This window comes from Dipodomys merriami, unplaced genomic scaffold (assembly GCF_024711535.1).
Source record: "Dipodomys merriami isolate MVZ:Mamm:240054 unplaced genomic scaffold, mDipMer1.0.p SCAF_10, whole genome shotgun sequence".
NCBI lineage: Eukaryota > Metazoa > Chordata > Mammalia > Rodentia > Heteromyidae > Dipodomys > Dipodomys merriami.
Window position 1 is genome coordinate 30,015,452 of NW_027202271.1, and position 288,358 is coordinate 30,303,809.

At 39.0% G+C, this 288,358-nt stretch overlaps 3 protein-coding genes, 1 long non-coding RNA gene and 2 pseudogenes across 8 annotated transcripts; 3 read left to right on the top strand and 3 right to left on the bottom strand.

The window, feature by feature from the left end:
* Positions 1-16,623: 16,623 nt before the first annotated feature.
* LOC138837767 (cytochrome c, somatic pseudogene) lies at positions 16,624-16,981 on the bottom strand (annotated as a pseudogene). The gene has a single exon (XR_011375442.1). The product of XR_011375442.1 is annotated as a cytochrome c, somatic pseudogene (transcript).
* Positions 16,982-32,162: 15,181 nt separating this feature from the next.
* Positions 32,163-65,630, top strand: Rab3ip (RAB3A interacting protein). 4 transcript variants are annotated; one of them, XM_069988525.1, is made up of 11 exons: positions 32,163-32,300; positions 44,812-45,087; positions 45,965-46,223; positions 50,431-50,526; positions 53,549-53,626; positions 54,209-54,412; positions 57,744-57,872; positions 59,017-59,129; positions 60,901-61,000; positions 61,084-61,153; positions 63,910-65,627. In XM_069988525.1, exons 2-11 carry the CDS (start codon positions 44,837-44,839, stop codon positions 63,990-63,992), a joined length of 1,383 nt encoding a protein of 460 aa, XP_069844626.1. In that variant the 5' UTR covers positions 32,163-32,300; positions 44,812-44,836; the 3' UTR covers positions 63,993-65,627. The 4 variants fall into 4 exon arrangements, with proteins under 4 accessions (XP_069844626.1, XP_069844600.1, XP_069844619.1 ...); XM_069988499.1 differs by having other exon boundaries at positions 32,211-32,300; positions 44,807-45,087; XM_069988508.1 differs by lacking the exon at positions 32,163-32,300 and adding an exon at positions 32,599-32,686 and having other exon boundaries at positions 44,807-45,087.
* Positions 65,631-72,564: 6,934 nt separating this feature from the next.
* On the top strand, positions 72,565-184,237 carry Myrfl (myelin regulatory factor like). The gene is made up of 25 exons (XM_070036765.1): positions 72,565-72,760; positions 103,098-103,188; positions 121,464-121,531; positions 121,627-121,876; positions 122,736-122,827; positions 127,487-127,637; positions 132,618-132,813; positions 133,675-133,751; positions 136,173-136,283; positions 139,078-139,168; positions 146,182-146,382; positions 150,744-150,852; positions 153,866-153,975; positions 163,299-163,462; positions 164,053-164,116; positions 168,314-168,399; positions 171,466-171,540; positions 171,624-171,676; positions 171,786-171,968; positions 177,751-177,813; positions 178,519-178,606; positions 180,587-180,661; positions 183,320-183,440; positions 183,759-183,833; positions 183,965-184,237. Exons 1-25 carry the CDS (start codon positions 72,715-72,717, stop codon positions 184,049-184,051), a joined length of 2,727 nt encoding a protein of 908 aa, XP_069892866.1. The 5' UTR covers positions 72,565-72,714; the 3' UTR covers positions 184,052-184,237.
* Positions 75,664-76,693, top strand: Hus1b (HUS1 checkpoint clamp component B). The gene has a single exon (XM_070036779.1). The coding sequence runs from the start codon at positions 75,664-75,666 to the stop codon at positions 76,498-76,500; it is 837 nt and encodes a 278-aa protein (XP_069892880.1). The 3' UTR covers positions 76,501-76,693.
* Positions 184,238-197,060: 12,823 nt separating the features above from the next.
* On the bottom strand, positions 197,061-224,275 carry LOC138804340 (uncharacterized). Its single transcript, XR_011365223.1, has 4 exons — positions 224,221-224,275; positions 219,003-219,192; positions 199,210-199,633; positions 197,061-197,438 (listed from the first exon to the last, which is right to left on the bottom strand). It is a non-coding gene; the product is annotated as an uncharacterized lncRNA (long non-coding RNA).
* Positions 224,276-229,398: 5,123 nt separating this feature from the next.
* LOC138838376 (small ribosomal subunit protein uS8-like) lies at positions 229,399-230,355 on the bottom strand (annotated as a pseudogene).
* Between the last annotated feature and the right edge of the window lie 58,003 nt (positions 230,356-288,358).

Below are 288,358 nucleotides of genomic sequence, written 5' to 3' on the forward strand. Positions count from 1 at the left end.
AGAATAGTTTTAAAACTTTATGATAGAGAAATCCTTATATAAACAAGTCACAACACTCAAGAAAATATATTTGACTATAATTGAAACTTAAGTAAAACAAAATACCATAAGCAAGCTCAAAAGCTCAGATAGCCCAAAAGGGATTATTTCATATTTGTAAGTATATACATATAAATGTAATATGTATGAATATATTGCTTCTATATGTAGCTAACCCTCTATGCTCATGGGTTTTAAATTCATGAATATAATCCACTGCAGATTAAACAATATTTAGAGAAAAAAAATTGCATTCCATCAGGTTGTTTTGAGGAATGACTAGATAATAGTTGTAGAGAGCATTCTAAATGCAACTTAGTAACATTTAGATGGGAAGAACAAACTCCTAATGTTTCTTTTTAGCTTTTTTAAAGTTATTTTCAAATAGTTTTACCAGGGAGTTTGAATTTAACACCTCCATTTATGTACACAATGGATTTCGGTCACAATCACCCCTTCCATTATTCTTCCCCCAATACCTATCCCATCCCTAATCATCTTTTCAAGGTTCCCAGTTCCATTTTCTTTTCAAAAAATTATCTGTAAGTAGTTATACAATAGAGTTTCAATTCAACATATCAGTTTTGTGTAAAGTGCATCTTGATCATAGTTACTCCTTTCATCATTATCCCAACCCCACCCATCCCTTCAATAATCCAGTTCCATTTTCATACACGTACATTGAATATTATGACAGCACTCCCTCAGTCTTCCTTTCTCCATTCTCTAGTTGCATTTTCATGTTTCCCAGTACTGTTGTCAACAAACTCCCGTTGTTGAGCTCTAACTCTGGTGACTGTTTTTATAAGTACTAAAAGATGCCACTTAGAAATAAACTTCTTAGAGGAGACAAGGCATGACCACTTATTTGAAAGTATCTAACAAAACACCAAACTGCAATTTACTGTATAAGACTCTTTGCTTAAAAATAACATTTTGTTTATAAACAGAGATTCTAAAAATAACATATGATTATAAAAAATAAAACAGCATATAAAGAACAGAATGCTATTCTGTCATGCACACTTAGTGGCATGGATTAACATTTGGCATAAGGTTCATCTTTGTAGACTTTTGTGGGAACTATTTTAGCTTCTATAATTTTTTGTTGTTGTTGTTGGTCGTGGGGCTTGAACTCTGGGCTTGGGCACTGTCCCTGCACTCTTCAGCTCAAGGCGAGTACTCTACCACTTGAGCCACAGCGCCACTTCCAGTTTTCTGGTGGTTTATTGGAGATAAGAGTCTCACAGACTTTCCTGCCCATGCTGGCTTTGAACCGAGATATTTAGATCTCAGCCTCCTGAGTAGCTAGGATTACAGGTGTGAGCCACCGACACCTGGCTAGCTTTTATAATTAATAACAAAAAGTAAAATAGACCCTTAAGGCAATTTTAGGGTTCTATGAATAATAATTGTACCATTTTTTCTCTTAAAAATACTGAATTATGTTGTTCTTACCACCCTAATTTTCACCAGATTAGCACCTTTGTATTTGATTGCAGTAAACCTTCAGTGAAAGGATGATTCATTAAAAAAGAAGTGATAGTTCATTCATAGCTATCGAGATAAATGACCCTTTGTTCCTTAAGGAAACAGAAAACAGCAATAGTAAGTTAGGTAGTCATTAGAGTCTCCTAAGGAAGGCCTAGCTATTTATCAAGCTTCAAAGTAGTATTACACTGGTTTACTTACTCCACTGATATGAAAGACTCCTTGCCACATTTCTTTTGAGTACATGGTTAACCAAAGACCAGGAATTGCAGTATTTTGGAGTTGATTCTGAACTTTAAGAGTTTTAGACATTATTAAATGAGAGATAAGAAATTAGTGAACATTTTCACAATAGAAAAAATGGCTTGAAAAGAATCTGCAATGCAGAATGGTGAATCTATGTGATGATATTGCTGGATGGAAGTGTCAGGGCCTACAGGAAGGGTGTCCTAATGAAGGCTTGTATAGTTGTTCTGGCATGAACTGAGGTAGAGGTGAGAGGAAAGCAGAGAAGAGCAGTGTGAGGGAAACTTCCACTGCAGGGAGAAGAAGCAGAATGAGAGGGAAGATGAAGTCTGACTAGACTTCATTCTTAGAGTCTATTTGCTTATGAAAAAGAAGTACTACAGAATGTGATTCTCAGATTTGTTTAGGTGACAAAGTTCTTGGTAGGAGCACCATGAAATCTTGATCTATTTTATTTGATCCTGAGAATAGGGACATTTTGCCAGCTACAGTGAATAGGAAGGAAAGACACAAGTGAAATCTCATGTATCCATGGGAGAAAATGCTGTTCAATTAAACATGGATACCAAGGCTTTGGGTTGTTGTGGTTGTTGTTGTTGTTTCTGTTGATGCATATTTCTGACACTTATTTTGCAATGTGCTGGATTTCTCTAGGAAAAAAAATAGTGGTCAGTGCCAAAAGACCAACAAAAATTTGTAACATCAAATACCAAGAACAGCCACAAATTACTATTAGTATTTCCACAGCGTAACATGTTAGTCTAAATTGTTTGAGAACCACTCACAGTGATTTTTTTTTTTGAACAGGTAAATTTTTATTGGCCCATAAACTTCCTGAGAACTTGTGTCCTCCTCCTCGTGTTTTCCTATTCTGGTGACCCGGATGGGAGCAATAACTACCTAACAGGGGTCAGCAAAGTCATGTGACACTGTGGATGTGCAGAGGTTTCTTTTTTCTTTCTTTTTTGCCAGTCCTGGGACTTGAACTCTAGGCCTGGGCATGGTCTCTGAGCTTCTTTTTGCTCAAGGCTAATGCTCTACCACTTGAGCCATAGCACTACTTCAGGCTTCTGTTTATGTGGTGCTGAGGACTCGAACCCAGGGCTTCATGCATGCTAGGCAAGCACTCTACCACTGAGCCACATTCCCAGCTGTGCAGAGGTTTCTGATACACATATTTGGACAGTACATTCTGCCAAAAATTAAAGCGATGTGGGTGGGAAATCGCTGCAATTAATTTTCCCTCTTTGACTTCAGGGGATAAATAGCATAACAAATCCCTAGAACTACAGACTATGGAGTTTTACTATAGCCCAGTTCCAACCCCCACCAGAGCCATCAGCATTACTTTCCTTGCTGAGAGTAATTGCAAACTCAACAAAACAGAAATGCATTTGCTCAAATTCTGAAGGTTATCTTTTTCTAATGGAAGCTATGGAAACTTTGTTCTATTTTAGAAATAAAAGCTTAGAGTCTACAGAATTATTACCGTGAGGCTGAAAGTATATCCTGTACTCTGTAATCAATGACATTTTTAAAATAGATACTACCACTCAGCTCAAATACTTTCCAGTTTGCTAAAGGGGAAAAAAAACGTAAAACGAATTATTAATCAGTTCAGTTACACAAAAAAGCATACAGATCCAAATGTATCATTTATTTCAAGCAGCTGTGAAATTGTGATATTTTACCAACAATAGTAAAGTGTGGTGGAAATTTTATTTTTGTAGGAAGTAAAGGGGAGATGTCAGAAATTTTTTTATATAAATAAGCAAGTAATTCTATACCTTTTCTTGTATGGTGAAATGCATGTGGAAATGGAAGCGGTTATTGATTGTCATTCTCGCATGTGAGTTGACCATTGTTCAGGCATCTTTTTAGTTTTTGTAACATATAATAGCTCTTCAGCTACTGGGGAGAACGGGAGTTTAAAGTAAGGTAGTAAAGGAGAGATTTTAGTTTTTGCTTCATACAGTTCTGTATTTTTTCACATTTAAACATATGAAATAGAAATCTGATTTGATCCCCCTTCTACATTTATATCCCCTGCTGAGACCTTTCACTTTATAATTAGAATGCCATGAGTAGTAAATGGATGTAACTGTGGTTACAAATGAATATCACAACTGCACCTAAGGAGTTGAAGAAGAAATCAACTTTGGAAAATAATAGTTTGAAGATATAATACATGCTAAAAATATAAAGAATTAGATACAAATATTCTAGTATAGTTAGTAATTACATTTCTAGTGCTTACCAACTCTGTAACTACATTAAATGTTTAGTAGGGCAGAACCAATAAGTAAAGGATTCTTTGGTAAATAGTGATTCTAGAGAATACAGACCTGAACATTTGGTGATGCCAGAAAGTAAGTCTTAGCTTTCTGTGACTATTTCATAGTGTCACAGGCTAGGTGATTCATAGAGAAAAGAAATCTACGTTGCTCACCATTCAAGAGCAACTGGAGGGCCTTTGTGCCGTCATAGCTGAGCAGGAGTTCATGCACAAGGAGCCAGATTGCCTTTTACATTCACTTGCTTTTTGAAAACTACAGTAATCCACTCCTGAGGACTCTGCACCCATTACCTCTTATTAGACCACATCTCCCAGCACTGTTGCACTTGGGATTAAGTTTCTAGCTTGCAATATGGAAGTATTAAAAACGATGGGAGTGTGTTAAAATGACACAGGAGCCAAACTGAAGGAACTCGAGAGGAAAGTTGGATAAGTTGATCTAAAAAGTGGCCCTAATAAAATAAATGCCCTTAAATCCATACTGATACAAATAAACAATGGAGAGAAGGGCCAACTTTGGGGGAAATTATAGAAATTAAAAAGCATTATGAAACAAATACAGGGATCAATAATCAATACTAAAAGTATTAAGGAAGAGTTATATAAAGAGAATTAATTTTTTATGGGTCCAGTCATGGGTCTTGAACTCTATGCCTGGGTGTTGTCCCTGAGAATTGGTGTTCAAGACTAGTACTCTACCATTTGAGCCATAGCTCTACTTTTGGCTTTTTGGTACTTAATTGGAAATAAGAATTGTATGGATTTTTCTTTCCTGGCTAGCTTCAAACTGTGATTTTCAGGTCTCAGCTTCCTGAATAGTTATTATTACAGGCATGAGCCACTAGCACCAGGCAGAGACAGAGTATTTGCATAACCTAAAACTATCTCATCATAAGCTACTTTTAGTTACAAAAGGAAATGTAGTAAAATCATGAAGGTGATATTTGAGCAAAAGTGTCAAGGCAATAAAAGGCAAAGAAAGATCCAGGATCTGTCATAGATCTGAGGGGACTAGGAAACATTACTTCTGGATCTTGGACTAGTTAGGATATTTGTGTGACAAATGGAAACATTTGGATAAGGTCTGCAGGTTAATTAGCAAGTTACTTAGTTGTACCAGGGCCAGGGCTGAGGGTGTAGCTCAATGATAGAGTGCATATCTAGCCTGTGTAAAGTCCTAGTTCTGATCCACAGGATTGTCAAGTGGCATCATATCAGTGCCAACTTCCTGGACTTTTACTAATGTTAGGTAAGATATTAACTTTAGGAGAGTTTCTTTCTTTCTTTCTTTTTCTTTTTCTTTTTTTTTTAATTTAATTTTATTTTATTTGAGAACATACTGTACAGAGGGGTTACAATTACATGGGCAGGATAATGCATACATTTCTTACCAAGCATTGCAGCCTCCTCCTTTGTTTACCCTTCACCTCCCTTCCCAGCCTCCCCCCTCCCCCCCACCCAATCATACCCCCCTCCCCCCCCATACCGACATTGTAAAGCTGGTTTTGACATGACATTTTGTATTTCTCATTGTTGCAACAGGTCCACCTGAATCCTTAAACGACTTGTTTGTCCCCATCTCCTCCACATGTTATACTGACATCAAATATAGTGAAAGCAGGGGTTACACTGTGGGGGAGGGACATACAAAGCAACAAAGAAATCATCTTATAAATGCGTTAGAAACACATGCATGAAAGAAACGAAAATATTGAAATACATATTTAAGGGTTCATTTTCCTAACATCACATTATCTGACTCTGAGCCTGGGTGCTGTCCCTCAACCTCAGCTCAAGGAAAGTGCTCTACCACTTGAGCCACAGTGCTACTTCCAAGATATTAACTTTAAAGAAAGCTAGTTGAAAGATACTTGTGGGCTGTGTACTATTTTTGCAATTTTGCTCTCTAAGGATTTTGTAAATACGAAGTTAAAGATAGCTGGTACAGAGGCTCATGCCTGTAATCCAAACTACTTGAGAGGTAGAGCTTAGCAAAATCATAGTTAGAGGCCAGCTGGGTAAGAAGTGAGGCCTCCATCTCAACAAAACAAGTGGGGTATGGCGGCTCTCATCTGTGAGGCAGCTATGCGGAAGGTGTGGGTAAGAAGATCACAATTCTGCCAGCCCAGGCAAAAATGGAACACCTTAGATGACAAATAACCTAAAGCAAAAAAGTCTGGAGGCATAGTTCAAATGGTAGAGCTTTTGAGCATTTGCCAAGGACCTGCAGGACCCTGAGTTCAAACCCCAGAATTGCTTTTAAAAATAAAGTTACAGAGAAAAAAGGATTTTGCACTTAAAATTTTATTTTACTTGTTTTAATAGTTAACTCAGTGATGATTTTGAAACATACTGAATGTTACTAGTAACAATTCTTTTTTAACTGTATTTTTTTTTGTGTCTTTTCTTTTTTGGTACTGGGGATCGAACCCAGGACATGACACTTGCTAGGCAAGCGCTTTGCCACTGAGCTACATCCCAGCCCAACAATTCTTTTTTTTAAAATATATATCTTTATTGTAAAGATACTGTACAAAGGGGTTACAGTTATGAGTAAGGTAATGAGTACACTTCCTATCAAGCATAGTTACCCCCTCCTTTGTTTTTCCCCTACCATCCCTTCCCTCCTCACTTCTCCAACTTCCCCCTCCCCCACCCCTGCACCCCATAAAGCTGTAAAGTTCATTTTCAACATAGTGTCTTGTACATCTCATTGTTACAATGGGTCAACCTATATCCTTATTTCAGCATTTTGTTATTTCCCTTCCCCTTCGCAAATTAGAAAAATGTATATACAAGATGCAGGACACTAGAATCAAATACAGTGAAGATGGGTTATACCATGGGGGAAGAATGTACATGAGAAACAAAAAAATTCACACAGAACATTATAAGTACATTAAAAACAACAGAACAAAGATGTGTATCCCTATCTTGGGTTCATTTCGCTTAGCATCATCTTATATGGTCATATGTACATAGCTTTTGACCTTTTCTGCTTGTCCTAGACATATACTAGTTATCTCAAATAAGGGAAACCATGGGACCTATGTTTCTTTGGGCATGGGTTACTTTACTTAATAGGCTTTTCCAAGTATTTCCATTTCCTAACAAATGGGGTGGTGTCATTCTTTCTGATGGAGGCACAAAATTCCACTATATATATATATATATATATATATATATATATATAAAATAGTGGCATATATATATATACATATATATATATCACAATTCTTAAAAAAAAACTTAAGGGAGAATTTTACACAGTCATTAGAAAGAATAACATTATGTCATTTGCAGGGAAATGGATGGACCTAGAACAAATCATGTTAAGTGAGGTAAGCCAAACTCAGAGAGACAAATAGTGCATGTTTTCTCTTATATGCAGAAGCTAGACCTAAAATACAGTGGGACATAATAAATTATACAGGCCTCTAGGCTTTTACACGCAGTGAGACCAAAGGAGGATACTCTTAGGAGAGGAACACAAAGGCACAATGCCCACGCGCATCTGATCATACAAAATTATATTTATCTAAATGAACTCCAGGAAATGGACACAATAGGGTTTTTTTTCTTTGTTGTTCTTTTTGTTTTCTTTTCTTCTGGTCTTGTTTGTTCATTTATATGTCTTTGGGAGTGTAAGTGGAGGGGCACAGAAAGGGTGGGAAAAGGTTGAACAAATGCAGCAATGTTACTCACTAGACATTAAGTTGAAAAAATGAATGGGTGGGGATGGGAGGGAAAAACTGGGAGAGACCGAGGGAAGGGATGACATCGTCCAAAAACAAATGTAATTTTTACCTGACTTATGTAACCGTAACCCCTAGGTACATCAACATTATAATAACAATAAAAAATTAAAAATTAAGAGATTAAAAGTATTTATGGGATTAAGGAAGGAAATTGAGAACATTGAGCTTTCTTGGGTCCTTGTCCCTTCCTAGAGAAAAGATTTCATCTCAGCAGAGAACTGACAGGGTAGCAGATGGCTGAGAGGATTCAGTGTGGGTACAGCAGGCAGGGTGGGGAGATGATCTGGAAATGTTACCACCCTTATGCCTAAATGAAGAACATAAGGAGGGAGAAGTTACCAGAACCCAGAGAAGGCAGCTGAATGGAAAGAATGACAGAAAGGGTCTGTCAGTGTCAGGAGCAGGATGCAACCAACTCAAGGGTAATGGAGCAGGGGAATGGGTTGAACAAATGCTCCCAGTTACTCTCCCCTCTGCCTTCCAAGCTCTTTTCATTGACTGCACCCAACAAGAAGCCAATGGTCAGAGGAGCCCATTGATGTAGCATGAGGACCTGAGAACCCAGTGTAGGCTGAGAAGGCAATACCACAGATCTGGAGGAACAAAGGATAAGGAACAAAGCACAGAATACTCTACTCTTCTCATTTTACATATGGGGGGAAGCAAGCCTCAAAGAGGGGAAAGGATTTATCCTGGGTAACCATCAAATTAGGCAGTTTGGTGGGGTTGAAAACTCACTGGTCTGAACTTGAAAGACTTGAGTTCTAGTCTTGGCTGGGTCACTGTACTGAGCTTTGGTTTCTATATCTAGGAGTAAGTGGCATGGTCTTAAGCAATCATCTTGTAATTGTGTACACATGCCCCTGGCTTTACACAAGAGTTTTTGGGAAGTAGGTGAGCAGAGAGGTTTAAGCAAATAAGTCTTCAGACCCACAGCTTCCTTCTAGAATTAATCTTTTTTTTTTTTGTCTTTCATAATTGTCTTCCTACTTGACGCACACATACACACAAAGCATGTCTCTCATTCATCTTTTAGAGCCCCCAAAGTGAAACTCTTGAAGGGACAAATTAAGGAGCATTTGGAGAAAGCATATATATGTATATATGTAAATTTGTCGGTTGTGGGGCCTGAACTCTGGGCCTGGACGCTGTCCCTCACCTCTTCGGCTCAAAGCTTGTGCTCTACCACTTGAGCCACAGTGTCACTTCTGTTTTTTTTCTCTTATGTGGTGTTGAGGGCCTCATGCATGCAAGGTAAGCACCCTACCACTGAGCCACCTTCCCATTCCTGAGAAAGCATAATTTTTGAGGCCAAGTCCTATGAGAGCTTCTATTAAGAAGAATGGACTGGGCCTGACCTTACTCATGCATAGTCTTTATGAGAAAAGTGACTCTCATGACTGAATTCCACATTTGAATCCTAAGGTTGAGAGTGGGTCTTTGTCTTCTTAGGAGGAAAGAAGATTCTAATCTGATTCAGGTGATGAGCACATAAGCCCTTCAGGAACTGGTTATGCCACATACCAGGCTGACAGGCACAATCAGGAATGATAATATACAATTATCTTTGCTTCCCATGTACATGGTTTCCTCCTCGCACAAAGTGCCATGCCTTTACAGAGGAACCCGTTCCTAGTTCACAATGAGTTAGATGGGTCCAGGAGCTTTTACAAGCAGCTGGCACTTCCCTTTGAACATGTTGAAACTAAGGACATGGCCACTGCTGGACCGGGGCAGCCTTAGCAATGACCCCTCCCACTCTCTGTGGAGAATGGAAGCAGTCTCCATGATGGAAGCTTAAGCCTAATAACTAAGGTCCTTTATGGTTCTGCCTTCTGTATACTTCTCTAAGTAACTCTTCCGATCCTTAAAAATACATTATTTTTCTTTTGATAAAATGACACATTCCCTGTAAAAATTTAAAAGAAATGAGAAACTACAAAACATAAACAACCTGGTGCTGGTGGCTCTCGCCTATAATCCTAGCTACTCAGGAGGCTGAGATCTGAGGATCAAAGTTGCGAGCCAGCCAGGCAGGAAAGTCTCTGAGTATCTTATCTCCAATTAACCACAGAAAAATCTGGGAGTAGCACTGTGGCTTAAGTGGTAGAGCACTAGCCTTGAGCAAAAAGGAGCTCAGGGACAGTGCCCAGGCCCAGAGTTTGAGCCACAGGACTGGCAAAGAAAAAAAGGGGGGTGGTGGTGGAGAATATCCCAATTCCACCACTGAACAATGATCGCTGACATTTAGTGACTGTCTTTCTGTGCCTAGGCACATTCTATGTCTAGATATACTTACATATACTTTCCTGAAGGAGAGCAGACCATACACACACTGTAATAATCTGCTCTATTATGCAACAATATGCCGTGATCCGTATGCTGCATATGCTATATTTTCATATGTGCTCACAGTCCCTTATGGAAATCTATTTCGATGGACTCTCAATTAGCACTCTCTTGAACAATGTTGGGCTGAACACCCTGTGTATACTTCTTTTTGACTTCTGCAAAAACCTCTTTGAGGTTTTGTGTTTTATTTACTTGGGGTCATAAACCCCTTGGAGAGCTAAGAGAACATAGGATCTCTCCCTTCCAAATTCTACATATTCTTTTTTTTTGTGTGTGTGATTCATAGATGTCCTTCTGGAGATGACCCTTGGACCTGCTATGGATCTGTGGATTCTAAATCAAGAAACTTTAGGGTTAATTTCAAAACGTGTGAACTTTTAATGACTTTCAAATTTATATTGATTTCTCACTGTGTACAGCACCCATGTGTTTGCCTCTTCTAATTGATGGGTTCACCCTATAGTTTATGTCCAACTCTGCAAGTTTGGACACTAGTCATCAGATCAAATACATTTCTACTGACTAGCCAACATCTCCAGTGATTTGAGCTTCTCCCTTATTTTAGAGCCCTTAAGAAAGTTTTATAAATTAAAAAGTTTCACTAAGTAACTGGTTTCATGAGGCAAAAAGAAGAAAAACTGCATTTGAGCATTTAGTTCCTCCATTCAACAAGAAGATATTAGGTAGGAGTCATATGCTAGGCCTAGCGCTAGGAGCTCAGGATATGTAGATGAATGAGACTCGATCCTTTCTTTCAAGGAATTCAGAGTATAAAGGAGACAGACATTAAATCATTGTGAGGCAGGGAGAGATTGCAGTCTGCTCTAAGGAGTAACACAATTGTAAATGTGTGAAGCAGCATTGTGTGCTTATGGAACTTGAAGGGTCAGGAGGAAAGGTCTATACTCTCTAAGGTGCAGGATAGAATCTGCTTCTTCCTTCAACCCTTACAACAACCCACCCATCTGAATCTTACCTATACTGTCCCAATGTTTATTTTACTTCTTAGGAAGACTCAAGACTAATGTAAAAGTCAACTATCTCTAGGATAACTTAAGGAAATGTAGGCAGCCAAAGGACATAAAAAAAACACTCAAAGCACAGCACATCAAGCTGTATAAATAGCTATATATGTGTGTGTGTGTGTGTGTATACATACATTAATTTCTGCAGATTTACAAATAGGTTGCCCTAGTGATTAAATCATCTCAGTAGATTAAAAAAAACCAGGCAAGCTGCAGACTAAGTTTCTATGTTGATAAGTAGTTGCTTCATGTCCAGTAGTATGTATTATTATTGTAATAATAAACCATTAGACATCTAAGACACTTTTGTGGTGTGAGTGTGTGTGTGTGTGTACATGCACACGCCATACTTTAATGACCTTTTGGCTCAGATTTACTCAGTAGTTTAGTGCCCAGGGATCTCTTCAATAGTTTGATTTCCTTTTTAACTAGGCAAATCTTACCAATCTGTTGATTTTCATGTTATTTTGGTCCTCTATCCATATCCATCTCTCTCCTCTGTCACACTCCTATGTCTGTATTTTTCTTCTTTCCTAAGATTATAATTGCCTATCACTGGTAAAGTTTTCTGGATCTCCACATATAGAAGAATCTTTGGCTTCTGTGTTCCCCAGTCCAAACCATGGGGTTTCCAGGACCCAAGCAGAAGACCATCCTCTGCTAAGGTCGTCACCTATATTTGGGAAAGGAAGCTTTTAATGCATGGTTGTCCTCAAGATAGATTTATTTTAAAAGAAAAATGTTTGGAGTATACACTCTTCATTCAAAATGAAAGTAATTGTTGATGCACAAAATATGTTTTAATGCTTCTATTAATTATTTATAGATGTGACTCACTGGCATCTGCAACAAACCATTCAAGCTATCAAGAATAGGTTAAGTGGCATTTAAATAATACAACAAGCATTGTTATCACATCTGTCAGCAATGCTGTCCAGGCTTTTTCTAAGACTTCTTCAGGGTACAAACAGAGACATGAAAATTTTCTCCAATATTTTTCACTTATTCAGTGCTGTTGAAGATATACTACTTTTTAAAATTTAAACTACAATTTACTTTCTTAAAAAAATAATTAATTAGTTATTGAGACAGGGTCTCACTATGTAACCCCAGGCAGTCCTTGACATTCACTCCTCCTCTCACCACTGAGTTGCCACACTCAACTTCCCTTAACTTTCTTTTGAAATTTATTTATTTTGGGGCTGGGAAGGTGGCAGAGCACTTGCCTTGCTACAGTGGTAGAGCACTTGCCTTGCATGCCTGAGGCCCTGGGTTCGATTCCTCAGCACCACATAAGCAAAAATGAAAAAAGCTGGAAGTGGTGCTGTGGCTCAAGTGGTAGAGTGCTAGCCTTGAGCTGAAGAGCTGAGGGACAGCACCCAGGCCCAGAGTTCAGGCCCCACGACCGGACCCCCATCCCCCCCCCCAAATTATTTATTTTTGTTTTTTTACTGTTGTTATTAAGTAGTTGTACAAAGAGGTTACCATTCCATAGGTCAGGTTATAACTATAATACTTCTTTTTAAAAAAATACATTTTTTATTGTAAAAATACTGTACAGAGGAGTTACAGTTACATAAGCAAGGTAATGAGTACATTTCCTATCAAGCATTGTTACCTCCTCCTTTGTTTTTCCCCTACCCTCTCTTCCCTCCCACCTCCACAACTACACTTCCCCCTTCCCCCTCCCAGTATAATACTTCTTGATCAGTGTCACCTCTTCCTTCTTTCTCCTTCCCTCCCTCCCCCCCATCTCTATTCTCAAGTTTCATATCTAATTTTTTTTTATTGTGAAAATACCATAGAGAGGGGTTACAATTACATGGGCAAGGTAATGAGCATACTTCTCATCAAGCATTGTTGCCTCCTCCTTTGTTTCCCCTTCCCATCCCTTCCCATCCCCCTCACCCCCCACCCGCATGCCAAAGTTGTAAAGTTCATTTTCTTTTTTTTTTTTTTTGTCGGTCGTGGGGCTTGAACTCTGGGCCTGGGCACTGTCCCTCAGCTCTTCAGCTCAAGGCCAGCGCTCTACCACTTGAGCTACAGCTCCACTTCCGGTTTTCTGGTGGTTTATTGGAGATAGGAGTCTCACAGTCTCTCCTGCCCGGGCTGGCTTTGAACCGTGATCCTCAGATCTCAGCCTCCTGAGTAGCTAGGATTACAGGTGTGAGCCACCAGCGCCTGGCTGTAAAGTTCATTTTCAACATAACATCTTGTATATCTCATTGTTGCAATGGGTCCACCTGTATCCCTATTTAAACAATTTGTTTTTTCCTTTCCCCTCAACAAATTATACCAACATCAAATACAGTGAAAACGGGTTATACCATGGGGGAGAGATATATAAAGCAACAAAGAAATATCTTATAAATATGTTAGAAACAATCGCAAGAAAGAAAAAACATTTGAATCCTTATCTTGGGGTTCATTTTGCTTAACATCAACTTATCCGACCATTTCTGCTTGTTTCAGACATAGATAATTTTTTACATAATGTACATTGAATATAATGACTACATTTGCTCACCCTTCCACCCTCCATTCCTATGCTCCTCCCCTTGGTTTACCCCTCAAAATATGTTTTCACTTTCTGGTGTTCATTTTGATAAACAGTACTTTATCAATTTCCCTTAACTTTTTATTTTTCATTCATGTATTGGATTTTCCAACCCAATTACATGGTTCACACCAATAGCCAGAAATCATTTTAGGTTCAAATAATAAATTGTGTTTTATAATTAGCATGATGCTCATCCAAAAAATGGGGATTACAGTAGGGGTGTCATTGGTTACAAACAACAGCAGCAACAATTGCTAACATTATCTGAGTAGTTTCCTCATGCCAGACACCATGGTGTATGAACTCATTTACTCTTCCTCCAACTCTGTGGGGTAGTAACATGCTTATTTACACAAGGAGGGCAAGGAGCATCTGAATGAGGCTCTCAGGTTACATAGGCATCAAGTAGCAAGGATGGGGGATGGATTTCCAAGCCTGGATTCTTGATCATTGTGCTACATTGCCCCACTGGTAAAATGGTGCTTACCCCATCTCCCCGCAGAGATAAGTAGGAACTCATGAGCATTGCAAAGTAAAATCTAGAGTATATGGGCTGAGTATTTTATACCACTAGAGTTGAGTGCTGGCTGGCTGTGGCACCTCTTTTCTTTCTATATATTGTTTTATTGTTATTTTAAAGGCGATATACGCCAAAGGGTTATAGTTACATAAATGAGGTAATAAGTACTTTCCTTCTTTCCTTCCTTCCTTCCTTCCTTCCTTCCTCCCTCCCTCCCTCCCTCCCTCCCTCCCTTCCTTTCTTTTGTCAGTTGTGGGGCTTGAACTCTGGGCTTGGGCGCTGTCCCTGAGCTCTTCTGCTCAAGGCAAATGCTCTACCACTTACTTGAGCCACAGTGTCACTTCTGGATTTCTTGTGATTAATTGGAGACAAGAGTCTCATGGACTTTCCACCCTGGCTGGTTTTGAACCAGGATCCTCAGATTTCAGCCTATTGAATAACTAGGATTACAGGCATGAGCCACTGGTGCCCGGCATAAGTACATTTCTTTTTGGACAATGTCACCCCTTCCCTCTCAAGCTCTCTCCCAGATTTTCCTTCCTGTACCCACCCACAAGTTGTACAGTTTGTCTGTCTGTCTGTCTTTCTTTCTTTCTTTCTTTCTTTCTTTCTTTCTTTCTTTCTTTCTTTCTTTCTTTCTTTCTTTCTTTCTTTCTTTCTTTTTCCTTCCTTCCTTCCTTCCTTCCTTCCTTCCTTCCTTCCTTCCTTCCTTCCTTCCTTCCTTCCTTCCTTCCTTCCTTCCTTCCTTTTGTATAGTTCATTTTCTACAGAGTCTAGTGAGTACCACTGCTGCATTTGTTCACCTTTTGTCCATTTCGGTGTCCCCCTTACCCTCTCAAAGACAGATAAATGAATAAACAAGACAAAACAAGAGACAAAAACAGCAACAGAATAAAACCTCTTGTTTCTCTTTCTTGGTGTAGCACCTCTTAACACTTAAAGCTGCTATTCCAGACAGGAGCTCTACCAGTGAGCAAAGCCCCAACCCTGAGTTGTGACTAATCTAACAAACTTCCACATCCCTTCCTTTCTCCTTTTCCTGAGTGCCTTAAACCTCTGACTTCAAGAGAAAGCATGTTAGTGGAAGGGTTCATCTCTTTACCGCTCAAGTGACCCTGAGCAATTCACACCTGCCTTCTTTCCTATAAAAAGAAGCAGTAGCATCTGCACCAGCATGGACAACAGGAGGAATGGGAGGGTTCCATGGAACACTGAAGCGCAGAGTCAGGCAAACAGGAAATTCAGACTGTGAGTACAGAGATTGGCCAACAGTGACCAGAACCGAGAGCCGTGCCTTAGTTGCCTCTAATGCGTTGCATCTTGCCAGTTCCCCATGAGGATGGAAATTAGTATCAGGATTTCACTGACTATCACTACTTGTTGCTTACACACTTACGTTTGAAATTCTCTCTGTAGAAAATTGCATACTGTTCTCATTGCTTTCCCATGTAAGAATTTTACTGGGTTTTTTTTGGTTGTGTTTTCATCTCGTTGATGTGTTGTAGATATCTTTTTTTTCATGTAATATTTATCTTTAATTATTGTAAGTCTTATGGCCACATAATTTACAAATTATCTCCTCTACATGAAACATTTTCTCTTAAGAAGTTGGCAAAAAGCACCACTATCAATCACACATACACAGTAGTTCCACAATTTTGTGTTTCTGAACAGCTGCATAAAGAAAATCCAGAATTATAACTTCGTCTTAGTAAAGAATTCAAAAATAAAGTCCGTATTGTATCTTATCAGTTACTTTTAAAGTATCAGTACTTATAGACCAACTATAAAATGTGACAAGTGTTAAATATTCTTTGTTTGACATTTATACATAAGCCACACTAAAATGCCTTTCAATAAAGTAAAAGGCAGATCTCAGAGAAAGGGCATTCTAATTAAATTGGCATAGTCAGGACCAAAAATATAGACACTGTTCCTCATCTTCAGCCATTACCTTTAACAGGTTAGCTTTGCTTGATTCTGAGACAGTAAAGGGATTTCCTCAGTACTTAATTATGTTCTCATAATTCGCCACATAAATTTGAATATAAAACCAATCTTTAACAGATTTGGAGATGGTATTATTCCCTACCTTGCTGAAAAATTGAACATTAGTAAGTCCAATCATATGACAGAAGGAGGGAAAAAGTGACAGTATTTTTTAAAGATCATATTCACTTAGCCACAAGCCAGTTTTACTTAAATCAGGACTGTCCAAAAATATTCTGCCAGCCATTCATGATCTGAAATCTGATATTAGAGATCAATTGAATTATGGTACACATTAAAAAGCCATGAGACATTTGTTTAGCAGTAAATAACTAAGGCAGTGGCTATTACTCATTTGTAACTTTTTTGAGATAAGCTATCAAATCTGCCCGTTCTCCCTTCTTCTCAATGCCAGCAAAGATCATTTTTGTTCCAGGGATGTACTTTTTGGAATTCTCCAAATACTCCATCAGTGTATCCTCTCCCCAGGTGATGCCTTTGTTCATGCTGGCATCTGTGTAAGTGAATCCAGCTGGTTGACCTGTCTTCCGACCAAACAGACCATGGAGATTAGGCCCAGTCTTGTGCTTGCCTCCCTTTTCAACGGTGTGGCACTGGGCACACTTCTGAACAAAAATCTTCTTGCCTTTCTCAACATCACCCATTTTCAATTCGCTCTTTCGTCGTTATCACAGGAAGGATAACAGCTCCTCAGGCAGACGTCCCGTGCTCTCATGTTGTAGATATTAATTGTAACAATTCCTAAACAATTTGTGGAATAGAAAACACAATTAGTGCTGGTGCTCATCCTGTAATCCTAGCTACTCAGGGGGCTGAGATTCAGAGGATCATGATTTGAAGCCAGTCCAAGCAGAAGAGTCCACAAAACTCCATCTCCAAAAAAGCATCGAAAAGCCTAGCTGCAGATGTGCCGCAAATGGTAGTGTGCCAGCTGAGCAAGCAAGCCAAACAAACCTGAGGACCTGAGCTCAACCCGAGTTTCATCACAACAAAAACAACAAAAAATCAAAATGAGAACCATGTTGGAAGGCAATTTTTAATATATAACACGTACCTTAAATATGTTTCTAAGAGAATTTCAACTTCTGGAACCTACCTTTAAGATAGAAAAAGCTTTTAGTACAAAATGTTCATTGTGATATTATTATTAGTAGTAGTAGTATTTTTAAAAGACTGGTTTTCTTTTTTCGTTTTCTTTTGTTGGTTGTGGGGCCTGAACTCTGGGCCTGGGCCTTGTCCCTGAGCGCTTCAGCTCAAGACAAGCCCTCTACCACTTGAGCCACAGAGCCACTCTCTGAGATATTACTTTTAAATTATACTTTTATTAGCTTTATGTAGTTGCACAAATGAATTATCATTCAACAAATCATTTTATAAGTACATTGTAGTTTGATTGATGTCATCTCTTTCAGCATAGTCTCCCACCCCTCCCAACCCATCTCCCCGTTGTGACATTATTTATAAGAATTTGGAAACAATTTAAATGTTCTACTTACTGGGAATGGTTAAGTACATAAAATGTTTCCCACATAATAGATTACTGTGCATTTAAAATTATGAATAATTTATCATGGCATGAGGGGAATGCATATTCTATAAGTACTTAGCAGGATCATTTTATATATAAGTGTGATCACAACTAAGTACAAAATAGTATGAATACAAATATTTGGAAAAATGTATACCAGAATTCTTTAGATGGTGATTGGTAAGGTGAAGAAGACTCTGGGATCTTTTCTGCCTTCTACTTTTATATTTTTCAATTTGTTTTCCAATGAACATGTGGTCCTTTACAATGTTAAGAGACAAAGCAACCTTGATTTGAATAAAGACTGTTGCTAGTGTGGGCATTTCTGTGTTTTAGGCATGACACATCAACAAGATAGATTCCATCTGCATGTGCTCCATAGAACACTGCTTCCCAAGGCTTCTGTGAATAATCTGCTGTAGGTAACAATGGCAAATACAAATTGTCATATAGTGAGAGAGCATTACAGAAAATGGAAAGTCTACCACCTTCCATAAGAGATGGAAATATTTTTTTTCAGCCTCTTTAGCTAGCTAGTTTTCTTATGCAACTGAAAGTTTATACTTTTCAGGACTTCTTTTGTGTGAATAAGATACACTTGTATACATTGTGCACATTTATACATGCCATTATAAAGAGCACATTAAAGGAGTAAAACCTACTACATTTCTTTTTTTTTTTTCTTTCTTTCTTTCTTTTTTTTGGGGGGGGTCCGGTCATGGGCCTGAACTCTGGGCCTGGGTGCTGTCCCAACTCTTCAGCTCAAGGCTAGCGCTCTACCACTTGAGCCACAGCACCACTTCCGGCTTTTTTTCCTGCTTATGTGGTGCTGAGGAATCGAACCCAGGGCCTCATGCATACAAGGCAAACGCTCTACCACTGAGCCACCTTCCCAGCCCCTCATTTTTTTTTCTTTCATTTTTTTCATTTCACCTCTTATTTTGGCAGTAATAACTAGGTTCCTGGTTTACCTAGGATCATCTTGGTTTGTACCAATATACTTATTAAAAAGTGTCCCCTCCTTTCTCACAGAATTATTTTTTTTTGTCGGTCATGGGGTTCGAACTCAGGGATTGGGCACTGTCCCTGAGGCTTTGTGTACAAGGCTATTTACTGTTCCAACACTTTGAGCCATAGCTCCACTTCCTCTCAGAATTGTTTTGGTTTAGACAAGAAATTATGAGATTACCCCCACATTATAAGACATGGGAATCCATTGGACAGAATTGAGTGATAGCATCTAGACTCTGACTCTTGAGTGAACGTATGTTTGGCAGTGGGGCAGCTGGCTCCCAACAGCTAGCCGGCAGCACACAGAGAAGCAGCTGGCAGCCACACTTGGAAGGGACAGGAAGTATTACACTCACAGTAACCATTGGTCCATGGGCTGTGTTACTTTGTCTAATCAGTTGTGCATCTATTAGTTGATAGTGATTCTGGGAGCAGTGGCTCTACCTGAAGGCAGAAAAGAAAGCCTATCTACTTGATCTAAGATACCCAAGACACACCTATCCCAGATCTTTTCCATCAGCCTGTTCTAGAGCTTGGTATTTCCACCATTAGAATTACATATTCTAAAAACAATTAAAATTCTGTGTGGAGAGAGCAATGCAAAAGCACTGGAGAAACAACTCTTCTCAGGAATTAGAACGAACCTCATGTTCATCCTTGCGGGGCCACTCTGGGCCAAGGACCTTCATTTTCTCAAAGGTTCAGTGACTTCAACAAGAAGAAGGAAATAAAATCTGCCCTGACGATCTGATGGGCTTATGGTGTGGATAAAATGGTTACTCTATGTGAACGTGCACTGCAAATACAAACACATTGCAAAATCTCACCATTAGTATATGGAGCTATTCAAATAAAACCATGTATTAGCTTGAGCTAACATCATTACCTTGGAATGCAATGAGCAAGTCCTGGGAATATGACACACACTGGGGAGATGTGGATGGGTGGTTACAAGGAGAGGACTGAGGCAGGCTGGCTGCTCATTGGAACTACCTGGAGAACTTTCCAGAAAAATAAAACACAACAGATTAGTAGTCTCCATCTCAAAGCTTGGTATTCAATTGAGCACACACAGTGCAGAGTAAGTCAAGAAAGATGAGAGGGGAAGTTAATTGCAATGCCAAAGGAGCCAGAGGGGGGCTAGAGAAGGAGGGTTGGGAGAGAGAATGGCAGAACTCGTACCACTCTGAAATGTATTTCTCAGGGCTTCTCTTATTAGGAAATTACGGCACTAAAAGGAATTGCTAGTGTTTTGTTTCTTCCAAGTTATTCCTTCCTAGTCTTAGAAAATAAATTCCACGTGGGTGAAGATTGTTGATCCCTTACTTCATTGTTGAATTCCTACATTAGAATACTCCTCTTCACACAGAACCAGGGTAAAAGATATTGAATAAATGAATACCATTTGCCTATGTCATCTCTTCTCCTCACTCATGTCTTTAATTTCAGGCTCACTCGTAAGGGATGAGTTGGGCCAGGTTTAGGAATGGGGTCTTGATCAAGGTGACAGAGTGGTCGACTTGTGACACCTGCTATTTCTACCTCAGTTCTGTGGGCAACTTGTCAAGTTCTGTTGATAAGTTTAACATCCTCTTATTAGGAAATTACGGCACTAAAAGGAATTGCTAGTGTTTTGTTTCTTCCAAGTTATTCCTTCCTAGTCTTAGAAAATAAATTCCACGTGGGCGAAGATTGTTGATCCCTTACTTCATTGTTGAATTCCTGCATTAGAATACCCCTCTTCACACAGAACCAGGGTAAAAGATATTGAATAAATGAATACCATTTGCCTATGTCATCTCTTCTCCTCACTCATGTCTTTAATTTCAGGCTCACTCGTAAGGGATGAATTGGGCCAGGTTTAGGAATGGGGTCTTGATCAAGGTGACAGAGTGGTCGACTTGTGACACCTGCTATTTCTACCTCAGTTCTGTGGGCAACTTGTCAAGTTCTGTTGATAAGTTTAACATCTTACTGCTTTTTAAGCACTATGATTATCCTACCAAGAGCAGAACTATGCTCCAAGTTGGGCTTTTAATTGTATATTTGGAAATAATGTAATAACAAGAGAATTAAAAAAATTCTCTCTGCAGCTTTTTGCTAGCTCTGGGACATTGCAATATGATTATTTAAATAATACACTTAGCTAATTAATTTTGTTTGTTACCTTTCTGATAGCCTTTGAATGAGAAGTGATTCAGATGTATATGACTGAATATATATATATATATATATATATATATATATATATATATATATATATATATATATGTCTTGAACTCTGTGCTTGGGCATTGTCCCTTAGCTCTTCAGCTCAAGACTTTGCACTCTACCATTTGAGCCACAGCACCACTTCCGGTTTTCTGGTGGTTTATTGGAGATAAGAATCTCACGGACTTTCCTGCCCAGGGTTGGCTTTGAATCACAACCTTCAGATCTCAGCTTCTTGAGTAGCCAGGATTACAGGCGTGAGCCACCGTGTCCAGCTTCAGATTGTATTTCATGTATCTTTTCTCTGCTATTACTTAACCCCCTGCCAGATGTGGAACACGCAAACTGTAGGTTGAGAGGAATGTTGGTTGAGCTCTTACTCTGTGTAGATGTTAGGAATTGAGTGTATGAAGATAATAAAACAAATATTACATCAGACTCTGGTGAGATATAGAAATATGTATGTATGCAACTATGCATATTTAATGTACATGAGTGGGTTGTCATTTTGATGCTTCAAAAGCAACTAATGGAATGCCCAGGCCAAAATGTTTGAGGTATGAGTCCTCAAGGTTGCCCAGTACATGGAACTGATTACACTTTGGTTTTGGTTCTGCTTCTCCACACTTCTTTTGGGTTGTCCCACATGCTCCTAAGAGGGCAAAGGAGATAATTAAAAAGGTGAATACAGACAAAAGTAGGGTCTGTCAGGAAGACAGAAGTGGGATTGTGTGGGTGGCTATCCGTGAGTGTGGGAGGTGTATTCCCTAGGAATGTAATGATTTCATGGCATACCAAAGTTACAAAGGAGTTAAGTAGGGAAATGTATACTAGGCTTATAAGTATGGTGCTTAACTACTATTGTTTAGTTAAACATGCAAAAATAAAATATATTCATTAAAATTTTCAGGTCTGTGAGGTATCTTTCCCTCCTCAGATTTCTATTCATTTACAAAAGCTTAGGTGTATGCATGTATATATATATATATATATATATATATATATATATATATATATATATATACATATAAATGAATATATATACACACACACACATTCACATACACATTCACAAACATTTTATTGAGTTTGTTTGAGCCTTTCAGACAGTAGAACCAGAAGTAATAATTAATGCATGCCACTTTACTTGGAAAATGTAAGTGAAGCTGTTGAAGGCTGGCCAGCTGGGGAGGTGGAGGCAGGAGGATGACAAAGTTCTCAAAAATGTAAGCTAAAAGCACACAAGCCACTCTTCACAATGGGCCTGGCAGAAATGAAGCAGAGGCTTCACAGCTGTGCCACACAGTTGGCAGGGCTCCTGTGCAAAAGGTTGGGGAAGAAACCCTACTTCTGAACAGGTAGGGAGAAAGTAGAGGAGATTTTTCTTTTCCAATACTTCCTACCTTTCCTTTCCCATTGTCCAAGTTGTCTCCCATGAGGAAGTAACTTCCAGTGTTTTCAGCTACCCAGGGAAGTCCATTTCCCTGTTCCATAGCATGGCATTTCATCCAGATCTAGAATGAGAGTGACAGCTTGTATTTTTATCTATGGGTAGTGAGGCTGTCACTCAGCTGGATCCCAGGGACCCAGCTGAAACTCCAGAGAGCTAAAAGAGCTTAGCAAAAACAGTAGGAGTGCAATGGGCTGTCCTGGTTACCCTCAGAAAAAAATGAAGCAGTGAGGAAATCTGAGAAGATATACAAAGATTGCATCTAATACACTTGTTTTGCAAAATGAAATAGTGCACACATTATTCTATTTGCTTTTCTGTTTTTTTTTAAAGTCAGAAATTGCTCTATGTGAGTATTTTAAGATGAAATTCATTCTTTTAACAAATGCCTAAGATTCCAGGAGATGGATATGCCATAATTTATTTTGCCATTTTCTTATTGATGAACGTTCAGGCTGTCCACCCAAATTCAAATTATAGTAAAAGGCTTTCAAGAGGACAAATTTAAAGAGCTAAGGATAATTTGAAAAGAAAGGTCTTTTTATTTAAAATCAATCACCATATCTCTGTGGAGCTGATCTGATCTGATCCTGTCACTGCATTCATTATGCACCACTGCATTTTGCCCAACGTCTATCTGTAGTTTGAGTTTCTGTCCTTGTCTGGGAACTGCTGGCTTTTCAAATGGAGGTCTATGACAATAATAAGGTAGGCTCCTCTCCCAAGAGACTCACAACTCTAAGAGATTACTTTTCATTTTTCTACATGCCCCAGCTTTTCCATTTAAGTTATTCTGTCAGTGAATAACCATCTTGAATAAATAAAAAAAAAAGTAAACTTCTTTTGATTTGTGACTGCTCCGTCTGGATTTTGGGAATTCTATCATGTTGGCAGATGATGTTCAGAAGGCGTGGGCTAGGGATTACACCTGGGGAGACAGGTGACACTGTGCTTTTCCTGACAAATGTTCATACATAAGAAAAACACCACCCTTGCATGTAGCGCTCATGAAAAAGCTCCTCAGATTTCAGACATATTTTGGAAGAAAATACTTTCATCTTGTGGTTTTAATCTTGTATATGCCTTGCCACTTTGACAGTTTTGAACTTAAGAAGTTGATCCCTTAAGAAGAGAAACAGGAACTCTGGCTGCTTTTTCTATTTTCTCGGCAGCTCTTCTGTCTTTGTCTTCAACATCCTGTTAAGCCTCTGTTATTGTTTCTCCAATAAAGTAGTTGACTTAAGACATTTTGGAAACTGCAATTTCCCTGACTTTAATAAATCCTCTTCTTTTACTAGTCAACAAATTTTAGACAGTAGTTGAATTATAAATATAATATTTGAGGCAAATGCTTTTATATGGTCCAGGCTTGCTTAGAATTCACAATCCTCCTGCCTTAACCTCTGAGATGCTAGGATTATATCTGTCACCATGCCTGCCTCAATATATTCTTTATTCTAGTGATTTTTTTATTTCTCAGAGAACTTTAAGAATATAGACCTGCTGTAAAATAAAAAGCAAATACCATATGAAGCCATTTTAGAAAGCTGATCAGAATAAATAGAAAAGACAAAAATGGTAATATAACCTAGATATTAAAGGCATTTGACTACTAATGTTGAGGGAACTGAAGAATGCTTCTATACTTTTAATCTGCCTCCAGTTGGGAGTTGTTTCCTTCATTATGACATGAATTCTTAGATGGTTGTATTGTTATGGTCTTTTACTCTGCCTAATCATAGTGGCTATTTGATACCTATGTCTTCTCATAAAATAAAAATATATATTATAGTTATACATATATAAATGTTTTATATATTAAATATATATTAAAATAATGTTATTGCCAGGTGCTGATGGTTTGCCTGTAAGCCTATCTACTCAGGAGGCTAAGATCTAAGGATCATGATTCAAAGCCAGCCTAACTGGGAAAGTCTGTGAGACCACCAAAAAGATGAAAATGGAGATGTGACCCAGTCCCTGAGTACAAGCCTAGAACTGGCAGAAAAACAAAGACAAAAAATAATACTATCTATCAGGCATTAGTAGCTCATACTTTAAATCCTAGCTATTAAGAAGGCTGAGATCTGAGGACTTTGATTCAAAGCCAGCCCAGAGCAGAAAAATCCATGAGACTTATCTCAAATTAAATTATCTCATAAAGTTGGAAGTGAAGCTGTGGCTTAAGTGGTAGAGTGCTAACCTTGAACAAAAAAGCTTACCTTGAACACAAAACTCAGGGTCAGCCCTGAGTTCAAGACTAGTGCACACACACACACACACACACACACACACACACACACACATACAAATTATAAGGAATATATAACATATACTATGTCATTATATATATTATATCATATGTAGCATATAATATATATCATACTATTATAATATTCTGTATAATATATAATAGTCTATATAATATACAATATATTATATAGTTATATATTACATATTAATTTATATTTACATATGGAATATATATTCCAATACATATTATCCAATATGTATATTATCCAATTTTTGAATCAGTGGCAGAAAGCAGGAAAGAGGCTGAGCATTTATTTTTGTGTCCTTTTCCTTGCTGAGTCACCCAAAGCTGACTGCATCCCCTGATTTAAGGTGATGACTTCTATTAGGCAGCCCTCTCTGTTTTCTGGCCCAAGTAAATGCTTCCTTCCTTAAATAAGTTTTAAAACAAGGATTTAAAATTATACTTTTTTCCAATATTATTCTTTTTTTTTTTTCCTGATCCTGGGGCTTGAACTCAGGGCCTGAGCACTGACCCTGAATTTCTTTTGATCAAAGCTAGCATTCTACCCCTTCAGCCACAGAGCCACTTCTGGCTTTTTCTGTTTATGTGGTACTGAGGAATCAAACCCAGGGCTTCATGCATGTTAGGCAAGCACTCTACCACTGAGCCACATTCCCACTCATCCAATATTATTTTATAAAGAACAATGTTACAATGAATGCCATTTTATTTTCCTTTTGATTAGGGATCATAGGATTATTGAGATGATCACTGAAATGGGAAATAGAAAAAGAGTTGTCACAAAGTAGAATGATGAAACTAAGGCTGAGAAGAGCTCAATAAGGGCAAAATCCAGAGCATGACCATGGAGCAAGTGACTGAGGGGTAGGTGAAAACAAGGTCATTTGGGTGAAGAAGTTAAAAAATGGAAGCATGGTGCTAAAAGGGCCACAGATAACATTTATTGACATCATCAAGAGTTAAGGCAAATGAGAGAAATTACTAGACTAGAAGTAATTATCAGTTAGAAATAAAAAAGACTGGTAGTGTGCAGTTGTGGCTTACAACATAGTATCAGTTACTCAGGAGGAGGATAATGGCTCAAGGCCAGTGGAGCAAAAAAGTAATAAGATCTCATCTCAAGGAATAGCCTGTGTGTGATGGTCCACCCCTGCCATTTAACTAAGCAGGACAAAGGCAGGAGGATTATGGACAAGGTTGGTCCAGAACACAAGACCATATTAAAAAAAATAATCAAAGTAAATAATCAAGTATAGTTCTGGTGGCAGAGCTCATACTTAGCAAGAATGAAATCCTGAGTCCAAACCCCAGTCCTTCTTTCTTTCTGTCTCTGTCTCTCTTTGTCTCTCTCTGTGTCTCTTTGTCTCTCTCTTTCTCTCTCACAACAGACCTCCCCTCCCTGCACAGACTGCCCCAGTGTGTCAATAGACGAAAGCAAATTGAATATGTTTGAGTGACTTCATCTGATAACATAAAACTTAAAAGTTAGGGGATTTTAGGGATACATGTGAGAAGAGTCTGAAGGTAAATGAGGACTAGATATTTAGGCACATGTGCCCAAGAACTGTGGGAGAAAACATAATTGCTAGTATGATGGCTGTAGGAATAACAGTGCCCTTGAGGGAAAGCCAGTGTTCTAGGGTGAGGAGGTTAAGTGGAACCTTTAGAGAAGAGGGTGAGGATGTGGGGGAATTAGCTGAGGATAGATGAATTCCAAACATAGCTGTAAAAGAAGGATTTTGTTTGTGACAGAAAGTTCACAAGCAGTCCTTTTCCTATAGTTTCACAACTATTTCTTAGGGGCTAACAAGAGCAGTCCCTGGGTTTTGTGTATTTTAAAATCATTATTGTTTATACTTGAAGACAACTTGGTTAGACATAAAGGCTTTGGGTCTGCTTACCACTGGAGGAGGAAACATAGGTCGCTTTAATGTGTTTTTGAAATGACTGTTGTACAAAAACTAAGGGCAGTCTGAAAATTTCCCCTTAATAAGGACTTGATTATTTGCAACCTCTCCAAAGATTAGTTTTCTTTGTAGACAGTAGCTAACTCAGAAGCTATACTAATAAGCTAAAATATTCCCTCACCTGTAATAGACCCTTTTAGGAAAGTTTTCAATTATATCTTTAAATATTTATTTGTCCCATTATTTGGATCTTTTTCTTTTGGGCCACCAGTTATGACTTTTCTTTCTTTCTTTTTGTCTGTTCTCTGTATATACTCTGTATATATTATTTGTAATTTTTGTTGTTTTTGGTCATGGAGTTTGAACTCAGTTCCTGTTAGCTGTCCCTGAGCTCTTTTTTTTTTTTTTTTTGAGGAATGAAATGCCATTTATTATTTTAATAATAATAACAACAACAACAATAATAAAACATTCATACACTTTCCCGGTATCCCTGACCTCTTTTTGCTCAAAGCTAGTGCTCTACCACTTTTGATTTTCTGGTGGTTAATTGGAGATAAGAGTCTCATGCATTTTCCTCCCTGGGCTGGCTTTGAACTGTGATCCTCAGATGTCAGCCTCCTGAGTAGTTAGGATTACAGGTGTGAGCCACTGGTGTCAGGTTGTAATCTTTTTTGTTGTTGTTGTTGTTACTTTTATTTTGCTTGCTTTTCATTTCTCTTTTTCTACATTTCTTAAGTCTTCTTTTATCAATTCCTTGTAATTTCCTTTCCTTTTTTTTGTGTCGGTCATAGGGCTTGAACTCTGGGCGTGGGTACAGCTCAAGGTGAGCGCTCTACCACTTGAGCTACAGTGCCACTTTTTCTTTCCTTTTTGTGATTTTTTCCTACTGCAGTTCTTCTAAATCTGTGTGTCACAGCACCTCCTGTTTTCACTGTATCTTTTTCCTTGAATTCATACAGTACTGTTCTGATTTTCTTTTTATAAAGAAGCAATTGCCTCATTCTCACATCAGTTCAGGGAGAAAAGTTTAAAATATTATCTGTTATAGAAACATGTTATTATAAAAATCAGTTCTGTTTTATTCCTTTCCCCAAAAGTTGTATTATACTTTGCTTATATGTTGGTGTTGGGGTTTTCCTTTCTTATTTCTCATTATTGAGTCAGGGTCTTGTTAGACCTGCTATTCCCAGAGTTTCCAGTGTTCTGGATGGGATTAGAAGTGAGAAGGGAGGTGTTTTTCTACAAAGTGTAGAATCACTTATCTTCTGCCACATGAACAGATTGCTTCCTGCAAGTATGGATTAGCTGTATGATTTTGTGTACAGCCTTACTTGCCTTTCTTCTTTTTCAAAATTGATTTCAATTTGTTGTTCAATCTACTTATGTATACAGTTCCTCTTGATCATAATCACCTCCTTCTATTTTTATTTTCTCTGTCCCCTTCTCAAACCAGTCTTATTGTCTTGTTTCATTTTTACACGCATATGTATTTTGTCTATATTCATCCTCCTTCCTCTTTTCCATTTTTCCTCTTCCCTCCCACTAATTCCTATATCCAAGGCAAGAAATCTTCCAACTTCCTATATTCTATTTTGATAGAGTGCATGTAATTGTTCAAAGGGGTTTCATCTTGGTGTCTCCACATGCATATACTTGAGCCATATTTATCACACACAGACACATATACTTTTTTAATGTTAGGTCTAACATCTATATATGAGGGATATCCTTTGTCCTTTTGAGTCTGGATTACTTTGCTTAATGTGATAGTTTCTTGGTCTATCCATTTCCTTGCAAACAACATGCCTTCAGTCTTCTTTTTGGTTGAATAATATTTGTGTGTGTATGTATGTATGTATGTATGTATGTATGTATGTATGTATGTATGTATATATATATATATATATATATATATATATACATACACACATATATATCCATTCACAGTTGTAATTGCTTTTGCCAGCATGGGTTGCTCCAGTTTTCTCATCCCCACTTACAAACAAAATATGTTTCTCTAACTTAAAGTATGATTTATTTTTACTTTCAAGAGTTCTATTTTAGGGTAAGGGTGCTGGGGTAAAACCCACACCTTGTGCATGCTATATAAGAGCTTTACCACTAAACCACACATTTAGTTCATGAGTTACACTTTTGCTAGCAATGTCTGAGTCTTGTTGCTACTCTGTCTATTTTTCCCTCTCCTCTACTGTCTGCTATACAGTCCTTGCTCAATCCCTTTCCATCCACTTTTTTTGCATGTTTTGAAATCTCTGCAGTATACTTAGGTTCTAGTTTGCAAAAGAAAAAAATGAATTTGTAGATTTTTGGGGGGATGGGTATGTTGTTTTTGCTCTTAGCTCATGAATGATTTCTAAATGTAGAAAGAGGACATAGTCCTAATTCTTATTTAGTTCCTTTTTAACTTTTTAGTGATGTCTGCACAATAAAGTCTACTGAGCGTAGGGATGGGTCACATCTTTTGGCTAGATCTTACTTGAAGCCCAACGATTATGTTACAAATTACAAGACCTTAAAAGATAGACCAGTTAAGTTAATACTGCCATTTACTCCTTAAAAATAGTATTCAGTTACTTTCTGTATTTACTTTGTTCATCAAGGTCAGATTCTAGAATCATCCTGAGCCCTGAATGGAATTGCTGGAGTGGGATTGTGGCAGGTATCTATTCCTTGCTGTTGAAAGTGTCTTCTTGTTTGCAAAGGATATTTTGCACAAGGTTGATGGCAAAGTATTTCTGGCCCTCAAAATTTTAAATTATAACAGAACAATGACAATGCAGTTGTGTACCCACCTTAACAATTTGAGTTGTATTAAGGCAGTGGGTAGCTGAACCGAGACTTCAAATTTTGTTCCTGAATTTATGGTTGCCATCAGCCTCGACAGTGGTGTCATGAAAGAAGTCCATGCAGTCTAAAACTTAGGATGACTTTGTCATTCAGATGCCACTTCTTGAATTCTAATTATTTCATGTCTTTTTTGGCAGCATAGTTGCTTTTCAGATCTGTGAAATTAAATCCCTTTTGCACCAAACTGTACCAATAGGAGAATTACTTGGTAATTCAAATACATCTGGAGATTTGCACACCCAAAACAGCTGCAGAAACTTACAAGTATGATTCATGTTCATCAAAATATGAGTACTTTCAAATTTGGACTTCATGTCTACCAAAATAGCACAGCAAAATCTGTAATTCCATTAAACTCTGAGTTCAATTCGCAGGCTTGGTTTAAGCCTGAGATTTTTCTCTTTCTGAAACCAAAGCTCTCTCTTTCCCTGGCATTTGCAAGTTCAATCTATACAGATGTTTCATCAGAACAGGAGGAAAGCCCAATCTCGTGGGTCTCTGTGTGCTGAATACGTTGGCCTCTTGAGAGGTCTTTAATTCCCCTAAGCCCTTGACCTCAAAACATCTTGTTAACAAGTTCTCATAACCTAGTCTTCTGATTGCATTTGTGTCATTCATTCATTTTGTATTTGGTGAGTGTGTCAAATTTCTTAAGAAGCTTATAGTCTTATTAGGAAAAGGGAGAATTAAAACTCCAAGTTATGATTCACGTGGACAGTGCTAGAAATAAGGTGATATGGAAGGACATGCAGGGACATTGAGCACTGGGGTGGTCAGCATAGTTAGATGGCAAGCAAAGGAGATGGGGGGGGTGGGAAAATTCATAATGGAATTAAAGCCTGACTTGGGTAATGGAGGGTAAGCAGGAAATAGCCAGGTTAAGAAAAAGATGAGAAAAAGATACAGCGTAGAAACAAAAATGCACGAGTATATGGCAAAACTGAGAGACCAAGAATTTTACTGTATGTTGTTACTTATTTCACTTATTTTTTAGATTAAGTTCTTTATTTTTAAAGTTATCTTGAAGTTGTTGTACAACTTTCAACTCAACATGTCATTTTATGAGTACAATAAATCTATACTTACTTCCTTGCATTTGAGTCTGGGGACAGTGAGGGCTGTTATTTTTTTCTGCTCTCAGAATAAATAAATAAAACAAGATATATTTAAGAGTTATTTAGGAATTAGAAGGGATAGGAACTGGTAATATTTTGGAGGTAGGTTGTTAAATAAAATATTATTTTCTAGGTTTTTGTTGAATTATGGGGTAGAGGATCATAGCAAAGTTATTGATAATAACAGTCGTTGAATACTTTTGTGTACTGCTGTACTTTGTTTTACATGTAGTAAACCATTTAAACTTTCAACAATTTAAGTGAGGTATTCTTTTTTACTTTTTTCAAATGGGGTGAGGAGGTGAAGTAATACAGTCTTATTATGTAGTCCAGACTGCCTTTGATCTTGGAGTCCTTCTGCCTCTACCTTCTAGAAGTAGTAGGTTGTGCCACCATGTCCTGCTAAGTTAGGTGTTTTTTTTTTTTTTTTTTTTTGTTTTCGTTTTTGTTTTGTTTTGGTGCCAGTCCTGGAGCTTGAATTTAGGGCCTGCGCACTGTCCCTGAGCTTTTGTGTTCAAGGTGCTCATTTGAGCCATAGTTCCACTTCAGGCTTTTTTCTTTTGGTGGCTAATTGGAGATGAGTCATATGAACTTTTTTTCCAGCCCAGTATGACCGAGAACCTCGATTCTCAGATTTCAGCCTTCTCAGTAGCTAGGATTATAGGCATATGCTACTGGCACCTGGCAGTGAGAAAATTGGGGTTGAGATGAACTTTCCCAATGCTACAGAGGTAGTAGGCAGCAGGCTTAAACCAAGGAATTCTAATGCCAAGGCTCAAACACATAACCTACTGTCTTTTCAGATGTGACCAATATCTAGAATGGTAATTCTATTCCAATGTGCCTCCCATATGAGTGCTTTGTCTGGTCAGATTTAAAGAGTTGGGTTCTGTCGGTACTTTTATCATTTGAAGGTGCACGTGTAGCGAAAACCATTGATACAGAAGACTGAGAGAGGCATGCATGCACAGAGACATCTCAAATGCTCTTCAACTGATGGGAACCAGCTTCGCTCCCTTTGTCTCTTCTCCCACACACACACACACACACACACACACACACACACACACACACACACACACACACACACACACACGTTTCAGATTTCTGCGGGCCCCAAATCGGCTCACGGCACGCGCACGCACACACCCACACACGCACACTCACTCACTCGAGTTTTAGGGATCTGCGGGCCCCGAGTCAACTCCACTTCCCAGCCCACTGCAAGTTAGCTCACTGCCGGGGCTCAGGGCAGCCAGCAGTCGTTTCCGGGGAAACCGCCAGAGGAGGCACCTGGGTCCCCGCTCAGGGACCTGCCGCAAGTCCCGTCTGGCGCCAGGGGGCGCGGCAACGCGTCGGCCCCCTCGGGCCCCACGCCGGCCCCGCCCCACTGTGGCCAGGCCCCGCCCCCGGCTCTACCTCCTCTCCCCAGGGAAGGCCCCTCCCGGCTCCCGGCGCAGGCGCAATCCCATTCTCTTTCGGCGGCTCCCAGCGCAGTGCACCCGCCGTGGCGGAGAGTAGCGGCGCCGGCTCGCCGACCTCCTCCTCGCGTCGTTGCCTCGGGTCGCGCTCTCCGGGCGGCTGTGCAAGCGCCTCCGAGCGCGGTGAGTGGCCGCGGTGGAGGGTCGTCAGGTGAGTGCAGCCGCGGGAGGGCGAGGCCCGCGGCGTGGAGCACCGCCCCCCTCGCGCCGCGCGCCCGCCTCCGCCCCGCGGGGCCGGGACGGCGGCCGCGGCAGGTGCAGGTGCCGGCGCGGCGGCGGGGCGAGGGCGCGGCGCCGGAGGGCGCGGCGGCGGAGGGCGCGGCGCGGGGCCCCGGGGCCTGCTGCTCCCGGCCCTGCGAGCGCCCTCGTCCCGCGGGGGCGCGCGGGCTCTGGAGCCTCTGTCCGGCGGGGTTGGGGGCGAGGGCCCGGCGCCCCCGGAGCCGCTGGCGGGCGGCGTCTCCTGGGCTCTCCCGGCGAGGGCGCGTTACTCATTAACTACGCGGTCCGGAGCGCGCCCGGCGGCGAGCCCGGAGCGAGGTACCTGCGGCCCGGAGCCTGGGGGTGGGGACCCGGGGTCACCGAGGGGGTGAACTGTGCGCGAACCGGGTGGACGCCGGTGCAGCGCGGGACGCGGCGGCCGGGGGAGGCAGCGGCGGTGCCCCGGGCTGGGCTCCGGACGAGCCCGGACTCCGTGCCGGGGCGCAGATGGGCACCCCTGGGAGGTGTCACCCCCCCATCCCCTGGCGGGAAGAACCAGCGCCCGTAGGCGCCCCGTCGAGGCCGGCAGTGTTAGGCGGAGTTAGGAGACGGGATCGTGACGACCCTGCTTTGCGCCCGCCGAAAGCCAGCTGGATGGCCGGAGCAGCGGCGACGCTAGGTGGGATCTGCAGCTCGGAAAGTTGCCAAGTGTTAGGGGTGAAGAATGCATCTCCCCCGCGGCCGAGTTAACGCGATTGGCTCCCGGGGACGCAGCTAAGTTGCAAGGACACGACGCCTGTGCCTCGGCTGCCGATCCACGCTTGGGTCTCCCCCTCCCCCCGATTTCTTCCTTTCGGTGTCTGTTAAAGAGCCTGGTAATCTCGTTCTGTGGATTGATTGCATAATTGCAGGAGAGGCCGGTAAGAGGCTTAAAACAAACTGCTCTACGGTAAATCCCGTGGAAAGACCCAGTTTCTTTCTGTTCACCATCCTTATTTTTGTTCTTGAGGGATTTTTCTTGTTCTTTCTTTCTTTTTTTTTTTTTTTGAATGACAAATCAAGGAGAAAAGAGGCTGCATAGGTTTGTAGATCTTCATAGTGAATATTTGCTACTGTTAAATATTTCACCGGTTTTATGGGGCCCTGTTCTGTTAACATTTGTTATTTATTTACTAGAAGTGTGCATTTTGATAGGACTTCTCATGTTTGGATAGATATTTTATTCCGAATGTGGTTTGTATGATCTAACCCGAAAGCCTTCATGGAATTTATAGAAATAAACTTTGAACAGTTTTACAATTTGAGTACAATAGTACTTACTATTAGAAAAGTCATGTGTATGTGTATGTGTATGAATGCATGCTTTTGTGAGTGTGTTTGTTGTAACTCATCCTTGGTTCTTCTACCAATCAAGTTATGTGTGGTACTGACATCTAACCTCCTACAGCTCTTTGATGCTCACCTTCTTTGTGAAGTTTCTAATTACGAAATTTCTACTTAGATCCAACTGCACTGTTTGAATTGGTGTAGTTATATATATATATATATATATACTTTAGTATTCTTTGACATTGATTTTATCTAAACCCTCAATCTCCTGCCTCCAACACACAGATTGATATATATATATATATATATATATATATATATATATATAGCATAAGTACATATATGTAAAACGTAACTAAAGAAATGGTGATGTAATATAAATTACAGATTTTTGAGCCTGGCCTGGAATAGTTCTGTTTTGCTTTAGTTATTGTTTAGAGAAGGTCTGAAGTTTTCTTTTTAAAAAATTTTGGCCAGGTGTCAGTCTCAGTCTAGACATGATCCTTTGTGTAGTTTGTATTAGGTGTATGATCACCACGTCCAGTTTTACAGATAATCTTTTAAAGTGAAAAGATCTTAGAAACAATCCAGTTGTGTAGGAGGTGGAGGGTGGAGGGCAAGGATGGGCAGGAATCCTAAGCCTTTTTCCTCAGAGGTAGTTTTCTACCACTTGAGGCATAACTCCACTTCCAGATTTTTGGTGATAAATTGGAGATTAGAGTCTCACAGACTTTCCTTTCCAAGCTGGGTTAGAATTGTGATCCTCAGTCTCAGCCTTCTGATAAGGTAAGATTGTAAGTGTGAGTCTCAAGGTTACTCCTTTTTTAGGGGTGCAGCAGTCCTGAGGCTTGAACTCTGGGCTTGGCACTATCCTTGAGCTCTCCAGCTCAAGGCTAGCACTCTACCACTTGAGCCACAGTGTCACTTCCGGCTTTTTCTGGTTCTATGGTGCTGAGGAATTGAGCCCAGGGCCTCATGCATGCGAGGCAACCACTCTACCACTGAGCCACCTTCCCATCCCTACTCCTTACTTTTTAATGTGGCAGAACAAAAACCTTTAGACTACATGAGTTTTGTGTGTATTATAGTACACTTGAGCAAGTCTCACTGGACAGATTAATAAACTGTTCTAATGAAAATTTGCTTAGTTGCTATCACTTTAGTTTCTATCACTAAACAGATGCCCTTGGAAGGCATTGACCCTCCCCCGACCCTGGTTTATTTTTTTCCAGATAGAAGCATGAAATACCAATACTTGGCTGATTTTCATTGATTTCATCTTATTATAACCTTTTAATGGTGGGATGAGGATTACTGAGATTTTTTGTTGTTGTTGTGAAAATACCATACAGAGGGGTTACAATTACATGGTCGAGGTAATGAGTACATTTCTTATCTAGCATTGTATCCTCCTCCTTCCCTTCCCTTCCCTTCCCTTCCCTTCCCTTCCCTTCCCTTCCCTTCCCTTCCCTTCCCTTCCCTTCCCTTCCCTTCCCTCCCCTTCCCTCCCCTCCCCTTCCTTTCTCTTCCCTCCCCTCCCCTCCCCCCTTCCCTTCCCTTCCCCCCCCCCCATCCAAAGTTGTAAAGTTCGTTTTTCGACATAATGACTTGTACATCTCATTGTTGCAATGGGTCCACCTGTATCCCTATTTAAACGATTTGTTTTTTTCCCTTCCCCTCCACAAATTCTACCAACATCAGATACCATGAAAAAGGGTTATACCATGGGGGAGGGACATACAAAGCAACAAAGAAATCATCTTATAAATATGTTAGAAACAATCACAAGAAAGAAAAAGCATTTGAATAGTTATCTTGGGGTTCATTTCACTTAACATCAACTTATCTGACCTTTTCTTCTTGACTCAGACATATACTAGTTATTGCAAATAAGGGAAACCATGGGACCTATGTTTCTTTGGGCCTGGTTTACTTGACTTAATATAATTTTTTCCAAGTCTTTCCATTTCCTAACAAATGGGCAATGTCATTCTTTCTGATGGAGGCATAGAATTCCATTGTGTATATATACCACATTTTCTTGATCCATTCATCTACTGAGGGGCATCTGGGTTGCTTCCATATCTTAGCTATGGTAAATAATGCTGCAGTAAACATAGTTGTGCTGGTAACTTAATATGGTCTTGTTTGTGATCATTTGGGTAAATGTCCAAAAGTGGGATTGCTGGGTCATAGGGGAGCAAGTTTACACTCCCACCAACAATGCAGTAAGGTTCCCTTCTGTACACATCCTCTCCAGCATCTGTTGTTATTAGAGTTCTTGATTATAGCCATTCTAACTGGGGTGAGGTGGTATCTCAATGTTGTTTTGATTTGCATTTCTTTTATGGCTAGAGAGGTTGAGCATTTCTTCATGTGTCTATTGGTCATCCTTCTTTCTTCTTCAGAGAAGTTTCTCTTTAAGTCTTTAGCCCACTTATTTATTGGGAAGTTGTTTTTTTGAGGATTTGTTGTTGGGGAGATTTTTTTTTTTTTTATGTGAGATTTAGGGGAGGGAAGATGAAACATTAGCTTGGATATTTGCCATGCTCGGTGTTTGTTGTGTTAAGGTGTCTCCACTGATGGTTTATCAAACCTCACAAAGCAGGAAATTGAAATGTAGTGAGTTAAAATAATTTGCCTGGGGGCAGGGGGAGGGAGGGAGATGGGAAGGGATGGGAAGGGGAAACAAAGGAGGAGGCAACAATGCTTGATAAGAAATGTGCTCATTATCTAGCCCACTTAATTGTAATCCCTCTCTACGGTATTTTTACAATACAAAAAAAGAAATAATTTGCCTGTTGTTACTTAGTTGTCATTTACATAGCTAGCTAATAGCAAAGCCAGGATTAAAAAAGGTGACTACCCAAAATGGAACTCATTGGTCTATACCTTCTGGAAGGGCTTTGTACTTCTGGAAGGGAAGTTATTTGTGTTTCTGGTAAAGACAAAAAAAAAAAAAAAAAACCAAATACACAAAACCCAAGGTTTCTTATGATAGTAGATATATACCATCACTGCTAGTAGTGGTTTTTTTTTTGGTTGTTTTGTTGTTGTTTCTTTTCTTTTCTTTCTTTTTTTTTTTTTCAGTCTGTGTGCTCTTGTGACAGTCCTGGTCTAAGGGGCTGTACTAAATTGCTTACTCTCTTGAGCCAGGAGATAGGTCATTTATACTTCCATTTTATAATTGAGAGCGTGGAAAGGTTATGTAGCTTGTCCAGGTTCACACAGCTCATTAAGTGGCAGGCCTAGATTAGAAGTCAGGCAGGCATCTTCAGTACCAGTGCTCTTAGTCTTACATGCTCTCAGGTCTTCATGTGCAGGTTGTACTGTCAAATAATCATTTGCTCTCAGTAACTACACTCTGCCACTTTGTATATAGGTTATGATGTTGAAAGATTGCTCTTAATTACTATATCACTACATGTAGGTTGTAATGCTGAAGAATTGTTTTTAATTTAGCTTTTATGAGATACTTAATGTGTGTGCAATCTGTAATTTTTATTACGTCACCAGAGGTTTTTATAAATCAAACATCTACTCTGCAAAAAGCCAGTGGGGGTTAAAGGAAATTAAAGATTCTGGATGATAAGAGCATATAATTATCTTATCTATGTTCCTCAAGGTTTAGGGGGTATACATGTTAATGTGTTATTGAGTACCAAATAAGTCAGAGCTAGAACAGCTGGGTAATGAGGCAGAAGGGTGTATTGAGTAGCTAGTAGAGATACTTTTGTGTTGAGATAATGAAAGAAAGTTTTAATGATGTTCTGAAGGAATATGATTTTTCAGTTTAAACTTTTGTCTAGTATAATTTTAATTAACATGCAGGTAAGGATAAGGAATTTCATACTATACAGTTGGTAGCCTAAAAATAAAATATGTGGATTTTTGAAGACTCTTCAGTTTCTTTTTTCCTATACTACTTTCCTTAACTCTACCAGATATTATGTGTGTGTGTGTATGTGTATATATAATGAGTGCATGCTTCTGTTTTGGTATTTATTAGTTTTGATATTCACACTATTTCTATTGCATGAAAAATATGCTTGTTAAGGTAGTCTCTAGTCTGCATGCACTTGGAGGGGAGGGCTTATGTCATCTTTGCCGGACTTGATTTCAGGATTCTGAGCTGTGTTGGTGATGAGTGATCAAAACTCACAAATGGAGCTAGCAATATAAACTGAAATGATGTTCAGAGTAAGAATTGAGGGGACTAGGGAAGAGAGGGACACTTACACCAGGCTGCATTAACTTGCTATCTCTACTTTTACTTTCTGCTCTATTTTTCAACTTATAACTGAGATAGTTTCATAAGCTTAAGTTATATATAGTCTTGGTTAGAAAATATGAAAAAAAATTAGCTTGATTTATTTTAGAAGATAGCATAAAATTAAATAGGCTTGGCCACAAACCAAAATTACTTAGCAGGATCCGGGAACCCTTTTTTGACAAGGGCCATTTGGATATTTATAACATTAATGTGGGCAGATGGGATTAAGGCAGCCAATGAGAAGCATTAATGTTGTTCTGTCATGCACCAAATGGTTTTTCAGACTTTACAGAGCCTGTAGGCTGAACATTCCCCATCCCTGGCTTAGAGGCAAAGTAAAGAAAATTGTCAGAATAGTTCATTAATGAGAGATTTGTTGCTTGTGGTTAATACCAGATTGCAAATGTAAGCATAATGGAAGTTGATGACATTTTGCTGGTAGATGTAAGTATATACACATATAAATATATGAATTATTTAACCATAGTGGAAATTGATGACGTTTTGCTGTTAGATGTAATTATATGCATATATAAATGTATAAATGGACAATAGAGTAAAAAGCTCCAATGAAGAATGAAAGAGTGACCGAGAAGCACAAAGGAGCATACAGGTCATAGCTTAACATCAGTGAAGTAAATAAAATGTCAACTCAATGTGCCTATATAAGAATAATAATACTAAGCAGTGTGTGCTGGTGACTTGCCTGTTAGCCTAGCTACTCAGGAGACTGAGATCCAGAAGATCTCTGTTTAAAGACAGCACGGACAGAAAGGTCTGTGACTCCATTTTTAAAATAACTAGCAAAAAGGCTGCACTGGAGGCATGGCTCAAATGGCAGAATGCCAAACAAGTAACAAGTTAGTGTCAGGCCTTGAGTCCAATCCCCTTAACAGACCCCTTCCCCCCCCCAAAAAAAGATAATAGTACTGAATATCTGTTTTGGGGAACTTGTTTGACCTGTAGGACTAAAGTGTAAAATAAATTTGAAGGACAGTGAAGAAAAGTGTATTAATTCCTATTAGGAAAAGAATTGTACTTGAACTGAGTGCCTCAGAAAGAATAGTTTTATCCCTCTCTCAATTTCACATAAGGACCCTTCTGATTTGTGAGATCACTCTGAATATGTCCTTGATATTTCCCTTATCATTTATTCATAGATGTTTCTACATACCATTCAGTTGTCTTGTGCTTTATAATTTATAAAACACTTTGCACTGATAATTAGCACTTTTGGTTCTCTTAAATGCAGGAGAAATGTAAGCATAGGATGTGTCTTAGTATATAAATGCAACTTTAAAAAATACAATTAAACTGTTAGTTTAAAAAGCTAACATTGAAATTATACTAAGAGTTAAGAAAAGATGGGTGCCAGTGGCCATTATGGTTTATGCCTGCAATTCTAGCTATTCAGGAGGCTGAGATCTGAAGATTGAGGTTTGAAGCTAGCCCACATAGGAAAGTCTGTGAGTCTTTTCTCTCTACTTAACCACAAAAAAAGCTGGAACTGGAGCTGGCTCGAGTGGTAGAGCACTTCTCTTGAGCAAAAAAAGCTCAGGGACAACATCCAGATCCTAAGTTCAAGTTCCAGGATAGTTAATGAAAAATTACATGTGCACATTTTCGTTGTTTTCACATATAGCATTTAAATAAATCTCAAACTTGTTTTTTTGGTCAGTCATGGGGCTTAACTCTGGCCCTGGGTACCATTCCTCAGCTCTTCAGCTCAAGGCTAGCATTCTACCACTTGAGCCACAGCACCACTTCTGATTTTGTGGTGGTTTTATTGGAGATCAGAGTCTCATGGACTTTCTGCCCCTGGCTAGCTTTGAGATCCTCAGATCTCAGCCTCCTGAGTAGCTAGGATTACAGGCATGAAGCACAAGCGTTTAGCTAATCTCAGACTTTTTTTGTAGAGCATTCTAATTGTGGAGAGCTTCAGATCAAGTAAACAGTACAAATAATAACCTCAAAGTTCTGTTACATAGCCCAGTGACCATCAACAATAATCTTGCTCACCTGCTTCTCCACTACTTTATTATCTGAAGCAAATTGTAGATGTTGTATAATTTTCATTGCATATTTATTTTAGTTCTAAAAAATAAGAGAAATTAAATGCAGTACTATTAAAAACTTAAATGTTAATAATACCTTGTTATCAAATACCATCTATTTGTGTTTTCCAAATGACACATAATTATCCAGATTGGTGATATACAGTGCGATATTTTAAGGCATGCATATGATGTTTAATGTAGCAGGGTCACTTGTCATAGCACCTCATTTAAAAAATTTTATTGTCAAGGTGATACACAGAGTGGTTACAGTTATATACATAAGGTAGTGTATGTTTCTTGTTGAACTTGGTATCCCCTCCCTCATTTTTCTCCCACTTTCCCTCCTCCCCAGGTCTCCCTCCTGCAAATTGTACAGTTCATTTCTAACATATTGTCTTGTGAGTATTACTGTTGCCTTGGTTTGCCCTCTAACATCTCACTTTAAATTTATTTTGAAACATACTTAATTGCAGCCAATCATGTGCTATACTTTGCTATAGGATGTTGGAAGTTCTTCCAACTGTACCCGTGTGTCCATTAACTGTCTACACTTTATACCTTTCCATTTCCACTCCCATTTTCACCACCTTACAATAGCCATGATTCTAGATTAGTGTTTTCTAGTTTTCTTTTTGATTTTTTTTCTTTTTTTTTTTTCTTTTTGTTGGTCGTGGGGCTTGAACTCTGGGCCTGAGCACTGTCCCTCAGCTCTTCAGCTTAAGGCTAGCACTCTGCCACTTGGGCTACAGCGCCACTTCTGGTTTTCTGGTGGTTTATTGAAGAGAAGAGTTTCATGGACTTTCTTGCCTGGGCTGGCTTTGAACATGATCCTCAGATCTCAGACTCCTGAGTAGCTAGGATTACAGGCATGAGCCAATGGTGCCCGGCTGATTTTTCTTATTTTTGAGATAGGATTTCACTTTCTCCTTGGGCCAGCTTAGACAATAATCCTCTTGTTTGCACTTCTTGCTGTGAGGTGGAATGATAGACAAACACGTACCACCACACCTACCCTTTTCTGTTGAGATCTTGCAAACATTTCTTGAGGCTTGCCTTGAATCTCCCATCAGCTTAATTTTAGCCTTCTTGAGTGGCTAGGATTACAGGTATGGGTCACTGTACCCAGCCAGATGATGTTTTAAACTTCCACTTGTCAATATGAACATTCCGTCTTTGTCTTCCTCTGCCTGACTTACTTCACTTGTAATAGCTTCCAGTTTTATCCATGTTACCATTAATGACAGGACTTCATTTTTTATGGATGAATAATACTCCATACTTCAAAAAATATAGGAATATATTTACATTAGTAAAATCAAGCTTCTGTTTATTTTGTTTTTGTTTTTTTTTTTTTTTTTTTGGGTCTGGTCGTGGGGCCTGAACTCTGGGCCTGGGCGCTGCCCCTCAGCTCTTCAGCTCAAGGCTAGCGCTCTACCACTTAAGCCACAGTGCCACTTCGGCTTTTTTTTCTTTTTTTTGCTTATGTGGTGCTGGGGAATCGAACCCAGGGCCTCATGCATGCAAGGCAAGCGCTCTACCACTGAGCCACCTTCCCAGCCCCGCTTCTGTTTATTTTGATTTATATGTCACTTCTTCAAAATTCTATAGGGACCTCAAGTATTTTATATCTGAACCAACTAGTAAAATAGAGAAATAAATGATGATAGCAAAAATAATATAGAGAAAAAGAATAGGAAGGACTCAAAGTGATACCAGATATTTCCATAGCTGGACATTAGGGAAATTTTAGTTCCTCTTTCTATAGGTAAAAAGGGTTCAGAGATTAAGTGGTAGTTTCTGTTTGGACTTAACTTCTTATGGCTGGCATTAATAAGATCTGCCTTAGAGATCTTTTGTCTTAATCTAACCTTTATCTGCTATCAATTTTGTCTTTCTTAAATGTAGTGGAGTCAGGTATAAGAGTGAGACCTCTCATATCAGCATTTGAATCCTAGGCCTTAGTTATTGGCTGTTTTGACCTTGACTCAGTTTCTGTTGGTAAGTTAGGGATTGACATTTATATTAGTGTGTCTTAAAATCACTTGAAATAATTTTGAATGTAGTTAAGCTGCCACTTAATATATAGTTAATTTTTAGGGATCCCTTTTTAAAATTTTTGTTTCATCCATATTATTTCTTACTATGTATTTATTTTGCTTGTACTTGGGCTTGAACTCAGGGTCTTGGGCTCACTCAGTCTGTTTGCTCATGGAGCCATGTCTTCAAGCTGGCTCTTTGCTGGTTTACTGGAGGTATGATCTAATGGGCTTTTCTGTACAGGCTGGTTTTGAATCACAGTCTTCCAAATCTCAGCTTCCTGAGTAATGAAAATTACAGCTGAGCTCCTGATGTCCAGCCATTCATATGGTTTTAAGCTCAAGTTCACATTTGATGCCTCTTATAGATTTTTTAAAAATTTTATTTATCTCTTCACTTCTAAAATGCAAGTGTGTGTGTGTGTGTGTGTGTACACAAATATTTCATACACATATAAATAAATTGTAATTTTATCATGTACAGGTATTTATTCTGCTTTGTATTTTGTCAGTAGTACATCCTTGAGGTCACCACAGCAGTTTGCTTTTGCTATTACAAGTAATACTGTTAGTGGTATGAGTGGTTTTGCTTGATATTGCCACATTTTCTCCCAAAGGATTTGTACCATTCACATTTCTAAAAATGGAATGAAATAGAAATACTCTATACCCTAGAATTAAGTAAACCTTCTAGGTATAAAGAGGTGAATTATTAGTTTATGGGATAGTGTATGGAAAGAAGTTATCATAAATGTGATGTCAATTTAATGCAAACTTACTACAAAAGTTCTTTATCTTAAAATGAATTGGTTAGTGAATTATATTCAAATGACAATGAAATACATACTTTGAAAATAAATTTTTTTGGTGTGTGTGAATTAAGAAAAAGTGAAAAATATTCTTTTGATTATTAGCGTATTAAACAGTGTTAAATATTAGTGTATTAAACACTTTAAATTTCTTGCTAATCTGAACTTTCGTTACAATGAATAGTTTCATGAAAAGATAGGATTAGTATACTTTGAGGACTTAGTTCAGTATTTGCATTAATAAATTGCTTATTTGGTTCAAAATTTGACACTTGTAGATTTGTTATATATGTATTGTTTTGGGTTTTTATATATATCCTGGAATGACCATGTAATTTTTTTTTTGGGGGGTCCGGTCATGGGGCCTGAACTCTGGGCCTGGGCGCTGTCCCTCAGCTCTTCAGCTCAAGGGTAGCGTTCTACCACTTGAGCCACAGCGCCTCTTCTGGCTTTTTTCTTTTTGCTTATATGGTGCTGAGGAATTGAACCCAGGGCCTCATGCATAAAAGGCAAGTGCTCTACCACTGAGCCATCTTCCCAGCCCCCCAAGCTTTTTTTGCTCAAGGGTAGTGCTCTTCCACTTGAGTTCTATTTCCAGATGGTTAATTAGAGATAAGAGTCTCATGGACTTTGCCAGGATAGTTTCCAGCTGATTTGTGATTCTCAGATCTCAGCCTCCTGAATATCTTGGATTACAAGTGTAAGCCATTGGTATCATTGTAGTTTATGAAAGAAATGATGTGTTGTTTAGGTGCTTGTATTTGGGAATTTTGAAGTTCTAGGAAGGATTATTTATGATTATCAAAGTATTATTATAGGAAGGAAAAAATTGGAGAGGTTAGATTCAGATCATAGAAGATTTGAAGTTAGCTAATATTTTACACTAGAAATAGTGGGGAATTGATAAATAATTTATAAGACATTTAGCTTTATATTTTTAAATGAAAAATGTGAGCAGACACTTCTTAGTTTTCATGTTAGTGTTGTAATTTTTGTTTATCTTTTGTGAACAGAGAAATAGAAGCATACTCGTTATCGTTAATGGTTGCCATACAAATGTTATTGAAGCCCTATCAATTGTCAGGTGTATAGTACTCTACTAAATGCTGTAAAAGATTGTCTTCTGTATTCCTCATGGCAACTGGGACACAGGGGAGAATAGTGTTGGGCCCATTCTTATCCTATCAGAAATAAACTTCAAGGCTTAGGGAAATGAAGCATATTACCCAGGATTGGATTTTGGGCCTGTAAAAGCTATTATTGGAACAAACAGTTAAATTCAGTGGGGCTTGTTTATTAGATAGTAATTTTCATCAAGTGTTTGGTAACAGGTAGTGATGATGATTTTTGTGATTTGATAGAACATCCTAATATCGTGTATATACTAGGATATACTAGGATTTAGGATATGGTGTATATAGTATATACTATATACTTGCAGTTTGTGTGTGTGTGCTTTTAATTCTTAACTAAATTGTAAATTATTCCAAAAACGAAAACCAGACTATTCCAAAGTCACATTGCCAGTATGAGGCAAAACAGAAGTAATTGAATTTAAGTTCGTGTGTGTGTGTGTGTGTGTGTGTGTGTGTGTGTGTGTGTGTGTGTGTGTGTGTGTGTGTGTGTGTGTGTGTGTGTGTGTGTGTGTGTGTGTGTGTGTGTGTGTGTGTGTGTGTGTGTGTGTGTGTGTGTGTGTGTGTGTGTATCTTTTCTGCCTTTTCTACTTTTTCTATCCAAAGTTGCAGATGATATAAAGTTAAACCAAGTTTCTTCCCAATCAGTTTATCTGCCTTTTGTGTAGGAATTTTATTCTGAGGTCACTGAATAAAGGCTAAGTTTTCTTTACTTTTTGAAATTATGAGCTTATGTTTTATTATGGCTGTTAAACATGTTTTATAATTTACACATCTTAGCTTTAAATATATGCAGTAGTAATTATGTTCTTTTGTTTTTAGTATAGGTTATCTTATGATGAGGCCTTTGCTATGGCTAATGATCCCTTGGAAGGATTCCATGAAGTAAACCTTGCCTCACCTACTTCTCCAGACCTTCTTGGTGTGTGTGAATCAGGAAATCAAGAACAGACTACCTCACCAAGTGTCATCTACCGGCCACATCCTTCAGCTTTATGTTCTACTCCCATCCAGGCTAATGCATTGGATGTTTCTGATCTTCCTACCCAACCAGTGTATTCATCTCCCAGACGTCTAAACTGTGCAGAAATTTCTGGTATCAGGTAGGGGAGCATCACACTTAGTGTGTGTATGTGTGTGTGTGTACGCATGCAAGGTCATGCCTATACAAGGCCTTGAACTCAGGGCTTGGGTGCTGTCCCTTAGCTATTTTGCTCAAGGCTGGTGCTTTATCATTGAAGCCACATCTTCTAGCTTTTTGGTGGTTAATTGGAGACAAGAATCTCCTGAACTTTTTTGCCTGGTCTGGCTTTGACCTGTGATCCTCAGATCTCAGCCTCCCATGTAGCTAGGATTACAGGTGTGAGCTACTAGTGCTGGATCTGGATTGTGTTTTGAATAAATAATTTTTTTAGTTATCTCAAGTTTTATTCTATAAAATCTGAATAATACATGTAATGTGATATACTTTAATATTCTAGAGCAGGGATTGGCAGATTTCATGGAAAGGGCCAGACTAAATATTTTAGGCTTTGTCATCTAATCTGTAACCCAATGAATGATACAGTTTTGCCTTTAGAGGATGAATGCAGTCATAGATTATATGTAAGTGAACAAATAACTACAACTTCATATATGGACAAAGAATTTTGAATTAATGTAATTTTTACATGCCACAAGATATTATTGTACATTTGAAAATGTAAAAGCCATTCTTGGTTCGTGGCCAGATTGATTTAACCTTCAGGCTGTAGTTTGCTCTCCCCTTTTCTTGACTAGCATTATCCATCCAAAAGAACTTCTGTGGTGATGAAAATGTTGTGTTTCTGTGCTGGCCAATGTGAATGATAGCTTTGGCTACATATGACTCTTGAGCACTTGAAACATAATTTGTGATGGACTTGCTGTAAGTTAAGTCTAGAGCTATAATGTGTGCTACTTCTTGTGATAATTTCTGAAAATTGTTCCTTTCTTTCATAGCATTCATGTTACAGATCCAGCATCTTGTATTACCTCTGGAGTCACGACTGGACCAACTAAATTAACTACAAGGAAGGACAACTGTAATGCAGAGAGGGAGTTTTTACAGGGTGCCACTGTCACAGAGGCCTGTGCTGGCAGTGATGATATCTTTGGGTTGAGTACAGATAGTTTGTCTCGCTTGCGAAGCCCATCTGTTCTGGAGGTTAGAGAAAAAGGGTATGAAAGATTAAAAGAAGAACTTGCAAAAGCTCAGAGGGTAAGAAAAGAATTGTTCTTTCATATATTAGAAATCGTTACTTCTCCATGGAATAGCGCATGATATAAATGTTACTATTACAGTTCTAATGTACCCTTCACAAATGCTCAGCTTCAGGTACTTTTGGACAGCACTTAAGAATTTATTAATAATGGCCTGGGAATGTGGCTTATTGGTAGAGTGATTGCCTAGCATACATGAAGTCCTGGGTTTAATTCCTCAGTGCCACATAAACAGAAAAAGCCAGAAATGGTTCTGTGGCTCAAATGGCAGAGTGCTAACCTTGAGCAAATGAAGCTCAGGGACAGTGCCCAGGCCCTGAGTTCAAAGCTGCAGGACTGGCAAAAAAAAAAAAAAAAAAAAAAAAAAATTAGCTAAGGAATAGGAAAGCCCTAAGAGAATACCTAGAAAAGTGAGATTCTGAAACCGTTCAGTACCCTCTATATTGACTAAGTTATTTGTAATGAAAATTTAGTGGTTATATTCTGTGTGTAAGTCTTTCCCTCCTATATGTGATTACTCCCAAGTTCATCAGTCTGATTCACTTTATTTTGAAGAATTAGTTTAGTAACATCACCTTTACCACAATGTTGGGTATGAATATTTTCTATATCTTCTTACTGAGTTTTTTATTCCATGAGGCTTTTTGTTTCCCATTTGGTCTTTAAATTTTCCATTTATTTCAAATATTGTGGCCTCATTTTACTGTTGTTTTTTTTCTCCTCCTGAGATTGTTACTACATTTTAGAGCAAAATATATATCATTAGAAAATAGAGCCGGGTGCCAGTGGCTCACTCCTGTAATCCTAGCTACTCAGGAGGCTGAGATCTGAGGATCATGGCTCAAAACCAGACTGGGCAGGAAAAGTCTGTGAGACTTTTATCTCCAATTAACCACCAGAAAACTGGAAGTGGCACTGTGGCTCAAGTAGTAGAGCGCTAGCCTTGAGCTAAAGAACTGAGGGACAGCGCCCAGGCCCAGAATTAAAGCCCTATGACTGACAAAAAAAAAAAAAAAAAAACCAACAAAACAAAACAGAAAAAAAGCAGGGCAAATCTCAAGTATACAAGTATACTTATATACTTTTAACTTTATAATTAAGTATAAACTTATTTTAAAAGCCTAGAAGAGCAAAATAAAACTAGAGAAAGTAGATAGAAGGAAATAATAAAGATGAGAACAGAACTCAAGTGAAAATGATAAAAAGGAAACAAAAATTGAATGAAACAATACTGGTTCTTTCAAAGATCAATAAAATCAACAAACTTCTAATAAGACTGACAGAAAAAAGAATGTTCAGATTATCAATAGCAGGAATGAAACAATGGTGTCAACAATTGCTATAGATAAATTTGACATCCATGGGAAATTGAAAATATAGGACAGTTATTCTATAGGTATAATTTCTTACAAACTGTGACACTTCCAAGACATTTTATTTTTTATTTTTATTTATTTTTTTTGGGGGGGTCCGGTCGTGGGGCCTGAACTCTGGGCCTGGGCGCTGTCCCTCAGCTCTTCAGCTCAAGGCTAGTGCTCTACCACTTGAGCCACAGTGCAACTTCCGGCTTTTTTCTTTTTGCTTATGTGGTGCTGAAGAATCAAACCCAGGACCTCAGGCATGCAAACAAATACTCTACCACTGAGTCATCTTCCCAGCCCCAATATTTTATTTTTTAATATATATTTTTTATTGTAAAGATACTGTACAGAGGGGTTACAGCTACCTGAGTAAGGTAATGAGTACGTTTCCTATAGAGCATTGTTACACCCTCCTTTGTTTTTCCCCTACCATCCCTTCCCTCCTTACCTCCCCAACTCCTCCCTCCCTTCCCCCAGAAGTTGTAAAGTCTTTTTCAACATAGTACCAGACATCTATTTTATCCGTTCCCTTCCATATTTGGCTCTCAAGAGCATAACTGTTTTATTTTTATTTTTTAAAATTCCTGCTGCCTAGCCTAATGTAGAACAATACATGGCATAAATATCTTTCTATTCATGCTTCAGTACATGGCTAATGGTTAAACAGCCATGCGGATAATAAAAAAAATTTTTTTGTTAAAATATATTTCATTAGGAAGAAAAATCATCAGCCTTTTAAACTTTTCCTGAATGGAAGGGATGTGGTGGGCTATGGTTGCATTTTGTATCTACCATTTGGCTTAGACTTTGTCTTTTTTTTTTTTTTTTGGTCCAGTCATGGGGCCTGAACTCTGGGCCTGGGTGCTGTCCCTCAGCTCTTCAGCTCAAGGCTAGCACTCTACCACTTGGGCCACAGCGCCACTTCTGGCTTTTTTCTTTTTGCTTATGTGGTGCTAAGGAATTGAACCCCAGGGCCTCATGCATGCAAGGCAAATGCTCTACCACTGAGCCACCTTCCCAGCACCTAGACTTTGTCTTAACACAGTATTTTAGTGAAATCCCAGCTTATTAGAGGTAAGCTATGATCATACATATCCCATCTTTGAAAACATGATGTTTTTACTTACTGATCAGTAGTTTGTAGTGTCTTAGTTGGGAAATTCTTGCTGTAAATTAAGGATAAAAGCTACCAAATTGGATGGTACAATTTTGGAACTATGGTGTGTGCTGTATCAAGTTTTGATTTGCTGTATTGAGTTACTTGAAATGAAAATAAATTATGAGCATATATATATATATATATATATATATATATATAGTAAATTTTATTAGGAAGAGTAAGAAATAGTTTCATTGTTTACTTAGACTTCAATACTTGGTGAGGACCCTTAAATATGAAAATGTTTTTTGAATTCTAGTGAGTTGTGAATCAACAGCCATTCTCTTTATTCTAATTTTTCTTAGTTGACTTTTTAAAAATCTTTTTACCTTTAACTTATTTATATCTTCCAATTTTATTGCAGAAAGTGTATACTTTGGTTTTGCTGTTTATCCTTTATAATAATCTCTGTCATTTAATTAGACCTAGTACATTCAATATAATATTGATAAAGTTTCATTATATCTGCCATCTTACTATTGGTTTTCTATTTGTTGTCCCATCTGATTCCTTTCCTCCTTTTCCCTCCTGTTATGTCTTCTTTTGTAATCAGAATTTAAAAATAATTTTATATCCTTTAGCTTATTTTATTACATTAATTTAGTAATTGCTTTAGGCTTTATATAATACATCTTTAAATTGTTACAGTCTACTTTCCAGTGATGATAAGGAAATGGAAAGACTTGGAAAAAATTATATTAAGTGAAGTAAGCCAGGCCCAAAGAAACATAGGTCCCATGGTTTCCTTTATTTGCAATAGCTAGTATATGTCTGAGACAAGCAGAAATGGTCAGATAAATTGATGTTAGGTAAAATGAACCCCAAGATAAGGATTCAAATGTTTTTTCTTTCTTGCGATTGTTTCTACCATATTTATAAGATGATTTCTTTGTTGCTTCGTATGTCCCTCCCCCATGGTATAAACCCTGTTTTCACTGTATTTGATGTTGGTGTAATTTGTGGAGGGGAAGGGAAAAGACAAATTGTTTAAATAGGGATGCAAGTGGACCCATTGCAACAATGAGATGTACAAGACGTTATGTCAAAAAATGAACTTTACAACTTTGGCCAGGCGCGGGGGGGGGGGGGGAGAGGTGGGCTGGGGGAGATGGGAAGGGGAAACAAAGGAGGAGGTAACAATGCTTGTTAAGAAATGTACTCATTACCTTGCCCATGTAATTGTAACCCCTCTGTACGGTATTTTCACAATTTAAAAAAAAAAAAGAATCTTACAAAAAAGTAATTTTGTCCAGGTACCAGTGCTTTACTCCTAGCTTTTATGTGCTTTAATCCTAGCTATTCAGGAGGCTGAGAGCTATGGTTCAAAGTGAGCCCTGGCAGGAAAGTTTGTGAGACTCTTATCTCCAAGGCTGGAAGTGGAGCTATGGCTCAAGTGTTTAGCTTTCAGCAAAAAAGCTAAGGAATAGTGCCCAGATCTTGAGTTCAAACCCCAGGATTAGCACCAAAAATAAGTGTATTTGTATTTTCCCCTTCCAGCTTTTGTGTTATTATATATTTCTTCTTATGTTTTATTGCTTACTCTCATAATATATATTCGTAGTTGATCTTTGATGTTTTATGAAAGAAATGGGCAGTTTTAATATTAATGGGGAAGTATTTGTAATTTTAAACTTAATTGTCATCCATTGCAGCAAGTAATTACTAAAATGATCAATTTCTTGTAGGAGTTGAAGTTAAAAGATGAAGAATGTGAGAGGCTTTCAAAAGTACGAGATCAGCTTGGACAAGAACTGGAAGAACTCACAGCTAGTCTGTTTGAGGTTAGTCTTGATTGTATCTTGGCCAGCAGGAACATCTAAATTTTTATATATTGATAGAATTGTTTTTTGAAGGAATTTTGCAAAGGTTATGGTTGACTTCATGTATATTCCTAAATCCTCTAAGTACAAAATTTTTTAAAAATTAAAAGAATTTAAAGTCTATAACTGAAAATGGAAAGGAAAAAACCCAGAGTTACCAGTAAAAGTAGTTTAAAAATATATGTGGAAAGAAAAGAAGTAAATGTTTAAAATTTTAATTTTACTCTTCATTATGGATTAGTTAAGAATAACATTTATGACTCTGAAACAAAGGTAAGGTGATTTGAGAAATGTTAGAAGACATACCTCTTTATCTCCAAAATTTCTACCCACCTAAAGCACTGATTCTCAATAGGAGTACCATGATCATGTAGCACATAGAAGCAATAAGATATATTGCTAACTGAGAGAGAAATAGTTAGAGACAGAAGTACTTCTTTTTTTCTTATTATAAAGGTGGGGGTTACAGTTACATAAGTCAGGCAATGAGTACATTTGTTTTTGAACAGTGTCACCTCTTCTCTCACTTTCTCCCAGTTTTTCCCTTCTGACCCCTCTCCCCCACAAGTTGTTTAGTTCATTTTCAACATAGTGTCTAGTATCACTTCTACATTTGTTCATCCTTCTTCCCACCATTTCTGAGGCACTTGTTAATAAAGAATTGACTCATCTAGAATTCTTACCCTGATGTTTATTCACTTATGAGACTGTATTTAGAATATAAGCTCAGTATCTAGAGCTTCAAAATTGAGGATTTAAAACAATTAAGATGTTCTTAAAGAACTCTGATTTGCCGTTTCAGAGTGCTCTGTACGAAATTTTCACCTACTATTTTGTGAAAGCTTTATTGGAATTTCTAAGGCTTCTCACATGTCATTCCCATAAACGACAGTGCTATTAATGAGTTGATAGTTTTTGCTTGTCCTTCTGTATATTTTTCTTATGACTAATGGTATAAATAAGTAAACAATGATCAATTTGTGATATAGCTAACTGCAAAAGAAGTTGGCTTTTACTTGTGAGCTGTTGTCTGTTTTCTTTCATCCCATTCACAATCCTTATATAAGCAAACATTGAGTAAAAGGACTGAACTGAACTTGGCTGCCCCATTGGTAATAAATACTAAATTCCTAAGTCTATTTAGCATCTGATGTCAACTGTTACTTCTATAGTTGACCTCAGATTCTTAAGTTCAGACTATATTTTGGCAGTATGTCTTTGCTTAAGTTATAGATGCTTAGTGAAAGAAATTTGTTTCCAAAATTTGATAGATAAAATAATTAGATAAAATTAGATAAAATAATTCAGATACAGACATTTGCACAAAATAACCTATCTTTAGATATAAAGAACCATCAAGAATGTCATAAAGGTCATCAAGCTAAATTATAATAGAAAATAGTCCTATTGCAAAAAAAAAAAAAAAAAAGCACAGACCCAAGCATAAGGTCTTTCCTCAAACAAGAAAGAAAATAATCAATGTAGACCTCAGATTTTCCTGTCACCAAAGGAAAAATAAATAAACGTTTAAATGGGATTTTGAGTTAATAGTGACCACCAGAGTATTAATAGGATGGCCTGTGCTTTGTGAGGTTTTGTTGAATGTGTCAAGTCTCAATGTTGGTATTAAAATCCATTATTTTCACCTTTAGAGGTTAGATTGCACTAAGGATGGGGTTTCTTGTAGTGACTTACTTCCACTATTTTTTTTTATAGATAAAAGATTTTACAACTTTTTAAATGTATAATTTTTCCCATTTTGTTTCAAAACAGAACTGAGATATAAACACAGATAACAGTGAGGGTACTAGAGTTGAAGAACAATTAGGTATTCTTATGTTTATTTGGTCTTTCTACCCCCTCCCTTTTCCCATTCTAATGAGAATGTTCTGAGTCTATGAAACATGGTGTATAAAGCACTGTTCTATCTATATCAGTTTTGAGAGGAGGAGACAATCTGAATAAATGATTCTGGGAAAAAATTTAACTGGAGACATTCTCAGGAAAAGAGAGAAGAGTGTAGTTATGTCAGAGACATGGGCTCCAATCCTATGTTTACTACCCATCATTACATCCTTAAACTACTGAACTTCCCTGAGCTTTAGGTTTCTGGATTGGCATGTTTTAGAGAAGAGCAATTACTTCCTCATTGGAGGTTATTGTAAGATCAGAGTCATGAAAATGCTTTGTTAGCTATGAGGCACAATGGAGCTGGTGTTTCTTTTTCTTTTTCTTTTTCTTTTTTTTTTTTTTTTTTGTCCTCGGTCGTGGGGCTTGAACTCTGGGCTTGGACACTGTCCCTGCGCTCTTCAGCTCAAGGTGAGCTCTCTACCACTTGAGCCACAGCACCACTTCCGGTTTTCTAGCAGTTTATTGGAGATCAGAGTCTCATGGAGTTCCTGCCTGGGCTGGCTTTGAACTGAGATCTTCAGATCTCAGCCTCTTGAGTAGCTAGGATTACAGGCGTGAGCCACTGGCGCCCAGCTGGTGGTTTTTATTATATGAACGAACTGATACAATCGTGTTGACTGTAACAATGTGGTTTGACTTAATTTTATACAATAGATGAGTTCTTAGAAAAAAAAAGTGGAGTATGAGTAGGAGTTTTATAAACTGTCTCTTACTTAGAATACTCACATTAAACTAAATTCCCTGAGAAATCCTTGTATAAAGTTTAGATATTTTTAAGGGGAGTGGGGCAATGAAAACAAGCACCCCATGCTTACCTCTTAGATATCAGGATTTGCTTTAAAACAAAACACATCCCTGATGCTTTCAAGTGTCTATCTTTCTTCCCCGTTAGGCACAGAGGGGTAAGGCTTTGCATACATGTTAGGTTACCTGGTGGTGATGCAACTTGAAGCCTAGGCAGGGAGGAAGAAATCCAAGACAAACCTTTTCTGGGAGGCCATGAACAAAAAAATTAAAAAAGGAAAAAAAGATCTTAAAAAAAAACAACAAATTGAGATATTAACTTTTACAGGAAGCTCATAAGATGGTGAGAGAAGCAAATATCAAGCAGGCAACAGCAGAAAAACAGCTGAAAGAGGCACAAGGGAAAGTAAGTTTTACTGTCTTTAATAATATAAACTAGGGAGAAATTTGTGATTGTTGTTTTCAGATATTTTCTTATCAGATTTTGTTCTGACTTTTGTAAATGTGCCTATTTTAGATTTGGAAATTATAGAAAAATACAAAGAAAATGGCTGCTATAGTAAACATTGGTGTGTATTTATATTAAAACCAGATGATTTAAAGCCTTGTAAATCACTCTAAAGAATTATGTAGTTACATTTTAATATTAGTACGTATTTTCTTAGTTCACTGAAAAAAACATTTAATTGCTAGTAGATTTTATTTTAGGAGTGAACTACAATGAATTATGTTATTATATTTTGATGATTTGGAAAATTTGCATAAACGCTTAGATTAATTTTGACAATTAAAAACTTTATTTTGACGTACTTGTCTGAATCCAAACCATATGGAAATATTAGAAAACTTGGCTATAATTTTACTTTATTACTTCATAGGAAATACAAATTAAGCTTTTCTGTTTTATGTTTTTACCAAATTGCTAACATTCAGCTTCATCTGTCTTAGAACATTTCAGTGTGCATGACTATGTTGATTTCTTTTCAAGATTGATGTACTTCAAGCTGAAGTGGCTGCATTAAAGACACTGGTATTGTCCAGTTCTCCAACATCACCTACACAAGAGCCTCTGCCAGGTGTAAAGACACCTTTTAAAAAGGGACATTCAAGAAATAAAAGTACAAGCAGTGCTATGAGTGGCAGTCCCCAGGACCTCAGTGTGATACAGCCAATTGTAAAAGACTGCAAAGAGGTAACTCGACAAGGACTGTCCCCTCTGACTCTGTTGATACTTGTTAATTTTCATCACTGAGGTATCAGTTATGATATTATGCCAGCAAAATCTTTAGTACAAAATATACAGTATTAAAATGGGGGAGGCTTTATGTAGAGCTGACTGCTTTCAGGGATTCTTCACTTCCATTCTCTACCTGGCTGACCTTGGAGTGTACCTGCTGGAAACTTGGTAAGTTTCTTAAGCTCATTTTTTCATTTAGGAAAAAAACTGTCATGTGTTACAGAAGGGAGAGTGGGTGGCTTTAATGTCCTAGAATGTGATATTATGAATGTAAGATATATGTGAAAAATAGATTATTTTCTTAAAATCTAGTGTATTGTTTTTACTTTAATTCTAGAAAAGCAGAATTTTATATTGATAAGGAGTCCAAAGAATTCATCCATGGAATTAAGCAACAAAAATAGAAATTGTGGTAACCTTATACTTTAGAACTTAGGTTTTAACAGTAACAGAAAATGTTTAAATATTTTGAGAGTTCAGAATAAAAATTGTGTGATTACAAAGTTTGTGCTAGGTGTCAGTGGCTCATGCCAGAGGTTAAGATCTGAGGACTGTGTTCAAAGCCAGCCAGGGCAGGGAAGTTTGTGAGACTCTTTATCACCAATTAACTACCAAAATGCCAAAAATAGCATTGTGGCTTGTGACTTTAAGTGGTGGAACATTAGCCTTGAGCACAAAAGCGCAGGGACCATGCCCAGGTCCAAATTCAAGTCCTAGGACTGGCACACAAAAAATGTTTGTTCATCCAAAGGGGATAAATTGCACATCCAAAGGGATAAATTGGTAATTCATGAAGCACTGTCCTCCATTTTTTTAAAGCTATGTATTGTATTGTTGAATTTATGTCCATCATTAATCTTGAAGAAGCTGCTATTTGGGTTTATTCAGTTTAATTTTTTCGTGGAGTCAGGAATTTATTAAATTGAATGACAAGAATTCAGTATTTTAATCAAATCAAACCATTTTGTTCAATTATTAATTAAAAGATGCTAAATTGAAAGAAGTTCAATATTGAAATCTGAATGTATCAGTATCTAAAGTTCACATTGGTGTCTGTGAAATGTTTAGGGAAATTAGTTATAACTTTAATTTGATTTCTTGGAATTCAAATAGAATTTGAATTGTTTATTACAACTTTGTATTTTTTTCAGTAGATGTAATTTTGTACTCTTACCCCTACTGTCACATTAAAATAATTTGTTGTAGTATATTTTAAAAGTTTGTTTTTGTTTTTTCAAATCCCTAAAATAGGAATAGGCCCATATATGTTACTTGTGTTGTCTTGTATTTTTACATGTTGTGAAGAAAGTAACATTTTATTAGACAAAGAAAACATAAAAGAAGTATGTGTATGTTTCTGTAGAAAATGTGACAGGACACTTAGTCATTATATTAGCAACATACCTTTTAAAATTATATTTTTATTATTATTAAGTAGTTGTATAAAGGAGTTAACTGTTCAACAAATAAGTTTATGAATGTAATGAATCTGATCAATGTCACCCCTTTCATCATTCTCTCCCATCCTTCCCACTCAACCCCTCCCCTTAGCTTTTTAATTTTGTAGGATATGCATTGAATATCATTACTCCATTCTCCCTCTCCCTCCCTTGTTCCCTTTTCTCTACTTTTGAAGTACCAGTTTCTTGGAATTTATTTTTTATAACATAACTTAAAAAATTAGTGTTGTACAATCACCTTGACAATAAAATTTTTAAAAAAGTCAGTGTTGTATAAAGGGGCTTGATTTAGATAATTCTGTATAGGAACATAATATACTTAGATCAGTTTAGCCCTCTTTTGCTCTTTTCTGTACCCACCCTCTATCTTTTAAAATCAAGTTTTAGAATTTTTTACATTTTTATAAATGCATGTAAAGTACTTGGATCATAGTCAACCTCCGTCACCTTCTCCTTTCACCCCCATCTGTTCTACTGTTTTCCGTTCAATCAGTCTCTGTTTTACATGATATCATTTTTCCCCTGCATAGAACATATGGTACTTTATTAGTCTGGCTTTTTTCACTTAACATGATGATATCCAGTTCCATTCATTTTCCTACAGATGAAATAATTTTATTCTTCCTATGGCTGAATGATACTCCATTATATTTGTTTACATTTTCTTTATTCATTTGTTGATGGGCGTATGGGCTAATTCCATAATTTGGATATTGTGACTGCTATAAAAAGATGTACAGGTATCTCTATTTTATACTGACTTACTACTTATCCAGTAGTGGATAATATAGTAATTCTATTTTTAGGCACATTTGAGGCACTTCCATACTGATTTCCATAGTGACTGCATTAATTCACATTCCCATCAGCAGTACATAAGGGTCCCTCAACCACCACCACATTCTCACCAGTGTTAGTTGCTTTTTTTGGCGGTAGCCATTTTGAGTAGGATGAAATGGAATTTCAGTTATTTTGATTTTCATTTCTTTTATGGCTAAAGATATTAAACAGTACGTGTATTTATTGGCCATTTGTACTTCTTGAGAACCGTGTTTAATTCATTTATTTACTGTTTCTTAATTCTTTTGATTTATAATTTTTGGAGCTCTTTACATATTCTGGGTATGAATCTTTTATCTAATGAATACCTGGCAAAGATTCTCTGTAGGTTGTCTCTTGGTAATTGTTCCCTTTATTGTGCAGAACCTTTTAAATTTGATACAATCCCATTTGTACATTCTTGCTCTTATTTTCTTCACCAATCAGGCTTATTCAGAAAGTAGTTTCTTATGTGTATATCAAATGGTTTCCATGTTTTTTTCTTCCAGTAGTTTCACAGTTTCTGGTCTTATAATAGGTTTTTTAAAAAATCTACTTTGAATTAATTTTTATACAGAATGAGAGATAGTAAACTAGTTTGAATATCCAGTTCCCAACCCCATTTGTTGAATAAGCAGTCTTTTTCTCCCTGGTGTATGTTTTTGGTTTCTTTGTCAAAATCAGATGGCTGTGACTATGTGGACTTACTTTTGGATCGCCAATTCTGTTACATTGGTCTATTTGTTTTTATGTCAGTACCATGCTATTTTTGTTATTATGATTGGTTGTATAATTTGTATATCCAGTAGTGTTCTGGCTATTCTAGCTATCAGGATTGCTTTGGCTGTTTGGGGTCTTTTGTGTTTCCATATGAATTTTAGGACTGATTTTTCTATTTCTGTGAAAATAATATTGGGATTTTGATAGAGATTGCATTGAATCTGTAGGTTGCTTTCAGTAGTATAGCTGTTTTTTTTAAAAAAAATTGTTTTCTTTTGGTTTGTTAGGCTGATCTATCTCTGTATAATGAATTCAGATCTTGGAAGGATGAGCCTACAATGGACAGAACATGTCCTTTCTTGGACAAAATCTATCAGGAAGATATCTTTCCATGTTTAACATTCTCAAAAAGTGAGGTAATTTTTTTTATTTTAATAGGAATATGACAGTTGTTTTATAGATTTTTTGACTCATGTTATTTTTATACCTCATAAATTAATTAAGAAGTCTCATGTTTTGCCATTTTTTTCCATTTCATATTAGGACCCTAATTGTTGCCATTCAGTTATTGAACATCTCTTTCTATTTGAGTGAATGTGTACTGTGTTGGAGTGAAACATAAGTATGCATGGGAGGAGGGCTTGTTTCTGACTTACAACTTGAGGGAAGTTCCTTACATACTCTGTTGAGTTTATCTCTGTATTATTAAAAAAATGTTTATGGAATTTTGGGTCTATGTTAGTGTTAGAGCTCTTGCCTAGCTTCAAATTTGATCCTCAGCACCACAAAAAAAGGGGGCATATTTAGTTTTTCCATCTTTAAAGCAGAAAAACCAATGTCTATGTCAGAGGATTGAGTGGATAGATGAGAGAGATATAAAAACTTAAAATAATCAGTCACTATATTAATGTAAAATCATAATTTCAATTTGTCCTCACATGTGTTTATATATCCTATCAATTAATGTTTAAGGAACTTAATCGTTAAGAGCCTTATGTAGGTTGTTTATTTTAACATTTCTTGTAAGAATAATTGAAAATGAGTTAATACTTTGAAATGAACCTTTGCTGTTTAGTGTGCTCTGTAGCTGGTTTCTGTTAGGTCATGTAGCATTTGTAATCTTGCTAGACTGAAGAAGTTTGCCATTCTTATTTTATTAAAAATTTTTTGTAGATTTTTGTGCATATAAATATGTTAAGAGAATATATAGTTATAATTAATATCTATCACTGTGTTGTAAATGATCAGTTTTATAAATTTAGCTGAATAAAGTATTAGATATTAATTTTGAAATGGCATTTACAGTGGATGTTAATTGTGGATAAAAAATAAACAGATTGGAAATAATCCTTGAAAAAAGTTTATTTTACTATAACTGAATTGTCTTTTATGTCAATGTTTGCATTATAAATGAAATTAAATCAAGACTGTGTTTTCTTTTTTGTGCATTGGTTAAGTCCAAGTCAGTGAAAAACAAGAATAATTTATCAAATTAGTTCATGTTTGTTTTTTTTCTTGCAGGTATAGCATCTCATGGTTTCTTTTTATTTATTTTTTAAGTTGGCTTCTGCTGTCCTGGAGGCTGTGGAAAACAATACTCTAAGCATTGAGCCAGTGGGATTACAACCAATTCGGTTTGTGAAAGCTTCTGCAGTTGAATGTGGAGGACCAAAGTAGGTGTTTCACATCTGTGACTTATGGAAGATTGTATGTTTTAAAATTTTGTATGCCACAGTTTTCCATTCATTTATTTTTTGTCGTTTTAAGTGTGATTGTGTTTCTCCTATTTAGACTTTGTATAGCCTAAAGGCAATGAGGGAAATAAATAGCCCTTCAGATTTAGCATCATGTGAAAGCCCCACTATAAATGGAAAAACTGAGTGAGAATATAGAGCCCTGAGTTTAAACTCTAGTACTAGCACACAAAAAAGAAATGACTTGGAAAAGTTTTGAGGAAGCTGCTTACTTACAGGTTAAGAAGCAGATTAATATGGAAGTTGGAAAGCCTGAAAGTGTTCATAGAAGACAAACATTGACTCCCATCAGTTATTGTGGTACCCAAAGAAGAAAAGACTACTTAGTCAGTGTTAAAGTCTGTTGTACAACAGTGTTGGTATTATGTGGCTGTTTACGGAGTGTAGCTAGTCATGTATTTATCTTGTAAGCCACACTTCCATCGAGAGTTATATCCTGTGTTACATTGTCCTGTGACAGAATTGTCCTGTGCACAATGACCTCTGAATTTTAGGTAAAAAAGGATTTACAGTCTTAAATTATCTTGGTCCTTTAACCCTCTACTCCAATGAAGACTCAGATGTGGTGATAATAGTTTATACACATTAAATGACTATGCCCTATCTTATTTTAAATATAGCATGTAATAATTTTATTATAGAATTTAAAATTTTCTATTTAATTTATCTTGTATATTTTCAATATTATGCAGCTTATGATGTCATAAATGTCATTGTCTATTTTACTTACAGTGATGCTAATTTTGCATTGACAAAGAGTGGTAGTTGTATTCATTCAGATTTCTAGCTTACAAAGGTGACAGCAAGGCTACTGCCTGCTTCTTTCTTATCTAGAGCAGAAGAGAGGGGCTCATCAATTATTCAGTAGTCACTATGTGCCCGCACCAAGCATGTGCCGGGCTTTAAAGAATAATAGATATAAGCTGGGTGCTGGTAACTCACACCTACAATCCTAGCTGTTCAGCAGGATTATATCCAGAGGATTTTCATTCAAAGCCAGCCAAGACCTGAAAACACTATGAGACTATATCTCCAAAATAACTTGCAAAAAGCCAGGCTGGTTGCATGGCTCAAGTGGTAGAATGCCAGCCAAACAAGTGAGCATTAGACCCTTAGTTCAAACTCCTGAACCCGCAAAAAACAAAACAAAAATAATCCCTACCTTCAACAGTTAATAACCTAACACAAAACTGAATTCTTTTACCAGATTTTAGATTTTATAGTATACAGATAGAAAGGGCACATGTAGTATATTCTTTGGTAAGTGTATTAAGTTGCTTACTCATTTGTACTTTTCCCTATGTCCCACACTAAATGTATAAAGCACCCCATGTGGAATCTCTAACCTTGAAAACTATCAAAGTTTTAAGACTTGAACAATCATGATTAAGTTCTCTTTAGCTGAAAAATCGAAGAGGTGGTAGAAAGCTAAGTACTGTCCTACAGCTGATTACTCATTCGTAAATATGAAATGTGGAAAGCTTCTATTTTTAGAATATAAGTCTCAAATGGTAAAGACGTGGTCCTTTTCAGTACTATAGCCCCACATCTAGAACAGTGCCTTTACATAGAATGATAGGTTCTCAAATATTTATCGTCTTCCTGAATGAATATAGACATATTACACTGAGGGTAAGGGCAAAATGCCCTTAATTTTTTAAAAAAAGTGAAATTTATGATTATTTTACAGAAAATGCGCTCTCACTGGGCAGAGTAAATCCTGTAAACACAGAATTAAACTAGGGGACTCAAGCAACTATTATTATATTTCTCCTTTTTGCAGATATAGGGTAAGTGACAAACCATGCATTTTAATAAAATTTGTTTTGATAAAAGATGCTATATTAATTGTGACGTTTTCCTTTTGTCTTAGATCACGTCTGTATGTAATTTTTTTACGTACATTCGATATATTCAGCAGGGACTAGTAAAACAGCAGGATGGTGAGTGTTCTTAATTCATTATAAATGTGTTATGTAAGTTTAGTAAAAAGTATAGGACAAGTAATAATGCTTAAATTGTATTGTTCTACATTTATCTTGAAGCCCTTTTTAGTTCTAATAGGATGTGTAGATAATTTAGGAACCAATTTCTCTTCTAAAGATACTGTATTTAATCCCTTCATTAAAATTCAAGAGTAAATTCCATCTCAGTGGAATAAAGATGACCACATTCTAAGTCAGCAGAAACATGCAGATGATACATTTTCAAGCAGATTATCTCATGCAAGTGTGTTAATTTTTTTTAAACAGGCTTCCATGAGTGCTGATGATAGCTTCAGTACCAAACATAAAAACTAATATGACCCAGCAGCTCCAAAGAGGCATATCTTAAGTGCATGTGGTTGTTTCTAAACTGAAATTTAAATATTGGGTTAGGAACAAGTCTGCCAGTTTTGTATTTGAAGTTGTGGGAAATTTTCCTGTTCATATTTTACAAATGCTGAAAATATTCTTGTGCTTAAAAATTAGTACAAGTTTACCCACTTCTTTGCTGTAGCACAAACTATCCAATCTCAATTCTGTGGGACATGTGTCATGCTGATAAAAACTTAGTGTAGCTTTTCTTAAGCTCAGATCTGTTAGCTAAATCACATTTTTTAGACTGCCATATACTTCAGTTTTAATGCCTACAAGAACAGGTACAAAAACTGGGCACCGGTGGCTCATACCTATAATCCTAGCTACTCATGAGGCTGAGATCTGAGGATCAAGGTTCAAAGCCAGCCCAGGCAGGAAAAGTCCATGAGACTCTTATCTCCAATAAACTACTCAGAAAACCGGAAGTGGTGCTGTGGCTCAAGTGGTAGAGTGCTAGCCTTGAGCTGAAGAGCTGAGGAGGGACAGCACCCAGGCCCAGAGTTCAAGCCCCGAGACAAAAAAAAAAATAAAAAAGAACAGATATGACATGAAACTTACCTATAGTTAATATGGAGTTTCAAAGGGCTGTGTAACAAAAGTAGTCTTTAAGTTAAGATTTTTAATGACTTTAATAAATTGAAATCCTTTTGAAAACATGCTGGTAGATAATGTTTAGATTGGAAAAATGGAGATTTTGTGTTAACTTAAATTGTCCTCTTTGTTTAAAAAGGATCCAGGCACTGGTGGCTCACACCTGTAATCCTAGCTACTCAGGAGGTTAAGATCTGATGATTGAGGTTCAAAGACAGCCTAGGCAGGAAAAGCCATTAGACTTTAATCTTCAGTTAACCCCCAGAAACCTGGAAATAGAGCTGTGGCTAAAGTAGTAGAGTACTTGCCTTGAGCACAAAAGCTCAGAATTGGCATCTAGATCCTGAGTTCAAGCTCTATGATCAATATAAACAAACAAAATTTAAAAAATACTTGCAGGAAATCTGATATGTAATCTATGCAAACAGTATCACAAGTGGTAGTAATATTTATTCAGGTCACTGCAGCCTTCTTTTCTTGAATTAGGAGGAAAATTATATCTTCTCTAGTTTCCATTACTCTGCACTACATAAATGGTATTGTGTCATATATTTTATGGGACAGTTTGTAAATATTTCACATATTTGAAGTTCAATTTTCTGTGTCTTCTGCTACAAAGGGTTAAAAGGCAATTAAATATTAGGCAGGGTTTCCTAACCTTTATATTACAATTTGAGCATCCCTAATCCAAAAATTCAAGATACCAAACATCTTCATGCTGCCATTAGTAGAAAATAAGCTACCTGACTCTCATGTGATCAGAGTCAGAGTTCAGATACACTTTGAGCTATGTGCATAAGGTTTATATGAAGTATCAATGAATTTCATGCTTAGACTTCTGCCCTCTTCCCAATGAGACTCTCTCATTGTACACATGCAGATATCCCAAAAATATAAAAAAAGCCAAAACCTGAATCTTAGTGACACTCAACTTTTAGTATGGGATATTTAACTTAAGAGCTGAATAACTCTTTGTTGTAGGTGATGTTTTATAAGTTGAAGTAGGTATTTAATAGCATCTCTGACCTTTACTTACTGGATATAACTGTTAAAAATGTATCCAGGCATTACCAAATTCTGAGGGGCAGAAGTCTCCTGGTGGTAAATCACTGATAAATCATTGTAATCTGGTCATAGACTTTTTATTGTCTAAAATAAACAGCAACCATGAAATAATTCTCAATGGAATAAAGATGACCATATATATAGTTGGAATATATAGATCATGCTAAGCAATCATTTTTATTTATAATTTGAGCTACACAAAAACTTCTCTCTGATTACAAAGAATGTTACTGAGCTTCTGGATTCTCTTGTTTTCCCTTTTTTCCCAGTTCATTGCTAGTGGTTATGAAAAGTAAAATAGCCAAGTATAGAGCATTACTAGAACAAGAAGATTTGTAGTTGCATAATGACTCTTGAATAATTGAACATTTAATACTGAAGGGAACAAAATTAACATTTATTCATGACACTGAAATGCTTTCCTTAGCCTAAAATTATAGTCTTCAATGTCTAAAATACAGGGATGACAAAACTAGTAAATATTGTTTATTTGATTAAATTGGAATGCCCAAAAGTACATGGGAGAAGTTTGTGTAATATATTGAAAGAAAATCCAGGGATTAGAACATCATTAGGAAATACCCACTTTGGCATTTCAGCTAATCTTACATTTTTATTGAAACATTAGCAATAATCAAGATGGTAAGATATGATTTACGTGTCTCTCTTTTCCATTTGTGTAGTTGATCAGATGTTTTGGGAAGTTATGCAGCTGAGAAAAGAGATGTCACTGGCAAAATTGGGATATTTCAAAGAGGAACTCTGATGCTCTGCGTGGGACCATGCATAAACCTCCCTGAATAACTGAAAAGTGGCTGAATATTTTTATGGTTACTAAATATTTATTTCCAAGGAATGGGCCCAAAACTTTTCCCTCTTGCAAATTACACTAAGAAATACCATGATTTCTCTTAAACCCATGCTGTGTTTGCCTTTTCATTAGTTGAACACACTAAAAAGAATCACAGGTATACCAGTAATTGTAACTTACAGTTCCAAAAATCCAACTAAATAAATAAATGATAGATTGAATGTGTGTTTCTGTTCTAGCATTTAGAGTCAGCAGATGATATTAAGTAGTATCACATACTAAGTTTCACACTGAACAACAACCTGTGAAAGTCATGAAAGAGGATTTGAGTAAGCAGAACTCATTTCTATGTTTTGTTTATACATTGGGCTTTAGAAACATTGTAAAATAAGATAGTAAAAAATTACCATCTTTACTGTTATACTCTCTGTAATTCAGAGACTCACTTTATTTTGTTTAATACCAGTCACATTTTATCTCAGAGGCACAGTATTGAGCATCTTGAAATAAGTTGATACTGTATAGATCTTGGGCACTCATGGAATTGAAGGTATCTTAAGATTAATGAGGAGCTGAGCTGGTGCCTTACACCTGTACTCCTAGCCACTCAGGAGGCTGAGACTAGAGGACTACTGTTTGAATCTAGCCTAGGCAGTAAAGTCTGAGAGACAACATCTCCAATTAATCATCAAAATTTCATACAGGACTAGGTGGTCCAAGTGGTCAAATGGTGACCATAAGCAAGAAAGCTGAGCTAGAGTGAGAAGCCCTGAATTAATCCCTGTTGGACAAAAATAAGTAAATAAGTAAACAAATGGTAAGTATCAGCCAGGTACTGGTGGCTGTAATCTTATCTATAATCCTAGACTTGGGAAGCAGAGATTGGGATAGGGGATACTGGTATTGGATAAGTGATTTGAGGCCAGAGTAAGCAAAATGTTCAGGAGATCCATCTCAATCCATAGCTACTCATGCTCTGTCATCTCAGTACTTGAGAGGACATGATTGGGAAGATCTCTGGTTTAAACTAGCTCATACAAAATTTACCACCCAACAGAAAGCTGTAGTGGTGTGTGGTTATTCCACCTATAGTGTGAAGTTTGAGTAGGAGGGTCATCTAGATCCACCCAGACAAAAAGTATGAGTTTATCTCCATAATAACCAGAGCAAAAAAGGCTAGACATGTGGCTCAGGCAGTGAAGCACCTACCTAGCAAGTGTGAAGCCCTGAGTTCAAACCCTAGTGCTAAGTAAATAAAATAAATGAGATTCAAGGAGGTTTATAGGGCTGTAGTCTGAATGGCTGGCATACTGACTAAACACTTAGTTATTATAAAACTGACCTGTGTGGAGAAATTGTCAAATTATAAAGGTAAAGAGGTTCACAGTAGCGTCACAGTAAGTTCAGGGTAGTGAAAGGAAGAAAAAAGAAAAACATCCATCTAGAGAAAGCTACTGTAAATATTTTTGCATAATAGCTCATATCTCTCAGACATTTTCCACTTAACAGCTGTCTATTGTGGGGGAAAATGCATATGTCCATCTTCTTTTTTTTTTTTTTTTTTTTTTTGAGTCCAGTCGTGGGGCCTGAACTCTGGGCGTGGGCGCTGTCCCTCAGCTCTTCAGCTCAAGGCTAGCACTCTACCACTTGAGCCACAGCGCCACTTCTGGCTTTTTTCTTTTTGCTTATGTGGTGCTGAGGAATCGAACCCAGGGCCTCAGGCATGCAAGGCAAGTACTCTACCACTGAGCCACCTTCCCAGCCCCCCATATGTCCATCTTTAGGAGTGTGCTTATATTAATGCCTTTTTGCAGGGCAACATGGTGTAAACATCAGCTGCTTGCAACACAGTAACTCTACATAGATGGAGTATACAAAGCACCTCTCAGAAAACTACAAATAACACGATATTTTTCTCTAGTTTTTTTTTAAGCCACAATGTTTAAGTCAAAAAGCAGTATGAATTTGTATGTGTTTAACATTGTGCTATAAAATTGTTTTTCTTTATAAATGCAGTACAATTAACAGCTGGGATGGCTTAAGCCTATAATCCCAACTACTTGGGAGGCCAAAATAGCTGTTACAGAGCCAGACCAACCTGGACATAAAAGTTTGTTAGACTCCATCTCAACCAGTGGCTAGGTGTGGTAGCATGGATCTATTATCCCAGCTACAGGGAAAGCACAGTTACTGTGCATAGTGATGCCCACCTGTCATTTCCTGCAACACAGGAATAGAAGTAGGAGGATTACATAAATTGAAACCCTACCTTGGAAATAAGGCAGAAAAGTACTAGAAGTATGACTCAAGTAGTAGAGCATCTGCTTTGCAGATATGAGTCCCAGAGTTCAATCCCCAGTACAGAAAAAAAATAGTACAATTTTCTATTTCAACAGACAAGTCTCTTTTTGATATGTAGACAGACTCGGTAACGTCTAATTTTTTTCAACTTTCAGATGTTTCCTACCTACATATGCATATTTCTGAAATAAAAAAGACCTTCTTGCTTTTTGTTTCAAGTATTTTTCCCTGTCATCTTAATCACTGTATGTTGATTATAGATTATTAAATTATAAAGGAGATAAGGTTGTTTTCCTGTCACAATGCTGTTATATGTATGTACTTGTTTAAATGTTATTGGTTTATCTCCTTATACATGGCTAAAAGTAAAATACAGGTCAAGATATTGGCTAGATGACTCCAGACAATTTGAACCAGTTTATATTCACAGCAGCAGTATGTGAGGGAACTAGTCTTCTAAAGTTGATTTTTTTTCAGACCTGTTCATGTTTGATTAACCATAGCTGTAGAAGTTCGTCAGCAGATTTGATGGGAACTCACATCAAAAAGGATCTTTGTGGATGGTACAATAGAAATCGTCATTATTATAACCAGCTCAGGATCTGAAATGGAACATGAAAAGAATTTTGAACCTAGAATTTTATGTCCAGGTAGATAGTAGTTCTAATATTAGGGCATTAAAAAAAAAATACTGTCAGGGCTTTAGAAAAATTTCTACAAAAATTTCAAGACACATTTGGAGAAATCAAAAGTGAGACAGAGATAATGTGAGTGATCAAGTAGAGAAATTAGGATAAAAGTGATAAATTTGCTAGGTTGTCTTGTAAAAAGATATTTAGACTGGGTTAAAATGTGCTTATCCACAAAACATAAGGTTATGGAAAGGTTGGAATTAAGAGTAGAAAAAAGATATAAAGGAAACATCAGAAGTAAACTGGTGTGATTACATTCTTAGACTAGTAGCTGGGTCCTGGTGGCTCAAGTCTGTAATCCTAGCTATTCAGAAGCCAGCCAGGCAGGCAGGAAAGTCTTGAGAGTCTTACCTTCAATTACGACCCCTCTCCCTCCCCACCACCAATACACACATACCAGAAATGGATCTGTGGCTCATGTGATAGAGTGCTAGCTTGGGATAGTGCCCAGGCTGTGAAGTTAAGCACCAGGACTGGTGCATGTGCATGTACACATGCACACACACAAAAAAGCGCTGTTAAGTGTAGTCATTCCATAATGCTACAAATTAGATTCATGAAGAAACGTAATAATAGATGTAATAGGTATAAAAATTGGATTTCTTACACAACAAAACAAAAATACCTTAAATGTTAAATTTTAGAACGCTGGGATTTGAACCCAGCATCTCATGATTGCTAGGTAGGTACTCTGCCACTTTAGCCTTGCCTTCAATCTTTTTCTGTTTTAGCTATTTTTCAGGTGAAGTATCCTGCTTTTTGCCCAAGGCCAGCCTCAGACTGTGATGCCTATCTATGCCTCCTGTGTAGTTCCTTTGCATATTCATATTTTAAAAATGACAAGACAAGGGCTGGGAAGGTGGCTCAGTGGTAGAGCGCTTGCCTTGCATGCCTGGGACCCTGGGTTCGATTCCTCAGCACCACATAAGCAAAAAGAAAAAAGCCGGAAGTGGCGCTGTGGCTCAAGTGGTAGAGCGCTAGCCTTGAGCTGAAGAGCTGAGGGACAGCGCCCAGGCCTAGAGTTCAGGCCCCATGACCGGACCCCCCCCCCCAAAAAAATGACAAGACAAGGTACAGGTGGTAGGAAGAGTAGTCAGAGAAAGTTGGAGAGGAAGGCAGGTAGATCTTCATAAGATATCACTGGGAAGATGGAGTTTCCTGTGCAAGTCTCTACTTTCATTTGCTGGCTCTTAGCCTTTAAATACTAGTATCTCCAAAGCTTTGCCTGGAGATCTAAATATCCTTTAGATCATTCCATCTAGGTCAGTAGCTTTAAAAACTAAAAATTATTCATCACTCTCATCTCCAACAGTTATCTCATTCCTTCCAAGTCCAGAGTTTTCTGTTTGCCTATTCAGCCTCTCCACATGGGCATCACAACCTAACATGGTTGAATTCTCAACTCTGCTTGAGCAGAATTTAAAGGGTATTTTTGGATCCTCCATTGCATCGTCACCTATAGGCATTAGCAAATTCCACCAACTCTCAAAACATCTAACCCATTTCCACCATTACTACCGCTGCGCTACATTATAACTTTCCCCTTGGATTCCTGCAACAAGCGATTTTCTCATGTCCTTGTACCCTTTCTGTTTGCCTACAGATGTGAGCCTTACAAGTCACATAATGTCACTCAACATGATTAGAACCCTTCCATTGCTTCCTGTCACACTTAGTATAACAAAACAAAATTTTGATCATATTTTCCCAATGGTGATGGTTAACAGAGAAATAACTATAAAATCAGCTTTAAGAAACAGGTCATGAATATTAAAAAAAGAAATGAGGAGAATAAACTTGCCATAACAAGGTAGATAGGACACAACCTGCTTCAAGAGGAAGGACTATTTTTGAGTGCTTGACTCTACAGTTAGACATCTCAGCGACAGTCTCCATTGGAAGGAAGACTCCTGTCACCACCTCCAACTTTAACACTGCCACAGCTGCTCAGCTTTCACTTACTTAGAGTTTTCTAGGAAATGTCAGTCCCAAAACAAACCCAAACCAGAGCTAGATTACTATTCAAGAGAATGCATCCCCACTGAAGGTGTGCATAATGGAGATGTAAAGAGAATAAGAAATATGTTAATGATGTGAACAGCACAGTCAAGGAATTATTGGTAGCATTTGTGATTCATGGAGAGGGAGCATCTCCACTTAAATCCCACTGATCACATTTCATATCCTCAGATGGTTGTCCTGGACACTAACACAGGCATATTTTTCCATCCCATCAACTTCCTGTGAAATACCCCTTGCTTTCTTGGGACTCCACAGGGACTCCACATACACAACAGGTAGTTGTATGTTAGTTTCTTCCCCAGAGCAGCATCCTGAAGATCTGCAGTCCCAGCTAAGTTTTCACTTGTGTGCTGTTGTTTCCACATGAAGTTTTGGTTTAGTTTTCTGATTTTCATCTTGTTATGAAACGAGTTTTCAACTTTTATAAAAGAAAAGACTAAAATTAGTCTACATTTCAAACTTCTCTTGTAAAATTGGCTATTTTTGACAACACTAAGCCTGAATTACAAGACAACACTTGAATGAGTCTGGTTATGACACTTATAAGTAGAACCTGTGTTCATTGGCTTGTGTTGTGCCCCATCATCTCAGTTGTGTCCTTGATACCCACTTCCAGGTTCATCTGTCAAGTTATTAAATTGCTTGCATGGTTAACTTCTGTTTATTGACTCATTGTACCCTGGTTCCAAAAGCATGAGTTGAAACTATGAGTCTAACTGTATGCTTGATGGAACCATTTAGCTAGAAGCTAAAGGTTTCAGGCTTATTGCTATTTTATCTAAAGGCGTAAATCAAAAACTCTCAACTTGTCTTTGGTTTTTGCACCTACCCATGTACAGTCAGTAGGCAGTTCTTGATTATACATTGTATTATTTCAGACTTTGCTACTGCCTACCTAGATTCCTCCAATAGCTTCTTAACTGGTCCAACCAGTACCAGCAACATATTATAATCCATGCTTGTTATTGTACCATGCCCAGCATCCACCCAAACAGAAACTGTCAATAGATATACTTAGGATGAATATTCATGGAATCAAGTTACATTTAGTGTCTACACTTTCTCCTTCAGCCATTTTCCCATATTCTGTTTCACTGGATTAAGCACCATCTCCATACCTATGTTCATTCCCCTTCAAACGATTGCTCATACTTTTAAAGACATACTCACTAAGATGTCTGATGCCCGTTCTTTTTGGAACTTTGCCAGATCCTCCCAGATTAAATTAATCTTACCTTCCTGAATTCTTGCTGGAATATTTTCCTGAGATCTTATCTGTCTGCCTTGAGATAGTTCCTGTGTTTTCCCTTATACCTGGATTTGAGCTTATTTTTGCTTATGGAAGGCAAGAACCATTATTTTCTCATCTATTTTTTATTTCCTGTAGCTAGGAGACAGCTTCATAAAGTTGAAAAAAACAGAAAATTCATTCCATTAAACAACTCAATGGCATGTCCTAATGGATCTGGGGCCAGTGTATCCCTCAAAAGAGGCTTCAAAGCCTCCCCTACCCAAATAAATTTAGTTTGGTCATTTTCAAGGATCAATGTATTTGTTTAAAAAAATTTAAGCTCATATTTGGAAGTGTACTACATAGTTTTATGTACCAGTTTTAATGTGCTAATTTTTAAAAATTTTATTGTAAAGATGCTGTATAGATGGGTTACAGTTAAATGAGTAAGACAATGAGTACATTACTTGTTGATCATTGTTACCCCTTCCCTTGTTGTTGTCCCACTATCCTATCCCCTCACTGCGGGGAGCCGGGGCGACCGCAATTAGACGCTGCCCACTCCCTTGCAGCTTTGAGGTAAACAACTCCATATTAGGCAGTGCTTGGCAGGACGGTGGGTCCTGGGCTTTGCGCATGCGCGAGCCACGTAGAGTCCCCAGCCAATCCCGTGGCACCTGGTGACGGTAAAAGGCAGACGACCAATGATAAGACGACACGTGTTCCTATTCCCTATATAAGTGGCCATGTTTTTTGTGCGCGCTCTCTCGCACTCAAGCTCTCCTACAAGCAAGAAGGCTCTCCAATAAAGCGTGATCTGAGAAGACTCCTGGTGTGGTGGTTGTTCTTCCTCGCTGGCCGAGAAGGCGTTCACCGCACCTCACCACCTCCATTTCTTCCCACCACCCCGCCTAAAGTTGTAAAGTTCATTTCCAATATACAGTCCTGTGGGTATCATTGTTTAAATGTGTCCTTGTTTCAGCGTTTGTTATTCCCCTTCCCCTCCCCAGATTAGACAAATGTATATGCAAGATTCAGGGTATCAAAATCAAGTACAGAGACACCAGGGGATATGCCATAAGGGGAAGAACATACAAAGAAAACAAGAGATCACATAGTACATTTAAAACAATAGCAATAAAAGACCTTTTGTGTCCATATTTTGGGGTTCATTTCACTTAGCATCATCTTATATGGACGTAGGTACATAGCTTTTGAGCTTAATGTGCTCATTTTTTAATATTGAAACCATAGACAAACTCAGGAAGAAGGTAATTCTATATGAAAATGGGTCTAGACTTCTTAAAAAGTCTAAATTATGAACATCCCAGTAACTGAAGCAACAAGGGTACATTCCATATTTGAAAAAGCAGCGTATGGACGTTCATTGGATTCTTGGCTAGAAGACCAAAAAAAAAAGATGTTTTTTAAGAATGGTGGAAATTACATGTAAGATAATAGTATTAATACTGGATTTCTTTGGCATAACAATGGCAAAAAGTTGATATTTTAAGAGGAAAAAAGCAAGAGTATTAAAATTATAATGATTAGATGAAGTTATGAATATTTATTCTTATTTTTTGCAGGTTCATATTTTTTTTCAAGATATTAGGTTGGGAAAAAAGTGACTAGGAGGATCATTTAATTTTTTAAATTGCATTCTTAGTGTTGTTCAATAAATTACAGCTAAGTGATGAAAGCCCATTTATTTGGGCCTAGCTTCATATTTTGAAGTGAAAACAACTAGTGAGCCATATGTTCTGTTGTAAAAATTATTAAATTGATAATGCAGTCTTTGTTGCTTATAAGAGAGACTTTTCATGCTTCATTACACTTTTAAGGAAAATAAACTAGAGGAGGCAGAACAGGTATGTATTGAGGTAAGTTTTCACTAACTTTTCATTATCAGAGACTTTTTAAACTGCCTGCTCTTTTATCTAGAAAAGTGATTATATTCATTTGTCCCTTTTTTAGGTTAAAAAAGAACTACCTTTTCTTGATGGTGGCTAAATGGATCTAGTTGATAAAGGTAGAGATAGAAATAGATTGGTGTAAAGGACAAATAAGAGATAAGACTATACATTTATTACCCATTTATGTAATTACGTTTGTCACCAAGGACAAAGGTCCTTAAAACAAAGACAAAGTAGAAACAGTTCCCCACATTAAGACAGATTGATCTGCTACAACTTCCCTCTTCGTGAATTTTTAAAAATAGGGTTGCATAAACTTTTGGTTTTAGAATCACATTTGAGAACTTAACCATCTATCTGAAGGCATGTCGATGGCTGAAAATGTATTCCACTCCAATACCAAGATGATGAAGATTTTTCAAGAGCATTCATAGGCTTTGAGTTCAGAGGACAGCACTTTACTTCCTGAGGTTTGATAATCCTTGCTTTAAGAGCACATTTTACAGGGACAAAGAACCATGGATGTGGTGGGTGAAAATGAAGCCCTGCAGCAGTTCTTTGAAGGTAAGAGACCCACATGAAATTCCTACTTCTGGGACATATTACTGCGTACTATCATGGTTTCACCTTTTAGCATTTACCTAAACTCTATCAAAAGAAAGGCTATCATGGCTAGATAACTCTCAGGAAACTGGAAGTGTCACTTTGGTTCTTTGTTGGTAGCAAAAATGCTGGTGTGAGTGCTCATTTAAAAAAGTATAGCTCAGTTGATAAGTAATTAAGAAGCCCATGTATTTGTTAAGAATACTTGTTGGTAATAATTGATTGTATTCCTGTAAAGTTTTGTTCCTTCTAGTCTCCAATTTTTTTTTTTTTAAAGTCAGACTTGTCTTATCTCTAAAGTTATTGAGTATGGCATAAGAAAAACACGAGACTTTTACTTAAAACATTTTTATAGTATAATTAAATACAAAGCAGCCTAAAATTGCAAAGAAACACCTCCTTCTATGCCCTGTGCCTGCCTTTCTGATTTAAAAAAAAAACAAAACACTTAAAAAATGTGTAACTGGCTGGGCGCTGGTGGTTCACACCTGTAATCCTAGCTACTCAGGAGGCTGAATCTGAGGATCGCCGTTCAAAGCCAACCTGGGCAGGAAAGTCTGTGAGACTCTTATCTCAATAAAGCACCAAAAATCTGGAAATGGCTCTGTGGCTCAAGTGGTAGAGCACTAGCCTTGCGCTGAAATGCTGAGGAACAATGCTTAGGCCCAGAGTTCAAGCCCCACGACAGACAAAAAAAATGTGTAATGGAGTAATAATTTGCTTTGGAAGTTTAATAAATACATACATACATACATACATACGTACATAAATTTTCCCCCAAGGGCAAGGCACTCTAGGGCATGGCTACATAGGCTTACTTCCTTTTTTTTTGCCAGTCCTGGCGCTTTAACTCAGGGCTTGGGCACTGTCCATGAGTCCATGAGCTTCTTTTGCTCAAGGATAGCACTTGAGCCACAGTGCTACTTCTGGCTTTTTCTGTTCATATGGTACGGAAGGCTCACTCACTAAGCCACTTCCTTTTTTTTTTTTTTTTAAAGAGCCTAAAATGGCATTTTAGTTGCTCATATTCTGCTGGACTCATATTCTAATGGTGCTGTGTTGAAAATGTTAGCAGGAATTTGATCTCTGAGGCAACCTTTGAAATGTGCCACTGAGAGAGCCCACACCAGTGTGGTCTTTATGCCCCAGCTGAACCTTGCATGTGGGGGACAATGTGACTATAATTCCCCAGGTGTTTTCCAGGAGCAAGGAGACATGCTGAGGGTGCTTTAGGGCACAGTCAGCAGCACATAAAGGAAATTTCCTATGCTTAGTAAAAGTACTTGACAAATAACCAGTGTTTAAAAATTGAATGGAATTTATCAAACACTGAACAATACCAAACACTAAAGGATGAAAGGTCATAGCAAAAAAATTCAAAATCAGAAGGAATCAGTACTATGCAGTGTTGTTGCTGTTGTTTTGTGGTCTAGATTTTGTAGTGGCAAACAGGAGCATATGACTTAGGGAGTTGTCATATTTCCTAAAATCTGTTATTGGTTGCTGGTCTCAGGTGTGGTCCCAGATTCACTATCTTGAGCAAAAATTGAGCAAAGTGAACATGAGTATAAGAACAGCATAGCTTTATTGAAATAAATTTGTTTGGTTCAACTCATACCACTTTTAAATTGTCCAAGACACTATTCCTTTGGGGCCTTACAGCTCTCTTACTCAGGCATCTTTCCACTCTATGGAGTATATTCCCACTTTACTCTTTACTACAGAAAACTTCATAAAACTCTCATTACCTATGCATGTTTTACTCAGTTTTTGGCTCAAGATGCCCAAACTTGGAACAATATAACACACAGTAGTGCCTCATAATATGTTCCTTCAAGTTCTGCCTGAAACATTGGCCAAGTGAACATTGCCTACCTGGGACATGTTTGGCACATGCTAGCCACATTCAAGTTTGCTTGATTTTAGCTCATATGTAACTGTCATATGAACAGTATGTAATAAGCTTCAATCCATAATTGTATCTTAATGCTTTTAAAAAGAGAAACTCAATTTTTTTTTTCTGGGTCCAGTCGTGGGGCCTGAACTCTGGGCCTGGGCACTGTCCCTCAGCTCTTCAGCTAAAGGCTAGTGCTCTACACTTCAGCCACAGCGCCACTTCCGGCTTTTTTCTTTTTGCTTATGTGGTGCTGAGGAATCGAACCCAGGGCCTCATTCATGCAAGGCAAGCATTCTACCACTGAGCCACCTTCCCAGCCCCCAATTCATTTTTTATAAATGTGTCTCATTTCTTCCTGAGGAAGGTCTGAAACGTTAATCTGCATTTTCTGGAAGAGCTTAAAGTTAAATGGTTTGGTTCTTATACTATTTCTCTCTCATGTTTTCAGAGATGACTGTTGATACAAATTTGTAGCTTGTTGCAATACAGGGTATATTATATATCTATAGATCTTAATCTTATATAGTATATTACCTTAAATACCTTACGTCACCCCACACAAATTAAAAGGCACTAGTTATGGGAGAGATACTCTTATCTCCATGCTGTATAGAATATTTAGAAGTCTGTGCAGGGCTCTCCTTTTCGTAACTCAAGTAGCTGTAAGACCTTTTGTAAGGCAGCTCTGGAGAGGAGTTGAGGGTTGACAGACAGGATGGCTTCAGGCAAAAGCAGACCTGAAGGCAGATGATGCCAGGTGCAGGCCGTGCCAGCGGCAGGAAACAAAGCAAGAGGGAAGCATGGTGGGGACCGGAAAGACATACTGAGGGGACCGGAAGTGTGTACCAAGCAGCCCAGGAAGGCAGGCTGAGGGGACCGGAAGTGCCCGCTGAGGAGCGCGGAAAGGCGAGCTGTGTGCTTGGCGTGGCTCCTCGGAGAGCGCTGCCGCCACCGCCACCGTGTCACCATGCGGTTTCGTGCCAAGATCACCAGCAAGGACTTTATTGAGCTGTTCATCCAGGTGAGTGTCACCGTGGGGAGGCTGGCGAAGGTCTGCGTGCTCCGCGTGTCGGAAGACAAGCTGTGCTTCAGCCCCGCAGGCCCCATGGCCACCGGCGAGGCGCAGCTGTGGTGCGAGGTGCGGCGGGGCGTCTTCGGCCAGTTCCACATGCAGGGCGTGTCCCAGGAGCTCCGCGAGATCTATTTGGAGCTGAAGGCCGACCTGTGGTCCCGCGCGGCGAGGAGCGCGGGGAAAGCCACCTCGCTGAAGCTCCAGCTGACCAACAAGCACTGCCCCTGCCTCACGCTGTCGGTGGAGCTGTTGTCGGTGTCCGGCAGCGTCCGCAAGGCCGTCCACGATGTCCCGGTCCGCGTGCTTCCCATACGATGGTGGGCAGAGTGTCCCGAGCCCGTCATTCGTGCTCCGGAGATGAGCGTGTGTCTGCCTGCCTCGAAGACCCTGAAGAACATCGTGGAAAAGATGGCACACATGAGCAGTCACGTGCTGGTGGAAGCAAATTGGCACGGCAGCATGAACTTGAGTGTGGAGACGGATACCGTTTGTGTGCAAAGTCATTTTAACCATCTTGAAAATCCTTCCAAGCCTGCCCGGGATACACCTCGAGGAGACGAAGACGCAGAGCGCATGGTGCAAGTGCGGGTAGATAGTAGGAAGCTGCTGCAGTTTTTCGAGGGACAGCAGATCCATCCCACAAGCATCCTCTGCAATATTTTGAGCAACGCGCTTCATCTTGTGGTGGTTCATGAAAATGTCTCTCTTCACTATTTCATTCCTGCCGCGTAGAATTTCAACCAGCCTAGAGTTTCAAGAGAAGCTTAGACTCTTTCTAAAACTTTCCAGTCTCTGAGCTAATTGAGTTTAGAGTTTGTATGCTCAGTGGGTTTATGTGGGGTACATATTTCATTGTGACTTTCCTTTGCAAAATCATATTAAGAAACCAGTTGAAAAACAGTTGGACAGTTCATCCTTTTATTGACTTTGACAGTTAAAATGATTTTCTTATTGAATTTTTTTTAAAAAGAGGATTGTAATAATATGAGTAAAATACCTTTGAATCTTGAAAGAAGAAAAGCCCTAAACAATGCATTTTTCCTTATAAGAACTTTTGTTTTAAAGAATACTTGTGTTGACAGTTTCATCTTCAATTAAAGAAGTGTCTTGGCAGAACTCATGGCAAGGTTAATTTTTGTTTTGAACAATCACACTAAAATTCCAGCTCCTTGTACAAGTATGTGGGAAGTAGTTCTTAGAACTAAAAGCTGTTCAAGGCAGGAATCACCAGGAAGCTTTTGGGATCTCTGAGGTATAACAGCTTCTCCAGGAAGCTGCTATCAAGTAAACTTTGAACATTTCTTTGTCTTTCTTCTTAAGATGTAATTCTCCAGGGATTCAGGGAGGCAAACTATCTCTCCATAGCTGTATAGGAACGCCATGGTGGTCCTAATGTTCAGGAAAATGGGTCAAATGCTGAAGGCTCTGGAGCAGAAAAGCAGTGACAGAAGAGCTCAGCTCAGATAAAATTAGTCTATGAAAGTCATCAAGGGAACTGAGGTGAATTTGTTGAGTGGGACAGAGTTGTGGCTTGAAAGGTGCTTATACTGCATCAGTGTCTAGCAGTCTTAATAATATTTAATGAATGGATGAATGCACAAGGCAAAACATTATACTCTTCAAAATGTAATTGTAACTAGGTTTGGGACACCTAGCATGTTTAATGTAGGAAGAAGGAAACTTTGTCCATTCATAGAAGGTCCAATGAATAGAACAATGGAAGCTGAGACAAAGCATTGCCAGATAGTAGAAACACTATACATCTGTTGATTCTAATATTCCATGTGCTCTCAGACAATGGATTTGTTGGTGGGGAAACAGAGTAGAGGTGAAATATATAGAAGATAATTTTAAAGTTAACTCATTACAGATCACTTTCCCTAATTGACATAAGTGCATTTATACCTATAGTAAGCATTATAAAGTCTATGAAAAAAACATAAAGTTTATGTTGTAAAAGGGAAGTAAAATGTGGTATCAGAGAACATTTAAACGTCCCCCAGGGTAAATTTGATTGAAAGCCCAGTCTGGAATTTTAGACCCCCATCTCACGTCCAGTGTGTCTGAAATTACTTCAGAGAGGCAGGATTTTGTTTATCAGTTAAGCAGCTTCTATTCCTCTGTGGAAACAGTATAAGCTTTCCAAGAGACTGGGAACATGAACATACTGAAAACAAGTAGGGCCAGCTAAATCATGTAAGTGATTTAGGATTATTTGTACTCTGTGTGCATGTGCGTGCACACGTACCAGTCCTAGCATTTGAACACAGGGTCTGGGCACTGTTCCTGAGCTTTTTTGCTAAAGGCCAGCATTCTACCACTTGAGCCACAGATCCACTTTCAGCTTTTTGGTGATTATTTGGAGATACAAATCTTAAACACTTTCTTGCCAGGGCTTTGAACCATAATCCTCAGATCTCAGCCTCTTGAATAGCTAGAATTAGGGGCCTGAGACCTGGTGCCCAGTTTGTACATTTCTGTCTGTTGTGGGCAAGTGGTTAGAGACAATGTTATCTTGGCATGAAGCATCCAGAACAAATCCCCTTTCTTTCATGCTGGGGAATCCCAAGGTAAGAGAGATTTAATTATAATTTTAAATGTGCTATACTAAGCTCAAAGCTGACCTGAACACTGCAGTTAAAATCCACCAGGTTTATCACCATCTTTGGAACCCTGAAATGAAATCATCAAGATAATCCTCTGCAGAAGACATACCATCATCTTTGGTATTATTGATATTGTCACCATTGGACTTACTTTAGAGTTTCTGCAAGACTCTGTGGTGTCTTGGAAACTAAACATTTAGTATATGGGCATGGAAAATGTAGCTAACCCAGAAGAAAAGGTAGCCATTACCAGTAATTATTACAAGTAGTCATTAGTAAATCATCACTAGTCATTTGTTTAGTTTGATATTTGGGGTGTGTGTGTGTGTGTGTGTGTGTGTGTGTGTGTGTGTGTGTGTGTGTGTGTGTGTGTGTGTGTGTGTGTGTGTGTGTGTGTGTGCACGCTCATGCCCATGTGTGTGTGTGTGTGTGTGTGCACGCTCATGCCCATGTGTGTTTTTTGCTTGTTTTATGTTTTAAGACTGGTCTCACTAATATGTGTGTGTGTGTGTGTGTGTGTGTGTGCACGCTCATGCCCATGTGTGTTTTTTGCTTGTTTTATGTTTTAAGACTGGTCTCACTAATAGTCCAGAGTGGCCTTGAACATGAATCCTCCTGCTTCAACCTCCAGAGTGCTGGAAATTCAGGTATACACTAACATATCTAGTTTTATTTGTGTGCTTGTGTATGTTTAAAATGGGGTATTATTTACTGTTTAATGTAGGGTTTTTTTGTTTGCTACTACTGGGGTTTGAATTTAAGGCCTGCATGATGTCCTTTAGCATTTTTACTCAAAGGTGGTACTCTACTACTTTAGCCATGGCTCTACTTATTTCCTCTTTAGTAATGTACTTCTTTAGCCATAACTCTACTTATTTCCTCTTTAGTAATGAACTTTTTATGCAACATAGGGTGAACATCTCTTGGCATTAGTTATCCATGCTGATCTGCAACCAAGGTTCACAAATTATGATGTACAGGTCAAATCTGGCCAGTAGCCTGTTTTGGCTAGTGAAGTTTATATGAATACATTTAGTGCTATCGTGGCATAGTTGAGTGACTTCAACAGAGACCAGATGGCCTAAAAAACTAAACTACTTATTAGGGTTCTTTTAGAAAATATTTCCAACCTCATCCACAATCTAATTAGCACGTTATTGAGCATTTATTATGCATTATGCTCTGGATATGTAGTCCTAGGAATACAGTTTCTCAATCATGCTGAGTATGAATTCTGGCTCTGTCATTTACTACCTCTGAGACTAGGGACCAGTGAACCTTTGCATTTTTTTTTTTTTTTTTGCTAGTACTGGGGCTTGAACTCTGGGCCTGAGCACTGCCCCTGCTTCTTTTGCTCAAGGCTAGCATTCTACCACTTGAGCCACAGCTCCACTTCTGGGTTTTTCTGGGATTAATTGGAGATGAGACTCTCATAGGCTTCTTGCCCAGGCTGGCTTTGAACCACAATCCTCAGATCTCAGAAAGGATTACAGGTGTGAGCCACCAGTGTTCAGCTTGTGTAACTTTTTAAAAATTTTATAAAGTGGAAATCATCTAAAAAATTTGGTTATTAAATATGGCTTAGGTAGAGAGATCTGTAAATAGGTGTTATTGTGGTTGTTGTTAATTGTCATTTTCTCCACTTACTATCAAAACAGTTCTGGGCCAAGTTTTTATTTTTTCTGAGAAACTTGGGAGAATAAAAAAGTTAAATAGCTTGCTTAGGAGTAATTTGGATAGTTAGTGCTTGCAGGTTGGTTCATCATTGATTCCTTCCTTCATTTATTCAGTCAGCCAATAAAAAAATGATGTGAGCTGGGTGCTGGTGACTCACTCCTATAATCCTATCACGAGGCTGAGGATCATGTTTGGAATCTAGCTGGATGGGCAGGGAAGTCTGAGACGCTGTGTCCATAATAACGGACAGAAAGTGTCAGGCTAGAAGTGTGATTTAAATGCCTGCCGATGTTGCAGCTCAGTGATAGGCAATGCTTATCCATGTTGCAGTTGCACTGCTAGTACTGCTAAGTCTCCTCAGGGTATGGTTTCAGGAATTCAATGAAGTCCAGTTCAGTGGAGAGGTATCTAGTTTGAAGATTGTGGCAGCAACTGCTCTGTCTATCCATCCTGAATTTTGTCAGTCGTCCAGTTTCTCTTCTTTAGGTGGCTCTTTCTGTCTCTGGGTATCTTCAACACTGTATTTTGGTGGGTTCTGAGTGTAGGGGTTCTTAAACTCTGAGCTGTGCTCTTATTAGTTGCCTCTGTTAGACTTAGGTATTTTTGGAAGGCAACACTTTATTAGTATGGTCTCACAACATTCTGTTTGGCTGTTAACTTCCTAATCAAGTTCCTTCTGCAAATTTCTTCAGGGTCATGAGCAAGTTATTGAAACTAGAAGGGTTTAGGGAAGGTCAAAGGCAAGATATTTTGAAACATTGTCTCTTTTGCATTTGATTTTGGCTTGCTAGGCCAAAATGCTGTCTTGGGTGCCTGAGTCCTAACTAATTTACTCTTTCATTGTGGCTCAAATGGCAGTGTGTCTAGCAAGTGAAAGGTCCTGAGTTCAACTCTTACTACCTCTTTCCCCTAAGACAAGTTTCTGTATGCCTCAAGTTCTTGACAGGATAACATTTCAGGGGTGGAGGTAAGGGGAATAGAGCCATGTGAAATTGAGCAGAAATATGTATTAATGAATGGGGAGTTATAGGAAAGGTGCCATATCTTTCACCAGATGTTCAGTGAGGTCCATATCAAGAAGAGATTAGAAAGTACACAGTTGTCCTAGACTGTTGGCTGCTTCTTTTACCTCTCCTCTCCTGCAAAGGCCAAAGCATGGAGTTGCTCTGGAGGGGAAGTTCATTCTGGGGTAGAATATTTCAACAGAGTCTAAAAAAATGTTAAGGGATGTTAAGAGATGAGAAAAGGTAATTTAAAGACTAATAAAGACTAATTAAAGACTAATAAAAGATTAAAGATTAAAGGCTAATAAAAATTGCTGTTTCCTCTTTATATTCTGAGATATAAGAGCATCTGTCAATGCTTATATCAAAGCAATATTGCAACAACAAATAAAAATAAAAAAATCTTCCTACGTGTGTGTGTGTGTGTGTGTGTGTGTGTGTGTGTGTGTGTGTGTGTGTGTGTGTGTGTGTGTGTGTGTGTGTGTGTGTGTGTGTGTGTGTGTGTGTGTGTGTGTGTGTGTGTGTGTGTGTGTGCTGTCCTAGGCTTGAATTTAGGGACTGGGAGCTGTCCTTGAGTTGTTTTTCTCAAGGCTAGTGTTCTACTACTTGAGCCACAACTCCATTTCCAGCTTTTTGGATTGCTAAGTGGAGATAAGAGTCTTACGAACTTTCCTGCTTGGGCTAGCTTCGAATACTGATCCCTGAGTAGTTAGGATTATAGTCATGAGTCACCAACTCCGGGTCCAACTAGTTTTATTGGCTAGAATAAAACAAAAACAAAAACAGAAGACTTCTCCTTAAGATGATAGGACTTGGAAAGTGAATAGTTCTTTTGTGCTGGTTTTTTCTTCTGTCCCCTGGAACTATTGCTGAAAATCCTATGCCAGAGACACTTGAAGAGGTGTTTCCAGGGTATGAGCTGGTACTGAGTCTGATAGGAGGAATTCCCTGACAGTGGGCCAACATGCACTGGCTATTTGTGCCTCAACTGTCTGCTTTTAAGAGTTCCTGGGAATAGTTGACATGAAAGGAAACCTTCAAAATTGCTACTGAAGTCAAAACAAAGAGAAAGAGAGAGTTAGAACCTCCTTGAAAGATAATAGTGAAATTGAAGTATCAACAGGTCAGTAAGAAGGTTCATAATCTCTCTCTACAACTCTATTTCTTCCACCAAAAACTCTCCTATTTCTCTTTCTGTCCTCTTATCATTCAATTCTCATAAATACCTATTCTCTTCCATCCTTTCTTCTGCTTCACTTTTCAACACACTTTTCTCTGGATTCTGCCAGAGGCAGAAGCATTTTACACACACGTACACAGGAGTAGATGACTGAAAGAGGAAAAAGGGAAAAAAGAGTGGGTGAGAATAAGGAAGAAGGATTCCTTGTAAGTAAATCGGAGAGAGTTTCCAAGAGTAAATAGGAGAGGACAGTGACAAAGCCCAGGGGAGGAAGAGGGCTGAAGACTCGAACACAATCTAGCAATGAGAAGTGAGTTCAGAGTTTTAATTTTGACACCACCCTTTGCTAGCTGTGTAATATTGAGTTATTTACTCTCTTTGTGCCTTAGGTCTGTATTTGTAAAACTGAAATATGACTATACCCACAGGGTTATTATAAATGTTAAAAGATTTGACAGGTATGAGGCTCAAATGAGTACCTAGATTACCACTATTTGTTGGTAGCAACAGCAGCAGCACCAACAATACTGTTATTGTTATCTAAGCATCAATTGAACTGAGCTTTTCATGCTTTCTTAAATGTACTTTGCTTTTATGATATGGAGGTTTTGACTGTGCTTTCTCCCCAGAACACTTTTTGATGGTTCTTCACTTAATAAGTTCTGGAAAAGACAGTTAGTTATACTCTTTTCACTGATGATTGGGAGTTGTTAATGTCCCTGTTCCATGCCTGTCTCTTTAGAAGACAGTGAGTACTTCCAGGTGAGATCCTGGCTTTGTTGTATTCATCTTTGCAGGCTCAGTGTCTTATAGACTACTAAAAATTGCTGGTATTAAATTTAAATGTGTTAAATGATTAGACTCTTGCCCGATATTTCTTGTGGAAAAGCAGAGGCCTTTACCATACTGTACATGCAATCTGGCTTGGACTCCTTTCCTTTACAGCTATTTTAATGTCAGAATCAACTCTGGAGAGAATATTCTCAGCTCCTCTGAATGAATTTCATGTGGATTCCTCTTGGGCCTGTTATTCATAGTGGTGATTGGTCCTCTGGTAGGGAGCCTCTATTTCTCCTTCAAAGGAATTCTTTATTAGTAGGTAGGAAATGGAGGTGATGTGATATTCAGTAGAAAACATGGCAGAGAGGCTACCTGGGATAGAGAAGGTTAGAAACTAAAGTCCAAGGGGAAATGTTCAGGTTAAAAATCAAACAGGGTCATGAACTGAGCTGAGAAGCAGGATCAATACTTGGAAGTCATTAGGAGATGTTGGTGGTCAAACTGAGGAGTGAAATGGTAAATCTTGGGAATTGTCTAATTACAGTATCTTCCACATCTGAAGCTACATTTATCAGGAATTAAACAAATTTTTTAGTGGTTTTGCTGATCCTGGTTCTTGAGCTCAGGGTTTGGACATTGTCTCTGAGCTTCTTTGAGCTTCTTTGTGCTCAAGGCTACTGCTCTACCACTTGAGCCATAGCACACTCCGGCATTTTCTGAATAGTTTGTTGGAGAGAAGAGGCTCACAGACTTTCCTGCTTGAGTTGGCTTCAAACTGCAATCCTCAGATCTCAGCCTCCTGAGTAGCTAGGATTACAGCATGAGCCACTGATGTCTGGCTAGCAGGCTATTCTCATCAGTTCTAGAAACCAGACATCTTTATAAGTCATACCCTTAAGCTTTTGAATCCAGGTTGTGTATGTGGTAATGGGTGAGTAGGCAGTTACAGCATAGACTTGTATATGGTTTCATATTCTTATTCTGTGGCATATTTGGCAAATACTTTGCTACCTTGGCAAATTGTTGGGCCTGCCTGTTTCCTCGTCTATAAATGGGGATAATATTCACTTCATAGGAGATATGTGAGAATTAAGTAAGATGAAATATGTGAAGTTGTTGGCATCATGCCTAATGTATAATGATTGTCCAGTGAAGTAGTATTAATAATAAGAAAAATGTTCACTCTTAATAAAGGAACTCCCTGAAGCAGCCTGTGTGAGAAAACCACTATCTTTTAGACAATACTTGACGTTAAATAAGACATTTAGCTCTATTAATTTCTTTTTATTTCTTATATTCTTTTAAAACCCAAGGCCTCATGCATGGTAAGCAAGCATTCTACCACTGAGCTTACATTCAGCCCTTATAATTCTTAATATACACACTACAATGAAAAAACTGTCATCATCATTTACAAACAATGAAACAGAGTCAGAGAAGTTATGTACATTACCCAGGGCAACACCTAATGGTGTATCAGGTTTGCACAGAAATATAGGAGTTGCACAGAAAGTTGTCTGACTCTAAAGGCTATGTTCCTAGCTATGACACATGGTGTTCGGCTGTGTTCTAATTTGGTTGTGAGGAAATACCTCACAACCTGTGGAACATACAGATCCTGTTTAATCAAGTCTCTCTCTCCCCCTCTTTCTTTCTGTTTTGGACTGTGAGAGTTGGTACCTTACTGTTCTAAGGAGAATATCATCTGACAATAATTATAATTTTCATATGGTTAAAGCTATCAACAGCTTTAAAAGTTGGAGACTGAGAAAAATACTGGCTAGGAATCTCTATGACATGCTGATTCAGGGTACAAATTTTCAAGCTGATCTGGCTTTGAATCCTGGTATTTTTGCTTCTCAAATTGTGTAATCTTGGGCTAAATACTTAGCTTCTGAGTTTTAGGATTTTTTTTCCATATGTAAAATGGAGATAACACCTACTTCTTAGGGTAGTGAGGATTAGTGATTAAATAGGTGGTAGTTATTGAGTTTAATTATATTGCAAACGTAAAAAACCTAAATTGTTTACTTCATTTCTTTTGAACAAATAATGAATATAAGCTACATCCATATTTTTCAAGGAAATACTCTTGTCTCCAGAGATTTATTATAACTTTTGCATGCTCACATTAATTCCAGAGACTTTATAATCATAAAATCCATTTATAGCCCTTAGTTGCCAAGCAACAAAGGACAAAGTTCTGAGTATTTCCTTTTATTGCAAAAGGTTCAACTTCTCCATGTGGGTCTTGAAATCAACATTTTCCAGAAAGGACAGAACAGTGAAACTTAATAACCCTATTTCAAAGGCTTACTTGGAATTCCTTATAGAATCAAAGTTGAAAGGAATACATTGTTGTTACTGTCATATTCTTGGAACCTCTAAAACATCTGGTGATAATTATACAATAAACATATAAGAAGTTTTGCAGCAGAGACTGCAAGTTTGTTTTCAATAATTTTTTCATGTTAGCCAAATTCTGTGATGCTCTTACTCTCAAAGAACTAGTTCTCTCTCTCTCTCTCTCTCTCTCTCTCTCTCTCTCTCTCTCTCTCTCTCTCTCTCTCTCTCTCTCTCTCTCTCTTTCTCTCTCCTTTTTATTATCACACCTTAATTGTGTATGGTGAAGGGGTTACATTATGATATTCACTTATATGTATGTACTTTGATCATATCCCTTCAGTTACCGTAAGGACCAGTCCTTTTATCTGGCGTACCAAGAAAATGCTGAGGTGGGGTTAAATTCATATGAAAATACGTAACCTGCTAACCTTGGTAACCACTGACTTAAGTTAGGCTGTTCAACCATGCATGGACAGGATTCTGCAAAGCTGGCATTTCAAGGCTCATATAACTAAACTGAATCTTTGACTTCCTTAAATGAGATCAAACCTTTTAATTACTTCTATGGTTTTGATTCACTGATAATCAGTAGATAAAAGTTTGGAAGTCCAAAAAGAATAGATTACAACTTAAGAATTTCTAATGGACTCCAATATAACTCATATTTCTAAAAGCTCATAAAAGCACATATGGAAAACAGTTTTAAGATTTGCATGGCAATGTCTCTATTTATCTATATTAAAGCAGTACCAAAGCAGATTAGAATATTTTGTGTGAAATTTTACTGCCCTTCGTTCCCATATCATTTTATATACTTATGGGAGTTTATAAATGCGAAGTGGAGATAATGACCCACTATTTTCTTTCCTTGTTGAGTTAGGGAAACGTTGCTTTGAAACAGATCTATTGAAAAGTCATATAAAATGTTCTACATGCAGGAAGAGGCAGAATGGAAATTGACAAACTATTATAATTCCATGAGGTAACAACTTGTCAAGGCTCTTCTGCTAAGAGCAAATGTCCTTTGGAACAATTGTGTGTGTGTGTGTGTGTGTGTGTGTGTGTGTGTGTGTGTGTGTAAACAATAGAGTAAGATCTAGCTTTTGGTATGAATAGGCTGAGTGGGTAGAGGAGGGGGATTTTAAAATTGCTTCCCCTTAGATCTTAAGAAGCATGCATATAACCATTTTCTCTTACTGTCCAGAATTTCACTTCCGTGGAGAAAAGATCAGGCTTCTGAATGAACCTTATGTGGTGGTAAAGAGGACAGCCTGTGAATAAGGCTCAGAACCTGCCTCCTTTTGCTGACTTCTCAAGGAAAACTTGGGAAACCTCAAAATCCATATGCCACTACCAATCTATTACTTTTTGTCCCCAGATGAGTTAGGAAACCCTTCTTTAATGTTTCCTTCTCACTTTTCCACTTGTATTATGCTTGTTTGATATTACACAAACTTCTACTTCCACCATTTGGTTCCTCAAATGACTCGGGGAGAAAGGCATTTACAGATTTAAAAAATTGAGCCTCAGAAAGTTGCCACATGTGTCCAGGATCATGTTTATAAATTTCTGAGGTTGGGGTAAAGCTTTGTCTTTCCATTCCCAATATAGAATTATTTCCACACAGCCCACCCTGCCTACCCAAAAGAAACAGCAGATTGACTCAAGTGTTTTCCATATTCTAGAGCTTGATGTGAGAAAAATAAAAGTACTTAAGTAAACAATCAATCTTTAGACAAGCCTCCACTTCATACCATCTTTCTCATTTTCCTTTAACACCAACTGCACATTTCCATTTCTTCGTCTTTATCTTTGATGAAACTGAACAGCCTCATGTCCAACAATTGTTCAGAGCCCTGATTATTTGGGTGTGGTGATGGTGGAATGGAAGCTGGGAGCCGAGAATGTTGAAGAAAGGGATGCACATCTGTAATGCATCTGTAGTGATGTTATAAGTGTTACCAGATTTAGTTTGCAAGTAACCATCTAAGATGGTAGGACCCATCTCCTTTTCCAGATGGAGGCCCAGAGGAATTAAGTAAATCTAGAATTTAACTCAGATCTTCCTGACTTGTAGTTTCCTAAATGCATATTCTTAACTTCTAGGTGACCTCAGCCTCCTTCCTTGTTGTCCCTCAGTGTCTGGGCTTTGGTGTCATTCTCTCAGGAACCTCCTGTGTCTTTCAAAGTACTTTGTACTTCATCTTTCAAAACATGTAATAGCCTTTTGGTGTGTGTGTCTATTTGTCTTTTATGGACAGCTGGAAGGAAGTATGTATATATCCATCATTCTGATCATTTCAGTGCTTGAAGAGTGACACAAAACCACCACTCAAATACTTGTTGAGTCAATTAATTAAAAATTCCATGCAGAGCTCCTTCTCAGGGTTCCAAGTCTTTGGAGTTTCCTTCCTTTATTCTTTGCACCTAAGTGGAACAGAGGCCTGCAGCTGGCTGAAGATGGCCTTGGTGCTGTCCTTTAGCTTTTTTGCTCAAGGCTGGTGCTTTACCACTTTAGCCACAGCACCACTTCTAGATTTTTGCTGGTTAACTGGAAATAAGAGTCTCACAGACTTTACTGCTTGGGCTGGTTTTGAATTACAATTCTCAGTTCTCAGTCTCCTGAGTAGTTAGGATTACAGGCATGAGCCACCAGTACCCAACTCCTTACTCTCTTTCTACTTCTTTTTCCTCTTCTTTCAGCTTTTTGGCAGTATTAGACTTTCTACTATACCATAATACTCTTCAACACCTTGCACTATAAAGTCTATGAGATTAGTTAACATGTTCTTATGCCACTTAAGGAAAATGTACCAGCTTCTGTTTTCCAAATGTATCCTCTATAGTTAAAGATAATGTTGGTTAATATGCAGTCAATTGTGTTTACTCTTCAGGAGCATTACTTATTTCTGTATATATGAATACTAAGGCATGTCATTGACAAGAAAATGAATGAAGCATGGAAGTTTAATCCTCACATTATAGGGGTGGAAAGAAGCTTAGCTGGGAGGATCTAAAACTGATGGGAAACTTGATTTACAGACTCTCCAAAAGTCCAGAGGATCTTGCTTAATTTGTTTTGTAGATCACTAATTTATAAGGAGGAAGGTGTACATACTTAATAAGTCTTCAAGCAGAGACACTGAAATACTTTTCTCATAATAGAGGCTATGTGATAGTGGACAGATCATTCTCCCTTCCTATCTTTAATCCCCATGTGAACTTTTATTTATTCACTAAGAGACTGTGCAGGTATAAAAGCAGCTCTCCAAAGACATTGAGCCAATCAGCAATCATTTATTATCTATCCCAAGTGACTCCTGAGTTTGTAAAAAGGCAATAAAAGACACAGTCATTGGAATTTAAATAATATCAGTGTTGAGGAAAATTAGACTCACAACTTTTTGTGGCAAATGTCATCAGCAGACACTCTTTCCTGCTCATAGAACCTAACTTAGAAGAGAGCCTTTGAATCCAGAAGGATAGGTCATAATGAACATAAACCAGGTCTCCTAACTTCAAGTTCCTTTTCTCTTGTCTTTGTAATTCAGCAAGACCAAGTCTACTTTGCAACCAAATTCCCCTTTTGTGGAGATATTTGACAATATTAATAATCATTTGACATGTTTAAACTTCCATTAGAAATGTTTAAATTTTCATTAACTTTCAGTGGTTTCTTTTCTGATGTTCTCTTATTAGTTTGGATGATTCTGTGAGAAATAAGGCATATGCAGTATTGAAGAAAATACCTAAGTGCATGAAATGACAACTGGGTTAGTGCAACTCAGCTAATTCGTAAGCTCATTAAGGCCGTTTGTTTCTGAATAATGGAGACAATAAACAGTACCTGTCTGGTAGAACAAGATTGATATGAAGATTAGGGAAAAATAAATGTACAATTCTTCACACAGTATGAGTATACAATGTGTTCCTTAAACTTACCAAGAAATTTTCTTCATCTTCATTAACCATTTCTCAGTTGGCCTGACTTGTAGAATAGTAAAATACCTATGGATATTGTCTGAATTCCTCTCCCATACCCTACGTAAGTCTCATGTCATCAAGATTTGACCTGTTCATGGAAGAAATAGAAACTCATCCTAGTTTGTACTCAATTATTTTATTATAACTAATATAAGTTTCTTTGTCTAATATTTTCTTATAAAGAAACAACTAAAAGACATATAACTTTATCATCTATTTACTCATAAGCCAAGACTCTGTACGTGATAATTAGAAAAGTAAATGCAAAGCAAAACTATATGCTTAAATCTACTTTTTTTTTTTTTTCATTTTGAGACTTGGTTTCACTGTATATCCCAAGCTGGTCTTGAAGTTGATATCATCGTGTCTCACTCTTCTAAGTCCTTAGAGTATATACATGTGTACCATGCCTGGCTTTAACCTAGTAAATTACATCTTGTCAGAGACAGTCATCAATTTTGTTAGCCATACTGTCTTGTTGAGGATGTTTATAATCATTTTGAGATATGAACATTATTGAGAAAGAAGTTCAGAGTTATTTTATGCATTTATAAATTTTAATGCATTCTCCAGATTAGTATTCTGGTAGACAAATTCACTTAAATTTGGTTTAAGTCTAATGTATTTCCTGCTATAACTATCACCATCCACTTTTGCCCAATTTCCCCACCTCTGTTGGATTAAAAGTCCTTCCTAGATATGTCCTTGGGTCTGATAATGTTGTACTTTTGTTTCTGCCCCGTTTCTTGCCTGTGCTCCTCTCCCCTACTTTGAAGGTGAGACTGAGGTTACTCACTATTGTGTCCCTAGTTCCTGGCACATAACCCTTGGTGAAATATTTATTAGATGTTGAATGAACAAATGAATGAATGAATGAGCAATTTTGTTGAGTATCTAGTTAAATCAAGATATACATGTCCCTTAGCTGCCATCAAGGCAGCTAAACAGAAACGGCCAGGAAAGGAAGTCTGTCTGTACAGACTCTAAGCTCCCTAATATCACCTCCCATTCTCAAACCCCTGAAGCAAAATAACAAAAAAACCTCTTTCTATTTCTCGGAGTTCATTTCTATGAACATCATTTTATATGATCATATGCACATAGCTATTGAGCCTTTGGGATCCTCTCCTGTTATTTTTTTTTTCTTTCCTATTTTCTCTCCTTGGTTGCTGCTTTTGATATCTGTACCTTTTGTCTCATGTGTAAGTTTGTTTTAGGAAGGGGGAGGGGGAGCACAGAAATGGTGGGACAAAGGGTGAACAAATGCAGCAGTGATACTCACTGGATACTGTGTTGAAAATGAACTCTACAACTTGGGGAGCGGGTTTGGGAGGGGAACACTGGGAGAAAAGGAGGGAAGAGGTGACACTTTTTGAAATGAAAAAGTCCTGAAGCCAAGGGTTTTTTGTTTGTTTGTTTGTTTTATATTATCACACATTAGTTATACAAAGGCAGTTTCATTGTGACATTGTTTCCCATGTGTACAAAAGTATACCAACCTTGCTCCCTTATCTCACTTACCCTTTTCAAAACAATTTCAGTGGGCTCCTTGTTTTGTTTTCATATATTCAAATAAACTTTGACTACTTCCTCATTCGCTCTTTTCATTAGTTCCTCTCCCTCCTACTGGTACCTATGCCCTTCTCCCAGCACAGCTTGTTTAACCTTCCTTCATTTATTTTTCACTTTATTAATTGGACCAAGAGGGGTTTCACTAGGGCTCTTTCTTTCCCTGTACCCACACTCCTTATTGACTAACAGCTTTCATTGAGATTCCTTATGTCATCTTCATAAGTACCATATGTGCTATCCATCTTTCTTTTTGAAATTATTTTGAAGTTCTTCACCTCCCATTTTTCTTTTTCGTCCGTCCTCCCTTGACCCTCCTAAGTAGTTACATAGTTATAATTATGTTCTATGTGTATGGACATATGTATATAAAAATTGTGTATATAGATAAGTATATCTACATATGTACATGATCCTGATATATATAGGCCTTTTAGGTCTAGTTCCCATAGCAATTTTGGTTTTGAGTTTGGCTTATTTTACTCCAATTCTATCAATTTATGGCCATTATAGTTTATATGATACATATGTTCAATGGTACAAGTGTATGTGTATATATATATATATATATATATATATATATATATATACACACACACACACACACACACACACACACACAAATATTAATGTGTTCTTTAACCATTTATCTCTTGTTAGGCACCTTGGCTAGTTCTTATTTTCTTTACTTGGCTATTGTGAATACCACTGTAATAAACATGGCTTCTTTCTTGGATATTGATTTATACTCTTTTGTAAGTATGGTCAAAAGTGGTATGGCAAAGGTCATAATGTAGGTTTATTTTTATGTTTTTGAGGGACTCCATACTTATTTGCATAGTGGATGTACTAGTTTACATCCTCACCAGCATTATGATAAGAAAAAAAACCTTTGTTGTTATTGGTTTTCTTGATGGTTGGCAAGAATCTATGTATAAGATGATTGGAATAAGATGAAATCTTAGTGTAGTTGTAATTTATATTTCCTTTATGGATAAAAATGTTGAACATTTTTTCATGATTTATTAGCCATTATGTTTCTTCTGAGAGCTGTTCAATTTGCTTGCCTATTTATTAATTAGATTATTTGTTCTTTTACTGTTTAGGTTTCTGGGTTCTTTGCACATTTTGGATATCAATCTTTCATTTATTGAATAGCTGGTGAAGATTATCTCCCATTCTGTAGGTTGTTTCTTGGTTCTGGTAATTGTCTCTTCTGCTGTATAGAAAGCTTTGGTTCTTTTTTTTTTTTTTTTTTTTTTTTTTTTTTTTGGTTGTGGGGCTTGAACTCTGGGCTTGGGCGCTGTATCTGCGCTCGTCAGCTCAAGGCAAGCACTCTACTGCTTGAGCTACAGTGCCACTTCCGAAAGCTTTAAATTTGACATAGTCCCATTTGTCAATTCTTGTTCTTGTTTTCTGGTTATTTCAGAAATCAAGTTTGTAGTAGTCTTTTATAGAATTCTGCATCTTTGACAGCTATAAAAAAATCCATGTATGTGGTTTACATTTATACAATGTGCTTGAATTCCTTACTTACTCAAGTTGAATAAAAGTTAATTTTATCTCTCAATTACCAGCACATAAATTCCAGGTGATTCATATCATGTTAAAGTCCAGAGAGTCTATCAACTCGGTCACTATGTCCAACAGTGGTCATGTTATCTCTGTTGGGAAGAACTGATTACATTCTTCCTAGATGTGTATACATCCAAGAAGACCAGGAAATTTCTTGGACTCTTGGTCATCAAGTGGGGTTTACTTGTGGGGAGGGCAGTGCCCAGCATGGCATGGTCTTGAGCAGATCAAGTCCTATGTTCCTTCCCAAGCTCCTTACCCATATCTCATTCCTATCTCAAGGCACCAGCATGACAAGAACTGAGGAATAACCTAGATTTTTTTCAACAAGTTACAAAATCCAGTGGTTTGTCCTCCTAAATATTACTCACATACAGTAATGTGCTAGTATATGTTTAATAACCAACTCTGGGGCAGGATGCCATAAGCCTGACTTGTGATGCTTGTTAAGTTCCATCCTTTAAACACTCACACATGATGGCTAATTTCATGATGAGGTCACTGAATATGAAGTTAGGATGAGATGCACAAATTTATGCAAGGTAGCTCTGGTACAGTTTTGAAACTTCTTTCACTTCCCTGAATGTATCTCTACTGTATCAGGTCAGAGTCTCATGGCATTCAATGGCACAGGTGCTACTCCTGTGAAAAGTCCCAGTCTCATTAACGCTGGTCCCTAGAGGCTTTTCCTGACATCCTTTTGCTCCTGTGGAATCATTTTATTGTCCCGCAATGCCCTGTATGCATCTTCACTGTTGCATCAAATTATGATGTAAGTCTTTATATAAGATTTTTTGTTGTTCTATGAATTTTCTATTGTTCTATAACTGATTATAATGACATAGGGTGGCATTTATGAAGCTGGAATCTATGCTAAGCACATTGTGTGTATTATTTCATTTAGTTCTTATAATAACTCTTATGAAGTAGATGCTCTTATTAGCCTCATAGTTGAACTGAAAGGCTAAGGAATTTGTTAAGGATGTATAGCTGAGAAATGTCTCAAAAAGTTGAGTCCAAGCCTGACTGTAGAACCAGAATCTTTGATTACTAATGCTCCCCTGTCTTTGTGTCTCTACTGCTTGGCCCTGTGCCTGGCCCATAACAGGTGCCCAATGTGTATTCAGTAATAGAATGAGGGGAGGCTGATATTCTTCTTTCCTCTACAGCTGGCAGTCTACCACTTGAGCCACATCTCTATTGTTGGAAATATTCTTGACTGATCTCCTTGTTTTAAAATTATGAAACTGGGTTGGGATGTAGCTCAGTGGCAAAGCTCAAGGGCAACATCCTGGGTTGGATCCCCAGCACCCCGCCAAAAAAAGTATTAAAAGAAAAGACAAAAAATATAGTTAAAATTATGTAATCATGGGCTGGGAAGGTGGCTCAGTGGTAGAGTGCTTGCCTTGAGGCCCTGGGTTTGATACCTCATAAGCAGAAATTGCTGAAAGTGGCGCTGTGGCTCAAGTGGTAGAGCACTAGCCTTGAGCTGAAGAGCTGAGGGACAGTGTCTGGGCCCAGAGTTCAGGCCCCATGAACAACAACTGCTTGAAATTTGATATCTGCCATTCTTTTACATGCATTTCACTATTCATAATTATGTTTGTTTATTCAAAGTTTTATCTATTCATGCAACAAATTTGATATGTATTGAATAACTACCCTGTTCTAGATGTTTAGATCTGTATAGTAAAAGACATTATACCAGGGCTTAGACTTTATTAGAGAGAAACAGACATCCATCACATATATATATATATAGTTGGGTAATGGGGTGATGAGATCCTTGAAGGGAATTGCCCTCAGTCTCTGCTATATTCTCACACCTCTTGGCTCTGGCAGACTTGGTATATTCTCACAGGAGTGAAAAAATACTTATTTTTTTACACCATCTTTTCTGTGTCCGGGATGTTCTTGACTACCTTCTGCCCACCTCAGTCCTCTTGTCACTTGATGACAGATAAGGGGGTTCCCTCCATTCCCAATTTCCACACAAAATTACATGCCCTTGAAATCCACTCATGAAAAACATTTTTGAGGAGTATCATGACAAGGAGAAGTTTGGTTAAGATTTATTTTGGTTTAACAGAATAAGGTAGAGAGAGATGGGAAAAAAAGAGAAGCATATTTCCTCCTCCATACACAGGAAATGAGAGTTAATGACTCAGAATGGTGGTTCTTATCTGTGGCCTTTATACTTTCTAGTTAGGAAAATACATGTAGTCACCTCAGCTAGCAGCTCTTCATTCTTAGACAATGGTTCGGAATGAATAAAGATGAGTGAGTCCTATCCAAAATGCAGGTAGACTGCAGTACTTCTTTTAGCCATGAATGCCTTTTATTCTTTGTCTTTTTCTTCATGGTGCTGCCTGGCAGCTTATTAACATTTCAAAGGAGAGGACAAATGTAGATAACTCATTTATATCTCTCTATTCTTGTAATTCAACTTCTAAAGGAAGTAGTAGAAGAGAGCTAACTGTACTTTTTCAGTTTCCTTCCTGGTTCTGATTTCTGAGTTTGGCCTTTTGGTGTCTGTTAAAAAATAAGTTAATTTCTTTGTCTCATTTGTCCAACCTGCTTCACTCTTAAATGATACCTGCAGGAAGTCCTCAGCTTACCGTTGGCTGGGGGTTGAACCAGCATATGCTGGTTCTAATGCTACTTTGCCTTGCTGTAGCTCATTTTACTCAGCTTCTCAAAAACTGCAAGCTTGTCTCTGGGTTTATTTCTGTACACAGAGTAGACACTAAGTAAATATAAAAGTAAGTGAATGAAACAAGTGGTAAATAATTTGGAATATCTTTAGGAAAATGTCATGCTTACTGTCTAACTTTGAAGTGATGTGACTGAACACCAGTGTTTTAGATCAAGTTCTACTTTCCATGGATTTTCAAGACCAAAGATACCTTAACAAATGAGAGAAAGAGATTATTTAGATCCTCCTTTTCCTTCTTTTCTTCCTTCCCCTCCTTTTCTCTCCTCTTCCTCCTCTTTTTCTCCTTCTCCTCCTTTTTTTTCCTCTTCTTCCTCCTCTTCTTCCTCTTCCTTCTCCATCACCACCTCTCATCCTGGCAGCAGTATATTATTTCTCCTCTGGTTTCTCATGACTACTGGCATATAGGAGGTAAATTGTGTTTAAATCCAAAGGATAATTATTTGGGGGACTACTTTTCAGAATTCTAAAGTTTAGTAGAGTTATTGTAACAAACCCACCTTGCCTGCTGACTGAATCCTCTGGGAATCATTATGTGGCACAAAAGGTAAAAGAGTAGAAGCAGAGAACAGACATGCATCAGGGTTGTGAAACATGATTTTTTTTTTAAAGGAGGAGTCAACCCATGAAAAGAAGAGATCTTAAATAGGCGTGGGTGGGGCAGATGAGACAGTGAGTAGAGGCGACTGGAAGCAGCAAGTCAAGGAAGGTGTTTGCTGTGCCTATCCACCTCACACCTTGGAGAGGTTTCAATATGCATATTGAGTAGTAGATACTATGTATGCAACTTGGGATTGTTTGTGTATACCTTGATGAACTTACCCTCATAAACAAGCACTTTTTCCTTATCTACCTAAGACCAAAGCTGAAGGACAGGTTACACTATACCCTGCAACTATCTCTGTGCCTGGAACAGGAAGCAGAGCTAGTGTAGTTCTCAAGTATAATCAATGAATAGCTTTTCTGTACAGGGGTCCTAGACAGTTTCTCCTCCTGTGAGCAGGACTGTGGCAGCCCTTTTCAGCCACAAGTGATTTGTGAGGCCTCTTGACAGGAGATGGGATGCCCAAGGATGTCCTTTTTGCAGACTTGGGTCTTATAAATAAGTATTTAAGACATTTAGAGTGAAATGATTTTTTTAAAGCATAAGATTTATTTTAACAGCCATTTGAGAGTTGCTCTCTGTGTGCAAAACTTCCCTGAAAACAGCTTATCTGACACTCTGGATTTATCTTCTTGAGCAATTTCTTTTGGGTCTGGAAAGCCCAGATGTGATTTTGGAGAGGAAGCTGCTACTAGAGGGCTTGTTCATCAAGGTGTGTGATAAGTCATGTCAGTCAGGTTCTGGGAGTTGGGGCACACCTCCTATTTCTACCTGTGGAGCAGGCAGGTTAATGTAAAGCAAGTAATACATTGGCCAGGTCTTTGAAATGTATGAACTATTTATTCCCACCTTAGGAAGTGTGTGTGTGTGTGTGTGTGTGTGTGTGTGTGTGTGTGTGTGTGTGTGTGTGTGTGTGTGTGTGTGTTATTGTGTAAAACAGATGGAATACCAGCAGGGGCTTCAGAGAGAAGCTGAACAGATTCCTTGCTCCATCTGCTATGCTTAGCAATTGGCTTGTCCAAAGCCCAGTGAAGCAGTAGAAGTAAGTCAGTCCTCTCTGTTGCTGGCTGGCATTGCTGCCAAAAGTGAAGGAGCGTGGGATGGAGGTGGGAGTGATGAGGACAGTCGTGAGAGAAAGCTCAAGAATTAAGGCAGAGCTGGGTTAGCTTCTCAGTACATCACTTATAAGCTACCTAAGCTGTGCAAGTGTAGTAACCCATACAATCACTTGGCCTTACCTGTACACTGATACTCACTTCTTTGGGCTGTTATGAAATGAAATGTAGGCAGAACAATTATCTCTTTGCTTATTCCAGAGCAAGAAATCCAAATTAAGAGTATCTCTAGACAACTGCAGCAATGTTCACATTGATCTGTCTTTTGTTCTTGTTCTCTTAAGATCCTTTGCCACAAAACCAGCAGAAGGACCATTTTAAAATGGGAAATGTATCATGTCCTTTTCCAAAGGCTTGCCACTGACCTCCTCTCCTCCTCTTCTGCACCTGGGCTTTGCCCCCTGGAAGGATTTGTTTTTCAGACAAGCTAGGCACAGTTCAGTCCCCAGACTCCTGTGCTTGCCCCTCTCTCTGCCTGGAGTGCTGTGCTCTTGATGTTTGCTTAGCTGGAGAGGCTTGTGAATGGAAAGGCCTCCTCTATCATACCACTCTTATTTTCATTGTTGTCTTGAATGTCTTGGTTGTTTCTCATATATCATAGATATCTAACCTGGTTCCAGTGTGAGTCCTGTAGAAGGTTCTTGCTTTTTATTTTTATTTATTTATTTATTTATTTATTTTTGTTGGTTGTGTGAATGCTGTCCCTGAGCTCTTCAACTCAACGCTAGTACTCTACCACTTGAGCTACAGTGCCACTTCTGGCTTTTCCTGTTTATGTAGTACTGAGGAATCAAACCCAGGGGCTCATGTATGCAAGGCAAGCACTCTACTACTGAGCCACCTTCCCAGCCCTTAATAATTTTTTCACTGCTATGTACCCAGAAACTTGCATAGCACCTAGTGCCTGGCAGTTGCTTAGTTAATATTAGTTGAATTGATGAAAGAATAATGTATCTTTCTTGCCATTTGCAACCTATCCTTTCTTCAAAGGCTAGCTCAAGACTAAACTCTCCCGTGAGACCATTTCTGACAGTTTTAAACACTTTTACGAATCTGGAGGAAACCTGGGCTATATTCTACCCATTTCCCTCTTAGCATATGTCCCTGAATAGAGTTGGTGATGGCCTCTTCTCTACTACATCCACAATTTTAGAACACAGAGAAAGAAGGGTGTGCCCAGATTTTTTTCAGAAGGCAACATAGAATATGACAGATATGGGTGTAAAGGGTAGGGAATTGAAGTACCTGGAAAAAAAAAACCCGTATTGTCTTTATTAAATCGATTTGTTTTTCTATTTTTATTTTTTAATTTTTTAACTATCTTTAAATAATTGTACAATGGGGTTTTGTGTCACTTTATATGTACAATGTCTGTCATTTATTTTAGATTTTAATAAGATGGAAGAAAAACCTCTTTGCTTCCCACTGTTAGCAAAAGCCAAAAGAATAACAGTTGTTTCAGATTTTTATAGGTGTGAATACTTTAATTCTCCAGGAAAAGAAATATTTTAGACAACAAAGAATGGAGATTGAAAGTGGGAAAAGATAATGTTCCCACCTTTCAGTGTCCTTCACGACCTTGGAAATACTGGGTTTGAAGGCTTTTGTTTATTTCTGGCCACCTAGAGAGCAGCTGATTGCAGCAAAACTGGCTTCCTCTGCATTTAGCACCAGTAAACTGCTGCCTTTAGCTTTACCATTGGATGCAGCTTCTAACTGACTTGTGGAGGGCAGCACAGTGAACTGAGAAACCCATCCAATTACTTGGAATTGTAGGGCTGAACCAGAGGTCCTCCTGGCACTCAAACTTAGTCTCAGGGCTCTGAAGGAAACTCAGATTTCAAGTTCCTGTGTTGTTGGAATGCAAATGTGTTTTCCCATCTATGAATGGCAGAGAATGAGGCAGAGGAGGGCATCGAGAATAGAGAGCCTAGCCTCCATTTGTGTCACCTTTTTACTTGATGATTATGGGCTTAGGCCTTTCAAGTGAAGACATTTACTCATTCAACTGAAAGCCAGGGAAAAGGGCCAGGTGATAAGGTTATAGTGATGAATAAAGACAGCTATAATTTCTACAGTTACCAGCCATTTCTATTGAGCACCATATAAACAAACATTAGAGGTGTTGACTTGGCACTTTTTTTTCTAGTTGTTTTTTCCTTTGCTCTTGTTAGGCAAGCACTCTACATCTCTAATCTTGTCTGCAGCTCAACATTAGAATCAATACTATTGAAGCATTATGATTCTTACAGTGTAAGGCACTCAAAAAACACATTTTCTCTCATGTGATAATCTTGCAATTTAACCTTGAGAAAAATATGAAAATAAAAACGGAGGGACAGTTCATATATGTATATAAACGGACTCTTGTATGCTTAAAAAAAAGCCTAAGAAGTTATTAGAATTAAATATATTAGATTATTCTGAATTAGATTCTGGACCAGAAAATTTTTTTTCTAGATAAACTTATTGGGACAACAGGCAGACTCTGAATATGGAATATAAGTTATGTAATACAACTATATCAATAGTAAGTTTTGTGAGTATTATAATAGAAGTTGTTATGGAAGTTGTCTTTTTATACCTGTTTATTCCATTGAAACATTCAAAGATAAAGGCAACATATTCTCAAGTGTTTGAGGTATGAAAGAAGGTGTGTGTGTGTGTGTGTGTGTGTGTGTGTATGTGTAGTATATATGTATACGTTCATGTGTATGTGCAGATATCTATGTATAGGTTTGAAAGAGAGAATAATAGAAATACAATGTTAATATTGGGGAAACTGGCACATGAACATAGGCAAGTTCCTTTGCTTTCTTATAGCTCTTCATATATATGAAATAATTTAAAAACAAAATGTTTCAGATTTTTATACTCCTCCAAAAATATATAAGGCGAAATTCAACAATCTTCTTCATTATTATTTTTCATTTTCATGCATGATTAGAAAAACCTGTTTATCTCAGTTTCATAAAAATATTCATTCTTTTTTTTTTTTTTTTAGTTTGTTGGTCTTGGATCTTGAACTCATGGCCTGGGCACTGTCCCTCAGCTCTTTTATTTAAGACTATTACTCTACCACTTTGAGCCACAGCACCATTTCCAGTTTTCTGGTTTTGGAGATAAGAGTCTCACAGATTTTTCTGCCCAGGCTGGCTCAGATCCTCAGATCTGCCATCCTCAGATCTCAGCCTTCTGAGTAGCTAGGATTACATGCGTAAGTCACTGGCTTCTGGCTCATATTTTCGTTCTGTATTGAAATCTATCTAGAATTTGATCTACTGAGAAATGTTCTATGAATTCTCTCAGGCATTTAGCCACCTTCTCCCATGTTTATAGAATAATCAGTATTTCCTTATATACATGTATATAACCTTGTTTTAAAGATTCTGGTCTTGTTTGTATAATTTTGATGTGTCTATTTGTTTTCAATGCTATACATTTATTCTGTCTTTTGTCACTTTTCTGCTTATTCCCTTTTTCCTCTATTCTTCCAGAGAATAAATTATCTCAAAGAATTATTTCAAGCTTTTTGTTTTTGACCCTAGGGATTGAACTTATAGCCTCACATTTGCTAGAGCAGCATGTTCTGATACTTGAGCCACACCTCCAGCTTGTTGGTTATTTTGAAGCTGGAGTCTTGTGGGCTTTTCTGCCTGGGCAGGCTTCAAAGCACAATCCTCCACATCTCAACCTCTTCTGTTAACTAGGATTAAAGCCAACAACGCCCAGTGTGCCTTGGTTACTTTTGAAGTAAGGTCTCACTTTATGCCCAGTCCAGCCTGAGCTTCATTTTATCTTATTTGTGATTGTGGTACTGGGAAAGAGGAATTCACCAATCAGTCTCCTATAGGATAACAGGCACATGCCATTACATCTAGTCATTTGTTGAGAATTAGTCTCATTAACTTTCAGGCCCAGGCTGGCTTAGAACCATGAATTTTTATCTCTTCCTTTCAAGTAGCTAGGATTATAGGGATGAGCCATCTTACTCAAAACATTGTAATGGGATTATTTGATTTAGGTGGCACTCAAACAAAGGGTTTATTGGGTACAGAAACAGTTTAACATATAATTGGAATAAAAATGAAGCAACCAGGATTTAGCAAGTGTATAAAGTAAGTAGAAGTTGGGTAAATATGGTAGAAATATTAGATCATTATCCCAGTCTTCTGCCTTGGCTATTGGATGAATTAACCTTAAATACTAAATTTTAAACTTTGGAGAAATAATTGGTCACATTTTCACAGTTGATTTTAACTAATTAACCAATGGATTGGATCACCTGATTCAAAGTTTCTGTAGATATTATGTGTTACAAATACAGCCACTGGTAATAATCTGTGTAAGGGGCCAGAAGGTGAGTCTGTCAATATTTAATAATACCTGGTTTTTGCAATAGTGAGATTGTTTTAATCCAAAGACAAATGTCTCTTCATTTATTTAAATTTATTAAGGCTTTCTGTGAAGTTTTTAGCTAAAAGTTTTGACTCTATATATTTAAATATTTTATACTTTTATTATTTTAAATGGAATTTCCCCCATTTTATTTATCTGAATGGTTCATTGGTTATATGAAGCAATTTGTTTTCACAGTTGATTTTAACTAACCAACATATTTAGTTTCCTGATTTTTATCTTTTTGTGATGGCATTGGAGTTTGTTTGTTTGTTTGTTTTTGGGGGGTGGGGTCTGTCATGGGGCCTGAACTCTGGGCCTGGGCGCTGCCCCTCAGCTCTTCAGCTCAAGGCTAGAGCTCTACCACTTGAGCAATAGCGCCATTTCCATCTTTTTTCTGCTTATGTGGTGCTGAGGAATTGAACCTAGGGCCTCATGCATGCAAAGCAAACACTCAACCACTGATCCACCTTCCCAGCCCGGCATTGGAATTTGAACTCAGGGCCTCATACTTGCAAGGCAGTTGCTTTTACTGCTAAGGCACACTTCCATCTTTTTATGGGCTGGTTAATTTTGAAATAAGGTATTTCATCCTGCCCAATGTGTGCCTAAATCTTGATCTTCCTATTTTAGATTTCTTATTGTAGCTGGTATGATAGGTGTAAGCTATTGCAACCAGCTTTCAGTCCTATCTGTCCTCAAGCTATGATCCTCCCAATTTTAGCCTTTGAAGTAGCTAGTTTATAGATATGAATCACTGGCTAATTTTCTGATCACATCTAGTTATCAGTAGTATCACTTGTTTCTCTTGTGTTTGCCAGGTATAGTCTTTTTTTTTTTTTTGGTTGGTTGTGGGGCCTGAACTCTGGGCCTGGGCGCTGTCCCTCAGCTCTTCAGCTCAAGGCTAGTGCTCTACCACTTGAGCCACAGCTCCACTTCTGGCTTTTTCTGCTTATGTGGTGCTGAGGAATGGAACCCAGGGCCTCATGCATGCAAAGCAAGCACTCTACCACTGAGCCACCTTCCCAGCCTAGGTATAGTATTTTATCTGCAAATAAAGATGGCTTTTTTTTTTTTTTTATGGTACTAGGGTTTGAGCTTAGGGCCTCACATGTACAATAAAGGACTTCTGACTGCCTGCTGCTTTTGTCTTCTTTATGATGTATATTGTTATGTTCAGTTTTATGTTCTTAAAAATGTACAAGTTATATTGTCTCAAGAGAATGACAGACTATTATATTTTAGGAACTCTAACAAATATATGAAGAAAAATATTGAACATTTTGTTAAGAAAACCAGTGAACATACCAGCAATATACTATTCATCCATCCATCCATCCATCCATCCACTTATCTACCCACTATTCATGCCATGAATCCTTCTGGAAAAAATTGAGAAAGACATAGTCCTTGCTATGAAGATCTCTCTCTCTCTCTCTCTCTCTCTCTCTCTCTCTCTCTCTCTCTCTCTCTCTCTCTCTCTCTCTCTCTCTCTCTCTACACACACACACACACACACACACACACACACACACAGAGCATAAAAAGGGGTAAAAAGGGGTACTTGAATCAGCCTTGCACAGTCAGGAAGGTTTGACAGAGGAAGGTGACATCTAAGATTTCTGAAGGACATAGGTACATAGAAGAAAAACTACTTTTTCTATAAATGCACTGAGTTATTTAATTGCCTCACAGTTCTTGGATATAAGCTTGTCAAAAATGTTAGCAGCAATTCTAAAATCATCATGGTTCTCAAGATCTTCAATTTTCTTTTGCAGCTCAGGGAGCTAATGACACTCTGGAGAACACAGCTCTGGATACCAGTCTGCTGGAAGAGTTCTTAGGCAATGACTTTGATTTGGGAGCCTTGTAAGTAATAAGAACATGTAACATAAATCAGTTGGGAAGTATTCTCTCCTCTTCTATTTTCATAAAGAACCTGAATAGAATTGGTACTATTTCTCCCAAAAATATCTGGCAGATTTCATTAGTGAGGCCACTTGAATCTGAAATTTTCTTTGTGGGTTATTCCTCCTGTTCTCACCCCCCATTCTTGGAACAAATCTAATATCTTTTTATAGACATGAGGGTATTCAGGTTATCTATTGATGGCTATGGGCTTAGGATATTTTGTGTTTTTAAATGAATTTATTTCATATAGGTTGTCCAGTTCACTGGCATAAAGTTCTTTCTATTTACTTAAGTGTTGTTGTCTGTAGGATTTGTAGTGAGTCTTTTCTTCTTGACATCATTAGCTTCTTCCTTCCTTCTTTGGGAGTACTGGGACTTGAATTCAGACCTTCATGAATGCTAGGCAGGTGCTACACTATTTGAGCCATGCTCTAACCCTTTACACTTTATTTTTGGAGAATAGAGCTTTGTATTTTTGCCTGAGGATGATCTCAGCTTCTGATTAAAGGTATTGGTGTATCATTCTTTTTCTTTGTGTCCTTGTCTGGTTTTTCAGTGAGTGGTCCTTAGCTTTTTATTTCATGGAAAAAATTGAGGAGTATTGGTGTTAGTTCCTTAAATATCTGGTAGGATTTGAAGTGAATCCATTATGTCCTGGGCTTTTCTTTGTTGGGAGATTTCTACTGTTGTTTCAATATATTTTCTTATTATAGATCCATTTAAGTGGTTTATATTTTCATGATTCAATTTTGGTAGTTCAAATATATCTATAAATATGTCTTTTTCTATTAAATTTGTATTTGAATATAGGTTTCAAAGTATTTCTTCATGATCATCTGGATTTTCTTGGTACTAACAATATTCCTATTTTCATCTCTAGTTTTATTAATTTTTGGTCTTATTTCTTCAGTGACCCACTAGTAATTCAATACAATATTGTTTAGTTTTTATGTGTTTGGTTATATTCTATAGTTTCTTTTGCTGTTGAGTTCTAGTTATATTCCATGCAGTCAGATAGACTATAGGAATTTATCAATTTTCTTTTATTTCCTAAGACGTGCTTAGCATCTTAAAATATAATCTATTTTGGAAAAAGTTGTATGGGGGCACATGTATATTATATAGCTGCTTGATGAAACACTTTGCAGATATCTTTGGTCTATTGTATTACTCAATTGTAAGGTTTCTTTATTGAGTACTGAAGTCTTCTACAATCATTATGTTGTAGACTATCTGTGCTTTTAAGTACAGTAGTATTTAATGAAGTTATATGCCCTGACATTTGGCATATAGATCATAGCAATTGTTATTTCTTCTTGATTTTTTTAATATGAAATGACCTTCTTTGTCTCTTCTGACTGATTTTTGGTTTGAAATCTTCCATATTTATAAGGTGGATTACTGTTCTGGCAGTCTATTTGCTGAATAGAACCCTTTCCAATTTTTCATCCTAGGTCAGTGTTTGCTTTTGTTAGTAAGATATGTTTCTTATAGGCATCAAATAGTGAGCTGTTACTTTTTTTTTGCCATTACCTGCTAGAATCATGTTTACTTTATATCATCAGGGAATAAATGGATCCACATAGGTAATTCCATAATAATTGTTACCCTTTCAATCTCCTGTATTAAAAATGTTTTAAATATGGCCCATTTTATCATATCAAATATATTAGCATTCTTTTTAAAAAATATATGATCATTTTATATATATATATATGTTTAAGAGGTAGAATGTGATAGTTCAGCATGCATATAATTTTCAGCTATTATCGAAAAGTATGTAGTAATTCCTTCCATTTGTTGTTTTTATAGTATTTAATTCTTTCCTATTTTTCATTTGCTCATCTGCTCATCTGGTGGGATTTGTTTTCTCCCCTAATAATATAGTTGTATTTATCTTCCTTTTCTTGCTATTTTACATGGTGCTGATGAAGTAGTAAAAAATTGCTTTTGTTTTTGTTTTCCAGGGAAGATTTTTATTTATTTATCTTTTAGTTCTAGTTTGTTGGATTGATTAATTTACTTTGGTAGTTGCTTGCTTTCAGTGCTTGAAACATACCATTCCATGACCTCTTTGCGTTCAAGGTTTCTGGTAAGAAATCTGCTGTCATGATGAACTTACTATTTTATGCTATGATATGTGACTTTAGTATTTCTCTCTTACAGCTTTCAGTATTCTTTGCTCATTCTGCATACTTAATGTTTTAGCTATGTTGTGTCCTGGAGTACATTTTGTACGTGTGTGTGCCAGTATTGAGGCTTGAGCTCAGGGCCTGATCCTTAGCTTTTAATTTTTGCTCAAGGCTAGCTAGTACTTTACCACTTGAGCCACTGTCCCACTTCTGGCTTTTTGCCTATTAATTGGAGGATTTGTCTTATGGATTTGTCTCCCTGGGCTGGCTTCAAACCATGATCCTCAGATTTCAGCTTCCTGAGTGATTTTTTTTTCTGTTATATTGTGTTGGGTGTCCTAAAAGCCTCCTGTTCTTGGATGAATATTTCTTTTTTCCAAGATGTGGAGCATTTTCTCTCCTATTATTTTATTGACCTTTTAGCTTGAACCTCTTCTCCTTCATCTAACATTCTCCTTTGTCTATTCTTATCTGTCATATATTTGGTCTTTTTTTTTTCTTTGGTCGGTCATGGGGGCTGAACTCTGGGTCTGTCACTCAGCGCTTCAGCTCAAGGCTAGCACCCTACTACTTGAGCCACAGCACCACTTCCAGCTTTTTTCTGCTTATGTAGTGCCAAGGAATCGAACTCAGGGCCTCATATATTTGTTTTTTTAACAGTTTCTCCCAGAGGACTTGTATGTTCCTTCCACATTTCCTGCCTGTTCTTCCCCGCATTGCCCAATTTCTTTTTTCAAGTATTCTAAGGTACCTTGTCCTTTAGCTCTAATACTCTGTCTTCAATTTGGTCTACTCTATTAAAAAGACTTCCCACTGAGTTTTTTCCTTTGACTTATTGAATATTTAACTTTCAGAATTTCAGTTTGGTTATTTTTCAGAATTATGTATCTATTGTATTACTTTTTCATGTCCTCATTTTGTTGTCTGCTTTACTTCATTAAGTTTTTTGTTTGCATCTGTTAGAGTTCTTCTAGCTGTGTTTTTAAAAATAATTTTATCTTCTTTGAATTCATTCATCTCTTTTTTTCTGTGTAGGTACTTACTACTCTAGCTTCTAGCACCATTCATTTTGTAATGTATGTCCTCTTTTATTTGCTGTTCATCCTTTTTTTGCGGGGGAGGGGGTCCAGTCGTGGGGCCTGAACTCTGGGCCTGGGCGCTGTCCCTCAGCTCTTCAGCTCAAGGCTAGCGCTCTACCACTTGAGCCACAGCACCACTTCTGGCTTTTTTCTTTTTGCTTATGTGGTGCTGGGAAATCGAACCCAGGGCCTCATGCATGCGAGGCAAGCACTCTACCACTGAGCCACCTTCCCAGCCCATTGCTGTTCATTCTTAAAATCATGTTTTTAAGATCTTTGGGCTTTCTTCTTTTGCTATTTTAATGTTTCTTACAGTATGGTTGTTGACCTTTGGACACCTTAGGAGGTGCCATGTTGCTTTGTTTTTAGTATTTCTTAGTTTTTTACCATGACCTTTATGCATCTGAGGCCAATTCATTGGTTGGATGGTGTGTGTGTGTGTGTGTGTGTGTGTGTGTGTGTGTGTGTGTGTATACAACCTGAGGCTTGAACTTTTCCCTGAACTTTTCTTACTGAAGGCTAGAGCTCTACCACTGGGGTCCACAGCTCCACTTCTGGCTTCTTTGGGGGTGCTTAATTGGAGATAATAGTCTCACAGACTTTCCAGCCCAGGCTAGCTCCAAACTGCAGTCCTCTGTTTAGTCCCCATGAGTAGCTAGGATTACAAGTGTGAGCCACTGGTGCCCAGCTGGTTGGAATTTTTAATGATCTGTAAATTTGGCTTTAGCCCAGAGCTCCATACCCTTGCTTGGCTTTTTTGTTCACCAGCCATTTGCTGGTTAATTGAAGATAAGTCTTTGATTTGTCTTCCTGGGCTGAATTTGAACTATGATCCTTGGATTTCAAGCCTTCTGAGTAGCTAGAACTGGTATTTGGCTAGGTCCTTCTTTATGTGCCATTTGTGGGCTAGACTCCTCCTGTTTGTGCCCTTGGTGACCCACTCCTGGCAGGATTCCTCTACCTGAATGATGTGGCTGGGAACTCAGAGCCTGCCTGACTTCAGGACACTGTGAGTCATGATCACTTTAGCAGCTCCTGTGGTCTCAGTTTCCTTCTAATGTAGGCTAATTATTGCCTTCCTTCTGCATGTTTTAAGATTCGTTTTCTAGTGTTTTAGATGAAAGCTTACTTCCTAATTTTTGTTCATTTAAGCATGCAATCCTATAAAAGTCTCTCTATCTGTTTTAACACTTTGGCTTTGTGTGTGTGTGTATGTATGGTAACAGAGAGCTTCAGGCACTCCAGCAATAGAAAAATTAAACCACTAGCTTGTCTTCTCCATGATTTTTATATGAAATATGCATTTGTCATTGTTTCCTTGTACATAATATTTCTTCCAACTTGAAGATATTTTCTTTCTCTTTGATTTGGACCTATTTTATTATTATATATTTGGGTATAAATGCTGTTTTAAGATTGTGTTGTATTGCTTGGCCAGATGCTGGTAGCTTTCGTCTATAATCCTAGCTACTTAGGAGGCTGAGATCTGAAGATCATGGTTTGAAGCCAGTTTGGGCAGGAAAGTCTGTGAGAATTTTATGTCCAATAAACCGCTGAGAAAAAACCTGAAGTGGTGCTGTATCTCAAGTGGTAGAGTGCTAGCTTTGAGGAAAAGAAACTCAGGGACAGCAGCCCAAGCCCTGAGTTCAATTCCCAGGATTGGAACAAACAGTTCAAGATTATATTGGTTAAGATTTACTAAATGTGTGTGTGTGTGTGTGTGTGTGTGTGTGTGTGTGTGTGTGTGTGTGTGTGTGTGTGTGTGTGTGTGTGTGTGTGTGTGTGTGTGTGTGTGTGTGTGTGTGTGTGTGTGTGTGTGTGTGTGTGCCAGTACTGGTGCTTGAACTCAGAGCCTGGCACTTGCTCTTAGCTTTTTCTGCTCAAGGATGGCCTCTACTTAAGCTGTGCTTCTACTTCTGGCTCTTTTCTGGTTAATTGGAGATAAGATCCTCTCACACTTACCTACCCAGCCTGGCTTTGAACCATGCTTTATTTGTAGCTAGGATTATAGGTGTAAGCCACCAGTGCTCAGCATTTGCTGAACCTTTTTAAACTATAAAAACTTACGCTTTTAAAAACCATATCTTGAAAATTTTCAGCTATAATTTTCATGTATATTTTTATGTACCAATGTCTTTCTTTTTCCTTCCCAGGACTCCAACAATTCAAATATTTTAGATCTTTTGATATTGTACAAAGGTTTCTAAGACTCTTAATTTTTTCAATTCTTTGTTTTTGTTCCATAATGGTTGATCTATCTTCAAGTTCACTGATCTTTCTCTGTCATTATCATCAGTATACTCTTATTAAATCTACTTTGGCATGCCTGATAATGTCCCTGCTTTTGCCAAGACACAGAGTGAAACCAGGCCAGAATTTTAATATTTATGAGGAAACCTATTCATGGATATTTCTAATACCTGACTCTGACATCCTTGCCAGTGCTCTGTGGGAAAAAAGGAGTCTCAGCATTTTATAAGCAAGTTAAACATACATATACACACAGAAAGAAATGGTATGTCACCAAGTGTCTGAGCCCATACTCTGGCTGTTCTGCTATCAGCGTAGCATAGGCTGACCTCAGACTAATTGCCTCTTTGCCTACATTCACACTCCTTGACCATCCAACAGCTGGCATGAATTCAGGTGGGAAGGCTGTGCATGAATATATTTTCTTTTACCTGAAAGTACTCTGCCAGAGTTTATCTAATGTTTCCCCTAATTTTTAGTCTTCACTCTAAGAGAAGGTACAACTTATTTTTTCTGAGTTCTACTTAAGACCAGTTTGTACCGAGCAGAAAGACTATCTGATTGTGGTGGAAAAAGTAAATAAGTCTTAATCAAAGGGTCATGTTCTTATCTGAGAGGTCTGAAATCTGCCACAGAGTCTTTGTGTCCATGTTAATAATGATCTTTCTTCTAAGACCACAGATATCTAGCCATAGACTTCCCAGTTGCTGAAATTCTGGCCTGATTGGTCCAATAGAATTGTCTATGTTTGGGTCCAGGTTGAAGGAGCAGGGTATAAGTGAGGTAGAGAAGGAAGTTTCTATCATTGAGCATTTCCTAAGCATTGGACAGTATTATTTACACTTTACGTATTCACTACTTGATTGCTTGTTTGATGGTGTATATTTCCTTCTCTTAACGACCCTGCCAAATTGGTACAATATTACCTATATTTTGCAGAGGAAAGGCTGAGGTACAGAGCAGTGTACTAGTGCTCCATAAGTCAACAATTAGCAAAGCTGGGATTCATATCTAGAATAGAATATCCTCTACATGCAGCATAAACATGAATTGATATTTTAGAGCATGTTTTAAATGATTGTGAAGTCTGGGAAATATATTTTAAAAGTATCTCAAATTATCTGTTGAAAGGTGTGACTCAGAATAGATCTCAGTCAGGGTTTTGTAAAGATTGTTAGAGTTCACGTTCACTAAAGTCCTATGATCAGATAACCTGTCATTACTTGATAAAAAAAAATGATCAGGTGCAGGCAGTTAAGTGTGGCACAATAAATCTGAGTAAGAACGAGCAGAAACAGGTCCAGTCCATGACCGCAGGGACAATGGGCTGTGGTTCAATGATCATTACATTGGTACAATCTGTACAAATACTCCAAGCTTTGAGATTTGCTAAGTGCCAGGTTCTTTATGCATTTCTTCCAATAACCCTGGTATGTAAGTTCTGTTTTGTTTTTTGTTTTTGTTTTCCCTGGTGGAGCAGAGCTGAGACTCTTACCTAAACTTACTTCAAACTTTGAGTTACCTCTCAACTACTAACTTGACTATGAGTAATACCTTAAAAAAATGTTAATGTGAACTCTATGTAAATGGCCACAGGGACCACTAGATCACAAAATGCTGAGTCAGTTTGAATCGCCTAGACAGATTTTCAGATTTTATCTTTTTGAGAAAGGGTCTCACTATGTAGTCCACTGGCCTCCATTTCTTGATCCTCCTACCTTTGCTTCACTGTGATTATAGACAAGCATCTTCACACCTACCTGCGCTTCTCTAGTGCTGGGATTATAGACAAGCATATTCACACCTGGCTTGAGATAGTAAATGTATTTTAAAGGGAACTATGGGCCATTAAGAAAGATTCCCATAGAAAATTTGTCCCATGAGATGCTGAAATGAAGAAATAATAAAAGTTTCACCATCAGTAAGTCAGCTTTTGACTTACTGGATTAAACCACATTAAATGAACATCTTTACTGTAGAGCTGTTAGTCTTTGATGTGTTAATGTGAAACTGGAGAGTAGAAATCCTATATTGTGTTTCTCAGACTTCTTTAGACATGCACCCCTTTGGGGAGACATGTATTCATATATGAGCTTTTGGATTTGATCCTTAGACCTTTCCAATCTTTCTGTGAAAATCTAGTTAGTATGTAAACTGAGGCTAGTCAAATCAGTAAGGGAAGGTGTCTGAAAATTGCCTTTAACCCTATATTTCCTTCTGTGACAGATCCAGGGGCAGCTAATTGCCTAGGAGGAACAGGATGAGGTCCTCTCTGATTTCCTAGGTTAGCCAGACAGGTACCTACTAGAAACACAGGTGAGTGTGGGGGGGTATCCTGGGAAATGTCCAGGTGTGGAGTGCTGCTTGGAATGAGAAAGCTAGAGATTCAGGGAGTAGTGTAAAACCTGAGATTGCAGTGAAAAAGGACAATAAGTGTGTGTGTGTGTGTGTGTGTGTGTGTGTGTGTGTGTGTGTGTGTGTGTGTGTGTGTGAAAGAAAGGTTCTGAGAAAGAGACTAGTGAATCCTCAGTTAAGTTTTCTTTCTTTGAACAATTGCCCAGGCCTTTACCTACTTCCTTACTGAGCATAAAGTGGGGCTAAAGAGCAAGCAGGGAGCAGAAGTACAGATCTCATCTGGGAGGTGGAAATGTAGCTCTGCAGGCCCTGCCCAGAAATACAGAATCAGAATTCCAGTAGGATTCACAGCCATAGTAAAACTTGAGAAACCCTGCATTATGTCACAGACATGTAGTTCCTTGCTCACCATCTCCCAACTCCTCTATTAGCTACTTAATGATACATCATTTCATGATGGAGATACATTGTGAGAATTGCATTGTGGGCAATCATTTTGTTATGTTCAGAAACCACACACATATCGCCTGTTTTTGTGAATAAAGTTTTATTGGAACACATACTGAAAAAAATCAAATCTCATGGCCCGTGTATAATGTATATGGTTTGTTTTGTGGGGGTGGGTTTGATGGGACTCTGTATCATAGTAAACTTTAGAACAATGTTGAGACCCTGCATAAGGGGCTAGGCTGAGTGCTCTGAAGTGGTCTGCGAGAATGTTTAAATAGGTGACTTTACAGAATGGAGGACTTACGGACTAGTTCTGTCATGAAGGAATCAACTCCTATTTCATTCTAATGGTTGAACTTAAGCAGCCAATATTCTGGGTTTTATCTTGAATTTGGCTTATGGTATCAGATAGAAAAGGAGTCAGGAGTCGATTACTAGCTGCCTATTTCAGTTCTTCCAGAGTGGAGTGGCTATGGTCCCTTTGCTGTAAACGGAGCAAGGTACATGCAGTTCTGTGAGACAAGCTTGATGTTTGAATTCATTGACATGTTTTATTCTTGGGTTCAAAATGCTGTACTAATAGAAAGCTTAAAGTGAAAGACTATGCTAAAACATTACTCTGTATTTCTCTATTCTAAGAACGTCTATGTGAAATGAAATTATCTATAATTAATCAGATTAAGAAACTCTGCTTTTTTTTTACTCTTGAGGTAGACCATCTGACTTCAGCTGGACTTCTTTCCCGATGAATGGTCGCAAATAACTTGTTTAACCCATCAACCTTGGTTTTATTGTCTATGGAGTAAGGACAATAAAGGCACCTCTTTATAATGGGGAGAGTAGAGATTAGATGAGACAATGTGTGCTAGGGTTCACATAGTGCCTGGCTCAGGCAAGATTCTCAAAAACAAAAATATGATCTGTGTGGCAGAGTGGCAGTAGGAGAGGCCGGGTCCCTGCAAACAGACTTGGGGAAAGGGATAGGCCTTCCTTGTCATGTTGGTTTTTTTTTTCCCTGTCATGTCCTAAAATAACTTTCATGGCCTTCTTTAGCTACTGATTATCAAGGACCGGAGCCCTTTATACCAACCTTGGGATAGTGGGCATAAAACCCCAACCATGCTTGAACAAGTATTTATTGAGTGCCTTCCACACACTCACTTCTAGGGCACTAACTTCTAAGGCACTAGAGAACACACACACACACACACACCACGTTATGCACATGAAAAACTAGAGAAAATATCTTGCACAGCAACTATTTTTTTCTGGTTACAGATGAAGTGTAAGAGTGAACAAAAAAAATGGACCCTTGTTAAGAGCTGATCAAAGTCACAATGCGTTGGGTTCCATCTGCCCTGGCAGGACACCCAGACATCTTTCCAGAACTGGTGATGCATGGTAATAAGAAAAAGCAGATTGACTCCTCATTGGAGTCAATATTGTTTTAAATTCTCAACAGACTGCATTTTCCTGTTGCCTGCGCCTGGAGATGGGCCATTCCATTTGCCCTTGGCATTCCACTCCTGTCCTACTACTTCACTGGGAAGAGAAAGACAAGGGCAGATGGTCTAAAGTCATTCAGTAGGACAAAGACATTAAGAATAGGCAAGGGAGTGGAGAGAGGGATGGGGAAGGGTACCATTTCTGACCGAGTGTTCATCAGAGTCCTTCTGCACACATAAATGTATATACCCAGCATATTTGTTGCTGCTGGAAAAACTTTAAAAGCTGTTTGTATCTATTGAGCATCGATTCCAGACCGGGCCTGTGCTGAGAGGAGCACATTGTGGAGTGCAATGGAGCTTTGCAGAGTGGGCAGTTGGTGTTGAGTGAGGGGAGCCACTGAGAAAACTGGGAATTGGACTGTGAGTCATCCCACGAGGATGACAAGCTCTTAATTATGTTGGGGGTTCTTGCATGGTGTCATAGAGGCATGTACATAGTAGACACTTGGTCAGCTCAGTACAGGATGTACAGCAAGGTTGCCATCTGAAAGAAATACTGGCTGCTTTGTGGACAGCACATGGATGTTGTGCGTGCACAGGTCATCTCAGCAGCTGATGGAATCTCTTTAGGTTTGCATAAGTACTCATCCCCAGAGAACTGTGTTTCTCCATTCATCCTCCACAAAACAAAATCAAGGTATATGACCAGGAAGGCAGAGTTTAGAAGGCAAATCATTATACTTTTTGTCAGCTAGTAAGAATCTCTTGATTACTACAACTGTGTCTTTTAGAAGCTTGACACTGTGTTGACCATGCAAAAAGTGACTTCTGGTGTCTGTCTCTATCATCTGTATGTGTTACAGAAATCCCTTTGATGTAAGATAGATTCGGAGCACAGAGGCCCAGCACAGTCTACTATATGCTGCTGAGATTATTGACACGAGGATCATGGGTAGGAAGGAGTTTTGAGGTGCAGGTTGATCCTAGTTTTCTTCAAGTTCTTCAATTGCCTTTGCTTAACAATTCCCCTCATTTTGAAGGCAGTTCTTTCTTCAAATTCTGCAGAAAGAAGTGCTAAATGTCTCTAAGTGAATTAAACATGGCAGGGGATAAAACAACAATGAAATAAAGAAGTAGTTATATATTTTGGGAAGGGGAGTAAACTGTAAGGGAAATGTAACATTTTAAAACATTTGAAAATCACAAGCACATACTGCTGTGATCGAACACAGAAATCCTTTTGTATTTCTTTGTAGAGTAAATATACTTTTGCTTTAGCAGACAATTGCTTTGCTTAGACTTAAACTGTAAACTCCACCTCTTGGGAATTGGCTTATAGTTTCAGTTCCTGCCATACACATTGATGGTTCAGGGATCAGCAGGCAACTTGGGCAGTTATATAAAGAAGCTAGTGTCCCCTCTCCAGCACTTTCCCCACTACCTCCAAAATTTGCCTTTCACTTTTCAATAGCCATGTTAATCTCAAACTCTATTTTCTGGTTCTTCAGGCCAGAAAAGCTGTATGTTTGTCTTATAGTTTTAGCAGCTCTGTGTTCAGAATTTGACCAGCCTTCAGGATCAAAGTTATAAATAGCTAGGTGTTGGTGGCTCAGGTTTATACTCCTAGCTGCTCAAGAGGCCCAGATCTGAGGATTGTAGTACCAAGCTAGCCCAGGTAGGAAAGTCTATGATTAACTACCAAGCCAAAAGTCCATGTTTTGCCTAAAGTACCATACTTGAGCAAAAGGGACAGCACCTAGGCCCTGAGTTCAAGTCTCCAGTACTGGCAGTGTGTTTGTGTGTGTGTGTGTGTGTGTGTGTGTGTGTGTGTGTGCATGCATGCGCATGCACACATACACACACACACACACATACACACACACACACGAAAGCTGAAAACAGATAACATCCACTGACATTACCTCTTCCTCTAAGATTCAGTGCTCCTCTGCAATGGTCTTGCTTTTGTCCACTTTCTTTTTTTTTCTTTTCTTTTTTTTTTTTGTCGGTCATGCGGCTTGAGCTCTGGGTTTGGCCGCTATCCCTCAGCTCTTCAGCTCAAAGCTAGTGCTCTACCACTTGAGCCACAGCGCCACTTCTGGTTTTCTAGTGGTTTATTGGAGTTAAGAGTCCCACGGACTTTCCACCCAGGCTGGCTTTGAACAGTGATCCTCAGATCTCAGCCTCCTAGGTAGCTAGGACTATAGGCATGAACCACCAGCACCCAGCTTGCTTTTGTTCACTTTCTAGTGGACTTTCTTTGGATAGCTTCCTCTCATTCTCTCACCATTTTTAACTGAGAAGTTAAGAGTTTTAATCTGTGAGGAGGTAAGTTCTGCTAGGAGTTTACCAGTCATTCAAAAGGCAAAAGAGCTATTGGTTATTGTTCTATGTTCCTTTTTGGTCGTTGGTTTTCTATTTTTAATCTCAAAAGCTATCTGAAAATATGTGGCCTTCTGTTGTTCCTGTTGAAGAAGTTCTGTGTATAAACCACTATGCTCAAAGGATGAATTTCATTCTAGGATGAATTCTGTACTGGTCAGAGATCTGATAACCTTGGTAACTTCAAAATATCATCTCCTTACCTCTGAGTATGTTCAATTGCTTTTTTTTCTTTTTGGAAGAGGAAGTAAAAATTATGCTTTTTTTCTATTATAAATAAAAAAGACTAATAAACTTAGACAGGGTTTATTTCTTTATGCTTAATACAAAACTATGTGCAAGTACCTAAAAAGAAAATAGACAGAAAACATATCCATTGTTACACTTCTAAGTAGCCTGAAGTGGTAGGAAATATAGATGTAATTATCTCCTCAGATTTTCAGCCACAAAAAGAATTTAGAGTCCTGCTGTACTAGAAAAATAGAGAACACATTCATATTTAAACCTACTGCTTTAAAAATACTTTCCTGTGGGCTGCAAACCATAATCAAGTATTCTATATCTCTATGTGTTAGTGCATTAAGATGATGTTAAATATGTTTTAAAGATAAATTTGTTATTTATAATAATTGCTACTCCCAGAAACTAATAGCCAGGAGCATTTAGCTTTTTCCTTCAAATACTTTCATTTGAATCTAGTTAAAATGCTATCCAGATCAGTAATGATATATCTGTATCAATATATTAGCAATATACAGATATAGCTGTATATTGTACAGCTATATCTATAATGATATATTAGCAAAAACCATCATCAAATATCCCTACCTACATCATAAAATATAAGTTAATCACTTATTTGTCTTGGGTAACATTTTTATTTTCATAGCAACCTATCAAGAATATGCTTTAGTAGAATTTGCATCCTGATACTTTCAAAGACTCAAAGGTAGAAAACATATGTGTCTGGGTGAGTAAGAGAGAGGAGGAGGAAGGCAAGTAAACTCCTGCAGTTCCTCATTAGGTTAGTTTCCTGAGGTTGCCATGCGAAAATATCACAAACAGATGGTTTAAAAACAATAGAAGGGCTGGGAAAGTGGCTCAGTGGTAGAGCGCTTGCCTTGCATGCATGAGGCCTTTGCATGCATGAGCACCACATAAGCAAAAAGAAAAAAGCTGGAAGTGGCACTGTGGCTCAAGTGGTAGAGTGCTAGCCTTGAGCTGAAGAGCTGAGGGACAGCGCTCAGGCCCAGAGTTCAGGTCCATGACCGGATCCCCCCAAAAAACAAAAAGCAATAGAAGTTGAGTCTTTCAATAACAGATGCTAGACACTTGTAATGAAGTTGTCAGCAGGATTAGTTCCTTCTAGAGACTGTAAGGGAAAATATGTCTGTGTCTCTATCCTAGCCGTCCATCCTGGTGGCTGCCTGTAATCCTTGGGATTGCTTGGTTTATGGCAGCATGTATGTGCCTCTGCCTCTGCTTCTTTGCCTTTGCCTCTCTGTGTCTTCTTTTAGAAGGATATTGAAATCAGAGTCACCGAAGGCCAGGACCATTTTGCTTCTGAATCCTTCATTAATTACATGGGTGTCCAAGCATTTGGGAGAGAGGGACATTAACACACTTTCCTAATCTCATGCTGATTGTGTTCAACTATGCATTTTGTTTAACAAAAAAGTCTGACTCTGCATGTATCTTTCTCTCATTTTCTTTCTTTTTTTTTATTGTGAAAATACCGTATAGAGGGGTTACAATTACATGAGCAAGATAATGAGTACATTTCTTATCAAGCATTGTTGCCTCCTCCTTTGTTTCCCCTTCCCATCCCTACCCATCCCCTCCCTGCCTCCCCCTCCCCCAAGTTGTAAAGTTGTTTTTCGACATAACGACTTGTACATCTCATTGTTGCAATGGGTCCACCTGTATTATTTTCTTTATATAAGTTCTTTTTGAGGGCACTGAGGGTTGAAACTCAAGGCTTTACACTTATAAGACAGGTGTTCTACTACTTGAGCCACACCTCTGGATCTTGTTATTTGGGTTACTTTCAAGGTAGGGTCTCACTTTTTGCCCTGGACAATCCTAGGCTGCAGTCTTCTTACTTATGCGTCTCTGTGTTGCTGGAATGACAGGCATGATTTACTGTAATCAGCCATTGGTTGGGAGGGACTCTTAAGAATTTCTGATTTGCCTAGGCTGGCCTTAAAATATGATCCCCTTTTCTGCTTGCAAATAAGGGAGACCATGGGACCTATGTTTCTTTCTTTCTTTTTTATTTTAATTGTGAAAATACCATACAGAGGGGTTACAATTACATGGGCGAGATAATGAGTATATTTCTTATCAAGAATTGTAGCCTCCTCCTTTGTTTCCCCTTCCCTTCCCTTCCCAACCCCCCTCCCTGCCATCCCCTCCCCCAAAGTTGTAACGTTCGTTTTTCAACATAATGAGTTGTATATCTCATTGTTGTAATGGGTCCACCTGTATCCCTATTTAAACGATTTGTTTTTGCCCTTCCCTTCCACAAATTATACCAACTTCAAATACAATGAAAGCAGGGGTTATACCATGGGAGAGGGACAGACAAAGCAACAAAGAAATCATCTTATAAATATGAAACAATTGCAAGAAAGAAAAAACATTTGAATATTTATCTTGGAGTTCATTTCACCTAACATCAACTTATCTAACCTTTTCTGCTTGTCTCAGACATATACTAGTTATTGCGAATTAGAGAAACCATGGGACCTATATTTCTTTGGGCCTGACTTACTTCACTTAATATAATTTTTTCCAAGTCTTTCCATTTCCTAACAAATGGGGCATAGAATTCCATTGTGTATATATACTACATTTTCTTGATCCATTCATCTACTGAGGGACATCTGGGTTGCTTCCATATCTTAGCTATGGTAAATAATGTTGCAATAAACACAGTGGTGCTGGTAGCTTTAGTATGGTCTTGTTTGTGATCATTTGGGTAAATGCCCAAAAGTGGGATCGTTGGGTCATAGGGGAGCTCTATGTGGAGTCTTTTGAGGAATCTCCACACTATTTTCCAAAGTGGTTGAACAAGTTTACACTCCCACCAACAATGCAGTAGGGTTCCCTTCTGTCCACATCCCCTCCAGCATCTGTTGTTATTAGACTTCTTGATTATAGCCATTCTAACTGGGGTGAGGTGGTATCTCAATGTTGTTTTGATTTGCATTTCTTTTATGGCTAGAGAGGTTGAACATTTCTTCATGTGTGTATTGGCCATCCTTCTTTCCTTTTCAGAGAAGTTTCTCTTTAAGTCTTTCGCCCACTTATTTATTGGGCAGTTGTTTCTTTGAGGATTTGTTGTTGGGGATTTAATTTTTTGAGTTCCAGGTATATTTTAGATATGAGACCCTTGTCCATTGTGTGGCTAGTGAAGATCTTCTCCCAATCCGTGGGCTTTCTGTTGATCTTGCTAGCTATGTCCTTTTCCATGCAGAAGCTCTGCAACTTCATGCAATCCCATTTGTCCAACCATTCTTTGATTTGTTGTGTTTCTGGGTCTCTATTAAGAAAATTTCAGCCTGTGCCAAGGAGACCTAGGGTTTCTCCTATTCCATCCTGTAATGATTTCAGAGTGTCTGCTTTGACTCTGAGGTCTTTGATCCATTTGGAGTTGATTCTAGTACAGGGTGAGATATGGGAATCTAGCTTTAGTTTTCTACAAGTGATTAACCAATTTTGCCAGCACCATTTACTGAAGAGGCTGTCTTTCTTCCATTCTATTGTTTTAGCTCCCTTATCGAAGATTAGATGGCTATAGGTCTGTGGGTTCATTTCTGGGGTTTCAATTCTATTCCATTGGTCTTGAGGTCTGTTCTTGTGCCAGTACCAAGCTGTTTTGATTACTACAGGTCAGATAAGATGATGTTAGGCAAAATGAACCCCAAGATAAGGACACAAGTAGTTTTTTCTTTCTTGCTATTGTTTCTAACATATTTATAAGGTGATTGTTTTGTTGTTTTGTATGTCCCTTCCCCACGGTATAACCCCTGTTTTCACTGTATTTGATGTTGGTATAACTTGGGGAGGAGAAAGAAAAAACAAATTGTTTAAATAGGGATACAGGTGGACCCATTGCAACAATGAGATGTACAAAATGCTATGTTGAAAAACGAACTTTACAACTTTGGCGGGGAACGGGGGGAGCAGGGGAGAGTGTAGTCATGAAGATGGGAGGGCAGGAATGATAGGGGAAACCAAAGGAGGAAGCAACAATGCTTGATAAGAAATGGACTTATTACCTTGCTAATGTAATTGTAACCCCTCTGTACAGTATTTTCACAATAAAAACTTATTAAAAATAAAAAAGAAATTTTAGTGAGAAAAATAATTTATGGAAATACAGGAGGGAAGCTATATCTACTGTGAGATATTTTTAACGGAAGACATATCACTGTTTTAATTAAAACAGCAACAAAATAGCAGAAAAAAATATGAACCCATGATCTCTGCCTCCCAAGTACCTAGGACTACAAGTTTGAGCCACTGTGTTAACTTTTTAAATCATATGATTTTTTAAATATTCAATATTTCTTAGGCACATATTCCAATTCCTTATTTGTGGGAAATCTGTTTAAATGCATGCAAATCAGAGTTGAGGAAGAGCTTAGTGTATACACACACACACACACACACACACACACACACACACACGCACACGCACATGCACACACACTGTATATATATATATATAGTCTCTCTCTCTATATATATATGTGTATATATATATACATACATATATATATATATACATATATATATAGTCAGTCAGTCAGTCAGTCATGGAGCTTGAACCCAGGGCCTGCATGCTGTCCTTGAGCTATTTTGCACTTTACCATTTGAGCCACAGCTCCACTTCCAGTTTTCTGGTGGTTAAATAGAGATAAGAGTCCCAGGGAACCTTCCTGGCTGGCTTCAAATCTCAGTCCTCAGATCTCAGCCTCATGAGTAGCTAGGATTACAGATGTGAGCCACCAGTGCCCAGCAACATTTATATTTTTAATTCATCTTTCCATGTTGAGTTCAGAGCTCACACATGGCCTTAACTCTACCTCATACCTTATATCATAGCTTTCCTGGTTCCCTTTCTCCATAGATTAAACCTTTCCTACTTCTTTTTGGGTGGTTTGAGGAAGCTGATCTAAGGACTTATTTGTTTTTAATCAAGCCCAAACCCTGCAGCCCTCCCCTACTCCTCCCCCACTCCTAAAATCAGAAGTGACAGCAGTGTCTTAGAGTGCATTTGATTGTATAACTTGCTGATTCCTGTGTTCCCTCCACCATCTCCAGGTAGTCTTGTTGCCTTTCCCATCTTGTTTATTCAGTCCTGTCTGCCCTAGTTCTGCCTGCCCTGTCTTATTATCATATGTCATGTGGCCTCTGGTTATGTTCTATATCCTTTTTTGTATATACTTTTCTTTGTTGTTTTGTATTTGTCTAGATTGAGTTTTTAGAGGAAGGCAAATGTTAACCCTTTCTTCCTTTATTAATAGGAAATGAATAACTTTGAGGAATCAATATAACTCTTCTAAGTCATTTTAGAAAAACAAATCCAAACCTATCTCTTCTTTGTGTTATTTTGGAATACTAATCTTCTGAGCAAGTGAAGGGTGGTAGGTCTTCTGTATAAAGGAGAATCAGGATTTCTTATAGTGAGGAACTTGTTAGTCTTTTGGCCCAAACTGTATATACAGCTATCTCTCGAGGGGAGGGATGTTAAGAGTGATGGCAATGTTCATTAAACTGCATTGAGCACTCACAGTGTTTGCAGATTGTGTGATGGGCTGCATAGGCATGATCTCAATTTTCACAATACTTGAAGTACATCTAATCATTGTTTCCATTTTGTAGGTGGGGAAACAAAAGTCTGGAGATGTTTAGTACTTGTTCACAGTTAGGAAGTGGGGGAGCTGGTCTTCAAAGCCCAGTCACTTAGCCATGCCATGGCATCCGACCTAGTCTGATGGGCTTTGTCTTCACCCCTAGCACCTGGAGCCACCATCGTGGGCTGTAGTCTGAGGGCTGCTTCCTGCTTGTGACAAAAGTATGGTGGAATAGAGTAAAACAAAAAAGCAATCCATGTCTCTAATCCTCAGGCAACGCAAGCTCCCAGACACTCCACCCTATTCTTCATCAGACCCATGCTCTCCTCCCCGGGCCAAAGGTGAGTGTCTTCTACCCTCTGGATATCCTGCACTATCATTCTCCTTGGCCCCTGCAAGGTGAGAAAGTGGCGCTTCTCACTTGTGTCTTTCCCAGGTGCATGCTGCCAGACCCTGAAGCCGATTGCTGGGAAGTCTCCAGCTGCCTTTCTCCACTCCAAGGCCGCGCCGGGGCCACTGCCAGCCCATCCACTGCAGAGCATGTCTTTAATGAGCGACTCTGGCCAAACCCACAGCAGCTTTCACGACTGCTACCCGGACACCAATCATCCTCTGCACCAAACTGTGCCTTCCCATCTGGGAATAAGTTGTTCTTTCCACCCGCAGCCTCTGTGCCACATTCCTGGGTAAAGGGCAAGATATTTAGTTATAAAAGACCTGAGCAAAAAAGCCTCAGAGCCAATGAGACGGACTAAGCCTGTCCAGGAGATGGCGGTGTTGAGACGTATATAGGACACATATTCTTGGTTTAGACAATATTAATTAAAAATCCACTAATTTCAAGGTTCCCATTCAACCGAAAGCTAAAATGTCAGGAATACATAGGAACTTCCAGCAATGGAAGGGAGCAGTGTTTGATGAGGAGCCTTAACCAAACTACTGAGGGAATTAATTTGTGAATTAATTAAGGAGAGATCAATTATCTTTTCTTCTTTCCTCTTTTTCTTCCTCCTCAGGATTAGAAAATAAAGACCACTAAAACTTGATGTAGTCAAGCACTAGTGGTTCACGCCTGTAATCTTAGCTATTCAGTAGGCTGCAAAAAGGATCAAGGCTAACTGAGTAGAAAAGTTCATGAGATTCTTATCTTCAGTTAGCCAGCAAAAAGCCAGAAGTGGAGGTATGGCTCAAACGGTAGAATGCCAGCTTTGAGTGAAAAAGACAAACAGGAGTGAAAGGCCGTGAGTTCCAGTCTCAATATGGGAATGCACACAGAGACACAGAGTAAAACCTGTATTTTACATTGATATCTTTGTTTCAATAAACCCTTTGCCTTTAAAAGGTTACCGGTTTATTTTTCAGGAAGGTAAATCTCATATTCATTGGAAAAAGAATACTGTATTCCAGAATTTTAGGGCTCAAGGAACCTTAATTAATTGAGGTTAGACTCAGGGAAATTGAGAACAGAGATCTGGAAAATTAAACTGGATTTAATGGACTGGAGAGGAAGGAACCCTAATGCTCCTTTTGATTTCTTGACTGTAGAGCCTCATTGCCTCCATCAAAGAAGAGGAAGCACACGCAGACCCTGGAGGAATCTGAGGACTGCCAAGTGTGGGCCCACCACTCTAGATCAAGTGAGCAAACCTGGGCTATGGCAAAGCTGGGGTCCTTGAGACCTTGGCCATTCGTTGGCTTTTGAGCAGCACTACAAAACTGTATTCTCTGTCACAGAAGAGCAACGGTAGGTTTGGGGAGTTTATTTTCCCTTTTTGACATGTCTTGCATACAGGTGAGTCACACAGGTGGGACACATAGGTGCTGTAGGGAGGGGATGCACTTCTGCCTTAGTGGTACAGATGAAGTGCCAAGCTTTCACTTCAGGAGCAGTCTGTCCCAGAGGATGCAAGTGGTCCAGTGCTCTCAAGAGCCTTCAAGTACTCACTGCTTTCTTTGGTCACTGCAATTCTCCTTAACCTTTTTTTTTTAATGCATTTTTCTTTATTGTTATTGTTGACGTAATATACAGAGGGGAGGGATGGCAGTTACATAAGTTAGATAAAGAGTACATTTTTTACAATTGTTATTGTATAGGTGATGTGCAGAGGGGCTAGGTACATAACTCAAGAGTACCATTCTTTTTGAACAGTATTTCCCCCTCATGTTCTCTCTTTCCCTCCCCACCCACTCCTCCTTAACCTTAATGCACGATTAATTAAAGTGGTCTTGGTGAAGAGTAGATTCTGACTTCATAAATGTGAACTGGTATTTTAAACAAGCTCCCAGGTGAGGCCTGATGCATGAAAGATGTTTTGAGAAGCAAGACTTTAGAGGATTTTTTTCCAGAGGAAAGAAGGTGGAAAGTTGAGCTTTTCCTCAACTCAATGCCAATTGGCAGGATTCCAGTAGACCTTTGAAATTTTATAAAATCATTTTAGAAGTCTTTTTCAGAAACATCTGATACCCAAGTGAATGGCCTACCTAGTTTTCTGTCTTATATAACGTGCAATGCATCATCTCCCTGCACCCCAACCCCAACCCCACCCCCGCCCCAGCCAATGAGCTGCAAGCCTTTATTCTGGAACATGAAGGGCTACACCTTAACACCTTCCCACCAACTTTTATATTTTCATTATTGAAATTCTTCTGTAGTCTCATTCAATATATCTTTTGAGTTTAATGATCTGATCAATTTGGGAACCAACTGTTCTTTTGGAATCTGAAGATATGAACTTTCAAATTTTCCATAGCCCAAATGCCATATCCTTTCCTGGGAAAAAGATAATACTGGAGGCTGGTTCAACCAGCCTGGAAATATTCATTTAGACAGTGTGAACAATGCTCACAAATCAGGGCATCAAGTCCCATCTCTCCTGTCTCCCTCAGTCAGCTGGGCAAGAACACAAGGATTTCCTCTGGGGCTTCTCCTTCCCAGTCCCATTCCCAAGCTCTAGAGGGTTACACAGCCCTTGAGGAGATGCACAGGACTTTCTCAGCAACACAATTGCTGTCTTTACCTTTAACAGCCCTGTGGGATATCGCATTCTGGGAGATCAGGCTTCAGCTCCAGCCAGGGCTGGATAGACAATGAAGTCCCCCTCACAGCCAAGTTGCCCATGGCACCATCCCCTGGGAGAGCTATGTTAGAATTGTGTTGGGCACCCAGCCTTACATAAACAGTCTCTACTTCCTCCTTTCCTTTCTCACAGATTCATGATGACCACAAGTCCACTTTCTTTCTTCTTCCAAAGCTAAATACACACAATATTAATTAAAGCATTACTGGGCTGTCCAAAGCAATGCTATCCAAACACTTTTTGTGGGGGATAACATGAAGCTTGTCATCCACCTTACCCTAGTTTCTCTAGGTATCTTTGCATCTAGCCTGTGGTTAAAACATAAAGGCTGAACTAATTCCTAGCCAGCTGTGGGAACCATCTGCTCTTTCCTCCCACAGATGCCCTAGCCGCTTAGGGATACAGGGCCAAGGCACTCAAACCTTCCAAGCAGTTTCTCAATGGATCAGATTGTTGCCTAACTTTTCCAGAGTTAAGCTGCATCTTATGATAGATTTCTGTTGCTTGTTCCAGACAGGTTATTGATTTTTCTTCCACCACCTTTAAAGAAAGTTCTGGTAGAATGACTGAGATGCCCTAACAGATAGGAACTCAAAGAAAACTTGTTTAAGTTCTATTTAAAGGTCACTGAAAAACTGAAGATATTTGGTTCCAGACAATTCTTAAGAATGAAAACTATCACATTCTCAGGGCATAAACAGAAAAATTAAACAAAAACAGCAACAAAACCCCCTAAAACCAAACAAAAACAAAAACAATAGCAGAGTGAATACAAATGCCACATTTTCATAATAGTTTTAGCACACGTTTTCTGGTGGAGATCTCTTATTTAATGTTTCAGAGACCAGGGGAAAGACTACAATTGGAGGAAGATGGAGGGGTTCACATCAGTCTCCCAGACAGAAATAGGATTGCCAATTTCTTATGGGAGATTCCACATTTGTTAATGACATTTAAAATCTTTGCTTCTATCCAAGTGCTGTTGGCTCACACAAGTAATCCTAGCTAGTCAGGAGACTGAGATCTGATGATCATGTTTGGAAGCCACCCCTGGCAGAAAAGTCTCTTAAAACTCTTATCTCCAATTTACCAACAAAAAGTGGTATGTCTAAAGTGGTAGAGCACCAGCTTTTAGTAAAAAAAAGCACGAGCCCCTGAGTTCAAGTCCCAATAACCCCTCTCCCCCACAGCATACACACAGAGAACCCCTATCTCCTAACTACGTTACGAAGGTTGAGAAGCATCACTGAGCATATCGTACTACCTAATGAGCCTATACCTAGGAAGAGGTCTTCCTAGACCTTCTCTCAGTAGTATGAGAGAGGGAAAAAAAAAGAAGAACGAGTCTCTTCCTTTCTGAGAATTTGATGGAAGCAGAGCCATGACCAGGTATTGTTCTTGTTTTTGCTTTTGAGAAGATTTTTACACCAGGGAGCTTTTATTGTCCATCTTTCAGTAGTTTATATCTACACAAAGAAACAAAAAAATATATTTTTGCTTATGTGATATTTAATTCCTATATTCAAAAAAAGATACATGTTTTCTGTGACATTCATCATTGAAAGCAACTTGAAGCATCCCTGTTCATTTATACTATGAAACACACAGTGAGAGTAGAAAGAAACAAGAGTTGAAATAATAAAAGAAAACCCAGCCCTTTGCTCCCATTTCCCTTATGTAGCTTGGTAACATATATTGGGGCTCATTGTGGTGTTATTGATGGCAGCCTGCACCTGGTCTTACCATCACCCACCATTTCCTTCTCACTTTCACCCCAGCCATGAGTGATGGTAAGGAGTTAGAAGAAAGGGGAACAACAATGACCACAATAGCATTTTACATAACATTACGTAAATTATGAATGGCTTGGGAGGCATACTCAAATTGAGATCGACAGCTTAACTGGGTTTATGCAAAGATAATGATTGTCCCTGTGAAGTTGCTGTTACTGGATTATTTTTGGCATGTGGAAGTGGCAGTTTCATATAGTTAATATAACAGACCAACAAGAGCTTCTCTGTGTTACGTTGTCTTGGTTTTAAGTTTGGAAAGTGCTTTCACTTCTATCTTATTCTCTGCTGTGACATGTTGCAAGGCAGACTGAGGACATGTTTTTATTTCTAGTTTGTACCTGAGCTTTGTTAGATTGTATATAATGCATCTGAAATCAGAAACCTAAGTGGGAGCAACAGATTCTTGGTACCACAAAGATCTGTGGTACCAAGAATTAGGATATATTGGCTGCATTACTAAAACAAAAATGCACAGATTCTTTTTGTTTTTGGGTCCGGTCTTGGGCCTGAACTCTGGGCCTGGGCGCTGTCCCTCAGCTCTTCACCTTAAGGCTATCACTCTACCACTTGAGCCACAGTACCACTTCGGGCTTTTTTTTCTGCTTATGTGGTGCTGGAATCGAACCCAGGGCCTCATGCATGCAAGGCAACCATTCTACCACTGAGCCACCTTCCCAGCCCAAAAATGCATAGATTCTTAAAAACAAAACGACAAAAAAGAAAACCTAACTAAACTAAAAAAACAAAACACCCTCTGGTATATAAAAACTCAGAAAAGCTATTGACTCTTATAATCCAAGGGTTTAAGATTAGGCCTATAATTCAAATCTTATCAGGACCTGGAAGTCCTTTTGTTAATTTTGTTGTTGTTGTTGTACTGGCTTCATTCCTAGATGGGCTGTTCCCACTGTACCAAAATGGTGCCAGAAGCTCTTGGGAATTTGTTTCCCAGGTTTAAATCTCATGTAAAAGAGGGATCATCTTGGAACCTACATTCCCTGAAATGATAAGATCGACTCTGCTTATTGAATGAAGCCACTTGGGCCATTCCTGATGCAAATACTGAATACTATTCTTTGATTGACTGTACCGTGGGCCACCTACCCTCCTTAGGTCAGATAGAGACTTCCCTGGAACCACACAGACTGGAAATGAAGAGAAATTCTTCAGGAAGTCTCGAGGATGAAATCCCCCCCTCCCACCCCCTCACCCCCCCACGCCCCGCAAGTGTCTACTGCCTCCCTCTTAGAGATTCCCTGAGCCAAGCTGTTCTTACAGATGCTGTCAGAAACCAGCTGTACTTCTTTCTCTCAGTGCTCAGCAGCTCCCACCTCACCCCTAGCCTGCTTAGTAGCTCTGCATATCTGTCTGTGAGTCTTGGAAGACAGTATGGTAGGGGGATTCTAACCCACCTGTTTCTTTCCAGTGACAAGTAGGAACCACAGCAGTGATGTACAGACCCATGACAGCGAGGGACAGAACGGGGTGCGTGTGGACCAGTGCTTTCCTGCTCTGAAGTGGTGGCCATACCAAAGTGTTCCTTGGCATAGCTTATTTGACAGTCGTTATGAAAAACTGTAAGAGGCTTTAGCAATGTGCTTTGGGGTGGGTCGTGGGCATTACGGTGGAGACTGGGGAGAAGCACCGAATCTCAGAACCAAATTCTAGTATTTGTCACCACAGATCAGATGGGATGGTCAAGGGGAAAGTCTGTCTTACACCTTATGTGTTATATACTAATAAATAAATGATCAAGATATGAATTTCTGGCTGTTACCAACCTGACTTATTAATCTAGCTCACTACAATTTACCTACCAAATGCTAGAAAAGGGAGAAATCTTCCTGGGATCACATGCCTAGTTTAAAGTAAAGCTTGGAAAAGAGAGCTTGCCCAAATCACTAATATTTAATCTTGCTATTAGTTTACTTTATTACAGAACATTTTTGGAGAACCATGATACCTTGTTAGCCATTGACCATCCTTAACATTTGTGCTACAAATCAGTACTATCAAGTTCATTGTCAACATATTCTGCAAATGTTGATTATTTAGCCTCAGTCATAGTAGGTGGTTTCATTATATTAAATCATACAGACTATATAAAATAAAATGATAGAAATTGTCCTAATGCTGGGAAAGTTTCACCCTATTTTAGGACATTATAGTTATTAAAAAATAGATGTGGTGCTAGCTACTCAGGAGGCTAAGATCTAAGAATCATAGTTTGAAGCCAGTCCAAGCAAGAAAGTCTGTGAGACTCTCATCTCCAATTAACCACCAAAAAGCTAGAAGTGGAGGTGTGGCTTGAGTGGTAGAGCACCAGTCTTTTTTTTTAATTTAATTTATTTTTATTTTATTTGTGAACATACTGTACAGAGGGGTTACAATTACATGGGCAGGATAATGCGTACATTTCTTACCAAGCATTACAGCCTCTTCCTTTGTTTTCCCTTCACATCCCTTCCCAGCCTCCCCCTCCCCCCCAGTCCTCCCCCCCCCCCCCCACCAATGTTGTCAACAGGTCCACCTGTATCCTTAAACGACTTGTTTTTCCCAATCTCCTCCACAAGTTATACTGACATCAAATATAGTGAAAGCAGGGGTTATACTGTGGGGGAGGGACATACAAAGCAACAAAGAAATAATCTTATAAATGCGTTAGAAACACATGCATGAAAGAAAAAAACATTAAAATACATATCTAAGGGTTCATTTTCCTAACATCACATTATCTGACCTTTTCCGCTTGACTCATACATATACTAGATATTGCAAATAAGGGAAACCATGGAACCTATGTTTCTTTGGGCCTGGCTTACTTCACTTAATATAATTTTTTCCAAGTCTTTCCATTTCCTAACAAATGGGGCAATGTCATTCATTCTGATGGAGGCATAGAATTCCATTGTGTATATATACCACATTTTCTTGATCCATTCATCTACTGAGGGGCATCTGGGTTGGTTCCATATCTTAGCTATGGTAAATAATAGAGCACCAGTCTTGACTGAAATAGCTAAGGTGCACAGGCCCTGATTTTATGTCCTAATATTGCCGTGTGTGCGCATGCGCGCGCGCACACACGCACACATGCACACACGCACACACAAATGTGGATTCATGAATTATTAACCTTAAGTCATCTATTTATTCTTTAGTTTTTGATTTACTTTCTTAAGGCTTCTACAGTTTTGCTAGGTTGAAAATGCTTTTTTGAGTTATCACAAAATATTAGTAAATAATAAGCTTATCCCTAGGACTTACGTTAGGTGGGCTAGAAGGAAGAAATAGGTTCCTTAGAGTCTAGTGAGTTGATGTAGGAGGCACAATATAAAATTACCATTTTTTGCAGCCAGAAAAACTTTTTTAAACAGCTAATTAACGATCATAAAAATCAATTGACGGAAGTGGCGCTGTAGCTCAAGTGGTAGAGCATTCGCCTTAAGCTGAAGAGCTGAGGGACAATGCTCAGGCCCAGAGCTTAAGCCCTATGACCAACAACAACAACAACAACAAAAATTTGGTAAAAATCAATTGAATAAGAAAGAGAAAATAAAATGTGAAAGTCCTAGGTCTTAGTTTTAGTCATGGCTTTCATTTGATTGTCTTTTAGGGCTGAATTTCTTGATTACCAAGATATGAAAATGTTACAACCAGTCTTATGTTTTAGTTAAAACTTTAATGCTTTTCTGTCACTATGTTTCTGACTTAGTTGCTTTTATTTTGAAGTAAGAGTCATCTCTCTTCTAATTTGAAGAGATTTTTTTCTTCCTTTTTTTTTTTTTTTGGTTAGTCTGTGGCTTGAACTCTGGGCCTGGCACTGTCCCTGAGCAATTAAGCTCAAGGCTAGTGCTCTGCCTCTTGAGCCAGAGTGCCACGTCTGTTTTTCTAGTGGTTTATTGGAGCTAAGAGTCTCATGGAATTTCTTGCTCAAGCTGGCTTTGAACCGTGATCCTCAGCTTCCTGAGTAGCTAAGATTACAGGCATGAGCCAACGGTGCCCAGCTGAGGAGATTTTTTTTTAAAAACTTACTTTAATAGTCTATCTTTGCTCCATTGATCTAGAAAAAAAGGGGCGAGAACACAGGTTATAGAAGCAGACTTATTTAGAATATTTTAGCTATAATTTGCTTTTCATAAGCTAAAAAGGATGGCAATATTCACCCAGATGATAAATCAGGGACTCCTGATTTCATTATTCATGTCACTGAGATAGAAAAATCACTTACTTCTTCATAGATAATTACCTTTAATTTGTTCAAAAGGTTGTTTACCTGGATTACCTAAAAGCGATGAAGTTAGGGATTACAATTTTATCAAATATCTTTGGGAATGATGCTTAAATTTGTGTTTCAAAAGAACTCCTAAAAGCCAATTTAGTTTACTTTATGCTTAATTTTTTATGTTCAGAGTAGAAGTGACTTTCTTGAATAAACAGGTTTCTGTGATCAGAGATTGGCATTTAAAGCTCAGCATAATCTTCAGTATAATTTTTGTTGATTGATTCAGCTTTGGCATCTAGCTGTTGCTCAGTTTCAGGCGAGAGCTCATATCTGAACTGTAAGCCTTACATTTTCATTTACTTTTGAGTAGTGATGATGAAGCATCAAACATGGCAGAAAAGATCCTTTTTACTTTTCTCAATCAGGACATTTCTTATCACTCCTCATGGATACAATTCTATTCATCTCTAGCCAGTTAGCAGGTTAATTGTAGAAATCTAAGTCAATGTACACGTTTCCAGATGGCATAAGACATGTAGTCTTTACCAAATTCCCTGCTCAATGAATTTTTCTTTTGCTGCTGGTGAGCATGCTGATGGTGATTGCCTTTGATTGATCAGCCACTTGAAGGTAATCAGTGGCCCAATGTTTTGATCAATTGGAGGAGTGCTTACCTTGCAAAGAACATGGACACTCTTTCCCAAGAGACCCATTAATACTTTCTATTTCTGGAAGTAGAGCCACATTAAGAAACTCTGTGTTTGGGCTGGGAAGGTGGCTCAGTGGTAGAGCACTTGCCTTGCATACCTGAGGCCCTGGGTTCGATTCCTCAGTACCACGTAAGCAAAAAGAAAAAAGCCGGAAGTGGCGCTGTGGCTCAAGTGGTAGAGCGCTAGCCTTGAGCTGAAGAGCTGAAGGACAGCACCCAGGCCCAGAGTTCTGGCCCCATGACCGGACACCCCCCCCCCCAAAAAAAGAAAAGAAATTCTGTGTTGTTTATGATAAAGATGGCCATCTACATTGAAATCAAGGGGGCAAAGGTGCATGTGGCACTACTAGTACAGTAAGTATAGCTCTCCTCTACTGGTGCTTCTGACAAAGAGCTAATTCTCTGAAGGAAGCAGTCCGTATTTAGGAACTCCGAGGGATTAAAAATCATGTCCTATAACTATCACTCACCAAATAATTTTCCAACTTTTAGATTTTCTTCTCTACTGATGATGTTAGACATTTATATGCTTACTTAGTAAAACTGAAACATTTTAAAAAGTATTAACATTTAAAGTTTTTTTAAAGTATATTACACACATTGCTATTGGATAGCAATGCTAAAACAAATAAAACAAAAATCTAATTAGCCACTCACCCCCATCCCATTTCTGCATGTGGAAGAAAGCTGCATAGTAGGTTTTCAGTGCTATTACCAAATTGGCAGGATAAAAAGGAAATGGCAATTCTCTAGGGAAAGCAGATTTCCAGTCAGTGTAATGACCAGCTTTGGATTAAAGTTGTTCTTTGGTAATTCTTACCAGTCCACTGTGTGTGTGTGTGTGTGTGTGTGTGTGTGTGTGTGTGTGTGTGTATGTGTGTGTGTGTGTGTGTGTGTGTGTGTGTGTGTGTGTGTGTGTGTGTGTGTGTGTGTGTGTGTGTGTGCTGGTGCTAGAGGCTTGAACTCAGGGCCTAAAAGCCCGTGCTTGACTTTTTCACTCGAGGCTGGTATTCTACCACTCAAGTTCCAGCTTCACTTCTGGCTTTTTCCTGGTTAATTAGAGATAAGAATGTCACCAACTTCACTGTCTAGGCTGGCTACAAACTTCAGTCTTCAGGTCTCAGTCTCCTCAGTAGCGAAGGTTACAGGCCTGAGCTATCTGCACTGGGCTATTTTGTAATATGACAATCAAATGGGCTGACTCATTTGTCTGAGTGACTATTTGAGTATAGTGGTGGCATTGAAGAACTTGGAGACTTTTTTTTTTAAAGAAGGGAAGAGATTAATTCTTAGTTAATTTTTAGCAATGCGGGAACTTCAACTTCCAGCCATGTCTCTCCATTGTATTCTAAAGTCACATGAAAAGTTTACAAACAGGAGAAAAAGTAGTCCAAGGAAACAATGCTTCCATTTAGCAAAGAAAATATACTTCTAGGTGAGAAGATACAAAGCCAGGAGAATAGCCAGCTATGTTTTGAAATATCATTTTTATTCCCTCAGTACAAATTTAAGAAGCCAATTGATTAAATATGCTTTACAATAGTTTCTTGAGATGTTTGTGTAATTGAAACTGTCAATGAAAGAAAATGTGTGAAACTGTTTTTCTGCCTCTTCTCTTCCTAGATCTGATGTGGGCTTTCGAGTTGTCACAGACAAAGGATTTAATTTCTCTCCAGCCGATGAAGCTTTTGTTTGCCAAAAGAAGAATCATTTTCAGATAACTATCCACATTCAAGTTTGGGGAAGTCCCAAATTTGTTAAAACCCAAATGGGCCTAAAGCCAATAGAAATGTTTTACTTGAAAGCTTTTGGAATTAAGGTAAATCATTTACTTAGTTCAATTTAATTCAGTCAAAAGTTATTAAGTGTTCTAGTTGTCTATTGTTGTATAATACCATTCTCAAAACGTGGTGATTTAACATAATAGTAACTTATTTGGGTCACAGAATCTGCCAACTTGTTCCAGGCGTGGCTGTGACAACTCACTTCTCTCGGCAGTCATCAGCTGGGGCAGCTCAGTGGGGCTAGATCCATGCCCATCTTGGGCTATCCACTGGACCTCAAATGTGAGTCCAGGTAGACTTCTCTGTGAGATGGCTTGTGCTTCTGCACAGCATGGCAGATAGATTTAATGAATGTTTCAGCTATGTGCCAGCAGCTCATGCCAATACTCTTAGCTATTCAAGAAGCTGAGATCGGAGAGATTTGAAACCAGCCTGGGTAGATCCATTAAATTCCTTATATTTTTGCCAGTCCTGGGGCTTGAACTCAGGTCCTGGGCACTATCTTGGAGCTTCTTTTTGCTCAAGGTTAGCCCTGTACCACTTGAGCTACAGCACCACTTCCAGATCGAATGCATATAACCTCTGAGCTGTCCTGCTTCTGTTTTTGCTCCTGGTGGCTCAATTGTCTAATAGCCCACTCTTTTCATTGCTTATACTCTGCTGTCTCATGTATTCATTGGTTAGTGTTCCAGGTACTTATCTCTTTTTCTCTTTTTTAATCTATATCATGCTGCTTTTGGACTGAGCCACTTTCCTATTTGTCTTTTCAGGCATTTGTTCTACTCAGAGCCTGGAATTTTGTCTTGGAAAGGACCTGAATATTCTCTGCTAATGAACATTTTTATCAATAGATTAATTAACATATTCGTTAATTTGCTTTTTGTTGTTTCATACAGGCAGAAGCCACCAATCAAATAGTTGCAATTGAACAGTCCCAAGCAGATAGAAGCAAAAAGATATTTAATCCTGTTAAGTAAGAATTTCTTTTCTGAATTCATTGGTGAATATTTTGGGGAGATCTATTATCTAACTTATAGTAAAATCCAGGATTGAAAGCGTGGCTCAGTGATAAGAATGCCAGCCTAGTAAGTGTGAGGCCCTGAGTTCAAACCCCAGTACTAGCAAAACAAAATAAAACAAAATAACCACTGTAGAATCTAAATTAGTAGTAGTATGTTAATATTATGAACTATGGTGAACACATATTTATCAACAAAGGTAACACTGAGAAAATTCATTGAACGCATTTTAACACAATGGAAAGACTCATTGGAAAAAATGACCATCCTTGATAATCCTTTATTACAAACAACCTGCTAATAAGCTATTAACTTTGGAGGAAGCTGAGTGCCGATGGCTCATGCTTTAATTCTAGTTATAGGAGGCTAAGATCTGAAAATGGAGGCTTCAAGCCAGACAGGCAGAAAACTCTGTGAGACTCTTATTTCTAATAACCACCAGAAAACCAGAAGTGGAGCTGTGGGTGAAAGTAGTAGAGCACTGAGCAAAAGAGTTCAGGGACAGCGCCCAGGCACTGAGTTCAAACTCCATGATCAACAGAAAAAAAGCCAAGTAAGAATGTGAGAACTTGAGTTCAAGCCCCAGTACTGGCACAAAAATATAGACAGATAAAAAGAACACACTAACTACTTGGATTTCTTAATATAGATTTTAGCTAGATCCTTCCTTTAGTTGTTTAATTTAAATTAGCATCATAATTAATTGAATTAATTTTGAGGCTAATACATTTTTGATTGAATAAATTTTGAGGTTGAAAATCTATGTGCACAGGTTCACACTGTACATAACTTATTATTTCCCTTTTTAATATTTTTTATTGTTATTGTAAAGGTAATGTACAAATGGGTTACAATTACATAGGTCAGATAGAGTACATTTCTTTTTTCATTCCTTCCCTTTCTCTCTCCCAATTTTTCCCTCCCTTCCCTACTCACAAATTGTATAGTTCATTTTAAACATAGTATCTAGTGAGTATTACTGCTGCATTTGTTCACCCTTTCTCCCACCGTTTCTGTGATTCCCCCTTACCCCTCTCCAAAATAAATAAATGAACAAATAAGACAAAAGAAAAAAATAAAAACAGCAAGAAAGGAAAAAAATCTCTTGTTTCCACTTCTTGGAGTTCATTTTAATAAATATTATTTTATATAATCAGATATACATAGATCTTGTGTTTTGTGATCCTCTCCTAAGAATGTCTTCCTTTGGTCTCACTCTGTGTGAATGCCTAGAGACCTGTATAATTCATCATGTGCCAGTGATATTTTTGTTTGTTTGTTTGTTTTGCTTTTTAACTAGTGTGTTTATTTGTAGGTTTATAGGCACATTCTAATTGTCACAAATGAGGGAAATCATGTAACCTATATATTTTTGGTTCTGACTTACTTCGCTTAATATAATATTTTCTAAGTCATTCCATTTCCTTACAATTGGCATATTATTCTTTCTGATGAGTAGAATTTCATTGTGTATATATATACCACATTTTCTTGGTTCATTTGTCCACTGAGGGTCATCTGTGTTGATTTCATATCTTGGCTATGGTAAACAATGCTGCAACAAACATGACTGTGCTGGTTGCTTTAGTGTGGCCTTGTTTGTGTTCTATTTTTCCCTAGTTTTAAAGATTATGTTGATGGAAATTTTGCATAGATGGTAGTACACACAGCAATGTTGCAGTAGAAAGTCCTTTCTTTTGAATGCCTTGAAGTGGGATTTATTCTTTGGCTCATTTGGCTTGGGATGCAGTTGAAACATCTCTGTGTTTGACCCTCAATCAATCCCATTTGGACTGGGAAGAAGATGGATCTACAGGTTGGACAGACTGGCTTACACAGACTGATGGTGCAGCCAGGCACTTGAATGAACAGTACTCACTTGCATCTGGTCCTCTCTTGCCCTGGCAGGTTGTGCATACCTTTCCTTTGGAGAGGCTGCCCGCCATCAGTAGGCAAGAGAGGACATATGCATGTAGGAGAAGCCTAGGTGCCTTTGAAGAACCTAGAGAATTTTGCTAGTTGGGTTGGTGAGTGCTATAGTGACAGTGGCAGCAGCTCAGAGGGAGTATCTTTTGCTCCCACTGTGGAGGTAATAGAACCAGAAGGTGGCCCGCTGAGCATGAGGCCCTTATGAGTCAGACACTCTGCTCAGTAGGGATTTCTTATGCCTGAGTATTACTCCATAGCCTTCCCTGGTGGCCAACTCCTGCCCATGCTGGGGATTGTTGATTAATAACCACCACCTGGAATAAACTGTTCTCCACAGTAAGACAAGAACTGGGGACTAAACATACTTGAGAGTCTAAGCATGGATTAGATACGATCAAGGACCCTGTGTTCTCTGACAATCTTGCTATTTCTGCTGTTTGTTTTAGAATTGACCTAGTGGCTGACCAAGTCAACAAAGTAACGCTGGGCCGGTTACACTTCAGCGAAACCACAGCAAACAACATGAGAAAGAAAGGGAAACCAAATCCTGACCAGAGGTATTGGTGTCAATGTGAAGACAGGGTAGTCAGATGCTCTGTCTGACTGGAAAGTGGCCTCTGCAATGCCCCTGATCCTCCTGTCCTCCAGCTGGCAAACGGGGCCTCCTGCACTTTCCTCCCATCTCTGATTCTTTCAATGAAATTATGTGCTTCACTTATCAGCAGGTGTCTTTCTCCTTTGTTCTTACTTCTAGGCATATCTAGTCTCTTCCTCAGCCTCCATTCCCTTCATGATTCCGATAAATTCATGTCTCATTGCCATCCTGGGTTGAGGACTGATTGCATTTCGTAAACCTTTGTGCTGGTCCTGAAGCAGGGCCATAATCTTTCTGATTAAAAAGGAAATAAAAAGAAATGTGCCTTTATAATTTATACCTGAGCTCTCCCAGGAGAAAGCTGCTGGTTCTGGGACCAGCAGGACCTGGATATGTATTAGAAATGTAAATTCTCAGGCTGCACCAAAGACCTAGTGAATTAAAACCCCAGGAAGTAGAGCTTAGTAATTAGTATTTTAACAAGCTTTTTGGCTAATTCCTCTGCATGTTTGTTTGAGAACCCCTGGATGCAGATTTAGGGGTTGGGCGGGGTGTGATACTGCTGTTTTCAGGCTAGGTGAACTTAGGCTTCTAACTTACCTTTAGGCTTGAGACTAATTTTCTAACCTGTAAAATGGGAGCAATAACAATATCCTATCCAAGGCTGTTTTGGGAAGTTAATAGTGTAGGAAAAGAGCTTAGCTCAGCACATGACTCATTTTGAGTCCTCAGTGGTTATAACAAGAATAATAGCAATTATTCCTATTACTGATTTATTTGAGGAACTGGAAAACCTAGATTCCTACTATAATGGCAGTGGGAGGTGGGATAGGAATTATTATCCCCTATGGGAGATATCATTTGGGAGTTAGCATGGCTCAGTACAAGAGCCTTGGGCCAGGAGAAAGCCTTACTGATCAAAAGAAAGATTGTCTCCTTGTTAACATAGTGGAGACCCACTGCTAAACCTTCACATGCCTACTTCTCTCTCCAGCTTTAGCCTAACTATAAATAAATTCATAAATAACATATATTTGATATCATTTTCTCTTAATGAGGATAAGTGTTTGGACCCGGGGCCAGGCCTTATAATAGTACCAAGAAAGTTGGTAAAGTACTTGTCATGTAGTTTTTTAAAAAATGAAAGTCTTTCTGATAGGACAAATTTATATCTTAAAAATAGTCTCGTTGCTCGTACATGAAGAAGCAACTGAAATATAGCAAGAAGGAGGTAATTCAGTTTGGGGCCCAAAGCTAAGATCTGAGGATGTCAAAGATACAGGATACATGAACCAGAGCAAGATAGGGTGAGAATAAGGCAGTACCTGCTGGGTGCCCTTGTAAAGGCCCAGGGCACCCCAGGGCTTGGGTGGCTCTGGAACTAGGGATCTCTGGTGGCTTCCTGTTGGATTGGTGCCCAGGAATGCAGTGGGGTGAAACCTGACTCTGTATGCACAGGTGGGCTGAACCTAAGCTCCTCCCCCCCTCCCCACTATCTCTAAGGAGGCTTCTTTCCTGCTGCTTTGGGGCCTACAAAATAGTTCACAAACACCTCCAACTGGGCAGAAAGGGTAACCAGGACAATGTGGAGTCAATCCATTGCTCTCCATTTTCTCTGGAAATTCAACCAAGAACAGGAAGGGAAAAGGTACTGTTTAAATAAGCCAGCTTTTTTTTTTTTGTGAAAATTCTGTACAGAGGGGTTACATGGGCAAGATAATGAGTACATTTCTTATCAAGCATTGCAGCCTCCTCCTTTCCCTTCCCATCCCCCCTGCCCTTCCCCCAATCCTCCCCCTCCCCTCCCACCAAAGTTGTAACGTTCGTTTTACCACATAAGGACTTGTACATCTCATTGTTGCAATGTGTCCACCTGTATCCCTGTTTTAACGATTTGTTTTTTTTTCCCCTCCTCTCCACAAATTATACCAACATCAAATACAGTGAAAGCAGGGGTTATACCATGGGGGATGGACATACAAAGCAACAAAGAAATCATCTTATAAATATGTTAGAAGCAATTGCATGAAAGAAAAAAAAACATTTGAATACATATCTTAGGGTTCATTTCCCTAACATCAACTTATCTGACCTTTTCTGCTTGACTCAGACATATACTAGTTAATGCAAATAAGGGAAACCATGGGACCTATGTTTCTTTGAGCCTGGCTTACTTCACTTAATATAATTTTTCCAAGTCTTTCCATTTCCTAACAAATGTGGCAATGTCATTCTTTCTGATGGAGGCATAGAATTCCATTGTGTATATATACCACATTTTCTTGATCCATTCATCTACTGAGGGGCATCTGGGTTGGTTCCATATCTTAGCTATGGTAAATAATGCTGCAATAAACATAGTTGTGCTGGTAGCTTTAGTGTGTCCTTGTTTGTGATCATTTGGGTAATTGCCCCAAAGTGGGATTGCTGGGTCATAGGGGAGCTCTAGGTGGAGTCTTTTGAGGAACCTCCATACTACTTTCCAAAGTGGTTGAACAAGTTTACACTCCCACCAACAATGAAGTAAGGTTCCCTTCTGTCCACATCCCCTCCAGCATCTGTTGTTATTAGACTTCTTGATTATAGCCATTCTAACTGGGGTGAAGTGGTATCTCAATGTTGTTTTGATTTGCATTTCTTTTATGTAAGCCAGCTTGTCTAGATTGATTCACTGTTGATTAGTTTCTGGGTGACCCTAGACTGCACAAATCACGTCTGTGTTTCCTGATGTCATTGGTCTGCTATTTCTGCATTAGATACTTCATGCTGGTGATTGGACTGTATGCTGCTAACCAAGACCAGTTCTATCTGTTGTCTGCCCACATCTCTGAAAGGATCATTGTAAGGGTAAGCTCGCCTCTCTGATTTTCCTAGATTTCCCACATGCTTTTCTCTCTGTAGGAAGACTTTAAATATCCAGTGACATACTTGAACTATGCTGGTTTTTAATCGATGATGTTGGTGGTAATAGCAGCAACTATCATTTTTAGTTTTTAACAGAGTGGCTCTCAACCAGGGGCCATTTTGTACCTCACGACTCACTTAGCAATAATCTGGAGACAATTTTGGTGATCATGATGAGTATCCAGCAGGTGCCCAGGATACTGTTCAACACCTTACAATGCCCAAGACAACCCCACACAAAGGAATAGTCCTCTCAAGATGACTGAGCATTTTGCTCTATGTTCTAGGCACTGAGCTAGACAATCTACAGAACATCATTTATTCATTCTATTCCTTATGGACAGAGGAATGAAGGCCCAAGAGCTTAAGTTACTCTTTAGTGATCACACAGCTGAATAACAACAGAGGCTGGATGACAACTCAGTTCTCTCTGACCTAAAAGCCCCAGATCAAAGAAAGTGCCAGGAAGGCTTTTCCACACCTCAAAGTGCCTGGTCATGACCCCAGGGCTTCTGGGCTAATGCCTAGCACCTAGCAATGGCTCGGCAAATGGCAGAATGGTTGCAGCTGTGGACAGGAGCCTTGGCAGCCACAAGAACATAAAACCTTGGCAGCTGCAGTTGCAGCTGTTTTAATCTGGGCACCCTTGGGAATGCCAGAGGCATGAGGTAATACCAGCCTGGCAGCAATGGGAGGGGCTCTGGTGCCACAGGGCTTTGAAGAAAGGATGTGCATAACTCAATAGGGGAAAGTCATTCACCATGGGCAGACCCACCTTGGCAGCTGCTAACTGTAAGGCCTGATTACTTAGAGGAAGTGATGTCTCTCCTTGCCTGTCTCAAGCTGTTTTGAAACAAAGGGTCCTCGTAATTCTTTTAGTCAATTAAAAATAATAAGGCACCTATTGGTGAAAGCCCCTCAGTTACCTCTCCCAATTTTACTTGTGATGAAGCAGTGATAGAAATGAGGTAAAATATGTATGTGTTCTAATATCCCAGGTGAGGACCAGTCACACTCACCCATATCCAGGAAATTGAGGCCCCTCTGAGGCAGAGGCAAGCAGGGTCCTGTCTCTCGGCTACAAGGCAATTAGAGAGGTGCCTGTTCATCCCTCACAGGGACTTTATTGTTTCTGACTTCTCTTCCGGAGGGCATAACGCTAGTATGTTTCTTGTCTAAGTTAGCATAGACTAGATCTCCTGACAGAGCTGTCTTGAGCTGAGTAGCTTGTGTGTGACTCATTGTGTGCTACAAGGTTCCTCCATCTGCAGCAGGCAGCCAGCATAGCCATGCTGGGTCTGCTGCTCAAGTCCACAGAACAGCAACCAGGGGGAGGCAGCTTGGCTCTCCAGTGTCTGGTAACTAAAAACTCACTGTTAATTGGTGCCATCTCGCATCCAAAGCATGATGATAATTTTTAAGAAGGCAAAAGTTTCTGTGATTCACATTCAGTCTGAATAGGAAAAATCTTAAATACACTTGGTATAGATTGGATGACCTATTGGTCACAACATTTTTTTTAAAGCTTATAGCCAGGTGTAGCTGGCTTATGCCTGTAATTCTAGCCTCCCCAACTCCACCCCTGTGAGTCTTTTAGTGGATTTTTGTTGTTGTTTGTTTTATTTTATTTAGTTATTTATTTTGGTGTGGGTCCTTGGAGCTTAGGCCTTGTCCATGAGCTTCTTTTGCTCAAGGCTGGCACTCTACCACTTGAACCACACCTCTACCTCTGGCCTTTTTGGTGTTTATTTGAGTCTCACAAACTTTCCCACCCCAGCTAGCTTTGAACTGCTGTCCTCAGATCTCAGCCTTCCAAGTAGCTAGGGTTATAGGGTGAGAGGGGCCAATGGAGAGGGGCCAGGGGCATGACTCTTATCTCCAATCAGCAAAAAGCCAGAAATTGAGCTGGACTCAAGTGGTAGAGTGCTGGCCTTGAGCAAAAAAATCCCAGGGGTAGCATCCAGACCCTAAGTTCAAACCCCAGTGCTGGCATGAGGATGCACTGTGCATGCCAGCATTTATATTACAGAATGGCTAGGTTTCTCCTAGCTATTATTTTTTAGTCAAGGGAATACTTGTTCTGTAAATGTACTGGGAACCATGGTTTCCCTAGACACAATGATGAAAATAATGAGGATACTAACAGAAACCTTTCAGCCTCCAACTGAAACACAGAGGTGAAAGACTTTTCTGTGTAGCTAACATGCCAACCAAGAAAAAAAAAAGCTGATCTTAAGCTGTGATCACAGCATGTATTTCCTATCCCCGATACTCTGGAGGCTGTCAGGTGCAGGGTACACATAGGGCTAGGGAGAGGGCAGATAAGCCTACATTCTACCACCAGCTGATTGTGGTCTCTTCAGGCATGTCCTCATTCCGTTAGTTTGAGCTCCAGAGTAAAAGGCAGGAAGAAAAATTGAATAATTAAAGACACAGCAAGTCCAGACTACATTAAATACAGAGCTGCAAATGGCACTCGGTATTCCAAATTTATTTTGTGGACTGAGAACCAATTCTCTAATTGGTGCTGAGAAACACATTAGTATTTGGTCTGAGTGATTGCTTGAAGGTTGCACTTAGATGACATCCAGGTCTTCTGGGCAGGACCCCAAGTGTGTCAGAATTCTCCAGGAAGAGAATGGTGGGCAGAGCCGGTAATTGTCATGTAGGCTGCCAATCCAAACCACATTGGAAATATAGTATGTTCCTGGGTGGGAACTGACCAATTTCATGAAAATTAAGACTTACCCCAAAGAACAGATTTATTTCCCAGGTCTCTGTTTTGGGGAGTGTTCCCCAGTGGATTCTCCTTGGAATGGCTGGGCTGCAACTTCCACCTGAGACATTTCATTAAACCTGTTTTGGAGGACTGTGTTGAACACAAGCTAGATGATTATACCTTTGTCTACCTTTTTCTAAGACACTCTGGGATTTCCTTATTGTCAATATAAATACATTATTCTGGTTTCTTTCTCAGAAGAATAGAAATGGCACATCCTCCAAATTTCCTCCTTACCCCTCTGCACACCACACTGTGGTAGGAATCCAACACCTGGTGGAGGGAAGACAACAGTCACAGTCTTTATAGTATCTGTAAAGATGTCAAAGGTGTGTGGGCTGGGAAGGTGGCTCAGTGGTAGAGCACTTGCCTTGCATGCATAAAGCCCTGGGTTCAATTCCTCAGCACCACATAAGCAAAAAGAAAAAAGCCGGAAGTGGTGCTGTGGCTCAAGTGGTAGAGTGCTAGCCTTGAGCTGAAGAGCTGAGGGACAGCGCCCAGGCCTAGAGTTCTGGCCCCATGACTGGACGCCCCCCAAAAAAACCCAACCAACCAAACAAAAAAAAAGATGTCAAAGGTGGGGAGAGAGTGGGGTTGTTCTAGGTACCAGTTCATTTTCATTGGCTCTTGCCTATTTTAGATCAATAACCCCCCCACCTCTCTTTCTGGAAGTCAGATGAATTTTTATTTACCTAAAATAATTTGTTTGTTGATTTCAGCTAATAGTTAGAGCCCAACAGAGCAGGTGATGAGTTACCCCTGCCATAGTTGAAAGAGCAAGTAGGTCTCAAGTATTATCATAAGAGCACCCTGCGCATAAACAGATACCTAGTACACATCCAGAGTTTTCGATGTAATAGGAAAATTTTCATTTCTAGCAAGTTCCTGGCATATGCTCATGCACCAATCTGCGGACCACACTTTGAATAGCACTCACGGACAGCATCTCCAGACTCCCCTCATTTTTAGTAACTCTTTCAAAAGAAGCAGAAATTCATTTCCCAAGAGGTACCTTCCTCAGTTGAAGCTTTCCTACCTGCTCTTTGGCTGTGCTGTAAAACCACAAGCAATAGCAAAGCAAACAAATGGTTGGTTAGAGTAGGTCTCAAATGACTATTGATGCTGTGTCCTATTCCAAGTGCCCTGCAGGGGGCGCTGTTTGCATTGCTGAACAGAGCCTCCAGGAGTTGTGAACTCCTGCAGGAGTGTTGCTGGAGAGCAGGTTAAATTACTACAGGTTAAGCAGTCACTACGGGAGCCAGGAGAGCATGAATGTTTTCCAAGACATACATATACAATTGATCCCACAATAACCCTTAGAGATGGATAAAGAAGATGTGTTTGTCTTTATTCTTCAGAGAAGGATACTGGCACAGAGAGGCTAATGGCTTCTCTAAGGCCACACAGTCACTTGGTGGGTGTCATAGACGAGATTAGGATGTTCAGTTCTTCCACATATGTTTGAGGCTATGAGACAAGTAATAAAAGTGCATCAGAGACTATGTAAAAAATAATTTGGCATTTGAAATCCATCAACCACCATTGGGCAACACGTGACTACAAATTCATAATTCTAGAAAGAGGTCCACTGCCGTCTGCTTTGACTTATGAAGGTTGTGGGTTCTAGGGAAGGGAAAATATGTTTCCAGATCTTACGATAATATCTCCTATTCTTGATGAGAACCCCTCACTAAGGGGCCACTGTCTTTTTTTAGAACAATTTGAAACATATTTTAGGGATTTGAGATTTTTGTCTGCTACAAGTCAAGTGAAAATGTTGCAACTGTTAAAAAAAAAGTCTTGGGCTGGGAAGGTGGCTCAGTGGTAGAGCGCTTGCCTTGCATGCTCAGGGCCCTGGGTTCGATTCCTCAGCACCACGTAAGCAAAAAGAAAAAAAGCCGGAAGTGGTGCTGTGGCTCAAGTGGTAGAGCGCTAGCCTTGAGCTGAAGAGCTGAGGGACAGCGCCAAGGCCCAGAGTTCAGGCCCCATGACCGGACCCAAAAAAAATTAAAAAAAAAAATAAGTCTTATATCTGCTTTTCCAGTATCAAGTTACCAACATATAATTATCCCAAAGCGCATTAACAGAAAGAATCCATCACTGTCTGATTTTGTGTTCCTGAAGTGGCTCATTATGTTTTGGCATAGAGAAAAATATATAAATGTTTTCTATGCCATACTTTTGCATTTTGTTGATTGCTCACCATAAAAGAACTTGAGTCAAAGCCAATTTGCCATTTCTTCCTAGTGTGCTTGAGGGATCTTGCACACAGATCTTTGTTCAGGTGAAATTCTTACACTGCTTTTGTCGGTGGTTGAGCTGGTTTACTCTTTAAGTGTCTTGGAGTTCAGACAGGTACGAATAAAATAGGAAGTTAAACATGTGAATGTATTTATTTATTTTTGCTTTAGTTGTTTTTTAAGATAGGATCTTCCTCCACTCCACCCAGGTCCATCCTTAGACTGAGATCCTCCTACCTATTACCCTCTGCATATATAGCACCATAACGGGTACCATAATGCCTAGCGTCAGCTTATTTGTGGAAATGGAGGCAGAGGTGGGGGTGAGGTTGGACTCTTAATTTTTCGGGTCTAGCCTTGAAATACTATCCTCCCCGTTTACACTTCTTGAGAAACTGAGATTATAGATGTGTGCTACCGGGCCCATCTGGAAAATTCCTTAACTGAAACTAGGGTCAAAACTGAGCTTTATAATTTCTTTTAATTATCTTTAAATGTGCAGTATGTATATAGAGTATGACCAAACATTCAAACAATACCAAGAGAGGATATAGACAGTGATTAACCCTCTACCCAGTGCCTGGGACTCCCAACCCCTTCCTTTGTGACTGGTCTTCAGAGGGACTCTATGTTGAGCACACAGCATCTTTCTCATAAACCACTTGGAAGGCAAAAAGTGAAGTCATTGTATTAGTGCCTTTTTTTTTTTTTTTTGCCTGTCCTAGGGCTTGAACTCAAGAGTGGTAGGCGCTTTCCCTAAGCTTCTTTGTGCTCAAGCACTCTACCACTTGAGCTACAGCACCACTTCTGGCTTTTCTAAGTAGTTAATTGGAGATAAGAGTCTCTCAGACTTTTCTGCCCGGGCTGGCTTCAAACCATGATCCTCGGATCTCAGCCTCCTGAGTAGCTAGGATTACAGGCGTGAGCCATTAAGGTCCTGGCTTCGTGCTGACTGTTAAGCATAGAATCTCAACTGTTTCTGGATTTGTGACACAAATACAAAAATCACATTTAGAAGAATATGCCCTCATTTTAAAAGCATATTAACTTGGTGGTGAGGACTCTGAGAGATTTAGACTTCTCAATGTAAAGATCTTTAGCAGATACAAGGGAAGCAGGGAGGAAGGAAGGTAGAACAGTGAGAAGTTCTTTGGCAAAGAATCATATTGAAGAGAGTAATTTTCAGAACTTCAACCAGCGTAGTAGTTTTTGAAGCCTGCTCTGCCTGGGCTAGGCAACACCATTAAGCAGGCAAAGTTAGAGTCAGTACTTAACTCTCAGAGAAAATACAGTTCTACCTCTAGAACGTACTAGCCATGTGTTCTGGGGGAATTTCTTTATCATTTCAGAATGTCATGTCAATAAAATGAAGATAGCAGATAACCTACAGCATAGAATTATGGTGTGAATTAGCACACAAAACATGGCTATTGTTAGTATTCCTTTAGTGTTGTCTGGGTTTAGGGAAATCATTGAGGGTATATTAAATATATTTCTATTTTCATTTGCTTACCAACTGCATTTGGGATCATTAAAATGAGGGTTCTGAAACTATAAGGGACTTTAAACTGTAAATTAAGGCAAGATGTTATTTATCAGAGCTTTAAAAAAGAACAACATTTCCTGATGCACTGTTTTGAATTAAATTATCATGATTATCGTTGTTATTATTATCATCATCCTGAGAAGAGAATTATTTTTAGTTTTCTTTCGCTTCCATATCATCCACCTGGTAGAATCAAACACATTCTCAATACCACAGCAGAGAGAGCGCCTTTTATTGGCAGCAGTAGAATTATTCAGACATGGTAGGATATCCTACCCAGTACTGGAATCCGGTGTGAGAAAACAGTCTGTTTTCTTTTGCTCTGAACCCTGCCGATCACCTATTCCTGCTACTGTAACTTTAATTGCAATATGTTTATGTATTCTTCCAGGCCTCTAACCCAGGGCAGTTTGAAAATGACAGTGATGCATTATGGCAGCGAGGACAAGTTCCAGAATCTGTTGTCTGTCATGGTCGAGTAGGGATAAACACAGATGCACCGGATGAAGCATTGGTTGTCTGTGGCAACATGAAAGTGATGGGGACAATCATGCATCCCTCTGACAGCCGGGTGAAGCAGAATATCCAGGAGGTGAGCTTGGGGGTCACCTGGGGGCTCCTGGCCTCTGACATGGTTTAGATTGGGCTTCTTTCTATGTCTCTTGTTGGTATATGACAGACACCCTACTTACATACAATGATCGTTGGAGCTGTTGGGCATCTCTGCAAAGCATTTTCTACCCTCAGAGAAGGGATTTACCTGTTAAGCACAGTGGGTGGTGGCAGCTTCACCCATAGCAAGTCTCAGGGTGATTTCCCATAGGTGCTTGCAGCCAGGCTGCCCAAGCCTGCTTCTTCCTCTGCATTCCTCTACTTATCCAGCTGCTCATAGTATTTCTCCTGGGAACTCTCCAGCCTCTTCTCCCAGGGACCTTGGCCCTGGACCAGCTGGCCCATTGTCTTCTTCATGAATAATCTTTGTGACTCAGCATTACTCCACCAGTCCTCTGGCCTTCTAGGTTCTGGTCAAAGACCTTACCCTTTGTGGAGAGACAGTTACCAGGTTGAAATCAAAATCAGGCCTATCTATCAGGAAACCACTTCTTTATTTGGGGCTCCCCTGTACACAGTCACCCTATACAAAATGCTTACTCTGGCTGAAGTCTAGATCTTCATCTCTAAGATGAAAATGTGCCTGTCTGCCTGACCCTCCTGTGTCATTTTGGTTTTTTAACCAGTTGAGACAACAGTACCAAATCATCCGGGAAAGCCACAGCTGCTATGCATGCAGATCTGATTTGGGGTGAAGATTCTGAGCCCTTGGCCAGCTCACTTCCTGGTTCCGGCTCTTCACTGCTCTTCCACCACTTCCCTCTCTTCCACCACTTCCCCTCTTTCTCCAGGAAGCATTTTTGAGGCCATTGTGTGTTTAACCATCCATCACTGCCTCCTCTTCTCCTTCCTTTATTCTTTTAGCTAACAGGAGACCTAATCTGTTAATCATTGGCCCTTCCTCCAGACTGCATTCCTTTCTCAGTACAAATCTCCACTGGCTTTTCTGAACCAGCCAAGGAATGTCCTTCTCTGCTGAGAGGATTCCAAAGGACGGTTGTAACTGTCGAGTTTTCTAGTGCTTGCAAAGCTACAGCTTGCATTGGAGGAGCTAAGTAGCTCCTCCACTAGCAGAATGGGAATTCGGGACTTGAAAGTTCTCACATCCATTTCCAAATATTAGCCCTAGATATTGAGCCTTTGAATTTCTGAGAGAGAATCCATCTGCATTTCAGAGCACATCAGTTCAAAGATACCCTTGAAAAGGATTCCACCCCACCCTGCCAAGTCTACCTGATGTCAGGGGGCTAGAGCAAGCAGGGCGTACTCTCTCAGCCTTGCCTGCTACTGCTCCAGGTCTTCTGAATTTTGCCTTACTTTGCAGAAAATAAATTCTTGTAAATAAGCTTCCCCTGGAACTTCTCTGTTTTCTTCTAGGAGACCTTCTCCATAGAAATAAAATGTCACTCCAATCCAGGCTCTTAATGTGAAATTCTTTTATCTCCTTCTGCTTTTCAGCAGCCTTATGGAATAAAGAGAATCTGACTAGAGTTAGAAGGCTGGTGATTTATCCTGAGTCCAGTAGCTAGGATGGTAGAGATGCTTGATGCTTCCTTCTGTTTTGCTGCCTGTGAATAGGGAAATTTTTATATTCATTTCACCCCTGTCAAGGGATTTTTGCTGATTACTTTAGAGATAAAATCCTCAGGCTTTAATGTGGAGACTAGTCTCAAATTAGGATCCTCCAGATTTCAACCTCATAGGTACTTAGGACTACAGGTGTGAGCCATGAACACCTGGTGGAAAAATTTATTTTGGATCCCAGTTTCAGTCCATGGTCTGCTGGCTCCACTGCTTTTAGGCCTGAGACGTAGCAGAAACATCATGGCAGACATCGTGGTGGTACAGAACTGCTCACTTCATGACACCCTGGAAACAGAAAGGAAGGGGCCAGGGAAAGTTGCCCTTCAAAGGCATGCCCCCAAGTGATCTATGTCCTTCAACCAGGCAGATCATCCACTAACTCCCAGAAATGGCACTAAACTATCCATCTCTGAGGATAAGTCCATTGATGAGGTCGATCTTCTCATGATCTATCCCTTCTCAATGGTTGCATCCACCAGCTGGACCAAGCCTTGATACTTGAGCCTTTGGAGAATTGTGTCCAACACAATAAGTACTGTGGTAATAGAACTAGAGAATGTACTTACTATATTTAATAGTGTTTGGGGGGGGGGAAATATAGTCAAGAATACACTTAGAAACACAGGGGCATTTTCTCTCTTTAAGACAAGGGTAGCCTGCAGGAAACACAACTCTTCTTCTCTCCACTTGGAGGGCAGGACCTGAATCTGCATCCATTTGGTCCTCTGGTTGGGGCTCATGTAGGTTGTGCAGAAACCAGGGAGATAAAGGGGAGGAAAAACAACTTCCAGAGGTCTCAGGGTGAGAAACTGGATAGGACCCTGGGTAGTGCCAGGCTGGTCTTGGCTGCTGACTGAGTCTTGCTTAGTTCCTTGAGGAGTTGTTCTGCCATTTCACAACTTGCATTCTTTCATTCCCTTGTCACAGTCTGGTAGACACTATGCAGACCCAGCAATGAGAAGGACACAAATGTTAGCCTCAGGAATGAACCATTCATTCATTCATTTATGTGGTACTGGGTTTGACCCCCAGATCTTGGATTTACTGTACTCTCTGAGTTGCATCCTCAGCTCTTGTTGCTTTTCCTATTTTCACATAGGTGTCACTTCTTGCTTGGACCAAATTATACAGGGATCCTCCTACATACACTTCCTGCATTGGCAGAATGGTCAGACATATATGCCACTGAGCCCAGTGTTTTATTGGAGTCTCACTAACTTTTTGCCTGGGCTGATCTTAAACCACAATATTCTCAATCCCAGCCTCTGGAAAAGCTGTAGTTCAAACAAATTTAGGTTTAGGGAAAATTCAGTCTATTGTTTTGATTGTTATCATTTTCCTGGGAAGAGTAGGTGGATTTTTGTTCTTGTTGAGAGCTTTATAGTGACAGTTGGGGACAATGCTAGGCATAAGAGCAGGGATCTCAGAGAAAGATGCCTCCATCAACTAGACCTGCAGGGAGGTAGCTTTCTAGCAAAGACAGAGGTCTAGGTCCTAAGAGATTAGTAGTTAGATAATTAGGCTTACAATCTATTCCAAGAAAATTTCTCCAGCAATATGTCCACAAGCACTTTAAAAATAAAAGACTCATTGACACTTAAAGGCTGGTCCTTGAACTAAGCATCATTTCTTCCTTCCTTCCTTCCTTCCTTCCTTCCTTCCTTCCTTCCTTCCTTCCTTCCCTCCCCCCCCTTTTTTCATGGGGCTTTGACTCTGAGCTTTATCCCTCAAAGCTAGCATTCCATAACTTTGAATCACAGTGCCACTTCTGGTGCCCAGCTTAGCACTGCATTTTTAAATGCATAAATACAAACTTTGCCCTGAACCTGTAGACTCATTTGAAAATGATGCTGTGGGTTCCTGAACAGCTATTGTTTCTCTCTAAAGTGAGGAACTTTGTTTCTCAGGAAGCAAATTTATGGTGGTTGCTAGAGCTTTGGCCATGTAATTTAGACACAGAAACTCTGAGACCATTTATTAGTCAGTGGATAGAGGTCCCTAACCATGAAACTTTGGGTCCTCTAAAAAATAAAACAATTCTCTCTTTAGCTAGAAAAAAAAACTGGGTGCCAGCAGCTCATGCCTGTAATCCTTTTGCTTAGGTGACTGAGATTGCAAGGATCTCACTTTGGAGCTAGCCTATGCAAAAAAGCTCCTGAAGTTCCATCTCTGGGCCCACCAGTCATTCTAGTTACTGTGAGAAGGGCAAATAAGAAGATCACTGTCCAGTTTTCCTGGGGGAAAAAGTGAGATCCTATGTAAAAAAAGAAATTAGAGTCACAAAGGGCTGGAGATGTGACTCAAATTGTAGAGCATCTTCCTAGAAAGTGTGCAGCCCTGAATTTAAACCCCAGTACATTAAAAAAGACAGTAAAAGCCGAGCACTGGTGGTAGCTCATGCTACTCGGAGGCTGAGATCTGAGGATCACGGTTCAAAGCCAGCCTGGGCAGGAAGGTCTGTGAGACCCTTATCTCCAATTAATTACCAGAAAACCAGAAGTGGTGCTGTGGTTCAAGTGGTAGAGTGTTTGCCTTCAGCTGAAGAGCTCAGGGAGACAGCACCCAGGCCCAGAGTTCTAGCCCTATGACTGACCAAAAAAAAAGTAAAGAAAAGAAGTGAAGAGAAAAGAAAAGCAAAAAGGAAAAAAGAAGGAGCAGTTTTATTGTCAGTGTCCTAATCTCTTAGGGTCTCTCTGAACATTGCTTTGAACAGCAAATATCTAGATGGGTGAAATCTCTCTTTTTAAATTAAACTAGGTTGACACAAATGAACAATTGAGAAGAATAGCCCAGATGAGGATTGTTGAATATGATTACAAACCTGAATTTGCATCTGCAGTGGGAATAAACACTGCCCATCAAACAGGTAACACATAAATTCCCTTTTTAATTTTCTATTGTCAGCTACTAAAGTTTGACTTCCTTATTTATTTTGAAGTTGTGTGCTCTAGCATTTAAGAAAACTGTGTTGCTCTAATGCATCCTCAATGAAACCCATAGTTACTAGAACTGGACAGGTTTAAGAATTTCTAGACCTTCTTTACTTAGGACCCTCACCCCTGCCCTCCAAATCTTGGGAGTCTATTAATGTATGCTTTCTTTTACTGAACATCCTCTTGCCATTTGAGATGAGTTTTGGGGGGCCAGTGGTAGCTTTACCTGTGTGATGGCAGCACTGGACAGGATGGCAGGATGGAAACAGAGGTGGAAGGGTGGGTGGGTCTAGGTAAGAGAAAAAGAACCAGCAGAATGATGCTTGTTCTCCAGTGCAGGGAATCCTAAAAAGAAGGAAGTTTAGGGTCAAGAGCCTTCTATAGGAAAATAAAGAAAATCAAGTTAAGGTATTTACTATTTTTTTTACATTTGGTAGAGTCTTTTTTACTTTTTTATTTTTATTATCTTTAAGTAGGTTTTTTTGGTTGGTTTGTTTTGGTTTGGTTGTGGGGCTTGAACTCAGGGCTTGGTGCTGTCCCTGAATCTCTTTATGCTTGAAGCTAGTGTTCTACCCCTAGAGCTGTAGCACCACTTCTGGTTTTTGTGTGATTAATTGGAGGTAACAATCTCATGAGAATTTTCTTCCCAGACTGGCTTCAGACCATGAGCCTCACATTTCAGCCTCCTGAGTAGCTAGGATTACAGGCATGACCCACTGATGTCTGGCTTTTTTAACTAGTTTTACAAAGGAGTTGCTATTTGATAAAACAGTATATGAATACAGTGTATCTTGAGCAATGTCAACTCTTTTGACATTCTCACTCATCACTCCCAACCCACACCTTTCATAGTTTTGTAGGATATACATTGAATTATCCAATGTATTTTCCCCTCTTTCTCCTCTATAACACAGTGTTTCTGCTTTTAATCCTGTAGTGTTTTTTGGTTCAAAAGCTTTTTCTTCAAATGCATTGTAGATTTTTTTAAAAGAACATCTATTTGGTAATACTGCCAAAATTAATAGACAAATTCAATGCAATTCTTATTAAAATCCCTATGACATACATCACTGAAATAAGAGAACAGTCCAAAAATTCATATGGGACAACAAAAGACCTAGAATAGCCAAAACAATTCTAGGGAATGAAGACAACATGGGAGGGATATCCATGCCGAACTTCAAACTCTACTATAGAGCTATAATAACAAAGACAGCATGGTACTGGCACAAAAACAGACCCGAAGACCAATGGAATAGAATAGAAGATCCAGAAATAAATCCACAGGCCTACAGCCAGCTGATATTTGACAAAGGAGCCAAAGACATACAATGGAAGAAACACAGCCTCTTCAACCGCTGGTGCTGGGAAAACTGGGCAGCCACATGCAGAAAACTAAAAGTGGACCCCAGCCTATCACCATGCACCAACATCAACTCAAAATGGATTAAAGACCTTAACATTAAACCTGAATCTCTGAAACTACTTCAGGACAGAGTAGGAGAGACACTTGAACTAATAGGCACAGGAAGGAACTTCCTGAACAGAGTCCCAGGGTCACAACAAATTGGAGAGAGACTCAACAAATGGGACTACCTTAAAATAAAAAGCTTCAGCACAGCTAAATCTATTGCAACCAAGCTAGAAAGACAACCATCTAATTGAGAAAAAATATTTACCAGCAATATATCAGACAAGGGGTTAACATCCAGTAAATACAGGGAACTCAAGAAACTAATCCCTTCCAAACCTAACAAACCAATTACTAAATGGGCAAGGGAACTAAAGAGGGACTTCTCAGATGAAGAAATAAAAATGGCAAAGAAATACATGAGGAAATGTTCATCATCCCTGGTGGTGAAGGAAATGCAAATAAAGATAACCCTGAGATACCACCTTACCCCAGTCAGAATGTCCCACATCCACAAATCAGCCAATGACAAATACTGGAGGGGATGTGGAGAAAGAGGAACCCTATTACACTGCTGGTGAGAATGTACACTAATACAACCACTTTGGAAAGCAGTCTGGAGGGTCCTTAGAAAGCTAAAGATTGACCTCCCTTACGACCCAGTCATACCACTTCTAGGCATCTACCCTGAACAACAGGAACCAATATACAAGGACACATGCACCTCCATGTTTATTGCAGCACTGTTCGCAATAGCTAGGATATGGAAACAACCCAGATGCCCCACCACAGATGAATGGATCCAAAAATTGTGGTATCTATATACAATGGAATATTATGCAGCCATTAGAAATGACAAAATAATGGCATTTGCAGGGAAATGGATGGAGCTAGAAGAAATCATGTTGAGTGAGGTAAGCCAAGAGCAAAGAGACAAACGGTACATGGTCTCCCTGATAAGTGGATGTTAAATCCAAAATGTTAGGTGATATGACAAAATTAACAGGACTTAAGAAACAAAGAACTTCCATTCATCTGGTCGAACCACTACTAACTATCCCCATGCTGCTGATCACATGTATGGTGTATATGTATACACCATTATATGTTATAGATTGTGATAGACAATTTGCTCCAGGAAAGTTAGAATGAGCTTGTGACTTTAAATGAGCATCATTATTCCACAATACTGTGAAATTTGGGAAATTATGTAATCACTTGATCACAATTAAAAAAAAAAAAAGAACCTCGGGGAAGGTAGGGAGGGAAGGGATAGTAGGGGGAAAACAATGGAGGGGGTAACAATGCTCAATAGGAAGTGTACCCATTACCTTACTCATGTAACTGTAACCCTCTGTATAGTATCTTTACAATAAAAAATTAAAAAAAACTACATATATAAAAAAAGAGCATCTATTTCCAAAGATGTCTGTCCTGTGGCAGTCAACGTTTCATTCTGAAGGAGGAATTCCTGCGAGAATTTTCTCTTTGGAGGCCTTTTCCTGATTAAACCTGTTGGGATGTTTTGTGTATAGGAATGATTGCCCAGGAAGTACAAGAAATCCTACCCAGAGCCGTAAGAGAGATGGGTGAAGTCACCTGTGAAAATGGAGAGAAGGTGGAGAACTTCCTCATGGTTGATAAGGTAATTCATCACTGTATAGGTGTCTCCTACTAGCTTCTCCTGTGGTATCATCACAGGCTGAAACCTTTCCAGGAAACGTGACATTAAACAGAATTCTTCACTGAGCTGTTGAGACATTTGGTATCAATTATTCCACACTGGTCATGGCCCTGAACTAGAGTGTGATTCAAGTAAAGAGCACCACCTAGCAAGGTCAAAGCCTTGAGTTCAAACCCCCATACTGCCACCCCTGCCCCAACATAAAACAAAGCCAAATAAACTAAACAACTAAACACACAGAACTTAGAGAAAAAACAAAAACATCTCTGATCATATGATGTCTTTTTCCCATTTTGGATCTTCATTGGCTCCATTATGACCCTCCATGCCATAGATTGCATCTGCTCTTCCTAACTTCATTCCAGACACTCACCCCTGTCCCCTCAAGCCCGTAACACTTTCAGGCAAAGCCACATTGAACAATGACCTTTTCTTTTCTTTTCTTAAAGAAGCTGGACCTTTCCAGAATGCCATGTGTCTGTACATGCTGTGTCTTTAACTTGGCCTTTGCCACCTCTCATCACTCTGCACTGAGCATTCCTTTATTTTCTTTCAAAAGACAGGTGTTTCTGTTCCCCAATAGCTGACCTTCTTCCCTCCCAGGCTTCTGTGGCCTCCCTTACCCCAGCACCAGGCACTTCTTGTTTGCAAGCCTTTCCCACACCAGCCCTTTTCTCTCTTTTATTCTTATCTCAGAGCTGTGCCTTTGAATATCTTCTGCCCTAAAATCTTTTTGTGGGATCTCAGTGCAAGGCCTTCCCAACCACCCATCTGAAATAATCCCTGTGACACTAAGGCTCATGATGTTTATAAAGTTTAGGGTTACTGCTAGGGGCCAAGGTCCTTTGCACTGATACAAAAATCTGGTCTTTTTGCAGCAGACAACACCCAACCCTCTCAACTGGGCCTCTGTGCTATACATAGCAGCTTGGAAAGTTGTTCTTGACTATAATTATCTGTTTATTTATCCACTTGTTTGTTGCCAGTCTCCCCAAGTAGTTGTGTGAGAGAAGAAATTTATGTTTTTCAAAATTGCATTTTATTGTGGCCTTTACCTCAAGGCTTAGAGAACTGTAGGAATTCAGCAAAGATTGGTAGGATGAATTAATGAGATCTAAGATGATCCTATCTCCGTACTTAGGCTTGTGGAGATACATCTTCTAGAGTGTTTCTCATATCACATTTTTTTTTCTATTTGTGTCTCCTTCATGAGATATGAGATTCTGGAGTTTAGAGAATATACTCGCTTAATCCTTGTGCTGATTATACAGCATCTGATATGATTTAGACAATGCTGAGCAGAAATACCTGAGTTTCCAAATCTCAGTGAAGAGAAGAGATCTGGTTCTACTCACATAAGGATGTTGGAAGAAAAGTGATTTTCTAGGGAAAAGATAAGTTTAGTGTTGACTTTGTGGTATCAACTGAATAGCACATGAACATGTTCAAAAAGAAGTGACTCAGAGTGTGAAACTTGAAAGAGGTGTTGTGAGAAGAAAGGAAGCTGCAGTCATGGTGAAGATATTGAGGGAGAGATTATGGATGGTGGTCACAGATACAATGCCTATGGGTCAAGTCAAGTCTGACCAGAAGGTAGCAGCAGCAGCTTCTTCTCCTTCTTCTCTTTTTCCTCCTCCTCCTCTTCCTTACTTCTTCTCCTTCTCCTTCTTTATAGCTTTAACATTCACATTTGTTGCCTTTGTTTAAAAATGGATTTGTTAAATTAAGGAATGGAATCCATTTTTTTGGTCAATCACTTATGATGTGCTAAATATTCTCCTAAATAATAAGAGAAGACAAAACAAATAAAGTAGACACAGTTGTTGCTGCCACGATTGCCTTATAGTGGACTGACCAATAGTAACAATTATAAACCACAAATAAAGCTTAAAGTTGTAATTAGCACTATGAAGGAAGCCAATTAACTGAATAGAAAATAATGTCACTATCTACAGCTATTGCTATATGCTTAGCATTTTAGTTTTATTTTGGAGTGCATTGGGAAAGAATAAAATAATAGAGCCAAGTGAAAGGTTTCATTATTATTCTGAAAAAGGTAAAACAATGGAACATTAGACAGACAATTCACAGTAAAGGAAACTAAATAGCTAACATAAGAAAGAGATGCACAACTTTATGAATCAAGAAAAGGCAAAATTAAAATGATATAGTCCTACTTTAACTCAGCAAGAACTGCAAATTTTGCTGTCTGATAATGCCAGGTATTGGTGGGTACTGAGGGAAATTAATTACCTCCTTGTCTATTTGACCTTGTGAAAGACTTATGGTGGCGGAAGTTTGAGAAGATTAAGTTTAGAGTCTGCTTTTTATCTTTATTCATGAGTAACTGGACATTTACAGCCATTGCTCATTTCTCATGAGGCGATGTTAAAAGTTGTCTTGGGGAAGAAGGTGTCAGGTACTAAGTAGGCAGCTTCACTGGCCTGCAAAGGAGCACACTGGTCACTCTGAGACTCCAGTACACCAAAGAATTACAATACACTGAGCATGTGTCAGTTCACCTGGAACCTTGCTTCTAAGCTGAAGCACTTTCCACAGAAAATTGCACTTAAACAAAAGTAACAAAAAAAACACAAGATTTTTAAGGCAAAATCAAGGCACAATAATGTACGGAATTTTAACCATTTGTACCCAGTTCATGCTCTTGCCATATCAGGCTAAGTAAGGTTGATGGATAATGTGGCATCCTCGGAAATGAGCACACAAGTGCTCTTCGCAAGAGAGAGTTGCCTATGAGAGGAGCCTCTTCTCCAGGGACCTGTTGAAAATTCCACAGGCAAGCCAGAGCTTTCACATCATCCCATTAGCCCTGGTTTTTCCTGGTTTGGGTTCTATTCTCTAAATCCACGTCAGTCTGGTGAGCAAACTCTTGGATGAGGATCTAAAGCTGTGTTTATGCAAAGCCCAAACAATGCCACACATACCCACTAGCTAAACAGTTTCTCTCCCTTGGCAATTGTTTTTACCATAGCCAATTGCAGGTTATTTTATTCCCATGATTTGATGATAAATAATCAGTCCATGTAACACTGAATGCATCATTTACCATAAGGAGAGGACTTCCAGTCTGTGACTCTTACTGGGAAAGAAAAAAAAAAGGGAGGCCTGTTTCAACTTCCTTTGTGATGAGGCTTAGTTACCCTCATCCACTGTTTTTAAGTAGAAAAGTTATAGGTCCAAAAAGAAGAGACATTAACTCCACTGCCTGCCTGGCTGTGCCTCAGTTATCCGAACACCTTCAAGGTCCCAAAGCAGCAGAAACAGTCTTTGGGTTTTCTGGAGGCAAAGCTTTAGACTGAAGAGTTTTTTTATCTGTCTCCTAAGCCAATACCCTGCCACAGGGAAGGGATCTAATTGGAATGGAGTGCAATAGCCTGGTACAATCAAATCACTAACCATTGTACTGAAGATGATAAGCACCAGTGTTTGTTAATTCACCCACATTTTCATGTGTATTTCCTAACATGGGAAGGAAAACTGGATTTTATTTATTATACTTTTTGCTTCGCTGAAAGAAACATCAGACTAAAAAATGAAGCAGAAGTTGGCCACTTTCTTCATCTCACTAGAGAGCAATACTTTGGCTTCTCAGTGCTTCCTGACATAAACCACTACAGTGAGGATATTCTTTCTTTTGATCATCAACTATGTACTGAGTTCTGCTAAAACACTGAAACTGTGCAAGAGGTAGGCTCTGACTTTTGATCCCCTTCTCTAGGTGTTTATTATATAGGTAAATATGACACCAAGTTTAGGGCAGTTTGGAGGAGGAGAGAACAGGTAGTAGAGGAGCAGCATCTGCTACTCCTAGAGACTGGAGGATGTATACAATGTTCAGCAAACGTTCAATATGATTAGAGAATAGAGTGTGAAGGGGGCAAAGGTGAAAGATAAGCTTTCGATGAAGAACCCACTATACACCAGCTAATAGCTCTGCTTTCACAAATGCCTGTGTTGTTGTCATATGTATACACATTTGCCAAATGGCCCCACTGTGTTTGTTCAGAAAAAAAAACACTCGTGTGGTCAATACATACACTGAGTAAAAAACAAGTGTTTCCCACAGTTCGTAAAAGATTTTTGCATGATTTGAAGCAGTTGCTCCTTTTCCTTTTGAGGGTGAATGTCAGTGTAATCATTCTGTTTCCCATCACAACTGTAAAGGAATGTTGTTTCAGTTGAGGTAGTGGGCGCTGGTTAAAACTGGTAATATCTGCACCGAGCTGATTAATTCAATGAAGTTCGGTTACAAAATTGTTCATAGGAAAAGATAAACATCAAATGAAAATACTTTTCAAAATACCCTAGGACACAGTGTATTCTCATGTCAGCTCTAATGAGTCCAACCCTTTCCCTGAGGCCTGGATGTGAGTGTTGAGTAAAAAATTCCTCAGGCATTTTATGATGATTCAAACCCTTCTCTATTACTGGTGTAGAAAAGGCCATTTTCAGAAAACTCTAGGTTATACTCTTGAACACATTCATATTGACCTGACGATGGTAGAGGACAGAAATCAAAAGTTAATCCCTATCATATGTCCTGGAAATTTATGTTTTTGGTAATTTTCCACTGGATTCATAAAGTGATGGCAGGCCAAAATTTTAATCAGGAAGTTAGCAGTAAATTTCTTCCCCATCTTTATTTCCTCTTACATGGGAAATTATCTCCTTGTCTATTAGACCTATGAAAAGACATACGGTGTTGGATAGTTTGAGTAGAAGAAAGTAAAGTCTGCTTTTCATCATTATTGATAAGTAACTGGACATTTGCAACCATTGCTTGCTTCTCATGAGTCAGGGCTAAAGGGCTCTTGTGGAAAATGGCGCATATGGTTTTCACAGCTATTGTGAATTACTACCTACATTCATTGTTTTATTAGGGGAAGAAAATCATGATCCTCCATCATTTCTTCTTTATTCTCTGGAGTTCTTCTAAAATGAACAACTTTCCTTCATCAAATATGAGCTGATATTAAGGAAAAGCAATATAAAGCTTCATTGGTTCTTTTACTTACAAATTTTCACAAAATGAGCTAAATTTCTAATATCCTCCAAATACATACCACACACACAGACACACACACAGACACACACACACACAGACACAGACACACACACACACACACACACACACACACACACACACACACACACACACACACACACACTGTTTGGAGGATGAACTCATGGCTTTGTAAGCTACAACTTGTGCCAAACCCCGGTCCTTTTGGCTTTAGTTTTGATTTTTCAGATAGGATCATATGCCAACTTTGTCTAAGATGGCCTTAAACCACAATCTTACTTTTGCCTCCTGAGTAGCTGGGACCACCAGCATGCACCCTGTTCCCCAGCCCATTAAAATATTTTTTTAAAAATTGAATAGAATTCTGCATGTTCTCAAAATACAGTCATTTCTTTGATCTATTGCAGTATTACTACTTTGATCTATCTTTGGGCCAAGGTAGCTCTTTCAGTTGGCTCTAGAGTTATTTTGACATAACCACAGTCCTCTATGATAGCTCTCTGGTTTCTCAGGTTGTTAGGTGTTTCAGGCTCTCTTCAAACTGTTCCAGGAATTACTAATTCTCCAAAGAGTCCTGGTTCCTTTCAGTGGAATAGTTTTTAGTATACAGTGAAGGTGCTCATTGTTAGTAAGTTAGAAATTACCTTGTTATTCCTTTTCAATGGGCATACAGTACTTTTTTCTTTTAAAAAGTCAAATAGACCAGAAATTTATAATAATATTTGTAGTTTCAGTTTAGTTTTCTTTTGATTTTACTTAATGTTTTTATGTCTATAGCTCTTTTCTTTTCTTTTTTTTAATATTATTTTATTTTATTTGAGAACATACTGTACAGAGGGGCTACAATTACATGGGCAGGATAATGCATACATTTCTTACCAAGCATTGCAGCCTCCTCCTTTGTTTACCCTTCACCTCCCTTCCCAGCCTCCCCCCTCTCCCCACCCAATTATACCCCCTCCCCCCCCCAACCGACATTGTAAAGCTGGTTTTGACATGACATTTTGTACTTCTCATTGTTGCAACAAGTCCACCTGAATCCTTAAACGATTTGTTTGCCCCCATCTCCTCCACATGTTATACTGACATCAAATATAGTGAAAGCGGGGGTTACACTGTGGGGGAGGGACATACAAAGCAACAAAGAAATAATCTTATAAATGCGTTAGAAACATATGCATGAAAGAAACGAAAACATTAAAATACATATTTAAGGGTTCATTTTCCTAACATCACATTATCTGACCTTTTCTGCTTGATATAGCTCTTTTCTTAAGTACAAAAATTCATGATTTCTAAAGCAACTATTTGTCTTATCCAAGTATAAATGTGTATGACAGAAATCATGTGTATATCATCCTTACTAATAATATAGTCATTAAAATGTTAAGATTTTTTTTGCTGTTTCTTTCTGTAAGGCCAAACCCAGAAACTCAGTACTAAATTAGGGTAATTTGTTTGCTTTTGCTATTTATTTATGGAAATTTTTTGGTTTAATTATGTTTTATAATTATTTAAAATACTCATTATTTTAGAGGAAAATTTATAAAACAAAATATATTCAGAGATCCTGGCTTTTATCTATCTCATTTTTCTCTTATTCTTCCTTACATCATATGTAAAAATTTAAGTTTTGATTTAGCTGAAATTTTTCTATGCATTTTTTTGTCTTCTCTTAGACTCAGGGGATCATGGTATATACACGCTCTTATGCTGTACTGTAACCTTTGCTCCATGCCTTTAGATGTTGTATAGTGTGCTGCTATGTGAGTGTAAGGTGATTTATTGGCAAGTCCATTCTTTTTTTTAAAAACTTTTTTTTTTTTTTTTTGGTGGTTATGGGGCTTGAACTCAGGGCCTGAGTACCCTCCCTGAGCTTCTTTTGCTCAAGACTAGCACTCTACCAATTGAGCCACAGTGCCACTTCTGGCTTTTTCTGTGTATGTGGTACTGAAGAATCAAACCGAGGGCTTCATGCATGCTAGGCAAGCATTCTACAACTAAGCCACATTCCCAGCCCAGAAAGTCCATTCTTGATGGACATTTGGGTTGATTTCAGTCTTTTTCTTCCCCCTTACCTTTCATGGGATCCATGGGATAAATTTTTTAAATGTGTTTGGTTACTGGGTCAAAAAAAATTTTTTTTAAATGTGTTTTGATAGGTAGTGCTAAATTCTACCTCATAGTAGTTTCTGTCAATTCATGGTTTTTGGGTTTGTTTGGGGTTTTTTGGATAGCTTTTGAAGAATATCTGGTAAGGCTTCAGGAAAAATATAAAAATTTTGACTTTTTAATGAAATAAGGAATGTCACTTTTAAAAGGTTTTCTTAAAGCACGGATAGGCTTAAGAGATCAGCCCCTCCCCCCATGCTTTCCCCCTCTCAAATAGTAAATAAAGCTTTCTACTTTTCTCCGCTGCTAATTCAGTCTTCTTCAATTCACTTCCCATGATAAGGCATGTCCCTCAACTTGATGAGATACACAGATAATCAACAGAGTGCCTTTACTCCACATATTTTCCATTGTTGTAGGGAGACAGGCCATATAACCTTTGGCAAAGGGCCCAGGGACAAAACTGAACATATTTTGGGTTCAATGAAAAAGAGTAAGTTGCCTACTGACTGACTGGTGGTCTCTTGGAAGGCTCTGGGTAGATGGGGATTGAACTGGCCTCAAGGAAAGCATTTCTATCAGACACAGGCTCTGGGGCGTGAGCATTTCTTCCCACTCCCCGTATGGGGCTTCTATGGGAAATTGAGAGTCTTTTTGTGGTTCACAGGACACATTCGCCTTTAATTGCATAAACTGAACTTTAAACTTGTAATGTTTAGCTTTTGATTCCTTTCACCCTCCACTTACCATTGGAGTATCTTAATTGTACCAAAACAATGGGTTTCCATGAGGACATTTTCATACATGTGTATGTATGACTGATTCCTTTTTGAGTGATTGCTCTCCAGGTCTTGAAACCCTTCAGCTTCAGTTTGCACAGTGAGTATCTCAAAGACATACAGCCCCCAGCTTTTGACCATACAACCCCATTCTTGAGTCCCTGGTCTCAGGCTCGTGAGTGCACACTAGTGGACTGACCTCTGTGAAAGTCAGAGAGTGCTGTAGGACTTTGGACTTCCACAAGAGAGAAGAAAAGTAGGAGAGGTCATGGGGTCAGGGTGTGAACTCATAAGAGCTTCCCAGCCGTTGTGGTTATTGTTGTTATTGCTTAGAGAGAAAGGGAGGCCCCTGTCCATATGACAGCTGAAGTGTGTAGGTGAAGAAGGCAGGCTGTGGCCTGGGGGCTCAGGCTGGTGAGTTCCTTTCTCTTTCTTTCTGACCTGTCAGTGACTTTCTTTGAACGAAAGGGATTGTCTTTTGGTTTTTAAAATTTTTCTTGGGAGTTAGGTTAAAATATAGTTGTAAATGATATATTGCTCATGGTATGTTAAAGCAGAACTTAATATCTCAACAATTATCCTCCATTTCATTTATTTATTTTTCTCCCCTTTATTTTTTTTATTACTGTTTTCTTATATCTTCTTATTTGTGAATGAAGAAACTTAAACCAAAGGAGCTGATAACATTTTACGAGAGGCTCCACATTTTCTCTATGCAGAGAAAAGCCTTTATAGTTTCTTTGTTTTTCTTTTGGGTTTTTGCTCCTCTGTTTGTTTTGGGACAGACTATTCTTGACTCATGACCCTCTTGCCTGAACATCCGAAGTGTGGGATTACATGTGTGCACTACCATTCCAGCTAAATTGGGGTCTTCATTCCTTTCTCTTTCACCTGAGCAATTTGAGGCATATCTTATCAAGGAAAGCTGAAGTCACTTTGTAACAGGAATTTAGTGATGTACACACAAATCATCATTCAGAAATCGGTTCTGACTTCCTTTTTATGAGCTTAAATATAACATAATGCTGATGGAAAATAAATCTTTGGAATCTGAACATGGAACAGCCTTCAACTCTATTCTCTCTTGGATTACAAGGACTTATTTCCATTTTATTGCAAATTGAACCGAAGCAGTTTTACCATACAGCTAGCAGTTTAACAACAATCCTTTAAGTTCTGAACTTGTCCAGATTTGTCCTGTGTGACCTTGAAGTTGTGGTTATATAACCATTGTCAGTTATGTGTGTGTTCAGGAATGGTGTACTCCCCTGTCTTTGAATGGGCAATGGACAGTTCCCTGGCCGCTTCAAACTGTGTCAGTATGCAGCTTGTATTACTTTCCTTTTTAGGACCAGATCTTCATGGAAAATGTAGGGGCAGTAAAGCAGCTCTGTAAACTAACCAACAACCTTGAAGAAAGAATAGAAGAGTTAGAAATGTGGAACAGGAAGTTGGCCAGGCTAAAGAGCCTCAGTAGCTGGAAGTCCTCAGCTAGTGGAGCAAGTTCAATCAGGTATGTCTACCAATTATATAGGAATCTGGGAAAGGAGTGGGCTTGTTTCATTACCAGATCAAACCAACTGGTCTTTTCCATCAAGCAGCAATCATTACTGTATGAGATTAAGGTCCCTATTCTTCTCTTGGCATGTTTTAGGACACATTCCCTTAGGTGATAATAAATACAATAAAACATAATAAAATATGAACCATCTGTCCAATAGCAGTGTTATAGAGCTGCTGTATTTTAGCAAAAGAATGGCTTTGAAAAATGATCATTTCTAAGTTTAGAAAGCCAAGTTCATTCCTCTGGGGAAAAATAATTTTATTTTTTGGTTTTTATTAAGAAAGTAAATGTACATTTCCTTGGTCAGTTTCTGAGGAAAAGAGCAATGTAATGTTTAATGCATTCATTTATGGTTAGTAAGTGTTTTTCCCCCCAAAATAAAAGAACTTACAGTTGCTTTAGTATTTTTTTTTCCTCTTCAAATTATCACTGTTTTATAAAAGAAAATCATGCTGCTGTGTTTATGACAGCCTGGGCCTTTGTCATATAATTCCTACAGTGTCATTTGAATAGTTAATCAATTTTTCTCTCTTTTTAAGCAAATTTAGCAGAGCTGTTAGCACATCTTCTCCAAGAAGGGCCATTTCCAAAAAAAACAACAAGGTAAATAGATTTAAATTTATAATGAACCAACATTGTGCTTTCTATACAAAACAACAAAAAAAATCCTTAGAGAAACTGATCAACAATTTTCCTACCATTTATCTACTGATAATTAGGTTTTCCCTAATTTCCATCCTAATGCACTTCATTAGTCCTTTAAGGAGTATTAACTGTTTCTAAAATAGCAAATGTTTAGAGAAAAGAATCCAGAACATGTTCATGTCAGAAATACCCTAGTGTTTTTATGATTGCATTGTCCCTTCAGGTAAACCCAGTATTGCTCACAGTCAGATGGCTTGTGCAGCAAGTTCCATGAATAAGTTTCACCTGATCTGATGCCTTACTTATCATTCAGAAGATACCAAATGTGCTGCAGTTAATCCTCTAATCCCTCTTTTTCCTTTGATATTTATCCCTAAATATGCAAATGGAGGTCTCAATATTCACCTACCTTCAAAGATAAAAATCTGATGGTTTCATTCATGAAAAAAGATAATTTATGTCAAGAAGGATATTTCCAATCAAATGTGAAGCTTAATCATTTATGAAGTTGAAGCTATCCTTAGGGATGACAGGGATGGGTGATGAGGGAGAGGTAGGCCTTCTCACATAGGTAGATAGTGATAAAAAGTGGTGAATATAACACACGGAAGACATCATGTGGCCCATCGTGCCACTTCTCCCCACAACGCCCTGGATTTCTCCTCAAGTGCTTCTTCTTCCCATAATGCACAGAGCCTAGAACATATTGTTCAATAAACACAAAACACTAAAATCACAGAGTGGGAAAGGTGTTCTTTGTACTAACTGAATTGAAATAGTTTGGAGGGAATGGAAGTTGTATTCTCATCAGCCTAAATAAATGCATTTTAGTCATCTGCAACCTTACCCAGATAGTCTGTTTATTTTGTAGTTATTTCAGAATATTAAATAGAATGTATGGTCCATGAGAGCAGGCCATGCTGTTTTCCTAGGGAATAGCACATAGTAGGCACTCAAGAAGTATTTGCAAGATGAATGCAGAAATGGAGAGCCTGTCTGAAGATATTCCTGAAGGCTCACAGTGAAAATTGTGTGTGTGTATGTGTGTGTGTGTGTGTGTGTGTGTGTGTGTGTGTGTGTGTGTGTGTGTGGAGTTGGAGTGGGGGCATTAAAGAACACACATTCAATGCTTGTAAGAAGCTATTTGGCAGCAAAGTTAAGTCAGATGTGATCTCTTCTAAGAAAGTTGAAAGGCACAGAATACAAAAAACAGTTGGATATGATGTGCTAAATACTGCAAAGGCTCAGAGAGCTGCAGCATTTCTGGGAGCCTGGCCTTAAAGGCACAGTGCATATGGTCAAACAGCCATGGATCTGGGGAGGAGGTTTTGGATGGAATGGCATAAACAAAAGCCTGGGAGCTGGAAGTGGCTTTATTGAAGGGTTAGGTTGGTGTTTGTAAAGGAGGATGGTGAAGACAAGGCTGGAAACATGGCCCAAACATTTGATAAGCCATTAAGACCTCTAGGATAATGCTAATAATGCTAATGTTAATAATGTTAATGCTAATGTTAACCCTAGAAATAATTAATAAGATCTAAGTTGTACTGTGTATCCTACTTTTTTTTGCCAGACAGAAAAAAAATGAGGCAGCATGTCATTGTGTTTAAGAGCACAGATTGTGGAGACAAAAAATTTTCAGTTCCAATCTTGGCTTGGTGAATTATTAGATATAGGTCTTGGGTAACAAAGTTAGCCTTCCTGTGGCTTAATTTTACTGTCTTGAAAATGGGTTATTGAGGATGAGAGTCAAGATTTACAGTCTAGTGTGTATGAAGAACTCAAAAGAGTGTAGGGAACACAGTAGGTGCTGGATATATGTTCATTTTTGTTAATATTTTCAAACCTATCATTTTAGTGGGTCTCCTACTCTGGTGTGTAGTAAAATTGTCCAGGGAGTCTGATAAGCAATGGTAGTGTTCTTCCCTCTATGCAGTCTTGGAAGGATATCTCAGATTTTTCTGTGAAGCTGACTTTCCCTTTGCTGCTGCCACCAACTCTGAGTGTCCTATGTTCTTCAAGTGTAGATGGGGAGTGGTACTCTCAGACTAGGTGTGTAAGGGGTGTTACTGAGAAAAATGGCTGCTGTGAGCAATTGATGAGCCTTCCCAGATGGTAAGAAGCTGGCCTGGGAACTCTTTTTCTACGCTGCTCCCAATGCTGGCCAAGACAGGGTCTAGAGGAAGATTGAGGTCTTTTGATGTCCTGTTCACCCAGTTTTTCCCTCTCTTTCTTCATCTCCAAGAAGATGGTTGGTTCCTGGTTGCTGCTCTGTATATATGGAGTGAGGTAGGAAGCCCTCAAGTTAAAGCTACAATTTAGGGTAGATGGAGGAGAAGGGAAGACGGGAAGGCATGGCTAAACACTTTTCATTACTTCCTCTCAGAGGTGAGATCCTTTACTCTATGTCAAGTAAAACCTATCAAAACAATCTTTTGGAGCAGTTAGGTTTTTAATAGGTCCCATAGTAATCCTTTTGCATGTCTGAATGGGACAGCCATTGTACTATTAGCTGGACTCACCTAATAACTCTGAAATGTAAGCAGGTATTATATTATTATTCCCATTTTAATGATGAGAAAAAGGAAGAACAATAACATTTAGATGATTTGTTCAGAACTCAGTTTTAAGTCCAACTCCAGACCCCTTATGAGTTTGGTCAAGGGTTTCTTGAACAAAACCATGGCAATTTTAAATAAGTCAATAGCAGATTGATGGGGAAGCACTGATTCTGAGCAAAACACTATTTAAGTCCAAGTGCTCTAGCAAATTTCACTGAGCGCCTTCTCTGTACAACACACTTCTCAGCGCATCAGGTCCAGTGAAACAGGAATGGTACAAACCATTGACCTCTTGGTATTTAGAATGGCTTCATCAGCAGCTCACATGCATGGCTCAGTTACAACAGCCCCCCAGCTTTTGTGTCCTTGTTAACGACTTATATGTGATCAATCTACCATCTTACATGGAAGATATTTTCCTCAATCAGATAACAAGCCTAAAAAACTATAACTAAACACCAATTTTAAGCCATTTCTTAATTACTACCACTCTCTGATACCTTCCAATAAAAAAATGATTCTATTCAATCTCCCTACAAGGAAGCAAACAAAATACCCCCACTGTGTGGTGGGAAACTAGATTTTCTATTTTTTTTTTTTTATTTGCTAGGACTAGGTACTCAGGGTCCTGCATTCTTGTTTGGCTTTTTCCATTCATGGCCATCTCTTGAGGCATGCCATTACTTCCAGGTTTTTGCTGGTTAATTGGAGATAAGAGTCCTTCAGATTTTCTGCCTAGGCTGACTTCAAACTGATTTATTTGCCTGGGCTGATGTTGAACTGTATTCCTCAGGTTTTAGCCTCCTGAGTAGCTAGAATTACAGCTGTAAATCACTGGTTCTGGACCAAGAGCTCCTTATTTAGAGATAGTCAGAGAACCTTAGCTCGATTCCCTACCAGTTTCACAGCTGCTTATTCTATACTTCTTGGATATATACTGGTGTTACACCAATATATTTTAGCCCTAAAGGTTTGTCACATTAACTGAGACTGAATTATTAATTTCCATGCCCCTTATAGCGTTTTACCTAGTAGCATCCTGTAAGTATTTGTTGGATGTATGTAAGAATACAATATGTCCAGGGCTGTCCTTATAAACAGGTGGAAGCATTAAAGAAGGGGTTGTAAAGGGGTTCTTAACAGTATTTTATGCACAACAATCTTTCCCATGGTTTGTCATGATGCAGATTCTCCCATTGGACTTTATTCCTCTACTTCTGGGAGAACTTTTGATTTTCCGTATTTTCTATTAAGGCGGACACCTGGGTTCTGACAGTGTCTCATCTCACAAGTTGTTTTCTCGTAGAAAACTAAGAACAAGTGGCAAGTCGATGGCATGGCAGTTGTCCTTCAGGGTGTCAGGGAAAGGAAGGATTGTAGTAGCTGGAATATCAAGGAAAGCTAGAGACTTGGGGAGGCTTCTAAGGAGACTTGCTTTTAGAAGCAGGGGAGGAGACAGATGTAAATTGGGGCAAGCTAAGAGCCATCCCAAGGGAGATAGATAGGGATGCTCCTGCGGGGAGCAGAGTTTTAGGCTTCCTTTGCACATCTAATGTGCCCATGTATCATTGTTCATTAATGAACCTTTCTGTAGGTTTATTTTTCAGGAAAAAGACTGCTGTGTCCTAACTGGGTTTTCCAGACCTTGGTCATAAGTCTAATTGCTGTGATGACATTTTGGTAAGAAAAACTTGAATGTTATCAGTGTCATATGTCGAGTTTCCCTACCCTCTCCAAGTTTTCTTTTTCTTATGTATGAACTGGGGACTGACCTTCCATTTATTTAGAAGACAGCAGCTCTTTAAACCAGGCTTTTACCTTTGGTAGCTCATTTTGCATGTCATTGTGACAGGAGAAAGTTGTTTTTTGTTTAAAGATTGGGGATTGAACCCAGGGCCTCATATATGCTAGAGAATCTCTCTGCCACTGGAGCCGTGTTCCCATTCAAAGAGCTTCTGTTTGTTTGGACTCAGGGTATCATGCTTGCTGGGCCTAGCACTTGAGCCACAGTACCAACCCTTTTTTTGTATTGATTATTTTTTAGATAGGCTCTCACTTTATATGCCTGGGCTGGTCTGAACTGAGATTCTCCTATTTGTAATTCCCTGCATTGCCGAGGTGACAGGCCTGTGCCACCTCATCCAACTATTGGCTAAGATGGGGTCTCACAATATCACTCTTCCTCTTGGGCTGAAATCCCTTGATCTTCACCTTCCTTGGAACTAGGATGAAAGGCTTGAGCTGAGCCACTGTGCCTGGCTTTTTTTGTTTTTTGACAGGGTCTTTCTAACTTTCCCTAGACTGGCCTCAAAGAATAATACTACTGCCTTTTCCCACTGTCTGGGATTATAGGTCTACACTATCATGCTCAGCTTGTTTTTTTTTTTTTCAATTGATTGCTGCTGTATTTTAGCAAACTTTGTGTGTGTGTGTGTGTGTGTGTGTGTGTGTGTGTGTGTGTGTGTGTGTGTGTGTGTGTGTGTTTCTCTTGGCTTTGCAAATAATTTCCTCAAGTTCTTCTTTTGCCCTTCCTGTCTACTTGGGGGAAGGAGAGAGTAGGAAATCAAGTATAATCCACTCTCCTTGGCCACTCATATTTATTAGGATTCCTCTGCATTCTGCAGTGAAGACTTCATACCAAAAGGGACACCAAATGTAGGAGAATGCATCTAACATGGTGATTTTGCAGTCAAATCTTCTGAGCCATTAAATCAAGGATGACAGTATTAGCTAAGAGAATGGTGCCACTCTTGACCACCGTCCCCCTGCTGGGAAGTGGGAGGGGTCCTTTGTTAGAATGCAGGGCTCAGGCCTCTGGCCTCCAGGATCCTGCTGCTGTGATGGCCTCCTTCCTGCCCTTTGGCCCCTGGTCATCTTGCCTGTGTCCTCTGGACCTATGAATACTCCTTTCTTAGGTTTAGTCTATTTACAAGGTGAAAGAAAATGCTTTGTGAGTGTGGGGTTGGCAGCAGGACCTTTTCTTAGGGAAGTCAATCATGCAAAGTCAGTGAGGGTGCCAAGGGGCTTCCTCCTCCTTGATCTCAACCAACTTTCCAGCTACAGAGGATGAGGAAGGGCCCTCTGGACCCTTCTCTCACCCTTAGCATTTCCTCCACTTATTTTAGTGCTGGAAAGATTGAACCCTGAATCTTACTGCACAAACCTGACCGCTGCAGCGAGTATTCCCATCAGGAGCCTTTGCACTTTTCTCATTCACTGTTCTGAGTACTTGTCCTCCCCTGCGGGGACTCCCAATACAGGAAAGGTGCACCCACCTTTACCTGTCATATTTCACGTTCTCCAGAGACATAGATTCCTAGCCTAATATGGAGAGCTGATAACAAATCTGTTCAGGTGAAGACAACAGTGTTTTCCAAACATGTTTTACCAGATTCTATCAATATTGTTGACTGTGAAGGCCCCAAATTGGAACTACTAGGCTTATTATCTTCTTTCTAGCCTCTGGCATACCTGAGGGGAATCAAAAGGAGAGTTTATTACTCAGGCAGAAAGCAAATGTTCATCTTATTCTTTGGTCCTTGAAGTCCTCTGGGCTGTGCACTGAGGCAGATGCCAAAGGCAAATCAGATAAAGGACTTAGAGCTTAGTAATGGGGCTAAGGACACTGACGGATCTGAGAGAACAAAGGAAGGGAGACTGGACCACAGCAAACAGTTACCAGGGCAACACTACAGATTCTGACTGGTGCATCTTCGGGGCTCAGCAGGGTTTTTCCCAGGCAGGGCTGAGCCTGCTGGGCAGTTACTAGCTATTTGCTAAGAACACTTTAGGAATTTACACATTATCAGTGGAATTCAAAGGGGGTGGTACCTTCATGTATATTGTATCATAATAAATTCCTCACCTTGATGGGGAACAGAATAATGAGGCCTTCAGTAGGGAGAATAAGGTGTGGAGCCAGGTAGCCAAGGTGCAGTTGTCAGGTGACCATGTTTCAAACAAAGCACTCGATGAGGCTGTAAAATCATCAGAAGATTCTCTGGTGTGGCTTAAGGGAAAGTTCTAAAGACACTCCAAAAGTGAGCAGTAAGTGTTTGAATGCATTGTGACAATCAGCTCTCCCAATCCTCGAATCTTTAAGGAAAGTTTCCACTCAGATGTATAAATTCTGATAATTAGAGATAGAGATACAGATTATTTGGAAGTCAGCTAGTCTGGAAATGAGTACGTGATTGCACTTGTTTCCTTTCTCTGTATAGTGTTGTGAATTGTCCTCTGAAAAGACAGTCAGCCGGTAGCTGTCAGGAGTAACCAAAGGGCTTGGCATCCACAGCTGATTAAACCTCTGCCTCCTTTCATCTCCTGGTGTGACTGTCCAGGCGACCGGTGCCAAGGGGATGTGAGCTTTGCCCTGGTTCTATCCTGTGGGGAGCAGAGGGCTGCTTCCAGCTGTTTACATGCTTCCTCTTGTAATCTTCCATTAGTGTTTGCCTGCCAAGGGCCAGGGGGCTTCTCTGTGGAAAACTCCATCCATGTGGAGCACCCCAGGAGCCTCTGAGTGCAGGAAGCCCAGGGCTGCTTCTTACTAGGGCAGAAAAGCCTAGCTGTGCTGGTTTCCATGGTGTTGCTGGATTCCCTGTGAGCAGGCTCCCCTCCCCCACCCTTCCTATCTGTGTGGCCCCTTGTGGGAGAATACATCTTTAGCCAGCTGATGGTGTGAGTTAAATCGGGAAACAAATCTGCCACATAATATGTTTTGTTTTCTTTCTTTCTCTCTTCTAACAGTGCCTTGACAATAGTCTCCCTTTACATACTTAGCTTAAAAGATCAAGACCAACAAGCCCCAAGTCTCCCCCTAAGGTGAGAGTTCAGATCACATATTCCTTTTGGGGGAAAGATCCTTGAGGGGTTCTTTCAGTAACCATTTCCTTTTCCTCCTCCAGTAACATCACAGGCTCTCAGGAGACCACCTTGTCCCCCACCACCACCCCCTCAGGTAAGGTATTCTGCACCCTTACAGCTTAGCCTGTGCTCCCAGGGAAAGTGTCAACAGAAGAAATCAGCCTTTCCCCTTAACCTCTCTCTATTCTGCGCATGCCTTGCAGCACCTCTCTCCTCCTTGGCTACCACACAGACCTCACTACAAGTACCTGAAATCACTTTCTGTGAGATCCTGCCCTGTCAGGAGACTTACTGCTGCCCCATCTGGGGCATGACAAGAGGCTTTCTGATGACCAGGCAAAGACAACCCGAGGAAGAGAAGGGCGCCCATCCGAAGCAATGGTCAGGTGAGTGTTGTTCAAAGATCAACAGCCAGAACTTGGAAACGGAACTATCCACCTGGCCTATAGTTACCTGGGTGGTCTTGTCAATGACTCCAGAAAACGGTTCCCTTCTTCTAATTTGGGCTGGCAAAAATCTATAAAAATACAAGTACACAAACTGGCAGTAAACTATAGTATCCAGTTCCCTGCATAGGAATGAAATGTTGGATGATTCAAGTCCTTATTTTTTTTTTCTTGACCAAGTGAAAGACTCTTATTGTTGATGGCCAACAAAGATGGTAATCGTAGCACAAGTGAAATAATTACACACTTGTGGGTTGCTTTTTTGGCTTATTTAGAACTAAAAAAAAAAAAATAGTGTGGGATTTGGATCCTTTGCCCAAACAACTAGAGCAAATATTGGAGACTTTAGAAACTCTAGATTTCAGGATAAGCTTTAAGTCAGTAAAAATACAAGGTTGGCATTCTATTTTCAGAAAACTCTCTTCCTTTTCCTTACACATTCTCTCTCCCCCCCCCACACACACATATGAACAGTTGTCTTTCAAACAGCAGAATTTTCATGTTTGAAAACTTTAGAAAGTGGGCTGGGAAGGTGGCTCAGTGGTAGAGTGCTTGCCTTGTATGCCTGAGGCCCTGGGTTCGATTCCTCAGCACTACATAAGCAAAAAGAAAAAAGCTGGAAGTGGCACTGTGACTCAAGTGGTAGAGTGCTAGCCTTGAGCTGAAGAGCTGAGGGACAGCGCCCAGGCCCAGAGTTCAGGCCTCATGACTGGACCCCAAAAAAAAAAAAAGAAAATTTTAGAAAGTTGATCAAGGGTTACAAGTGTAATTATCCCACTAGGTCAAATATAATTTCTCAAAATGTATGCTGAGTTCATGTTTTTCGAAATCTGTTATATACATAGTAATCCATGTCTAAAATCATATGAATGGTTATGCTAACACTGGCAATACATATTAATATTGCTTATTTATTGATACTGTTGTTGAAACAACAGCTCTCAAGTAACAAGGGCTTCAGGTGGCAAAGATTTATTTCTGATTCACTGTATACATATTAAACATGGATCAAAAGAGAGCTCTGGGACTGGCCTGTAATTATAGGCTGCATCTGTAATCTTAGCTACTCAGGAGGCTGAGACCAAGAGGGCCAGCAAGGGCAAAAAAAAGTCTGTAAGACTATCTCTGGTTAATCAGCAAAAAGCTGAGCTGAAAGCATGGCTCAAGTGATAAGGCACCTGCTCTGGGTATAAAAGTTGGAGCCAGAGTTCAGGGTCCCAAGTTCAAATGATAGTACTGGTGTGTGCATGCGCACACATACACAGATACAGACACACAGAAGACACCTGTACACATACACACGCATACATACACACACAGGTGCTGGGCCATCCAGCTGATGGAGATTCCATACAAAAACGCATTTCTACATCAGCCGTGGAAGTGCTCAGTATACATCTCACTTCTTTTTTTTTTTTTTTTTTTTTGGGTCCGGTCGTGGGGCCTGAACTCTGGGCCTGGGCGCTGTTCCTCAGCTCTTCAGCTCAAGGCTAGCGCTCTACCACTTGAGCCACAGCACCACCTCCAGCTTTTTTCTTTTTGCTTATGTGGTGCTGAGGAATCGAACCCAGGGCCTCAGGCATGCAAGGCAAGCGCTCTACCACTGAGCCACCTTCCCAGCCCCAACATCTCACTTCTTGTCCACGGCAGTGTTCCCATATCCATGGAAATTGTTGAAGGAGGAATACCTGTTTCCCTGGTGCCCAGCTATAGCTCCTCCTCCCCAGACACAGCCAGCAGCAGCTCTTCTGCTCCAGTCTCCTCAATGTGTTGGGAGTGGGGCGGGGGAGGGGAAGGGGAGCTGTTCTCACTTCCTTCTTTCAACTGGAGAAAAATAGGAAGGATTTACATGTTTGATTCACTTTTGGGATTTCGAGTTGTACACTGTCCAAAGACAACTACACTCATGGCATCCTGAGAATTCATCATTCACATACTTTTAGGATGATTTGATTGAGCAAAACAGAAAGGAAAACTAACTGGAAATGCTACTAACCTTTTAACTAATAGCACTTATTTTTTTCACAGTACGGGAATTCAGGAAGGCAGGCACTCTACCATATGATTCATGTGCCCAGCCCCTTTTTTTTGGCTTTAGCTATTTTTCAGGTAGGGCCTCTTGCTTTTGGCCTGGGCTGGCCTCGGCATTGGGATCTTTCTGTCTATGACTCCTGTGCAGCTAGATGACAGATGTATACCTCCATGCCTGGATTTTTTTTTCCCTTGAGCTGGGTTCAGACTGGGATCCTGCTATCTCTGCTTTCCAAGTAGCTGAGATTACAGTCATGAGCCACCATACCTGACCTCCAATTATTTTTACTAATCTATGTATTTGAAAAATTGCATAAGTCTATGGGAGATGTCTTACTTTTTATGTCCACAGACAACATCACTAACCATTTAGGCAACTTCCCAGGGTTTCAAAGGCCTCAGAACAGGAAAGCCTGATTTATAACAGCTGACCTTATAAAATAGAGGTACAGGATCCTACTTTGTTTTTTATTTTTTATTTCATTATTTTATTTTATTTTATTTTTTGTCAGTGGTGGGGCTTGAACTCAGGGCCTATGCACTGTCTGTGAGCTTTTTCTCTCAAGGTTAGCACTCTACCACTTTAAGCCATAATGCCACTTCAGGTTTTCTGGTGGTTAATTGAAGATAAGAGTCTCATGGACTTTCCTGCCTGGGCTGGCTTTGAATCGTGATCCTCAGATCTCAGCCTCTTGAGTAGCTAGGATTACAGGTATGAGCCTGGCCAGGATCCTACTTCAGATGTTCTGTTGTATAAAAGGAATAACTTCTTTCTTTCTTTGTTTTTAAGTTTTGGAAGAAAACCACTTCATTCTAATGAACTTACAAACAGGAACATAACAAAAGCTGTATTTTCAGGAGGTTACACAAACACATGCCCCTCTTCAAACCGTATGCCAAGTCAGTGAACTTCTATACAGCCAGAGTACCTTCTTCCACAGCCACTCTGAATCAGGGAGGCTGTTAGTAATAGGTTCAGCTTATCCTGTGACACACCATACCTTCTCTCTTATGCTAAAGTGACTTGGTGATCAGAGCCCATCTTCCATTTCTTCACACTGAACTTCCTGATTAGCTAACTCCATTTGCAGTTTTTCACTGTGTGAAGGGCCTCATTCGAACACTCACAGAACTTCTTTATATCATATCACAGGACTTTATATCACCTTGGTTCTGGCTGCAAAGCAAAAAATAGATTAACTTCTAATGTCTTATAACAGTAGGGTAACTGTAGTTGACCGTATTTACTTGTCTATTTCAAAATAGCTAGAGAGAATTTTAGTTGTTCCTACCACAAAGAAATGATAAATGTTTAAGATTATGGATCTACAAATTGTCTTGATTAGATGATTACATATTATATACCTCTATTGAAATATCACACTGCACCCTGTAAATATATACAATCAATATGTGTCAGTTAAATTCACGCCTGTAATCTGAGTTACACAGGAGGCTGGGATCTGAAGATCACAGTGCAAAGCCAGCCCAGGCAGGAAAGTTTGTGAGACTGCTGTCTCCAATTATGTAGCACTGTGGCTCAAGGTAATAGAGTGCTAGCATGAGCAAAAGAGCTTAGGGACAGGGCCCAGGCCCCAAGTTCAAGTCCCACAACCAACAAAAAGCAAAAACATACCACCCCGCAAAAGGCAAATGATAATTTCCCAGTTGAGTTACTAGCTAGTTAAAATGGGAATCTGGATACCATGCTTCTTCTCTATCTGAGGTTTCTTCCCACCTACCACCCTGCCACTCTTTGTTTGGACATGTATCTGGGACAAATCTAGAAGATGCAGATTGTGTCTACTGTGGTTCTAGAAAGTTTCTCCCATATCCTCCTCCTAACCTACAGTTAGAGCATATCCCTCACCCATGCTGGGCTATTCCTCACAGCCTACGGAGAGTCTCTCTCCTCCATGGCTCCCATGTCCTTCCTCTCTGTCTACGGCCCTAGAACTCTAGGGCTTCTAAGCATGAAAGAAGAGAAAACCACACAATGATACTTTCAACTAGATGCTTCTGAAGCATTAAAGACCAATTAAAAAGGAAGAAATAAAAGTAAAAAGAAACTGAAGGAAATTAAAAAAATAAAGCTTAGGAAAGCTCTCAGTGGGATGCAGAATAATAAGCTAACAGCTTATAAAGCCCCAAACACTTTTACTGTATGAGCTTCCTCCCTGGGGAGGAAGATGACAGTAAAAATAAGCGAAGAGAAATGAGCATTTTTCTACTTCACAAGTCTAATTCCAACCTGCATGATACCGTTTCTTTCCCCTTCCTGTTTTCTGAATGTTGAATTTGTAATGATCTTTGCCTTCACTCAAAAAAAAGAGAGAGAGAGATGGGGCTGGGAAGGTGGTTCAGTGGTAGAGCCCTTGCCTTGCATGCCTGAGGCCATGGGTTTGATTCCTCAGCACCACATAAGCAAAAAGAAAAAAGCCAGAAGTGGTACTGTAGCTTAAGTGGTAGAGCGCTAGCCTTGAGCTGAAGAGCTGAGGGACAGCACCCATGCCCAGAGTTCAGGCCCCACAACTGGACCCCCCCCAAAAAAAGAGAGAGAGAGAAAGAAAAAGAAAACATGAAATCATCAACCACGTATACACCAGGCTTGGGTTAGGCAGAGCAGTTGCCTTTAAACTATGTTCTTCTGAACCATGTGGAATTATGATAAAGGGGTAAAGAGGAAGGCTCCATGAACAGGAGTCAGGTAGCGCCGCCAAGCAGAAGAATGAGCTCTCCCAGGAGTTATGAATCCCCTGCAACTGGAGCTATTCACACACAGATTCTCTGATCACCTACTTTCATATTTTACATTAGCATAAGCTCCTCAGATAGTAACACTAAAGTGCATAATACAGAACCCAGATCATATAAATCTAATTAGCAATTAGCAACATTACTTATTCAGAAGTTAGAGGAGAAATAAAACTACCATTAGCTTTTCATTAATTGGAGAAAAATGGCTTTTATAATAACATGAGCAGGATTTTATATGTCAGGAGTTACAATGGATTCAGAAATGGTCAAGAAAGGGCAAAAGTTCATGCAAATTTAAGTGACAATCCAGAGATAATATGTCCTGCAATCTAGTGACAGATCACTGACTGGTGACCACCCTAGCTGTTGTGTAATATGCCATAGAGATTGCTGTTCGCTGCAGGACCTTCTCTGGTGCTGTAACAGAATAGCACTGACAGGGTGCCATGTGTGTTCATTTCCCCACAGTTCTGGAGGCAGGAAGTCCATGTTCTCGGTGACAGCACATCTGGTTTCTTCAGAGACCTCTCTCCTTTGTCTGCACATGACTACCTCCTTGCTGTCTTCTCACATGACTTTCCTCTGTGTCTGGCGGTCCCTGGTATTTCCCTACACATGTCAGTCTCCTGCGCTTATAAGGACACTTGTCAGATTGGGTTAGCAACCATGCTAAGAACTTCTTTAAAGACCCTATTTCCAAGTACAATCACGTCTTGAGAATCAGGGCTTTCGGACTAAGTGTATAATTGAGGACAGGCAATACATCCTACAATAGACGGCTTCTTAGAGGTTTGCAAGAACAAATTAAATCTGCAAGATTTTCAGGACTGGGCAGGTGAAAGGTAGGAGCGAGAAAGGGAAGAGACAAAAAGGATGGCTGGATTTCCCTCATTCTGAACAAGCTCTTAAGACTGACAGATGTTTTTACTTGCAGGAAACAAAAGCAAATCCATCCTGACAAGAGATATGCTCATCAGCCCTGACTGGAAGAGTGACTGTAAGTTGACATTAAGTGACATTCTTTTTGCCTTTGTGGGGTCAAGTAGACTCACAGCTGTAAAAGCATCACTGGAGTGGGAAACAGGGACAAAGGCTGCACCCCACCTCCATGTCATATCCATGGGGTGATGTTTCATGTAAACAATGCCAGCCTGACTATTAATGAAGCATTGGAAATTGTCACTCGATGCCAGAAGAGTTGTGGTGGAGCTCCATGGATTTTTAATAATTTATTTGATATCCCTGTCTTTTCTTTTTTTTAATTTTTAAAAATTTTATTGTTAAGGTGATGGACAGAGGGGTTACAGTTACATAAGTAAGGTCATGAGTACATTTCTTGCTGAACTTGTTACTCCCTCCCTCAGTTTTCTCCCACTTTCTGAAGTAGAGTGCATTTCATGTGGAGCCTTCGTTATTTTCAGTAAATTTTCACTTAGTAGGACTTCCATGGTGCAGAACTTCTTTTGGATGTTATGGGGCTATTTATTGGGCGCCTGGATTTTTTTTTCACTAGCATTCTTAAATTTTACTATAACAAAAACAAAGTGAAACATCCTTGACCCCTACTCCCTTTTCCATTTGAAAATGGAATCTATTCATGTTGGAAACATACTTTTCTCTCAGCTATATGGGGGCTGTCTGGGAACTCTATCCTCTTAACCTTTCACAAGAGTTTACTTTTCTCTATTTTTTCTCAATTCAGGGATTGATACAACCATCAGTTCTATTCAGATTATGGAAATCCAGCAAATAATAGACCGTCGGTATTGCAGTAGAATGCTTCAGTGTGGGTGGGTAAGCTTCCCCGTGATACCAGTGGAATTTACTGTGAACTCTAGGTTCAGAGAGACTAGAACAAAAACTAAAGCCACATGGTGAAGTCAATGTGTGCTGACATTGTTCCTGAAGTGAAAACATGTTGCTTATGCAGTGGCTGTGGGGAATGATAAAATGGTTGGTATTAATAAATGTCAACACACCACAACCCCAGTGATTCTAGTCTCCTGGTTTAATGGCTAAGTGCAAAGTGTAAAGCCAGGGGAGGAGCTCTGTGACTGATTCTCTGAGGCAACATTCACCATAAGCTCAGAATTTTATAGAGAAAAAACCTAGGTACTGAGGGCCCCTCGTTATGAGTGACCTGATATTTATAATATTTTAATAACAGGGATATCATTTAAGCGCTGAAAATACAGCTTAGCTAAGCTTTCTCAGGAGAAAGGACAATCTAGATAGTGCAGAAGCCACCTGTATCAGGAAATGCTATGTCTGGAAGCATGGGATAGATTGGTCCAGGAAGCACAATGTAAGTTGTAGATATTATGAACAAGGAATTCATTTGCATTTGATAAATGTTCATTGGCTGACTGATAGGTAAAGGCAACATCTGTATTTTGAACTGATGTCACAAATCCATTGCATTTCCAGCCTCCTTTCTTTTCCAGGTAGAACTTAGGAAAATTGATGGTTCTGAGTTATACAAATAACTTGTATAGACTTTTGTGATTTGCTTATGATGATATTATTTATTATCACATTGAATTCTCATAAACACCCTAAGAGGTTGGTGTTCTTTATTCCTTTTTTTTTTAGTGTTTAGTGAGCTTGAAAAAGTTTGCTTAAGATTATTCATCTAGTAAGTAGCAAAGACAGACACAAATTAATATGGTAGGAGGTCATTGTGAAAAGCAATGAGAGGATTCAGGCTCAATCCCAGGGACTCAGACAACACGATTACTCTCCTCACATATGCATTTCTGATTCATAAGATGGGGTGCTATCACTGAGCTGGGTGGCTGTGAAGCCTGCAGATACTGGAAAGCACATAATAGGAAATGAATTCTACTTATCCAGGCTTCCCAGACAAATAAAGCAATGCTTACCCCAAGGCAAATCTTATATCCATTCAATGCAATAACAGTTTTGAACTTGGTACATAAGTCCACACTCTAATCTTTTTTCTTTAGTTTGTTTTCTTCTAGTTCTTTCTTTTGACAAGTAAAAATGTATGCATTCCAGATATACAATGTGTTGTTTTGATATTTTTATACACTATGAAATGTCAATTCTTGTATTTTTGCTTTCACATTTCTAACAATTGAGTTTAAAATTAAAGAGAAGCAAAAAAAAAAAAAAAACCAGCCCCTTTTCCTACTTACTTGATTTTAAGTTGTTTTTCCATATAATCTATGGGGTGATCTGTCATAAGAGAACTTGTATTCAATACAGACATGGCGTTTTGCTGGCGATTTTCATTATAGGAATCAATATAGGAATCTTCTTTTTCCTTGACTCTCTTTCTTAAAATGGGGGAGGGAATTGGAAGGACTGAAGGATAAGCAAGTCTGCTTTACAATTTTTTTCCAACACTAGATGATAACCAGGGCTATTGTCATTATATCAGACTCAGGTTCTAAAGGTATGCAGTCGTGTTAGTGTTGTTGAAAAGGAAGTAAATTATCATAGAAAAGTTGGCATTATTTCCAGTCTTATCAGAGGAGTTGTGAAGTTCTGAAATCTGTGTATCTATAAGGAGAGCTGAAATCATTTCCTGTGTGCTTAGTTTTATATGTTTGGTCTCAGCCTTGACTTTCCATCATTATTTCTGAAAAGCACCACCAACAAAAACCTATAAAAGGCTAATCTCAATGCTTTGTATCTATTATTTATTCATATAATATTTCCTAGTTTATGTATGCATAATGGAAAAAAGCCTTTTGAAGCCTTTCCTGCATGTTTTGATTTGTGGTTTTATTTTCTTCTCCAATTAGGCCTGGATATTATAATTATAACATTCCAGTTAATAAGAACACACCCACCAATGTCAAACTCTCTCTGGAAATCAAGTAAGTGTATAACTATAAGAAATAACTCTGGTTTTATCATTAGTTGAACAGCAAGTCTGACCCTATCTCACAATTTGGTCAGTAAGGTAGGAGATAAGAATCTGTTCTTCTGTGTTCACTAATGGTGGGTGGTGAGGTGGCCAGCTCAGGAGATGTTTTCAGAATGGGGACTGGGTTCCTCCAGGAAACAGGAGGGCTCTACACTACACTCTCACATTGGTGAAGAGGATGATTTATCACAAGCTACAGAGTCCCTAGACTAATTCCTTTGTGAGTCACAACATGTAGCCAGCCCCTGGGTGTGAGGGCTGCCGAGTTTGGTGACATGGTGGTAACAAATGTAAATGTAAGTATCTTCCATTTGCCCCAGGGAAAATAACCAAACAAATCAAAGCAAAAAAGGGGCCCGAGTTTGAGAGTAAAAAGACCAAAGTTCAAATTGTGTCTCTGTCACTAATGGTATGATCCTGAAAAAAGCCACTTATTTTCTCTGAGCTACTGTGTAAATTGTTGTAATGATTGGTGGAATTAATGACGACCACTTGCTGAACACAGAGAATTTGACAGATATGCTAGTACTGGGCTATATTATCCTCACAACAACACTTCCAAGATCTTGTTTCCTCGTTTATGCTTTACAGATGTAATACTTGGCTATAGGGAGATTAAGAGATGTTTTAAATTTCATGGCTAGTAAGTGATGGGCTGGGCTTCAAATACAGTCCATCTTTCCAGCCATGGCTGTTCTGTCTCCTCCCATAGATGTAAAGACATAGTTCTTCCTGACCCATAGTAGACACTAAATAAGTGGTAACTTTCATTATATCTACCTTTCCTTCCACATCACAATTCTTATCTCATATATTTTTCCACTTGAGATGTTGGGGATTGAATTGGATTTGTGTATAGTAGGTAAGTGCTAGTTAAGCAAGCTACATTTCCATGGTCTGGTGCTTTGAGATAGAGTGTCAGTAAGTAACTCAGACTGGTCTTGCGCTCTTAATCTTCCTGCCTTTGCCTCCTGAGTGTACACCACTACACCTGGCTTATTTTCTCATATTTTCAATCATGATGGCACTTCATACCCATTTTACTAAAAAACTATGCAATGAGTTATTCACTGTGAAGACAGAGGGGTTTATTTCATGTCTTTTGAGGCTGGTCTCTACTCTTCCCCCTCCCTTCTTTCCTCTTCTGTGGTCCCCTTTATTTCCCGCCTGTCCTCATCACTCTCCCCCTACTCTGAGATCAAGAGTAATAGATCAATATCTATCACTACTTTTCTATCATTCCCTCCCCCTCATCTCCTCCATTTCACCCAGACTTTATATTCTTCTCTCATCAACTGACTTTGTAGGAGAAGGTAATGCCACTCAACCCAACTGCTTGCCTTAGAAAGGCTTCTTTCAAGCATCTAATGTTTCCCGACTCAGAAATGACCACAGTTCAAAGCAGAGAGAAAGCTAAAGGTACTATTCAGGAGAGTCAAATTTACTGTTCTTTAGCCATTCCCTGAGTAACTTGGGATGGCATTTCCTTTTACATTCCTAGCTTTCAGTAGAAGGATATAAGATTACATGCCAAATCCCTTGAAAAGACAGAAGATCACATTCAGTTACTAACTCAAGCCTCTTGGTTTATGGGCCCCTTTTCAAAGAGTGATTAAAAAATAACATGTGTGGAAGTGGCGCTGTGGCTCAAGTGGTAGAGTGCTAGCCTTGAGCAAAAGAAGCTCAGGGAAAGTGTCCAGGCCCTGAGTTCAAGCCCCATGACGGACAAAAAAAAATATGTGTAACAATACTCCACTTTCCCCCTGAATCATTTGCTTCAATTCCACTATCCATGACTGATTACTGTCCAAAATGTGCTGTTATAATGGTCATATTTTATATTGTTATTATCATCACTTTTCTACTGATCCTAGTTTATAAGTTAAGTTTCATCATATGTATACTGGTACATATGTATAAGAAAAAGAATATATTCATATATATATATGAGACCCCAATAAATATACATATGTATATATGCACATATAGGTATAGATACATATATGCATGCATATATATATATATATATATATATATATATATATATATATATGAATGTGCTGTATCTCCATGAATAAGAGAGGACTACTGTAAATTCTACATTTGTATAGGAGAATGGATCTCATGCTTTTAGTGATGATGTGTGAGTTGACCTTTAGAGATGAACAATCATTTCTTACAGGTCTTCCATTCTGATAAGTTGAAAAACTAATAACTTTTAGTGGGACTCATTTGTAAAGCCCTACTTATGTTTCTGTGCTTAGTATTTCAAATGCTATCTACATGAACCAGGAGTTTGCAGAATCTACAAATCTTCAGATAAGTACAAATCCAGCTGCCAGTGAGTGACAAGGAAAGAGATATATAAAAATATGAAATATCTGATGTAAGATGATTGCCATCATCACAGGCTATTCAGGAGTCTTCTGAAGGCAGGTTTCTTTCTGTAGTAATGAGATGTGACCTAGCCTATTGGCATCATTGAACATTAGCTAATAAAATGCCATTTGTGAATGTTGGAAGGATTTTCCTCTTCTTATCCAATGTAGCCTCATAGGAGCTGGTAACTGCTTTCCCATTTGTCCTCTCTTTCCTTTGTCTCTTGAAGCACCACAGAGCCATTGATAGTCTTCCAGTGCAAATTCACCCTTGGGAATATATGTTTCCATAGTAAAAGGGAAACAGAGAGGGTCCACAGCCATGGGGAAGTCTCCCAGGAGATGACCCAGGTAAGGCTTTCTATCTTCTTCACATTGTGTCCCTGATCTAGTGAAAGTTAATTTTAGGATTGTTCCCTACTGGGAGAGGGGAGGTGCATTGAGCCCCCCTTGTCAGTGTTTCCTTGGGCTTGCTGACCCTGGTTACAGGACTTGGCTCAGCATCTTCCTTTGGAAGCTTGCAGATAGATGGTTCTAGCAACAGCTATCAAGGCACTTGTCACAGATTGCCTTTCTATAGTCATCAAGGGAATGTTTCCTGAGCTTCTAGTTCCTCCAAATGAGTGTAAAATGTGGTTATGAGATGCATCTCTCTCATTCATTATTCAGGGATACCAGCACATTTGGAGCCTTCCTGTAGCCCCGTTCTCTGATAGCGCGTACCATTTCCGTGTAGCAGCACCAGTAAGCTTGCTTTATTTTCTTTTCTTTCAGTAAGTAAAAAACTGACCACTAAATACATAAACCAAATGAAACACTTTCATAACAGTTAATATTTTTGTTATCCTCTTCTCTCTTTCTCCTTGTTCTCCCAGGACTTAGCGGACTGCTCAACAGATCCTTTCTTTGCTGGAATATTCTTCACAGATTACTTCTTTTATTTCTATCGTCACTGTGCCTAATTTATTCAAGTTTGTGGAGTTTACCAGAGGAAAAACTGTCCAGATATTCAGTTAACAGACAATAATATCCTCTTTCAACTTTGTCTTTCCTGGAAAAAACATTAAAGTTTATTGCTGAAGGTTTTTTTTTCCCCCCAAGGTTTGGCTTTTAACCATTCTAGACATGAATGAGGAGAATAAAGTATTTGCTGGAACTTTTATGAATGAGGTGTTTTGACTTTTGCCATGACTCTGAAGCAAACATTTCTGGGAGTTAACAGTTCTTGTGGATTTGAAAATCTTGCTTCTGGTATTTAGAAGCTGGGATGGAGGTCAAAATAAACAGCTCTAGGTGTTATGTTGTCTTAGTATATTTTTAACTTTTGAGGGAAAAACTAACAAAAAGGTCACATCACCTTGGACCCACTAAAAGTCAACTTTTGTGATCAGGGGCCTTGGGGGTGGGTTTTAGGGAGATAATGAATGCTATCTGGTGCTGAGCTCCCATTAATGCTATTACTGTATGTGTGTATGTGTATATACATATAAATACACATTGCAGAATGAACACAAGAGCATAAAATGTTGTGTGTTAATGAAATGGGTTTGAGGAAAAGAGTTCTAACTCTGCTCTGTAATGTTTGAGGGACACTAACCTTTCTATGTGATGGATGTACCCTCTTGGGCAGATGGAAGCTCTTGTCGCTGAACTTCTTCAAAAACAAATTTAGAGTCCTAACTGGACATGTCCTGCTAGTCTCCTGCACTGTCTTGGTGTCACAGTCACAGCTCTTGACAGCAGCTCCTCCCTTCCCGCCACCTCCTGACTGACCCAGGAGGGTCAGTAGTCTACAGTGTGGCAGGGCCTCTTTCTTGAGAATGGTAAGTAAACAACCATCTTGATGGTGGCGATGTCTCTTGGTTAGTTTGTTGGCCTTATGACACCTTAATTTTCAAAAATATTCTGTATTTTAGAGTGAGGAGAGCCAAGCCACCATCAGTGAAGTTCCAGGGAACAGGGCTGCTAAGCAGTTGGCGTGCCCTTGTCTTACTATTGGACTGTGGGTCACTTTGATGAGGCTATTTGATCTTTTACTTTTCATAATGGTAGTGAGCAAGAATCATACATCCTCTTCTTTCTTATTTCCACGGCACATTTTCTTATATGGAAATTCATTGTGAAGCCTTAACAAGTAAAGAACATGGTTCTTGCTCTCATAGAAGGCGCTTTGAAATAAACTTAACCCAAAGATAGTTAACTGAGTGAGCAAGAGCTAAGACTTCAAAGCCAGGTATTCCTAGCTTTGAGTTCAAGTCCTCATTGTATCTGTGTTTCCTTAGGCAAGTTATTTAATGTCCCTAAGCCTTGGTTTCCTCATGAACACAAGAGAACAGTGGCACAATAAACAAGATTAACTGTGATAAAATATATAATGAACAGATAAGTCTTAAATAATATTTCTATATACTGAATCATTACAAAGATAACAATGGGATTATAGAGCTATTGAGTAACTAAATACATGTACACCAACACATTTTCTTCAAGTGTAAAAATAAAACTGTACATAAAATACGCGCATTATGCTAGGTACAGTTTTTTTTTTATCTTTTTCTTTTTATGTGTTTATTTGCTGGCCCTGGGTCTTGAACTCAGGGCATAGGCACTGTCATTGAGCTTTATTGCACACCACTTGAACCACAGCCCCACTCCAGCTTTTTTTTGTGGTTAAATGGAGAGAAGAGTCCCATGGACTTTCCTGGCTAGCTTTGAACCATGATCCTCAGATCTCAGTCTCCTGAGTAGTGTTGAACCATGATCCTCTGGCATCCAGTAAGAATAGAAATATTTTTGCCCATGGGAGTTGTGTCTACAGAAAGATAATATGTCAAATTGGAATCCTTTTGTACAACTACTTAAAGATAATAATAATAATAATAATAATGTCTTCAGAAAGTTGGTGTCCAGGCCTGTGGCCTGGGCATGCTGAGCTTAGTTAAGCTTATTGGGAAAACAGACTTTCTTTTTGGATTTGCAGCACTTTCCCAACTGTGAGATTAGTGTTGTAGACCATGTTGCTTCAAGCAAAAGGCTTTTCCTTATGCCAGAAAAATATCTGAATTGCCATTGGGCTATCCCCTAACTCTTAGTAATTAAAATATCTGTGTCTTCTTTCCCAAACTCACAACCTCAGTCTAATCATGAGAAAAAAAACAAAACAAAACAACAGCCTACTTCTGAGAGACATTCTACAAAACACTTGACCAACACTTCTCTAATTTAGATAACTGTCAAGGCCCTCCCAGAATGGAAAAGGATATTAGATAACAACTAAGGAAATCCAAATAAAGTATTAACTAAGCCTGGACTTTAGTTAAGAATAATATACCTCATGACTTGTGTTAAGTATACTGTAATAATGTAAGGATTAGTAATAAGGAAACTAGTTGTGGGCTCCGTGGGTATCTGTACTGTCTTTCCTTTTTCTTCTGTAAGTCTACCACTGTTCTAAAATTAAAAGTTATTTATTTTTAAAAACAGACTTTTTAAGACAAGTTGAAATATTACAAAACTGAGGCCAGGTGCCGTTGGTGATAACACAGCATATGTTCAATTGTGAAAAATAGATCCACAACATAAGATCAACCATGAAAAACAGTATCATTTTTATCTTCAGGCTATTCCCAGTATCTTAGTTCCTTGTCTTGCCAAGATTGAAGGTCAGATTCTGTGTGTCAACTTAATTAGGATGTTATAAAATAATCATATAAGAAAATGAAATTTCAAAGCTGAGTGCTGATAGCTCACTCTTGTAATCCTAGCTCAGGAGACTGAGATCTGAGGATTGTGATTCAAAGCCAGCCTGGACAGGAAAGTCTATGAGACTCTTATCTCCAATTAGTCACCAGAAAACTGGAAGTGGCGCTATGATTCAAGTGGTAGAGTGCTCACTTTGAGCTGAAGGCTGAGCAACAGTACCCAGACCCTGAGTTCAAGCCCCATGACCGACAAAAAAAGAAAATAAAATGAAATTTCAATAATTTTATAAGTTCTAATAAAGGTAGTCAAGAGACTCTAAACCTGTTGGGTTTTGTTTTAATAATGAAACATAAAAATTCACCTACAAACAGTTGTCTTGTATGTGTTCAACCATCCATCATTTTTATAAAGAAAAATACCTTGTAGTACTCTTAACTTACCTTTTTTAAAGTTTTTATTCTAATTCATTTGTCCTATGCAATTGTTGAATTTTTCCAACAATACCTGGTTTGAGTCATGAAACTAAATATCTAAAAAAGGAAAACAACTCTGGAGGCCTTTTCAAAGCGCTTTGAATATCACTCATATGAGTCTCACAACCCTGTGATGTTGAGAAGAGAAGGAAATTGTTCCTGTTTTCCCATTGTACAAACCAGGAAACTGAGGCACAGAGAAGTTATGTATGGAACAGAACTGAGCCAGGTTTTTGGGCGCTAAGTTTCAGTTCTGTTTGTTGACTACTTCACGACCCCTTGAGAATTTCCTCATTTCTTCAGGTCTTGAAGTTTAGGAGAGACCCCCCCCCCCCCCCCCCCGCAAAAATGCACCAACCCACTAATGACTCTGATAAGTGATCTTTCTTCAGGGTCTGTAAGCTGATTAGAGGCCATTTAGCCATAACACAAGATAGAGGGAAGGTTGAAGACAGAGAAGGATGGAACCTTCTGTCACCAGCCACTAAATTACATCTATTTATATTGCATCAGAGATTAACAGTTCACTTAGGAATGCTAAATATCAGCCTCACTCCTAGAAATACTTTGGTATAACCTTCACTTGGCAGAGATACAAGTGTTTTGGCTTTCATGTCTTTAAGGGCATGTCCCATTGATTTTTGTGTCAAGTTCTAAAGAGCCAGCTGAGCTCTTAAGAACCATCCAAGAATTTAGAACCTGGTGCATTTTTGATGAGGGGTTGTTTAAAGCTTGGCCAAAGAAGCTCCAGAGACTTTGAATTTACCAGTAATGTTGTGCATACAAGCCCGCCTTTCCTTGGCTGGGTTCTGTGAGGTCTCCGTCAGTTCTTACGACATATATTTGGAGGAAGGGATAGCTGCCAAAGATCACAATCTCAATCCTTCAATTTCTTTATAGCTCCCTATAAATATAAAATGAAATCGACTTTTGGAGAGACTTGATAACCTGTCTTTACCAGGGTTGAGTGCTCAAGACATTTTGAACCACACCATACTGACATAGTTACGTTTACATTGCTGTAATCTCAGAAAATTCCCTTAACTTCTTTGCATTTCATTTTCCCATTGTAAGACTGGCCATAGGCCTGCCTATCACTAAGGTTTTGTGAACACAGTATGAGATATTTATGTGAAACCTCTTTTAAAGATACTATACGATTACAGGAATCATTGTTTGGTCTCTGGGTAGATATTTTTTGAGTGAGTACATAAGACTGTAGAAATTCTCCCCTCTAATGACTTTCAGCTTGTTTTGTTTAGGGTAAATTACTTACATGTCCATCTAACCATCTTCAATAGCTCAAGAACATGTTACTTTGAATGTACCAGGTGATAAATAATCATTAATTAGGTGACATGCAAGTAAACAGAAATATTATCCTCTTAACAGGGAGTAGGGCAAGAAGGTAGGTATACTTAAATAGATCTGCATTCTTCTCATACTTCCACCGTGATTATCGTTATTTCTACTATTTTGAATCATAAGATTATTATAATGTAGAATAAGGGATTATTATTCTTTTTTTCCAACTCCATTAAATGCCCCTAAATGACTTCCAGAGGATCAAATGGCCTATTGTCTGATAGATGATTCCAGAACCCAGATAGTCAGCCACAGCTTCTTATTCATCATTTAGATTTGTACTGCTGCATTTAATTTTGTATAGCACAACTGCGTCAGCATCAAAATTAATTACAGATTAATCACAAAGCATTTAATGAAGGTTTCTGGTGGTATCCAAACATTGAATACATTATATCCATAATTAGGTGGCTGTGGTTTCTCCACTGATATGAAGTGTAAAATCTCAAGCCTCTCATCCTACATGAATACTGAGAAACATTCTCTGTTGCAGGTGGGCACTCTTGATTTTCAGGAGCAGTATCTGGAATTAAGCACAGTAGACAAGCTGCTGGAGATTATGTTTAAAAGAAAAAGGCTCATTGTTACCCCCCTGGATGCAAAAACAAGAACAAGTCAGTCATAGTAGTACAGACTTGTAGTTCCAAGCAAGTAGAGGCTGAAAGAAGAGGATTGCAAGTTCCAGGATAGACTAGGCTAAACATCAGCCCCCAGTTCCAACACCTCCTCATTCCACTGTCCCTCCAAATCCTCTCCAAACCCAAAGTCCCAAACCAGAGCCTTCCTGATGTCAATGATCTTTTACACGTTCTACCCCTGAGCTTTGCAGGCTATTGTAGATATTGTTCAGAGCCAAGGATTGGTAAAAGAACTGACAGAACAGGAAACTAGGAGGAACAAAGGTTTGTTATGTCCCAAGAGAGACGTAACAGGCAGCTAGAACAAAGAGCATAGTGCCCCTGACAAAGTATACAGTGAGTTTAACCTTTGATTAGGTGACTGGCTATCTACCTTTTTGTGGTCTTTACTGACTGGCCGTGTTTTTCTAGGACCATGGTTCAAATTTTGCACAAATCGAAACAGGAAACGTGTGAGCACTTGGTTTTCATACCTTCACTCCATGTGCTTACTTGCTTCCTTCTTCCACCTGGCCCGCTTCGCACACTTGGCTTACCTACATCCCATCGGGACCTTGAGATTTTGCTTTCTGCCCTCAAATGGGAGTAAAGACTCCACATTCCTCCAAAACAGAGCAGCAAAACCTATCTGGCTTTAGTGGGGTGAATGTTTTATGTTTTAGCTTCTTATAACTACTTGGAGCTGAGGATTTGTGGCTCCAGCAGAGCATGGCAATGTCCCTTGGATGGGGTCCTTTTCCATAGAGTAATTGGTTCCTTTTTCCTCCCTCCCTCCTCACACATTTCACAGTTGTTCGTGGAGATATGCTAGGCTCTTCAGAAGTGCTGGGGAAATGGGAAACTTGGGGCTATTCCCAAGCTTTCTGAGCTATCATGGACTAGCCAGACAGCCACATGGCTATCTACCACATTGTACGAAAAGCCCTGGGGACTATCTTACTGGTATCACAAAGGCTTTGAGAGTGCAGGGAAGGGATCCACTCAGGGAAATGGGAAAGAGGATGAGTGGCAGGCAAGGAGAGGCTTTAAACCAGAAGAGACACCTGAACATCCGGGTCTGTCTAACTGGGTGTAAAGGCATTTGTGTGAAAACAGAGCAATGGAAGAAGGTAATGATACATATGAGTTGACTTGGTTTATTGAAGCATCTGACTTTAAGGGCTGAAGATGCAGCTTAATGGTAGAAGGATTACTTAGCATGTGTGAGGGCCTAGATTCCATCCCCAGTACTGACAAAAGAAAAAAAAAAAGAATCTGACTTGAAGTGCACATGCACTGTGAAGCAAGTAATTCCCACCTCGCCCACCACTACCAGCTTTCCTGCTAGCTTTGCTACCAGGAGAGGCACTCTTGTTTCTGGAAAACACTTCTTTTCTTCAGTTCCAGCAGCTAGCCATCTGTCCCAGGAGACTCAAGGAAACTGTGGGAACAGCAAAACACACAGGGTGGGGCATGGGGTGACTCAGTGAGCTGGCGGGGAGACTGTAGGTGGGGAGCTGAGCCTTGGGACTGGAGTGAGTCACTCACAGGTACTACCCTTTCTGTATGTAGACGCTTGATAAAATGTATGGAGTCAGCAAAGACCTTAATGCTTTTGGTCACCTTGCTCACTTCAAAATAAACACAGGTTATTCTTTCTAAAGAAAGTTTACTTCTCATTCTTAGGTCTCAAAGGCTAATGGTGCTGGGGAAATCTGTTCCAAAATCCTCCCAGCATGTCTTTCCCCTTCTTGTTGCAGTAGCTTCTTGGATTTTTCTACTTGTGAACTATCCTACTCTGGATTTCCATGGCCTCTAGTGATACCTTCCAGAAAAACATGTGACTCAGACATGAGCAAAGAAATTGTTGCATTGCTTTGGCTACAGTGTTCATTTTAGGAGAAAGCCTAAGACACGTGTTAGGTGAATAAGAACCATTCCCTGAGACTATAAGCAAAGAGAAGCCATCAGTAGAGATGATCAAGCTGCAAGGGAGACATCTGGAGCTGCTGCTTATCACCATGGCCAACTGCTCGCCTGAGAAAGTTAGTCAATGGAAAGAAGGGTTGAGATTTAGCAAGATTTTATAGTCAGATTTGCTTCTGTGGAGTTAGTTGTTAGGTGAACTGATGCGTTTCTATTTTGCTGCTTAATGAGATTGAATTTGGATCCTACGACATAGCTCAAAGCACTTGTATGAATGCCAGCCCTGATCAAGACTGAACATTTTCCACACAAGATGGCCAGTGGCTGATTCTAGATCCTGAGCTTACTTATGAGAGCATTTGTCACTCTTGACAGTTTGTAGTTGCTCTTGCCTGGAAGGCTAGTTCTTTTGCCCCTTTCCCCTTTCCCTAATGGCTATTTAGTATTAAAGAAACTGAAGTATGAAAAATCAGAGACAAAAACTGTATCAAAGAACCTTATATTTGTATGATGATTTCCTTTTCCCAGTTTTAAAATTAGTTCCCTCTTCCTATTATTTTTTTCAAGAAATAAAAAAAATGGGCTGGGAAGGTAGCTCAGTGGTAGAGTGCTTGCCTTACATGCATGAGGCCCTGGGTTCGATAAGCAGAAAAAGCCAGAAGTGGAGCTGTGGCTCAAGTGGTAGAGCACTGGCCTTGAGCTGAAGAGCTGAGGAACAATGCCCAGGCCCAGAGTTCAGGTCCCATGACCAACAAAAAAAAAGAAAAAAATTACTCAACATAACTAGAGCAGTGAATTCATTGTATAAAAATGAAGAATCACAGACAAATACAGGAAGTATAGCCACCAGAGTTATAACTCTCTCTTTCTGTTGAGGAGAAAGGGGTCACATGGCCTCTTGCCTACTTTTGTTTTTTGCCAGTCCTGGGGCTTGAACTCAGGGACTGGGCGCTGTCCCTGAGCCTCTTTGTGCTCAAGGCTAGCTCTCTACCACTTGAGCCCTAGTGCCATTTCTGGCCTTTTCTGAGTAACTCAGGCTGGCTTTGAACTGTGATCCTCAGATCTCAGCCTCCTGAGTAGCTAGGATTACAGGCATGAGCCTCCAGTGCCTGATGACTCTTGCCTACTTCTTTCTACAAGGCAGCATCTTGTTCCTTTAGACTGGCTTCTCTGTTCACTCATTTGCTTTCTATTAGTCATGGCGACATCAAAATGTCATCTTGGGCTTCAAGTTTTCATTAACTTCCACTGACTTAGTTTGTCCCTTTCAGGACTAAACATCTCAATTTCTCAAGTGGCAAATTCCATAAAAGAGAATCTGACTGGTTTAACCTGGCTCAGATAATAGGAGCATATGGCCTTGAAAAGCGCTGAGGCTGGTGATGGTAGATAGATTCTTCAATAAGAGAGTGTAGAGGGAAGGAAATAATGAGCATCTTTAGTACAGCCTCTTAATCTCAGTTGATCCCATAAGAGGAAGAATTGTTATTATTCTCATTTCATATAAGACAAAGTAGCTTGTCTGAGGCCCTGGAATTAATAGCAAATATAGGATCTTAAACACAAAACTTCAGATCTCTAGTGATTTTCCCAGCCCCATTCTTTCTGCTGAGGACTTTCATGGTCTCATTTGCCTGAGCATCACAATGATATCTCTTCATTTGCTAAGAGAATTAACACCTTGTTTTAAAGAAAACATTGGTGGTAGAACAGATAAGAGTCAAGGAAGAAAATCAGAACTTACAGAGCTTGAACATTCACTACTATCCAATAATGAAGATGTGTGAAAGTGTTAGATAAAGCTAAAGATACACACAGTTGGGGAACGGTGGACCTGTGCCTGGACATTTGTGTAGTTCATGGGTAGCTGCAGAAGTTTGTCCATTCCTGATGGGCAGCTGCAAACTAAGTTCCCAGTTAGGAAGTGCCGTCCGGTTATAAACTGTAAGGATCTTCTACGAACATGGATGGCTCAGTGTCCGATTTGTAGCTCATGCTGTAGACATTTCTATTCTTCCTTTGTTTTTCATATCCCATTGGACTCAGGAGAGGACAGGGAGCAAAAACTGTAAAATTTTAGTGATTTTGATTCAATCTTTTTGCAAAATTTATCTCTGATGTGACCTGCTACTTAGAACTCATACTCCCTGCCCTTACCCCTTCTTCTTTCCAAGTCCTGCCTTAAATAGTTCTGAAAATCCCAAAGACCTATCAATAGCACACCGTGACCCATCCTTACCATAAAACACTGCCATTCTTCTCCATCCTCTTTGGTAGCTCTTTAGGAAGCAAGTTTTCGTCATTACCATTGCCAAACTTACTGACTCAGCCTCTGATAACTAGCAAAGGTGTTGCAAATAGCTACTCAATTTACTGTTGCTATTGGCCATTGGTGGCAGGGCCTGATAGCTAGCCTGTGTCGAGGAGGCCTGTGGTGAGGAATTTATCCACCACCACCATTGGCACCTTATCCTCCATGGCAACTGGACAGAGGAAGATCCATTTTGACCTCCTGTGCTTCCTGGAATTCAGCCTTGATTGAATTCAAGCTGCTTGGACCCTGGGCTGATCTGAAAGTTGGACTTCTCTGCATTACACATGACAACTTTTCTGAAGCTGTTTTTTGATTATATGGCCCAGCTGTGGGCCTCTTTTTGTTCTCCTTAGCACAAGCCCATGGGGCTTCATGTAAAAGGACTCTGGGGACTTACCTATGATCAAAGATACTTGAGTGAATGTAGACTTTAGAATGCAATGCAAAAAAATACATGCAAATGTGTAGGCACCTTTTGCCAGATCTTCTAGATACCAAATTAATGTTTTGCATAATCCTATCACTGAGGTAGAATACAAATGACTCCTGTGGCACCTGTGTGAAATTCAAATGGATTCAAGGACAAACATGGTTTTACTTAAGCTTCTGGACCTGGGGAGGATCTTGCGGATGAAGATCACCCTGCCTAACATTGAAGTCATTGGTGCTTAGTGCTCACTTCTCAAGTTGAGGATCCCATTGGCCCTTCTGATAGGCTGGCCTCCTTTTTCTTTTAGTGCCAGTCCTAGGGCTTGAACTCTGGGCCCGAGTGCTGTCTCTCAGCTCTTCAGCTCAAGGCTAGTGCTCTACCACTTGAGCCACAGCTCTACTTCCAGCTTTTTGGGTAGTTAATTGAAGAGTCTCACAGATTTTCCTGCCCAGGTTCACTTAAAGCTTTGTTCTTAGGTGTCAGCCTCCTGGGTAGCTAGAATTACAGGTGTGAACCACTGGCACCTGGCCTCTTTTATCTTTTGTGTTCAAATGAATATACAATCTAAAATACTGCTGTTCCTGAGGGGTGCAAATCCAACTGGAATATTCTCCAGTTGAGACACTTGTCAGTTGAAAGATTTTTCTCTCCCTTCACACTTCTGCACAACACAGATTCCTGAACTTTAGGATTCCTGGTATTTTAGGAAATGCACATGACTTGAGTCTGTGCACTAATAGTCCATTAGTGGGTTTTAGTTTTTTATTCATGTCTTAGTCATAGACTTTCTGGCACAGACTGCTTCTTAAACCCTATTTAGGATATCTATTTAAATACTTTAGAAATGCAAAACATTTTTTTGTAGTGATTTACAAGTGCTATCATTCCATTCTATTATGATGCTTGGGCATGTTATTAAAATATATATGTTGTGATGGGGGACGAGAAGGAGGGAGGACAGAAAAAGGAGAAGGTGATGGACTGGGTATGATATATATGTATATATATATATCCTACCATATATATGATATATATGAACAGCATAATGAAACCCATTAAAACTGTTTAAAGAAAGGAGAGGGGAGGAGGACAGAAAATGAAAAAGAGTGGTGTAGATGAAGTAAATTTCATCAAAGTACATGTATGTAGCTATCACAATAAAATCCCTCTGTGTAATAAATTTGTGCTAATAAAAATTAAAATACATGTTTTCACGGTTGATGTTTTTTGGGGGAATTCCTTTAGATGTACGATCCAAGGCAATGATGGTTTGTGCCTCTGTGATCCTCTCCTAAGAGTATCCTCCTTTGGAGAATGCCTAGAGTCCTGTATCATTTATCATGCCCCAGTGTGTTTTAGATTTTGCTTCTGCATATGAGAGAAAACATGTGCCATTTGTCTCTCTGAGTTTGGTTTACCTCACTTAACATGATTTGTTCTAGGTCCATCCATTTCCCTACAAATGACATAATGTTTTTCTTTCTAATGGCTGTGTAAAATTCCATTGTGCCTAACTACCACATTTTTTGATCCTCTCAGATATTGTAGGGCATTTGGGCTGTTTCCATAATTTGGCTACTATGAATAGTACAGCAATGAACATGGATGTGCGATTATCTTTTTTTTTTTTTTTGGTCCAGTAGTGGGCCTGAACTCTGGGCCTGGGCGCTGTCCCTCAGCTCTTCAGCTCAAGGCTAGCACTCTACCACCTGAGCCACAGTGCCACTTGCGGCTTTTTTCTTTTTTCTTATGTGGTGCTGAGGAATCGAACCCAGGGCCTCAAGCATGCAAAGCAAGCGCTCTACCACTGAACCACCTTCCCAGCCCCATGTTCGAGTATCTTCAAGTCTCCTGATTTGTGATGTTCCCTAACGGCTGGGTCATAGGAAAGACCTACAGTTTACATTCCTTCCAACAGTGCAATACGATTACCTTTTCCTCACATCTCCACAAGCATTATTTGTTGTTTGATTTCAAGATATTAGCCATCTGCAGTGAGATGGAATCTCAGAGTTGTTTTGATATGTACTTCCATTATGGCCAGGGATGATGAGCATTTCCTCGCCATTCCTGCCTCTTCTTCTGAGAAGTATCTCCTTAGCTCCTTTGCCCATTTAGTGATTGGTTTCTTCGCTTTGGGAGGGGTTATTTTCTTGAGCTCTGTGCATATTTAGGGTATTATTAGGAGTGCAAGGTTGGGCTCAGCTGGGCACAGATCCCCTCTCTGTGGGCGCCTGTGATGTCCCATGTGGGGATGCACGTGAGTACTTTCAGAGGCCCAGCTGTGTCTGCTTATAGGCATTAGAGACCCAGAGAGGCAGTTCCCAGTGTTAGCGGTCCCACCAAGGCTATTCCTGGAGTTAAAGACCCTGTCAGACTTTTGTAGTTACCTCGTGGAGTTGCTTTGTCTCTGACAATGGCGTTCTTGGTGTGTGCTGTGTGTCTGCCTTATCTAGTTTTGAGGATTCGGCTTGTGGATCCCAGGTATATTGTTGCTGTCTGCTGATAAGATTGAGTCACTGGTGGTGGAGGGTGGCTAGTGAGGGGGGAAAAAGGAGGAAGGAAAGGAAGAAGAGAAAGAAAAGAAAAATCGGGTGTCTTTCTGGACAGAGCACGCTGGCTACTTACTTTGGTTTTTATGTTTATTTCCCTTCTTATAGATGCTTAAATTTGAATCTTCCTTGTTGGTGCCAAATGTTGACAAGCTCTAGTTTGTTTGTTGTGGTCTCTTGAAGCAGAATTCTGTGCCAGAGGCCTGTTCCTTAGTTTGATCAGAGGGAGCTCCAGTTAATCCATATCACTACTGTGCCACCATTTTGATTTCTCCTCTCCTCTCCTCTCCTCATGGTTGATTTTAAAATAGATATTAACTACAAGGAAAATGAAGCACCATGATGTATGTGTGTGTGTGTGTGCATGACCCCCTCCCCCCACACACACACTAAAATGAAGTTAAACTAGCCAAAAGTCAAAGTATTCTTACATTGTTACCTATCCATCTCCTGGAATCCTTATAGGTTAATTATTTGATTAAAGACCACAGAGCAGTAAGGAAGCAAATGGAATATTCAACAGGTATTCTTGAAATATGGTTATGGATTTCTCATACATAACAGGAATTTAATAAAACAGAACTTTATGACAAGGAGCCTCCTATTTGGAGTTGCTTTCTTTAGAGGTGGTTCTCAGGCACTGGGAGAGGAAAGATTAAAATCCACTTCAACGGCACTTTGGCTGCTTCTGAGGTTTAGCCTCAAATTTAACAGTCTTCTCCAGGGCTACAACAGTACTGTATATGTGGTTTAAATTTTATTGGTTCTCCTTCATCAAAAATGAGGAAGGACTTTATAAGGCAACAACTCTCCCAAACGGTGCTTTCCTGAGAAGAGGAAAATCCACTTGTATAGTTGGCGTCTGTCCCTCACACCTGGTGAGTTCGTCAGGATCTAGGAAGGATGATGGAAGAAACTTCCGAAAAGGCCCAGTCCTTGAAATCTGGCCATGTTGTATTTCCTTGGAAGTCTATGAAAAGAAAATATGCCTCAAATTACCACAAGCTACTTTCATGTAGGGCCTTTCAGCCTGGTTCCTCAAACATATCCATGTATACAACCCAGCTGGAATTGTGGTGAAATGCAGATGCTCTTTCAGTAGGAATGGGATGGGCCTGAAAATTGATCTTACTAACAACCCCCTGGATAAGGTTGATGCTGCTGACCTTCAACCCATTTTGAGGAGAAAGTCTTTTAGAGTTTGTTAAATGTTTCCTACACCCTCTCCTTCAATCCTTACAACACATACACACACACAAACACACAAACACACACACACACACATATGAGGTACGTGGCTCATCTCCATCTTCAACAGAGGCAAGTTCTGCAAGGTGAACCATTACCCTTGGGCTGCCCAGTCAGCAAGACTTTCACTCAACCATCTAATCCAAGCCTTAATTTCCTTCCCACACAATGGTGACCTCCTGAGCACAAGTCCATTCTTGGTCTATGACACTTCTTAGGGAAATGGCTTCATAGCAGGCTTCTATTTTTAGAGAGCCTGGTCATCAACACACCACATTATTCCTACTGCTTGATCTTGTGAAAGTGGTTGCTTTTCATTGCTGATGAGCAACATATTTGCTATTCTTCCTTACTTTAAACCATCCACAGGTAGGTGCAAAATCCCTTCTTTCTGGTATCTTAATTATAAATACAGACTTCTTACTGATATGTGGAGGCTCAAGTATTGATAAATACAGAGACCAAACTATGAGCAGTAACATAGGCAATATGTAAAATTGGATCAAGAGATTAAAGAGCTTCTCATTGACAATAACTTAATCAAATGAGGCTGGTTACAGTACAAAGTAGAAGTTCACCAAAGTGTAGTGGGTAAAAACCATACACTCTTTTATTGTTATTTTTTTTCTTGCCAGTACCTGTGCTTAAACTCCAAGCCTCATCCCTCCTGCTCTTATTTAGCTTCTTTGCTCACAACTACCACTTGAATAACACCTCCACTTCTGGCTTTTTGGTGATTAATTGGAGCAAGAATCTCTCACAGAGTAGCTAGGATTATAAGATGTGCCATTGGCATCTGACTACTCAGCTTCTCTGTTTTATTAAGTACATGACTTTGGGCCAGTTACTTCTCTGAGCTTTTATTTTCTTACACATTACAAGGAGATAGTATGAAATTTGTTATCACTAAAAGATATAGTTAGCCGGGTGCCAGTGGCTCACTCTTGTAATCCTAGTTACTCAGGAGGCTGAGATCTGAGGATCACAGTTCAAAGCCAGCCTGGGCAGGAATGTCCATGAGATTCTGATCTCCAATTAACCACCAGAAAACTGAAGGGATAGAGGGCTCACCATGAGTTGATGAGCTCAGGGACAGCGCCCAGGCCCCGAGTTCAAGCCCCACAACCATCAAAAAAAAAAAAAAAGATAATAGTTAACTCAGAACAGGGCCCAGCATCTATTTAAAGGTTCAACGATTATTAGTGGTCATGATTAGAATAAGTGATGTCTATGTCCATCAGTAATCAATTACAAAGCCTCCACTGTGAAGCAGGCATTTTGCTACATAATGACCAGACACACCGTGACTCAGGTAGTCGGAGAGCTGGTAAATGGACACAGTCCTCTCTGACCTATTCTGTGACTAGAAGTACAAGGCTACATCACCACGCTCTCTGCCACTCTTGGCTCCTACCAGTTCTTTGACAACAGAACGACAGTCCCACAGGAGACATCCATTTGATTCACTTGACTCTAGTAGCCACCACATTTACCTTCTTTCCCCATTTGTCCTGGGGTGAGGGTGTGGTGGCTGGGGGTGCAGAAAGGAAGAGAAGAAGCCTTGAATGGATTGTTGGGCGCTACAGACCAGGCTGAAGGGATGCCTGGTTGTGTGGGTCAGGAGAGCTCATAAAGCCTTTGGCTCTCTCCACATGTGGGTCTCCAACCCCACCCAGAGCTTTCTGGTATTAGAAGCAACACAGATCACCAGCCAGAAGTTGTGCTATCGGCATCTTCGTCTCAGAGGATAGTAAGGAATTTAGTTACTGATCATCCTGCCACATTCATCAGCTCTCTGTTTCATCCGGATTTAAAACCTTTGTCTTCAGAGAATTCCTTGGCTCTGAGCTTTGGCACATTTGTTTGGAACAGCCTCTCCCCGGTCTTCAAATTTCAGGTAAGGCATCTGGTGTGTAACTAAAGGATAAACACAGAGAGAAATAAAAGTCTTTTATTACTTATGTGAAGCCGGGTATGTGAAAATAAGCAGCAAAGAAGTACAAATGAGTTTGTGAGGGGCGCTGTATGCTTTCCCAAGGGACTAGTACTCATCTTTAAAAAGCATGGATTGCTTAACATTTCCCAGCTTTGCAGTTTCTTCTTCATGTAGAACACAAATGTATAATAGTTGGGAGCAGTTGAATGGGTACAGCCCTTTAAAAACAAAGTGTCTTATTGCCAATGGTTATCTGTTATTGCAGATTATTTCAGTGTTATGGCACCAATTCTTCCTTCAACAATGCCATCAATGATATCTTCTGCATGTGAAGCATGTGTGTGCAGAAATGCCAGAAACATTGGAAATAGACCTTCATAGTCACCCTAGCCCTGGGGAATTTGCTGCCCTAGATACAGTGCTTTTCTGGATTACAGGGGATAAAGGGCTGTAATTGCAGGGTGGGTAAGGTTGAAGATGCCATGATTCTTTGCCTGCAGATAGAGAATGAGTAATGCTGCCTTCCCAATGCATTGATTTGGACACACATGGAGTTGGGAAAAGTTCAATGTAGAAAAATATTTTATCAGTACAGTATGCATGCATAGTTTCAGAAACTGAACAGAACTGTTAGGATTATACTTAAATTGTAGTCCTCTTCTGCACACCTTTCTACTCCTCAGAAGCAATTTTCTCTGACTATTTTACCTCATTGTTCTTGTACAAGTCTCTATTTGGTAATAATAGGCATCTGTCTGTATTATTCAACAATTTTAGGAGAAGATATTAATACTTCTGCCTCCCTTGTGCTAGAGATAGGAATATCTCTCACAATACTGACACAAAGCCATGAGCCTTCTTATGGCATATTGGTGACTCTGGGCTTACTTAGAAGCTTGCTACCAGTATTAAGTCTAATAAAACATGAATGTTGATTCTCTTTCCAACAGTTCCATCTTAAAAAGGCATACTTTCACACAAGGAAAGACAAAGCCTAGAAATACATTCAAATCTTGTCTACAAGGAAAAGAAAGGTTTGATTAATCACTGGAATTAATTATGACTCATAAAACAAGTAGGGATGGTCTACAGAGGATTCAGATTAAAAACTCATCCTTTAGTGTTTAGCATTGTTCATAAGAGAAGATGCCAAGATGACATTATACACATTGGTCCACTGAGAGGTGTATCCTTAACCTGGAGATTGATATCTCAATATACCAACCTGATGCATGAATTATGCTTTTAACTCTCCTAGCTCAGACTCTGTATATGCCAAGAGGACTTCTTGATTGCCGTCTGACTTGAGTTTCTTATAGGGAACAAATATTGTAACTGGCATCTAAGTTGATTTGGTGGCTTTGGTTCTCACTGCAAATGAACTGGACTTCAGGTTATGCATCACTTATTTGAAAAGAAGTTTTGCATGCAGCTTTCCCCACTAGACTAGCAAAGATGGTACCTCTTTCAGGTCTAGGAGTGTGTGTATGGCAATGGCATCCTTTGGGTGGATTGACACAGGGAGGATCAAGCAGGACCTAGCCTTTGCTATTGGCCATTGGTGATGGCCTGGAGAAGGAGGGTAGAAAAGTCTTGGTGATGAGCTCACTCTGTGGAAAGGGTTTTGGCCAGAGGAGAGCCAACGTAGAAATCAGGATTTAGTTGCTTAGTCTTAACAGAGATACCTGATTGTCCTTTCCCCATTTCAAGAACATACAAGAGTGATGATCATTTTGCCTCTTCAAATAATCTATCTCAGTTCTCCAAAACTGTAATTGTTTCTCACAGAACTTACTTTTACTAAATTGTGGTGTAAGGGGGAATTTGACTCAGCCTGTGGACTATAAGCAAAGCTGGATCTTGTTTGAATCACTCTCCAGTGAACTGGAAGTAACTTTGGGGCTCTCTATTAACATTTATATAGGCTTCTCAGATTGCAGTCCAGGGTCACAGCCTCATTTGTTTTGATTACAGGGTGAAGGACACCAAAGAATTTACTTAACTGCTAATGGAAGTCCTTAATCTGAATGAACTTGAACCATTTGGCCCAGGAAAAGTACCACATAGTGTCAGCAAATGACATTTAAATAGTTTCAAATAATTTAATCTTCCAGAGCTCTGTGCTTGACTGATGGAAATGAGAATTTGAAAGGAACAAAGCAGAACCTACTTTCTGATAAATGTGCTTTGGGGCAGAATGGTTGCAAAAGCGATCACATTTAATTCCAAGTGATTTCACTGTATAAATATGCCATCCGACCTTGCTCGTAGAACAAAGCCTTCAAGCTGCATTAACTGTGGGGTAGAAAAGGATGGCGATCGACTTGGCCAGTTGGTCTGTCATCTAGATGGTACAGGGGAAAGATGAAAGACTCAGTGTAATGTGGCACAATGGCAACTTCATGGGATTACCTAACAGAAGAGTTCTTGTAGCTAAAATGACTGGGAAGTTAACATTTGTTATTTGTTAGGCCTTTCTGATACTATCGAAATGGTTGAAAGGCATGGTCAGGGGAAAGACTGCCTTCTTTAGCTGTTCATTAAATTTTATTTCATGCTAAACATTCATTCAAATAGTTAAGAGCATGCTAGAAGTAAAATATTGTTCAACAACAGCCCATCTCTATTGATTTTTTTTCATTACCTCCATTCTTTTCTTCTATGTCCCATCTTTAATTCCATCACCAGGGAGGAAGGACAAGGGTTAATCAACTGGGCTGCATAGGTTTGGAGAAGGTATTGCTGATCTCTGGATATTTATTTATTTATTGTAGTTGTTCTGGTGCTGGTCCTGTGGTTTGAACTCAGGGCCTGGGTGCTGCACTTGAACTTTTTTGTCCAAGGCTTGTACACTGCCACTTGAGCCAGAGAGCCACTTCTGGTTTTGGGGTGATTAACTGGACATAAGAGTCTCACAGACTTTCTTACCTGGACTGGCTTTGAACCATTATCCTTAAATCTTAGCCTCCTGTGTGGCTAGGATTACAGGTATAAGCTACTGGCTCCTGGCCTTAAATCTTTATTTCTTCATCAGTAAAATAGGAATAGTATCACTACCTCCTCACATTGGTGGCTTATCTGCCTAATAAATGTTAAATATGAATAATACCATGCGAAACAAAGGGCTTGGAATGTAGGTCAGTGGTAGCATACTTGTCCAGTATGCACAAGGCCTTATGGTACTGGTTTCATCACAGTACCACAAAGCAACAGCAATACCCCCAAACACCCAGTAATAATAGTTGTTTTCTTCATGGGCTGCTAAAGAGGACACCTAGCCAGAAATACATGTAGGATAATATCTGTACTTTCAATTTTTTTTTTAATTTTCTGAGTTTGAAGGAATTGCCATTTATTGAGTATACACTAGTAAGCATATAAGCAAACTTTTGGAATATGTAATTCTCCTCAGGAAGGTTGGGGGAAGCTTTTTCCTCTACCCTTAGGTAGAATTGTTGAAGGACTACAAAAGACCTACAAACGAAGATGAAAAAAAGAATTAATTTTGTATGCATGTGGACAGCCTCACAGAATTATAATAGTATTTATAGTATACAATTAATAAATAGTATTAATAGTATACAAGCCTCCAAGGTTGTATACTATTTTAATCAAGAGTGATAAACTATGGAAAATGATGAGCAGAGAGGAGGAAGGGTTTGTATGCTGGTGGGTGGTAATTTGGGGAGGGTAAATGTATATGGGGAAAATTAATGGAAGATAAGAGTTGTTTTTATAAAGTTTGATATGCTTGATTATCTTGGTACCATCTCTAGTCTGGTAAGCATCTGACAAATTATGGGTTGTTTTGCTCATCCTAGTAGGAGTGTGGGGAAGGGTAGTTAAGTGTTTTACAAAGTGAAGTATGTCAATTTAGGCAAATAGGGAGAGGGGAGCAACCTTTTTCCTTTGTCTACGACATATTGCTTTCATCTCACATAATCCTAAAGCCCAAATAGCATATTTTGAAGAGCTTTTTTTATCTCCTTCATTTTTAAATAAAAGAGATATTTATGTGTTTAAATAAAGACATTCGTTTTATAAAGGTCTGCTATCAAAGATATTGATAGTGGAGTCCTAGCTTGCACAGAATTTTTAGAACTCATCAATTCTAAATTCTTTTTTTTTCTTTGGTTGGTCATGGGGCTTGAACTCTGGGCCTGGGTGCTGTCCCTCAGCTCTTCAGCTCAAGGCTAGCACTCTACCACTTGAGTCACAGTGCCAGTTCTGGTTTTCTGGTGGTTTATTGGAGACAAAAGTCTTACAGACTTTCCTGCCTGGGCTGGCTTTGAATCATGAACCTTAGCTCTCAGCCTCCTGAGTAGCTATGATTACAGGCATGAGCAATTCTAAATTCTTAAAGCCTAGTTTTAACTCATCAAGTCTAAATGCTCAAGCAATTGGCTCTATTACCTCTACAAATTTATTTCAAGTATAGATTACTTAGTAAATAATCTAGTAACTTGGTAGTTTCCTCTGTTAACAGTGGGTGCTTTGACATCTTTTTATTTTCCATTGAATGGCTCTAAGTGTGTTTCGTATTGGGAAGGAGTTCCTGGAACAATTTAAGGTTGCTGACCCATAACAATATTGAGTCAATATTGATAGTTCTTATCAACTCATAAATATACAGAAGCCAGAGTTTCTTGAAGCTGGCATGTATGAAGGTAAACCAAACTACTGACAACAGATATTCTAATACTAAGGTACAGAAACATACAAGCAAGCATGGGGCTGTAACTCAATGGCAGAAGACTTGTCTAACATGCACAAAGCTAAAGTTCAATTCATGGAGCTACAAAAGAAATAAACACTAAGCCCTCCACCCTCCACCTCTGCCCCTCCCCCCCAAAAAAACTCCAAAACAGCCAAACATCCAAAATAACTCCCAAATATATAGGCAGCTGCTTTATTGTTTCTACACATAAGCTTCTCTCTTCAGAATATAGTCAAAACAAGTTTGCACAGTATAGAGTCTGATGCAATGGTTAAGAAAGCCGTGCTAGAGAGGCTTCCCAGCCACCGTACAGCTACAACTGTTTTGTTGCTAGGAGAGGCCTGGCTTGAAGGAAGAGCCAACATGGCTGAAATATATATGGAGAGAGAGAGAGAGAAAGAGAGAGAGAAAGAGAGAGAGAGAGAGAGAGAGAGAGAGAGAGAGAGAGAGAGAGAGAGAGAGAGAGAGAGAGAGAGAGAGAGAATCCAGGACCTAATGAATGATGTAGTAGTTCAGAGTCCTGATTAGGCTGAATGCAGGTCTAATGTTCCTAGGTTTTTATACACATAAACAAAAATGTTTTCATTTTCCTTTAAACATTTCAGGTGTTAGTTTTGTAGGGTTTTTGTTTTGTTTTGTTACTATTTTCTGTCATTCACATTCTGTTTTCCATATATCAAATTTTCCTAGTCTTTAAACTCAGATTAAATATATCCCTGGAAAGCCTTCCTTACTTCTGAAGATTCCCTAATTTCATCTAGACAAAATGGTGTGTGTCTAACCTACCACCCCACCGCCCCCACCCCCTAAGCACCCAATTGCCACCTTACTTAAAACTCTTACCAATGATGCCTGTGCCATTTAGTGCCTAGGACTCTGGAGCCAGATTGCCTAGGTTGTAGTCCTGGCTTGAGTATCCCTGGATGTGTTATGCTGGAACACAAACAGCTTAAGACAAAGATCTTGGCTTCAGCCATTTTCCTTTGCTGCTCAACTTGATAATCAGTGCTCTCATCTCCCAGGAACACAACCTGTTTTAGACTAACTTTTGATTTCACCATTAGAGGACTGATTCTCTTGACTTTCCTCCTAGCCCTGTCCCTGAAAATACACTAGACTCAGTACTTCTAGGGTCTACCTCAACTGTTCATGCTTGTTTAGAGCACTGCAAACACTCCCTTCTGCTTTCCCCCATGTCTGCCTCTTTTTCCTTTCTGGACTCTGGAAATGGCTAGTGCTTAAAGACACATAAAGTTGCTTTAAAGTTCATCTCGATTATAAATGCTTCCTTTTGCAGAATGACGTGATGCAACTTCTATTCCCTGAGTTTTAAAAACAAACCAGCAATGGTCTTTTTTAAGCTTGTATTGTCCTGCCTTTTCTTTCCCTGAGAGGTAATCCAAGGGGTTAACACTGTTGACAAAAACCCTTCATTAAAATGAACAAACTCTGAAGAGTTTATGGGAGGAATATTGTATCCAGATGTTCACCTAAGATTCTGTTCTTGAGCAAATGGGAAAATAAAACAATATGATTTAATAGACTCAAGATGTATATATGAAGAGAACAGAAAGGATTAAAGGCTTGTAGACAATGGCCTGGGTTTATGACTCCATTTCTCCCTCATAATAAATAGATGACCTTGGGACAGTCGCATCATTTCTGTGTTCCCTTTTGCCAAATAGGATTTACAACAAAGGACTCTCTATCACACTGAGTTGTGATAATGATCCAACTGGCTCACGCACAGTTGCTTTGCAATGTGGGTCAGGTACTGGTGCTGTTGGTAAGGTACTGGTGCTATTGTTGCAGTTACCAAGTGACCCCGAGTATGATCCAGGGTAGTGCAAATTTTCTCAGAGGCAACTTAAAAGATGTTTTTGCTGGGTCCTGTGAATTAACTGCAAGTTCCCCACCTTTGAATCTGTGACCTTTGATCTGAGCTATTCTCTGCTGTAGTGCCTTTTAATCACTTTGTTTCCAGGAGGAAAGAGAAGACTTTCTGTGATAACCATCTTATATGGAAGGCAAACTACCCCCAAACAAGCCTTCTACTTATCTGAAACAGCCAAAAATTCAGGTGACCTCTGTGTCCCTGTTCTGTTCCAGTAATAAAGTGAGAAGTTCTTCAGAACAAAAACAGATAATGGTCAAGCAGGCCGCACATGTGACTCGGGACTGTTTTAGCACGCATAATGTCCTCACCTTCTGCCCCCAGTTCCCCTTATTGAACCTGAAGCCCATGTTTGTACCTTGAAAGATGACTTAAAATGAATTGAAGTGCTGTCTTCCCATGGCTGCCATGTAGTGAATTTTTCTTTGGCTTCTGGGAGTAAGCATATGGCCAGAGCAAACTTGGGATTCCTGGACTTTGGGCCTGGGGTCTAAAAACCTGGTTTCAGCGTTACACAACATTTGGTAAAGATTGAAGCCAAGTGTAACATTTTGTGCATTGGCCAAAATGCATTAGCCATTTGTGGGTAAAGTAATATATGAAATTCGGAAGTATGTTCCTAATGCTTTCATGTTTCCAGTTGACATGTTTAATTAGATTAGGTAACAGTATTGTAATAAAACCACATAAGTAGAATTCTTATGAAAGACCAGTGAAGCAGAACATAAAGTAGGAGAGCAAGCGGGAGAATCCAGGCTTAGATGTTGTATTCATTTTCCTCTAGATGTGTATGCCAGCCATGAGCTCAGCCCATTCCAGTCAGCACTGGGTATTCCTACTTGAACATGGTCTAGTGTTTATTCAGACTTACCAGGGTGAGAACTTCGATTCTTAGATCCATTGGCTTTATCTCCTTAAAGTATCCTTTAACAAGACTAATTTACCTGAGATCTGCTAATCACTATGTTGACATTAGCTTTGATACTGTCTGGTGCTACCTCCACACAAACCTGAATGATGACACAACCCTTACTAGTAGCCACTGATTTCATTCTTTGACATCAAGAGCTCCCGACTTTGGCTCTCATGTAGTCTAGCGCTCAGGTGGAGAGTGGTTAAGTCTAATCTTGATTAAGAGGAAGAGAAACACCTAGGAGATGACTAAAGCACACCTCTGGGGTGTGTCTGTGAGGGCATTTCCATTAGATTACCAGGACTGTGATGGATTGAAAATTTGAATAGACCACTGACAGGTCTGTGGAGGACAGAGCTTGGTTAGAGAAAATGGGTCACTGGGGTCATGTCCTTGGACCCTATATCCATCCCCAGGCCCATCCTATTATTGTACTTTTCCACTTCCTACTTTGTGGATGAAGAGGGATATCTACAGCTCTGATAGTGGGCACTATGTTTGTGTTCTCACTGCCTTCATGTAAGGAAGATGTATCATTGCAGTGTCGGTCTATGTAGTATTTACTTTGTCAGAGAGCCAGCTGAAGTTTATTATTCACTGCTAAGCCACTAATGACTTGCAAGGTAGAAGTATGTTTAAGGCCATTGATGGCACCAGAGGAAAAGCAGGATCAGAATTTTGAAAACTTTGGCATATTCTTTGGAAAATGGACAAACATAGGCAGAAAGGAATTTAATAGGGAGAGAAGAAATTCACTGAGATGAAAAGCAAATGAAGTACAGAATGGTTAGTTTTGCACTCTAATTATCCTTGTAATCATTGGATCAAAGGACACAGATCAACTATTCCAGCCAACTTGAATTCTCGTTTTCTACAAGCCCTCTTTTCCTCATCTAAATCTAACCAGATTGGGAATTTCCTTTGGCTACAGAAATCAAACATTCATCAACTTCATTTATTTTAATTAGAAATCCTAATTAACTAATTTCATTTATTTTACTCATTTTGGAAATACTTATTTAGGAAATAAATATTTCACAAAATATCAATGAGGTAGGTTATTAATGACTAGATCTATGTTGGTCATCACAAACACAGAGAAAATACCGTAATCATCCATGTAACAGAGACAAAGCCAGCATAGCTGTTTTCCTATTCTTTCCCAATGCGTAGCTAGATGGAAACAGACTAAGGGAAGGTTAGGTAAGTTCCTCAAGGTCACAGATCCAGTGAGGCTGAAGAGCCAGGACTCCACCTTAGCACAGAGAGAAGTTCCCATGCAGGCAAGAGGGCTCACAGAACAGTTGTTGACATTCCCTGTGCACATCGCATGCCTACTTGAATTTCAGGAAGGAGTTCATTAGAAGGAAAGTGTATGATGGCTGGCAACCTCCCCTGTTTTTATTGGTGGGGTGTGTGATTGAGTTTGCACAGTAGGACATAAATAGAAATGGTATCTGTCACTTCCAGTCCTGATCCTTAATAACGTAAAACCTCTCACACAATCCTACATGGGCTCTTTTCCCCTTACCTACCAGCCGAACACTGATACCCTGGTGAAAGATTCCCACCTGCTCAGGGAGGAGGAAATCACAGGATGGGAGAGACTGGAACCTTGAATGACTGTGGTATAAATCATGTCTAAATGACTTCATTGGACTATGACAGGAGAACAAAAAAAGTAACAACAAGGACAACAATAAACCTTTATGATGTAAAGTCACTGACTTGAGACTTCTTTAAGCAGTTAAACTACCATGACTAATCTATGTGACCTTAAGAGTCCTCGGTCTAGTAGGGGAAAGAGAATTGTATAAACAGCTTGCAGTAATCACATCTCTGGGTACATCACAATATATGTATGAACTCTCTTACCATCTTCATAGAAGCATGCTCTAAAAGGAAGAAGACAGATCTTCCTACATGCAATGTCTAGACCAGGAATGAAACACATAACTTTGTCAGGGACTAGGCTTCACAAGACAAGTATAAGAAGTAGGAAAATAGGAAACACTAGCAAGTTCCAGGAAGTAGCCCTTATCAAGAAACTGATCCTTCTCTACCAAAAAACAATAACATTGATTCTATATCTCTAGATCTCTAGATATCTAGAGATCTATAGATATAGAGATATAAAAAGAATCTATAGATATCAATATACATATGATATATATATTGAATCTATCTATCTATCTATCTATCTATCTATCTATCTATCTATCTATCTATCTATCTATCTATCTATCTATCTGTCTATCTATCTATCTATCTACCTACCTACCTGTTAAACCCTAAATGTGTCAGGTCAGTTATACCCATCAAAGTCATAGTTCTCATGTGAGAAGTTTCACCTAGAGCTTCTTGGGTACCCATGTGAGTGCTGATCATCAAGAAGTTCTTGAGTGTATAAGAATTACTTAGCCATTTTCCCTTGGGATTATCATTTGAAGGCACATTTTCCAGTTCAGCAGTCTGCTGCTGCTAGATCTTAGTGCTTTATTCTTTGGGACATAACAGTTTTGATCTCTAAGCTCAAAAGACACACTTAATACATAATCATTGACAGACCAGCCACCTGATGTATGGAAACCTTTGCAAAACGAAAAGTGTGGCATCTAAATATAGACAAGTTCTGTTTGGATGTTTAGACAGAGAACGATTCTACCTCCTCATGTCCTCTGCTACTAGCTGGGAATCAGTCCTCTAAGGCACCACTCCCTACCAGCATGCATTTGGCTTGACCCAGGTGTGGGTCGGAGGCTAGCTCCTGCTGGGTCAGCCCTGAAAGGTGCAGTGCAGCTAGCACAGGTTGGCATGGCTGCTGCTGTGTCTTTGCTGAGATGTCAGGATACAGGAGCTCAATCCCTGCTCTTCCCATGCCCACACCAGACTATCAACAGAATCTGTCAGTGAGTACCTCAGTGACCTGGGGGCTTTGGGGACACCAAGATGGGAGGTAGGCAGAAGCAAGACAGGGGCCACAAAAGTGGCTCTCAAGGTGAGAATGCTCTGGAAGGGGTGCTCCAAGTATACCACCTCTGCACCTCTGCACCAGGGGTTCTCACCAAGAAAACACAATGTTGCCTTATGATTGGAACTCCTTTGTTACTGTACTGCTAGCAGACCTTCCAAACGAGCCCTGAGACTGGAGCATTCACTACCTTCTAACCACCAGGACACAGCTATGAAGAAAATAAATTTTCCCTCACATGGAGGTGTGACATTCTAAAAAATTTCCTTATTGGGATGCAAGTAAGCAGGAGAAGGAGCACACTTCAATTAACAGTTTAAAGAAAGGGAAGAGTAAGAAAATGGGTAGCCTTTGGGCCTGCCATAGGGATTTGAATTCTACATCCTGTCTGGTTTTGCTAGCAGTGTGGTAACGTTGGGTAATTCCAAATGCTAAAGAGCAAAGCTAATATGCATTTTTACAGGCAAAGAACACTGGCATGTGCTCCTGTTTTCTATGATTGAGTTTTAGTAGTGGTACTGGCAATACTAGTGTAGATTAACTGTAGTTTTAAGGAACAGAAATAAAATGCATGGAATTGGGGAAGCAGGGAAAGGTAAAAGATGCACTTTCCTTAGCTTTCAGTCTACTTATTATCCCCAGTTTAGGTTGTGCTTAATTTTTTTAATGCAGGATGTATAAGGTTGTCTTATTTTCTTTACTGAATAGGCTAAATAAGTTTGTGCTAGATTAAACAAAATTAAATAGTATAGCTATGGCATCTTTATATATTTAAGGAGGTTTTAAAGTCAAGCAAAGCACTGTTTGCTCCTGACTGCTAGAGGTGAGGAAATGATCATGTTTAATGGGCTTCACACTACACTGAGGGTTGTGAAATTCAGCATTTGTGTTCTCATCCACCACCCATCTATCTAGTGTGGCTTTCTGAATCTCTGTGGAATGCTAGTGGCAACACTTGTAGTATTTACTACTGAGTATTTCAAGGATTAGGTAAAATTAAAATACTAGCAATTGAATGAAAAGTACTTGTCCAAAGATGAGGAAAAATAATGCTTGTAGAAAGCATTCTGTTTTAAGAAAGAATCCTGGAATTGTTTGCAATACAGTTTGATCTCTACACATCCTCATCATGACCTTCCAGAAAGGCATATATAAGTCTGGAATTTCCCAGAGTGCTTTGCCAAAATTCAGTGCTGAGTTACCAGAAAATCAATAGGACATGTAGTATGCATATATCTAGATAGTAATTCAACTCTCCCTCCCTCCCCTCTCTCATGCATACCTTTCATTGTTCATGGAGCTTCAATTCAGGAGAAGGGAGGGGTGTCCTAACTAGATGGAAGGATCCATTTATAAGTTGCTTTAAATAATTGTCCAAAGCTGGAAATATCCCTTTATGATAAATAAGAAACTCCTTAGTTTATAATGCCCATCTTGAAAAATAGATCTTGTATTTTCTTTTGGATTTGTTCTAGAATTTGTTTATATAATTTATCATACAATTCCATCAAGACCTGAAGTCCTGCCTAATCATTAATGCAGACTACCCTCAATTTAAATTCCATTTTCTTTTCTCATATTCTGTGTGTGTGAGAGAGTGAGAAAGAGAGAGAGAGAGACAGACAGACAGACAGGGACAGAAACAGAGACAGAGACAGACAGAGACAGTGATTGGCCCTCAGCATCAGTGTTTGTTAAAGGTTCAAACTCGTAGCACTTTTCTGAGAGTGGGGGTAAAGTTTCTACAAATCTGGCCAGGAATCCCTGGCCATTGGGGATTTCATTTTCTTTCTGGGTCTGCTTGTTTCCACACTGTTTCAGAAGCCTTTTCTGTGCCTGGCTGAAAGCCCAAGATATTTAGATATCTTGTAAAATAAATCCTCCCATATCTGGCTAGGAAGGTCCCTGAAAAACCCATGTGTTATAAGAAGATCCCAGCGTTAAAAATGGAAAAAGCTGGGGGAGGGGAGAAAAGGAACAGGAGCCTGGGAAAAACTAGTTCGGGGACTTTGGGCTCTTCCTCCATCTGGGCTGTTACTGAATCACTGCACCTTCAACAAGATCCTTAAGAGACCTCAAGAGAATTCCTGGACTCAGTAAACAGATGACTCTCATGAGCAAATCTTCTTTGGAACATAAATGAGAGAGAGAGAAAGAGAGAGAGAGAGAGAGAGAGAGAGAGAGAGAGAGAGAGAGAGAGAGAGAGAGAGATGAGAGAGAGAGAGAGAGAGAGAGAGAGAGAGAAGGGAGGGAGGGAGGGAGGGAGGGAAAATGTTTCAGGCTCCCATCTGTCTATTTCAAATGATTTATCTTCTCCCTTGAAAATTCATGTGTTGGGTTTATTTTGTTTAAAGTAAAATTCCAGTGATTACTCATAATTCAACAACCCTGATTCTGCCCAGTTTGTGATAAATAGGTAGTGATTGTCGGCACTGTAATGGAATTTTCCCATTTCTTCAAGGCAAAATGAAGAAATAACTCAGTATTTTTTAAAAATATTGAAATGATCTCCAGTTTTAAACAAAACTTATGACATTTACTGGTACTGGTCATGAAAGTTCAGAATGCAGCAGTAAGATGGATGTATTCTGCTGTGTCATTTTAGGATGTTACAGTAATTATGGCCTGCTGTCTACATTTGACCAGAATGTTTGTGAAGGTGTGTGTGTGTGTGTGTGTGTGTGTGTGTGTGTGTGTGTGTGTGTGTGTGTGTGTGTGTGTGTGAGAGAGAGAGAGAGAGAGAGAGAGAGAGAGAGAGAGAGAGAGAGAGAGAGAGAGAGAGAGTGTATCCAGAGGAACTCTTAGATTCCTTCTTCTTGATGACTATTCTATCTGCACTTGAGGACTTCATGGAGTTCATTATTGCTCACTCCTCCAGGGAGGAGACAGGGAGAAAAGAGAAAAAGGAGGAAAGACAGCCAAGAATGAAGAGAGGCCAAGGATTTTTGAGGGCTGTGTTTGATCCCTATTCAACCATTTACTACGTGTGTGAATTAAACACTCTAATTCTCGGTCTCCTTGTCTGTAAAATGGGGATATTAATGTGACAATAGTTAACTGTTCTGTATACTTTTTGTGTGTGCCGGATACTGTTCTAAGTGTTACTATGCTTACATGACCACTATGAGGCAAGTTCTCAGGGTTGAAGAGAGAATCCCAGTGCGTAGCTGCTATCATGGCATCATAAATTATATATCTTTTGTTATCTATCTTATATACAATATACTATTTTTCTTACCACTTCTACAAAGTTAGTATCATCACCCTTACTCGTAAAGAAACTAAAGAAAGCTAATTCACTTGCACATATTTCTTAGCTGTTAAGAGACAGGATTCAAATTCAGGTCTTTATGATTTGAATCTTTTCCCCTTTTCACTATGTTACAATCCAAATTGCTTCCCAGCTCATGCATTATATGGGAACTTTGTCTCCTGCCCTGTGCTACAGGGCTTCTTATGGCCATGATACTCTTCAAAGGTCAGAACTAGGTCTTGGTGGCAGTGTTGAGAGGAAGAGCCAGCATTCATTGCAAATGGGCTCAGCTGTTTCTGTTATCACATGCCAATCCTCGGTTCCTGACCTGGGATAGCTTCTACCCACCAAGCCACCACCATCTCTAGCACCACTCAAATCATTGCCACCACAGTTGCCAACACAATCACCACCGCCATCCTCATCACTAGCAGCAGCATCACCACCAAAACCACCACCATTAATGACACAATCATTACCATCACCAATCCCACCCAAAATGATCACCACAACACCATTACCACTACTACCATTATCACAGCACCACCTTTGCCATTATAATCGCCATTACCACCAACTCAACTACCAACACTCAACCCAATACCCAAACCACAATCGTCACTACCATCATACTGTCTGCACCACCATCTATAACACCAGAATGACCACCAACACCAAAACCATCATCACCACTATCATAACTAAAACCTTACCACCACCACCACCATCCCCCACCATGTCCTCATTAACTCTTGCTCATCTTCCACGGTTTGTTTCAAGCATCATGTCTTAGGGAAGCCCATCCTAGACCCTAAACTATACTTTTAGTCCTTCATTCAGCAAATATTTTAGAGATGGTCCATTTTGAATCAGAACTCTTCTAGAAGCTATAGTATTGAAACAGCAAATGAACCTCCCTAGCCTCGTGGTTCTTTCATTGTTCTTAAGGTAAGTCTTCCCCATCTCCATCTCCTCATAGCATTCTGAAATTCTCCCTCACTCTATTACGTTCTTGAACTGGTTTATTGGTAAGAATTGGAATGAATTTAACTCCTCACCAATAGTTTGTTGTGTTCATGCCCTGATGACAGCGTTAGGTCACATGGCTTGCAGAACAGGGTGACTGTTTGTGAGCTCTGATCCGCACTGATCACTCTCTCGTGTTTTCCCCAGGGTGACTGTTTGTGAGCTCTGAGTATGCCGTGTCTGTGGCAGTCCTGCACATAGGAGAACGTGGAAGAAGCAGCTAAATCCCTGAGGTCACCTCAGCTGCGTGTGTTGAGCCTGAGAACCTCTGCATGGTTGCATGTGGACGTCTCACTACCTGCATGCAGTGTCTGGGACAGGCTCTGTAGACATGAGGTCATGACTTCTGCTTGTAGTTCTGAGGTTGGTGCCCTGTGAGCACTGCTGTGGCCTTGGGCTGTATTGTAGATGCCCTTGCTTAGTGGACTGCCTACCCCTGACATTGCTGTTCTCCATCACTAACACTCTTTACCACAACTGCTGCATCACTGTTTCTGGAGCCTTCACTCTCCAGGCAAGTAGCCACCACAGAGCAGCCATATCTCCATAAAGCAGTATCAGCCATACTTCCCACATGGAGATTGACAGAGGCCACACCCTCTAATACCAAAGCCATTGGGCTGCAGTGGCCCAACCATCCCCTAGTGGCATCTGGGGAATTTTAAACCCAGATTGCAGAGTGCCCTGTGAGGAAGTCGGAATGAGGGAACTGTGGGGGTGGATGGGCAGAATGAGCAGAACCACGCCAATGCCTCTTCCAGGGGTCAGCAAGGCCATTTGTCAGGCATGCATGCTCAGAGGGCCTCAAAATTTGATTTTTGCCATTTTTATTCTGATATTATAGCTGAGGGAGTTTGTATTGAGACTTGGATAGGATTGGCAGAGGAAGAACATTAGAATACCACTCAGAGTGGGGCATCTTATTCATTATATAAAATTTTGTTAAAACTTTGGTGATAAAAGCACTCATTTAGTAAATGGGAGCAGTTATAGTAGACTACAAAAAATTTTGTTTGTGTATGAATATGCTTTTTATATTTAGAGGAGAAATAATATAATAAAATGACATACATATATATGGATATGTATGTATACATATATCTATCTTCTGTCTGCGTCCCTATCTGCTCAGAACTTATAAATGACTAGTTTGAATACTTCAACCTCTGAGAAGCCTATGATACACACACACACACACACACACACACACACACACACACACACACACACACATTCAATCCTCTTCACTTACACAAATAGAATCAGAGTACACATTTTTTCCCCCCACTTGGTAAAATACAAGCATCAATCCTTCCATATCTGTCTGGATCCATAGCCTACTAGTTAATGGCTTCACATTTTCTTTGTGTAGAGAGACCATTATTATTTATCTGAATCCCTACTGCTAACTATTCAAGTCATTTCAAATTTATCAGTGCTATAAACACTACAGTAATTTTAGGATCCTGTAGTTCATTGTAGCACACTTCATCAATCTAGGCATAGGATTTCTTTTGACTTCTCACAGACTTTTTAAAAGACCATTTTACTTGTTGCCCACTACCCTCCAGAATTTCAGACATTCATAGTCCACCAAAAAGGAAGTGGATGGGCTGCTGGTGAGCTACACTAGCCAGTCTCTCTCTCTCTCTCTCTCTCTCTCTCTCTCTCTCTCTCTCTCTCTCTCTCTCTCTCTCTCTCTCTCTCTCTCTCTCTCTGTCTATGTGTGTGGTTGTGTGTATGTACTGGGGCTTAAACTCAAAACTCAAAACCTCATGCTCTGTGCTTTGGCTTTTTTTTTCTTTTTTTGCTCAAGGCTAGCACTCCACCACTTAAGCCTTATCTGGCTTTTTTTGCTGATTAATTGGAGATAAGAGTCTAGCAAACTTTTTAGCTAGGGCTGGCTTTGAACTCAAGTTTCCTGAGTATCTAGATTTATAGATGTGAGCCATCAGGGATGGGTGCCAGTGTCCTTCATCACTTCCATTCTGATGTCTGGTTCTTCGTCAGGAGCGTGGACTCCATCATTGATAGCTTGATCTTTTTCAAGGTTAAGCAGATGGGACACTTTATTGTTTAAAGAACTGGCTTCCCATTCCCAAAGCTGACAAATCTGCTTTCTCTATAAGCCAGTGAATGTTTGCCCTGGTCTTCAAGGTTGAGCTAAACTTCCTTTTAAATGTGGTTTCACTGGCAAGGACAAATTGAGCTCATTCCTAAACTGAGTAAAATGTATGGGCAATGAAGGATCGTGTGCAATCAGTGACAACACAAAATAGAAAACCATTGTCCAGCCACCACTGTGTAGCACCCTGACCACCTTTCCAGCTAAGCAAAATTCTATATGCACTTATTTTTCAATCATACAGTTTGTTTCAGGCATTTAAAACTGTAAATAACAAGCCATTTTACCTATATCAAACAATATTAACATTTTGTATTTGCTTACCGTTTTCCACTAAAGTAGCTGTAAACTAATTAGAGAAATCATTTAAATGATACTAGGAATAATTAAATCTCGTCATTTGTTTTGCTTTTTGTTTCTGAATATTCAGGGTATCACTTGCATAGATATATGTAAACACCCCCCATATATATATATATATGGGTGTGTACGTGTGTGTGTGTGTGTGTGTGTGTGTGTATGTCGTAATAGTGGAATTTCCTACCAGGACTCATTTACCCTACCAAGAATTCATCTTTTGTCTTCCACCTTAAGATGCATCGAGAAGCAGAACTGCCAGCTTATTCTGCCAGGGATGGAAAAGCAGAGCATTTGCTCTGAATCAGACCTTTGTCACTCAGGGACCAAGTGCAGGGTAGGTCCTCTGCTCTGCTCTAGGATAGCACAGTTGCCTCTTTTTGACCTGAGTTTTGGGAACAAATTGCAAATGGTGGTCAGCCTACTTGCACTTCTGGAGGTTGTTTGTTGTTATTTCTTTCTTCCTTTTCTTTCTCTTTTTTGTTTCTTTTATGCTGGTCCTGGGGCTAGAACGTAAGGTCTGGGTCCTGTCCCTGAGCTTTTTTTAGTCAAGGCTATGTTCTACCACTTCAGCCATAGCTTCACTTCAGTCTTTTTGGCGGTTAATTGGAAATAAGAGGCTCATGAACTTTTCTGCCCCTGCGGGCTTCAAATTGTGATCTTTAGATAATAGCCTCTTGAGTAGCTAGGGTTATAGGCATGAGCCACTGGTGTTGAAGTTTTAAGTGTTCTTAGAGATACAGTTTGCTGGTGTGACTTAGCATGTCTTAACTGTTCTTGTAGGGAAAGTATATTGGATGGCTTTAGCCAGCAGACCATGGTTGCCTTTGCCCACAAAGAATGCAGGAAAAGAGGTCCCTGTAAGCAATGGAAGGAAAAGGAGGAGCATATGAATTGGAAGCAAATGTTCAAGATTCTTCCTGCAGAGCAGCTTCTGGGTTTCAGATGGGCAGCATAGGCTAAAGGTACAAGCTTTCAACTTAGGGAAGCATGTGTCCAGCTCAGCCATGTTCAGAGTGACTATTATTATGGTTTCATTTCTTTAGTTCATGCCAGACCTGGAGCTTGAACTCAGGGCCTGGGCATTATCCCTGAACTTTTATGCTCCAGACTAGCAATCATCACTTGAGTGACAGCCTCATTTTCAGACTTTGTTATTGTTGTTGTTAACTGAAGATAAAAGGATTTTCCTCTGGATTTTCCTGCCCAGGCTGCAATCCTCAGAGCTCAGCCTCCTGAGTAGCTAGGATTACAGGCATGAGCCACTGACATTGGTTTCTTCTTTACGCCTCAATAATATTCGTTTTAGGGTCATTTTAAAGATTAAAGTTAATATACATTAAGTTAATGTATATACAGCTTTTAGTACAGCACTTGTAGCACAGACATTTGAGATGTGGGGACAAGCGTCCTTTTCACATGGCCCAGTGTATCATACTTCAAGGCAGCATTAGGAAACTACTGCCTGCAAAGGAACTCTAGTCTTCTGTGTATGAACTGAGAACATTTTCTGCATTTACAAGTGGTTGGGTTGTAAGAAGATCAAAAGAAGACTATTTTGTGACATATACAAATGATATGAAATTCAAACTCCAGTGTCCACCAATAACATTCTTCTGGAACACAGCCACAGCTAGCACAAATGTATTAACTGTGGTTGTTTGTGTGGCACACAGAGCAGAAGGGATCAGCAGTAACAGTGGCCAGATGCCCTGCCAAGCCAAGAGCATTTCCTCTCCATCCCTTTATGTCTGTATTAGGGGATGCGGAGTGTGGAACAGGCAAGATCGTTTTTCCTTTCACAGGATCAGAAAGAATGCTGCCTGTCCTCTTCTGCATGTCCTGTGTGGGTTTTGCTCCATGTGGTTACATTGTTCCCTGAACCCCAGAAAAACCATCCTCAACAACAAACTCGTTAATGTAACAGCTGGCTTCATGGAAGGAAAAGAAGCTCTGCTGGGTAGTGTTGCTGAGTGCTTTCCAACAGGACATCAACTGGCTTAACAAATACTCACAACTTCCATCATGGATTCTTGTGAACGGAGCCAGCCAGCCCGGGCATACCATGGCCATTGATCTCTAGTGACGCCTCACCTGCTCATTGCCCTGCTCCCTGGATCACCAAGTCTATGTTGTACGGGGTGGGGGGGTTGGGGGATGCAATGGGTCTTTGAGCACAAAAGAGCAGGGACTGTGTTACTCTTTGGAGTGGGGCTTGTCTCAGAATAGCTTATTCAGAAAGGCACGCAAGAGAGGTCCAACATGGAGGACAGCTCACATATACCTGGAGAGAGAAAAACACTGTGAGTGAAGAAGTCTTAGCGGTATAGAAGAATATCTGGTACATGGAGATTTTGGTTGGAGAAGCTCAGTGGATGCCAGTGACTCTACAGATTTTTTTTCTCTCCATATATATTTTTATTGTAAAGATACTGTACAGAGGGGTTACAGTTACATGAGTAAGATAATGGGTACATTTCCTATCGAGCATTGTTACCTCCTCCTTTGTTTTTCCCCTGCCATCCCTTCCCTCCCCAACCTTCCCAATTCCTCCCCCCACCCCCAAAAATTATAAAGTTCGTTTTCAACATAGTGTCTTGTACATCTCATTGTTACAATGGGTCAACATGTATCCTTATCTAAGCATTTTGTTATATCCCTTCCCCTCCCCAAATTATAAAAATGTATATACAAGATGCAGGACAGTGGAATCAGATACAGTGACAAATGGGTTTTACAGTGGGAGAAGAACATACAAAAGAAACAAAAGAATCACCTAGTATATTGTAAGTAAAAACAATAGCAAGAAAGGGGAAAAAACCACTAGACTCTACAGATTTGTCCTACTTGTACTGATTCTTTTTTGAACATGGTTGAAGGAGGGAGTGGTGAAGTTATCTTATGCGAGAGATTAGGGAGATTCACAAGACAATTGCTCTTTTGATTCACTCTGTGCTCTATGCGTTCTGTAGGGTCTTATTTTCAACACTGTTGTTACCTTGGGGAAATATTGGATCAACTGTTTACACATTGATTGGACTGTTAGCTCCTGAAGTTAGAGTTGTCATACTTGTCTTTGTATGTCTGGCACTTGACACGTCTATCACACTTGCTGATCACCTAACAAGTGTGTAGAAACAGGACATCCAGCACATAGCTCTGGATCAGAGTAACTCCCTCACCTACATCTTCTGTGTGTGTTCTTGCCAGTAATTTGTTTTAGGAATCCTAAGAATTACGAAGTCCCATGAAGCAACCATTTCTAGAGGCCCATGAAGCCTCTTTCCCCATCCTTCCCACCTTCTCTCCCTCCCCACTCTTTCATGTTCAGCCAACATTGCTTTCTCACATCCCTGGAGAAAGCTGGAAAATCAAAACAGAGAAACCCAGCAGGGGCTTTGAAGGAAGTCCACAGAGCATGGAAAATTCATGGCAAGTTTCCACCTTCAAATCAAGTTAGGGGTTCTGGGGGAGAGGAGTGATTGTGGAGAAACAGACTGTAGTCTTCCCTGGCGTGTCAGTGTGTAAAACCTAAATCAGTCCTGGTCGTGGAAAACCTTCAGATTCCACCCTTTAAAAGGGTAGAGTGAGGCCAAGGGGAGAGGGGTAGGCAAACAGTGAGGAGAAGAGGAGAAGGCAGTTAGGAATTCAATGGATAGCCTACGAAATTAAGAAGAGGGAGGGCAGAGGTGGGAGGGGAGGGTGGGTGAGAATGTTGGCGGGGTGACCTTGATCAAGATATTACATTCATAAACTGCTTTGTTAAATGGCAGCTCCTTTGTACAACTACTTGAAGATAACTTTTTAGAAAGAAAACCTTCAGAAAAGTTGGCATCTAATCTTTTTGCCCATCTGCCTCTCAGCCATTCCTGTCTTCCTGCTTCCCCGAGCTCTGCCCCTCCTAAGCTACCAACTCTCCCTCTTTCCCCTCTCTTCCTCCTTTTCCATTTTCTCCTCCCTTTCCTTCCATTCCTTCCCTCCTACCCTTTCTCCATCTCCCCCTTTCTCTCTCCTTCTCCCTCTCCTTCTCCCCCTCCCTCTCCCTATTCTGTCTCTCTGTCTGCCTCTCTGTTTCTGTCTCTGTCCCTCTTTCTCTCTCTGTTTTCAATGACTTGATACAGAGCCAGGCTGTCGTGAATCTGCAAGTTGTGTCGTCTCTTCTAGGCTGTTTCTCCAAGGTGATCAGGGCTGGGCTACACCAGTCCCAGTAAGAACCTATTTTTGAGCAGAAGGCACATTGACTCATAAGGTGTTATTTTTACATTCCTTGTTTTTCTGATTGTAACCATACTCCAGAAACACACTTGGACTGAAACTTATGTATGACGCATAAAAGCCTCCAGTGTTTTGTGTATAGTATAATTTTAGTTCAGACCACCAATCATGCTAACAAGCAGGGAAACTTTCCACTGCATGTTTTCATTCCCTCTGTGTTAGAGCAGAAAGCAGACCTGGGATTTGCCTGTGGCGTGTGTGCCAGGTGCTTTTGCTCAGAAAACCAGAAGGGTTTGCTGGGTGAAGGAGTTAAGCACACAGTGAAGACAGGCAAATTAAACCAAAGGAAAAATGGATTTCCTTGGGGCCAATATCCAATCACTCCTGCCATGACTCTCCAAGAAGAGTCTAGACAGAAGTGTCCTTGTTTCTTGTCCTCTCCTAGTGTGTGTGTGTGTGTGTGTGTGTTCATTATTAATGTCGACAGTACAGCCAAGGATAAAGAATGTCTTTAGGCCTGTAGATCTATCTAAAGGTTACCTCACATCCATTATGGTTCAATATATGCTTCCTTAACATTAACACATGCTCTTTTTTTTCAAACTTTTTTTCTGAACTCAAGACTTTAAACTTGCTTGGCAGTCACTCAGCCAGTTGGATGGTACTCACAATCTGGTTTGTTCTATTATTTTTCAAATGGGATCTCTCATTTCTCTTTTTCTTTCTTTTTTTTTTCTTTGTTGGTCGTGGGGTTTGAACTCAGGGCATAGGCACAGTCCCTGTGCTCTTTTACTCAAGGCTACTGCTCTACCACTTTGAGCTACAGTCCGCTTCCAGTTTTCTGTGGTTAATTGGAAATAAGAGTCTCACAGATTTTTCTGCTCAGGCTGGTTTTGAACCGTGATCCTCAGATCTCAGCCTCCTGAATAGCTAGGATTACAGGCATGAGCCTCCCAGTGCTCCACGGGGTCTTTCATTTCTGTGGGGGCCAGCCCTGGACTTTAGTCCTACATACGGCCTTTCACAAAATATTAGGATCACAAGTATTCACCATCATCCCAGGCTTGTTGGTTGAGATGTGGGGTCTTGCTTTTTTCCTGGGCTAGCCTCCAACTGTGATCTTCCCAATCTCTACCTCCTGAGTTGCTGGGATTACAGGTGTGAGCCACCACACCCAGCCTCTTTGTCACATCTTAATATCTTTAATATCAGGATAAGCCTCAAAATCTGCAACATGCCATGATTTAATTGGTAGTGATTTTTTTAACTTTCCTAGTAAAACACACAAAATTAATAATGAAGGTGACAATCAATAGTGTTGCATTCAATGTTATTGTCTAAATGTTTTTCTGAGTCTGTCTGTGTTACATAGCTGACATTTACCGAGCTCTTGCTACAGCCAGGCAACGTTTTAGGTACCTTTCCTATCTAGCTTCATGATGCTGTCTTATCATCCTGTTTCACTCAGGGTCAGAAACTGTACTAGTTATGTAAACAGAGAAAAATGAACAGAAAGAACTCACTAGGAATGAAGTTGATCAGTAGGTAATGAAAGAGTCATGAGAACACTCTCAGTCACAGAGGAAGCAAGTGTAGGCAGGAGCTACCACCTCTGGGCTGGGGGAGTCCAAAGGAGAGGCATCACTAGGTCTGAAGTTGTTTTTGTTTTTGTGTTTGTCGGTTGTGGGGCCTGAACTCTGGGTCTGGGCACTCAGCTTTTCAGCTCAAGGCTAGAGCTCTACCACTTGAGCCACAGCATCACTTCCAGCTTTTTCTGCTTATGTGGTGCTGAGGAATCGAACTCAGGGCCTCATGTATGCAAAGCAAGCACTGAGCCTTCCCAGCCCTGAAGTTTGTTTTTGAGGCCTACGCTTTCCTTTCTGTAGATCTGTTCACATTAAGTGTTGAGGAAGAACATGATGTCAAGTTCCTCAATTCTTTCTGGTTGTCTGTGATGGAAAAAGAATTCCATTTGGCCTAGCCATAAGTTATATAACTAGGAAGTATAGAAGTAGATGTAGCAGGCAAGAGAAGGTCCAGGGCCTTTAATATCATTCCCCAAGTTGACTTCTATCCTTAGTTTTTCTTTTCTTTTTTTGTTGTAGGGCTTGAACTCAGGGCCTGGGCATGCCTAGCATTCAACTACTTTGAGCCACAGAGCTGCTTCTGTTAGTTGGAGATAAGAGTGTCATGAACTTTCCTATCTGGGCTGGCTTTGAACCATGATCCCCAGATTGCAGCCTCCTGAGTGGCATGAGCCACTGGCACTCAGATCGCCTTAGTTTTTATCCATTGGCTTCATTATGTCCTACTTCGGTCAAGAATTCTCTAAGCAATAACCATGAAGTTCTCTAGCAACCTCTGCTCTTCATCTCTACCTCTACTTTAAGAAACCACACTCAAAAGCACTCCTTGGGCTATGTTGATAGTTAATGGTGGCAGCCACAAGGCCAGAGAGTGAGCTAGTGATCCTTTTGCCATATTTTTCCAATGAACTTGGGTGCTATCATATATATTGGACTCTTGGAGACTGGTTCCAGTAATCCAGTATTCACAAGGTTGGCCTACATCATACCCATCCTCATCATGACCCATTAACAGCTCCAGCATTACACCCACCTAATCCCTGAATACATGCTGAAGAAAGTTCTGTGTGACAGTGCTGGACAAAAAAGATGTGTAGAAAGGGAAAAAAATGACTAGGCATTGGGGTATTACTTGGCAATTCAAATGCTGGTGTCTGAAACATCATGTCCCCTTTCTGCTAATACTATTTTTCTTTTATATCTATCCTATCCTAGGAATCTTTCCTCTAAATTTCTGATGGACATGTTTTCCAATGATTGCTGCTAATCTCTGAACATCTTTTGTCACTGAGCTAAGACAGATTAAAAATGTATTAAAGATCTCAAGTTTCTGGAAAGATATAGAGACTTATTATGTGTTTAAATAGTCTCAGTTGTTTAAGAGTAGTTATTGATAAGCTAGGGTTAGGACACAAGTGTCTACTCCTGTTGTTCTAAATTCTCCAAACTGACCAGAGATGTTAATCAACAGAACACAACACTGTTCCTAATTCTGAAGAGCAAAGACTCACACATGGGCAGTCATTATTATCCTTGTCTCTTCTTCCTCCTCCTGTTCTTTTTTTTCCTCCTCCTCCTCCTCCTCCTCCTTCCTCTCTTCTTTTCTTCTTCCTCCTCCTCCTTCTCTTCTTTTTCCTCTTCTTCTCCTCCTCTTCCTCTGCCTCTACCTTCTTCTCTTCCTCTTCCTCCTCCTCCTCTTTCCCACTTTCCTTCCTTCCTTCCTGGAAATTTAGATTAATACGTTACATATATGTACACCATATGTCAGGCAGTAGGCAAAACATACTGGCAGTCAAAGAAAAATAACTCTCAGTGATGAGATGAGATGGATGGGCAGTTTAGGGGGCATAGAGGGTGACATTCAGAAGCCATGGTGGTTCATTTTGAGACATTCAAACATTATAAGAAATGTGAAGGACTGCTATTGGACCAGCAAAGAGCAGCCTTCTAGAGGTGAGCATCCAGGGAGGGTTTCCCAGAAGCACAGTTTTTCACTCAGATTTCTGAAAGATTTTATGTATATATTATTCTTAAAGTCAGCTGACATTTATCAAACAAATAAATATTGATTAAATCATTTTGAAACTAAATACATAGAGCATGAATGCATCCAAGTATTCCCAAAACACTAGTCCTATATCCATTTACTGGTGCAAAATTAAATGGAACACACACACAGACACAGACACACACACACACACACACACACACACACACACACACACACACACTATAATTCCAGTTACTTGAGAGACAGAGGATTGTGATTTGAGGCCCACTAGGTCATAAAGCAAAGACCCACAGCTCAAGCAATAAGCTAGGCATGGTAGTACATGCCTGTTATCCCAGTTCTGTGGAAAGTATAAATAGGATAGTGATCTAGGCTGGGCCAGGAAAAGATAACTAAAGCAGTCAGTGTGGGGACTTGGTTCAAGTGTTATAGTGTTATAGCCTAGCAAACACAAGGCCCTGATAGCCAACTTGAGAATGGCCAAAGGCGTGGGAAGTGACCTCTGGCAAGGACATAGAACTAGGGGAAGGTTTGAAAGGGCCATCTTTACTATTTTATTAAAAACAGACATGAAGTAATTATGCTAACGTGTTTAACAATGTCTTGATTCATATGGTGTGAATTAAGGTTTTTCATACTATTTAAGTGTTTCATAATAAAAAGAAAGAATCGAAGAAGGGAGAGAAAAAAAATCCCTTTCTATTTCAAATACAAGAAGTTCTTTCTCCTCCAAAGTCAGCAGCCTGAAACCTGTCTACTGATTGCACTCAGCTGAGCCATTGTAATGTGGGAAGTATGGGTATTCAAATGTGTCTGGCTTGGCACTGGGTTTATTTGCCTGAGAGGATTTATTTCTCTCTCCTTGGATGTAAACTTATCAAAAGCAGGAACTGAAGCAGTAATGGGTAAAGTTTCCCCAGGACTAGCTGTATCTTGCTTGCAGGTGCACTTCAGTAAAGGTTAGTTAGCCAAAGGAGTCCCAGCTGACATTTTGTGTGCTCTGTGCTGACATGGACCTCATGGTGCTCACAGACTAGACTTTGGCTGCCTATTCGGACTGAATAAAGAGTCACCTAGAGGGGGAAGTGTGCAACCCAAGCCATTCATTCCGTCAGGATGGCTGGGGGAGAACATACTGTGATTACATTTCCTATGAATAAAAGATTGTTCACCCTGGAGACTTGATTGAGCTGTGAATCTCTTGTGTGGGGGGGGGTAACACATCATGCCATCATCCTCATTCATCACATTGGCTACTTACCCTTATCAGATTGGCCCAAGACTTAAAATGGAAAAAAAAAAACTCCTTAGTAGTATAAATGATTGGCTTCTGGTACCAGAGAAAACTATGGATATCTAATGAGAAGCTGTGAAGAACACTGTGAAAGCAGCTGTGGGAAGACACCAAAAAGACACTGAGTGGGGACCACTAGGGCAGGGAGTAAAGTAGACAATAGTAAGAAAGCAGGATAGAGGCACAGATTTGGGGCACAGGATATGGAAGATAAGCATTGACAGATTCACTTACTCATCAGATTTAATTCAAACTGGCCCCCCTCTGCGCTTTGTGGCCTGCTGAAAGTTGTCAGACTCAAAATGGAGTCACTTCCACCAGATCCTAGCATAATGGCTTCAAGCAGCCAGAAAAGACAAACTCTTGCGCACACATGCCCATGACTGGAAACTACTCTGAGGAATCTCTGAAAAACCACCCTGTTGTACCAAGGCTACTACAACTTCCCACAGAGAATACTTCTGCAAGGACATTTTGCCCAAAAACTGTCTGGTCAAGTTTGGAGGAATGCCACCCTTGTTATTGACCCTTCGAGCTATGGATAGTTGTTTCAAAACAACTTATGTAATCTTGCTTATTTTGCCTTTAAAATTTTCCTCTGGCTTCAGGCTCTCTGCATATGCCTATGATCTGTCATTGGACACATATCCCAGATTATAAACTCATTTTGGTCCCAAGGGAATAATTTTCCTTAGAGTAGCTCTCTGTGTGGCTGTGGTAGACCATAGTTTATAACCATACTGTGAGCGAATGTCCACATACTGCCTGGGAAAGATGCTGGTGATTCTGGTGGCACGGGTCCCAGGGAGGCCTTTTGCATTCTGCAGGACTCTCAGAGAAGAAGGCAGCTGTCCAGTTGGTGCCAGGACCTGCCTCTGGCTCCCTGTGGCTATTTAGGCTCAGATTATACATTCTAACTGTACCTCCAGCCTCTTGGCCTTTTATAAGTCCCTGTGTTATGTCTGTAAATGACTACCTGATCGCAGAAGTGGATGAAGGCAGTCTTGTTGGGGATGCACTAGAAGGGAGTAGTCATCTGAGTGTCACAAAACATTTTATACATGCCCTGAATGATTCTTCCTTTCTGTTACCTTCCTCAGACTTAGAATGTCATGTCAGTTGCTGTAGGAAAGTCTACAGTCCCTGTTCTTTCTGGGATGTGTTATGAGGCCCCTTCCTGATCTCTGTGTTGGTATTGTTCTTCCCTCATTCATACCATTTCCACTGCATTATGTATATCCCCGGTGCTTCCAACATCGAGTTGATTAAAATTGATATGAGCTGGAGACTCTATTCATCATTTAGCCCACACATTTTAGTTTTATTTTCTTTCTAGATTTTTTGTTGTTGTTGTTTGCTTGCTAGATGGTATTTTAGCACTTGAGCTAAATCTCCAGTCCTTTTATTTTTTTTCTTCATGCATTTTTATTGTTACTATAAAGGTGATGAATAGAGAGGTTACAGTTCCATAAGTCAGGTAACGAGTGCATTTCTTTTTGAACAATGTTACCCATTCCCTCACTGTCTCCTAGTTCTTCCCTTCATCCCTACCCACATTTTCAACAGAATGTCTAGTGAGTACCATTGCTGCATTTGTTCACCCTTTGTCCCACCCTTTGAATGCTCTTCCTTATCCTCTGAAAGACAAATAACCAACAGACAAGACAAAGAGAAAAGGAAACAAAAACACAACAATAAAAACTTTGTTTCCATTTCCTACAGTCTATTTTGATAAATATTATTTTATAGGATAAGATGCACATAGCTATTTCGACTTTGTGATCCTCTCCTAAGAATATCCTCCTTTGGTCTCACTGTGTGTGAATGCCTAGAGACCTGCATAATTTATCATGTCCCAGTGTATTTCTTTCAAAACAACCAGTGTGTTTTACTTGTGGATTTATAGGCACATTCTCACAACCACAATTGAAGGAAAACATACAACCTATGTTTCTCTGGGTCTGACTTACTTCATTTAATGATTTTTTCCAAGTCTTTCCATTTCTTTACGGGTTTCAGTATCATTCTTTCTGATGGATGAATAGAATTCTATTTTGTATATATACCACATTTTCTTGATCCATTAATACACTGAGAGGCATGTAGGCTGATTCCCTTTTGTTTCTAGCTGTTTTTGGATAGAGTCTCTCACTTTTACTTGAGTCTACCTGGGACTGTGATTCTCTTTCCTATGCCTCCTGAATAAATGGGATCACAATCATAAGTCACCAAGCCTGTCTTCTTTGTTGGGATAAGCCTTGCTAATTTTTTTTAACCTGGACTGCCATTGAACCCCAACCCTCAACCTATTGAATGACTGGGATTACGAGCCTTCTGTGTGGTTTGCAATATTGAGAACATAGCAGCACTGGAAAGAATTCTCCTTGTAAAACTCTAACCAAAATCATACAGGAAAAAAGGCACATATATCTATGAATTTCCTGACTCTTCCCCCATCCCCTCATCTCCCCTGGAACCTGCCACTATTAATCTGGACTTGTTTTCTAAGCATTTACCAATGCTTTCCAAAGTTGATTGTGCAATTTTACTTCTATTTTGTTTTGCTGTTTTGAGACTGGGTCTCACTATGTAGCTCAAGCTGGCCTCAAACTCACCATTCTCTAGATTCTACCTCTCCAATGCTAGGATTACAGGTGAGCTCCACCATGCCCACGTGAAGTGTTTTTAACTTAACCTAAATTTATATTCTAGGCCATATCTTGATTTTGCATTTTGCTTTGATCGCCTATCAATAATGGTCCTGGCACTGTCTGGCAGTGCATCTAACCTACTGAGTTATATTCATCTGCTACTTAGAAACCCGTAGAGTGGAGTTGGGAGCAATGGGGGTGGCGGGGAAGAAGGATGGAAGGGGTGACATTAATCAAGATGCATTGCACTTGTGAACTGACATCTCGAATTGAAAAAAAAAAACTTTGTACAACTCTTTAAACATAATTTAAAAATTAAAATTAAATAAATAAGCAGAAACACATAGAGACCTGGGAAAGGATTGAAATTCATTTAGGTTTTTAAGTGAATACATTGAAAATTATAACTTAGTTCACAGAATTTGTGGCAGAACTACAGCCTGAAGCCAGGCAGCCAGGATCAAGGGCCAAGCCCACTATAAGTATGTGGGGTGTGTGGAGTGTGTGGGGTGTGTGAGTGTGTGTGTGTGAAGAAGAAAGAGAAAGAGAGAGGACTTGGGGGTGAGTGGGGATTCTGTAGTGAAGATCCAGTGTCACATCTTCCCAGTCCTGGTGGTGCTGAGCTCTCTGAGCTTCTACATTACCACGAAGGACCCATACTCCTCTGCCTACTGGGTAAAAAACTGCATTTCCTCCAGCAGCCTCTCCCATGGTCAGTCTCTCACCATCATGGTCACTGTTCTATCCACAAGAAGTTCAAATCTTGGTTGCCAAAAGGAGCCATGGGAATTTGATGGTATATGGTAATAATAACTAGTCGATCATTCATTACAGGGAGATTCCACATAATGGTCCCAAAGACCATGGAACAAGTGGAAAGAAACTGCCCACCATCGTTAGAATTTGGGCTTTGGATATGCAGGTCTGCCTTTCCTTGAGAGCAGGGGAGGAAAAGTCAAAATGGTAGCAGCCATTTGTCCTCTCCTGATTTGGTGCCCAGGTAGGTGAGATCAAACGCCATGGCAACACTTCACACAGGCACCAAAATTTATTGACAGAATCATCATTAAAATGACAGGTATGCTGGTGCGTTAAGTACTCAGTTTAATGGAGAGTATTCTGTAACAGACTTTATTTCAATCTAGCTACTCACACCTCTACCCATTTAAACAGAGAGAAGGAGAGAGGAGTGGAGGGGGAGTGCTTTGGCATATGGATCTTTCAATGTGACTGTCTGAATAAATGGTCAGTTTTACAAAACTCCTTCCCCCCAAACTGAGGCATTTTAATTGTATGCCTGTGTTAATACCTGGAAAAAGAATCTCAGGTTTTTCCCCTCCTGTGTGTTTACATCTTGCTTCTTTCTGATCCCTGAGGCCAGATGAGGTTGTCAATACAAAGAAGCCAAATTGATGGCTGGGAGCAGATTATCCTGCTACTTTTCAAGGTCTTTGAGCTACACATCAAATCTGGGGCTGACCACTCTTATGCCTGTTTAACATCCCTGTGAGGTTCACAACCATTTTCCCAGCTCTGTGATCACCCACGATTTCAAGTTCGCCAATGTAGCCATGCTTCATCATCACAGAAACTGGACAGTGACTTTGGAGCACGGTCTGATGAGGTCTCGGCGTTTGCCCCTCTTCTCAGCACTGTTGATGCTCTTGAGGGCATTGGCCAGGGTGTTCATGGGCACCTGAGAGCAGCACAGAAAGATGGCAGAAAGCATGCCTGATGACTTCCTATTCTCATATTGTATTGACAATGATCATATTTTCTGAACGTCTTCCCTCACCCCAATGGGTTTTTCTCAAACAGTCTTGATTAAATAATCAATTCTACTCCCCCAAATAAGAATAGGCAGGGTCCAAAGGAGCTTGGCTTGTTAGCAGCCAGCTTTTGAGATGGTGTGTTTGAGAAAGCTTAAGGATATAGAGGGTACAACAGGGATCAGAAGCAACAACAGGAATCAGACACAGAAGCTTCTCTACAAACTTGTAGACATACTATGAGTCCTTCTCCACCTCCCAGCCACAGGACTCCACAGAGCCAGTACATCAGCCTACAACCAGAGGTCTCATTCCCTCATTTCCTGCTCACAGAACAATGTTTTCCTTTCTCTTCCTTCTGCCTTCCCATTCTTGGTCACAGAACCAGCCTGAAAACAGGCTTGTGAGGTGGAGGGCCAAGTTTCATAAAAGTTTCATTTACTCCTGCACTAGGCCACCCGCAGGCAACTGATCAGCCTAAAGAGGAAAGCCCTGTTAAAACAAGTTCTTGCATGAGAAGCAATGAGAAGCAGGCCAACCTTGCTCCACTGGGACCTGCCAGGCCATTAGAGGCAGGGGGCGGGGAGAGGGAGAGCCTGTTCTAGACCGAACTTCCCACCAAGCAATCTCTGTTTCCTAGGAAAGTTCTACCTTCAACTAGAAATCTGCACTGGATTACAAGCTGACAAGACTGCATCTTGAGCTCTCATTTTCTAAAAAACAGAAAATCTAGATGTTTCCAAGAATACAAGGATTGTGTGTCTCCCTCTTTTTTAAAAAAATGTAAAAAGTATTAATTTGCTAAGCGAATATAGTTAAAATATGATCTATTAAGAAAACTCTTGCTTGGACAGATTTTCATGTATTTCTACAAAGTCCAGCAAGTATTTCTAATTACTTTCCATTTCAAAGTTAAGAAAGCAAAGCAATTGGCGATTTGTTTGATCACCTTACATCTCTTCTCCTTCCACATTTGTTATTTCTTTTCCCACCTATATTAACAGGTCACTTCCACACTCACCTACCCAGCTGTGTTCTCCGTCATTACCTAGAATTGGGTGTATTCATCAAACTTTTCAACACTCTCCCAAAGCTTCTCAGGTGTGGAATTTCTCAGGGAACCCTAAGTCCTCACTAACCCCCACCCCCAAGCTCTATTTCCTCTCTCCCTCCTTTTCCCAAGCCCAACAGCTCTCCTGCTGTATGACAAGAGCCCATGTGGGAAAGTTATTTAACTTCAGTTTTACTACTGCTGGTGTTGCCAGTTGAATAATTTCACCATGTTCCACAGTAGAAGTTCTGTCTGCTATGTGTAGACACCTTGACAACCCTCTTTGGAGGAGCAGTTGGAATATGTTGATTGGTGGCAGCTGTCGCTACACTGAGTGTGAGATCACTCCAAGCCAGTTTAGGCACCCCTCCTCCAGCTCCTGTTCCAGAGAAAAAGAGGCTACACTATGAAGAAGGAAATGGAACCCCAGACTGTCTGGGAGTGAAGGCTTAGAGTCCCAACAAGACTTTACATCTCAGAGAGACTGGATAAGCTAAATACCCATATTCTAATTAGTAGCTGAAGATATAGCTGGACTAGATCAAACAGATTTGAATCACTTAAGGGAGCCCTCAGTGGGAGAAGACAATAAAATATTGATGTGGAAAGAAGCAGAGAGGTTAAAAGTTAAATAAGATCAGTAAACGCCCAAATGGTGGCTCTTCTGGATTTCCTCATTATGAAGTGGACAATGAAGTCAAACATTCTGCAAAGTGAGTCTTCTCAGAGGGTTCTGTGTGCAGGAAAATGAAATAATACAAAACAGGATTGCACAGTACAAAACAGGATTGTACAACGTGTGACTCACCACAATTGTCTACGTAATAAATTCAAATGGGAACGGGATGACCGCCTGCAAAAGAGGTGCAGACAGTCTCACAACAGTGTTCTCAAAATGTCTTTTCAGGAAATAGAAGTGTGGCTCAAGCTCTAGTGTGGCAGAGCCCTAGCCTTGAGTGAAAAGAGCCAAGCAAGAGTGTGGGGTCCTGAGTTCAGGCCCCAGTACTGACTCAAAATTTAAAAAACAACACTAACAACAAGATTCTAATGAGGAACTGAAACAATATTCTCCAAGCAAAGAACATGAGCAAGTCCCCAAGTTCAATCCCCACACAAGAACAACAATAACAACAAGTAACAGAAACATAACCACAATAAAACCTCAATCCCAGAACACTGGGAGACATTTATATTGATAGAAAAAATAGAGAGGTTTAATATAGTCACAAAGTATAAAAGGTCCATTGATAGAGGGAAGTTAAACCTAAAAATGAACTGATAGAGCACATTTGAAACTTAAACAGGAAGACTGGAAGCTTCCAGAGATGCTCTCAATACTAGGTAATCTACTCTTCTCAGAAAAAGAAAAAGATTTTATTAAAAATGCATAATACATTATGATTGCTATGCTTTTATGAGAATATTTATGTAAATAAGTTCATGAATTTGGAGAGATTCCATTTATCACACTAAGGGTTTGTAGTTGGTGAAAATGTGATCATTTGAATTGTTTCTGTTAGAGGTCACAGCAGCCAGAACCCAAACCAATGAGAAGATTTGATTTCTTTTTTATCAATAGGCTAAAAATTCCTATAGGCCAAGATAATGACAGTATTGACAAAGACTGGATGAGACTGGTTTGACACAGAAAGTCTCAATTCTAGCCAGTCCTTCAAGGTCTTCTGGCTTATGCTGCAGGAGAAGTTTCAATTACTGAGAACTAACCCCTGGCAGACCTTAGCAAGTGAGAGTTGGCTTCTTGAAGGGCAGGGACCATTTGGCAAAAATCCTGAGAGAACACTGAGGTAGTGGAACAGGGCTGAAAGCCAGGGTTCCACCGATGGTATAGGTGAAACTGCGTGACTTGCACCTGAGCTCCTGCTCACCATGAGGAGGAGCCGGTCCCACCCAACTCTGAAGGAATGTGGACATGGCAGAAGAGGGGAAGTCCAGCAAGGCTGGGACCCCAGAACCTCAGCACCGCTGGAACACTGGGACCTCCCAAACGCAGCCATGCCTACAGCATTGTCCCAGAATGCAACAGGCTCAGGGAGAATTTCACACCTGCTCCTCTCCCTGCTCTGTAAACTGTCAAATGTATTCGGTATTAGACCACTTATTCAGACATGGATGTGCAGACCTGCTCAAACCCTCTCTTTTCTTCTTAACTTGTATTTCAAGAAGAATAAGGGAAAGCAAGAGAAGAAGGAAGGAAAAGCAATGTTTTCCTTTCCATCCAGGATCATGTATAATGACTTGCTTTGAGGCCCTGGACTGAGAAGTCCAGTAGAAGGAGACTAAAAGTGTGAAGGTGTTTTGTAGTACCTGGAAGGTGTGGCTGAGTCGGGGATGGAGACCATGTGTCCATCACACTCTGAAACTCATGGTAGACAGTGAGCTACCCTCTTTTCTGCTGAGTTAGCTCAGATGGTTTGTACAGCACTTCAAGTTAGAGTTAGTGTCCAATACCTTAATGCATGCAGTCTATGACAAAGAATGTTTGGTTATGTAACTCAAAAGGGATGAATCTTGCCATGCAACAGTAAGTGTGGGCTGGTGAGGCACATCTGAATTTTTTAATATTAAAAAAAAAAAACAGCAATAAAGCCAGGCACCAGTGGCTCTTGCCTGTATTTTTGTTTTTGCTTTTGTGTTTTGTTTTGTTGGTTGTGGGGCTTGAATTCAGGGCCTGGGCACTGTTGTTGAGCCTGTCTGTGTTCAAGGCTAGCACGCTACCATTTGAGCCAAAGCACCACTTCCCACTTTTTCTGTTTAAGTGGTAATGAGGAATCAAACCCAGGGCTTCCTGCATGCTGGGCAAGCATTCTATGATTAAGCTACATTCCCAGTCCCTCATGCCTGTAATCCTAGCTACTCAAGAGCTGAGATCTGAGGATTACAGTTCAAAGCTAGCTCAGGCAGGAAAGTCCACGAGACTCTTATCTCCAGTTAACCACCAGAAAACCACAAGTGGCACGGGCACTATAGCTCAATGTGGTAGAGTGTTAGCCTGGACCCAAAGAGCTCAGGGGCAGTGCCCAGGCCCTGACTTTAGTCATGACCAACAACAACAACAACAACAACAAAAATCAATAGACCATTGGAAATCTGCTTTGATTCTCCAACAAAAACTTAGACCAATGGGATATAACAATTTTCTTGGTCCTACTTCATTGCTGCTAGTCATGAATTGGTCTTGGCTGGGTTAATCTTGGTAATATTTAAAGAGGGCTATAAGTCAAATCATAGTTTTGTTGTACTGAATCCACCATGAAATAAAGCCACTGTGAGATTACTGGCGTTCAGGATCTGTGTACTATCTTAGTCAGACAGATAGGGATTTATACCAATTACTCTCTCATAGCTCTTAAATAAGGCTCATAGTATCCCTAACCTAGGTTTCTTTTCTACAGGATGGAGAGGACTAACAATACTGAAGGCAATTTATTTAATATTGTATGTGAAGTATTTGGAACAGAATCTGGAATACAATTAGTGCCTATTATTGGTGACCATTACTATAAATATACAAGTGACATATAACAGCTCACTCTTTGTCCTTAGGCTTAACATTGACTTCACCACTCACTATTACTTCCCACTAAAGAAAGAAAAAAAAATCCCAGCAGCTGCTTCCATGTGGATTAGTGATCTTGTGAGTCACTATTTAAAACTTTGGCTGCCCTGACCAAAACTTGGATAGTTTTGCAAGCTGTTCAAGAAATGAATCATAGTCTTTTATAAATTTTTCTTTTGCTCTTTTATTGGAGAAATTGAAAAAAGGGGGAACTTCTTTTGGTTTGTGTATTTTTCTTTTTTTCTGAGCTTTGAAAAGTTGTACAAGGTGGTTGCAGTTTAATATCTGAGAGTAGTTCCTCTTGATTAGCCACCCCAGTAAGAGTTAGAGTTCTTTCTATAGAAATGGTTGCTTGAACAATTCCTGCTTTGGCCTGATGTCCTGGTACTGGTTTGATTATTTAGACAAACTGTTAACCAGTCACACAGATTGTGAGCCTAAGTTCTGGCCAGCTGAAATGAGGGACAATAACATTGTCTATTTGTTAATGCTATCCTTTCTTAGCTTCTCTGTTCCTTATAAGGCCTTCTCGAAAGGAGAAAACAGATCCGTTTTACTCATGATCACACCCCTGTGATACACATAGTTATCATTAACTGTGAGGACTGTTTCCAGCCAGTTATCATGGGCAGAAGATAAAGGAGGGAGTTTATCATCATGTTTCCAGAACCACAAACCTATACGGCACAAAGGTAACATGGCTACTGCTGGAAAGGCTTTCCTAAGCAGGAAAAAAAAAGAGAATAGTCCAGCTTCCTCCTTTGCCTGCCTTCCAATTTTTTCCTTCTATTGGCCAATCAGCCTCACCACCTGACGGGATGGCCTGTTCAGGAGGCAGGCCCCTGGAATGCAGCATACCAGGGACAGGGATGGATCTGAGGACCAGCAGGAGATCAGCTGACAAGAAGGCCTTCATTTCTGTTCCTTGAAAAGGCCAGAGTCAGGATATTTACATATCCTGTGTTTTCTGCCTATCATTTCTCTCCCTCCACTATTCACCCAGCTCCCTCCCTCTCAGCATGCAGGTTCCAGTTCAAATATCATGTCCTCAAAGAGGCTTTGCCTGATGATTTACCCAAAGTAGTTCTCCCTATCATTCTTCCTTTAAATCATTATGAGGTTTATAATTATGCACATGTCTCCCAGTTATCTGTTTCAATCTAGCTATTCAGGGACAAGACATACCTATTTGGCTTTCTATTCATTGTTAGAATCTGCTGAATGCCTAGCACCAATAAATAGCAACTATAATTACTATTATTTATTTATTTATTGTGTGTGTGTGTGTGTGTGTGTGTGTGTGTGTGTGTGCATGCATGCGTGCACATGTGTGTACATGTACTGGTGGTCCTAGAACTCGAACTCAGTACCTAAGCACTGTTCCTAACTTTTTGTGCTCAAGGTTAGCCCTCTACCACTTGAGAGAACTTCACTTCTGACTTTTTGGTGGTTAATTGAAGATTAGAATCTCACAGATTTTCCTACCCAGGCTAGCTTTAAACCATGATCCTCAGATGTAAGCTTTCTGAGCTAGGATTACAGGAGTGAGCCACTTGTACTTGGCTATCTTTAATTTTTTTATTTTTTAATAATAGCTAGATAATCAGCCTGTTCTGGAACATGCACTCAGTTCTTTCTCATGCTATTTCTTTTTTTTTTTTTTTCTCAGTCATGAGGCTTGAACTCAGGGTCTGAGCTTAAGCTCTACTCTACCATTTTGAGCCATAATTGCACTTCTGTTTTTCTGGTGGTTAATTGGAGTAGAAGCCTCATTTTCCTGCCCAGGTATTCTTTGAACCACTATCCTCAGATCGCAGCCTCCTGAGTAGCTAGAATTACATGCATGAGCCACCAGGACTTGGCATGCTCATGCCATTTTTAGTTTTCATTTCTAACATTTAATAAACAGAAATTGTATGCTCAGTTCCACGTACACTTTAAAAATATTGTCAAGAATGCCAAATTTCTACATCTAAAAGCTTCAAAGGCCATTAGGAGAAGTTGATACATTCTGTGATCTGTCAAAACAAAAACTGCGTTGGCAAATGTGAAAGAAAGATTCCCTTACTCAAATGATGTGTAACTGAAAAGAGAAAGATGTGTACAGGGAAGCAACTTATCATCTGCAAAGTCTGCTTATATTCTGCAGTATCTTGATTTTTGTTCTTAATAAACGGTAGAATGATGCATTCTCCTTGACATTTCCTAGTATACCTTCATTATGTTTCTTCTACAATCCATTTATCTTTTTAATTTTTCCCTTAGTAAAGGCAGCTTTCTTTTACTTTCAGAGTCTTTAATTCTATCTGCTGTATGGGAGCAGGGTAATGGTCCATCTTTTACCGATGAAGCAAGTTTGGATTCTACATCCTGTTCTTCCTTAGATTCTGCCCTGAGGCTTCCGGCTTTCTTTAGTGTTCACTTTTCTAACCTCATTTTCCATAAGAAGAAAAATCCCTGTAATTTCAGGAAATGAAGAGTTAGTCAGCAGGAGACTCAGGTGACGGACAGAGCAATTAGCATGAATGGAGCTAATGCATTCATGTCACATTGATCTTGGCTGATACTGTAAGATAGATTCATTCATAAAATGCCTACTGTGAACCTCTCCTAAGAATATCCTACTTTGGAGAAGAATCACAAAGGCTCAATAGCTATGTGCACATCATCATATAAAATAGTATTTATCAAAATAAACTCCAAGAAATAGAAACAAGAGTCGTTGTTTTTTCCTTTGTGGCTGTTTTTGTTTTCTGTACCTTTTGTCTTATTTGTAAATTTAGCTGTTTGGAGGAGAGTAAGAGGGGTAAAGAAAGGATGAGACAAAGGGTGAACAAATGCAGCACTGAGACTCACTAGACACTATGTTGAAAATGAACGATACGGGGTGAGGACAGGAGGAAAACACTGGGAGAGAGAGAGAGGAAAGGGGTGACACTGTTCAAAATGAAATACACTCATCATCCATGTTGAAAATGAACTATACAATTTGTGGGTGGGGGATGTAAGGGGGAAATAGGAGAACGAGGGAAGGGGTGACATTGTCTAAAAAGATACTCTTTACCTGACTTATGTAACGGTGACCCCTCTGTGCATCACCTTAGCAATAATATATATTATACAAAATGCTTACTGTGTGCTAGCGACTATGCTTGGGCTCGAGTTGTAATTATGAATAGCTATGGTTTCAATTCTCTAGGGCCTTCCTGTGCACAGGACAGAGAAAAAGGCAAGTAACAAGAGTTTACAACTCATTATGTCAGGTGCTTCAAGGGAGGAAATGCAATGCACTATGGGAAGACACAAAGGCAAGTAGTCAGGGGAGGCAGTGAGGGATGGTGTGGCAAAGGCTTCCTGAAGAAAATGATGCATCACTGAAAGATGAGTAACACTTGCTACCATTCAGACAAAGCCTAGAAGACAAAGGAGAGAGTGTGTGCAAAATCCATATTTGTGGGATCGTAAGTCACTTAGAGCCAGGTGCGGGACAGGAAGGGAGCAGGAGAAGAACTGAAGAAGGATGCAGGGGACTGAGTGTTGACAGTTTTGACACCAGGTAAGAACCTGTTCCTAATCATCCAGTCCTTCTCAGCTAACTCAAGGGAAAAGGATTGATGACAGACAAGGGGAAGTCAGACTTTGTAGTCAGGCAACCAGAAGTTGAACCTTGGTCCTGTCACTATTTTGGTGACCTTGAGCAAAATTACTTAGCCTCTGTTGCTTTGGCAATAAAGAGAGAGAGAGTGGGGGGAGGGAGAGAGAATACCTGCTCTAAAGGAATATCATTAAGACTAAAAAATATAATATGCATAGTGTCTAGCACATCGCATGGTCCCAGGTTAAACCTCAATAACTATTATCGAATAAATTGCTGTAATCATGACTAACCTCACAAAGCCTGAGTCACATATTTAAAGGAACATAAACAGGACTGGATTGTCTCTTGTTACCAGAGACATTTATCCTGCCTGAACCTGTTTAGATCCTCTTGTTTGGTCTCTTTGGCCCTGAGCCTTTAATAGTAATGTATGTGTTTCACAATTTGGTGTTGTTTCACTGCCTAATAAATGAGTTGTTTGGAGTGAACTGTTGTGTCTTCCAACTCACAGCAACTTCATTTCCTTCTTGACAGAGAATTTTTCAGCTAAAAAGGGTTATTGGGATTCAGGTATGGGAGTTAAGAACACAGCAGCATGGTGGAATAAATATGTGTGCTTCTAGCAAACAAATCAAATATCCAGCAACAGTGCAATGGTGCCTTGTGCTGCTATGCTTATACTGTGAGATGCTACGGAGTAGCTAAAGGGAATGACATCACTGTCTATGTACTAAGGTGAAAGATTGCCAAGACTCATTAAGAAATGAAAAAGCGGGCTGCATGGGATTTTTCACAGTGATGTACTATCGTCCTTTAGAGCACTGGTATTGGAAAGTAAATGATTCCAAGGAAAGCACCATTAAGGAAAATCTATGAGTGCTCAGGAAGCAGAGAGTTCACTCCTATCTGCAGATGCTTGATTCATTTGTGTCAGAATGGTAAGTACATTTATAAACAATGTTTTATGCTCTCGATGGTTATAAACATAGGAAAAGTCTAGAAGGATATATGCTAAAATGGTAAGTGGATTTTCATTGTGGCATGAAAAGATAATTAGCTTTTCCAGAAACATTTTAGTTTTTTATAAGTAGTATTCATGCAAAGAATGAGGAATGGCTTAAACAAAGAGTTAGAGTGAGAAATAGCTTAAAGGTTGAGTGAAATTGGCTTAAATCCAGGCTTAGCAGCTTGTTAGCTCTATGATTTTTCAAAAGGCAGGCCTCTTTCGTAACAATTTCTCATCAAGAATATAAGGACATTCCCCACCACTTGTCTTGCAGATTTGTTGTACAGACTGAAAGTAAAAGTTCACCAGGTGCTGCTGGTGGCTCATACCTATAATTCCAGCTACTCAGGAGGCTGAAATATGGAAGATCATAGTTTGAAGTCAGCCTGGGCAGAAAAGTCTGCCCGAGTCCATCTTCAATTAACCATCAAAAAGTCAAGCTGGCGGCTGATTCCTATTAGCTACTCAGATGGCTGATACCTGAAAATGATGGTTCAAAGCCACCCTGGTCAGAAAAGTCCATGAGACTATTTTTTTGGGGGGTCCGGTCGTGGGGCCTGAACTCTGGGCCTGAGTCCCTCAGCTCTTCAGCTCAAGGCTAGCTCTCTACCACTTGAGCCACAGGGCCACTTCTGGCTTTTTTCTTTTTGCTTATGTGGTGCTGAGGAATCGAACCCAGGGCCTCGAGCATGCAAGGCAAGCGCTCTACCACTGAGCCACCTTCCTAGCCCCTCCATGAGACTCTTTATCTCTAATAAACTATTCAGAAAAACAAAAGTCAGGCTGGAGATGTGGAGTACCAGCCAAGCCAGCCAGCCAAGCAAATGTGAATGAGGCCCTGAGTTCAAACCTCCATACTGCGCGCAACAGCCTGGACTGGCGGTATAGCTCAACTGGTAGAGTGACAACTATGAAAAAGAAAGCTGAGTGAGAGGTTGGAGTTCAAGCCCTGGTACCAACACACACACACACACACACACACACACACACACACACACACACACACACACAAAACCCTTCCTGGTGTGTTATCAGTACTGCTTGTTCCCCTATACTGAAATCAATGTATTTTTCTTTTCTTTTCCAAAGTTTTATGGTTTTACAAATTAGGAAACTGAAGACAAAGGGATTAAGCCATTTTTCTGGAAGTCACACTGCTGGCTAATGTGAAAGTGAGGATATAACGTATCACAGGTGTCCCACGTCCCAGTGTAGTCAGCATTTTACAAAGCAGGGAAGCTGGAATGATGTGGAATGTGGCTGCTCCTAGTAACAGTTCCACTGTTTAGATTCCATTTTACAGATTTGTCATAGAAAGTATGGCTGTCTAGGCCAGACAAACCAAACCAAAAATGGCTAAACTGGTTGTTTTGGTATATGTGCGGGGTTATGTCTACCATGTCTACAGTTTTGTAGATCTTACTAACATAAATGGAGACAGCCAATAAAATGTCCCCACTTGCTTGCACTAAATGAACTTTTGTTGAGATGTTTGTGTGACCTCTTGATAGATGAACTGTGGATTTGAGTTTGCTAGTAGCTCTGAACTTGGTAGTATACTCTCACATTGGCAATTCTTTTTCTATTTCTCTCCCCTGTCCCTCACTCCTGAAATTGTGGTTCCTAATAACATAGAGGAACCAGAAGCCTATTGCCTCAGATTCTGTTTTCTAGGCTGCCCAGGCTGAAAACACCCCAGAATTCCAGTGGCAAAATTATGCCAATTGAGTCATCTTTGGTGATTTTTTTCCTTCCCTGTGGGATCTTTTCTGTGCTCCTAGTTACATTAAAAAAAAATGTGTAACTTTGGGAAAATTACCTCATCTCCTATATTAGCAGAGAAAAAAGAGGGGGCTGCCATGTTCTCTGGCTTTTACTTAGTCATTTCACTTTCTGCACTAAGGGCTGGTATAGAGCAGGATGGTCCAGAATTCTCTGATCTGAAAGCACATTCCATAGGTTCTAGCTGTACAGCAAGAGGAAGGAGAGCTCCTGCCCGTACTTGGCCTGCCTCTCCCAACTTACCATCTTAGATCCTAGAGTTTCAACCATGTTGCTTTTGGCTTTTACTTACTCATGAAGAGATTTATGTGGATTTAATGTTTAGTCTTGGTTGTCAAAGATTTTGGTCTTTGTGAGATTTGTAGGGAACTTGATCAACTACAACTTCTCTTCTCCTCCCCCCAGCCCTGCCACCATAGTGTAGATTTTCATAGTAGCAGGTTTGGGGGTTACTAATTTTTGGTTTTGTTTAACATGTAATTTTTACATCCAGTAATAATGAATAAAGTCCTAATATTTTAGCACCTCATATAAGAAGCCAGGATGAAAAATTCTACTGTCTATAAATCACATGTAGCAATTGCATAATGGATCTCAGAAAACACAATCTTGAGTCTTCCTCCAATCTCATTCTGACCCTGAGTCTGGAATTCTTTTTAAGAGGACAAGAATCAGTGTTTATTTTCCTTTGCTAATGTAGCAAGTTCAAAATGTCCCTCACACTCATATGCCTTAAAGCAGATGTCCTGTCCATGATATCCCTTGTCTAATGCTCTCCCCAGAAATCCCTTAGCCCTCTAGATAACAGAAAATCAAAACCCAGTTTTTAGGCAATGAGTCAAACCTTACTGTGGTCCAATCACTGAAAGCTCTTTAGACAATTATGTCTGGTGTTAAATCAGGAAAACGTTAAATACTTCCATATGCCTTTTGCTCCTCCCCTAATGGCACCTGGATATGGGAGTATGGGTATAGATTAGGTGCTGCAATAGAGGTTGTAAAATCCATGCAGGGTTCTGAATCCTCATGTCTTCAGATGTAGAGTGGCTAGAACAGCGACAGAGCACCCCTTATCCAGTGACTGAGCATATAAGGGACATAGCTAAAATGATCACAGTGTTTAAGGATGAACCAGCACTTACCCTGAAATCTGTGTTTTCTGTTACTGGTTTGGTTTCTGGGGTAGAAGGAGTCTCTATGCTTTCCTCTAAGCCTAGACTTCTGATGCTGTGCCATTGTGATATTTCATGAACTAAATTCTGGTTCTAAAATTATAGAGAGCAATTTCCTCCTTGTTTCTCATTCTACATTTTGTAGATACATTGTTCAGGATAGCCTAACAGAAGCTGTACAGAGATGTGCCATTTCTATTAAAGAACTCCAATACTGAAATTTATGGACACAAAAATGCCCACAATATCCATACAAACCAATCTCCTGATACAAATTCCTCTTGCACAAATGAAATCTAAAGATTATAATCCATGCCGGGCACTGGTGGCTCACGCCTGTAATCCTAGCTACCCAGGAGGCTTTTTTTCTTGCCAGCCCAGGCAAGAAAATCCATGAGACTCTTATCTCCAAGTAACCACCAGAAAACTGGAAGTGGTGCTGTGGCTCAAGTGGTAGAGCACTAGCCTTGAGCTGAAGAGCTGAGGGACAGCGCCTAGACTGAGTTCAAGACTCACGACTAAAAAAAAAAAAAAAAGATTATAATCCTTTCATATGAGATCTAAAAGATTCTACATCTGAAATCAGATTATCTGGTTCTTCTGTGCTAAACTTCAAAGGAATTAAATTCTGCTCTATTTGTGCATCTGCTCCGTCTACCATTCGAGACACATGGGCAGAGCTGAGGTTCTTCTCTTGGTTGCTGCAGCTTTAGTAGCTGCTGTGTCTCTTGTAGTAGGAGGCAGTTTTCTTACGGACTCAGAAGCTAAATTCATCTCTTGTGAGCCTTACTTTATCAGGATCCTCCTGAACAGTAAATGGGACATAAAAAGATGGATACAGAACCCCCTTTAAAAAAAGTCAATGCCCACAAGCTAAAATTACAATAGGCCCAAAGGAAAAGTATCCTAGGATTTCAGAAATTGGTGCTGTCAAAGATCATAGCAGACAATCAGCCAAGTCTTCTAAAATGGAGATCTTTGAAAGAACCCTGATTCCAGCCTCACCAGCAAGCCACTCAGACTTAGTTGGTTATTTGTAACAAGTGTTACACTTGCTGGTATTAAGGGTAAGAGCAGGAGGTGGAATCTATCTATGCAAGATCACATTAGCCATTTTGCATATTCAAAGCCTGTTAATTCCCTTATGTGTAAGATTTTAGTGTTGCCAGGAGAGGGGTTTTGCCTAGCAATAAGGCTTGCATGGGGCTCTTTTGTGGAGGAGGCATTTTCAGCCCTGTACTTCAGGGGCTGCTGGCACTGCCTTATGTCATGGATGTGATAGGGCCTGTGAAGACACCTCAGGGAAGAAGTGTTTTCAGCGATCTTTATACTTGTTTAGACACTTCCTTTCCTTCAAAATCTAATCCTTCACTTAGTTGGCTCAGCTTACTAAGGCTCCTGCAGTCCACCAGCATCTTCTCTGCTCAGTCTGTACTTGCTGGCTGGGCCCAATACTATATAGTTAAAAGCCAGGTGCTGGTAGCTCATGCCTTTAATCCTATTTGCTTGGGAAGGTGAGATCAAGAGGATCATGGTTCAGGCCAGTGTGGGCAGAAAACTTTGTGAGATTGCTTCTCAAGTAAGAGGACTAAGACCTGGGAAAGATGGTTGTACATACTTGTCATCCTAGCTCTGTGGGAGACTGAGATAGGAAGGACTAATCCAGACAAAACTCAGTCTCAACAGAAGTGGGTTGTAATGGTGTGGGCTTTTTAATCTCACCTATGGTGAAGTGAAAACTAGGAAGATCATGATGCTCTAGACATATGAGACCCTACCTCAAAAATAACCAGTGAGGGGAAAGAGCTAGATGTATGGCTAAGCAGAAGTGTGAGGCCTGAAATCAAATGCCAGTACCACCACCACCACCAAAAGAAGCAAAACATTTATCTGCTGCAGAAAATGTGACAGAACATCAATTTACACGTTATATGAAAAAGAAATTAGTGATAAAGAAATCCATGATTCATGACACTTCTAAATATAGGTAGGATGGAAAATTTCCAGAGCAAATATAGATGGCTAGTAAGCATATAATCTTAATTTAAAATATTAGCAAAAATATGAGTTTTGCCTATACATTGATAAAATATTTAGTTATTTTGATCATATCAAACACTGTGTATTGGTATGTATGAATGAATGAATAAGTTGAATGAATCTCTGGGATAAATATATACAGGTCTTCCAAAACCTTTTGATAATCTTAATTGTTTTAACCATTTGTTTCAGTAGTTAAACTTATATGAACCTACAGACATACTCAGAAACGCAAAGATTCATGGATAATCATTACGGTATTTAAAATAGCGAAAAGGTAAATGTAGACTGGAAATCATAAAGTAAAGAATATTATTCTTGCAAAATTGTGATTCTTTTTCTGATGCTATTATCCATTCTTTCATTTTTATTAGTTAGCCTTCTATTATAAGGATATCTTCACCTTTTCCTATCTATACTATAAAGACTCTTCCAATTCAGAGATATTGTTCCTTTTTTAGATATATACAGCTGCATGATGTAGTCACTGTAGTATGTTTATCTCACCCTATGTTTGTGTATTTAGGTAGTCTCCAATATTTTGTAATTATGTTATAAAGAGTACCTTTGGGCATATGTATTTTTATATTCTTGGAGAAATAATCCTTGCAGTAGGATTACTAAATGGAAGGATAAATATACATAGTGTTAACAGATTTATGTTGCATCTCTCTCCATAGGGAAGATACCATTTCACATTCCCTCCCCCAGTCATGAGATTTCTACTTCCTCTCAGCCTTGTCAAGTTTTAAAAGTTTTCCTGATTCAATAGGTTGGGTATAGAACTTTGATATTCTTCAAATTTACATTTCTCTTGTTGTAAATAAAATTGGGCATCTCTTTATGTGTTTAAATTATTATGCATATAATCTCTCTCTCTGTCTAGTTAACATGTTCACTTTTTTTAAATGTAGTTTTTGGTTTTTTTTCCCTTAGTCTCTAAAGTTCTTTAGATACTATGGAAATTAATACTTTACCTATAATGTATGCTGCAAATACTTACTCTCACTTTGTTTTCCTTTTGATTTTGCTTGTGTTTGGTCTGACTATGTAAAGAGTTTTGGTTTTCACATAGTACAACTTATTTACTTTTTACATTACAGCTAAATTCTAAGTCATGTGTAGGTACCATTCCATCTATTCAGGCTATAGAGAAAAGTATCTACTTCCTCTAGCATTCTATAGGTCATTAAAAAAAATCTAGACCACCTATCCATTAGGTCTTATTTGTATGTGTGATTTGATAAACTGCCCAAAATTTATCCTTTTCTCATTGCAAAAAACTTTTTATTGGCATGAAAATGAGTTGTCAATAATGTGTAGAAATGTACCTAATAATGCCAATTCAGAAATAGATGATAAAATATTGAATACCCAAAATGATCTATAATACTCATATATATAACATATGAAGCATATTAGAAAGAAATGTACCAGTAAATTATGAATATTTGTGTTTGGTTAGTAATGTTAAGTGGGATTCAATTTTTTTCCTTAATATGATTTTCATAGTTTCTTTCATGAACATATATTATAATAAGAATTCTATAAGCAGAACAAAGGGCAGCACATGGTCTTTAATTTTAAAAGAGTTTTTTCAAGTCTGAAAAAGACATTTAGAACATATACACTCAGTTAAGGTAAAAAGGAATACGATCAGTCAATATATACTTTTCATTTTCCCTTTCCACATCTTCTCCTCATCTTTTAACTCCCATCCTCTCATGCTCTGTGTCTTACAGAGCAATGAAACACAGGCAGAAAATGTGCAAGCCTTCCTCAGCTTGTTATTTGATGGCTGCAAAAGCTACTTGGGGTTAATTCTTTCATAAAACATCGCTGCAGGTTATAACAAGAACTCAAGGAGACCACAATGCTAATGGACAGTGTAAAGCTCTCTGGCATACCAGACACTTCTCCTCAGCTAACAGTCATGAAACAGGCAACAGGTACCTTATTTCAAGGCGTTCTCTGTGTTATTCAAAAGGGTGTAAAATTTCAGGTCCCCCCTCTTTTTTTTTTAGCAGCTGAGTGGTCAGAAGAGAATTACTGCTTCCTTTATTTTATGGCCCTAGCAATTCCCGGGGATGTGCAGCTGAAAAATCAATGCCAGATGGCTCAGTAGGAGACGTGTCTAACGGTTCTCCGTTGTTTTCAATCTCCCTAAGAAGAAAGCTTGCAGTCAGCTACTCGGGATTGCCACATCCAGCAGTTAGTAATAACATTTGTTCAACATTCAAGTGTACTGAGATTTGTTTTATATGTGCTATCTCATAACAAACAATCTCTGCCACACTACAAGGCAAGCACAATTACTAATGTCATATATTTTATACATGTCACAGGCTGGGATAAGTAACTTTTCCTAAATTAAAGAGACTGGGGGTAACAGAACAAGAATTTGAAGCATTCTTTTTAGGTTCCTAAGTTAGTTTTTAAAGGCTATTTTGATACCAGCAAATGAAGCCTCAGTACCAAGACATAAGAGCTTAACTCCTCTTGGTATACCTCAAACATTCATCTGAGACAAAAATTCCCTTCCAAAGTGTTTTCTTACAGCCTTTCTAGAAAGGATTAAAAAAAACAGCATCTTCTCATTTTTTCCAAGGATGATAACACAAAAATAATAGTTTTCTAGATGGAAAAGCAATCAATTAATTTATTATCTACACTGAATGCCTTTAGAGCATTAGGGCTTCTCTGTCTCTCTGTCTCTTCCTCCTTCCCCCTCCCTCCCACCTCTCCAGTTTGCAAGGGTAATAAGTATACTGCAATTACCAGCTGAAATCCTCTTAGTTTCATTAACAATACTTGAAGAGAGCCTTTTTAAAAATTATAATTTTATTATCTTTAAGTAGTTGTACACTGGGGTTACCATTCAACAAATCAGTTTATAAGTAAAATGCATATTGGTCAATATCATCTCTTTCATCATTGTCTCCCAACCCTCTCAACCCAACCCCTCCCCTCAATTTTTCTTAGTTTCATGTGATGTAGATTAGTGATAAGGGGATAAATCTATTAAAGTAGTCAGTCATGACAGATTGAAAAACAATATATGGAATACTTCTGGTATTGCACTCTAATCCATCCATCATTGTTAGATGGGTGAATCCTGAGCTAAAAAGACCAAAGGACAGGTCAGTACCCTTCCCTGGATTCTCTTTATTTGTCACATCCTTTACTTTCTGAAAGTAGCATTCAGGTATTACTATTGACATCAAGAAAATTGCTGAGTTCAACTACAAAATCATTATCAAAGGTAATTTATATTTTTAACTAGTGTTGCTTCTAGTTTTCTAGTCAGGAAATAGCACTTATATAGCAGTGTGTGCTCTGTTTTTTTTAAAGAAAGTACTGTGTGGTCTATAAATACCAAATAACCAGCACTTCCTTTTTACTCTCTTCTTCATTGTCCCTCAGTCTTGCTCCCTCTTTTTTTTTTTCTCAAGAGATTAACCTCCACCAGAGAGAATGACACCACCCCATTTGTTAGGAAATGGAAAAACTTGGAAAAAATTATATTAAGTGAAGTAAGCCAAACATAAAGAAACATAGGTCCCGGGGCTGGGAAGGTGGCTCAGTGGTGGAGCGCTTGCCTTGCATGCATGAGGCCCTGGGTTTGATTCCTCAGCACCACATAAGCAAAAAGAAAAAAAGCTGGAAGTGGTGCTGTGGCTCAAGTGGTAGAGCGCTAGCCTTGAGCTGAAGAGCTGAGGGACAGTGCCCAGGCCCAGAGTTCAGGCCCCATGACCGGACCTCCCCCCCCCCAAAAAAGAAACATAGATCCCTGGTTTCCCTTATCTGCAATAACTAGTATATGTATAGGACAAGCAGAAGGGGTCAAAAGCTATGTACATATAACCATATAACCTGATGCTAGGTAAAATGAACCCCAAGATAGGGACACAAGAGGTTTTATCTTTGTTGCTGTTCTTTTTAATGTACTTAAAATGTACTATGTGATTTTTTTTTGTTTCTTTGTATGTTCTATGGTACAACTTCTATAGTCGCTATATTTGATTTCAGTGTCCTGCATCTTGTATATACATTTTTCTAATTTGGGGAGGGGAAGGGAAATAACAAAATGCTGAAATAAGGATACAGGATGGGATGACTCATTGTAACAATGCGATGTACAAGACAGTTTGTTGAAAACAAACTTTAAAACTTTGGGGGGGAGGGAAGGGAGGAGTTGGGGAGGTTGGGAAGAAAGGGATGGTAGGGGAAAAATAAAGGAGGGTGTAACAATGCTCTATAGGAAATGGACTCATTACCTTGCTCATGAAACTGTAACCCCTCACTACAGTATCTTTACAATTAAAAATATATATTAAGAGTAAAAAAGAGATTAACCTTCAAGGTAGATGTTTGCTGGAAAGCCTTTCCCTTCTAACTCATATCCCCAGAATTTAACTATAGTCCTTGTTCTTGGCTAGACTCTTTTTAATTCTTACTGGCTTTCATTTAAGCAAAGCCAGCATAGTTAGCTATCAATAATTGTTTAATGTTCCCTAAAATATCCTCATGCTGGGTAGTTCAAATACTAATGGATGTCTTTTTCAAGCAAATCTGAACTGTTTTAACAATATTTGCTTTTAAAGGGAAGGAAAAAAAGCATTAATTTCATGAAGTATTTTCAGGGAAATTTGTAGCATATGTTGTTGACTGCAACTTGGATTGAATGGTTTAAATACTAACAACATGACTGATAGCATAAAAATGTCCAAGGACATTCTAATTCTGCTTCTTACTCTTGAATATAAGATATAACAGGATGATTGTAGAGCTCTTGGACTATTTTCTTCATTCACCCTCTGTCAAACTTCTAGTCAGGAATCAGAGGGCTCACATACAGCACCATCATTCCCAGGTAATAATACTACCATCCAGGGATGCAGCAAGGATGAAGGGAGAGGATCATCGTGTAGCACAGAGTACCTGGCATAAAGTCATAATTGCTCTAATTACAAGCATAACAGACATTACTAAATGCTCAATGAATGTCAGATTTTATGCTGAAACTTCTGTGGATTGTGTCATTTATTCCTCATAGCCTCCTTATCAAGTAGATTCAATGATTGCGTTCACTGTTTAGGTGAGGGAACTAAGGGGAGGAAGGGCGAAGGGGTTGAGTAACTTGTATAAGGTCAGAGCCTGAGTAAAAGAATGCACATTCATTCTTTCTGGTTTCCCTTATTTGCAATAACTAGTATATGTCTGGGACAAGCAGAAAAGGTTAAAAGCTATGTACATATGCCAGATAAGATGATGTTAAGTGAAATGAACCCCAAGATAAGGACACAAGTGTTTTTTTTTCTTGCTTGCTATTGTTCGTCCCCCATGGTATAACCCGTTTCCACTGTATTTGATGCCGGTGCCCTGCATCTTGTATATACACTTCTCTAGCTTGGGGAGGGGAAGGGAAAAAACCAAAATGCTTAAATAGGGATAGAGGTTGACTCATTGTAACAGGGAGATGTACAAGACACTATGTTGAAAAACACACTTTCCAATTTAGGTGGGGAGGAGTGTAGTGGGAGAGGGGGAGTGTAGTTGTGGAGGTGGGAGGTAAGGGAGGGTAGGGGATAAACAAAGGAGGAGGTAACCATGCTTGAAAGGAAATGTACTCATTACCTTCTCGTGTAACTGTAACCCCTCTGTACAGTATCTTTACAATAAAAATGTATTTAAAAAAAAGAGTACAGATTCAAATCCAGGAGCTCTGATTGCCTTGTACTACACTTTTCTGCTAGACCAATGTGATTATCCTTGTAAGCAGTTTCAAGCACTACACATTTAAGCAGAAATTCTCGATTTAAAGAATTGAACTCAGAAGCCTTTCAATGGTACTGTCAAGGTTCAGCTTCAAGACAAACATCATGCTGAAGCAGTTGACATCCTCCTTGGAAAAGTCAAGTTTAAAAAGAAAAATCTTTGTATCAAGAACAATTTAAGTAGGTTTTAGGGGATAAGAACTTAACCTAAATTGGCAGTCCTTGGGATGACTAGAACAAGGGGCTGTTCTAGTACAGGGAATGGTAGAGAGTACAGACTCTAGGTTGGGTTGATTTCCATTTCAAGAGTATATTTGCTATCTGTAGGAATTAGCTAATTAGGCAGACTCTCCCTGGTAAGCAAAACCCATGATGCCAAAGCATCATAAAATACAGAAAATTATTTTGTGAAACATGGTTAATAATTCTAGTTGAAAGGTCCTAACTCCATTTCTTGTAGACATTGTCCTTGGTTCTTACCACTTCTACTCTAAGAGTATCTGTAATACATGACATACTAGCTTGACAGGAACAAGGAGTCTGCTTCCAGCATTCTCCATGGCTAACTAGGCCTTGATCTCTGTTCCCCTTTGCATCAATGATTCTTTATCCCCCAAGTTATGCAGATAGTGAGGGAGGTGAGGACAATGGCAAGAGAAGGTAGCTTTGGAATCACAGCCCTTTGGAATCACTGAGGAGGTTGCCTTGTACAAAGTCTTCATTCTAACCACACTCAGGTGCAATAGCGTCAACATGGTTGCCTGGTATGTTTAAGCTGAAAGAAGAGCTTAGTCTAGTTCTCATACATTTTCATTAGATCCTGTTTGACACAGATCCTGAGTTGTTTTTTGTTTTGTTTTGTTTTTTTAATGTTTTCTATGAAGGTGAGAAAGGGGACATTACCTAGATCAGAAAAGAATATTGAATGACGTGTTTTTTTTTTTGCATATCAGAGAAACAATGTATCAATCAGCAATTCAAACATACAAAATATTGTTAACAGAAACATTGAGAATAATCATCAAGTAGAAAAACTTCTGACTGATCAATATGAGAAGTGAGAAAGCTGATGTGTGCCTGTAGTTTCACCACATGGGAGGCTGAGGAGGATCACTGAGCCTAGAGTTCCAAAACAGCCTCGGCAACGTAAATAACACCCCAGCTCAAGAAACAAAACAAAACAGTAACAACTTAACAAACTAACTAAATAAGGAAAAATGAAAAGTGATAAAAAGCCTTGTAAGTATTGTAAATACAAATTTTAAAATTAATTAACATTATAGACTATTTGTAATCTACATATTTGTAATCTACATATAACTTATATGCTAATGTTCACATTTTAATGAAACAAACACCAAATTATTCTTCAAATATGTCAGATATGTTCTCACTTCAATGTTGTCTAACTTCTGTTCCTTTTGTCTGGAATAGTCTACTTCCAAATAGCTGAATAGCTAGGTTCCACCTCTTCTTTCCTCCTTCTCTCCCTCCCTCCCTCCCTCTCACCCTCCCTCTCTCCTTCCCTCTCTCCTTTCCTTCCTCTCTCCCTTCCTTCCTCCCTCCCTTCCTTCCTTCCTTCCTTCCTTCCTTCCTTCCTCCCTTCCTTCCTTTTACATTTCTGTAAGATTTTGTTGGCTATTCAATTTAAAACAAATCCTTCTCATAGATTTCATATCCTCTTTAGTTCTTTTCTTTAACAATGATCACAGTCTAACATATATTTCACTTATTATTTTGTTTACTGATCCATTTCCTATGATCAATAATGGACAAAACTTTTTTTTAAATTTTTGTTGTTGTTGTGGAGCTTGAACTTAGGACCTGGGCACTGTCCCTGAGCTCTTTTGCTACCACTCTACCACAGTGCTATTTCCAGTTTTCTGGTGGTTAACTGGAGATAAGAATCTCAGACTGTTCTGCCCTGCTGGCTTTGAACGGTGATTCTCAGATCTCAGCCTTCTAAGTAGCTAGTATAAGCAGAAGCCACCAGCACCTCGCCATTTTTAAAAAATTTATTTTGTTCATGGTTGTAATTTATTGCCTAAGTGCTTGACACGTGTGTGTGTGTGTGTGTGTGTGTGTGTGTGTGTCCCCAATAGATTAACATTAGGAAGGCAAAAATTACTTAGCAGAAGAAACTGTAAAATTAAAATAGTGGTTTTTATAATAAAAATTGGCAGAGAATGCCATATTCTTCTTTTAATTGAAGAAAACAAGAAATGCTTAAGGCAACACAGTGAAATGAATCTGCTAAAAACTGGCAGCAAATTTTGAAAGGTTTTCCATTAAGATAAGAAATAAGACAGATTGGCTACAATCATCCTTCTATTCACCACTGAACCAGTTTTATTTGTTGCCTATAAAAATAATAGGTTTTCAACAAATACTTTTAGTGAAATTAAGACTTCAGAGATTATGTGATTTAAGGTCAATAGACAGAAGGATACTATACTAGCTCCACTGATTAGAAAACATAGCACAATTGTTTTTAAAAATCAGACATTTAGCCTGTAATCCTAGCTACTCAGGAGGCTGAGATCTGAAGATCATGGTTCAAAGCCCGCCCAATCAGGAAGGTCTGTGGGACTCTTATCTCTGATAAACCACCAGTAAACCGAAGTGGCGCTGTGTCTCAAGTGGTAAAGTGCTCGCCTTGAGCTGAAGAGTGCGGGGACAACACTCACGCCCAGAGTTCAAGCTCCATGACCACCACCAACAACAAAAATCAGACATTTATGCAGAATTTTATAAAACTATATTGAAGTACATATGTTCCAGAACAACCCGGCCTCAGTTGTGAAGATGGACCCCTAATGACATGAGGCCAAAGAAAGAGAGGCCAACAGATCTAGGATAGAACATAATACAATTTATTGGAGGACTTTTATTTAAAGTTTTTATGGTAAAGGTGATGTATAGAGGGGTTACAGTTACATGTCGGGTAATGAGTACATTTCTTTTCTAACAGTGTCACCTCTTCCCTTACTTTCTCCCAGTTTTTCCTTCCTGATCCCTCTCCCCCACAAATTGTATAGTTCATTCTCAACAGTGTCTAGTGAGCATCACTGTTGCATTTGTTCACCCCTTGTTCCACCATTTCTGTGCTCACCCTTGTTCTTCCAAATCAGATAAACTTACCTACAAGACAAAAGTTGCAGAAATAAAAAAACAGTTACAAAGAATGGGTGGGGGGTGGGTGGTGGGAGCAAAATAACAGCAAAACCTCTTGTTTCCATTTCTTGGAGTTCATTTTAATAAACATCATTTTAAATGACCATATGCATATATCCTTTGTTTTAGAGGACTTTCTAATGGAAGTATTGTTTTTTTTCTGCCATTTAGGTCAGAAAAAGGAGTTTATATGTGACATGATCAAGACAAAAGTGACTTTATCCTGCTAGAATTTGCCAGGTTTATCAAAGTCTAATGTCAAAGAGTCAGATACATTCCTAGTGTCAAAGTTCAGTTGCAATGCCCCACATATTACTCTAAAGGTTTTTCCCCCCATTTATTGTTTGTTATGAAAGACCAGCTAGGATTATTCAGGGGACAACACTGGTGATTGTGATGCAAGATAGATGTAGTCATGTCAAGTTGAATCCACATAAGATAAAATATATTAAATACAAATACAAAAATATAATTGGGATACAGACATCTGATTATGCTAATCTTTGGGAACAGAAAAAAATGAGAGTAGAAAAGAAAAAAATATTGTTTTTTTTAGAGAAAGCATCTGAAAGGAATATAAATTAATGTTATTCATTTTGGTGATGAGTAATAATTATAGATATTCATTACAAATAAAAATAAATTCAGAATTGGATCTCATTAACCTTGAAATTAGATATTTTGAAAAATATTAGTATATTCACTCATTAATAAAAATTTACCATTTAGCACTCATCACCATTTATAAATATTTCTCGAAATGCTACAATATTCTTAAATATCCTATCTTGAGACTTTAGGTATGATTCACTCCCTGAGCTTCAAAAGCATTTGAGGCTAAATGAAATAAATTATGATAATTATTCCTGAGTTTATTCTCAGATGGCATTTTTTGGTAAAATCTATACCTTAGTCTTTGAAGTTATATTTAGAACAAGAGCCCTATATCCTGGGGTGAATGTTGCTATGAGTTTGACACAGAACTGTACAAGCTATGTAAGTCTAAAGTCACAAATCCTTTGAAGTCTCATTAGACATGGTATAAAGTAGAAACCATGAGCACAGCATTGTCTACCTCTCAGATCCAAAAGTTTTCTTCTTGAGAAAAAAAAATAAGACCTACCAAAGAACAAGTACTGTTAACTTATTCCTGAGTATTTCACAGGACAAAGCAGTAAAAATATCACAGATATTCAAAATATCGGAAAAATACTTTCTGAAGCTCAAAGTTCTGAGCACATTTTGAATGTCATAATAATTCTATAAAGTCCATCAGGCTTCTAGAGAGGATTATCCTGAGATATGGGAAAGGGGAGATAGGGCAAAGTTACTGAAAGCCATAGGAAGTCACTCCTTTGTAAATAATGTTAGACAAGCTCCAGTATTTTGCAAGTAGGTAATAGAAAGAGCAAAGAAAGGATTTCTAAGGTGGATATTAAAAGATAAAATAGTTTTAAAAAAAAATTTTTTTAAGTGTAGTTAGGAGGCAGAGCTGTAAAATTCAGAATAAAGGTCAAATATCTAAAGTCTGTTTTTTAAGCCTCAGTTAAAGACTTTAGAGCCTATCTTTAAAAACTAAATCCAAAGTAAATTCAGCAGGAAGGGGGATTATATGGTAAATATAGAGATGTTTGAATGAAACTTTCTTAGAAGTAGTATGTTCATGAAAGAAGATTAATTAGTACCCAGACAAGAGTGTGACCCTGTTGTTAAACCTACTTGTGTGTTTCTCTTGAAATGTGTATGGGCATTATGTGTATGCTTTGTAAAAACTAATTGTAGTATCAGCTTTTCATTATGAAATACCTAACACAAAGGGTTTACTTAGCTCAGAGTCCACGATTGGACAGTCCCATTGGCTTGTCTTCTAGTGAAAGCAGTAGATGGTGGCATATCATGGTAGAAACCTGTGTATGTCTGTATGAGAAGAGTTCACAATGCCAAATAGGTAGCTTTGAGAGACTGAGTTCCCATAATCCTTCCCAAAAGTACACCATGACCTGATGACCTCCCATGAGGCTCCATAATCCCAAGAGACTCCACCGCCCCTCAGGAGGCTCTCACCTCCCAAGGGCTCTTCTACTTCAACCTCATCACCCTGAGGACTAAGCTATTAATCTCTTGGGGACCACAAATCTTTTTCAAACCATAGCATTAATGTAAAGTGAAAGGAATAGAATTTTCTGAGCTTAGATGACTTTATTTACTTCTGTTAGAAAGTCACAGCAACTCATTTTCCACTGTAACCTTTCATTCTGAGATATAAACATGCAGACATCTAACAGAAATTGTAGTGAGCAATATCATATCATCCTGTGTCTTTTAAGGAAGCAGGAGGTTGTAGAGAAAATCAGAATAAACTACTCTGAAACTTGTCAGTTTGGTATACTGATTATTTTTTTAGCTAAAAGTCACTGTGAAACAGTTGATGTACTAAGGCTTTCTTCTTTCTTTTTCTACTTTAAATCGTGGCATAAATCAGAAATTTATATACAAGCATATTGTACAAGTACAAACAGAACTTCTTATCACCATGTATGGAAAGTTAATATGAAGATTAACCAGTACAAACAACCCTTGCTAAAATAAGCCTTACCTTCCATTAGTTCCCCCCTATTTCCTAGCTAATTCCCATAATCTATCACCCCAGGCCAAAACTCTTCTTCTTTCCTTCTTTCTTTCTTTCCTTCTTTCTTTCTTTCCTTCTTTCTTTCTCTTTCTTTCTTTCTTTCTTTCTTTCTTTCTTTCTTTCTTTCTTTCTTTCTTTCTTTCTTTCTTTCTTTCTTTCTCTTTCTTTCTTTCTTTCTTTCTTTTTCTCTCTTTTCTTTCTTTCTTTCTTTCTTTCTTTCTTTCTTTCTTTCTTTCTTTCTCTCTCTCTCTCTCTTTCTTTTTTCTTTCTTTCTTTTTGGTTTTGTCATGCCTCTATTAGTTATGGCTCTTTTTAGAACTGTATGTTACACAGTAAGCCTATTTTTTACTTCTTTCTACAAAGCCTTTTTGTGCCATGTAAAAATATTAATACTAAATAAAACTTTCCCTTATTAAACTGCCTTTCATAAGTTCAACTTTAGGCTTCAACTACAAAACATAACAAAGTGGAAAAAATGTATTTGTCCCCCCACAACTATAAGTATAAGCAATTTAAGTATGAGTTTCAAGTGCTTAAAATTCAGGACATTTTTCTTTTTCTTTTTTTTTTTTTTTGGTCCTGTCATGGTGCCTGAACTCTGGGCCTGGGTGCTGTCCTTCAGCTCTTCAGCTCAAGGCTAGCACTCTACCACTTGAGCCACAGCGCCACTTCCGGGTTTTTTCTTTTTGCTTATGTGGTGCTGAGGAATCGAACCCAGGGCCTCAGGCATGCAAGGCAAGCGCTCTACCACTGAGCCACCTTCCCAGCCCAGGACATTTTTCAAATGAGAAAAACACTAATCTGTATTTCTGTCCTTATGGGATGTTTGCCTTTATAGTTATTTCTAGATTGTGAAGACCAACTAGCTTAAGAAATAAGTGGGGGGCTCCCCCACGGTATAACCCCTGCTTTCACTGTATTTGATGTTGGTTTAATTTGTGGAGGGGAAGAGCAAAAACAAATCCTTTAACTAGGGATATAGGTGGACCCATTGCAACAATGAGATATACAACTCATTATGTCGAAAAACGAACTTCACAACATTGGTGGAGGGGGTTGGGGGGGAGGAGGGGGGATATGGGAAGGGATGGGAAGAGGAAACAAAGAGGAGGCAACAATGCTTGATAAGAAATGTACTCGTTATCTTGCTCATGTAATTGTAACTCCTCTGTACGGTATTCTCACAATAAAAAAAAAAAGAAATAAGTCGGGGGAGCAGAGAGAAAATAGAATTTAGTGTTTTATATAGTTCAGAAATACATTTGGTTTTTGCCATGACTAGATCAAGGAGCTAATCTATCTTTCCAATTAATGGCTCTGAGGTTTGTTTTTGTTTGGGGGGGAGGGCTCTTTTTTTTTTTTTTTTACTTTGTTTTGCTATTTGACAGACTTTTCCTTATATCAAGATGACAAATAGAAGCACCAAACTAATATCTCTGCCAGTATGATGACCTTAGAAGAAAAAGAAATTCTACTACCTGATTGTCATTACAAAAATTCCAGGATTAAGTCTTATTAGACCAACATAAAACCATAAGAAATAAACCTGATAGCAAAGGGTATTATATCCTATAGAGAATACCAAAAAGTATATGGGTCATTGAGCACTCTCTGGGGCTGAAGTGGACCACTCCACATAAACCATGGGAACTAAGAATTAAGAAGTCGTTTCTCAAAGGAAAATAAAAAATGCTAGTATTAAAAGAAGAGCAAAGCTGGGCATTAGAGCCTCACACCTGTAATCCTGGCTAGTTAGGAGGCTCAGATCTGAGGATTGTGGTTGGAAACCAGCCCAGGCAGGAAAGTCTATGAGACTCCAATTAACCACCAAAGAGCTGGAAGTAAAGGTGTGGCTCAAGTAGTAGAGAGCTACCTTTGGGGGCGGAGGGGGGGCAGGGAAGCTCAAAGACAGCATCCAGACCCTGAGTTCAAGCCCCAGTAGAGGCACACACATGCAGACAGACACACAAAGAGACAGAGACACTCAGAAACATATGCACATGTGTGAACAAATTAATGCTAAATAGATAAAAGTAACATATGATTACCATTTCCCACTGCTTAAGACCTTAAAACTATTCCTTCTTTATTAGTACCCTAGCAACAAATCCCACTGGATACACACATTTAGTAAGCAGGATAATCTCAGGACTACCTGGAAAGTTTTCATCATTGCTATCTTGTATATCTTAAGTCTTTCTCTCTCTCTCTTTCTCTCTCTCTCTCTCTCTTTCTTTCTTTCTTTCTTTCTTTCTTTCTTTCTTTCTTTCTTTCTTTCTTTCTTGCTTTCTTGCTTTCTTGCTTGCTTGCTTGCTTGCTTGCTTGCTTTCTTTCTTTCTTCCCTTCCTTCCTTCCTTCCTTCCTTCCTTTCTTTTTTTTCTTTCTTTCTTTTTCCAGTTGTGGGGCTTGAACTCTGGGCCTGGGTTCTGTCCCTCAGCTCTTCAGCTCAAGAGTAGCACTCTACCACTTGAGCCACTTCCATTTTCTGGTGGTTTATTGGAGATAAGAGTCTCACAGATTTTCCTGCCTATGCTGGCTTTAAACTGAGATCCTCAGATCACAGACTTCTGAGTAGATAGGATTACAGGCATGAGCCACCAGTGACCAGCTAAATTTAAGTCTATTAAAGCAACATAATAGCCATATAGCTAGAAACTTTTCAGTGATTTTAACCATAAGTTATAAATATTCTAACTCAACCTAAACAATTCAGGTTGAATAATAATAGAAATTAGTTTATAACTTAACAGCAAATCCTATACAGCTAATTTATGAGTTCAAAAACCCAAGTTCTTAGTACTTTTTGACTTTACCATCTTCAATAAAGGTGTCATCCTCTAAATGGAAGGATGGCATCAAAACAACAGTGAAAAGAAGATGAGAAATGGCTTCTTCCTCTGATTTTATCTTTGAAAAAAGGAAGTGGCCCCCCAAAACTTTACCCACCTAATGTATGCACATTTCCTTTTACATGCCAGTTCCCTTTGTATCCTAACTATTCCTGAAGCTATCTATAATTGGAATTATCCTTGGGATTGAGACTGGTATTCACTTTCTAATATTCATGCTATACACAAGTAAATGACTCCTGTACAACAGAGGTTTATATGATGAAGAAATAAGAGGGAAAAGTTGAGTAGAGAGTGTCTATTGGACTGTCCTCTCAGAATCATGGAAAGTTTTAGCTAGGAATAAGTTTGCTTATCATCCATTTTAAATGCAGTACATCTACTTTACTGGTAACTTAGATTCACAGAAACTAAGTGAGGTATTCAAGGTTACAAACATGATATTGCTGCAGTTTAAAACCAACATATGATCAGATCTCTTCATTAACTGAGTGATCACAGCTGTTTTCAGCTATTTGGAAGAAGGGATGATGTCTTTTGGGTTTGTATTCCCATATGCCTTAGACTGGTTCCTGTGCTAGAACAGTGGTGCAAAATTTATATTGATGACCCCCCCTTTGGGATGGTCTTGTATGTATAGACAGAAAATCTATTTTATAGATTAATATACAGAAAATTAATCTATCTTCTTTGATTTCTCATTCAGGAAAATGTTTACTCTTTCCTGAAAATTATATAACTTCATCTGATTAACAAAGTATATCTTAAATAGTAAAACTATCTTTCATCACAGATGACAAAAAAACTACATCTTTTGATGTAGAAAATTGAAAGAATTGACAAAACTGTCCTGGAACTGTAGCAAGGTAAAAAAAAATTATGTAAGATAATAGAGATTAAAATATGCAAAAGTTGGTCATTTTCTTGTATTATCAGTAAATGAACAAGTGGATTTTGAAATTTAAAACAATATCACTTTTATTAACAAACCACTCAAATTGAATACTTATGTATTAAGTCAAGTATACAATCTATGCCAAGCACTGGTGGCTCATGTCTGTAATACTAGCTACTCAGGAGGCTGAGATCTGAGGATCATAGTTCAAAGCCAGCCTGGGCAGGAAAGGCCATGAGACTTTTATCTCCAATTAACCACCAGAAAACTGGAAGTGGCACTGTGGCTCAAGTGGTAGAACACTTGCCTTGAACTGAAGAGTTCAGGGATACTGCCCAGGCCCAGAGTTCAAGCCCCACGATTGATAAAGAAAAAAAAACCATATATAATCTACATAGAGAAAGCTACAAGACTCATACAATAATTTTTAAATTATACTAATAAATTTTAAATTATACTTCATGTTTATGGATAGAAAAACTTAATGATTGAGATGTCAGTCCTCCCTAATTTGATCTATATAGATTTAATGCAATCCCAACCAAAATTCCAAATTAGTTTTTGTATGTCAACAAACTTATTCCAATGTTTGTACATGAAAGCAAAGAGCCAGAATAACCAATACAACATTAAAAGTGGAATACTTCAATAAAAGTTGAAGAACAATGAATCCTCCTAGAAGACTGACTTTATCTAACTTCAAAACTCTAAACACAAAGTATTGCTGAACAAACACAAATACATCAACAAAATAGATCACAGAGAACAGAGAAGGCCTATATGAATATAATGAGCTGATCTTTGACAAAAGAGCAAGACACTACAGTGGATAAATGACAGTTTTCTCAACAAATTGTGCAGAAATAATTGGCCATTCACATGCAACAGAGAGAGGGAGACACACAGAGAGAGAGAAAGACAGAGAGGGAGAGGGAGGGAAGCTATGAAGGGTGATGTATGTCTACAATCCAATACTCAGGAGGTGGAGGTTAGGCAGATGCAGTCTGAGACTAGCTATTGACCCTCAAAAGACAACATAGGTAAGACTCTAGTCAACCTTGGTGCTGGCAGTGATTATTTTAGGTATGGTATCAGAGGCCCAACCCTTGAAAGAATTGGTAAACTGGACTTAAGTTAGAATATGTAAGACGTTATTATGAAAATGAGTAGATAGGTACATATTAAGAGAAAACTTTTACAAATAAAATATGTGATTAAAAACTATTAACTAAAACACACAAAGAACACAAAACTTAGCAATACGAAAAAGATACAATTAAAAAACATGTCAAAGATTTTTAATAGATACTGTTAGAGGCAACCTAAAGGATGTTTTTGCTGGGCCCTAGGAATTAACAAAAAGTCCTCCAGCTTTGTATCTGTGCCCTTTGATCTGAACTAGTTTCTGCTGTTGTCCCTTGTAATCACCTTGAGTTCCAGGAAAGAGAAAATTCAATGATAAGCATCTTGAGTACAAGGCAAATTGCTTCTCAAACAGGCAATGCTTTCCTCTTATCAACTTAAAGCAAACGACCAAAAACTCAGGAAATCACCCATGAGGCAATTTGTTTCTGCCTAGTTCCAGTAATAAAGTGGTATGTTCTCTGTGATATGTTCTCTAGAGCCTCTTCAAGGACAAAGACTGAGATAATGGTCAGCCAGGCCACACCTATGACCTGCTTACCTTTCTCATACACTGCCCTTAATTCTCTATTTAACTTGAAGCCTATGTCTGTACTTCTGAAGATGTCCTGAAGTGCTGTCTTCCCAAGGCTGCCCTTCACCATGTCTCTTTATTTGTTATTTAAGGATGTGGCTGGACCTAACCTGGGATTCCAGGACTTGGGCTTGGGGTCTGAAAACCTGCTTTCAAAAAAAAAAAAAAAAAGAAAGAAAACCTGGTTTCAACACTTTACCAAAGAAAATGGACAAAGTACAAACAAGCACATAGAAGGATGTTCCCTATAGTATAATGTCACCAGGGAAATGCAAGTGAAAACAAATGAGATACTGTTATACTTCTAGTTAAATGATCAAAATCCACAACACAGACAATAACAAATGCTGATGAAAATATAGATCAACAGAAACGTTCTCTCTCTCTCTCCCTTTTTTCTTTTGGTGCCAGTACGGGACTTGAACTCAGGACCTGGGCACTGTCTCTGAACTTTTGTTTGGCTCAAGGTTAACACATTACCACTTGAACCATAGTTTCACATCTGAATTTTGGGTAGTTAATTAGAGATAAGAATCACATGGAGTTTCCTACCCAGGAGGAACTCTCCTTTATTACTGGTGGGAATTCAAAATAGTCTAGTCACTTTGGAAGACAGTTTGGCAATTTCCTCCTAAATCAATTATATTCTAACCGTATGGTTCAGAAATTAGACTCTTTGTTGTTTGGCAAAAGAGCTGTAATTTATACAAACACCCCCCCCCCAAAAAAAAAACCCAAGCCCTCTTACACAGATGACAGCAGCTTTGTTCATAATTGCCAGAACTTAGAAGATGCCTTGCTGCAGGTAAACAGATAAACTGTGGAACAGCTAGACAATGTATTAAACAGCTAGACAGGTACTAAAATGAAATGAGTTATCAAACATGGAGGGGGCTATAGGTTCAAGATGGTAGATAAGGACACCCAACACCTCCGTGAATCTAAACACCAGATACATCGCTGCAGGGAGAGATGAGTGGCAAGAGAATGAAGCAGAAATAGCAGTTAAAAGACAAAGCAGAAATTCAAAAATATTGAACTTCAGATTGACAAAACAAAGGACCTACAGAATGCTAAGCAAACCAGTAGAAAAGAAGAATTCCAATAGTGCTACAAGGAAAAGCAGATAAACAGAAGCTTCTTGGAAGACCCAATGGCCCACACAGGCATTCTACAAAAATAAATAATAACCATAAAATGAAAGATGGGAGATCTACATATTGCACAGGAAACAAATACCACAGAAGGGGCATCCTGCACTTCATAACTTACTATATTGTTGTGGTGGAGAGTCTTCTTAGGAGAGATCTTAAGGACTGGCCTCTTGCTAGAGAACAAATGATCCTGCTTTTTTATATCTCCATGTCCAAAGGCCTCCACAACTCCATTGACTAAGTGGTTGACCAAACCAAGAATCCCTGGGGAACTAATACATTGGTTAGGATTTAGACTTGGACTCAGATTCATGACACAGAACTACTTGGGTAGTGACAATAAGCTGTGTACTATGAGCTACCACCACATACCAGGAGCTACTACTGAACATCTGGGAAGATGCTGTGCACCAAGGCCCACCACTATTGTGGAGAGAGAAAGTGCAAGCCCAGAGGGGACCAGTAGTGAATATATCAAGGGAACTACAGATAGAACTCTGGGGTCAGAGATTAGAGAAAAACACCTCCCACTGCTATGATTGAAGCCAGGCTGCAAACAGCCCTTACAAGTCGAACCTGTTTGGACTTCTGAGAGAAATAAACAACTTCCCCACCCACAAAGCAAACTGCCTTCAAGGTGGAGTGTCTACCCTTCTCATCATCAAAAAAGAATTGACTCCTGTTCTTTTATTTTCTGACTTGTTTGTCTTTCTACAAATTTTACTGTGTTTTCCATCACTATTATTTCTTATGCCTTCATCCCATAATACTCCTTTACTTTTCCTACATTGCTTTTTTTTCCTACTTCATCTTTTTATTACTATACCTTTAACAATTTTTTTCATATTTTTATTAGCACATACTAATTATACAGTGTTGGGGGTTTCCTTTGGCTAATTCCATATGTGCATATAATATATTTTTATCATATTCACCATAGCATAACTGTTTCTTATTTCATTTCCCCTACCAATATCCTTAATGATTTTAAAAATCCCACATTATCCTAAGTGAATATTCATTCCTTTTCCTGGCAGCCTTACTGAGGTATAAGTGATCCTTCTGATTTTTTGTTGTTGTTGTTACATTTTAATACCTGATTTGGGCTCAAGCCTGTAATCCTAGCTATTCAGGAAGTTGAGATCTGAGGATGATGGCTTGAAGCCAGCCTGGGCAGGAAAGTCTCAAAGACTCTTTATCTCCAATTAACCACCAGAAAACCAGAAATGGCACTGTGTGGCTCAAAATGGTAGCGTGGAAAAAGTGCAGGGACAGTGGCAAGGCCCTGAGTTCAAGCCCCACAACTAACAAAAATAAATAAAGACATAAATAACTGATTTATTTTCAAACTTTTGATTTGTTACTATTGTCTGCCTTTTCTTCTCTGAGTAGTGTGAAAGAAATCCACTCTAACAGATACACTAACTGTAATGGAGAAACATAGGAAATATGCAAAAAATATGACTCATCCAAAATTCATAAATTCTCAAGAAATGAGTCTAAATATACTGAGATGGCTTAAGTATCAGATAAGCAATACAAAAATCTAATATTATGGGGTGGAATATGCTGGAAGTATATTATATAGGTATAAAAGTAGCAGAAATTATATATCTGTACACATATATATTTCTCATAATGAAGCTCACTAAAAACTACTAATCTCAGGGGAGGAGGATTAAGAAAGAGTAACAGGTGAATTTGATCAAAGTACAATATGTGTATGTATAGAAATATAGTGAAACTCCTTTGTACAATTGATTTACACCAATACAAACTTTGAAAAAAAATAATAAATTTTGCTTCAATTAAAAAAATACTTCTAAGACTCAAACAGATGACTGAAACAACAAAATCAATGCAAGATCTGGATGAGAAATTTAGAAACACAGATGAGAAGAGCAGCAAGGAAGTTGAATTCTGAAGACAAAACAAACAAAACAAAACAAAACAACAGAAAGGTTGTAAATGAAAAATTCAAGGAATAAAAGCATAAAGGAAAGCATAACCAATAGATTAGCTCAAACAAAAGGAAAAATGTCAGGGATTGAAGACAAAGTCAAGAAAATAGTACATTCTGATAGCAATATAGAAAAAAGTTTTTTTAAAAAAAGACAAGAATTATCACAACTTGCAGGAGCTTTGGCACATGACCAAGAGACCAAATCTACAAATCCATGGGGTCATAATAGACACAGAAAACCTGTGCATTAAAGTTATAACAGAAAAGGAACTACATGGAATTTAAGTAAAAGAAAAAATAGTATTCAAATCAACTAGGAGAGCCCAAGCACAATGACTCCCATTTATATTCCAGCTACTCAGGAGGCAGAAATCAGGAGGATTATACTCCTCTCAGCCTAGGCAAAAAATTCAGCACTCCCACCCCCATTTCAATTAATACTCAGATTATGGCATAGATGAATGAGAGGAGATGATATGCATAAAATACTTGCTAAAAGTAGACACTCACAAATCAGAATATAGGCTATACTGCTGTTAAAGAGATACCAAAACAGTGTATTTGATTTCTTGATGATCACAAATTGGTGGGTAAGCTCCATTTGGTGACATCATGCTGGGACTCAGACTGTTGTTTCTGACATTCTTCATGTCAAATATGCTACTGTAGTAGTCATCAGTATCTGGCCAGTTGACAGAGGGAAACCGAGTCCTAAGCAAGCATCCCTATCTAGGGAAATGATGCTTAAGCTGCTCATATCATTTCCACTCACATCCCTTCAGCAAAACTTAATCTTTTATAGGCCACATCTTCCTGAAAGAGATCTGAGAAATAAAATCAGGCAATAATATAACAAGCTAAAAGTAGTCGTTCTCTTGTTATAAGCAAGAGAGGCTAGCAGTCCCTCTAACAGTAAGTGGGTTTCATTACAGCGCACAGATCATAAGACAGCAAAGCTGTCAAAATAGAGAAGATATGTCAGAAAGTATATGAGATTATAATTCAGCAATGTCTAAGTCTAGAGCTAACAATAGTCACACATGTATGTATTTAGCAACAATTGTTATTTGTGGATACTGATGTCTTCAATTGGTAGACTCACTGACATTTAGTTCTAAAGTCATATCTAAACAATAGAAAGACGAGTAGCTGGTTGGATCTGAAAATAGTCATGCTGTTGTATTGGCCATGATTCAATAAAGTCCAGGGACCTCAGCCTTCTCTTAAGGACTTCCACGGTGCATTCTGTACTGACTTCCTTATTGAATCTTTATTTGTTCCAGAGAATCTAGACACTTGACTAGTGTCCCAGTCTCTTGCCTACACTAGCACTCAGCACAAGGAAGTTGGACCATATCTCTTTGTACTCACAGCTGCTAGTTAGCATACTAGAATAACAATCCAGGATTTAAACCACAATGTTGCTGCCCAGTGGAGTTTTACCACTCCTTGATTTTGCACTTCAACTTCCTACCAAATAAAACTATCATTTGGAAGAACGTTATAGGGTTTACCATATTAGGCATTGACTACCAACTTATTAGAAACAGTGTGCTTTGTGTAAGATAAAAATAAATAAATAAACAAATACTTCAGCCTGCAAAATCTACTAATTCCATTACTGGATTCTTTTCTCTACCTGTCTCTGCCACTAAAATTTCAGCCCCCCTTTGAGTTACACTTGGCTAAATAATGCCTATAGCAGACAAGAAGTGTCAGGATGGAAGGATCAAGAACTCCTTATGGGCAAAATGCCAATTCCCTAAGAAGGAACTGATCAAGGTAGTAATTTAGAATCAACTTGGCTTGACACTAAATTTAAAGACAGAGGAAATTACATTAGGATATATTATATCCAGTTCCTATCAGATTTCAGTACCTGGTAGGAGCCAATATTTACAGATTAGATGAATGATGTACTAAGAGGGCTGTGAACACAAAGAAAGGGGAAGGTTATTTATTAAAAAAAAAAAAAAAACAACAGTACAATGCTTGATAAGAAATGTACTCATTATCTTGCCCATGTAATTGTAACCCCTCTGTACAGTATTTTCACAATAAAAAAAAAAGTAACAACACCCTCCCCATACACACACACACTAAGTCCACAAAATATGCCCAAACAGCCAGTCTCCTTTTAAAAAAAAAACAAAACTACTATCACTATCAAGTTTTACCTCAGAGCTATGTCAATAGTATCAGGATCAGGAACATAAATTACAGAGCCCAATACAAAATAAAAATATGAAACCCTTGTTAAAGAAAGTTAAGAATACAATGACAGTGACACTACAATATTAAACTGAACATGCAGATGTTTAACTCAACATCTCAAGAATTGTGCCCTATGTTTTCATCTAGATGTTTTATGGCTTTCTTACTTACATTAGGTCTCAGAGCCGTTTTGAATTAATTTTTATTTACTTAATTATCATACAATACAACTTTTATTATTGCATTTATTTGTAAATAGTTATACAATATTAAAATAGCATTACTGTAAGTGCCACAGCTTGGCGAAGCATAACTGGGTCTTGGAAAGTATGCTATTGAACTGCAGTTTACTGGAGAAAAGCCTCCTTAGCCTGGATCCTTCTGTGGTCTTCAATAGATAACTGCTAGAGGAGAGCTGGATTAACCTGGTTTATAGGTGAATTAGAGTTGGTAAGTCAGTTGTGTACCTGGCAAAATAGTCCCAAATGATGTCTATTTTTGATTCTGGGCTTGGGCTCTGTCCATTCACTCTTCAGCTCAAGGCGAGCACTCTACTGCTGGAGCCACAGTGCCACTTTTGCTTTTCTAGTGGTTTATTGGAGTTAAGAGTCTCAAGAAATTTTCTGCCTGGGCTGGCTTTGAACGGTGATCCTCAGATCTCAGCCTCCTGAGATTATAGGCGTGAACCACTGGCACCCGGCTGATGTCTACTTTTTCATGTCATAATTGTAAGGCTCTTACCCAAATTAGCCTAACTTTCTCCATTTTGTAAAGGACTCTATTTTGTCTGGCAGGCTATTTTGTTTGTTTTGTAGAAACTGTTCTTCTGAACTGAAACAGAACTCTGCTTCTGTCCTGTTTTGACAACATATTCCTAGGAAGGATTGTGCAGCTGATAGACAGTTATGTTGGCAAAAATATTGGGAAACTGACCACCCTGGCAGTTTCCTGGAACCACTAGCCTAACTAAAATTGCAAAACAAAACATCAGCAATACATTCCTTCTACCTCTCAAATGCTTGTAAACCTCAGCCCTAACCACACTCAAGGCCAATGCTGCCTCTGATACCTGGCCTCTTTTCTCTCCTGGAAGGTAAATAAACCCTTGCCATGCTGCCACTTGATGGAATTCTTTCACACCTCATATACCCAACAAACTACAATGATTTGAGTTCTGTCCCGTAAGTTCTTAGTGGAATGGACCCCTTTTGCAAAAGACAGATAAATGAGAGAAAAATAGAAATTTATTAACATGCATATTTCATATGGTTAAATCAATCTATAGCAGATTATTGTTTTAGATGAAACTCTAGCACCTTGCCCCAAAAGATTAGAGTCAAAATGGAATACTTGATCTTCCCAGAAATCAAGAAAGAGAAAAAAAGCAGCCAAATTTCCTCAATAGGCCAAGTTTTAAATGACATCGTAATGAATTTTCTCTGCTTAATCTTTGTTCCCTACCCGGCCAGCCAAATAACTTGAAGTAATCTAATGTTGACCAATCTGTTATTTTCAATTGTTTATGTTTATCTCCCTGCTTACAAAAGAATAACCTCAAAATAATCAACCTTTTTTTTGTTCTTTGTTTCTGCCTATTTTGGTCTGTTTTTTGTTATTTGTTTTTTGTATACAAGACCAACTTTTTCTGCCTTGTTCACTTATTTTAGGGAAATTCTATTTTATAGAGTTGAAAATTAAAATGTTTTAAGCTGAATTGTTATCATCCTGTCCTTTGGCAATATATACACAGCTTTTTTTTTTTTTTTTTTTTTTTTTTTTTTTTTTTTTTTGCAACAGAGAGGGCAGAAAGCTTCGCTGTATCTGCTTCATAATTGTCTTTCACTGAATAATCCTTCATATTTTGAGGTGGTGAACTCTGGTCACCACATACTTCAGTAGTACTCAAGTGAAAGGTTTTTGTTTTTGTTATTTTGAGGGAGCATGTTCTACTTTTCCATAGATTCTATTTTCTTACCCAGAATTCTGTAGCTTATAAGAAATAAGATTAGAAAACAAGTCATTAGGGCTAGGAAGGTGGCTCAGTGGTAGAGCGCTTGCCTTGCATGCATGAGGCCCTGGGTTCGATTCCTCAGCACCACATAAGCAAAAAGAAAAAAAGCTGGAAGTGGCGCTGTGGCTCAAGTGGTAGAGCGCTAGCCTTGAGCTGAAGAGCTGAGGGATAACGCCCAGGCCCAGAGTTCAGGCCCCACGTCCAGACTCCTCCCCGCAAAAAAAAGAAAAGAAAAGAAGTCATTAAACAGAGTTGCAAAGCAGACTAGAAACTAAGTCTGTGTCTAAATCCAGTTCTCCACATTTGAACTTTTGTGAATTACTAAGAAATAACTGCCAATATAATGCCAGTATAATGGATACAATAAAATGAGGAAAAGACAGATTGTTTTTTCCATCTATCATTGTTTCAATACTTAAAAAAAATCAAATGTGAAACTGGAAGGATTAAGTATTTCTACTATTAATTCTCAACAAACATTTCCTGAATACCTACAGTACACTTGGTTGGATATAACATGGCAGACCTGTTCTTCAAAGGAGTTTATAAATTGTAGATAGTAATGCAAGGCATTATAACTTTAAGATGAAAAGCAAATTAGAGCCTAGACACACCTGGATATCACTATAATGTGATATGTGGTGACAGGAGATGTAATTCAGTGGTAGTGGATTAACTAGCTTGCATGAAGCCCTGGGCTTTATCCTCAATACCCTAAATAAATGAGTAAACAAGTAACCAAATATAAAATAAAAATGATTAGTTAAAAGGAGTCCTTCCAGGCTGGGAATGTGGCTTAGTGGTAGAGTGCTTGCCTAGAATGCATGAAGCCCTGGGTTTATTCCTCAATACAACAGAAGCAGAAAAAGCCAGTGTGGCTCAGGTGGTAGAGTGCTAGACTTGAGCAAGAGAAGCTCAGGGACGATGCCTAAGCCCTGAGTTCAAGTCCCAGGACTGGCAAAAAACAAAAAAAAAAGACTCCTTCCTACTTCTATACCTGCCCAATCAAGATAAAGAAACCTAATTAGTGCATAGTTAAAGTTTCAATAGTTATTTTAGAAAAAGTTAAAGTGTCAATAAAAAGGCTAAGGCTATTTTTTTCTTTTAAGGGAAATACTTTATGAAGAGGAATGTTAAAAATTGTTACAGAGTTCAAAAGATATCTTCTCTGTTTTATTCAAGTCCTCCTACCTCACCTACTAGTTAATGCTTCTTGCATTTTAGTCTTGTTTTGTTTTCTGTTTTTAACCAACACATAATGATTGTGCACATTTATGGGGATTACAATGTGTTTTTGTATTTATAGACATTGTGTGATGTATTATATGCATTGTCAAATTAGAATAATTATTGGAGACTTTTATGGAGAGTTAAACATCTAAGATGCTGACAATGGTTTGACTAGCCTTAGCAAGTAAACATAAAACACAAAAGAAGGTTACACAACCCCTTTTTTACCATTGTAGAAAGTAACTACGGAGTAATAGATATCAATAATAGAAGGCACATGATGTTACATGATAAGTGATCATGCAAATTAGAGTAATTCCATTTCAACTCTTGTTCTTACAAAACTAAAAGATATAGGTGGGTTGATACAGCACCCCTGGTAAGGCTCAAGTTCTCACTTATTTTTATTGGGGGAATATTTTGAGTTAGCAATTTTTTTTTTTGGTTGGTCATGGGGCTTGAACTCTAGGCCTGGTTGCTGTCCCTCACCTCAGCTCTTCAGCTCAAGGCAAGTGCTCTACCACTTGAGCCACAGACCACTTATGTTTTTCTGGTGGTTTTATTGGAGCTAAGAGTCTCACTGACTTTCCTGCCAGGCTGGCTCTGAACCAGGATCATCAGATCTCAGCCTCCTGAGTAGCTAGGATTAGAGGCATGAGCCACTAGCACCTGGCTTGAGTTAGGAATTTTTAAAGGGTGTTATTTTCACAGAACATTAACTGAAGAAACAGAATGTAGACTTATAATATGTGATCAATATATACTTTGCTAACAGTCACTTTATTCGTATCAAAGAGTTCCTTTTTTCTTGAACTCAGGATCTGGGCACTGTCTCTGAGCATTTGTGTTCAAGGCTAGTGCTCTACCACTTGAGCCACAGCTCCACTTCCAGCTATTTGTGGTTAATTGGAGAAAAGAATCTCACAGACTTTCTTGCCTGGGCTTGCTTCAAACCATGATTCTCAGATCTCAGCTTCCAGAGTAGCTAGGATTACAGGCATGAACCACCAGCACCTGGCTCAAAGAATTTCAAAGCAATTTAAAGTATCATTAACTGTTTTTTCCCCTCTTTTTTGAGATAAGATCACATATTTCACAGGTTGCCTTCAAACTCCTCAATTCAAAAGGTGTCATTCTTCAAACTCCTGAGTGTAAGTGATTCTCTTGCCTCAGCCTCTTATGCAGCTGTCATATGTCACTGTGCCCATCTGCCATTAACTTCCAGCGCATGAAATGGGATGTAATGAATATCGCTTATTAAATATGAACTGATATTTAAGTCAGTAGAACACAGTCAAGCATAGAAGTCAAGCATTCACAATTAGCAATTAGGTATCTATTCACTTTATTGAAAAGGTGAATAAAGGCAAGCAAATAGAGTACTGGATCATTCCATTCTTCTTCAAAAGCCTGTCTCAAAATATTCTGTAAGGTGCAAACAAGAAGACAAAAGGAGACTGCGGCAAAAGAGGAAATAAAATATAGAAAGACCTATGATGAGGTCAGCTCCACTCAGCTAGGGCAATTAATTGGCTTCTGTTTGTTCTGTCTACTCTGAGCAATAGGGTCCTGTCTGCAAATGTTAATTGGGTCTTTCACCTGATAAAACTCTTGTGTGCAGAAAGAAAACAATTTAAAAGAATGATACTTCCCTTCTGAAGATTAAATTAACAGGCATAAAGATATATATATATATATATATATATATATATATATATATATAACTATAAATCAAGTAATTAGGAATAAATACTTATAGCACTACAAATGATAAACTGGGCACCAGTGAAAAATAAAGCAAGGTGATGAGGATAAACTCCTTATCCTGATTGGAATATAGTTTTCAAAAATTAAAACAAACTATTAAGTTAACACATGTGTGAGATTTTATTTAGCCATTAAGAAACCCAGTAGGATGTTACAGTATGTCTGTAAACCCAGTAATCAACAGGCTACGGCAGGATAGTGAGCTAACTTGGGCTGCATAGAGAATTTTAAACCAGCCCAGGCTATGTGACTAGCCCCCCATCTACAATCAAACAAACACAAGTTATTTCAAAGAGCACTTTTACTTCTAGGTACTTGTAGGAAATTTAACAAAGAAATGTTAAAATAAGAATACTTAGAGCTGGGCACTTGTGGCTCATGGCTGTAATCCTAGCTACTCAGGAGGTTGAGATCTGAGGATTCTGGTTCAAAGTCAGCCAGACCAGGCAGGAAAGTCCATGAGACTCTTATCTCCAATGAACCACAAGAAAAAAACCAGAAGTGCTGCTGTGGCTCCAAGTGGTAGAGTGCTAGCCTTGAGCAAAAAGAGCTCAGGGACAGTTCCCAGGCCCCAAGTTCAAGCCCCATGACCAATAACACAACAACAACAAAAATACTTGATTAGGAATTATACGTAATTGATGACCAATAGACTATCAATCTATGAAGTTCCAGTAGGTACTGCTCTTTTTTATTTTCTTTATGGTGGCATGGGAAATGGAATTTAAAGCCTCATGCTTCCTGGGCAAACACTCATTATTTGAGCCATGCCCCTATCCCTCTTTGTTTTTCTTTCTTTCTTTCTTTTGAGATGGTCTTAAGTTTATGTCTGGCTTGCCTTAGATCACTATCCTTCTACCTCTACCTCCTAAGTAGCTTGTATTCTAGACATGAGCCACCATTCTGATTTGTATTCTGGGACTTGATCTCACTAACTTTGGCCTAGGTTGGCTCCTATCTTCCTCTTAAGTAACTGGGATTAAAAGTAAGTACCACAGTTCTAACCTACTACCATCTATTTTTTTAAATTTAATTTTATTTTATTGGTGAACATACTGCCTACTACCATCTTTATCTGATAAAGTCTCTGATGAATGATTATTCATCTGGTCCTTTAATAGTAGTAGCATTGAAAACTAAGTACCTTCCCTATAAAACTCTAGGGTGGCCTTTAATTTTGCTTTGTATTAAAAGTCATGATGCTGCCCATTGTTTTATTTGAATGATTATCTTTCATCACTTAGCTTTCTGGGATCACTGGTTCTAAAACAATCCATGGAGAGAGATTAATAGTCTATTGACTATGAGTTTCCATTCTCTTTGCCTGTTTTATTTTTTAAGTGTCGTTGAACAACAAGAATAAGTTAGAGAATGGTAACTCTCAAACCTAGTTATATTTGATAATGAGCAATAATCATACAACATCACAGAAGAAGGCCTCTCATAGGAAATGTGGAAGTTACCTGTTTTTTTCCTCTAGCTTTACCTGTTCTTGGGAAATTGATGTTTCTGAGTATGTAAGAGTTATTAGTTTTTCTTAGTCCATATGCCAAAGGTATATTTTAAGAATATTTCTAAGTCCTGCGTAATTAGTGGATATTAAAATGCCCAAATGTCTAGTTGGTTTTACATTCCTAAGTATAAATGAAACTGATTTTATATAACTTAGGAACACTGTTAAATATAATTGGTTTATAAAGATGATCACCCTTTAATCATTTACTCTTTCTTCCCCCAAGATAATGATAGACTAGATTCCCAGATACATAAATTATAGGTGTCCATTACCCTAACTTTTGACACAGCATTTACGTGTCTTTTTCTGCATTTCATTTCATACAAACTAAGCCTTCAGCAGACTCAAAGAAATTGCATCGATATAGAAAGTCCAAATGTGCTCATTTGGGATGTACTCTCTAGTTTATGTCCTGGGTATGGTCCTGACAAAGCTTAGGATTTCAAAACAAATACTTAGTCAAATGACATCTACAGAATTACTTTATCAGTCCACTAATCTCACTATCTATTCTTATTCAATTTTCTGAGACTTTCAATTCACTTTATCAGAATAAAACAGACAATCTGTTCTCATCTTTTCTATCCTAATAAGAAATGTTCTTGTTTTCTCTGCATCCTAATGATTTTAACTAGCTTAATACAGAGGCTAAGATCTCACTTAAAGTCAAGCCAATGGAAAGAAAAATAGAGTTTGAAGGTAAGGAGACTTAAATATATTGCCTTGAATTCTGGGTGGAGAAACACTGAATTCATGATGTACTTTTCCAAAAAAATATATTTGAGAACAAATTATAGGTATTCAAACAGATATAATCCTAAATCCATCTGTCCTTTTATTTTCTAAACGACTTCTTTCATTAAACTACATAAACAGATAGTTTTAAACTGTTGTTTGTTGTTACTTTTGGTGTTTGGCATATTTTTCTATTTTAAGTGCTAAAGCAAAGAGCCAAACAGAGAAAAAGAACCACACTGCAATGTAAACCTCAGAAACAACCTCTGCCTTATCAGTCACAACACAAAAGACAGATGGTACAGAAAAAGTTTTTCCTAAGTATTTTAAGACAAGGATATGAAGTGGCTAAATCTCAAATGATTCTGTTGACAAAGTATCAGAAAGATACAAAGGTTTAAAAGCAGACACTAGTCACTATGTGTTCTTGACCAAAAATAATTGAATCTAGAGAAAATAATCTAGCAGATATAAAAGCATTACTCTCCAAAGTCCATTCAAAATCATTTTGCTCCATTAGATTACATTATGAAACAAAGAAGATTTGGAATGATTATAAAGTTCTAGATTAGGAGAATCAATCTAGAGGCTCATATTCTAGGCCATAGAAATTGTAACCTTATCTCTCCAGGCCTCAATTTTTATCTTTCCTGTGAAGGAATTAAATTACATCATACTAAGTATCCTGCCAGCTCTAATGATTACACAGCAAATGTCCCAACAGACTCTTTAACAGTCAGTGTTTGTTACTCCACTTAATACATGTACCCTCATTCTTATCAAACACTATTTTCAAAATGGGCTACTGTTAGTTGGAAACTGACTGCACAGAACTAAAATTTTTTGTCTTTTTCATAATATTTTTAGACATAATCACGACCTTTTCTTTCCTGATACATGCTTCAGATAGAGTAGCAGAAATGCTAGATTTGCAAGTAATTAGCTTATGATCTTCTTGAGAAATGCAGATAGTCACTCTGAGATTTAGTTGCTTCATCAGTTATGTGGGAAGATTAATAGTTTCTATTTCATAAGGTCCGGTGAGGATTAAATGAGATGATCTATAAACAGCTTTTGTTGTGGTACCTGCCACATGGCAAGTGTTCAATTACTGTTATGAATTGTTTCTTATTTTGATATGTTTTGTATATTTAGGGATTTGGGAGTAGGGAGTCTTTAGGCCCATATTTGAAGCTCAGTAGAGATTGGTATAGTAAAATAAGTTAAAGGGAATGAGGTGGAAAGGGGCAAATATAAAACAAATGAAGTTCAGAAAGAAAATCTGAAGTGCAATGCTTTTAAAGTCAGTTTAAAAAGCTAAATTAAGAGCTCCCCCCAAAACTCTTGTTTTTATTTTTTTTTTCTGTTTAAGAAGTTAGTAACTAAATTCACATTCACAATTAAGAATTTTTCAGTTAAGTTTAGTAAATTTTGAAGTTGTATTATTTTATTGAAAACCATCGTCTGCAAATTGAAATAACTATAGCAAAATGGTAATAGTGGTTACCTTTATGTGGCGAGCATACCAATAATGTTTATTTGCTCTTTTAAACAGTCAATTCTCCTTATCCAGGGATACCACATCCATAAATTCAATCAACTGTAAATCAATTTTTTTAATTAATTAATTTGTCAGTCATGGGGCCTGAACTCTGGGCCTGGGTGCTGTCCCTCAGCTCTTTAGCTCAAGGCTAGAACTCTACACTTGAGCCACTGTGGCACTTCTGGAACTTTCTGCTTATGTGGTGTTGAGGAATTGAACCCAGGGTTTCATGCATGCAAGGCAAGCACTCTACCACTGTGCCACCTTCCCAGCCCCTCAAAAATATTTTTAACAAAATGTTTGCACTAAACATGTATAGTCCTGTCACTATTCACTAAACAAAACAGCATAACAACTATTTACATAGCATTTTCATTGTATTAGGTATGACATGTAATTTAGAAATGATGTTAAATGTATGGTAGGATGTACATAGGTTATATGTAAATTCTATGCCATTTTAAATATGGGACTTGAACAAAATAGCTCCCCATTTTGGTAGCCATAGGGATTCCTGGAGCTGAAGCCTATGGTTAATAAAGAATGATTGCATACTTCACATATTTTCCAAGTTTTTGTTTTCAAAAATAAAAGTCTTCAGGAGGCTGAGATCTGAGGATCACAGTTTGAAGCCAGGCTGGGCAGAAAAGTCCATGTAAGACTCTTGTCTCTAATCAACCACTCAAAAATCATAAGTGGGGCTGTGGCTCAAGAAGTAGAGCACTAGTCTTGAGCACAAAGAGGCTCAAGGACACCGCTAGGCCCTGAATTCAAGCCCCACAACTGAAAATGATGATGATGATGATTGATGATGATGATGATGATGATGATGATGATGATGATGATGATGATGATGATGAATAGTATTACTTTATAATCATGAAACATCAGGCTAAATGGCTCATGGCTGGGATCTAGCTACAGGAGGCAGAGATTGAGAAGAAGGTAGCTTGAGGCCAGTCTAGGACAAAAACATTCAAGATTCTAACTCGATCAATAGCCAGACACAGAGCCATACATCTGTTAGCCCAGCTTCATATGAAGCTGACATGGGGAGAAACATGGTTCTAGACCAGCTTAGACAAAAAAAAATTTGTCAACAGAAGATGAGCATGGTGACCACAGGTTCCTGTCATCCCAGATATAGCAGAAAACATACAATAAGAGAATCACTGAAAGGAGAGACTTAATCTCAAAATAACTAGTGCAAAGGAGTCACTGGAAGTATGGCTTAGTGGTAGAGCATAGCAAGTGTGAGTACCTGAGTTTAAACCTCAGTATCTCACATACACAAAAGAGGCCATTATAAAATATGTAGTAACTACAGGAAAAAAATGCAACCTTTTGTCCTGGAACTTACTAAATTCTCCAATAGTTGTTTAGGTTTTGCACCTTTTTTTTTTTTTTTTGGCCAGTCCTGGGGCTTGAACTCTAGCACTCTACCACTTGAGCCATAGTGCCACTTCCAGCTTTTTCTGTTTATGTGGTACTGAGGAATTAAACCCATGTATGCTAGGCAAGCACTCTACCACTAAGCCACATTCCCAACCTCTGCAATATCTTATCTTTTAAAAAAAATTAGCCTTTCTCTGAATCTACAACTTCAAAGTTATTGCATCAAAGACCAAAATTCTAAGATGATTTTAATACATTAAACACTCCCACAGAGACATAGCAAAAATTCAATTAAGAGATGAAGAATTAAAGAAATCCAAAGCAACAAGATTGAAAACAAAATTTATATAGTTACTTTCTTATAAAGATACATACATATATACAAACATATATACACTGACCTATCTCACTTCCTATTGCTTTTTTGTATTGGAAAATTTTTATTATTGGTAATGATATGCAATTGTGCCAATTCCTTGAACTCTTTACTCATGTTTTTCTTTCTCAGTTCTAATTTTTCTTTGTTATTTAGCCCATCAAAATGAGGCCATCCCAACAGACCCTGGTCTAGCATATGGTTGGCAAATATCCAATGATTACAGACTGCTTAGCAAGATAATTCAGATATCACAGATGTGGCTTCTGCTTAAATGATCTTAAAAGGACCCCAGGGCCTAGAGACTAAAGGCATGCTAAGAGACCAAATTAGAAGTCATAGTTAATAGAAAGGTATATTAGCCCCTAATTCATTCCTCTAGGAATAAACATATGTTCAGAATGGCTAGACACTTCTGAGAAAAGCTAATCTTATATTTTCATTCTTTAGAGTTAAAAGAGAAATTGAAACACATAGTTTAACCACTTTTTCACACATTAAAAAAATTAACAAAGGTGCTCAGTTTTTCACAGCCAGCCAGCATGTAGTCAGATACCTTGAAACTGAAGTGAGCCACAGAAACTGTCCTGGATAAACTGAGCAAAAAGGGGTATGCTGGAAGATTATTGAGTGCTCATAGAAGTAAAACAAATCCTGCAGTGCCCAAATCAGAAAGAGTAAAACTGAGGTACTTTCTGTAATCTCATAAGATAAGAACTGTCCAACACTTTGACTGACAGCCATAAAGGAAGAAGAAAAAAGCAACTGCTGTACACTTGACTTTCAAAATCCCCTTCAAGAGTTAAATAACCAGGAATAAGACTTGGATTGACCTACTGTGGGTTAGCTGTCTACTTCTAGACTTATAGAGGCAGATAGGAGAGATGTAATTTCATTTAAGGAAATTGGAATAGTATTACTTAGAAATGAAGAAAAGAATTTTTAAAAATAAAAGTCTATGCAAACTAAAATTTTTCTAAAATTGACAATTTATATAACTTTGTGCTTGGTCCCCACATTAGTCAACTTTCTGTCACTGTGATAAAAACAACATTGTTGAATTGGGGTTGAATTGGAGCTGAAGCCTTCAGTACAAGAGCTTTTATGATCCAAAGCACAGTAATCCCTTATTGACAAATTGAGGGAAGGGGATACATTTACAGATTTTTTATTTTATTTTATTTTTTTTTGTCAGTCATGGGGCTTGAACTCTGGGCCTAGGTGCTGTACCTGAGCTCTTCATCTTAAGGTGAGCACTCTACCACTTGAGCCACAGTACCACTTCTGGTGTTCTGGTGGTTAATTAGAGATAAGAGTCTCATGGACTTTCCTGCCCGGGCTGGCTTTGAACTGTGATCCTCAGATCACAGTCTCCTGAGTAGATTACAGGTGTGAACCACCAGGGATCGGCTACAGAATTATTTTTTACTGATTCTTTTCTAAAGGAGAGGGGTAATATATATATGTATATGTACGTATGTGTGTGTGTGTATATATATATGTATATATATATGTATGTATATATATATATGTATGTATATATATATATGTATATATATATATGTATATATATATATATATATATATATATATATATATGATAGTACTGTTTATATGAGATAATGGAAAAAGGACAGTGAAAAGTAAGGACAGGAATACCAAAGACAAACATGGTCTTCCTCATGCTTTTGTCTAGTCTCCATCCAAGTATAAAGCTCCGTTTTACTACTGACTTTTAGCTAATTCCTCTAACTTGCATGACTAACCTAAAGATTAATTCTTTTCTACAAAAGCCATTAGTTAGGTGGGCCTATACTTTTTACCTTCAGATAGCCTTTTAAAATAGGATAAATGGACATATTTGGACCCAAATCCCCGTGTGTGTGTGTGTGTGTGTGTGTGTGTGTGTGTGTGTGTGTGTTGCTGGGGATAGAATCTATAGTATTTCTTTTTTTGGGGGGGTCCGGTCGTGGGGCCTGGGCGCTGTCCCTCAGCTTTTCAGCTCAAGGCTAGAGCTCTACCACTTGAGCCACAGCGTCACTTCTGGCTTTTTGCTTTTTGCTTATGTGGTGCTGAGGAATCGAACCCAGAGCCTCATGCATGCAAGGCAAGCGCCCTACCACTGAGCCACCTTCCCAGCCCCTAGAATCTATAGTATTTCATGTATACTAAATAACTGCTCTCATTAAACTACACTCTTAGCCCAGGAACTTTAAAAAATGGATCTTGAACAGGTTTTTTTAAACATATCAAAGAAAAAATATATAAATATTATTACATCTGAAAAAATGATATGGAAGAATTTATTGGAAATTAAAATGTATTATACAACTAGACAAAAACAGCATATGAGTTAATCTGGATCTCAACAAGTAGATCAAGGAATAGAAATTAGGGTGGTGATTCTGAAGTACATTTCTACAATTCTCCAGGGACCCTCAGAAGTCCCGCAATATGACTGAGCCTCAGTTATCTACAGCAACAGCCTATTTATTAATATACTATTTGCTCCCCAAGTTCCCATTTTAACTCTCCACTCCTCTTGTGCTTCCTAAGATCACCTCCTTGTTAGAATACCTATACTCAAGTGGTTTTCTCCAACTCAACTTTTTGAGAGAACCTCAAATAAAATAGGATACACTTTATTACTCAAATGCTTTTGTATAATATTGATTTTTTTCACATGGACAACACATGCATAGAGGGCTTACCACATTCAAACAATGTAGCCAAACCTATTAGCTTGACTAAATCAGACCTATGATCTCAGAATGTTGTTTTAGAGTTCTACGAAGGGAAGATACCTTTCTAATCTCTAAAAATTTAATTTTCTACTCTTACCATTACAACTTTCCTGGTGATAACTTAGTGCTTTCTTTCTTTTTATAACACACAGATTCTAGAAAAGTTACCATCACTAATCATTTGGCACTTATATTCACCTTCCAGATAGCTGGGATTACAGGCACACACCATTACTGCTTGGCTTGTTTGTTCAGATGGGTTTTGTTAACTCTTTGCCCGGGTTGGCCTTGAACCACAATCCTTGCTATCAACACCTACCAAGTAGCTGGGATTACAGTAATCTAACACCATGCCTAATGTTATTTTTCTTTTTAATTAATACGTAATAATTGTACAGGTTGGGACAGTATGGTATGATATAAATATATGTGTACAATGTGAACTGACCAAATCAGGGTAATTAGCATTTCTATCTTATCATTTCTTCAAATGGAGTCTGAGAGTTCTTGTCTTCTTGCTCTTCATAAAATATGTGATAGGTTATTATAAATTATAGTCATATCTTACTGTAGGACACTAGAGTTTATTCCTAACTGTATTTGTTATCTACCACCTTTTCTCCCCACTTTCCCTACCATTCCTAGCTTCAAGTAATTACTATTTTACTCTTTTTTTCCCCTAAGACAAATGTGTAAAGCTTTATATATGAGAGAGAACATGTAGAATTTGCTTTCATTTTCTGGCTTTAACTTAATGTCTTTCAGTTACACCAGTTTGCTGCAAATGACAGAATTTCATTCTTTTTATAACTGAATAATATTCTGATACACACACACACACACACACACACACACACACACACACACACACACACACACACAAAACCTTTTCTTCTTAAAATGCACAGTTGGATTGATTCCCTATCTTAGCTATAAACACAAGATTGCAGATTCCTCTTCAGCATATTGATTTAATTTCCTTTGGATATATGCCTTAAAGTGGGAACTCTTTCACATATAGAGATTAATAATGTGAAATCATAGAAAAAGATTGTTGAGACGAAATTTTACTGATTTATGAATCTATAAGAAACTGTCACAAATCTGTACTTAATGCAATTTTTCTGTCCCATATCTAAAAATGTTCGCAGGACCACACAGTATAATAGTATAACTAGAGAACATTTAGAAACATTACATCTTAAGAATGTGTGAGTGTTAATCCATATATATTTTAACATAATTTACAGAACAGTATAGAGAAGTGCTCGTATCTGGGTATGTAACTTAGGGAATGACAAGTTGTCACAACACCTGAGCTTAGAAAATATTTATTTGTGCTCTAAACTGAGATTTGTTCTTCACACATGAAGCCAGAAGCTGAGTGCTTAGGATGAAAGTGAACACTAGCATAGAAACAGTAGAGTAGTCAAAGAGAGATAGAATAGAATACACAAAAGCTAGCATTAACAATCAGTGAAAGTATTGAAAGAGAAAATCATTTGAGAGACTACAATAATCAACGTGAAAGTACCATTGCCTAGGTAAGTCCCACAGTCCCCCAGTGGGTCAGCAAACAGAAAATCTTCACCATAGTTGATAGTGATGAGATAGCAGAAAAGGGATATTCACTAAATGATACACAATATACAACAGAACGGTGGGATTATGAATATAATAGAAGGAGGCCTTTCAGGAAACACTCATGTCAAAGACTTCTCCTCATAAAGCCCCATAGATTCTTATAAAATTACCCAGGAAGTCCCCCTAAAGAGCCAAATTACCTAAAATGAGCTATTGCAGGCATGCTACAATTGATTAATTATTGAGCCTCATGTCTGTAGCAAAAAGGAATAAATGTAACCAGAATAATGGAAAATCGTACACACACATAATCAAATTATAAATAGGTAAAGGACAAAACATAATCCAATGTCTTCATTCCTTTCCAAGTCTTAGTAAAAAGGAAGCAGTCATGGAAGCTACATGCTACACTAGAGCTACATATTATTTCTTCATTATATTAATTCCATTTTTAAAAATTATATCTTCATAAAGTTCCAAATCAAACTTTTCCTTTTAATGATTGAAACACCAGAAATCAATAGACAAAATAGCAGTTGATATTCTGGCACTCAGGATACTGGAAAATTATACTTGGTGTTTAGCACACATATAGAAGTTTCCTATGATGGAAACTTAAATTGTGTGCTAGAAAAAGAAAAGCAAGCATTTGGAAATTGAAAAATGATTCTGAATCTACCAGCTCTGGTTTAGCAGTATCATACTGAAGTAAGGAGGTCAGGTCTGGCCAGTGCCATATTGGCCACACGGTCGATGGTAGGGTCTGGCATCTTGTCTTCATGCTGAAGGAAGGAACCCAGCCCCCCAATCACCTGCCATCCAGGTAATGGGCGTGCCTTGACCCCTGGAGGCAGAGGCAGGCACTTGGCTGATAGGTTACTGAATCTGTCAGTCTAGTGCCTGTGACTGGGAATTTCCTGAGGATCTGCCCCTTGTGCCAATCTATTTAGCCTGGACCAGCTTAGCTGGGACTCCTGTGTCCTGTGTCCTGGCTCCTCTCCAGTCATCATGGAGTCCCAATTCAGCTCTCCATTGGAGCTGAATTGGCTTGTTGGTATTGTTTTTGTTATTTCTTTCCTCTTTAGCATGTTTCCTAGCTGTGTTATGTGTATTTGCGTGCCGCAGGCCTTTGTAACCACTAGTAGCCTACAGCCTGTTAACTGTATAAAGACTCCAATATTCTATATTTTAAAATGTGGCTTCTGGGATGATTAACTTACAACAATACGCTTAATAGTTTAGAATAATAATAATAAAGAATCCTTTTTATCACAGAATATAACAAATCTTGCAGTTCTACCAATTTTAAAAGTGAAGCAATTATTAAAAATGTGTAGAAGCACAGTATAAAATACCTGACACCATTCAAGAGACTTCTTGAAAAAAACATTCAGTCTAGAATACATAAAAGCTAGAAGAAAGATTTTTGGAGATTATAAGTTTCTTTAGATGTTATTGCTGCATAACAAACTTAGTGGTTTAAAACTACCATTTATTTGCATGTAATTCTTTATGTCCAGAAAAAAATAGATATTTGAACTGGCTTCATCCACTGATTTTATTTAAAGTCATGTGGGCAGTATTTTCAGGAGGTCAGTATAGGGAGACAAGGTCTGATGGCTTTGGGTGGGTCTCTGTGATCTGATCTGTCCTCTGCAAAGAGACTAGGTGGAGCTAGTTCATTGGATGACAGTAACATTCAAAGAGAACAAAGCAAAAGCATCAAATGCTTCTTGATGTTTATGTTCGGAGTCTTTCAAAGCTACTTGCACTGAATTCTTTTAGTAAAGCAAGTCACTAACAGCTTAGATTCAACGATATATAAAAGGGATTTCTCCTCTTAATGAAAGAAGTAGGAAAGTCACAGCTGCAAAGTAGCACCTGCTATCTTTGTTAACACAGCCAGAGAATGCCACTCCCTAAGAACCCTTACCAAAGCTGTCAAAAATCACAAGAGGCCTTCATACTAAACAAACAAACAAACAAAAACACCCATAGTGGAATCTTTGAAACACACTGAAGTATTGTATGTTTAAATATAAAAGAGTTAGAAAACACAGTTTTCAAGACAAACAATCTTAGACTAAAAACAGAATAATCATATTAAACAATCAAATCACTTCCTAAATATTTACTTGATTTATCTGAAATGCTTCTGTCCTACCTTCAGACAGCTAACTTCTTCACAGAACTCAAGGATTATTTCAAATTTTGCCAGTTCAAGGGAAGGTTTCCTTGAAAGAATTAAAGTTGCCCTCCCCCAAACTATTACCACATTTTCTTCAGAACAATAATACTACTTAAATGAATGTTTGTCTACTTGTATGACTTAATTCCATCATTAGAGGTAAGCTCCATGAGAGGAGATGGTATTCGTTTAGTAGGGAATACCAGCTAGTGACTAGTCCTTGAACAAACAGTGAAGTGAGGTTAAGATGTTGATAATCACTTCACTAATATCCCAGGTTTGCTCAAAGTAAATGACATCATTTTCTTATCCTTGGGCTCAGAGCTTACCAAGCATTTCCTGTATAAACATGCCTGCCCAGGACCTTCCATTATGATTCCAGGTTGGAGTGTTTGGGATAGAACTAGTTTACCTCATTTTCCTTCATTAGAAAAGCTAGAAATACTTACCTTTCTTATTTTGTGTATTTCATTAAAACTGTATTCTTAAAAATGCCTACTTCAGTACTTAGTATAGGATTAGTATTCAATAAATGGTAGCTGGCTATTGTCCATGATTCATTTGTGAATAATTATATACAACTCAGCCTAATCTGTATTCCATTAATATTTGCCTTAGGGCTGGGAAGTTGGCTCAGTGGTAGAGTACTTGCCTCACATGCATGAGGCCCTGGGTTTGATTCCTCAGCACCACATAAGCAGAAAAAAGCTGGAAGTAGTGCTGTGGCTCAGGTGGTAGGGTGCTAGCGTTGAACTGAAGAGCTGAGGGACAGCGCCCAGGCCCAGAGTTCAGCCCCCACAACCGACTCTGTGTGTGTGTGTGTGTGTGTGTGTGTGTGTGTGTGTGTGTGTGTGTGTGTGCGTGCGTGTGTGTGTGTGTGTGTGTGTGTGTGTGTGTGTATGCTTTAAATGGTCAATTTCTGTTTCATATTTCCGAATATTCTCCCAATTCCTCAGATAATACTAGAAAAGGTCTAATTATTGCTATTATTATAGTTTTTCAATGCCCAAAACAGAAATATAACCCTATTGGCATGAGAGTCAGAACAATACAGAGTATCAGATGAGATGTTGCGTTGACAGGCAACCACTAGTGTTCTGAACTGCTGAGCAGTCTGCCAATTTCCTTAATCTTCTGGCAATCTAGCCATCCCTTTTCCCTTCTCCCCAAAGCCAGGCCTCCTTCACCTAAGCTCATATTACTTACTGGGTGGTGATCTCCCTACTTTCTTCCTTACCAATTCCACATTACAGCAGTAACTGCTCTTAGTAATATTATTTTAGACTGTGCATGCCTTAGCTATCCTATCATTTTACTTTTATTAATGTTATTGTAATGATTTCGAGTCACATTTTGCAGTCACTGCATGAAGTCCTTTTCATTAAGCTAAATTTACATTAATGTGTCAGCGGAAACATCCTGAGCTGAAGAGCCTGCTGTGTTTGCCCTATGAGGGTATTCTCTCTAGATACCAGTACATTAGTTGCTCAGCTCCCAGGCTCCGTACCATTCTCCTGTTGATATGCTTCCTGTTTACATTCTTGTTGATACATTAGACTCTATGCCAAAGGAGAAGACAGCTTGTGACAAGTATTTGTCATTTTCCTCCTTATCAAGCAATTTCTTTTGGATCCTTAAAGTACCACCTTAGACTCTTGTCATTTCACTGCATTTATGTCTTAAAAGATGTTTTGGCTGAACTATTCTCCAATAATTTCTTTATCTTCTTTATGCCTGTGAGGAGGCAAACAGTGAACAGTTACATATGGTTATATCATAACTGACCTAACTAGCTGATATAAACAGTGAATGGCAGGTTTCATGTTATAAGCCAAGAGTTTTTGATTTCCCACACAGGCCTCAACAAATCACCTTCAAGAAATAGAAGACTTGGTTAAACTAAGAAAGAGGAGGTGTAACAGTCCTCAAAATAGATTTGTTTTTCTTTTGGTAAAGAATTCGTAAATCTGTCATAGGGAATTTTAGGAATTTTATCAATCCCATGCTAGATTAAATTGAAATGCTCAAGAAATTATGCAACTTTGGTTCCTTCATAAAAAACATGTTCTTCTTTGAAAAAGATTAAAGTCTGAGGCTGGAACTAGAAAATAGCAAAAAGAATGTAAGTAGGAGATTTGGGTAGCAGCTAAAGTGATGAAGCACCTACCTATCACACATGAGACCCTGAGTTCAAATTCTAGAATTTCAAATAAATAGATTTCTTTAACCCATATTCCTACTAACTCCATCTACTATCTACTATCTATTTTCAGCCCTCACATAATCTTCTTTTAATCATGGTTGGTCTTTACTTCTTCACGGGGAACTTATTCTCAGTTTAACAAATATTTCTTTAACAGCTCCTGTGTAATACCAGCTATCTGCAATGATTGCAACTTTGCAATCAGGCCTTGCCTTTGACATTGTACAGTGTTACTTTAGATGACTCTAATCCCAGATTTCAAAGGATCTGTTTTGATCCTTATTCTGCTGCCAGCGCCGCCTCCCCCTCCTCCATCTCCCCTCCCCCTCCTCCTCTTCCTCCTCTTCTTCCTCCTCTTCTCTTTTTCTTCTTCTTAGTTGGTCCTGGGGCTTGGGCTCTGGGCCTGGACACTGTCCCTGAGCTTCTTTTTGCTCAAGGCTAGTGCTCTACCACTTGAGCCACAGCACCATTTCTGGCTTTTTCTGGGTAGTTTATTGGAGTCTCATGGACTTTCTTTCCCAAGCTGGCTTTGAACCATGATCCTCAGATCTCAGCCTCCTGAGTATCTAGGATTACAGGTGTGAGCCACCAGCTCCTGTCTTCCTTATGTTTCTTGTCCTCTGCAGCATCTTGAAATTCTCTTGTAATATGTTACAGCTCATTCTCTCTTTTCCCATCTTCTTTGAAGTTCCTTCCTTATGTTTATTTAGTGGAAAGGCTGCAATAAATATACTATGGAGAAAATTATTGTCCCCTTGGCAAAAAGCAGTAGGACCCAATCTATGTAATCTATCTGGAACACATGCTTAAATATTTCTTTTTATTATGTTTCCTAGAACAAGGCCTTTGATATCTTTATATATTATTCTTAGAATAATTTCTAGCACAGAATAAACAGTCAATATTTTTATAACAGGCTTGATGGAGAAATAATTCATATACCATTGATATATATATATATATGTATATATATATATTCATTTGCCCACAAGGGAGATATGCAGCCATCACTACTATGTACGTTTATAACATTTTATCACCTCTAAAACAAACTCTTCACCTATCAGCAATTATCTCTTTCTCTCTTTCTCTCTCTCCTTCCCCCCTCTTTTCCTTCCTTTCCTTCTCCTCTTTCTATATTTTCAAGGTCTGAAATCTATTTCTATTTTCTGTGTTTATAGATTCCTATCCTGGACCTTTTATATAAGTGCAGTCATGTAATATATGGTCTTTTCTTGCATCTCTTTCATACTCATTCCTTCTATGACTAGATTAATATTTTGTTATAAGAAGATCACACTTCATCAGTTAATCAGATAGTGGACATTTGGCTGTTTCCAATTTGAAACTACGAGATTTGCTGCTAGGAGCCACCATGAAAAATTTTAGTGTAAACTTATTGGAATTTCTGGGTCATATGATAACTTTACATTTTTACAAACTACTGACTATTTTGCAATTTCCAAATTCCACCAATATAAATAATTATTCCAATTTTATTTTCCCACGCCTTCACCAACCCTTATTATTGTGTATATTTAATTTTAGCTTTAGGAGTAGGTATGAAGTAGTTTGTACTTGTGGTTTTGATTTACATTTTACTAACAGTTAATGATGATGAGCATCTTTTCACGTGCTTAGTAGACATTGTATAGTCAATAAATACTTCATGAATGAATTAATATATACAATTGTGGACAATATAACCATTCTCAAAGATCCCATGAAGCAGCAGGAAATGAATTATCAGATAATTGTGGACAATTCAAAGAGAAAAAAGAAAATGAAACCCAAATAGAGAAAACTTTCAGTGAAAGACTTTTTACCGAGAGCACACAAATATTGTATTTCAAGAACAAGACAGGTGTCTTCAGCAGAATGTGCAACAATGCACTTCTGAAAAAGTTTTGGAGTTTTACTGAATTGGGACACTAATGGTTCTAAGGACCAATGCAGTAAAAATGCACTTATTTCTTCCAAGAATGGTTTTATATTTTCATATATTTGGTTTTGCAAATAGGTTAATGAAGTATC

Excerpts from the sequence above, each read along its gene's own strand:
- Rab3ip (XM_069988525.1), top strand. The coding sequence starts at position 44,837 with ATGGCTAATGATCCCTTGGAAGGATTCCATGAAGTAAACCTTGCCTCA. Across the intron at positions 53,627-54,208 it reads TGAAAGAGGCACAAGGGAAA|ATTGATGTACTTCAAGCTGA; the intron begins GTAAGTTTTACT and ends TTTCTTTTCAAG. Across the intron at positions 61,001-61,083 it reads CTCCTTTTTGCAGATATAGG|ATCACGTCTGTATGTAATTT; the intron begins GTAAGTGACAAA and ends CTTTTGTCTTAG.
- Myrfl (XM_070036765.1), top strand. The coding sequence starts at position 72,715 with ATGGATGTGGTGGGTGAAAATGAAGCCCTGCAGCAGTTCTTTGAAG. Across the intron at positions 168,400-171,465 it reads ATTGCTGTGATGACATTTTG|TGCCTTGACAATAGTCTCCC; the intron begins GTAAGAAAAACT and ends CTCTTCTAACAG. Across the intron at positions 178,607-180,586 it reads AGTAGAATGCTTCAGTGTGG|GCCTGGATATTATAATTATA; the intron begins GTGGGTAAGCTT and ends TTCTCCAATTAG.
- Hus1b (XM_070036779.1), top strand. The coding sequence starts at position 75,664 with ATGCGGTTTCGTGCCAAGATCACCAGCAAGGACTTTATTGAGCTGTTC.